Source organism: Pan paniscus, chromosome 13, assembly GCF_029289425.2.
Source record: "Pan paniscus chromosome 13, NHGRI_mPanPan1-v2.0_pri, whole genome shotgun sequence".
NCBI classification, from domain to species: Eukaryota; Metazoa; Chordata; class Mammalia; order Primates; family Hominidae; genus Pan; species Pan paniscus.
The window spans coordinates 138903397-139191754 of NC_073262.2; the positions used below are offsets into that span (position 1 = coordinate 138903397).

Below are 288358 nucleotides of genomic sequence, written 5' to 3' on the forward strand. Positions count from 1 at the left end.
TCAGTTTCCTGGCCTGCAGAAACTATAAAATTATGAATGTTTGCTGCTTTAAGCCATTAGATTTTTGGGGTAATTTGCTATGCAGCAATCGATAATTAATATACCACCTTAACTAGCATTTGAAGAAGGCCACAGACTTTATCCTTCCCTTTCTCATTCTCTCCTTCCCCACTCAAGGATAAGCAAAGCATGAACTCTGATTCAACAGTGCGAAAGAATGGATGATTTTTGAGTCCCAGGGTAAATGTCTTTTTATGAAACAAGAGTTGCTGCGAGAAGTGAGAAAATTTGTGAAAATTCCAAATTCATACTATCACTGATAATCTAGATAAACATTGGCTGAAAGAGGAATGAGAGAGGGCCAAGGAAGAGTCCTCTGGGTTGAAAACCATATTTCAAGTTTGAAAATGAAATTTATACAGTGGTTGATACTGCGGAAAACCAAGCTAGTGATTTAAAAGACCAGACACAGAAATCCTCTCAAACTCAGAGTATAAAAGAAACAAAATGGTGCACATAAAGAAAAGTAACACCAAAGACAGATTCAGGAAATGTATATATCTTAGGAGAAATAAGAGTAGAGAGAATATAATAAGTAAAGAAGTAATACAAGATACCTTTTGCTATGGACTGAATTGTGCCTCATGCCTCCAGTTCATATGCCAAAGCCCTAACCCCCTATGCGATTTTATTGGAGACATGGTCTTTAGGGAGGTGTATTAGTCTGTTCTTGCATTGCTATAAAGAAATACCTGAGACTGGGTAATTTATAAAGAAAAGAGTTTCAATTGGCTCATGGTTCCACAGGCTGTACAGAAATCACGGCTGGGGAGGCCTTGGCAAACTTTCAATCATGGTGGAAGGTGAAGCAGAAGCAGGGATATCTTATATGGCTGGAGTAGGAGCAGGAGAGAGAGACAGGGGAGGTGCCACACACTTTTAAAACAACCAGATCTTATGAGAACTCACTCACTCACTATCAAAAGAACAGCACCGAGGGGATGGTGCTAAACCATTCATGAGAACTCCACCCTCATGATCCAATCATCTTCCACCATGTCCCACCTCCAACACTGGGGATTACAATTCAACAGAGATTTGGGTGGGGACACAGATCAAAACCATATCAGGAGGTAAATAAAGTTAAGTGAGGTCATAGGGATAGAGTCCTGATCCTATAGAACTGGTGTCCTTATAGAAGAGGAAGAGATACTAGAGCTCTCCCTCTCTCCATGGATACACAAGGAAGGGGTCATGTGAGTACACAGAGGGCAAGATGGCAGCTGCCTCCAAGCCAAGAGAAGAGGCCTGAGCAGGAAATCTGCCTTGCTGGCATCTGATCTTGGACTCTGCAGCCTCCAGAACAACTAAGCAGCCCAGGAAGACTAAGACGAGTTCCCTGAGCTGATGAGTAGAATGTCTTCTCTCCAAATTAAAACCCCCTTCAAGCACCCTTAAAAAGTAAGACTTGCCTTTAAATTAAAAGTATCTTTCAGGATATTTTGTGAAAATATAGAAACACACCTGAACATATTCTGATGACATTTTGGTATTTCAGGGATAAAGAAACATCTCCTAATTTTTACAATCAAAAAACCAGATTAATTAATTGGTGTTAGGTTTCTTCATATGACAAAGTGGCACAAAGCAACTGAGAAATGGCTACAAGGTATGGAGGGGAAAATATTGTAACCCAAGAACTCCATTCTCAGCCTATCTAATGTTCATGTGTATTGGAAAGAAATTCTCAGACATGCAAGGATGCAGAAAATATTTCAAACACATCATGTTTTGAAAAAATTATTTCAGTAATTATTTTTAGTTGTTTGAAAAAAGTTGAAATTAAGAACTCAAGACTTGGCTGGGCATGTGACTCAAACCTGTAATCCCAGCATTTTGGGAGGCCGAGGCAGGTGGAACACTTGAGGTCAGGAGTTTGAGACAAGCCTGGCTAACACAGGGAAACCACATCTCCACTAAAGATACAAAAATTAGCCAGGCGCGATGGTGGGTGCCTGTAGTCCCAGCTACTCAGGAGGCTCAGGCAGGAGAATTGCTTGAATCCAGGAGGTGTAGTTTGCAGTGAACCGAGATCGCGCCACTGCACTCCAACCTGGGCAACAGAGCAAGACTCTGTCTCAAACAAACAAAGAAACAAAACAAAAAAAACTCAAGACTTGAGATGTGGTTTAAAGAAAAGTTGGTGTAAGGTCTGAATGTATTCCTGAAAATCCATATGTTGAAACTGACTTGCCAATATGATAGTACTAAAATAGTAGGGGCTTAAGGGGATGATTGAGTCACGAGGGCCCCTCCTGCAGAAATAGAACTAGTGAACTTGTTAAAGTGTGGGGGAAGCTAGCCAGGGTCTTTTGATCTTCACCTTCTGCCATGTCAGGACACAGTGTTCAAGGTGCATCTTGGAAGCAGAGGGAGGCCCTCACCAGACACCAGAACAGAAATCTGCCATTGCCTTGATCTTGGACTCTGCAGTCTCCAGGTCTATGAGGAAATAAATCCTTGTTGTTCATGAATTACCCAGTCTGTAGTATTTTGTTACAGCAGCAGGAGTGGACTAAGGCAGCTGGAAAAAATAAAAGTTGGGAAACAATAAATAGTACAGGGAAACAGGAAGTGGCCTAATGCATCTAAGGCCCAAACTGAGTATGAAAGTAGCAAGCACCCCACATTCCAAGTTCAGAGAGCTGCCTGCAGTTGGGAGTCAGGTTCTTCTTGGCAATGAGGACTGAGGACTGAGGGCTGCCCCAGCTGGCCCTAAGACCCTGTCTGATATGGTTTGGATCTGTGTCCCCACCAAATCTCATGTCAAATTGTAATCCCCAGTGTTGGAGGTGGGGTCTGGTGGGAGGTGATTGGATCATGAAGGCGGTTTCTTGTGAATGGTTTAGCACCATCCCTCCGTGGTACTGTACAGTGAGTGAGTTCTCTCGAGTTCTGGTTTTTTAAAAGTGTGCAGCACCTCCCTCTTGCTCTTCCTCTTGCTCTGATCATGTGAAGTGCTGGCTTCCCCTTTGCCTTCTGCCATGATTTTTAAGTTTCCTGAGGCCTCCCCAGAAGCTAATGCTACCATGCTTCCTGTGCAGCCTGCAGAATCATGAGCCAATTAAACCTGTTTTCTTTATAAATTACCCAGTCTCAGGTATTTTTTTATAGCAATACTAGAATGGACTAATACACTGTCCCTTGAGAGGAGAGAGGAAGTTGATTTTTTGTGGAGTTTCGAGTTAAAGGAGAAAGAGTATCCCTTTTTCTTCCTATAGAGGATGGAGGTGGATGTGTGACTGCAGAGTCCCAAAGCCAAGGGAGGGTTTTCAAGGAATCATGCAAAGATTATGGGGACTTACAGGAAGTAGGGACTGACATTTGCTTCCTGGTTGTGAGCCTTTTTCACTATATACTTGCTAATCTGCCCTTGTACCACCTGAGAAGAAGGGAATTGCAGAGAGAGGTAGTGGAGCTCAGAAGGTAGAGAAGAAGCAGGTGCACTCAGTTATCGGCCTGGCCGAGGAAGCCAGCAGCCTCCATGTGAGGTGAGTGGATGGGCAGGATGGAAAGGAGCCAGGCCTGGCCAGAACCCACCCAGGGGCTACTGCCGGGAGGAGCTGCACACACGTTGACCACATTGACTGCATAGAATTGTCATAAATCTTTCAGGAATAGCAAAGCCACACTTCCTACAAACTAAGGTGAGAGAATTAGCTCTAGTGGAAATTAAGGTTTACTATAAAACTATGGTCATTATGACCATGTGGCATTGGAATAAAAACAAACATGAAAACAATGAATAGACTAGTGGGCCCAAACTAGACTTAAACATACCTGGTACCATTGCAGAGTGGAGAAGGCAAACAAACAAACAAATTTGACCTATATCTCAAACTCTACATAAACAATTTTTTTACCTTCAGGTGGTTTGTAATGAGAAGCAAAAGAAAAAAAAAAGGAAAAAGAAGATTCTAGGTGATAAATGAGCATCTTCATCACTTTAGGTAAGGAATAATTTTTAAAGTAGAACACAATAATTGATTAATTATACTCTTTAAATTAATAACTAGTCATCAAAAGATACTATTAAGAGAGGAAAAAAGCAAGCAAGCCATAGAGTGAAGAAAGATATTTCCAGCATATAAAACTGACAGTGCACATATTTGGATCATATAAAGAACTGAACTTCTAAAAATCAATAAGAAAAAGAGAGGCAACTCAGTAGAAAAATGGGCAAGAGACTGGAATGGATACTCCAGAAGAGAATATCCAAGTAACAATAAATAGATGAAAGGGGCTTAATCTTATTAGTCAGCAGAGAAACACAAATTAAAGCTGCACTGAAATACCACTACACAGCCACTAGAATGGGTACAGTTTGCAAAAGACCAGTGTTTTTGAGGATTTGGAGCAATATGGACTTCCATACACTGCTAGGGTGTAAATTGGTACAACTACTTTAGAAAACTGAGATTATCTACTCAAGTTGAAGTTACCCAAAATTTTCACTTGCAGGTGAATTGTGTACAGAAATGCCCAACAGAAATGTGTACCCATGTCTAGGACACCTACTAGAATGTTCATAGTAGCATTGTTCCTAATAGCCCCAAACTAGAAACAATCCCAATGTCCATCAACAGCAGAATGGATAAATTAATTGTGGGTATATTCCTACCATGGAAAACATACAGTAACAAAGATGAATATACTATAGTTACTGGTAACAAGTAACAAGTTACTGGATGACTCTTACAATATAATATTGAATAATGGAAGTTGTCAAAAACTTAAGAATAAATCCTGTATTACACAACTTATGTAAAGATTATAAAACAAGCAAAACCAAACTATAGTGATTACAGTCAAGATCGTGATTGCTGGTAGGGCATGGTGGCTTAAACCTGTAATCCCAGCACTTTGGGAGGTTGAGGTGGGAGGATCACTTGAGCTCAAGAGTTTGAGGCCAGCCTGGGCAACATAGGGAGATCTCATCTATACTAAAAAAAAAATAGCTGGATGTGGTGGTGCATGCCCATAGTCACAGCTACTTGGGAGGCTGAGGTGGGAGGATTGCTTGAGCCTGGTAGGTGGAGGCTGCAGTGAGCTGTGATTACACCATTGCACTCCTACCTGGGTTGCAGTGTGACCCTGAGACAGTGTGAAACCCTGTCTCAGAAAAAAAAAAAAAGGATAAAAAAAAGATCATGATTGCCTTGAAAGAGCAAGAGGAGGTAATAACTGGGAAGGGACATAAGAGGAATTTCTGGGAGTGTTTTATTTCTTGAATTGGGTGTTAATTACGGGATAATTCGTGATAATTCACCAGCATTTTTCCTGATGTGTGTACTTTTCTATTTGCATCTTACACTTCATAATACAAAAAATAAATAAATAAAAATGGATTGTCTCAAAGAAAAAAAGCAATGGAAACAGATGCCAGGTAGAAATAATCAGAGGAATTTGTAATGAGAGTTTCTCCATAATTTGAAACCAAAAAAGATGGGGCTGTAAGGAGTGGAGATGTGGGTGAAGATATCCTCAGACGGATTAGGAAGAACAGGAATTTCTGTTGTGAGTACCAGCAGGCTCCATGGGGACTGACTCTGGGCTGAATTGTCCCTTAGCTCACCTTCTGAGCCTTACATGTCAAAGGCCAATCTATCAGCACTGAGCATCTGGTTTGGATGATATTCGGTGTTCCCAAGGCTTCCCACTTCTTCCCCTCTTCCCCTTATTGACCCTTAGTGGTCTAGGTACCCAAAATTCCACTGAAAAGAGAGATCCTACAAATGAATTAGTAAAAGGTATGCAGTCCAGTAGAAAAATGGGCAAGAACTTGTAGTGGAATGGTGGTGTAAAGAGAAACAACCAAGAAACAACTATTTTAAATCAGGAGGAAATTACCCAATGTGTTGGGTAGTGGCGGAGGCATTGCCGACTATTATATAATAAATAAATAGGTTTAATGTACATATTGCACTTTGTAGTATATAAATCAACAACACACAGTCTTTTCAAATATCTACCGATTTGTTTTTGCATGGACATTTGTTCATATCCTAGGCCATACAGAAAATATTAATAATTTTCAAACAAATGTATTTGTTTATTCTCTGGCCACAGGTGAATAAAATGAAAACATATCAGCACTCTTAGAAAAATCAAAAATCACCAAAGTACTTGGATATTAAAAACAAACAAAAACAGGCCAGGCATGGTGGCTCATGCCTGTAATCCCAGCACTTTGGGAGGCCGAGGTGGGCAGATCATTTGAGGTCAGGAGTTCAAGACCAGCCTGGCCGACATGGTGAAACCCCATCTCTACTACAAATACAAAAAATTAGCCAGGTATGGTGGCAGGCTCCTGTAATCCCAACTACTTGGGAGGCTGAGGTAGGAGAATTGCTTGAACCCAAGAGGTGGAGGTTGCAGTGAGCTGAGATCTCACCACTGAACTTCAGCCTGGGTGACAGAGCAAGACATCATCTCAAAACAAAAACAAAAACATTTTAAATAAATATCTTACAGGTTACAGAAGAAATCAAATCAGTAATAAGATATTTATCTTCAAATGAATGTCAGCGAGAGTACTATATCACAAAATTTGTGGAAGGTAGCCAAAGTTGTCTTCAGAAGAAAATTTGTAGCCTTAAATGTCTTTATTATGAAACAAAGAAAGAAGGGAAATAAAGGAACTAAGCACTTTTACAACAGAGAAAATAATATAAAAATAAAACTAAAAAGGCAAGAATATAGAACTAACAAATTTAGGAATGAAGGAAATAGATAGAAAAATAGTTGAAATGATTGAAAAACTCAATATCATTTCAAAAAGAAAATGTAAATAAAACTCTACCAAGGTCAATTAAAGAAAAAAAAGAGAATGAGCACAGATATGTAGTGTTAGGGAAAGGAGAGTAAAATTTTAAATATTTAAGAAAATATATTTTAATTCATTTGAAAGTGTTAATGAAATGGACGATTTTTCAGGAAAATAAAAAGAAATAAAAATGAAATAATGGGGGAGGCTGAGGCAGGAGAATGGCATGAACCCAGGAGGCAGAGCTTGCAGTGAGCCAAGATCATGCCACTGCGCTCCAGCCTGGGCGACAGAGCGAAACTCCATCTCAAAAAAAAAAAAAAAAAAAAAAAAGGTAGAAAGCCAAAGTATATCAATTTTGTTGAGGAAATTAAAAATATTGTCAAATAAATATTCAGAAAAAGACAAAATAAAACACAACAAACATAATAGCCATCAGGAACAACAGCAAACAAAGCCAGAGTAACATCAATTACAAATATAATTGCAAAAATTGTATATAAAAAAACTAGAACATCTAGAGAAAATGGATAAATTCCTGGAAGCATACAACTCTCCTAGATTAAATCAGGAAGACATAGAAAACCTGAACAGACCAATAACAAGCAGCAAGGTTGAATCAGTAACCAGAAAAACTTGCCAACAACAAAACAATCCAGGACCGGATGGATTCACAGCTGAATCCTACCAGACAATCAAAGAAAAATTGGTATATTCTCCTGAATCCATTGAAATCCTTCTGAAACTATTCCAAAAGATAGAGAAAGAGGGAATCCTCCCTAAATCATTCTGTGAAGCCAGTATCACCCTAATACCAAAACCAGAAAAGCACGTAACAAAAAAAGAAAACTATAGACCAATATCCTCAATGAACATAGATGTGAAACTCCTCAAAAAAATACTGGCTAACCAAATACAGTAGCACATTGAAAAGACAATACATCATGATCGAGTGGGTTTTATACTGGGGATGTAGGGATGGTTTAACATACACAAGTCAATAAATGTGATATATCACATAAATAGAATAAAAAACAAAAACCATATGATTATTTCAATAGATGCAGAAAAAGCATTTGACAAAATCCAGTGTCACTTTATGATATAAACCCTCAAAAAATAGACATAGAAGGGATTTACCTCAAAGTAATAAAAGCCATTCATGACAAACTGACAGCCAACATCATACTGAACAGGGAAAAGTTGAAAGCATTCCCCATGAGAATTGGAACAAGACACGGATGCCCACTTTCACCACTTCTATTCAACAGAGTACTGGAAGTACCAGCCAGAGCAATCAGACAAGAGAAAGAAATAAAGGGTATCACAATTGGGAAAGAGGAAGTCAAACTGTCACTGTTTACTGATGATATGATCATATACCTAGAAAACCCTAAAGACTCATCCTAAAAGTTCCTAGATCTGATAAACAAATTCAGTAAAGTCGCAGGTTACAAAATCAATGTACCCAAATCAGTAGTACTGCTATACACCAATAACAGTCAAGCTGAGAATCAAATCAAGAGCCCAATCTTTTTTACAATAACTGCAAAAAAAAAAAAAAATCTAGGAATATACTTAACCAAGAAGGTAAAAGATCTCTGCAAGAAAAACTACAAAACACTGCTGAAAGAAATAGATGACACAAATAAATAGAAACATATCCCAGGCTCATGAATGGAGAAATGACCATACTTCCCAAAGCAATTTACAAATTCAGTGCAATTCCCACAAAAATGCCATCATCATTTTTCACAGAACTAGAAAAAACAATCCTAAAATTCACATGGAACCAAAAAAAGAGCCTGCATAGCCAAAGCAATACTAAGCAAAAAGGAAAAATCTGGTGGCATCACATTACCCAACTTATACTACAAAGCTATAGTTACCAAAACAACATGGCACTGGTATGAAAATAGGAATGTAGACCAATGAAACAGAATAGAGAACCTTGAAATAAAGCCAAATACTTAACAGCTAACTGATCATCAACAAAACATGCAAAACATAAATTGGGGAAAGGACACACTATTCAATAAATAGTGCTGGGAAAACTGGCAAATCATGTGCAGAAGAATGAAACTGGACCCCCATCTCTTACCTTATACAAAAGTCAACTCAAGATGGATCAAAGACTTAAATCTAAGACCTAAAACCATAAAAATTCTAGAGGATAACATCAGGAAAACTCTTCTGGATATTGGCTTAGGCAAAGAATTCATGACTAAGACCCCAAAAGCAAATGCCACAAAACCAAAAATAAATAAACGGGACCTAATTTAACTAAAAAATGTCTGCATAGCAAAAGAAATAATCAGCAGAGTAAACAGACAACTCACAGAGTGGGAAAAAGTAGTCACAAACTATGCATCTGACAAAGGGCTAGTATCCAGAATCTACAAGGAACTCAAATTAGCAAGAAAAAAGCAAATAATCCTATCAAAAAGTGGGCAAAGTTCATGAATAGACATTTCTCAAAAGAAGATATACAAATGACCAACAAACATGACAAAATGCTTAACATCACTAATCATCAGGGAAATGCAAAATAAAACTATAATGAGATTCAACCTTACTCCAGCAAGAATGGCCATAATTAAAAAGTCAAAAAACGATAGATGTTGGCATGAATGTGGTGAAAAGGGAACACTTTTACACTGTTGGTGGGGATGTACATTAGTACAACCATGATGGAAAGTAGTATGGAGATTCCTTAAAAAACTAGAAGTAGAACTGCCATTTGATCCAGCAGTCCCACTCCTGGATATCTACTCAAAGAAAAAGAAGTCATTATATGAAAAAGAAACATGCACTGAATGTTTTATAGCAGCACAGTTCACAGTTGCAAAGATATGGAACTAACCTGAGTGCCCATTGATCCACAAGTATATAAAGAAAATGTAGTATATATACACCATGGAATACTACTAAGCCGTAAAAAGCAATGAAATAATGAATAATGTCTTTTGTAGCAACTTGGATGGAGCTGGAAGCCATTATTATTACTATTATTATTTTTTTGAGACAGAGTTTCACTCTATTGCCCAGGCTGGAGTGCAGTGTTGTGATCTCGGATCACTGCAACCTCCACCTCCCGGGTTCAAGGGATTCTCGTGCCTCAGCCTCCGAAGTAGCTGGGATTACATGTGCCACCACACCCAGCTAACTTTTGTATTTTTAGTAGAGACAGGGGTTTCACCATGTTGGCCAGGCTGGTCTCGAACTCCTGACCTCAAGTGACCCACCTGCCTTGGCCTCCCAAAGTGTTGGGATCACAGGCGTGGGCCACTGCACCTGGCCTGGAAGCCATTATTCTAAGTGAAGTAACTCACGAATGAAAAACCAAATATTGTATGTTCTTAGTTATAAGTGGGAGCTAAGTTATGCGGATGGAAAGGCATAAAAGTGATATAATGGACTTTGGGTACTCAGGGGGGGAATACTGGGGAGGTGAGGTATAAAAGCCTGTATATTGGGTGCAGTGTACACTTCAGGTGATGGGTGCACTAAAATCTCAGAATTCACCACTAAAGAGCTTATCCATGTAATCAAAAACTTTGATTACACCTATACCCCAAAAACTGTTGAAATAAAAAAAGGTAAAAAATTGTATGTAAAATATCAACAAATCAAATCCAGGAACGTGCTCAAAGAATAATACATGTAATCAAATAGTTTATTGTAGGACTGCAAAATTTGTTTAGCTTTAAAAATACTATTAACATATTTTACCATCCTTTGGCATAGTATGAGAAAAAATAAAAATAAAATATGATAAAATACGATTGTGTCTCAATAGATGATACAATAACATTGAATACCATTAAATATCCATTTCTTATTAAAACTAGTAAGCTAGAATTAAAGGATACTTTCTTACATGGTAGAGATTATCTGTCCAAAGGTAACAACCAACATCATATTTAATGCTGATTTTTACTATGGTCAAGAGCAAAACAAGCAAGCTCACTATCACCACTTCTTCCCTGTCTCAGTGTGAAATCAATTGAGAGGAGTCATCAGACACATGGGTCAAAATGTCAGCTTCATTACTGATAAAGCCAACTGCAGCATGTGGCTTTAGATCTGAAGCCAGAGGAGCTTGCCAGCAGTCCCTGAATTAGACAACATACCACAGTCACTGGCAGCTCTGACTCTCTCCACCCACACCCAGCTAGGACTGGCTCTTTCAGGAAGCAGAGAAAACCAGACAACGCTGCCTTCTCAGATGGCAGATTCAAAGAGAATCTAGAAAAGGCTAAGCCATGCAGGCAAATTCTTTCTCCCAAACAAATGCTCCCAAGAAGAAAAATATGAGAATTAGAGGAAGGTCAGGAGCATCACAGAAATGCAACCTTTACCATGTGGGAGCATGTAGTCAAGGGGACCCCTAACAGTATTCTACACTCTTTGAGAAGTTTTAGCCATTGTGATAGGACAGGAAAAAGAAACAGGAATGATAAATATCTTAAAGGAAAATCAGAATGATTTATCATTATCTGCAAATGTTATAGCTATCTATTTAGAAAATCCAAGCAAATCAATTGAGAAACATTAATTAGAGCTTATAAAAGTGTTTGGTAAACTAGCCTATTGCTTTCCTTAAATGATAGAATTAATGGCTTTTCTATATACCAGCAAAGTTAGAAAATTGGGCAAGTTGTGGAAGGAGGGATCCTGGGAAAATAAATTCATAACAATGTCCAATAAATACAATAAAAGAATTTTGGAAGAAAATCTGCCTTGCCAAACGACAAAATATGTTATGAAGCTGCAATAATTCTTAAAGTGTGGTAGTGGCAAAAGAATGTTTGCAAGATGAAGGGAAGAATACTAAATTCAGAAACAGAACTAATAAATAGGTTTAGAATATGAAATAGTGGCTGTGATGGTTTGAATGTGTCCCCTCCAAAATTCAAGTGTTCGCAATGTGATGGCTTTAAGAGGCGGGGCCTGTAAGAGTGATTAGGCCGCGAGGGCTCCTTCCTCATGAATGGGATTTAAGGCCCTTATAAAAGAGGCTTCATGCAGTATTTAGCCCTTTTTGTCCTTCCACCTTCTGCTATGTGAGGACACAGCGTTTCTCCCCAACAGAGGATGCAGCATCAAGACGCCATCTTGAACATGGAGACCAGACTCTCAACGATCAGTCTGCCAGCCTCTCGATCCTGGACTCTCAGCCTCCAGAACTGTGAGAAAAAATTATGTTGTTTTTTAACTACCCAGTTGCAGGTGTTGTTTTGTAGCAGCCCGAACAAAAAGAGTGACATTTAAAGTCATGATTCTAGGAAGGATTGTCAACAAATGCAGCTGGCATAACTGAAAAAATACAAGTTAAATCTGTCATCCCGTGCACCAAAAGAAATCCCAGATGATTTACAAATTTAAACAATGAAAATGAAATCATACCACCACTAAAGGAGAATGTAGATACACATTTTTATTTCCTTGGGGTGAAGAAGGGCTTCCTAAACTTCAAGACAAAGGTAGAATATTGAAGATAGATTTGCCCACACAAGCAATTTTAAACTTCCAAATACCAAAAAGCCTTAAAAATTAAGTGGAAAGGGCACCTGTGAGAAATGTGACAGAGGGTCAAAACTTCACATGTCAAGGGCTTCTTAATATTCAATAAGGACACCTCCACATCTCTGATGGCAAAAGGGACCAATGACAGTTACAGCCAATTCACAAGAAAGAAGTCAAAATGCCAGTAAATTCCTGAAAGTGATGTTCAATCTCACTGATATTCAAAGAAATGCCAACTAAAATATTAAATTGATAAAACTTTGAAAATGTGTGTGTATATGCTGGGAAGCCTGTAGGAAAGGGGCGTTTCTGCACATTTCTGGCGGGCGTAAAGTTTCTGCAGGACGGAATGTATGGCATGACATGATTTCATTTTTGGTAAAGTATGTTTAAAATTTGCTTAGAGAAAGATGGGAGATTCCAAATATTAACCATGGTTATTTCTAAAGGAGTGTTTACAATTTTTATTTGTGTGTTCTCAGTTTTTTACAACAAAATGGTCTTATTTTTGTAACCATACTGAAAGCTATTTTTTTAAAAATTAAAGAATACAATTATGAGGCTACTTTAGAAAACTTTGAGGAGTGAGTAAAAGATTGGGGGCGTCCTAGAAGGTACAAAGTGACAGTGATTAGAAGTGTGGTATGAGTGTGGGAAATTAACAGACTAATGGAGTAGAAGAGATGGACTAGAAAGAGTCCTTGGTGGATATTAGATCTCAAGACTGTTGGAGCTGAAAAACTGTCATTTGGAAGATTGCAAGCGATTCCCATAGGGGGAATGTTTCCCTGGGAGGGGCCGCTTACTAAACCCCTTTAAACTGGAAACAACCCAACTATCCAACGATGGGGAATTGGCTAAGTAAATGATGGTACATTGATTCATTGGAGTTCTATGTGGCCATACAAATGCTGTGTTGGTAGAATATTTAATGGCATGGAAATTTGTTTACAGTTTATTGTTAAGTGCACATTTGGTTTCAAAACCAAATGCATATTATGATCCATATTTGTAAAAAATATGTATTTATTTACAGAAAAGAGTTGAAGGATGCCTTTCATTTTTTTCTGTTGACTTATCTGTATTATATTTTTTCTATAGTGAGCATCTATTTATTTTATAAGAGAGTACACTACAGATGTAATTTATATATAGTTTACATAAAAATGTAAAAAGAGAGGGAATGGTTTTCAGGTCCGTAAGTCTTGACTCTGAGATGATGCAGTGAATCAATGCACCCAGGAAGGGTGAGTCAGAAGGGGTTTGTCAGCAAAAGGCAAGAGGGGCAAATGCTATTGTGGGCCTCCTAAATCCTGTCCATGGGAGAGCCCCCTGGCCTCCAAAGAGTAAAGAGCCACAGGCTAAATCCTCTGTCATGTGAGGCAGCAGCTTGAGGCCACCTTGAGCAGGAGTCATGTGACATCTGCTTCATGTCGCTGGCTCTCTGGTTCTAGCTCTGTGCACATGGCTAACTGCTGGTGGTGTGGGCTTCCCTTGGGCTGTGGAGAATGGATTAATGGGACATTATCTGGGACAGGAGGCCAGCTGAGTCATGCTTCCCTGTAGGGAGATGAGCAATGACTGGAGAGTCTGAAATGACGGTGAGGGAGAGGCGTTAAGAGCCACAGGGCTGTGTGCCTGTGGGGTTAAGGGCAGGTGGAAACACCCAGAAGAGGAGAACTGTTCTGAGAGGGGAAATGATGGAACAACTTTGAACTTGTCGCACTTGTAGACCTGCAGGACATATAGATATAGATGGAGATTTCTTGGGTGTGGTAAGATGTTCATGTCTGGGAGGATTCTGGACCAGGAGAACAAATACAGGGTCATCAACAGATGATATTCTTGAAGGAGGTCACCCAGGAAACCCAGAGAATGAGAGAGAAAAGCAGCTAAGGACAGAACCCCAGCACTCCAACACCCAGGGGCATGGAGGAGAAGGAGAGCACGCACAGAAGTGTGAGGGGATGACCAGAGAAGTGGGGATCAGCACGGAACCCAGGGCAGAGTGGGATGCTGAGGCCAGGGAGTCATCAGTGGTGTTGAATGGCACAGAGCAGTGCAGAAGGACAGACGATGAGGGAAACCATTTTGGTCAAACCCCAGGGGCAGAAGGCAGGCTGCGCCTTGCTGAGAATTGGACCAGAGGGAAGAGAAGACTGAGTGTCCACTGTCACAAGGAGACAGGGTTTGAAGGGAAAAGGATGGACCTGTCATTGTGTGGGACTGCAGAGCTTTGAGAATGCTTGTATCCCAAAAAGTAAAAGTGTACAGAGAGAAACTTCATTATATGGAAGGTACTGCAGCCAGAGGAAGAAAATGATGGAGCAGAAAGGCTGATGATCACAGAGAGTTAGAGGCCCCACCTCCAGCTGAAGCAGGAACACACCCACTGATTCAGGAGGGAAGAAGGATGGACAGACAGATGTCAGTTTGTCTTGGGAGTCCAGATTAGTGAGAGAGGAAGTTTAGTGGTATCTTTTCTTTTAATAAAATAAGAGTCAGGGCCGGGCGCGGTGGCTCACGCCTGTAATCCCAGCACTTTGGGAGGCCGAGGCGGGCGGATCACGAGGTCAGGAGATCGAGACCATCCTGGCTAACACGGTGAAACCCCGTCTCTACTAAAAATACAAAAAATTAGCCGGGCGTGGTAGCGGGCGCCTGTAGTCCCAGCTACTCGGGAGGCTGAGGCAGGAGAATGGCGTGAACCCGGGAGGCGGAGCTTGCAGTGAGCCGAGATCGCGCCACTGCACTCCAGCCTGGGCGACAGAGCGAGACTCCGTCTCAAAAAAAAAAAAAAAAAAAAAAAATAAGAGTCAGAATCATTTGCTGAGAGAGAGGCAGAGATGGTTGGACACAGAGCTTGCACAGCAGTAAATGTTAGAAATGGCTGTTGTGGTTAGTGGGAGAGTATATTAGTCTGTTCTCACACTGATAATAAAGACATACCCAAGCCTGGGTAATTTATAAAGGAAAGAGGTGTAATTGATTCACAACTCTGCAGGGCTGGGGAGGCCTCAGGAAACTTACAATCATAGTGGAAAGGGAAGCAAGCACATCCCTGTTCACATGATGGCAGGAAGGGGAAGTGCTGAGCAAAGAGGGAAAAGCCCCTTATAAAACCATCAGATCTCGTGAGAACTCACTCACTATCATGAGGACAGCATGAGGGTAACAGCCCCTCCCTGATTAAATTACCTCCCACTGGGTCCCTCCCACAACACATGGGGGTTATGGGAACTACAATTCAAAATGAGATTTGGGTGGGGACACAGCCAAACCATATCAGAGAGGTAGCTGATTAGGAGCAAAGGGAAAATGGGTGGGTAGCATGGAGAGACCATGAGTGTTAGTGGCACCTGCAGTAAGGGATGCTCCCTGCTATGAGCCTGTCACATGTCTTATTCTCTGATCTATCATGAAGGGTTAAGGAGAGACATGGTCTATCTTTCAGTTGTCCTCAATCCCGAAGAATTATTCTAGTAAGTCTCTGCGCTAGGCTTGCAGAACAAGGTTCATGGTCTCTAGGGGCATCTAGCCAAAAGAAGTGGGGAGATAAGAACATAAAATAAGGAACTTGATCAGCCTGGGCAATAAGTGGTGGTGGTGGTGGTGGGGAGGCAACTTCTTGCTACAGTAACCAGAGAACTCATGGGCAGGTGGCTTTTGCACTGGAATCCAAGGGATGGGCATAATTTTGGAAGGTAGAATGTTTTCCTGGTTGGAGGGAGGTGGGTGAGCAAAGGGATATGATATGGAAGCACCAACAGGTGTGTAGACCAGGCCAGCAGGAGAGGAGGGCATGGGTGAGATGGAGCCTCAGGAAGGGGCTGGGGCAGCAGGGAGGGTCCTGAACACCAGGGATCAACTGTTCATGAGCAACTATATAATTTTTTGGAGAAAGCTTGTGAAATGACCAGGTGCTGTTTTAGGAAGGTGAATCTGGCATAATTTCTAGGAAGGAGAGGAAAGGATAACCTGGGGGTAGAGAGAAGTCTCCTGTGTCACAGATCTCTAAAGAGCGGCTAATGAGTGGCAAAACAATGAGATTAAACAATCCACGTGATTATGCATTTACACTTCTAATTTTAAATCCAGCACCCTAATTAAGCATAAATTATTTTGCCATTCAAATGTATTCTGGTTCGAAGCTCCCTCTCTGTTGGTGGTGAGAAGGAGGAGGGGGGAGGGGAAGTAACCACAAGTCAACAATCAGAATCATCCGTCGTTTCTACTGAAGAGTTCCGAAGGCCATGCAGCCGTTCCTAGGTTTCTTGCCTTCTAAACGGTAAAGAAAATGGCAAGCTGGCCGCTTGCCATCCTGACCTGGCTGTGCCTTCTTTGAGAGGTGGCCATTGCTGGAGGTGGGTTGTGTCCTTTGGCTGTGACTGATTCTTCATGTAGACTGCCCAAGTCCCTGCCCTGTGAAGGACGGCTGGAGTAGAGCATGGGAGAGTCCAGTTGCCCCCATGTCTAGAATCAATTAGAAGCCCAGTTATCACCAAGAAGAACTTCCAGGCACCAAACAAATTTACACAGGATGCCAGACATTCCCTCTGTGACAGCCGAGGAAGGGGATGTCCGAGCCCAGCTGGGCAGGGAAATGCAGCCCATTCCAATCCCCTGTCAGTGGCACAGATGGCTCGAGGGGAAAGCTGGGTAGGATGGAGGGAGGGAACCCAGGTAGGAGGGGAGGGGATGCTGGTTTCACTCGGATCTGCAGGACCAGCCTGCATGTTTGGGAACCTGTGCTTCTGCAGAGCTGCTGCTCTCCCTCTGGCGGATGAGCTGCGAGCCTCATTTGTCCTGCAGTGGTAATCCCCTTCCCTCACCTGTTCCACCAGTGGGACAAAGCCACTGTTGGGGTGGGGGAAATGTGTGCTCAGGAGGAAGAGGGGCTCATTCTCCTGGTACCTTCCAGACTGCCTGGGGTTGTAGGGAGTTGGGTCGCCCACTGCTGAGGGTAGCGCTCCCTGAGTGGCCCACTACTCCTGAGTTTGGGACCCCTCAAGTGTGGACGTTGGGGCAAAATAGAGAGTTATCAAGTGTGTGCTTAATGTCTTTTCAGTTCCAGACTCTGTAAGAGGGCACAGGATAGAAACATTAAAACCACATAATCCCTCTTGCTGAGGCTTTATAATATGACTGACAGCCAGTCCTAAGTCTAGAGAACATTTTAATGCATGATGTCAAAGGCAAGGATGGTAGACATGATATGTAAGTGATGGAGGAGTTCATAAGAAAAAAAGATGATTGTGAGTTTGGAATGTATTCTGAAGACTTCCTGGAAGGGGTGACATTGAACCTGCTTGAGAGTGGTGTATGAGGCAGACGGGGGGCTTCCTAGGGAGGCAAAAGCCTGGCAGAAGCAGGGGAAGGGTGAAGAGGGGGCTGAGCACACACTGGTTAATTCAGGAACTCAGTTAGTAATCCCCTGTTCCAGGCACCAGGGTCACAGGAGTGAACAAGAGAAAAGGTCCCCGTGCTCCAATGGGCGACAGTGAACAAATAAACACCTTGGAGGCCACAAAGTGCCTTGAAGGAAAATAAAGATGAGGAGCACTAGGGGTGAAGGGTGGCTGCTTTTTGATGTGGCATGATCTGGACGCCTCCTTGGATAAGGTGACATCTGAGCAAACACCAAGGGAAGAGAGGAAGGAGCCATGCAGATACTGAGGGGTGGGTGGAAGAGTGTTCCAGGACAAGGGGACAGCAGGTGCAAAGAGCCCTGGGCAAGGAAAGTGCTAGCTGTGTTTGAGGAACAGCCAGGAGTTTCACTGGGCTGGAGGGCAGTGAGATGAAGGGTGGCTAAGTCACGGAGGGGCTTAAAGGTCATTATGAGGAGGTTGGCTTTTCTTCTGGGGGAGATGGGAGGCTACTGGAGGTCTGGAGCAGAGGACACTCACCTGCCTTGGTTGCTGAAAGGATCTGAGGGTGGACTACAGGGGGCAGGGGTGGGACCAGGGAGACACTTAGGGAGCTACTGCAACAATTCAGGTGAGAGTTGGTGGCTTGGACCAGGGCAGTAGCAGTGGATGGCATAAGAGGAATTTGGAAACTGAAAATATTTTAAAGATAGAGGAGTCAGGATTTCCTGATGGATCAGATGTGGATGTGAGAGGAGGACGAGCCCAGGGTGACTCTAGGCTTTTGGGCTGAGCCACCAGAGCTTGGTGTCCATGACTGGGATGGGGAAGGCTTGGGGAGAAACAGGCATCAGTGGGCAAACCCAGGACCTCAAATTTGGACTTTTAAAGTTGGAGTTCATCATTATATATCCAAGGCAGGGGTTGAGTAGGCAGTTGGAAACACTCCACTATTTTTAGTTTGAGGAAAAGGTCCAGCTGGAAGACAGAAATTTGGGAGCCATCAGCATTTAGATGGCATTTGAGACCTTTTGGTGAGATGATGCTATACAGAGGGTGACTGTGGATAGAGAAGAGACAAAGCCAAGGATGGGGCACCTGGGACAAGAAGACAAGGGGTGACTAGTGAGAAAGAAATAGGGAGGCAGGTTGGCTGCCATGGACACAGCCTTGGGGAGTGCCGGGAAAGAGGAGGTGTGGGCTGCCGGAGAGCCATGAGCCACAGTGGGGCATTATCCCTTGATCTGGTTGCATTAGGGTCTTTGCAGCACTTCCTTGCCTGGAAGCTATCCTACTGAACACACTGGTCTACACCAGTTACCAAATCACCACTGGAAGGGATCACAAAAATGCAGTGTGCAAACTTGGGTTTCCATAGGATGATTTGCACAAAACCAGAGAAAGTACCTGGGTCACCTTGCACAAAAGGAAACATTGCAAAGTATTTTTTTTTTTTTAAACTTTATGGCCAGGCACGGTGGCTCATGCCTGTAATCCCAGCACTTTGGGAGGCTTAAATTAGCTGGGTGTGGTGGGGGCACCTGTAATCCCAGATACTTGGGAGGCTGAGGCAGGAGAGTCGCTTGAACCCAGGAGGCAGAGGTTGCAGTGAGCCTAGATAGTGCCACTGCACTCCAACCTGGGCAACAGAGTGAGACTCCATCTCAAAAAAATAAAAAATAAAAAACCCACAACTTTATTGAGCTATAATTGACATGCAATAAAATTCCCTCATTTAAGTGTAAGGTTAGAGTTTTGACAAATGCATGTTGTCATGTACCCACCGTCACAATTGATATATAGGATGTTTTCATTACCTCAAAAACCCAAGTAGGAATTAAAAAATATTCTTCCCCCACTCTGACCCACTGCTGTGGTCTATTTTTGTGCAATGTGTTGGCATCTTGCTTGTGCAGTGTAAACATCATAGAACCTGAGGCCAGCCGGCTGCCGAAGACTGAGTGTAGCAGTCAGCATTCGCAAAAATTCTGAAACTAAATAGTGCAGAAATAAAGGACTTATTTTATCATCTAAATCTTAAATGGATTAACTTACTTCCCGAGTAGGAGTCTGGTTCAGGAAACCTCCCTGAATGTAACGTTGAGAGACAGTTTTTATGAAAGGACATGTTTATCCCCATTGGACTAAGTATCTTTCAGACCAATACAGTTAATGGAATCTTGGTTTGAGCTCGGCCACAGATTACTGGCTGCTCGGGTCCTGGGCTCCATTTTGACAGGGCTCAACTCCCTGACCACTGGGAGACACGACATGGAACCTCCCTGACCGCTGGGAGACACGACATGGAACCTCCCCGACCGCCGGGAGACACGACATGGAACTCTTTCCTGGGAGGAAGGACAGATCACATCTAGGGCTTCCAAACTGGCACAGGCCATACGAGAAAGCTGGGTGAGGCCCTCTTCAGGAGGCCGACAGATCCACTCACAGCTCTTCTGCTTGTGCCTTGCCAGACTCAGAGCAGCAGGGGAGAGAGGAACTATTTTGATGGGAGAGATGTCCTCCCACCGCTGGCCACTCACAGAAGTGACCAGAAGCCTGTCCCCAGGGGCTGTCTCTCCATGGTAGGCCCTGGAATGTGGCTGATGAGCCCAGGCCAGGTGAGCCTGGGGCAGCAGCCCCCAGGTGTCTCTCCTGGGGCCAACCGCTGACCTCCCAGCCTCTGCTCACACCTGCTCAGAACCCGCAGAGCTAAGGCCTTGGGAGAAGAGGCCTTGCAGATGGTGACAGGGCACACCCATCAGGATGCTGTAGAGGGGGAGTGGGTTTAGCTGTAAGAGTTGGATTCACAAAGATCTGGGATTTAAATCAATCAGCTTGAGGTTGGGCAAAACCCCCTTGCCACTGGAGTCTTTGGAACTTGCCTGGGTTAACATCCCTCACCAGCCATGTGCCATGGGGTGTTACCTGACATCCCTGTGTCTCAGTAGTCTCCTCCATCAAATGAGGGGAACATAACACTCTCACGTGCGTTAACACATGAACGGTGCTGGCTCATGGCAAGGACTCAGTCAATGCTCTCTTTATATGAATGTTGTTTAGTGAGGCGTGAATGTGACACTGTACACATTGGTGTGTACAGCAGTTCAGCCAGGACTCTGTGGCCGTGGGTGTAACCTTTGTGAGGACAGGAGTTTCTTCTTCTTCCTGGGGGAGGAAAATGGATCTATTTAGCTGACAGCCTCACGTACATGATGGTAAAAATCATCCGTGGTTGGGCTAGGCACGGTGGCTCATGCCTGTAATCCCAGCATTTTGGGAGGCCAAGACAGGTGGTTCACTTGAGCCCAGGAGTTCGAGACCAGCCTGGGCAACCTGGTGAAAACCTTGCCTCTACCAAAAATACAAAAATTAGCCGGGCGTGGTGGTACATAGTTACAATCCCAGTTACTTGAGAGGCTAAGGTGGGAGGATTGCTTGAGCCTGGGAGGTTGAGGCTGCAGTGAGCTGAGATCACCCCACTGCACTCCAGCCTGGGTGATAGAATGAGACGCCATGTCAAAAAAAAAAAAAAATCATCTCTGTGTGGCCACGGGTAGCAAGTTGAGGTGTGTTTCTCCCAGGGGCATGTGACTACAAGAACAACCTAATTGGGGCCTAGATGTGTGATAAATGGAGCACTGAACACCCAAGGTTGGTGTAGGGCCATGGACAGCGTCCTGGGTCTATCCCTTCCTGCCCTGATAAGTGGTCTCAGTTTCTCCATATGGACTATGATGAGCTTGGATGAAATTATCTCTGGGGTCCATTCTAGCTCCGAAGCCCTTGATCTCTTAAGAGTTAGTGCTTGGACTCTCCCAAGGCAGCGTCCACTGGGTTTGGTAGAGATAAAAATGTGAACAAGTATCTGTGTAATACCAACAAGACCTCAGTTTCCCTTAAATTCCTGCTCCAAAGCCAGTTTTTTTTTCCCGCAGCTCCGAAGGGCAGAGGAGCATTGCCAGGTGAGCCTCATCAGGCTGGACTCAACTGCTGGCAAATTGGAAAGTATTCTTTGTTTCAGAAGGTAATGAGAATTCGTTGCCAGGTCATTAAACTTTGCTCCTTCCTGGAGGTGTGGGGAATGAAAACAAGGCACTTTGGAGCAGACCCGGCCAGTTACTGGGAAGGCCACAGATCCACGTGTGTCCAAAGTGGACAGTCCATCTTTCTTCCTTTCTTTTTTTTCCTCTCTTTTTTTTTTTTTGACACGGAGTCTTGCTCTGTCACTTCACTGCAACCTCCATCTCCCAGGTTCAAGCGATTCTCCTGCCTCAGCCTCTGGAGTAGCTGGGATTACAGGCATGTACCATGCCCGGCTAATTTTTGTATTTTTAGTAGAAATGGGGTTTCACCATGTTGACCAGGCTTGTCTCAAACTTCTGACCTCAAGTGATCAGCCTGCCTTGGCCTCCCAAAGTGCTGGGATTGCAGGTGTGAGCCACTGCTGCCGGCATTCTTTTTTTTTTTTTTTTTTTTTTCTTTTTTTTCTTTGAGACAGAGTCTCTCTGTTGCCCAAGCTGGAATGCAGTGGCATGATCTCGGCTTGCTGCAACCTCCACCTCCTGGGCTCAAGTGATCTTCCCATCTTAGCCGCCTAAGTAGCTGAGACTATAGATGTGCACCACCACACTCGGCTAATTTTTCATATTTTTGTTAGAGATGGGATTTTGTCACATTGCCCAGGGTGGTCTTGAACTCCTGAGCTCAAGTGATCTGCCCAACTCGGCCTCCCAAAGTGCTGGGATTACAGGCGTGAGCCACAGTGCTTGGCCTCATTTTAGCCATTTTTAAGTTCAATGGCTTTAAGTGCATTCACACTATTATGAAACCATCACGCCATCCATCTCCAGAACTCTTTTTTCTTCTTCTCAAACTGAAACTCTGAACCTGTTGAACAACTCGCATCCCCACCTGCCCCCAGCCCCTGGCAATCACCATTCTGCTGTCTGTCTCTATGAATTTGACTACTTTACGTACCACATATAAGAGGAATCAAACAGTGTTTGTCATTTTGTGACCTGTTTATTTCACTGAACATAATGTCCTCCAGGTTCATACATGTGTGAGGATTTCCTTCCTTTGAAGGCTGAATCGTATTTCATTGCATGTAGAAAATCACATTTTGCTTACCCACTCATTGTCAGTGGCCATGGGGGTTGCTTCCACTTTTGGCGATTGTGAGTAACGCTGCTGTGAACATGGTGTCCAGGTGGAAAGAGCACTTCTTGTGCCTTGTTTCATCATATGTCCCTTGCCCCTGCTTGGAGGGGCTGAAATTCCTCTCCCTAGAGTTGGGACTTCTCTCAAATACAGCAGCTCCAGTTTGCTTATTTTCTCAAATACCCGAGTGTCTTTCAAAATGCTACAGCACAGAGCAGAGAAGGGATGATGGTGGCCGGGAAAACTGTAAGCCAGACGCCCCTTAATGTCCATTTCTACCAAAATAGCATCTTAATGTGATGCTCATCACACAGTGTATTAGGATTGGGACTGCATCCTAATGGACCCTCTAGGACACATTAGCCCTATTCTCAACACACCCACCCCCCTTCAAACAGGCACAGACGGTGACCTGTGGAAGAGCATTGCACAGGAATATTCTTCTGGAGCCTTCAAAGAACCTGGCAGAAACAACCGAGGCTTCAGCTTAGGTTATTTAAATGTTCTTCTTGACAACAGTTGTTCAATAAATTCAGCTAATTCTTCTGGCCATTTCTGCAGGTCATTCCATGGAAGTTTGAGGAGGCATACCTTCTGATTTTTTTTTTTCTGCCAGGGATTTGTGCTTCCTGTTCCTCTAAAAGTAGCACCACATTTTTTAGTTAATTAAATTTAGTTAAAAGAAGGGAAAGGGGCAAAAGACACGAACAGACATTTCACTGAAGGGGAAGTACAGATGGCAAATATACACACAGAAGGATGTTCAGCATCATTAGCCATCAGAGAAATGCAACCTGAGGTGACAATGAGTTATCCTGCACACCGATCAGAATGGCTAAAATAAAAAATTGCGACAACATCAAATGCTGGCGAGGATGCAGAGAAACTGGCTCACTCATCCCTGGCTGGCGAGTGTGTAACATGGTGCAGTCACTCTGGAAAAACAGTTTGGTGGCATCTTGGTAAACTATATATGTAATTTCCATAGACCCAGCAATTTCACTCCTGGGCATTTATCCCAGAGAAATGAAAACTTATGTCCACCTGAAAACCTATACATGAATATTCATAGCAACTTTATTTGTAATTACCCCAAACCAAAAATAACCCACGTGTCCTTTAATGGGTGAATGGCTAAACAAACTGTGGTGCCGACATACTGTGGGGTACTGCTCAGCAACGGAAGAGGCACGCAGACATATGCAGTAACTTGGATGAATCTCATTGGCATTATGCTAGAAGAGAAAAGTCAATCCCTAAAGGTAACACACTGTCTCATTCCATTTATATGACATTCTCGAAATAGCAAAATTACAGAGTTGGGGAACAGATAGTGGTTTCCAGGGCTAAGGGATGGAGGAGGACAGGGGCGTGGGTGTGCTGGTAGGAAGGCAACAAGAAAGATTCTTCTGGCGGAAATGTTCTGTGTCCTGACCGTGGTGGTGGATACAGGATCCTACACATGATAAAATTGCATAGAACTAAGCGCACGTGCGCACACACCAATGAATACACGAAATGAAGATAATTTGAATAAGATCGGTGCTTTGTATTTTTTGTCAATGTTCTTGTGATGTTGGATTATAAATTTTGCAAGATGTTACCATTGGGGGAAACTGGGTGAAGGGGACATGGGATCTCTCATCTCTCTTGTATTATTTATTACAACTGCATGTGAATCTACAGTTATCTAAAAACGAAAGGTTTAATTGAAAAACAAGGGAAGGAGCTAAGCCATTAGACTCCTGTTACTCCATTTGAGATGAAGTTTGTTTGGCCAGAGGGCAGCACCCACCCATCCTGATTCTCAAGGCATCCATGAAATCGCTAAAGAATCAGGAGGATTGCTTGAGCCCAGGAAGTTGAGGCTGCAGTGAGCTATGATCATGCCACTGCACTCTAGCTTGGGTGACAGAGCAAAATCCTGTCCCTCTAAAAAAAAAAAATACATAACTGTAGTGCCTGGTGAACCCCCGCTTAAGGCATGGGGTTCTTTATGTATGGTGTTGGGGCCTAAGAGCTGGATGTCTTGGTTTAGAGTCCAGCTCTGCCACTTATTGCTGTGTGAATTTAGACAAGTCACTTTACCTCCACTCCCCATCTGTGAAGGGGACAGCAATATTACCTACCTCACAGGCTGCTGTGAGGGGCGAATGATGTAACACTTGGAAAGGGCTTAGATGGTGCCCGCTGTGTAATCTGGGCATGATACTTGCTACCATCCTCTTAACTACCCCTCCCTTTCAGGTCTCCATTTACAAGTGACATGGGCCAAATTAGATGGGGCATTCTGGCATTCATTTTTTTTTTGTTTTTTCACCAAGAGCTGCCATTTAAAAACTGCCAGGGTCATGCTCCCTACCCTTATTTAGTTGGAGATAGCAAAGCAATCTGGAGCAGAGATTTTTGGTCTTGAGAAGCCCCTCAGTTATGTACATACGAGGTCAGGGGGCAAAGGGAACTCCGTCTCTAGATCAGAGAGCCTGGAACACACAGGTGGATTTTATCAGAGATTTTCTGATGGATTGAGGGGGTGCTGACACCTGCTGATGGGAAATGACAGAAGCCTCTTGTAGTGGGCTGAATGATGGCCCCCAGAAGATATGCCCCCTGGAAACACGAATGTGATCTCATTTGGAATGATGGTCTTTACAGATACTGTTATGGGGAGGATCTTGAGATGAGACCATCTTGGTTTATCTGGGTGGATCCTAAATCCAGTGACAAGTGTCCTTGGAAGAGAAGGGGAGTGACATAGGAAGGTCATGTGGTCACAGAGGCAGAGGCTGGAGTGAGCCAAGACACTAGCCAGGGAGCACCCAGCATTGCTGGAAGCTGCTCAGCTGGAGAGAAGCATGGGCCAGATCCTCCATCACAGCCTCCCAGAGAAGTTGCCCCCACCCATGCCTTGATTTCAGACTTCTGGGCTGAAGAACTGGGAGAGAATAGAGTTCTGTTGTTGGAAGCCATTCAGTTTGTGGTGCTTTCTGCCAGCAGCCCCGGGAAACCTCCACTTTCCTCCAGCTGGCTTCCCGGCCTGGAAGGGGCAGCCTGAACCGGAGGCCCAGGCTCAACGCCGGGCTCTAAGTGGAGTTTGGGACCCACTGGCTTTCGTGTGGGCCCCCCTCAGGGAGGGGCTGAGCCTGAGAGTCGGGGGTCAAGACCTGGCACCTGGAACCTGAGCAGGACTCACCTTGACAGAGCGGGGCCCCGAAAGAGTAGAACCTTCTCTCCTTGGAAAATAACTGCTGCAGATAGGCAGGAGGCTGGACAGACGAGGGCCCAGCCGTGGAGACAAAGGCCAGCACTGTGGGAAAAGGTCTGGCTGAATGCAGGGCTGCCTAAATGGCATATGACCTTGCCCTCCTATCAGTGAAAACAATGTGTGTGTGCACGGCACCATATGCACACTTGTTCACTTGTTTATGCGGGGTATAGGTGGACTGTGGTTGATGCATGTAGTTGGTGTTTAAAAACTTCACTTCTGGCCAGGCACGGTGGCTCACACCTGTAGTAATCCCAGCACTTTGGGAGGCCCAGGTGGGTGGATCATGAGGTCAACAGATCGAGACCATTCTGGCCAACATGGTGAAACCCCGTCTAAGCTAAAAATACAAAAATTATCTGGGTGTGGTGGCGCACACCTGTAGTCCTAGCTACGTGGGAGGCTGAGGCAGGAGAATCGCTTGAACCTGGGAGGTGGAGGTTGCAGTGAGCTGAGATCGTGCCACTGCACTCCAGCCTGGCCACAGAGCAAGACTCTGTTTCAAAAATCAAAAAACAAAAACAAAAAACTTCACTTCTTCCCTTTTTTGATAGACAGTTGAATATAAATGAGAGTTTTAGTATCTCCTCTCCATATCCCAAGGAAGCACTGCGCGCACCCCTGAGGTTCGCGCACTTCCCTTCGGAGCCCACCGTTGAGTGGATGGATGGGATTCTTTAGCTCCAGTTTTTATCAGCATAGGAGAGGTGATATAGGCTGGATATTTGTCCCTGCCCAAATCTCACATTGAATTGTAATCTCTGGTATTGGAGGTGGGGCCTGGTGGGAGGTGGCTGCATCATGGGGGTGAGTTTCTCATGAATGGTTTAGCACCATCTCCTTGGTACTGTCCTCGAGACTGTGAGTGAGTTCTTGTGAGATCTGGTTGTTTAAATGTTGTTTATACATCTCTCCTACTTCTTCTCTTTGCTCTTCTCCTGCCATGTGAGGCACCTGTTCCCCTTTCACCTCCACCATCATTGGAAGCTCCCTGAGGCCTCCCCAGAAGCAGATGCCAGTGCCATGCTTCCTGTACAGCCTGCAGAACCGTGAGCCAAGTAAACCTCTTTTCTTATAAATTACCCAGTCTCGGGTATTTCTTTATAGCAATGCAAGAACATGTTCATATGACAGATGTCACTGGTGGGAGGTGAGTGGCTTCTAAGAGATGCACAGACTCGGCCTTCAAACACATCGGCTCCCCTGGTGAGGAAATCAGTTGCCCATTTTCCACTGTTTTTAACAATAAGAGATGAGGACTCCTTTGGAGTGAGAGCCTTTGCAGACAATCATATCTCACTAGAATTTTGTATTTTTTTGTTTTCATTTTGTTAGTATAGTTCCTTCCTTCCGTCTGTCCGTCCGTCCTTCCTTCCTTCCTTCCTTCCTTCCTTCCTTCCTTCCTTCCTTCCTTCCTCTTTCTCTCTCTCTCTCATCCAAGCTGCAGGGTAATGACATGATCTCTGTTCACTGCAACTTCTGCCTCCCGGGTTCAAGCAATTCTCCTGCCTCAGCCTCCCAAATAGCTGGGATTACAGGCACATGCCGCCATCCTGGCTAATTTTTGTATTTTTAGTAGAGACCAGGTTTCACCATGTTGGCTAGGCTGGTTTCGAACTCTTGACCTCAGGTGATCCACCCACCTCAGCCTCCCAAAGTGCTGGGATTACAGGAGGGAGCCACTGCGCCCGGCCAGTATAGTTACTTTCTACTTAGATCAAGTGAGACTGGTCTTTTTGTTTAATTTTTTTTTTTTAGACGGAGTGTTGCTCTGTTGCCAGGCTGGAGTGCAGTGGTACAATCTTGGCTTATTGCAAGCTCCACCTCCCGGGTTCAAGTGATTCTCCTGCCTCAGCCTCCCAAGTAGCTGGCATTATAGGCACCCACCATTGTGCCTGGCTAATTTGTATCTTTAGTGGAGACGGGGTTTCCCTATGTTGGCCAGGCTGGTCTCAAACTCCTGACCTCAGGTGATCCACCCACCGCGGCCTCCCAAAGTGCTGGGAATACAGGCATGAGCCACGGTGCCTGGCTGAAACTATATTAATTTGGAAAGAAGCAATGCAATCATATTCTCAATCAAAATTACAGCATTCAGTATTCCTGGTTACCTAAGCAAAGACAGGTGATAGGAGCAGGAAAAAAGTAACGTAAATTAGAGAAACAGAGCCAGGCATGGTGGCTGATGCTTGTTATCCCAGCATTTTGGGAAGCTGAGGCGGGAGGATTGCTTGAGACTAGGAATTCAAGACCAGCCTGGGCAACACAGAGTGACACTATCTGTACAAAAATTAAACATTTAGCCAGGTGTTGTGGAGCATGCCTGTAGTTCCAGCTACACGGGAGGCTGGGAAATGTCCATTTAATCTTTGTCTATTTTTTAACTGGATTACTTACCTTTTCATTATTGAGTTTTAAATATTCTTTATATATTCTAATTATAAGTCCTTTATCAGATAACATGATTTACAAATATTTTCTTCTATTCTGAGGGTTGTTTTTCCACTTTCCTTTTTTTTTAAATGTTATTAGGTGTGTTTGTTTATATCTACTTAAAGCAACAGAAAAGCAGCAAAATAACAATCGGTAAAGTTGTACATTTTGAAAATTCAGATTCTTACACCTGGGATGCATCTTGGACTAGTCAGATGACTGGTTTTAGAGACTAAGCAACTGAGGTTTGGGGAGACTGAGTCTTGCCTGAGGTCTGTCTGTGCCTGTTGGTGGCAGGACTGGGCTTCACTGTTCTGTGTTTTTTATCCCCCTTCTTTCCTGCTTCTTGTTTTTGTTGCTTTGGATAAAACGTATGGTCCCTTTTATTTATTCTTAGTTTAAGGAATTATCTCTGGCTGATAACCTGTAGGGTTTTACTCAAATTGGTCAGTAGGAAGATTTTAAAAATGATTTTCTTTCTTTTTTTCTTTAAGACAGAGTCTTGCTCTGTCTCAGGCTGGAGTGTAGTCATGTGATCATAACTCATTGCAGCCTCGAACTCCTGGCCTCAAGTAAGCCTCCCAACATCTGGGAATATCGCATGAGCCACCCCATCTGGCCTAAAAAGTGTTTTTTTTCTGTGTCTATTTCTACATCTATTTCCCTTTCCCCAATTATGCAAGCAATGACTTGTTTCCTGCAAGACATAAAATCAAAGCATCTGGAAGTATTTTAGTGTGTGTGTGTGTGTGTGTGTGTGTGTGTGTGTATGTATGTGTCTTTGAATCTTCACATAAACACAGATGAACTTGACTTGTCAAAGAAATTCCATGTTCTGGTGCATCTATATTTTAACAAAAGACCATTTGGGTTCCTTGCCTTTTTGCCGTCATGTATCCCTGTTTTTAAAATAATTTTCTCATATGGCCAGGAATGCGGAAGGTGTGTCTAATGTCCATTTCTGACTCTAGCTTCGGTTACTTCGGAGAAATGGTGTGTCAAATTACAGGATAGTTGGGTCATGAAAGAGCATGGCCAATTCTCTGGGCTAGAACTGTACACCTGGCCTAATAGATCACTCTGTCAGCTCCCGGCATTTGGTGTCTGAACTTTGTCCATAGAGGTGAGCGATGGGTGAGCGACCACTCTCTGGTATGGAACACATTGTTGTCTCTGTACTTATCAAGTGACCCAAGCACGGTGCCAATGTTTAACCCTGAATGTTCAGAGCAGCGGGATAAAAAACTTGGACAGACACAGGTTTGTACTGATGGAAACAGAACTGTGATGTTGGGATTGATAGGAGAAGTAGGTTATCCCTATTCCACAAGGTGGACCCAATGACTGCAAGTAGGGACAACGATTGCATATGGCACCATGGACCACTGAAACTGGAGCCATGACAATCCTGAAAGGCCACCAGTGTTTATCTGCAGCCATATGGCCAGTTGACACTTAGGCCAGTGTCTTCACTTAATTTTAAAAATATAAACGACACCCAGCTCAATCAGTTATCCTGCCTGAGCATCTACTCAGATATAAGGACAATCATGAGAAAGCATATGGATAGGTCAGTGAAAACTGAATCCTAACCTCAGGGCTTCCCTCGGCCAATACCTGGCAGAGGCCATTGGAATGTGTACACCTAGGCAAGCCTAGGGGTTTGGACATGTGGACAAAGACACACATGTACACGTGCATACACATGCACACACACCCATGCTATCACACCTTGGAAGCATTAAACCTCAAACACAAATACAAATCTAAATGTATCTTACCTTCATGATAGGGAACCAGAAAATACACAGAAATAGAAAATTATAGAGCTACAAATAATCCTATATTCCTGTAATAGCATTAATATTTTTCCTTTATGACGTTTTCAGAGATAGCATCATACTTAACGTGTTTTGTAACATTCCTTTTCATTGAATATATCATGGAATTTAAAATCAAAAATAGAAAGAATAGATAATTTGGTAAACAGTATTGGGATGAATGACTTGGTTCATTGGAAAAGAAGTACAGTTAGATTCTTAACTAACAGCACACATAGAAATATATTCCAGACGTATTAACTAGATTTTAAATAAAACTATAGAAGTAATAAAGTAAAATAAAGGATAATTTAAAAAAACTTTAGAGTGGGAAAATGAACAAATTTGATTTGGTAAAAATGACAGATATTTGTATGTAGATATTTGTATGTGTAATCAAAAGACAAAAGACAGACTAGGAGAGAACATTTAGATTTTATAAAACAACCAGAGAGAGTAATACTTTCAACATATGAAGAGGTGCTCTAAGCTAATAAGACAAGGATATTTACAGAATATTCCAGAATATAGAAAAAAATGTTCAATCTCTATGAAAGTAAACAAGAAGCAAGTTAAAACAAATTAAATTATTGCTGCATCAATATCTCTCCAGGTCTAAAATTTGCTGAGGAAGCAGTAAGGAGGAGGCTAGTCCAAAGATATCCCACAGGCTCCTGCTTTAAGGAAATTGGTTTATTATATCGCATTTTATAGAAGTTTTTAAAAAAGTGCTTGGATCATGAGCACTAAAGTGGGCATGTATTGCTGTAGGCAAGGTGAGAGCCAGGGTGTTGACTGCCGGGAAGACCCTGGCATTCTGAGTGTTGTCTTCACAAGACAGTTTTCCTGAGCAGAATACCAGCTTCCTCCAGGTCCTGCTGACTGGGAAATGGATTTTATCTTATCTTATTTTATCTTGAGATGGAGTTTCACTCTTGTTGCCCAGGCTGGAGTGCAATGGCGTGATCTTAGCTCACCACACCCTCCACCTCCTGGGTTCAAGCAATTCTTCTGCCTCAGCCTCTCAAGTAGCTGGGATTACAGGCATGCGCCACCACGCCCAGCTAATTTTGTATTTTTAGTAGAGATGAGGTTTCTCCACATTGGTCAGGCTGGTCTCAAACTCCTGACCTCAGGTGATCCGCCTGCCTTGGCTTCCCAAAGTGCTGGGATTACAAGCATGAGCCACTGCGCCCGGCCAGAAATGGATTTTAAATGGCAAGTGCTACTGAGCTTTGTAGAACCCAACTGCCTCTCAGCCACCATATCTGATCCATCTCCATTGGGTTCCAGTTACTGTCCTCACTTTAGCAAATGCCTGAGCACCTGTGACTCAGTACACTTGAAATGAGCAAACTCAGGGAGCCTATGGAGCCATCACCTTGGTATTTCAGCTGTCAGGGTACAAATCCATTGTAGTGTAGACTCCACCAGATGAATGGTGATCGTCTTAGTCTGTTCTGTGCTGCTACAACAGAATACCTGAGACTGGGTAATTTATAAAGAATAGAAATTTATTTCTCACAGTTCTGGAGGCCAGGAAGTCCAAGATCAAGGCTCTGACATCTGGTGTCTGGTGAGGGCCTTCTGGCTGTGTCCTCTCATGGTGGAAAATGGAAGGGCAAGTGAGACAAACCCCCTTTGCCACGCCCTTTTATAGGGGCACCTAATCCTGTTCATGTGGGAGGAGTCCCATGGCCTAATCACCTCTTAAAGGGCCCACCTCTTAATACTATCACCTTGGCAACACCTGAATTTTAGCGGGGACACGTTCAAACCATAGCAGCCATCAAGCCATGGACAGGCAATTCGGTTGGCAGCTTATATATTATGTCCTAGCTGCTCCCAGGCATGGTCCATTCATAAGGGGCCTCTGGCCATTTGTCTGGTGGCAAGAATGCTCACAATCTTCTTCAGTTTCTCCTCTTTCTGATTTTCAGTGCATAAGACTGGGTGTCTAAACAGAACTTCTGAAATCTTAATGTGCATTTGAGTCACCTGGGGATGTCATAAACAGCAGATTCTGATACAGTAGGTCTGGGGTGGAGGATGTGATCCTGTATTTCTGAGAGTGTTTATGGGGACCTGCAGCATCAGTATCACCCAGAGACTTGTTAGAAATGCAGTATCTCGGGCTCCTACCTTGACCCACTGAAAAAGAATCTGCAAATTAACATGAGCCCCAGGAAAGTCAAAAGCACATCTAACACCAAGAGGCACTGCTCGTGGGGAGGGTGCAGCGTGGCACATATGGAATCCCGGAGCTGCAGGCGAACATCTCTCAGGCAACCAGCGCGTCGCGTTCTGCCAGGTGCCCTCACATGCACTGGGGCCCCAGTCAGTTTCTTTAAGCCCAATCTGGATCTTCCATCCTTTTTGCTTCCAGGCAATATGTGTGATCCACTGCTGTCTCTTCGTGGTGTCTCCTGATGACATCTGCAGGGGCCCCCTGTGAACTCTTTCTAGTTAACAGGCATCTCTTTTGTGCAGTGAGCCTTCCTTTTGTGCAGTGAGCCTTCCTGTCCCCACTTACCCGCTCTGCCCTGCAATCCTAGGTGCCCTGGACAGAGATGGGGTCCAGTGGGCAGGGTCTGAGGATGTTTTATTGACCTGCAGCTATCCAAGGGCTCTCTGGGAGGTCGCAACATAAGGCCATATCATGCTGCCCCTGCCAGCGCTCCTCCCCCTCATGGCTGTCGGGTGCTGGGCTCCTGGGGTAAAGTGCAGGGAGAGAGAATCTTAGGACGTTTAGTGGCCTAATAATGCCAGCAGGACACTGTGGAAGACAGTGGTGTAATGTCCTCAACTTGTATCCAAGAAACCAGCTTTCAAGAAGATTTTATTGGCCCCAATATACTCATATCAGCCCCACTCTCCTGATCCAGCTCCTCTTATCACCCCGGCAATCTCCATTCCATAGGAATTCACCCAGGCAACAGGAGGAGGGCTTGGAAACTCCTTCTTGTTCAAGGGGCCCTTGTACCTCTTTCCACAGTCAGTGGAAGTCATTAGGATGTCACATTTCCAATTATACATGTCACCCCACCCCACAATGAAACCAAATTAGTTATGTCAACTGAAGTGTGTGTGCGTGCCCTGGATATGGTGGGGATGGTGGTTTGGTAAGGTCAACATAACTGTCATATTCTAATATAATTGGCCAAGACAAAGAGAAATTCATGGACAAACACATTTATTTAGCTTTGGGGAAGGCATGTCAGATCCCTCATTCTAATAAGGAAAGAAGGAGAAGGGGCCCATGTCAAATTTTCTATTCCTAAGCATTTCTTCCACATTCACTCAAATATGAAGCCTGTCTGGTTAATATCACACCTCTTCAAACATCGGCTCTTGCAGCCTTAACTTGCTAATATTATCCTGTGTGTAAATTATCACAGAGGCTAAAAGAGGTTATGTCCGTCCCACTGTATAATCCTCTCCTGTTCTACACCCCCTTCTTACACCATTGCAGCCCCGTCCTGTAATAAAGTGAGGGAAACATTAGGAGGGATGGGGCGGGTGATTGTGGGATGGAGTCTTCACTTGACCATCAGAGATGTTTGTCCTCAGAGTCAGGTCCTTCCTCCTCATGTGAGTCCTTCTATACTGTGCACACAGTACTGCCCACTCTAAGCAGTCCTGTCCTTAGGGATTTTGAGATTCAGGGAGGACATTTTCAGGTGGATTCATCAATTCCTGGATCGTCAATGCTCAGGACTTGCCTCTTCAACATCCGGCATGAGAAGAACCCATACAGAGCGCACATCTCAAGCAGACCCCCTGGCTCCTACGACAGCGCCCCAGGCTTAGAGGCCCGCGGGAGGGGGAGCCTGCAAAAAGCACCATTCAAAGGAGAGGGGAGGCTGTGAGGAGGGAGATGGCAGAGGCCAGTGCCTGCAGACCCCTGTCCCTGAGCCAGGGCTGTTTGAGCCACTCCCTTTAAAATGCTATTTGTAAAGCTTATTTTTAAGCCTCACAGTGACTTGTCAAGACAGCAACTTCCTGGCCCCCTTGCAGTTAGAAGGCCCTCTCTCCATTGCCCATTTTTGATTTAATTCTGGTGTTTTCCTGCAGCCCAGCTCAGCATCCTAACAGTGGCCCAAAGGGTGATGGCAGGGGTGTCCTCTAGGATCATCTAAGGCAGGGGGTGTGAGGATGCCAGACTCTTGCAGCAACATTCTGTGGAGCTGCCTTTCAGAAATGTTCATCCCACTGGTGTTGAGGGTGTGGAATTAAAATCTGATGGAAGCATTTTCTCTACTCTCAATGTATTTGGAATTCATTTCAGCTTTTCCCTGACAATAGCTTCCCTGCTGCTTTCTTCTTCCCTTTTGTGTCTGGTGTGGCTGGGAGGTCCTGGGGCCTTTTAAATGCACAGTGACACAGGTGTCCTCATATGCTCGTGGGGGCACAAGCATCGTGGTGTGCTTGCAGTGACACAAGTGTCCTTGTGTGCTTGCAGTGACGCAGGCGTCCTCGTGTGCTTGCAGCGATGCAGGCGTCCTCGTGTGCTTGCAGTGACACAGGCATCCTCATGTGCTTGCAGTGACGCAGGCATCCTCATGCGCTTGCAGTGATACAGACATCGTGCTGTGCTTGCTTTGCCAACTGAAAAGTGACCTGGGAGAGGGTGGAACCAGTCAGTGTCTGGGTTCCTCTGAAGGCATTTGCAGACACTGACAGTTCAGGAAATGTCTCCAACCAGGCCTTGCTTCTCTCAGTGTGGAACACACCTGCCTTTGGGCAGTTCCTCTGATGGCAGGAATGATTGACAGGCATCCTCTGCTGGGGGTGTCCATCATCCAGGAGACCCCCCTTGGAGGGCTGGCAGGAGGCCGTGTCCCCTGGTCTATGATTTTTATTCTTCACACCACCTTCTGTGTGTGTGAGCCTCCATGCAGCTGTGCCACTTTTGGGAACAGGCCCAGTAGACACAGATGAAGCAATGCACAGAGATCTCTGTGTGGGGATACTCGTGGCACAGTTGTGAGTGGCCCAGATGGGCAGCTGTGGCAGCTCACGCTAGTGCTGTTGTGTGATAGTGAGCCCTCTGCGGCCAGTGTGGGGGCTCTGCCTTCCATCCAGAAGGAATGTGCAGAATTTGTCCTTCTGTGCTTGGCTAATTCCACTTAACATGGTATCCTCTAGGCTCATCCATGTTGTTGAAAAGGAATTCATTGAGTTTTATGGTGGAATAGTATTCCATCTGTGTATATACCACATTCTTTTAATCCATCCCTCCATAGATGGACGCTAGGGTTGATACCATATCTTGACTATTGTGAATAGTGCTGCAATGAACACAGGAGGGCAGGTATTGGACCACCACACTGTGCCCCATAAATATGCACAATTATTATCCAACAGTTAAAATAAAACTTAAAGCAATGAAACAACAACAAGAAAGAAGGAACACGTGCTTCTGCTGCAGGGGAGCTGTGAGTGGGAGCCTCCAGCTGTTGGGAGCTCTGGGGTCCACCTTTAAGCCAAAGTCTTTCTCTTCCTTTCTGGGCAGCACCTGGCAGGTGATGAGAAGCCAAGAGAAAAGGTTAATGGCTGATGACCAGGTGAGACCCACAAGAGAGGCATCAGAATACACGTGTTACCTGCGCTGTGCGTTTCCTATAGGACATAAGCAGCCACACAGTGGCTGAGAACTCCCTTGCGGCGGCTCCCTGCTCCAGGCACTCCCCGAGGTTGTGCCGTGCCCTGGCCCAAGTCCAGCCAGCCCTGTCAGTCCACACTTCAGAACCACACCGTGCATCACAAGGTCGATAGCTCCTGGGGCCTTGCACAAAATCGGCCCAGTGAAAATGTTCATTAAATGAGTGTTTCCTTCAGTCCTAGTTACGCTTCCTTCCCTTTCTACCAAGTCTAGCCCATCCCGAGAGGTTCCAGGGTCCCAAGGAAGAGACATCCCGTTTACTCACAGAGACATCCTGTTTACTCACAGGTGGTCATTGCCTGTGAGCATTTGCAGAGTGGGTGGGAAGGCAGGGGCAGGAGGAGGTGTGGAGGCCCCCCAGGCAGGCTCAAAACGGACATTCTTTAAATATTTGTCCAACATTTACTTACTGGAAATGGCGAATAGCTTATTTCCTGTTAGCAAATAAATATACTCATCCACAAAATGACACGTCTCCATCTTTATATTTAGAATAAGAGATTTCTGACACGCATGGGTCATCCTAGAGCATGTTCTTAATCTGGAATTGATGGAGAGCAGTGCTTGCAAGTCTCCACTTGAGGGCACTGTGACCCCAGTGTTGCGTTGGTGTCCCTTTCAACTGGACCCCTGGGCAGGTGCCCGACGGTCCACCTCCTCATCCAGCTCTCACCGTGCTCCTGGGGGACGGAGGGATGTTTCCAGCCTCACCAAAGAGGGAGGCCTTGAGCTGAGTGACTGGCATCTCTGCTTGGGCACCCTTGGCCACCGGAGGAGCAACCTTGGTGAGAAGAGCTGGTGCCAATCCCTCCTGGGGTGGCAAGCTCTCTGGTGCTGCCTGTGCACCCGTGCCTGCCCGCAGTTTGATCAGTGATGGGTGTGGGAGAGGCTGGGTCCACCTTCCTCACAAAGCAAAGGGTGTAGGCAGCCTGGCCACCAGCAAGGTCACTGCTAAGCCTAGGAGGACAGGCCCATGAAGCAGCAGTGGGGATCCTTTGCTGTCTGGTTGCCAACTTTGCCTTGGTTGACCTCGGAAAGATCTACACTCCTCCCTTTCCTGGGCCCAGGAGAAAAGGCAGGAGCTGGCTTCACCAAGGCCCAAGGTATCCCAAATCCAGATGCTAAGCATTTGGAGGATGGCACAGAAACATCTGCAGAAGAAACTCAGCCCTGGCAGTCCAGAAGTTCCTCCCCAACTGGACATGGCACTACTGTGCCCCAGGGACATACAGGGAGCCTTGATGGTTCCAGTTTCATCAACTCATTATTATCAGCATTATTTAATCCTGGTAGTGCCATAATCCTTTCCCCTGTGTATGTGTGAGTATGTATTATGCAAGATTCAAAGTCACTTGATGTCATGAGGAAAATAAAGACTCTCTGCATAGAGCAGAAATAATTTGCACGACCAACTTGGGGTTGAGTGTTCTCAAATGAACTCCAGTGGTCCCTGGGCTTTCAGAGGGTCAGGCAGGCACCACTGTCGAAGGGCTGCGTAACAAAAGGCCCTGGCTGGGTGCGTTATAATTTGCTCCAACCAGTTCCAAAGTACTCAGATTTCCAGTGATGTGAAGAGAAATACTAATGTCACAGGACGTGGGCATTGTGCCTCATATAAATACACACACAAAAGCTAGGCGAGGGTATTTTGGATGTCTTGTTGGGGAGGATGTAATTAAGTTTCTCTTAGAGAATGCTTTGAAGTCTGTGGCTCACTGTTTTATATAAAAGTAACCTCCCCATTCGCCGATCTGTCAGTTGTAGAATTCTAGCCAATTGGGAAAGTTGCTGAGGGAGAATCAATTAGTTTCCACTTGGAGTAAAATCTATCTTTCAAGAGGGAGCTATCATGCCTGCTCTGGCTGTTTGAGTCAAGCGCCAACCAATCTCACCTCTGGGGACGACACACTGTGCTCAGGGAGCCTTGGGGGTCCCTTGGCCAAGTGCAGGTCTCTGCACAGCCCCCAGGTGTGTGCCGTGGGGAGGCATCGGTTTCTAGCTGGTATCAGCTTCCGCCAAGGCCTCACTGCCTCTCAATGAGATCTCCCCACCCTTCTGAGCCCCATATACACTCGAGCCTGGCCAGCAGGGCAAGCGCCACACCTGGGTGGGTTGTGTTGGAGGTAGCAGGTGGTGGTGCTCACTCCACAGGGTTGGAGGCAGCAGGCAGAGCTCAAGCTCCCTGTGAGCTCAGGAATCTGCTGGCAGTCTTGTGTCTACCAGTTTCTCCCGATCCCAGGGAAGAGGCTCAGAGTGGGGCCTTGCTCCTGTGTCTTATCAAGAGTGAGCCTTGTCCTTCACCTTCCCTATCTCATTCTGGTCACATTTCTCCAGACGTGGCCAGAACTGACCTTGCTCTGCATCCAGTATTCCTGTTTTCTTAGGATCCTGGAGGTCTGCTGGTTACTGTGGTAGCAGAGGGTGGTCCCAGTGAAGCAGATATCGGGATACTAGGTTCAGAGCAGAGATAGTGCAGAGCACAAAGGGAACCAGCCAGGACAGGCAGCACTGTGGGCTTGGCCAGCTGGATGGGGTGCGTGTGTGTGTGTGTGTGTGTGTGTGTGTGTTGGGGCTCACTTTTGTCTCACTGGGTCTCCTCTTTGAGACAAGCTCATGCTTGGACATGCAATCCTAGGCCTTGGAGTGTGACAGGATGCTAAGCCAGGCTGGAGAGAGCAGTGGCTGCTAGTTGGGGATGCAGGTGGGGTTTGCAGAGGATGAAACTGTGCAGCCCCTTTTCCTCCTATTTCTTCTCCTCTAGTGTTTTCATTCTATAGATATGTTAAGGTGATGTGTCCCTTCACTTTCCAGGCCATTGTTTAGCTAAGTAGATACAAGCTTTTGTGTTGTTTTCTATAATATTTTAAATCATTAATTGATTCCTTAAAACTCACATTTCCAATGTTCAACAGGTTACCCACTTTTCAAAAACCTATCCTAAGATTCCAGATGTGCTCCCTAAGGACATATAGAGATAAGGATTTAGTACAAAAATTAAAACTAACATCAGGACTGAGACACCACTGAATCTGCTTTTCCACAGTTACTCAATTTATGGAACTTTCAAAGCCATTTCAGTCTACCATGCCTTCACACAGAGCATTATAGTGGCCCAAGCCTCCATTTTAGAATTGTGATCTAATTTCTTTTAATTTACATGTGTACATCATAGTTCTTAAAAAAATATTGTATTCTAATTGCAAATGTAGTATGCATTACATAGGAAAAGCCTGTAAAGTGACAAAGAAAATAAGCATTCCTATAACTGATTCTGATATATGCCCCCCTAATTCTATATGCACATAAGTATAGCCTAAAATGCATAATGATAACTATATTTCATACTTGGAGATTAAAGAAAATCTTAGTACCCAACAGGAGACAGATTTTCAGAAAAATTGTGTAGGTCTAAATCTATATAGTGAAAAGAAAAAAGTAAAAATTAATGAGTTAACTATCTTCAAGAAGAAAAATAACAGCAAGTTAAATCCCAAGAAATAGAAGGAAAGAAATGATAGAGATAAGAGTAGAAATTAATAAAGTAAAAAATTACAATAAAGACAGCCATCAAATCAAAAAACTGGCTCTCTGAATTTTTATTTTTAAAGGAAAGATAAAGCCCTGATGAAACTGATCAAGGGAAAAAAGAGAAAAGGCACAAAAAACTAACATCAAAGAATTAAAAATAGGACACTATTTCAGGTCTTACAAATATTAAAGCTAATAAGAAGATATAGTGAAAAACTTTATGCTGATAAATTTGAAAATCTAGATGAGATAGACAAATTCCTTGAAAAGCAGAACTTACCAAAACTGACACTAGAAGAAATAGAAAATCTGAATAGTCTTAAATGCATTAAGAAATTAAAATCCTTTCTATACAGATGGATTTACTCATGAATGCTACTAAACCTTTAAGAGAATATAATACTAATCTTACAGAAATTCTTACAAAGAACAGAAAAAGAAAGAATATTTTGCTACTGATTTTATGAGGTCTTGATATAAAGACCTAACAAAAATATTACAAGAGAAGAAAGTTACAAAACAAGTCTCATTTAAGAACATAGATGCAAATATTCTAAGCCAAATACTACTAAAGAAAATAAAATGATATACCAAAAAATACACTATAAACATAACTTTGTACTTGAAAATGCAACACTGGTTTAACCATTATCAATCAATCAATTATTACATATATATCAGGCAAAAAATTGTGACAATACCAAATGCTGATGAGGATGTGGAGAAACTCGATCATTCATACATTGCAGTTGGGAATGTAAAATGGTACTACCATTACGGAAGATGGTTTGACAGTCTTGACAGTTTCTTATAAAGCTAAACATACATAGAACTAGCAATTGCACTCTTGGGCCCTTATCCCAGTTTTTCACTGAAAAACATATTCACATAAAACCTGTATAGAAATCCTCATAGCAACTTTATTTGTAACAGCTAAAAATTGGAATAAGCCCAGATGTCCTTTAACAAGTGAATGGTTAAACAAACTGTGATGAATCCATACCATAAAATACTATCAAACAATAAAAAGCCGTGAACCTTTAATACATGCAACAACATGGGACTTATTCCCATGGAATTATGCTGAGTGAAAAAAGCCAATCCTAAGGGGTATTGAACGTTTATTCCATTTATATAACATTTTTAATATGATGCAATTTTAGAAATGGAGGATGGATTCTTGGTTGCCAAGGCTTAAAGGAAGAGGAGTAGGAGGGAAGTAGATGTGGTTAGAACTGGGCGGCATGAGAAATCCTTGTGGGGTTGGAATTGTTCTTTTGTATCTTGGCTGTGCTCATGGATACACAAACCTGAAAAGATGATAAAACTTAATACATACGCATATACACACACAAATGAGTATGAGGAAAGTGGTGGAAATCAGAATAAAATTGGTATATTGTATCAGTGATATTATACTATAATTGTGCAAAATGTTACCATTGGGGGAGACTGGGCAGAAACTATGCAGGATCTCTCTGATATCTCACTAAAAATTCAATTAAAAATTCTTCAATAAAATCAACATGGTAACAAAAGGAGAAAGTTATGTGATCATCTCCATTGAGGCAGAAAGAGTATTTGCTACAAGTCCACAACCATACATGATAAACATTCTTAGCACATGAAATGTGATATAGTTTCAAAACTTTGTACTAAATGATAAAATGTTGAACATTTTCCTGCTGAAGTCTGAAACAAGGATGTCTTCTATGATCACTTCTAGTCAACATCATAACTAAATGGCCAAGCCAGTGCAATAAAGCAAGAGAAACAAAAAGCTATGAGAATTGCAAACAAATAAATAAAACTGTAATTTTCCAAAGGCAATATGCCTATGGACATTTAAAAAACACCATAGAATCTAAAAACAAATAATTAAAATTAGATAATAAGTTTTACTTGTTGCTGGATATACAACCAATTCAAAAAGTAAATTTTATTTCTATATACCAGCAACAAACAGGTATAAAGTAAAACTTAAAAATGTAATTTATAATGGAAAATTATCAAATACCTAGAAATGAATCTAAGGAAAGATGTGTAAGATATCTACACAGAAAATTACAAAACATCATTAAGAAAATTTAATGGCTAAAACAAGTGCTGGGAAATATCACTTTCATGGACTGGAAAACTCAATAATGTAAAGATGTCTGTTCTTCTCAAATTGATCTATAGTTTCAATATAATTTACATTAAAATATTAGTTTTTTGGTGGAAATGCATAAGCTGATTATAAATTCCTTTAGAAGTGCAAAATGTCAAGCATATCTAAGACACTTTGGAGAAAAACAAGGTGGGATGACTTACTCTATGGATGCAAACCATTATTGTAAAGCTACAGTGCTCAAGTCAATGTGATATTGGCAGAATGATAGACAGATGCAGTAGATCAGAATAGAGGATTTGTAAGCAAATCACTGTCCACATAAACACTTGTTTTCATTGTTGTTGTTGTTTTCAAATACTTGTTTTCAATGATAGAGGGCACTGAAAAGCACCGGGAAAAGAACAGTCTTTTCAAGAAATGGTGCTGGAGCTTTGGGTCAATCACGTATTTATATGGCTCTTAAATAAGACTTGAACCATGAACAAAAATCAATTCCAGGTAAACTGGCAGATATAAATGTGATAAGTGAAACAATAAAGCTTCTGAAAAGGGGAGAAATAGGAACGTTTTTACACCATTGGTGGGAATGTGAATCAGTTCAACCATTGTGGAAGACACTGTGGCAATTCCTCAAAGATTTAGAACTGGAAATACCATTTGACCCAGCAATCCCGTTACTGGGTATATACCCAGAGGAATATAAATCATTCTATTATAAAGATACATGCATGTGTATGTTCATTGCAGCACTATTCACAATAGCAAAGACATGGACTCAACCCAAATGCCCATCAATAATAGACTGGATAAAGAAAATGTGGTACATATGCACAATGGAATACCATGTAGCCATAAAAAGGAACGAGATCATGTCCTTTGCAGGGACATGGATGAAGCTGGAAGCCATTATCCTCAGCAAACTAACGCAGGAACAGAAAACCAAACACCGCATATTCTCACAAGTGGCAGCTGAACAATGAGAACGTGGACACAAGAGGGGAACAACACACACTGGGGCCTGTCAGAGGGCGGCAGGTTTGGGAGAGCATTAGGGAAAAGAGGGAATGCATGCTGGGCTTAATACCTAAGTAATGGGTTGATAGATGCAGCAAACCACCATGGCACACATTTACCTATGTAACAAACCTGCACATCCTGCACATGTACCTGGAACTTAAAATAAAAGCTTCTGAAAGCTATTAGCAACAATAGTGTCATAATCTTGAGGTAGGCAAAGAACTCTTAACATAGGACACAAAAAAACTGTAACCACAAAGACAAAGTTGATAAGCCAAGTTTCCTTAACATTAAGAACTTATTTTCTTCTCTCTCTCTCTCTCTCTTTTTGAGATGGAGTCTCACTCTGTTGCCCAGGATGGAGTGCAATTGTGCGATCTTGGCTCACTGCAACCTCTACCTCCTGGGTTCAAGTGATTCTCCTGCCTCAGCCTCCAGAGTAGCTGGGATTACAGGCACCCACCACCACGCCCAGATAATTTTTGTATTTTTAGTAGAGATAGGGTTTCACCATGTTGGTCAGGCTGGCCTCAAATTCCTGACCTCAGGTGATCCACCTGCCTTGGCCTCCCAAAGTGCTGGGATTACAGGCATGAGCCACCGCAAGAACTTTCATTAAAAGACACCATTATGACAGTGAGATGGAAGCTAAAGAGTGGGAGACAATATTCACAACCATGCACCTGCAAACAGCTTCTCACTAAAAGTATAAAATTAATAAGAAAGAAATAGACAACCCAATGGAAAAATAGACAACCAACTCAGCGGGTTTTATTAAAAAGTACGGTAATATTCAAGTGATCACTATGCATATGAAAAGATGTGCAACCCCAGTAGTCATTAGGAAAGAGGAAATTAAAACCATTGTGCGATATGACACACTCCAGAGTGGGGACAATGAAAATGCCTGACCACACCAAGTTGGAAGGATGTGGAGTAGTGGGAGTTTGCATGCATCGCTGGTGGCAGGGAAATTGGAGCAGCCAACGCAGTAAACTTGGTGGCACTGCGACCACATGTGATGATGCTCTGGGGCAAGCAGCTGTCTTCCCAGGCATATACAAACAGCAGTGTGTGCACATGTGTGCAGAGAGACAGACACAGATGTCCACAGCAGCATCATTCATAATAGCCCCAAACTGAAGAAAAAATCATAGGTGCTCAGCCGGGCACGGTGGCTCACGCCTGTAATCCCAGCACTTTGGGAGGCCGAGGTGGGAGGATCACCTGAGGTCAGGAGATCGAGACTATCCTGGCCAACATGGTGAAACTCTGTCTCTACTAAAATACAAAAAATTAGCCGGGCATGGTGGTGCGCACTTGTAGTCCCAGCTACTCAGGAGGCTGAGGCAGGGGAATCGCTTGAACCCGGGAGACAGAGATTACAGTGAGCTGAGATCGCGCCACTGCACTCCTGCCTGGCAACAGAGTGAGATTCCATCTCGGGAAAAAAAAAAAAAGATAGGCTCTCATTAACAGTAAAATAAGAAGCCTAAGTATGGCATCTACAAGGATATACTACGCAGTGATGGAAGTCGACGAACTGCGACTGCGTGCAAGGCTGCAGGAGTCTCACAAGCTAATGTTGGCTAGAAGAAGCCGGACGGAAATGAATACACACTCTTTACGTCCATGTACGTAAAGTTCAAACCCAGCTAAAAGTAACCTAGGATGCTGGAAATCAGGACAATAGTTGCCTTTGCAAATGGAGAGGGCAGTGATTAGGAGAAGGGCTTCTCAGGAGCTGGGAGCATCTCCACTTTACATTTTGCTAGTTGAGCCCTTTTCTGTGCTTGTGTCATAATTCAACAAAAGCATACATATTTACACCCCTCATGGATATTTACATTTTTCTAAAGGATGACTAGAAAGATTTATTTCAATATAAGGAGTCTGCAATGGCGTTTTCAGGCACAATGAGTGCTATGGTTAAAGTATTTGTCTCCTCCAAAACTCATGGCCCCTGGCATGTGGAGTCCTCTATCTGAAGAACAAGAGGAACTCAGAGCTAGAAGCCTCTTTATGGGGATCACTCCAGGTCTTTTATTGATGAAGAAATAAATATGGCTTCCTGGGGTCCCCTGGGAGGGTCCCAGATCACCCCTCATTCAGTCTCCATCCTGCTCCTCCCAGGCAGACACCGGTCTCACGGTGCGGTGTAGGGGAGCCACACTGTGTCCTGGAAAGTTCATTAGCTTGTAAAGTGGTGCAGCGCTTCTGGCCTGTTGCCAGTCCACGCCACTCTCCTTGGGTGCAGCAGTCCCGCCCCACCCCGCCCGCCCTCCTTGGGCCCAAGGTGCAGCTGGGAGCTGGGTGTCTGCGTCAGCCTTTCCTGCAGCTGGGGGCTCCTCTGACTCCCACGGGGAGCAGGAAGCTGCTTTCCCGCTGCACTCGATGTAAACAGTAAACACATCCCAGCACCTGCCAGGCCTCCCTGTTCCGCTGCTCCTGTCCCTGCCGCAGCCCTGGGAAGAGGCCTGAGGCCCAGGGGTGTGCAGGCCACCAGCATCTGCCATGAGCCCGCCGAGGAAATAATGGCAGCTGTGGGACTGCACGCATGCCTACGTGTGCATGCCTGTGTGTGAACACGTGCATGTGTGGGGTGTTGATGTGTTTGCATGTGTGGGATGTATATATGCTTGTGTATCTGTGTATGTGTGTTTTTGGGCCTGTATATGTATATATGTATATGAGTGTGTGTAGGGAGTGGTCCATGTGTGTTGCGTGTGTTTGTGTGTACATGTACACATGTGTATGTATGTACAGCATGTGGTGTGCATATATCGTTTGTGTTTGTATGTGTGCATGTGTTTATGTGTGTAGTGTGTACAGATCACATGTGTACACGTGCATAGTGTGTGGTATATATGAATGCCCTGTGTGTGTGCATGCATGTGTATATGCTGTACATGTGTATGTATGTGTGCCGCCAGATTGACCCAAGGTCACTCAGAAGGTTTCTGAAATTAGCCCAGCCCAGCGAGCTTTCCATAAAGCCACAACCCTCTTGACAGCACCCGGCTCATCTTCCTTTCCAGACAGGTTGGGAGTGAGGCCTGAGGAATGGTGGGCACCAGGCTGGCCAAGGGCTCCAGAGGTGGAGCCAGGGTTATTCAAGAGGTGGTGGACAGACGTGCAGGGCACCCCCAAAGTGGCCCCAGCAGGAGAAACAGAGCAGAGTGAAATGAGAAGAAGGGTAGTGGGAGGATCTGGAGAAGGGCCCCAGCTTTTTTGGGGCCCCAGGGGCTTCTCACAGGACCCTTCTGCCATGCCCCTCTTCCTTCTTCATCGCAGCCTGCACTTCCATTCCAGGAAGGTACAGCCCACCCCATGGCACCTGTTCTGCTGGGCAGGGTCTGCTTTGGGCACTCAGCAGTAATTGAACAGCAGGTGGCGTTCACTGAGAATGTGCCCTCGTGCCAGGCATTGTGCCGGGTACACGGCTCAGTTTACTCCTCACGATAGCCCAGGGAGGCAAAGATGAAATGCACGTCCAGGGAGAACGCTGTGTGCTGAGCTGGGACTTATCCAGGCTCTGCCCAGGCTGCAGCTGGGATGAAGCCTGAGTTAGGGTCAGTCAGAACCTTGCTGTAAACCACTAGAGTTGACTAAAGAGACTACATTTCTAGGATGCTTAATCTCTTGATCAAAAAAAGGTACTGTGTTTGTTTGCCACGTTGAGGAACTGGGTTAGTGGCCTTGGGAACTGTGACAGTCACCTGACAACAAAACCAGTATGCAGTGGAGAGGCCAGAACCTACCCTGCACTCCTGGGTTCCCAATCGACTCCCCAAAGCTCAACGTGAGAAACTCACTTACTGAATATCTATAAAGCAATAAACACTTGCTGATTGTACCCTCTGTGCCAGGGACCTTAAATACACTATCTTGGGTGATTATATAGGCGCTAGGTGCAGCTGTTAAGAAAAGCTACAAGAATCAGAGAGACCTGCCACTTCATCACGAACTCTCAGATTCTCCATCAGAAAAGGGTTCTTGCAGGGATGAAGCCAGGCAGTGCTCAGCCTGATCCCTCAGCCTAGGTAGGGTTTCCTCTTCCTCATGTTCATCGCGTGGATCTGGCCTTGCACATTCATTTGTATGACCATTTTCTTAATGTGTCCTTCCCCCTCAGACTGCAAAGCAGCTCACTCCTGCATTCTCAGCCCCTAGCACTGTGCATGGCACACAGAGAGTGCTCGGTGAAAGATTTGTAGCATGAGCCAAAAAACCACTGCTATGCTGCAACTGTGAATTTGAGTGCAGCAGAATTGTTAGGGGACCCTGCACTGATGAATGAATGATTCTAGTGGTGGAGGTTTCAGGTGCTTTCGCACATATATTTTGGACCAAGGTCCTTTTGGTTTCCCACATCCTGTTGCTGGGGCGGCTGCCAGCTTGGTTTACAGCCCACAGTCTTGGTCTGCTTGGCTTCGTTTCGCATCATTGCGTGCTTCTCTTCAATTAAAGTCTTAAGACTTTCGAGGACAGGACAAGCCACTTATGCCGGTGGCTTGGGTCCCACAGTATCATTAGTGGCTAAAAATCACGTCAGTCCTGTGAAACAGCCCTGTGACCACCTATCACGATTACGGCCTTCATATTAAATGTGGATATGCGTTTAAAAAGGGTCTCAAACAGATTCTTCAGCATTAGGGCCTTTCAATTTGCTATCTCTGAACGCAGGTGTTTGGTGAAGCCCCGACGGTCTCAGTCTCAGGAGCATCTTTTCAGCAATGCCCTGACATTGGTTTTGGGCCTGGGACCTACTTGTTCCTACATGCAGAGCCACCTGAGAGGTCAAATTGCACTTTAATCAGACTCCATCCCGCAGAATGCTCCCTTAATGAGGGTTAATGGTATTAATTACTGTCCCCTCCACTTCAGAATGTGCTCAAGAGGAGCTAATTGTCACATAATGGCCCAGGGCAGCTGAGGCCCTAGCAGAGCTCTGAGGAGTCTACAGCTCCCTCCGCCGGTCCCTCCGCCGGTACCCCCCCGCCCCCCGCCATCGCCTTCCTCCCATTTCATCCCACAGAGCTGCTGTGCTTCCTCTCCCCATCAGATAAAAGTGGGAGTTCTAGGGCATGGCGGCCTCACCTTCCAGGAGGACTTTGGGTTTTCAGCGTGGATGGCCGCTCAGTTTGCTGACCTGCTCCGTGGATGACAAGGTACCATGCCTTCTCCTACTGAGTCAGTGTGACCAGTGCCTCTTTAGAGGACAGTCTGTCAATAGCTACCCAAATGAAAGACTCACAGGTGATTTGACCCAGTAATTTCCATTCTAGGAGTTAATGCTACATACTTTTATTTTATTTTTTTTTGGTATATACCCACGAAGACTATGTAAGGGCACTTATTACAGCAAGGATGGAATAGCAAAACGGTGGAAATAATCTAATTATCTGTCAGAGTGGACTGATTAAATAAATAATGGTATATCTATAAAGTGGGGTAGTACGGAGAGAATACAAAATGAGGCCCGTCTGTATGTGCTGATATGAAACATATTCAAGTTACAGAATTAAGCAAAAAGAGCAAGAAGGTAGAACAGTATATATGTTCTAATGGCGTGTTACCATTTGTGTGAAACACGCAGAATATGAGTATGTGTGTGAGTATATCTAAGTGTATCTACACTCCCTCTCCACACCCACTCACACACAAAGCAGCAGGCTGTGATGTAAATATCAGCATATGCTGAGCTATGGAGTGTTGGCTCTGGCGGACTTTGCAGTGACAGACAAAGGGCCCTCTGATCCATGGGCAGCAGAAAAGTGTGTGTATCTTTGGCTCAGAGGAGGGGCTGGCTGACACTACCAAGCTTTCAGACAGAGCTCATGGCCCCATGTGTGACAGAGCAGGAGCACCGTCATCTCTGACAGTTCCAGCTCCCTTTCTAGCCTCATGCATTTCAAGGATATCACTTCTCTTCCAACTGCAAGCAGCCAGAAAGAGCAGACAGTAAGACCCATATAAGACATCTCGGGCACAGAGGGTGGGGGGGAAGTCTCTTGGGTAACCACCAACTTCACACTCATACAACGGGCCCCAGTAAAACAATGGACCCTAATAAGTACATTCCTTTCCCTTTAGATGTGCTAAGATAGGGGAGCTAAAAGCAGACTCGGGGGTATGCCTGCAGCTGCAGGAAGATATACGGGAACAGACACACAACTCTCCCTCCCAGATAAGTGAGGCAAAAAGACACAGAAACATTCCAAGCCTGTGATAAGCTCTCCTGCCCTAAACCTTTAAATACTCTTGGTCTGTAAGAGAGAATGCCTCTGACCTAACTCAGCCAGAAGCCCCTCTCAGGTTTATTCTCCAAAATCAATCTGTCTTTGACTCTTGAGCTGCTTTTCATGTTTCTTTCCTCTTTTTTTTTTTTTTTTGAGACGGAGTCTCACTCTGTTGCCCAGGCTGTAGTGCAGTGGTGCGATCTCAGCTCACTGCAAGCTCCGCCTCCCGGGTTCACGCCATTCTCCTGCCTCAGCCTCCCGAGTAGCTGGGACTACAGGTGCCCGCCACCACACCCGGCTAATTTTTTTTTCTTTTTTTGTATTTTTAGTAGATACGGGGTTTCACTGTGTTAGCCAGGATGGTCTTGATCTCCTGACCTCGTGATCCACCCGCCTCGGCCTCCCAAAGTGCTGGGATTACAGGTGTGAGCCACCGTGCCTGGCCTCTTTCCTCTTTCTTGAATTCTTACACTGTGGAAGTAGAGCACAAACTCAGCACTGGGCAGGGCAGGAAGCCATCCTTTGAGAAAAGGCTGAGTGAGGCCCTGGCAATCACGTCTCCATGTTAGTGTGCTAGGAAAAAGGGAGTGAGTGTGTAGAAAGGATCTTTAGCTATCTTTACCAGTTTTTAAACTTAGGTTACTCTAACGCCGTCCTGCCCAGTACATCAGTCACACCAGCCATGTGTGGCTATTTAAATGGAAATGAACATTGAATACAATAAAATATTCAGTTCTTCAGTTGCACCAGCCACATTTTGAGTGCTTAGTAGCCTGGTAGCTTAGTGTGACTATGGACTACTCCTACTGGCAGATCACAGATCTAGAACTTTTCCATCATTGCAGAAAGTTCTACTGGATGGTGCTCTAAAGCATAAGTATCAAGTTTCCATCACTTAATTACTGTTTATTAAATGTTACCTGCACAGGTTTTTATGAGTTCTGAAAAAGTGTACTTGTCGTGAAACTAAGACCAAGTGAAATGGTATTTTAAAAAACGGTTTACTTTTACCCTCATACTTTTCATTTCTTTGCAGTGCAGATGTCATTGCTTTGCAACAGACATCAAATCCCAGAGCCCTGATGTTCTCTTCTTGGGCCATAAGTGGGGTCCCATGACACGTGAAAGGATCTTGGCAGAACCATCTTGGAGACATGAATGTCAAACGGCTCTGGGATGTTAGGGTGGGGGAGTCTGCCATTTCTCAGGCCACCCTGGGCTTTGGCTAGACATAATCTGAAGTGGGTAAGGGGAGTCTGTGGAAACTGAGGCACCTTTGGTAATGAGAAGGCAAGTCTGTGGAGGGCACGCTGAAGCCAGTAGTTTGTTCGAGGGGACACTCAGGAGGAGGATAACCTCGTGGGGAGTGCGGAACTGTCCAGGGCACATCGGCCTGTGACTGTGTCTGTCTGTCCCAATTTGTATCAGTCTGCTGTGTACAGACACAGGCTGGGGGGTGTGCTGGTGGCCAGAAGACACCTGGAAACCACAAACCTTCTTGGCCATTGATGATCCAAGCCACTGGGAATCCTGGCAAAACCTGGATGCCTGACCTGGTCTATGCAGTGTGAGATTTTATGAATTTCTGTGGTCTAACCCCAAACTGTCAGACAGGGTATTCTTAAAATTCAAGTTAAATTCATCCCATCTCAATTGAAGTCTACTTCCTCTGACTGTGTTCTTACCACAATTTAGAAGTGGGTTACTTGCTATCTTCCACCAATAACCTTTCACATCCTTACACGATTTAAATTTCTCTTTTGCACTTTCCCTACTCTTTAATCTTTTTCTTATGTACCCTGTGTTATTTCTTCACGTCGGCTTTCTCTTCTCTGCATTTACCCCATTTTTATGCCATGGTTTTCATCCAGTCATTGGCCTGATAATTTTTCAGTCCTTCCAGCGAGGACTAGGCAGGGTGGATGATGTCCAGGCTCCAATATTAGCAGTGGGACCTGGACTCCAGCTATCTCAGCTTCAAAATTAGGATGTTGAAATAGTTCATTTGTAAGATCCTGTTTTCGCTCCAGCAACCAAATTACCGAGTCAGTTCAAGGACAACAGCTTTATTTCATTATATAAAATCTATTACTAGAGCAAAGAATTAATTTATTAAAATAGATGCAAGATACTATACAGTGTACATGGATTAATAAAAAGCTAGTGTACTGATGATATACTCATTGCTTACTAATTGTCAAACTAGAATATTCTTTAACTGTCACATTTTAAATTTGACAACTAGTACTGATGAGAGGAAGAGTCCAACTTGGAAAGACTGTGGAGGGTGTCAAGAGTGAATTTCAGTTATATACAAACTTGGCGTGGATTAAAGCTGTGGAAAGTTACGATGAACACCCAGCTAGGTGTCCAGCCTGGGAAAGGCATAACAGCACACGCAGTGGTTAGCGGGTTTGCGGCATCAGCTCACCTGCACACTGCTAAGTTCCTTCCCCTGAGGGCTTCTTCAGGTGGGCAATGGTGAATCTTTTCTTTGGCGAGTTGGGGTCCTCTCCATCCCAGAGAGACTCAAGCATGGTTCTTCAGAAAGGCATTACTTTTTCTTTTTTGCCTTTTTCTCTTTCTTTTATTTCCTTTTCCCTTTGTCCTTTGCCTTTTCTGTGCTGCCTCCTGTTATCGCCAAGGCACGTTTTTTACCCAGAGGAGTTTTGGCATACCAGTTCTGAAATACAATAGAAGTTTCGGAAAAGGTCAGAATGACACCAATTCACCGCAGTACTCTTAAAAATAAAGAAAGGCCTGCTAAGCAGGAAGGGGCAAGCAGCCATTGTGCTTTGGGCATTTAAGGTATGCTTAACACAAGCTCTTTCTCAGTGGGTTTTCCAGACTGTTATTCTGCATGATTTGAAACTTCAACCTGTATTTCTGCATGATTTGTTAACTCAGGGAGTTAACAATTTCAGAGAATCTCAGGCTAAACCTAACCAGCCATCCTTCCCAACAAAGTTGCCTGTTTTACCGGGGTTGGGTTTTCTTGGTAACGTGAAGGGTGCTCATGGTTCATATGTGGCCATGTTCAGTGAACAATGGGCGGCCATTCAACTACTCTGGGGGAGTTGCTGTTGAAACCACGGTAGAAATAATGGAGCCCAAATACTAACCAAGAACTTAGTGATTGTAACTGGCCCCACAATGGCATTTTTCTCAACCTTTGCATTTTATTTGAAACCTAAGAGACATTTGGGTTTATAAACTTTATAGTAGCAATATTTCATTGCAGGATTATATTACATGTTATTTATCAATTCTCCTATTAATGGATATATGACATTTGAATTTTTGGTTATTCTGAAGAATGCTGAAGTTCACAATTTTTACACATCTCCTTGTATCTATGTGAGAGAACCTCTTTAGGGCACACATTTAGAAATAGAACTCCTGGGGTTGTAGGGTTTGAACATCTTCAATTTTACTTGATATTGCTAAATTGCTCTCTGAAGTTCTGTAAGTGGGAAACTCTCTTGGTCTTTGTATGTCTTTTTTTTTTTTTTTTTCTTTTTTTGAGACTGAGTCTCACTCTGTAGGCGAGGCTGGAGTGCAGTGGTGTGATCTCAGCTCACTGCAACCTCTACTTCCTGGATTCAAGCAATTCCCCTGCCTCAGCCTCCGGAGTAGCTGGGATTACAGGCGTGCGCCACCACACCCAGCTAATTTTTGTATTTTTAGTAGAGACGGGGTTTCACCATGTTGGCCAGGCTGGTCCTGAACTGCTGACCTCAAGTGATCTGCCTGTCTCGGCCTCCCCAAGTGTAGGGATTACAGGTGTGAGCCACGGTGCGTGGCTTCATATGTCTTAAAATGTCTCTTTTCTCCTGTCTCTTGTATGCCAGTTTAGCTGGATACAAATATTAGGCAGATAGTTGTTTTTCCTTAGTACTTTGTAGATATTATTTCACTGTCTTCTGGCACCTATGGTTGTTAAAGAGATGTCTGATTTCCCAATTGTTTCTTTGTAGGTAATCTGGTAGGTTTTAAGCCTGGCTTTTAATCTTGTTCTTAAGTTCCCAACAATATATCTAGGTATAGATTTATTTGATTTGTTCTGCTGATTACTAGGAGTTTATTAGTTAATAAATTATTTTACTTGGAATTGATTTTTAATCCTTCTTTAATTCAGGAAAATTCTCAGTAATAATATCTTTAAACAATTGTTCCTCTGATACTTACTGTATTCTTTTTGTGTTCTAGAACTTATTGTGTTCTAGAACTTCCATTAATGAAGGTCAGTGTCTTCAACCCACCTTTGATGGATCTTTGTATTTTTATGGATTTTACCTTCTTGTTTTTTTGTGCTGACTATTTGGGGGTACTCCCCAGGACCATCTTCCTGTCCACAGATTGCTCTTTGATCATGTTTAGTTTAGAGTTCATACCTCTTTCATTTCCTTTGTCATTTTATACTGATTACCATATTTTTAATTTCTAAGCTTTCTTTCTTTTTCTTTGCAATTCAGACCTTAGCTTCTGACTCTCTAAGCTTTCTTTTTGTAATATTTTTTCATAATTATCTCTTCTCATTTCATTTTTTTCCAAAATGTTCTGTGCATTTCTAATGGAAGTCATGCTCTCATTTATTTTTTGAACATCTTAATTATATTAATTTAAACATTTTGTCAGATTGTATTTAGCACTAGATTTCCTAAAATGTTTTGGAATTTTGATTTTCAGATTTGTTGTGTGTGTGTGTGTGTGTGTGTGTGTGTGTGTTTGAGATGGAGTCTTGCTCAGGCACACATCACCACACCTGGCTAATTTTTGTATTTTTAGTAGAGGCGGGGTTTTGCCATGTTGTTCAGGCTGGTCTCGAACTCCTGACCTCAAGTGATCCACCTGCCTTGGCCTCCCAAAGTGTTGGGATTACAGGTGTGAGCCACCATGCCTGGCCAAGATTCATTTTGAATGGGAAGTTTTGTTTTGGGCTCTGTCTCTCTCTCCTTATTCTTTCCTCCATAGCAGTTCTACAGCTCCTTCTATAAGATCCTCTAAACTCAAATACAGAACCAGGTCTTATAATGATGTTTTTGATTGATGCTTCCCTTAATGCTTCCTGGTGATATTAGGGATATCAAAGATCCAGTCATAAAAGAAGCAGGTATTATCATTTTGTCTTTCACAAACTGTTCTTTTTGTTTTTGTTTTTGAGACAGAGTCTTGTTCTGTCACCCAGGCTGGAGTGCAGTGGCACGATCTTGGCTCACTGCGACCTCTATCTCCCAGGTTCAAGGATTCTCCTGCCTCAGCCCGGGACTACACACGTGCACCACCATACCTGGCTAATTTTTGTATTTTTAGTAGAGACAGGGTTTTGCCACGTTGGTCAGGCTGGTCTCGAACTCCTGACTTCAAGCGATCTGCCTGCCTTGGCCTCCCAAAGTGCTGGGCTTACAGGCATGAGCCACCGTGTTCAGCCAACTCTTAAACTCTCTTTGATTTCTATCCTTTATTTTTCTCTATGCTGCATTCTAGGCAATTTTCTTTGCTCCCTTTTTCAGTTCTTTTGTTTTCTCTTTAGTTTTGTCCAGTCCACAGACAATTTATTCACTGAGTTATTTATTTATTTATTTTTTGAGATGGAGTTTCGCTCGTTGCCCAGGCTGGAGTGCAATGGCATGATCTTGGCTCACTGCAACCTCCGCCTCCTGGGTTCAAGCAATTCTCCTGCCTCAGCCTCCGGAGTAGCTGGGATTGCAGGCATGTGCCACCACGTCCAGCTAATTTTGTATTTTTAGTAGAGACGGAGTTTCTCCATGTTGGTCAGGCTGGTCTCGAACTTCCGACCTCAGGTGATCTGCCCGCCTTGATTCACTGAGTTTTTAATTTTAATGACTATATATTTTTTTCACTATCAAAAGTTCTATTTGGTTCTTTTTCAAATTTTCCTGTTTTTCCTCCCTAATGTTTCTGATCTTTAATTTAAACATGCTTATTTTGTAGTCTCTTTCAGAATGTCCTTTTATCTCAGGTTCTTGGTAGTGCTATTCTGTTATTTGCATTTGCTGACTCTCCTTGGGGTAGATTATTGCTTGTGGCTCATAATTTTTTATTATAAACTCATCTTTAGCAAGGCTGGTATTTCCTGTAGGAATCCTATGTACCCTGACTTGGCTAAATTTCCATACAGAGTGGTTTTTAATTTTGCTTTTGATGTGACTTCAGGGGTTTTAATGATACCATTATCATTTTAAAAATTATATTAATATTTCAACTCGAGATTCTGGGACCATGGAGGTAGTACAGATTTGGAAGTTTGACGTGCATGGTGTAGGCTTGGATTTTGATTTCTTATGGGCCACTTTTATTCCCCACCTAGATCCCTGAGAAGATCACAAGTTCCTTGATGCTTCCCCATGGCAACCTATAAAGTGTTCCAACTTTGTGCAGTTCCAGCATTCTGTCTCTCATGGGCCTCTCCTTGCCTTTCTGTTTGGATCTTATACACCCCTAGGCCACCCATGTATTAGCTCATATAGTTGTTCCTGTCTTTGAGATGTACCTCTCTGTTAGTGGCACTGGGGAATTCCCTCTTCCTTCTTTTAGCCTTGGCTCTGTTTTTAATGTAAGATGAGGTGGCCATGTACTTAAGGCAATGAACTCCTAATTTATCGAGACCCCGTACAGAATATAGTTAATGAAGTTCGCTTTGGGGAAAGGTATGAATTTCAGCTCTGCTACTTTCTAGTTGTTACTTGCGTCTTGTATTGTTTATTTTATTGCTGCTGTGGCAAATTTCCGGAAACATGGTGGCTTTAAGCCACACATTTATGATTTCACAGGGCTGTAGGTCAGAAACCTGGAACGGGCCTCACTGGGTGACAATCAAGATGTCTGCAGTGCTGTGTCCCTTTCTGGAAGCTCCAGGTGAGAATCTTTCCCTTGCCTTTTGCAGCTCTCAGAAATCACCTGCTTTTCTGGCTTGTGGCCCCTGCTCCACCTTTGGATAACAATGCTGGGCTACCTGCAGAACCAATGTGCCCTTCTCAGACTGCTCTCTCTGGTTTTCTCTTCCAACTTCCTCTTCGGCTTTTCATGATTACATTGGACTCACCAGGATAATTCAGGATAATCTATCTTCAGGTCAGCTGACTAGCAGGCTTACTCCATCGGCAGCCTTCATCCCCCTCTGCCGTGTAACATCACTTATTTTCAGGTTCCAGGGATGAGGATGTAGACGTCCTTGAGGGGCCATTATCCGGCTTACCATGCCTGTCCATATCTCAGTTTCCTCATGTGCAAAACAGGGGGTTATGAGTCTAAATGAGTCAGTACAGTGGCTGGCACATAATAAGCAGTCAATACGTACTAGCTGACATTATTAGACTTACTATCATCGTTATCATACATATTCTCTCCATCATGTCTGTGGAGCAGGGTAGAACGTGTTTGGAGAATCTGCAAGGTCTTCATCTGAGATAACGTTGTCGGAAGCACAATTAGGTGAAATTTCTCAGGGTTTGCCTCATTAGAAGGAACCATAGCAATGGTATCACATTATTCAGGAGAGTGTGAGGGTGTCATTCCGTCTATCCATGTGTTTAATGAATGTGTCCCTAAACAAATTTATTAAACATCTACTTGGGGCCAGGCACAGGGCCAAGCACTGTTGCTGTAATGGAGGCACAAAGGGATTGGGTGGAAAGGGTAATGATGGCAAAATGATGCAGTTTCTTTTGAAAATGAATAGAGCAAACAAATACACCAAGAATGGATGTGTGAAGCATATGCATTCTCATCCCGGGTCATAAAAGGGTAGTAATTCCTTTTCTTGAATAGTGTGATCAGACCTCAAGCACCTATAGATAGAAAAACTTCTAGAGATTACTTCGGAAAGTTAAAGGCTCAGCCACGAGAAAGGATAGGCTTCCACACCCTATCATCTAACTCCTCAAAATAAGGAGGAAAATTAATATTTTAGAAAGGAGAAAAAATGGGGAATTTCAGAAAAGAATATGATGTATCATTTGAAGAGGATAATATCAGCAATTATGAACAGGTTTAAACAGTTAACGAGAATATTACTAATAATTCAAATGCTTGGTAAACACTCAGCTAGAGTTATATTTTTTTTTCAGCCTTGCCAGAGCAGGGGTCAGCAAAATATGGCTGATGGGCCAAATTTGGCCTGTTGTCTGTTTTTGCAAATAAAGTTTTATTGGAACCCAGCCATACGCATTCATTTCTGTATTGTGTATAGGTGCTTTTGTACTATGATGCACAACTGAATACCTGTGATAGAGACTGCATGGCTCTCAAAGCCTAAAATATTTACTATCTGGACCTTTATGGAAAAAGATTGCCAACTCCTGTGCTAGACCATTACTTCTGAAATCATTATTATGACTATTTTTCACCTTTCTAATGCTTCACTGAAGAATTAGGGGCAAACCAGGAAGGAATCATAGTTTTAGATTTGATGGAAAAGTGATGTGTTGCAGAGGGAAATTTTCCTGATGTTAAGCAGGCTCCCAGAGATAGGCTTGGATGGGAATTTCAGTGCCCCTTCTGGTGACTGCACAGCCAATATTGTGGTGGTCTTCAGTTGCATGCATATAATCTCTTAGCTTTGGAGTTGGTCAGGGAAACTTCCTTCAGAAAGACAACACCACTGTATTTATTTTTGCTTAAAGGAGAGCAGGCAGAGTTTGAGGAGTGCCGGCTGGCCTGGGCACTCCTATGAGAGAGGGTGTTGGGAGAGATAATTCTCAAAGTTTCCTTCAGGTCCAAAAAGTTCTGTGAATAGGTCAGAATGTATTCAAACATTGGAAAACTAAATTTTGATGAGTTATCTTGTGGCTTCCTATCGCAAATGAACTGAAACTGAAAAACAAAGTGTTCCATGACAATTGTGGGCCCCAAACAGCATTGGCTTGAACTATACTATTTGGGGAATGATTTCTCTATGCAAAACTTATTCCATAATACCAAATATGAAGTAAAAACCAAAATAAGTATATGTGTCTATGTGAATACAATGGTGTTGAAGCTGCTACTCAATTCTGCAATTGGGCTGTTAATATATAAGGCCACACACCATGGTTTTCCTAAAATTTGGAAGATACATGCTTTACTGCCAAAACCCCAAAGATTTTGTCATCCAAAATTTCAGGTTTCCAAATTTCACTGTATATGGCCGAGTTCCAATTCACGAAACCCACGGAACTGCAGAGGGAAGAGGCAGCGTGAGGAGTGTCTGCTGCTAAGACTTGGTCATCAGGGTGTTCATTTACCTTGAAGCTCTCTTCTTCCTCTTTGTACACTGGATTCATGCTGGTTATCGCCGTAATAAACTCAACTGCAGTGAGAGGTTTATGAATTTGCCGCCGGATTCTCTGATCTGTGAGCACGCCTTTAACCACTTCGACTATATGTCCTTGGGTGAAGCCGTCAGTGACCTTCGCCAGGCAGCTGACATTCAAGGCACTGGTGAGGACTCCTCCATTGCGTTCAATGATTTGCTTCCACAGAACTGTTGTATCCAGAAAAGACACAGAGAACAAGGGTTACCACAGAGAAATCAGTGCCAGTTTCCCTCTCGGTTGAAAGTTGCATCTCATCAAGAAAGGAATACACAGAAGTCTACTCTAGCTTATTTGTAACTCAAATGAACCGAAGCCAAGTAACTAAATGCTTTCCTCTAGAGAATTTTCAACCATAAGCCATACATATCAATGACCCTGAGGTCTATAGATCCACAAGTGCCCTGCAAATTAACAAGGAGAAACACAAAACCACCGTCAGTATAGTTTTAATGTGGTACCTGTAAAGATGTTGACAATCTTTCAACACTGGAAATTTTCATAAGGTGTATAATGGCATCTCTTCTCATCAGAATATTGTATTTCCCAAGTAATTTGGATAAGTAGTTTAACTTTTTTTTTAGATATAAAGTTAATTTCTCACATTATTTTTACATCTGGAATCAGAATGCAGATTCCAGTTTTCATCAGCTACTGCCAGGGTCAGTTCCCTTTCAGTGGAAGACACTGTATTACACATTTTATTAAATAGAGCAATTTGACCCTTATTCTTTCCCCTCAGCAACTGTAAACACGCATTGGTTGACTAGAGTCCTTCAGATGAGTCCTGGGTGTTCTCTGGTTCGTGGGACCTGGAGTAAATGAGATATTTCAATCTGAACACAGGGATGCTGTGAAAATGAATTATGAAATAATTCTGGATGCTTAACTTTAGAGATGGAATGAACTCCTGTACAATCCTTAAAATCATTCTGTATTTGGAGAATTACCTCTATTCTGTAAAGGGAGCACAAGGGAAGTAAAGGAGACTTGCTGTAACTTATTTAATTATATCGAGACGGTGGAGAAGGGTGAAGGGTGTTTACAAGAGCATCTGTCAGTCTCAGCACTGGGATAATCTGGTCAAATATTTCTAAACCATTTTGACTTTACTTGAGGAACACTTGAAACCATTTTTAAAAAAATGACCATGACTACCTGATCTGAGCATTGTCAGGCCTGGTAAGCGGTTAATTCTGAGTCTGTTAAATGACTACATCATACAAGTATGTTGATCCAAAAATGGCTGATAAAATGAAAAGATCTACTTACTATAAAGGAATAAAATGGCCTATAATGTAACTATGAACCAAGCTGGAGAATTTGGCTTTTGGGCCATGAGCTATTGCTGCAGTTCACTCCCACTGTCCTCTTTTGGGGGGTCCTTGGCCCTGTGGGTGAGCTGAGCTGCTGGGAAAGGGTGAACTGTACCTTGGGGCCTGCCAATTTCTCTGAGCTGTGGATGCATAGGCATCCAGGGTTTGGAGATCTGCAGTGAAACCAAGGAGGGCCACAGGGACCCCAAATTGGCCTAAAGGATCATAAAATCCCTGATCTACTCTGCTCCTTCCTTGGTGGGTTTCTTTGAGCTTGAGCCCCAAACTAGTCTTATCCATAAAACAGGCATAGAAGGATTGACTTCTCAGTGCTGCTGTGAAAAACAAGCCCAAAAATGTTTGTAAAGCGCTTGGAAGTGCAGCAGCCCAGCACTTGGTGGGGACTTGACTTTCTGTGGCTATGTTACTGTTGTTATTACAATAACAATGATTGTTCTTCATTCCATATTGCACTGAAGTTTCCTAACCCTCATTAAAACATCAATTACAAAAGACAACACAAAATAGGCTACAGAGTGTTTCAAAGCCTGTTTGTGTAGCGATGGATGGCAGCCGGTGAAGATTATCCTTGTCTAAATATAACTGTTGCAGAGTTAGAGATCAGAAAACATAACCCATGGTAAAAATGATCATCACAACAACAACAACTAGCCCACATCTTCACTTGAGATCCGGTGTGTCTTCCGTCCAAATTTATAACATCTAAACAAAGTACCACCGGGTCTGAGTGGCGACTCTGGAAGCTGAGAAGGGAACATGATTTATGGGAGAGTCACAGGTAAGGCCCCAAAAGCTGAAGTTGACATCCCAGGCTGGGTTTCATGCTTGCGGACTCGGTTCTGGGCACGCATGAGCAAAATTCCTGCCGTGGTGCAAAAGGGAACTATCAGTGGGAAGGGGTGAGGGCCACGTGCTCACTGGCAACCAATAACTAACTCTCTCCCTGGCTTCTCTGTGAAGCCACAACAGTCACAATCTTGGAAGTTTTCTGCTCAAATCATCCAACCTTCTTGCAAGAGTAATCACTCGATGAGTAGAGATTCATTAGTAACGGTGTACAGTTACTGTACTGGGAAAGGGTGAACTGTACCGTGGGGCCTGCCAGCTTCTCCGAGCTGTGGACAATTAGGCATCAAGGCTTTGGAGACCTGCAGTGAGACCAACAAGGGCCAGAGGGACATGTAAACCCGCTGCTGCCCATTTAAAGTGTAGGATACTTGGTATTCACGGAGAGTTTCGGTCAAGATTCCTCTGAATACATGACTCATTGGTTACTCTCCATAGATCACCATTTTTACTGGAGTTGCAGCAAGAGAGCTCTGTGAGACAGTCCCAGCTGTGGTGGGACCTGCCCACCTGCCCGCTCATCTGAAGATCCAGAGAAGGGGATGCAAAACCAGGCTTGGCTTCCTTCCTGCAGCTGATGAACTCGAGCTGTTGGTCTTTCAAAGAATCGCTTCTATTGCTTTTACACAACCACCCACTCATGGTTTCTTGGCCCTTAAATAGCTGCTCTAGGGCCCACGGTGGTGTCAGGTGTGGAGGGAGGCACAGCGTGGTGGGCTGGGTGGAGACTGGAGCCGGCAGTGAGCATGGGAGCCCCAGAGGCTGTGGAGTCTCTGGCCCAGAAGTGCAGTGGGGAGCACAGATGCACTGCAGTCTTGGGGTGTGGCAATGGCTGTGTTGGTGAAGACCAAGGCTAGGGGCCCCAGAGTGTTGAGGGCAGCAGAGGGGCTCTCCAGGCCAAGTGCTGAATTTTACTTTCCTCTTTTGGAGGCAAAAGGCTCCTCACATCTTCAGACCAATCTACATTCTCTTTCCCTTCTTTGGATGAAATAGAATTTGGCCTTTGGCTTCCCTTCATCTGCTGTTGACATTCCCAGTGGATTCTGTCTTGGCTGGCGCTCGAGATGACGCAGTCTCTGAACATTCATTTTTATCTGGAGTTTTCCAAAAGCCTGAGAGGTGAATAATGTGATGTGGGTGAGCTTCTGACCCTCTGAAGCCTGGAATTGCAGAAAAGTCTGAAGACAGACCCTGGACCCATCCGACCAGACACTGGGTCTGGGTGGGCCTGTGATGAATTGGGTTATTAGCGAAATGGACCCCAAGGAGAGAGGCAAGAGGAGAAGGGCACTGGGAATGTGGAGAAAAGGAAGCCCGAAGGGATTTCTGGGGACCAGACAGGGCATCCATCAGCCTGGGGGGTGGATTTTCTTTGCAGAGACAGCTTGGTCTGGGGGAAAGAAGGAGAGATTGAATGATGTTTGGTGAACCTGAGGGCTGTGTTTCCTCTACAAATCCACCCTTCACTTTTCAGCACTGTCTGTCCCCACGTGGCCCGGAGGAATTTGAGGAGCGGGGCCGCGGGGACTGCTGCACACCTTTGAGCTCCACTGCGGGTGGAGAGACAACTAAGCCACCGTCTATGTTACGGGTTGGCAGCCCTTGCTTTATGGACTGGAAGATACTACTTTTGATCGCTGCAAAGACAAGAACAGTCTTTCTGTAAGACAGATGTCCCAGCCACTGTGGCTATGAAAACTTCAAGGTCACTGGAGGAAATGCTGGATGAGGGGCGATGACGTCGGCCAGAATGGCGGCCTGAACACATCACTCCCCAAGACAGAAATATTGAGGAGCTGTGCTTCAGCGGACAGAACCCAGGGCCCCAGAGAAGTGTCTGGTGCAGCTTTATCATTTGCCCACAGGTGGAGGGACGCTTTCTCTCCTTCCTCTCCCATCACGATGCTGTGAGGAGATTCAGGTAGGAATCTGCAGCGTGATCTGAATCCTAAGCGATGTGTGGTGTTTTATCAAAAGAACAAAATTGCTGACCATCCATCAATAGCTTCATTTTTAAAGGGCCTATAGTTTTGTCAAACAATAGAAACCATTCTGTCCAGAGTCCAGAATAATGCTCCAGCCCCTTTGAATTAATAATACCCTACCTTATTCCATTAACACAGCTTAAAATATAGATACCATACAAAAAAGGAAGAAAAAAAGAAGAACGCATGAGAGGAGAGAGGGGTAGTCCTGCTAAGGCCAGGGGCGTGGAACCCCCGGCATTGGCTGTGTGGGCTGCGGCGAGACTGTGGTGCCTGCCCGTCTCGCGCTGTCTCCTTTCTCGGCTGGACAGCGCTGCCCCCTTCATCCATGTTTCTCATTCTGGCCAACATGATCTGGCTGGAGGAAATGTTGGCTTCTTCTGGGTCTAGTCCTTAAGATCTTCTGTGACTCCTCCATCCTGTCTTCCCTCGCTTCTTTGGATGCTGGCCAGGTGCAAAGGGTTCATGGGGGACGTTTTGAGGCCCTAAAAGATGAAGAAGGCACTAGATGGATGCAGAAATAGCTGGGCCTAAAGTGTTCCTGTATTTTGTGTATAACATTGATTTAGAAAGCCAGGATCACAATTTATCAAGACAGAAATAAGCACATGTTGCAAACACAGTGGCTAATAAGCTAGCTGTTTATAGCATGCAGGGAGTAGATGGTTGTTCTTTTAGCAAAAAATTTGGAGCAGCAACTTACGAACAGCCAGAGAGGACCGTATATGCCCTCTGCTTTGCGGTGCTCACGTGATTGGAGAAGGAAGAACAGAAACCAAGTCTGACCTAATCACTGTATTACTACCATTCATGCTGACCACCACCACCACTGCCACCACGGCCACCACCACTGGCACCAGCATGTCTGCTGCTCCTGCCACTGACCATCATCATCTCCAGTGTCAAATGTGACCTTTGCCACCATTCCCAACACCCTCCCCAGAGCCACCCACACCACCAACACAGTCACCCTATCTCCCGCCTCCTCAGTGTCACCCCACACTGCCTCCACCCCTACTGCCAGCAAGCACTTCTGTCTCCATTAGCACATGCTGTCACCTCCCGCCAATCCCCTCCACCATCTGTAACACCAACAGCACCATCGTCATCTTACCTCCAGGTCCTCACCGCTCCCCGCCAGTGCAGTGTTACGGTGGCCCTGCCACGAGCCACCCCTGTGCATTCACACCCATGTGTCCTCAGCCGCCCTCAAATCTGGGCTGGCCCTGTGCCTTCCTCTTGACCACAGAGGGTGGTGATGGTCCCTCTGTGTGGCTTGTGAGGCTGGGTCACAAGAATCCTTTCAGCTACTGCTCCAACTTCTTGAAACATGTGCTCATGAGATAACCCGTCGTGGGACCCAGCTGCCAGGTCTGAGAAGCTGCACTGAGGCCAGGTGCAGCCTGTCCGGTCGACATAGGCCCCACTCAGTGCCCACGACGGCCAGCAGCAACTCCAGTCACATGCGCGAGCGATCCTGGGTATCCACACTGTCCAGTCTCCAGACGAAGGAGCCTCAACTTTCATGTGACTCTCACATCATGAGGTACATTAAGGAGAATGCCCCAGCTCTGCCCAGACAACCCTTGGAAGCACATGGTGGAATAGCGTGCTGTTTGAGCCTTCAGGGAGGTTTTCACACAGCACTAGATAGCAGAATGGCCGCCAGCACTCTCCCCAGCTTCCCCTGCCATTCGCCACCTGTCCTTCCCTCCTCCTGCCCAGCCCACGCCACCCTCTTCTCTTCCTCTACCTCCACTGCCACTGCCGCCAACACCCTTTCTCTCTGGGGGCCACATGGGGCCAGGTGCTCTGCTAACACCTCGTGAGTGTCACAGCAGCCCTGTGGTGTGAACCGTTCTCCTACTTCACAGATGAGAAGATGAAGGCTCAGAAGGTGACCGACTTGTCAGGGTCACCCAGCTATGCAGGGGCAGAGCCAGGATTCTGAGCCAGGCGTCCTGAGAGCCCCAACCCAGGCTCCTCCCCGCTCCACTGCTTTGCCTCCCAGGGGCTCTTTTTTTGTGTCATTCCCATTAAAAAACATGTTTCAAAAGAAGTGGATTTTGAATCTATTTAAGGAGAAGGAATTGAAAAAGTAAGCTCTCGTTGTATTTTAATGTTCATTTTAAGTAAACCATTACGCAAGTGGACTTTGAGACTGGAAGAAAAAAAAAACCCAACGCGGTGAAAAGAAACTACACTCTATGAGGAAGACACCATCACCATGGGTGCAAGGTGAGTGATCCTAATCTACCCGTCCCAAGAAAAATCAGCACCCACAAGGCTTTTGTCACTGTCAGGGCCAGAAATCATAATCCTTGTCCAGTTTCCTTTTGTCTTGGGTAGAGAGATATATGCTAAGAACAGAACGTGACCTAGTGGTTTATATCTGCAGCACATGCTCTGTGTTGGGTGCAGGTGCGCACACCCCACCGGCTGCAGGCTCCCCTCAACTCATCTGGTGCCCACTGGGTCCAAGGGCCGCCCTCCTGGCAAGCACACAGTGGACAGCCCAGCCTCAGCTACCATGCATGGGAAGGGGCTGGGGGTACTTGCCGTATCTGGAAGCATAGTCTGGTCTGGGCACCAAAATAATTTTCTGGTAAACTTTGCAGAAAGATTGGAGTTCAGCATCGAAGGGACGCCGTGTGGTCCCCACAATCAGAATCCGGTCATCTGGTTTCAGGAGTTTCAGGATTTGGGGAAGGTGTTTTTTCAGGCGTTTAGGTTCATTCTGGGAGAGAGAGAGAGAGAAAAAAATTGGTCCACATATAGAAAAAAAGAATGAAAAAATGAAAGAAAATTTACTTAGAATGCGTTGCAGCATCCTTTGTTAAAGTGATTGCAAAGCTCTGACAAACACAATTTCTTAAGGTTTGTCCTGGGATGGGTCTTGGAATGTGCTTCCCAGTATGACCCAGTGGATTTTAATTGTCAGTGTTTCCTTTCCTCAACCTCTGGTGTCCAGATTTAGAGGGTGGGAAGGAAGGAAGCACCTTGGCCCTAGGAATGGGAAGTGGTGGCTGATTTACAAACGGAAGGAAGCTCACTCGGACCTGTAATGAGCTGTGGTGCTCCCATTTTCCTAAGTTGTTTGGAAGCTGGACACAAGACTTCCTTTGCTGATTGCTGGAACAATGAAGAGCCCAGCTCCTGCATCTCATGTTTGAAAAATACCTGGTTACATAAGGCTGTGAAACTTATCTCTCTGAAGCAGTTGGGAAATAGTTTGAACCTGAATTATTTTAGTATAATCTCAGCACTAATGAGGGAGAGGAATGAGCGAGGACAGGCTGGCTGTTCAGCACCCCAGGGAGGACGACTTCCAGCCCGTGGGAGTCAGATCTGACCATGTTGCCATGGGCAACAGCCTGGCTGCAAATGAACCTCGCCCCCAGTGCAGACAGCAAAGAGGAAGCCGGGGAAGGAGAAGCACACCAGGGGCAATGGTGAGAGCCTCTGCAGAGACTTCCCAAGCACAGTCGAGGCCATTTTTGCTCCCATTTGGCTGACGGCTAATGATGTTCCTGCGTCTTTTCATGTGCTTATTGGTCATTTGTGTATCTTATTTGGAAAAATGTGTATTTAGATTGTTGGCCCACTTTAAAAGTTGGGTTATTTGTCTTTTTATTATTGAGTTGTAAGGGTTCTTTGTAGGTTCTATTAATAGATAGAATTCCCTCAATATTACATGGTTTGCAAACATTTTCTTCTGTTCTGTGGGTTGTCTTTTCACTTTCTTGAGGATGTCCTTTGCAGCAAAAAAGTTTTTAATTTTGATGAGGTGCAATTTTCTTTTTGTGGCCTGTACTTTTGGTGTCATATCTAAGGAACAACTGCCTAATCTAAGGTCACAAAATTTATGCCTATATTTTCTTTTAAGAGTGTTCTAGTTTTAGCCCTTATTTTTAGGTCTTTGATAAATTATCAGTTGATTTTTGTATATGGCGTGAGGTAAGGGTCCAACTCTTTCTTTTGCAGGCAGCAATCCATTAGTCCCAGCATTACTTGTTGAAAAGATTATTCTTTCTGAATTGAATTGTCTTTGCACCTTTGTCAAAATGATGTAGGTGTAAGGCTTTATTACTGGATTCTTGATTCTGATCCATTGATCTATGTCTCTTCTTAGGCAAGTCCACACTGTCTTGATTGTTGTTGCTTTGTGGTAAGTTGGAAAATGAAATTGGGACGTGTGAGTCCCTCAACTTTATTTTTCTTTTGAAGAATGTTTTGTCTGGATCTCTTGAATTTCTTGATGAATTTTAGGATCAGTTACCAATTTCTGCAAATAAGCCGGCTGAGATTTCATGGGAATTGCATTGAATATGTAGGCCAATTTGGGAATTATTACCATTTTAACAAGATTAAGTCTTTCAACCAATGAATACAAATGTCTTTCCATTTATTTAGGCTTCCTTTAAATTTTTCAGCGTTTTTGTAGTTTTCAGAAAAGTCTTGCACTTCTTGTGTCAAAGAACTTTGTGAGAACAATTTCTTTTATTTTTGAGACAGAGTCTCACTGTGTCATCCAGGCTGCAGTGCAGTTGCACAATCTCTGCTCATTGCAATCACCACCTCCTGGGTTCAAGTGATTCTTGTGCCTCCTGAGTAGCTGGGATTATAGGTGTGCACCACCATGCCTGGCTAATTTTTGTATTTTTAATACAGACAAGGTTTGTCATGTTGGCCATGCTAGTCTCGAACTTCTGACCTTAAGTGATCTGCCTGCTTCGGCCTCCCAAAGTGCTGGGATTACAAGTGTGAGCCACCGTGCCTGGCCCTAAGAACTTTGTGAGAACAATTTCTATAGAGTGGTGGGGGTAGCAAGCCGATGGTGGTGGGTTGAGGGGTAAGTAGGGTGGTGAGAAGAGACTTGCCTTAAAGAACAAAGCAGGTGGTGGGAGTGACTGGGCATTTGGGGTGCACATGTGAGCTGCCCAAAGAACAGTGGAAGTAGGACTGATCTGACAGTCCTGGTGAGGCTGGAGACTGAGAATCCATGGGGGTAGAGACACACCTGCATGGTCTGAGCCCATCCTCAGCAACCCAGTTGCCATGGTGATGGCAGTGTGATCCCTGCCCTTTCTGAGGCAGGAGATGACACTGCTACCTTTGTGTCCTGAAATGGCAGGGACATTTGAAATGAATCAGCCTATTTGGATGACAAACGTTGATTCTGGGCAATGTCCAGAGTGACATCCTTGCTGATGGTGAGGTGCAGTCCCATGAACAGGGGACAGAAATTGGTGTGTCATTCAACTGGTAGTTCCCTTACACTCAGACCACCCCCATTCTAGTGCAGAGCCGTCCGTTATGCACGAGACCTGTGCACTCATCCATCATGCCAGCAAACCACCCCATGATCACCTGGCCGCCTCCAAAACCGCCGCCCCTACCGCGGGGCCTGCCAGCCCCTCACAACTGTATTACTTTGGGCAATTTCAAATTAGTGGCTAGCATCCACGCAGCAATTTCAATTTGCTATTCTGCAGTTAGCTCCACAAAACAACCGCCACAGCCAGCCCCAAGAAAGCAGCAATTCCTTGGCAGAGGCACTATCGTGATGTCAGGGAGGCGCTTGCTAGATGAAGTAACAAAGGGTAATGGGGCAGAAAATGCAGGAGCAGCCCGTGCGCCTCATTCTTTACCGCCTTCACCTCAGATACAAACAACTGACTGAGCGCACTCAAGGCGCAGGTGGGAGGAGACGCTACTCTCCTAGGAGGACGACAAAGGGAGCGGGCCTGGTCCAGGCGTCTGCAGGGGGCAGGGGTGTGTTTGTAAAAGTGGCAGGGGTTGGAGTGGGGGTACTTGGAGTTTGGACTTTGCTGAAATTCTAGAGGTGTGAGGGGTTCTTTCAAAGATTGCTGAGGACAGTGTGAGGGGAACAGGAGTGTGTGCAGGAGGATAGAAAATTCCGGAGTAGGGCCCATTTGGTTCTAAGACAAGAGGCCCCAAAGGCAGGTTTTGGGATGATGTTTGGAGTGGCCCCAGGGCTCAGAGGGCCGCAGGGATGCGGTGTGGTTTAGGTGCACCAGGAGGGCTGACCCAATGGGCAGAAGGCGAAGCTGGTGGTTCCCCGCCCCATGTCTTCCAGCCTGTGCTGTGTGTGGTGGGGAGAAGGCCCCATTCTGGCAACCTTGTTTCTGAGTCTCAGCATGACCCGAGAGCAGCTGTGCGCCTTCTGGGAGCCTTTGTTCTCTTTTGTGTCACAGGGAAAACAATGCCTTCCTCTCAGGGTTGCCGGGAGTTTCCCTGACATATGTGTTGTGCTTGGGAAAGAGGAGGTATTCAATTGATGTCCCCCACCGCCACCGGGGTCCTCCTTTTTCTGTCCGCAACAGTGTCCCTGCGCCCGGGAAGTTTGGCTTCCATGCTCGGGTGGCGTCACTGATCTTTGCCATGCCCCAATCCCCGGGTGAGCTTCCTGCCTCTAATTGCAGGAGGGGCCTCACCCAAAGGCAGAGGGGCTGGAGGGTGCATTCAGTCACTGGATTTTCAAGGGGATTTCCCAGAGTCCCTCAACCCCAGGGCAAGGTCGGCCCTGCTGCCTGTATGGCGGCCGTAGCTGGTGGAGTGCCAGCCTCCCGGATGTTCTTCTCTGTGCCTCTGTGCCCTTGGGATCAGGGCAGCCTTTGGGACAGAGGCCGGGGCAGGTGGGAGGAAGGACTAGGCTCCCTAGGTGGCTGAGTGATGCAATGAGGAGCAGGTTACGATGCCTCCTGGGCTCCTCTCACCTGTGGATGCCTCTGCTGCCCTTGGCTTTTGGTCACCTTCAGAATGTGGACGTCCAATGCTCATGGCCACCTGGGGCCCTGGTGGCTGAGGATCTTGGGTGAGACACAGAGTCTCAGAGGCTGGGAAGGACAGCAGGACTGGCCCAGTCATGGCTCTGGAGACGCAGGAAGGCAGCAGGAACTCTGCAGCCCTGCTCCCTGAGCGGCAGGCCCCGCAATGCCATCACTGCACGGTGCAGGCCGAGTGGAGCTGGAGTTCCGTGTAGAGCTGGGCATGCACACGCAATGGTTTCCTCCCCCGCTCCTCTCCTGCTGCAGCATTGGAGCTGGGGGTGGAAATACTGGGGGTGGGGGGTGGAGGATGGCATTCATGCCTCTTGCAGCTCTGAGTCTGGGGTGGCTCAGGTCCCCTCGCCGGCCTTGCAGACGCTCAGGAAGCCAGGGTGCCCTTTGGCTTGCAGTCCCCTAGGACTTATCCTAGGGCGTGCCTCCTGGTCCTCAGTGCAGTTGACCTCCCCAACACACGACGGACTCCTCCAATGGGAAGTGAACAGAGAAAATGTGCAGTTCATCCACAACAAAGACCATGCCTCCAGTGGCCTTCGTTTCCTACAGCGACAAAGCTAGGCATGGGCAGGGTTTGCGGGAATCAGGGACGGTGCTGAGAGGTTCGCTCTGTGTCAGCAGCACAAGGGCTGATTCAAGGCAGGGTTCTGCAGGCTCAGCTGCTTCTTCACGGCTTTCAGCTCCCTCCTCAGCGGGCCTCCTTCCCCTCACATCCACTCCCTTTATGTGAGGGTGTCTACAGGGTATATTTCATTCCCTGCCTCCAGCTTTCTCTCAAAGGCCCCCTCTCAGCACTCCTTCCCCAGTGCTCCTCTGGCTCTCTCAGGAGGAACATTCCCGTTCCCCTTGCTCTCCCAGACTCAGATGTGCAGTGAGCAGGCAGCCGCAAGCACTGATGGCAAGCCCAGGGCACTGTGGGAGAATGCAGGGGGCTGCATGAACTCAGAGGCCGTGCGGGCTGAAATGCTTTCATTTAATAGTAAAGGAAGCGGAGGCTCAGAGAGGTTAAGTTACTTGTTTAAGGACACACAGCCAGCTGTGTGAATGCTGTGCATTGCTGGCCTGAGTTCCAGGCCAGTGTCTTCCACTCCCCAGGCTTATGTCTGGTGGGAGAGGGAGTAGCCCCTGCCCATGAATGAGCCAGGTTTCTGATAACTCCAGGTGTGTGACACCTGAGACGAAACACTGCCCTGCATTTCTCTTAGACGTGGGACCTGGTGGAGAACCCGGTCATTCCTGCCATCCATTTTGCTACCTACTTGTGGACCTTTTCAAGTTTTTTCTGCAATGCAGCAACTTCGCCAGCAGAGGGAGTGAACTACTAGAGTCCCAGATTAAATAATAAATGAGTTCTCTGAAGACTTTCTGAAATGACAGGGCAATCAAGGCTCATTTGGGGAAGAAAAGATTGAGCTTCCACTCTTTATCCAAATCATCTCTACCTGTGAAAAGTGATGTATAATACATAAGGATCAAAAGTGATTAAAATCCTTATGAATTTAATCAGAAATTCACAGTTAACCACTATTTGCTTTGGTGCAAATTGATGTGGAATAACAATCTCGTGTATCTGCACATTTTTTTTAACTTGTGGGAAATTTGCTGGTGATTTGTGGGGGGAAGTGGTGGAGGAGGGGGACCATTGAAAGGAGAGAAAAGAAGGAAGGAAGCAATTGAAACAGGACTCCCTGGAGGCCCGAATGCGGTGCACTTAGCAGTTCTGTTGAGGGTCTTTGTTCATCAATTGTGGGCCTTTTGCTATTTATTATGATGAACAATAGGAAATCCTAATAATAACTCCTATGTGTGCCATTTGCTTTAACTGAGCAGAGTTCTCTAAATTGTTTCTTACCTCTGAATCGTATGTTTGGGTGGAAAATCCCTCTCCCCTTTCTTCCACACTTTCTTTCCTTCTAAACTATGTCTCATAAAGTCAGACCACAGAACCCTTTCAAGTACAGTTAGGGCAGACAGAGACCACTACAGAGAGCCCCAGTGTTTCCTTCCTCGCTTGAAAAGGCAAGACCTTCTCAAAAAGTAGAGGTAGGCCTTGGTAAGGGCCTCCTTTGGAGGAAAGAAAAGGCAAAAGTAAGGCATGAGAAAGTCCTCACCATCTTTTCTGCGTTGGGAACTTTTTTGTAGAAGGTTTTTTCTGTGTCTTCAATCCACACCACGGAGGGCTGGAGCTGTCGAGCCACCTGCAGAGGAAAAGGCAGGGCCCTGGTTGTAAATGCACTTCCCTCTCAGGTGTGCAGAGCCCTGGTTGTAACTGTGCTTCCCTCTGGGGTGTGCAGAGCCCTGGTTGTAAATGCACTTCCCTCTGGGGTGTGCAGAGCCCTGGTTGTAAATGCGCTTCCCTCTCAGGTGTGCAGAGCCCTGGTTGTAAATGCACTTCCCTCTCAGGTGTGCAGAGCCCTGGTTGTAAATGCACTTCCCTCTCAGGTGTGCAGAGCCCTGGTTGTAAATGCGCTTCCTTCTGGGGTGTGCAGAGCCCTGGTTGTGAACATGCTTCCCTCTGGGGTGTGCAGAGCCCTGGTTGTGAACGTGCTTCCCTCTGGGGTGTGCAGAGCCCTGGCTGTGAACATGCTTCCCTCTGGGGTGTGCAGAGCCCTGGTTGTGAACGTGCTTCCCTCTGGGGTGTGCAGAGCCCTGGCTGTGAACATGCTTCCCTCTGGGGTGTGCAGAGCCCTGGTTGTAAATGCGCTTCCCTCTCGGGTGTGCAGAGCCCTGGTTATAAACGTGCTTCCCTCTGGGGTGTGCAGAGCCCTGGTTGTAAACGTGCTTCTCTCTGGGGTGTGCAGAGCCCTGGTTGTAAATGTGCTTCCCTCTGGGGTGTGCAGAGCCCTGGTTGTAAATGCGCTTCCCTCTGGGGTGTGCAGAGCCCTGGTTGTAAATGTGCTTCCCTCTCGGGTGTGCAGAGCCCTGGTTGTAAATGTGCTTCCCTCTGGGGTGTGCAGAGCCCTGGCTGTGAACGTGCTTCCCTCTGGGGTGTGCAGAGCCCTGGTTGTAAATGTGCTTCCCTCTGGGGTGTGCAGAGCCCTGGTTGTAAATGCACTCCCTCTGGGGTGTGCAGAGCCCTGGTTGTAAATGCACTTCCCTCTCGGGTGTGCAGAACCCTGGTTGTAAACGTGTTTCCCTCTGGGGTGTGCAGAACCTTGGTTGTAAACGTGTTTCCCTCTGGGGTGTGCAGAGCCCTGGTTGTAAATGCGCTTCCCTCTGGGGTGTGCAGAGCCCTGGTTGTAAATGTGCTTCCCTCTGGGGTGTGCAGAGCCCTGGTTGTAAATGTGCTTCTCTCTCAGGTGTGCAGAGCCCTGGTTGTAAATGTGCTTCCCTCTGGGGTGTGCAGAGCCCTGGTTGTGAACGTGCTTCCCTCTGGGGTGTGCAGAGCCCTGGTTGTAAATGTGCTTCCCTCTCAGGTGTGCAGAGCCCTGGTTGTAAATGTGCTTCCCTCTGGGGTGTGCGGAACCCTGGTTGTAAATGCACTTCCCTCTGGGGTGTGCGGAACCCTGGTTGTAAATGCACTTCCCTCTGGGGTGTGCAGAGCCCTGGTTGTAAATGCACTTCCCTCTCGGGTGTGCAGAACCCTGGTTGTAACTGTGCTTCCCTTAGGGGTGTGCAGAGCCCTGGTTGTAAATGCACTTCCCTATGGGGTGTGCAGAACCCTGGTTGTAAACATGCTTCCCTCTGGGGTGTGCAGAGCCCTGGCTGTAAACGCGCTTCCCTCTCAGGTGTGCACCTGCTCTCCCTGTGCGGCTCATGAGCTCTGCTGCACAGGCACAGAAATGTGTTCTGCAGCTACAACCTGCCCCACCACATCCCTTCCTTCACAGCAGGACAAGTCCGCCCCCACCCCCACCCCGCAAACCGCTCCTCTGTCAGTCCTGTTCTGACAGGCAGGACAAGCTTGAGGACAAACATTCTGCTCTAGGACCTCAACATCCTCTCAGTTTGGCTTGAAAGAAACCCACAGTTTTCTGCTGAAAATGAATGGAGAACTGGGCCATGAGTTTTAATTACCGCCTCTGGCCGTTCCCAGGTTTATTCAAGTTTGCTTACCATGAGAAAAACCGTTTCAGCACTCGGGCCCCCACGAGGCTATTTGTTCCTCTCTGTTTGGCTGTGCCTTTGTGGCCCAGGCTCCCCCTGAAAGGCGGCTCCGAGCCCCTCTGGACAAGCAGGGCCTCGCGACAGAGCTGGGATGGGACTTACCCTGGGCCCATGAATAATTGCTGTACACCTAACAATCTCTTCAAAGCACCCCCGTGATAGCGAAGTTCAGGTATTTTTGCAACAATTTGTGCTTTGTGCGAAATTGTGACAGATAAAAGCCATGGTGAATACAGCGTTATGTACTCCTATTTTTATATTTCTTAAAACATCATTAAGGCAGCAGGCATGATTTTAAACCAAGACAGTCATTCAATGAGTGATGGAAAAATCGCTAGGGACACTCTACTGTGTCTGCCTCCCTGTCATTATGTACGAAGTGGCAAGTCAGGGCTATAAAGTAGATTACGCACCTTCAAAGGCAGAAGTGGGCACTGATTGAACTGGATCCTTGCGCTGGCCCAAGGCCTGGGCCGGCTGCATTCCCAGGCCCCGACACACACGGACATTGAGAGGGAAAAGAGTGCCAGCCAGGCACCGTTTGCTGGGTATTTCACAGACCCAGAGTCACAGAATTTAGGAACTCAGAATCCCACATTTTAATCGTGATCCCTGAGCCAGTGTGGGGTGATAACTGCAGTGAATGAGTTGGCAGACATGTGCCAGGCATCAGCCACCTATGTTGTGCCCAGCATCACACATGGTCAGAGCCAGCACACACCTGGTGCTGCCTCCTCCTGGAGGCCTTAGCACACGTGGAATAAACTGCTCATCTCATCTGAACCCTATGAAGCAGATAACAATGAACCATTGTTATCATCCCTGTTTGCAGACAAGGAAACTGAGGCTTGCAGACATTAAGTGATGGCCCTGCTCATACAGGTCCAGTGTGGCAGAAGCAGGACTGGAGGCCAGGCTGGGGGCTACAGTCTGTGCTGGCAGCTGAGGCAGCCTACGCGGGTTCCCTCATCTACTCTCACCACGAGCGTGAGGGGCCAGCCCTAGGACCTCTGCTTCGGAGCTGAGAACTGAGGCCCCAGAGACGAGTAGGTGGTTATGTTATAGTGGGGAGCTAGTCGGGCATGAGCAGGGCAGGAGAGGGCTCCTTCCAATACTATACACACACCAAGAATGTCAGGTGACCATCCCATGATGGGCAGGTGGTTGTTTACTGTATTTTTATAATAATCATTGGTCACAGCCAGCACTAGCGAAAGGCAGTCTCCCAATAAACAGAAACACCGGAAGTGGGTGATCAGCAGCTTCCCAATAAGATCTCAGGGGTTGGGCGAGTGGGCTCAACCATGTGCATTAAGAGGCAAAACGGTGGAATTTAACTGGTCTATGACCTTCTAGGGACATTCGACTGGTAAGGGAGGAGCATCTCAAGTGAGCATGCGCACAACTCCAGTGAACACACTGTGCATGCATGCTCCCTCCCAAGTGCTGGCAGGCCACTGTGCATGCGGACAGCCCACCCCAAGGGAAGAATCAGGAGAGAAGGGACGCAAGACCCCAGAAGCATGCCAACATATAAAACCCAGGCTGGAGTGCAGTGGCACGATCTTGGCTGACTGCAACCTAGAGCACGAGACCTCTCACCCTTCGTTCTGCTGAATGTGGGGGTGACCTGCATTTGTGAGCACTTTATTTTGGCCTTGCCACTAGGATTTTATTTTTTGGCGTGATCAGGGAACATTTTTACACTGCTGGTGGGAATGTAAACTCATAGAGCTGCTATGGAAAACAGTGTGGAGATTCCTTAAAGTACTAAAAGTAGAACTACCATTTGATCCAGCAATCCCACTACTGTACCTACCCAGAGGAGAAGATACAAAAATGATACGTGCACATGCATGTTTATACTTCGCACATGCAGCACAATGCACAATTGCAAAATTGTGGCACCAACCCAAATGCCCATCAATCAATGAGTGGATAAAAAAACTGTGCTATATATATATATGTATATGATGGAATACTACTCAGCCATAAAAAGAAATGAATTAACAGCATTTGCAATGACCTGGATGAGATTGGAGACTATTATTCTAAGTGAGGTAACTCACGAATGGAAAACCAAACATCGTACGTTCTCACTAGGACGCGAAGGCATAAGAATGATACAATGGACTTTGGGAACCTGTGGGGAAGAGTGGGAGGGGGATGAGGGATGAAAGACTACAAATAGGGTGCAGTGTATACTGTTCAGGTGATGGATGCACCAAAATCTCACAAATCACCACTAAAGAACTTACTCATGTAACCAAATACCACCTGTACCCCCAATAACTTACAGCCAAAAAAAAAAAAAATCAAAATCTCAAATCTCAAATCAATAAGTAGGTTATTAACTATAGCACCTGCCAGTGGACTCGAGAAGCTAGTCTATTTCAAAGCCTAGCCAAGAAGACTAGCTGATGAGGAGAAACACCAAGCCGGGCGCTTTGCCCCCAAGCTTTCATCATTGAAACAGACAAAATGCTACAGGATAAAGGAACTCTCTTGTCTTCTCTCTTCATCTTTGATTTTTAAAAGAACGTTTAATAAAATCAGCTCTCTAGTAGATCACAGCAAAGTATTAAGTGATTCTCCAGCTTAAACATTCTGTGCTGCTACAAAGAAAGCTTTTGCATAAAATGTAGATTCGAAGGGGTCTCTGAGCTGGCAATCTGGAGTTCTAGTCAGTGTGCAGGAGAAAGTTGCCACAGGAGGGAAATCCAGGAGAAAATGTAGGGTGGGCTCAAGGGCCTTTGGAAATGGAGCTCGACGCTGTATACTGAGCTGATCTATACTGATCCCGGCTGGGCACCATACCCTCTGCTAGAGCAGCAAGGGCAGGAAGAGGAACGGGATGGGTCCGGTCCGAACAGGGTCACTCCAACCGGGAAATGCACCCAGTCAGGGGCGACAGCACCACGTGGTGTTGACAAAAACACATGCTTGGAAGTTGGAGAAAAGAGACCCCTGTGTGCAGAGTCTCACAGTAGCAGGTAAGTGAGGAGGGGCGGAGCACGAGCCAGAGAGGGAAGCCTCTTTCTTCCCCTGACAATTCAGTGCTTCTCACTGGGATCACCAGGGGAGCTTTGGAAAGTACGACCTCCGGGTCTCAGTCCTGGAGATTCTGGTGTGACTGGGGTGTTGTCTGGCGTTAGCAGTTTTGAAAGCTCCCCAGATGATGCTGAAGAGCAGACATGGTCAGGAAGCCCCGCCCGGAAGCACAGATGTCTACTATGCACTGGCTTATGCACAGGTTCCCAAAGACCCTGCCCTGGTTTCTCTGCACTCTCTCAATACCACCTTGAGGGCTGATCTCAACCACTCTGGTAGCTTCAGCTGGCCTCTACGTGCTGACCACAACCAAATGCACATCCAGAGCTCCAGGCCAGAGTTTCTCATCCCCACATGGTGCCTGCCTACCGAAGCCTCAGAAGGCCACCTTCCCTCCCTCCCTCCTGCCCTCCTGCCTCCTGCCCGTTCCCTGTGTGACTCTGCTCCTACCCAAGCCAGAGGCCTGGGTATCCACCCTTGTCTCATTCCCCACACCTTGCTCCTACCCAAGCCAGAGGCCTGGGTATCCACCCTTGTCTCATTCCCCACACCTAACAACCCCACAGTCTATTCATGGCACTTCCTAATCCCTTTCAACTCCAAGTATTCCGTTCTCTCAGCTACTTGGTGCAAGCCCCCGATTTCCTTCCAACACGGCCTGGGCACTGCTGCCAAGGGATGGAGCTGAAGAGTGAGGAGGGGGCAAGCTCCAAGGGGCCATTGTTCCCTTACAGCTATTTTGAGTTTAAGTCAAAAGCTTCCCTACTTCCAGCTCCAAAAGTAAATAAGAAAATGAGACGTTGTATGTAAAAGGTTTATACTTCGTAGAGAAAAGATAATTTGTAATAACAAAGGCAAGATCTTATTTTTTTTCAGTACCTCTTAAGAATCTCAGTTTCAGAACTGAACCCAATGGAGAAACCATCTTCGCATCAACAGCTATCTCTTCAGATTGGATAAAGAAAATGTGGTACATATACACCATGGAATACTATGCAGCCATAAAAAAGAATGAGACCATGTCTTTAGCAAGAACATGGATGGAGCTGGAGGCCATTATCCTTTCCTTAGCAAGCTAATGCAGGAAGAGAAAATCAAATACCACTTATTCTCACTTATAAGTGGCAGCTAAACAGTGAGAATGCATGGACACAAAGAAGGGAACAGCAGGCACTGGGGCCTCCTTGAGGGTGAAGGTTTGGAGGAGGAAAATGAGTGGAAAAAATCATTACTGGGTACCGGGCTTAATGCCTGGGCGATGAAATAATCTATACAACAAACCCCTGTGACACGAGTTTACCTATGTAACAAACCTGCACACACACCCCTGAACCTAAAATAAAAGTTAAAAACGAAAACAAAAGCAACTGTCTCTTGTCTTAGCTGACTGCACTCGTGGCTGCTGTGGATCACTTCTCGCGATATCCACGTGGCAAGCAATGGGTTTTCCATAGTGCCTATTGGGGCCTCTATTTTCTCAACCCAGATGGGAATTGCAGATGTGAATACCAAGTATTTCAGCGTTAACTTTTCTCTTTTTGCTCTTAACAAACTAAGCTGTGCAGCCTTGAAACAGGAGTCGCCCTAACTTGGAATGATTTTGAGACCCACAATCTTGTTTCCAGCATCAGATTCTAAATCAGTTGTTTTGAAAACGGCGGCTCCATTCTGTTGACTGTGAAGTTAGCGATTGTTCCTTTAACGTGTAGCTCCTTCAGAACTAATGGGGGAATTCCATGCTTCCTGAATTTTTAACACACACCTGTGAAGGAATTGCTCTCCCTAGTTCAGCAGCTTTGGGAGCACACAGGGTTGTACGGGGCACTCTGGAGTGATGTGGTTTGGAAGGGCTCAATTATTACCAAACAAGACAGAGAATGTTCCCAAGAACATTCCCAAGAGTGTTCTCAGATGAGGATAACGATACAACTGACTTCATTTGCAAAGTGCTCTGGCGTCCAGGACACCATTTGCCTCCTCACCGGACACATGCTCCATGTGTGCCAAGCACACCCCGCGGCTCTCCCCTTTCACAGATGAGGCTGCTGAGGCAGAGCCAGGTGAGGGATGAGTCATGTGCTGGCTCAGCAACTGGTAAGTGCTGGAGATGGGAGCGGGACCTGGGTCTGCCCAGCACCCACAAGCCCTTGCATGGACCAGGCGGCCACCACATTGCCAGGGGAGATGGGATGCCTATTCCTTGACCTGTACCGCTACCTGATCCGCTACCATCTTTCATCCCAGCAGGAAGAATGCTAAAGCCATCACTGTCTTGCCCTCCAGAGCTCGGATCTCTGGCTTTCCTGACCTTCCCCTGGGGAAGCTGAGGGGCCTGCTGGTCACAGGACCCCTGGTGACCATGTTCAGGTCTGGCCAGAAAGAAGACAGGCATGGAAACTGGGGCAGCGTCAAGCGGAAGCTACTTCGTCCAGGAGGGATGAAAGGGACAGAGGCTGCTTCTCTTGGAGAAAAGAAGACTTGAGGCTGGTAAGTTTGCTGTTTTCAAACGCGTGAAAGACTGCCATGGGGAAGAAAGGCAGGTTTTGCTAGGTTTGGCCCTGAACGTAGAATGAAGGCTGTTCTTTCATTTCTTCCTTTATAAGACATTTACAGAAGAGCTTGGTATGCCAGGCACTGTGCTAGGTGCCAGGGTCACAAAGAGTAATAACGCAGGGTCCGTGACCTCCAGGAGCCCACCTGTGGTAGGGGAGAGCAGACCTGAGGTTGAGGGTGCTCCAAGGAAATCAGGGTGTCAGTGAGGGGCACCAATGACAGAAAGTGGGAGAAGTGGGCGGGTGGGGGGAACCAGGAACGGAGACCGCAGACAGTGGTTAAAGCAGACAGGCCTTCCGAGATCTCCAGAAGATCAGATGGTCTGGAGAGGGGGAAGCACCCTGCCTGGGCCAGGAGCCAGGGCACAGTGTGAGGTGTCCTCACCTGGGGCACATGGGGAGCACCTGGCACTTCTGGAAGGGGTCAGAAAAGTGCACGGCCATGCTACAGAGGTTGCTTGTATCCTGGAGGCTGTGGAAGTCCTGGAAAGGACTTTAATCAAGAACTTTGATCCTTTTTCTGTTACAGAAAAATCCCTCTTGGGAGTGTGTAGAGGAGGATGTGGTGGGAGCTGTGCTGGCCTTGGGGAGCAGGCAGGTGTGGGCGGTGGGCACAGGGAGGACAAGGCCCAGGTAGGGAGGTGCTGCGGGGCTGCTGTGGGGAGATGAGAGCCCGCAGTGGGGGATAGGCAGGGCAGGATGGGGAGGGCAGGACTGGCCGGCCTCAATGACAGTGGGTTGTGGGTTGCAGGAGGGGGCTCGATGCTAGATGCCCAGTGGATGGTAATGAGGGGGTCAGTGCCAGCTGCCATGAGCCCCTGGGCAGCGGGGCAGGCAGGGAGGGCTGCTGGGGCCAGAGAAGAGGAGAGAGGCAAGGGCAGAAAGGGCCTCCGAGGCCACAGCAATGGCTGTGGACGCCTCAAGAATGGATGGAAGGAATTCTCGAGTAAAGGGGCACAGTGGATGAGGCCGGGAGAGGGTGACAGAGAGCCCGGGGCCACACAGGGAAGACGATGACAGAGGAGGAGGTCCAGGCTGCCAAGGGGCAGCAGCCGTGGATAGAAGGGATGGGTCTGGAGCGACAGCTAGCCTCGAAGCCAGGGGGCCAACGAGCAGGAGGGGGGCGGCCAGCGGTGGCCTGTGCTGGCCAGAGAGTTTGGTAATGAGGAGGTCACTGGTGGCCTTGGCAGGGAGTGGAGTGAACAGAGCCAGGTGACAGGGAGAGCTCCTTCAGAAAGACGGGCAGACAGTAAGCCTGGGGAGGACGTGGCGCATGGGGTAGTCAGTGCCCAGGAAATGTTTGGGGATAGCGTGGGCTAGGGACAGAAGGCAGGAGGATGGGCTGGGAGGAGAAGGGCTCATCTTCCCTGCACCACAGACACTGGGGGATAGGGTGGCTGCTGCTGCAGGAAGTGTGCAGGCCAGACAAGAAATGTTGGCAGGCGCATCTGCTGGGAATAAAATCTGCTCTTAGAGTTTGTGGAAAAGCAGTGTTCTTTAGTAAAAATCTCAGAGTATACCGAATGGCATAAACAACACCTCCCTCCACCTAGAATCAACCGTTGAACACTTCCTGTCCTTACAGATCCTTTACGAAAATGGGATCTTGTTCAACACATACTGCTTTACGGGCTGCCTTGTTCATGTCACACGAAAGTTATTTCTCCATTATCATTTTAACAGGAAGCACCAGCATTACGGTTCTAATTAATCCCCTGGTTTTGAATGTATAGATGGTTTCCATCTTTTACTACCCCAAATAGTACTTATTTAGGGCACCTGGCCGAGAATTTCCTTAGAATGACTGCCAGGAGAGGCTTCCAGGTGGAGGGGCCTGGACATTCTGTGCGTGTCGTTTTTATGCATACTGTCGCACTGCCCCCCTGGGGGTTCCATCTGTTTACACTCTCCCCAGGAATAAATGAGGGCTCTGGCTCTCTACACTCTTCTCCTCGACGAGGATTAATAATAAAAAACTCTGCCAATTTGCTAATGAAAAATGGTATCCTTTGCTTTTCTAATTTTCATTTAGCTATGAAAAGGCTTCATTTAAATTACCCGCAGATAGTTTGAGGTCACGGACAATTACATTAATTAATTCGTAATTGAACTTTCCAGAGTTCTGTCGGGTAGTTCACGTCACCTGCCAGTAGAGGGCTCTTCGCTACTATCAAATATCACTAGAGGGTTTTTGTTGTGTGTCAATTATGAAATAAAGACAAATTTCCACCGTGTGCCTTTTCAAATTCTAGGAAGTTCTAGCAAACAACTAAAGACGTCTCTATCCACATGCATTTTATGGGCTTGATCTTTTGTATTTTCCAAAGAAACACTGTCAAACATTCACCATCAGAATTAGATTCTCAGGGGATAATGGCTCAACAATTAAAACCTGTTTGTGTTTCGGCATGCATGGGTTATGAAGATGCTCTGCCCAGATGACCCCTGGACGTTTTGGAGGTTCTCTCTGAAAGGATCCTATTTTGCTTGCCAAGGAGAACTGCAGGAAAAAAACAGCTACTATTTTTTTCAGCTGATGTGTCTCGGCTGAAACTCATTCATTCATTAATTCATCCCACACATATTTACGGAGCATCTGAGAGCTCTGTGGTAGGAGGCAGGGGTGTCTGGGAGTTGGGAGACACGGTCCCTGCCTGTGGAGGGTGCAGCTGCCTGTGTCTGAATGGGTGTCGCTGAGTGAGGTGCTGCGGGGTTAGGGGTTAGGGAGGGTGCAGGGGCGTAAGGCTTATTTGCAGGGGGAGGGGGCTCACTTTCCCATACTGTGGTCACTTGGATTCTGTTTAAATACTTCATATGACACTTTGGCCTGCATTTCCACTATTTAAAAATTATATTTTAAGTTTCTATTTCCTTGTAATACCTTTTATGTACTTGCGGAGTTTATTTCAAGTCCTCACTGCAATTAGCTGGATATAAACCATAAATGATCATCAAAAGAAGGGCAGAGGTATACTAGAATGAGAAGCCTGGCTGGGCTGGTAAACTGAGGCAAAGCAAAGAACTAGAGAGGAGCTAGGATGCAGGGGCTCACAGGAAAGACTGGGCACAGTAACTAGGAGAGAACATGCATGTGTGTGTGTGTCTGTGTTCAATGTGTGTGTGTCAATGTATGTGTGTGCATGTGCATATGTTAGTATGAGTGTATGTTAGTGTGCACATGTGTGCGTGTGCATGTGTGTATGTTAGTATGTTAGTGTGCACGTGTGCGTGTTTGTATGAGTGTATGTTAGTGTGTACATGTGTGCGTGTGTGTATTAGTGTGCGTGTGTTAGTGTGTTAGTGTGTGTGTGTGTTAGTGTGTGTTAGTGTGCACGTGTGCGTGTTAGTGTGCGTGTGTATGAGTGTGTGTATGTTAGTGTGCACATGTGTGCATGTGTGTGAGTATATGTTAGTGTGCGTGTGTGTGTGTGGGGGGGCAGGTTGGTGCTAGTAACAGGAACATGTTGATGCAATTAGTGCTTATCCAGACTGTGTTCAATGGGAAGGTGTTGGATGGTGGGGGGCGTCAGGCTTACAAACCACCTGAACTTAACTCTTGAAGCCCCGTCTCCTCCCCAGCCCACTGCCCACCACACTATGGCCAATGAATTCTCGCCAGGTGGAACGGACTCTAGCCAGCTTGGAGAAGCCTGTGTGCAAAGCCATTCTCAACTTCCCAAGGCACCTCCATCGCCCCCACCCCGAGTGTTTCCGGGTTGCCTAAACATTTTGAATGCTTGTGGCATCAAACCCTGGTCCCGCCTTGTCCCCACTGCCTGATACACAACACCTGCGGATGCCACTCTGTGTTTTTGGTGATTGACAGCCTGCAGAGTGTTTCCACACCTGACTGACACACAGTGCCCGAGGCCTCCACAGCCTGATGCCCTCCCTGTGTGGGGTGCTCCCTGTCGTCACTGGACAGGTGGAGTGGGACATGTATCCTGGGTCCTGGAGAAGCCTGGCTCTCTTGTTGCCTTCCTCCTGGGAGTCCCCTTCCCACGGCAGCCTCTGACACAGCTGGACCCGGCTACATGGCCCACCCTGGTCTAGGGGCCTTTCTTTTGTGTTCTTTTTTCTCCTTCTTTCTTTGCAGGTGCATGTGTCTGAATTCCGAGAAGTTTCCTATGTGTCGGGGGTCTAGGCTCCCTCCCCACCCTGGGCCCCTCCCGGGTGTCTGGTTTGATGTGGCCTCCCAGGACTGACACCGATGTTCCAGGCAGGAGAAACAATGGCAGAGGCCTCGTTGGCCGTACAGACGCCAGCATCCCCACCCACAGTGGGTTTTGATGGACTCTGGGCGCTAGTGAGGTGTCTGTCTGCGTTCCTCACTGTAGCACATGGTCAGTGTGGCCCACTGTGGGGCGGGGAGAGTGGGGAGGCCCTGCCTATGTGGGAGCAGGCTACGTGGGCGCTCTCTGCACTTTCTCCTCCCTTTTGCCAGGAACCGAAAACTGCTCTGAAAAATAGTCTATGTAAAAAAGAAAAGGTTCTGCAGCCTATGTGCACGTCGCTCCTCAGCCTGCAGCTGCGTCCGCACACAGTGGAAGGTGAGCCTAGCCTCTTCATGGACGACCCACTCAAGACTCAGGGCACTGGCCTCCCACCGTGTCCACACCCGAGGCTGCACTGGAGCCGCTAAATCCTGTGTCCCTCTCCCCATGTCCTTACTCCTCTCTTTCCTCTCCCCCGCCTTTTTGATTAGCCCTGTTTTGGGGGACAGATGTAGGCCTTGCGTTATCCTTACTGATATTCACCTTGTAAAATGAGACTAACATATGTATTACACTAATTGTACATCTCTCTCTGTGTGTGTGTGTGTGTGTGTGTGTTTTAAATCAACCACAAATAGCAGCAATGTCTTTGTCTGGGTTATTAATCAGGAAGAGAAGTCTTCTTCTATGAGCTACAGAAACATACCTTTTATGAGCTACAGAAATTGCTGAAGCTACTTTATGAACTACAGAAATTGGCCAGGCACCTCTGCTGACACCTGGACTAGCTGTCTACACCACCACACACCACATCTGGCCAAGAGCCCTTGGTGTGCTGCCATAAGGCTGCTGGCTGTGAGCCCACAGAGGAGCCGGGTGGATGGTACTGGGGCACAAGAGCATCGAGGGTCCCTTTTGTCCAGATGCTGCAGACCACTGTGGGCCACGTGTCCTACAGCTGACACTGCCTCGGCCCCGTTCTCCCAGGTCCTCACTCTAACTCAGCCCTCAGGGGCCAGGTCACCAAGCAGAAGGGAGGAAAGCAGAACCTAAGAACCTCCAGGGGCAGAGACGACCCTCCCCCCAGATCCAGGGGGCCGCTGAAACGTCCTCTGCTCCAGCCTCCTTCCCTGCGCCCTGCCCTGGCCTTCCCTTGCCTCTCTAATGAGAGGTCTGGAGGGCGGGGGCCATTCTCACTGGCAAGGCGGATGCAGGAAGAAGCAGGATGGCCTTCAGTTGCTTCATCATCTCACACTGGGATATTCCCAGCAGACCCGCTGGCCCAGGAATGGCCTTGCCTCTGTGTCTTGTGGAGGGCACATCCTCCCACAGGGTGGGGCATGCGGAGCCGATGCTCCCCCAGAGGCCAGCTGGGGGGCCACGCGACGGTCTTGGGACCTGACCTAGAGTGAAATCCAGAGGTCAGACCTCTGGTTCTCTTGCATTTTTGTTGAAATTCAGCACTCTGAGTGTCACTTTTCTCATCTGTAAAATGGGCACGTCAATTCCTACCTCATCAGAGCTTTGATGCAATTAAAAGAGAAAGTATGTGTAAAACGCCTTAGCATGTGCCTGACTCCAGGGCGGAGGTCAGAAAAGGCCCTTCCTGCTCCACTGTCCCCTGGTTTACTATTATACAGACTCAAGGAGACTGGTACCTGGCAGGGGGGGTGGTAGGCAACAGGCCTGACTTATAACTTCTTTCACCTGTGAAATGTTTATTGCATGTTCATCATTTGTCAAATATGTATCAAATATTTATAATTTTTATAATATATTTATATATTATAAATATATATTTGTATATTATAAATATATATTTATAATATAAATATATTTATATTTATATTATTATATAATTAATATTAACAATAATATATTATTAAATATATAATAAAAAATATATATTTTATATAATATAAACATATATATTATATAGTATATATAGTAGACTATATATAGTATTATTTAGATACATTTAGTATATATAGTATATATATTTAGTATATATAGTATATATGGTATTTATATATAAATACTATAGTATATATATACTATATATAAATACTATATATATAGTATTTATGTATATAGTAAATATATATATTTACTACAAGTAAATGACTATTATTTCAGATTCCCTATACTACTAAAAGTATACATAGAAAATATGCATATTTTGGATATTCTTGGATATAAATAGAAAAGAATATGCATATCTTGGAAAATAAGGAATATATTTGTCTAACCAGTTCATAAATATTTGACAAATATTTAAATATTTATATTATAAATATAAATATTTATAAATACATTTTAATATTTATCAATATATATTTATATTATACATACATATTTATATATTTATATTATATTTATATTATACATACATATTTATATATTTATATTATACATAATATACCCCTCCCCCCGGGTACCAGTCTCCTTGAGTCTGTATAATAGTAAACCAGGGGACAGTGGAGCAGGAAGGGCCTTTTCTGACCTGCACCCTGGAGTCAGGCACATGCTAAGGCGTTTTACACATACTTTCTCTTTTAATTGCATCAAAGCTCTGATGAGGTAGGAATTGACGTGCCCATTTTACAGATGAGAAAAGTGACAGAGTGCTGAATTTCAACAAAAATGCAAGAGAACCAGAGGTCTGACCTCTGGATTTCACTCTAGGTCAGGTCCCAAGACCGTCGTGTGGCCCCCTAGCTGGCCTCTGGGGAAGCATCAGCTCCGCATGCCCCACCCTGTGGGAGGATGTGCCCTCCACAAGACACAGAGGCAAGGCCATTCCTGGGCCAGCGGGTCTGCTGGGAATATCCCAGTGTGAGATGATGAAGCAACTGAAGGCCATCCTGCTTCTTCCTGCATCCGCCTTGCCAGTGAGAATGGCCCCGGCCCTCCAGACCTCTCATTAGAGGGGCGCAGGGAAGGAGGCTGGAGCAGAGGACGTTTCAGCGGCCCCCTGGATCTGGGGGGAGGGTCCTCTCTGCCCCTGGAGGTTCTTAGGTTCTGCTTTCCTCCCCTAGTAGACTATATATAGTAGACTATACCATATATAATAGACTATATATACTATATATAAAAAATAGACTATACTATATATAGTAGACTATATACACTATATATAGTAGACTATATATACACTACACTATATATAGTAGACTATATATACACTACACGATATATAGTCGACTATATATACACTATATAGTAGACTATATATACACTACACTATATATAGTAGACTATATATACACTACACGATATATAGTCGACTATATATACACTATATATAGTCGACTATATATACACTATATATAGTATATATAAAATAGACTATAGTATATATAGTCGACTATACATAGTATATATAGTCGCCTATACATAGTATATATAGTCGCCTATACATAGTATATATAGTCGACTATACATACTATATATAGTCGACTATACATACTATATATAGTCGACTATACATACTATATATAGTCGACTATACATACTATATATAGTCGACTATACATACTATATATAGTCGACTATACAATACTATATATAGTCGACTATACTATATATAGTCGACTATATATACTATAGTCGACTATATATAGTATATATAGTCGACTATATATAGTATATATAGTAGACTATATACTATATATAGTCGACTATATATAGTATATATAGTCGACTATATATAGTATATATAGTCGACTATATATAGTATATATAGTCGACTATATATAGTATATATAGTAGACTATACTATACTCCATATAGTAGACTATATATACTCTATATACTCCATATAGTAGACTATATATACTCTATATAGTAGACTAGACTATATATACTAGACTATATATACTATATATAGTAGACTATATACAGTAGACTATATATACTATATATAGTAGACTAGACTATAGACTATATGTACTATATATAGTAGACTATATAGACACTATATAGTGGACTATATAGACACTATATAGTGGAATATACATATAGTGGACTATACATATAGTGGACTATATATAGTCGACTATATATAGTGGACTATATATAGACTATATAGTGGACTATAGATTATATATAGTGGACTATAGATTATATATAGTGGACTATAGATTATATATAGTGGACTATAGATTATATATAGTGGACTATATAGACTATATATAGTGGACTATATAGACTATATATAGTGGACTATATAGACTATATGTAGTGGACTATATAGAGTATATGTAGTGGACTATATAGATTATATGTAGTGGACTATATAGACTATATATACAGTGGACTATGTAGACTATATATACAGTGGACGATATAGACTATATATACTATATAGTGGACTATATAGACTATATATAGTGGACTATATAGACTATTATAGTGGACTATATAGACTATTATAGTGGACTATATAGACTATATATACAGTCGACTATACTATATATAGAGTCGCCTATACATACTATATAGAGTCGCCTATATATACTATATAGTCTACAAGTAAATAGTCATTTACTTGTAGACACATTTCTTAAAAAGGAAACGCTTCCCCTCACCCCTCACTCATTATTCTATTAGTTACTGTGTGTAAAATAAATCCTCCAAACACAATGATCACAAAATGAATTTGAATTTACGGTTGTGAAACGAATCGGAGACTCATTTTCCCTGCGTGCTTCCACGGTGCTGTGAGTGAGGCGAATGCCACCTGCCTGAAGTGAGAAATGACAAGCATTTCCCTGTAGTTGCATTATTTACCCTCTCGAGATTAACTTGGTAACAGGACTTCTCTCTAGGAAGAATCCATGAGGAATCAGGCCCTTCTGTTATTTCACCTTCTCCTGCAAATGCCATGAACCATATTTTGCTGCTCTTGAGCCACAGCCGGTGTTCTGCAGCTCACACGGCACAGTCAGGCACTCCAGCTTCCTGCCGTCAACTTACCAGCACAAGCATCCTGTCCTGCTTGCCTTTGGTTAATTAAAAGCAAATACCTCTTTGCAATGCAGATAGCTGCTCTGTCAGTCACACTGGGACACGGTGGCCTCACCGCACACAATTTTTAATTGATTGACTCCCACTCCTGAGACCTCTGGGTCTTTCATTAATCAGTTATATACACAAGAAAGGTGAAGTTTAATGAGGTGTGTGTCAGGCACTCTGACATGAAGTGGCCCAGGTGGGTGAATGTGGTGCTCCACATTTTAATAATTTGACACCCAGCATTTTGCAGTCCACACAATGCCAGTTTGTGATAATTCTAATAAACGCAAAGATCGCTTATCTGGCATCAAGAAAAAATCTCTCAGCAGCAGGAACAAAGACTTTCCTAGAGTGAGAACAGAAAGATCACATCCTTGCTCTGTCCTAGATTCACACCAGGAGCTACTAAGCTGTTTGGTGAGTCAGAAAATGGATACTTAATTCAGCCATTCAGCCCTATTTCAGTGAGCGGCCGTATAATGCAGTTTTGAAACTTGGAGGCTCTGGAGCCAGACTGTGTGAGATCCTATCATTGCACTGCAACCAGGAAAATTACTAAAATGATTTGTGCCTCAGTTTTCTTAACAGTAAAATGGGTATAATGATAGTGCCTACCTCATAGAGTTGTTGTAAGGACTGAGTGAGTTAATACATAGTGATGTATGCAACAGTCTGGGATATATAGATGCTTACAAAACACTAATATTTTTATATTTATGTGCTTCTGTTACTTGACAAATGTCAACAAAATTTGATGTTTAGAATGAACAAATGTAGGTGTTCTTTTGGGCAAGAGGATGGGTTCATTTTACCTTTCCTCTGAAGAACTTAGTGCTTACAACTTGGTAGTTAAGCACATGGAGGCCACAAGTCAGGTTGCCTGGCTTCAAATTCCAGCTCACCTTCAAATCATTGGCTAACTTTAGATGTGTGCTTGCATGGGGGAAGATTCCAAGAAGCTCAGTGAAAAGCAATAGATGAAAAACAGAGAACGGAGCACATTCCTCAGCTACTGCCAAGTCAGAGGAGCTTGGTAAACAGGATTTCCATTGAAACTCTGGAGTACAGACCATATTCCAGGACTAAGAGATTTGCTTTGGACCACAGACGAAGTCAAAATAGACCCATATTAACAAAATGGAAAACGAAGTCTCTGCAAGTTCAAGCTGATCAGCCAGTAATTTAACTGCCTGCTAGAACAAAGCCCCGCTTGCTTCAGAGGCTCCACAACGTACGATCCACAATGTCCAATATACAATAAGAATTATCAATCAGATGAAAAACAGAGAAATGTGACACATGGTCAAGGGAAAAGCAGTCAAATAGAAATAGGCCCCATGATGACCCCGTTTTGAAATGAGCACATAAGGACTCTAAAGCAATTAAGTTCAAAGACTTGAAGGAAAAAGATGGTCATATGAAATGGGCGGATAGAGAACTACAGCAGAGAAATGAAAACGAGTAATAAGCAAATGTAAGTGTTAGAATGAAAAGCAAAAGATAAGAAGATCAGAAATAAAAAATAAGAAGATCAGAAAAAAGAAAATTTGTTGCCAGCGGATCTACACTAAAATAAATGCTAAAGGAAGTTCTTCAGCTGAAAGGGAAATGATACCAGGTGAAAACTTAACTTGACAAAAGGAAATGATACCAGGTAAAACTTAACTTGACAGAAACAAAGAGAGTACTAAAAAATGGCAAATCTAATCTGCTTAATAGCAGATTAGAGATGGTAGAAGAAAGGGTAAGTAAATTTGAATACAGATTAATATCCAATGTGGGAACTAGAAAGAACAGAATCTCAGTGACTTGTGGAGCAATATCAAGCAGTCAAATGTGTATATAATTAGAGCCTCAGAAGGAGAGGAGACAGAGAATGAAGTAAATACAAATTGGAGAAAATAATGGCCCAAAGTTTCTAAATTTGATTTAAAACATATGTTTACAGATTCAATGAACACAGTGAGCTACAAGAAGTATAAATACAACAACAACAACAACAACAAAAACCAAACAAGAATGCCTAGACACATCATAGTCAAACTGATGAAAATCAAAACAGAGAAAATCTTATAACCATTCAGAGAATAATGACACAGGAGATTACACAGGAGATAGAATTGTTTATCTACACATTACACACAGGAGATAAATAATTCAAAAATTTGCTAACTTTTCATAAGAAACAACGAAGGCCAGAAGACAATGGAATAATGTCTTAAAAGTGCTGAAAAAAAGGTCAACCCAGAATTCTAAATCCAGCAAAAATATCCTTCAAAAATGGAGGCAATGTAAAAATATTTTAAGATAAATAAAATAAAGGCCAAGAAAATTTGTTGCCAGCAGATCTTCACTAAAATAAATGCTAAAGGGAGTTCTTCAGCTGAAAGGGAAATGATACCAGGTGAAAACTTAACTTGACAGAGACAAAGAGAGTACTAAAAATGGCAAATATATGGAGATGTATAAAAGAGTATATTTCTTCTCTCAATTTTTTAAAAAGACAAATGACCGTGAAATGCAAAAATAACATTCTATTGTGGTATATATAACATTTATAGATGTAAAATGTATAATAAGAAAATGAAGGACAGAGATAATAAATGGATTATGTTGTCACAAGATTCTCATATTTTATGTAAAATACCGTATTAATTCTACAGACTGTGATAAGTTAAGAGTGACTACAGTAATCCGTAGGCCACCACTAAAAAAGAAAATAAAAAGAGACCAAAAAGAAGGCAGGAAAAGAGAAGCTGAATGAAAGAGGAATGAAACAAATGGAGAACAAATAGCAAAATGGTAGACTGAACTCAATCATCTAAATAATTGCATACAAAAATAAACGGAGCAAATGCTGTAGTTGAATGACATATGTTGTCAGATTGAATAAGAAAGCAAAACCCAACTATGTGCTATCCATAAGAAATGCACTTTAACTATAAAGACATAGACATATTGGAAATAAAACAGCATAAAAATATACCGTATACACTCAGCATAAGAAAGCTGATGTGGCTCCATTAGTATCAGACCAGGTAGATTTCAAGACATGGAGTATTTCCAGGACAAAAAGGGTCATTTCATAACGATAAAATAATCAACCAGGAAGGAAGACACAACAATCCTAAACGTGGATGTAGCTCATAACAGTGCTTCAACATATATGAAGCAACTGACAGTACTACAGGGAGAAATACAGACATGCATATAGTTGGGGAGCTCCTCAAAATTCTCAGAAATTTTGAAATACTAAAAAATATGAAATTAACCTAAACAATGAAATGAACCAATGAAAACAATAACCCAATGAAAGGTACAGTTGACCCTTAAACAACACTCATTTGAACTGTGTGGGTGCATATATACACAGATTTTCTTCCATCTCTGCCACCCTTAAGACAGCAAGGCTAACTCCTCCTCTTCTTCCTCCTCCTCCTCAGCCTCCTCAATGTGAAGAAGACAAAGATGAAGACCTCTATGATGATCCACTTCCACTTAATGAATAGTAAATAGATTTTTTCTTCTTTATGGTTTTCTTAATAACATTTTCTTTGCTCCAGCTGATTATAAGAATACAGTGTATAATACATACACCATACAAAATACGTGTTATTCAACTGTTTCTGTTATCAGGAAGGCTTCCAGTCAACAGTAGGCTATTGGTAGTTAGACTTTTAGGGAGTCAAAAGCTATATGTGGATTTTCAACTGCACAGGGGATTAGCGCCCCAACCCCTGTGTTGTTCAAGCATCAACTGTAGGTAAACGACTCGAATATAAATTTCAAAAAAAAGTTGTACAATGACCATAAAGTGCATGAAAATGGTGGTTACACATTGTATACTCTACAGTTTCCTCTCTGAACTCCTTCCTTACAAGCACGAGAGAAAAGGAGAGTGGGACGTCCTGAGTCGCTGCAGTGGGAGGGACCACGTGGCTGAGGGAAGAAATCCTACTGCTTGTTTTTTGGTGTATTAGCATGACACTAAGGAGACATTCCTGTCTGTTTATCATCCCTGTAAACTGCCTCGTTGATGAGCATCGCTCATGCTTTACAGCCCCTTAGAAAGCAGATACAGAGCCAACACCTAGCCTCCAATATGGGACAGTGTTTGCCACCATGTAGGCTTTGATACAGTAAAAGCTGGCATGGCAGTAACTCAAATGAATAGCATAAAGCTAACCTGGAGGTTCTCAACCAAGTAGAAATTAAATTTTGTAAAGCCTTGATACTAAATATAAAATATCTGTATCAAAGTTCTTTCAAACGCATTCATTTTGTGATGATAAAATGGAGACCCAGGGAAGCTAGGAGCTTAGCTAAGATCACAGAGCTGCTCGGATCCTGTGATATCAGCACGTCTTTACATTACTCTTGTCGGCTTAGGTGCCTGCAGGCTTTTCCATCACACCTGTGTGAGGAGTGCACAGAAGCACAGAAGGTGCCATACCTTGGCAACTCATGTCATGTGAGGAAGAATCCAAATAATGCAAATATCTCTACCTGATGCCAATTATTACAGTGAGGTGGGCCGAGCAAAGAAATTGTGGGTTTAATTTTCAATGAGACATGAAAGCATTTCCAGAAGGGTTCCTGTGGCAGAGGGAGGGTGATTGGGATGGCACAGTAGGGTGCTTACGGAAAGAAAAAAGTTGTTTCTAATTGTGTGTGTTTGGCCATACGCAATAATGAAGTAATTTGCAGGAGTAGACAATGAGGAAATTTAAGAGAGTCATGCTTGTCTGCCAATGGAAATTATCTGCAGGGTTTGAAAGTGTAATTTGAAAGAGGGAGGAGAGTTGGAAACCAAGAAATGTAATCCATACCTTGAAGACTGCATGCAGCATCATTTGGAGGCCATTTTTGCCAGGGTATTTCCCAGCAATGTTAGAGCAGGACAAGTTGAAGAGGTTGGCTCCCGTTTCGGTGCAGATGGCATGGACCAGCATTTTCTTCCCTACCCCAGACGGCCCGGCTAACAGTAGCGATTTCACCAAAGGAGCTTTCTCATGCACTGCTGCAGAACCTGAAAAAGGCAGAGGCAAAGGTGCTGATGTTCTGCCAAGAAAATCAGTGGTTCTTCAACTAGGATAACTCCAGGTCAAAACTGCATCGTATGACTCCACTTTCTGCAACAGTGATAAAGGCATCCAAAGCATTTCAAACCAGAGACACGCCTCCATCCCAGCTGGCTCTGTGACACCTTTAATTTGTATGTCAGGGCTCGTGGTAGAGCCATAGGGTCTCTGCGGATCCTTAATACCCTCCTTCTCCCCCTCTCCACATCAGTATTTCCCCTAAAATCATAATTTAAAAGAGCATTCCTGCAATAGCTTACCTCTAGCTTTTTTTTTTTTTTTTGAGTGCTTTCTCTGCTTGTCGGCAGCAGCATTAAATTCTTTGAAAGCTTGGGAAGAGGAATGTGGAGACATAGACGATAAGGTTGACTAAGTGTTTATTTCCTTGCAACCCTCTTGCCTACCATTTAGTGATTCTTGTGAGATAAAGGGAGGACGGAGATCCAGGCAGCAGTAGCCTGAACTTCTTTCTCCTGCCCTGGTTTCTAGCTGTCAGTAGCGGCAGAGTTAACCTGACACTTGATAATGAAGTGACTTGAATTACTGGAGTCATTCAGAGGTTCATGCCCTGTGTTCTCCACCACACTGTCAATTTCCTTAGTGCCCAGAAGGGGCCTCAGGTGTGGGTATTCTCCATTGCAGAGAACACAAGCAGAGCAGGTATTGGGCACAAAGCAACTAAAAAGTGAATGGGATTAAATTCTGGAAAGTGCTGTGATCAAATCATTTACTATCATGTTAGTTTGCGTTCTGTCACTTAATGGGCTCTTTTTGATACTCTGTAAATGTCAATATGATGATTATGCTTTTCTTTTTTCTTGTATAATTGAAAAGATACAGAAAATGTAAGTGATGATTAGACACCTAATTTTTATGGTTACCTACCATTCTCCACATAAACTTGGAAAATAGTTTTGAGCAAATTCTCTTTACCACGTAACTCGATGAGCATGCCTTTTTTGTGGTTAGTAGGGGCTGCAGCAATCTAATGGGATAAAGGAGAGACTCTTTTCCACAACAGGAGAGAGATGCCATTCATTTGCCCTGCGTTGGACACCTGGGTATGGAAGGCTGCTCTGTGCCAGCCCTGGCTGGGAGCTAGTGTGGGGGTCCGTGGGAGTGGGGACTGTGGCGGGGAGTGACACAAATGTGGAAAAGACTCAGGATTTGCTGTGGACAGTTCAGGCCAGGGGCGGAGCTGAACCTGAGTTGCCATAATGAGAACGGGAGGCAAGCAGTGAGAAGGTCCAGGAGAGCCACAGGGAGTTCAGAGAAGAAACTGCTCCCCGCGGAGGACTCAGGCTGGACTTCCAGGAGGAGGTGGCATCTGGGCCAGCCTCTGAGGAATGGGCAGAATGGTAGCATGTGGTGAGGGGGGTGTGTGGGCAGGCTTCATGTGGGGCCGGGAAGCCAGGCTGGCACAGGGAGGGGTGAGGAGCCAGCGGTCAGGGGCCCTGAAAGGTGGTTGGGGACTGCAGGTGCCAGGGGGGTGCTGGCTGAAGCCAGGGGGCCAGGAGAGGTTTCTGGGAGCGGTGGGGGAAGGAGAGAACAGTGCTGAGGACAGAGCCTTGGGTTGGGAGGGGGCAGCAGGAGGCAGAGGAGCAAGGGCAGGTGAGTGGACCCGGGAGAGTGTGTGGCAGTGACACAGGCAGTGGCCTTCCAGAGAAAGGGGGTGGTCACCAAGGTCACCCAGAGAGGTGAAAAGGGTGGTCCAGGGAGGCCTCTTCAACCGGGGCCTGGCTGACCTCAGGGAGGACAAAGGTGGACAGAGGGCCCAGGAGCTGACAGGACACACATGTGCCAGTGTCCACAGCTCTTCCTGCCCCTCTCGTAGAGTTACCAAGAGACACAGTATGGTTCCAGTTTTCACACCTGAGCCCTGTTCAACTTTCCGAGAATTAAGAGATAACAAGGAGGCCAGTGTTCTCTGTCCTCAACCCAGTTTAGCCCCTTCCTAGCCCTGTGACTCCAAGGAAGTGCCTCTGCATCTTGGAACAGCTTACGAATCACTAAAAGCTGGACCACGTCCACCTGGAGGGGTCTGGCAGGAGATGAAACAGTGGACATGGTTTCTGCTCTGTGAGCATGCCCCCACCCTTCACTTCTCCCTGATCTCTACGTGGCAGTAATACCTCCAGGAGGGTGGGTGGATGCTGACCAGATACTTCCTGGGCTTCCTCTTCTCTACCAAGGTGGTTTCGGAGTCTAAGCCCTAGCCCCAGGCTGCAGCCGGTATCTCCTGGCCAAGTATGTAAGCGGCCAGGAGATGTTCTCAAGGTCCTCTGCTGAGTGGCCAGGTTTTTAGTCTGGGCAGCCGCCACCATCAAGGTTATCTAAACAACTGGAGCCCCCAGACATTCCTTTTCATGACAGGATGTTATTTTAATGTATGAAATGTAAATCAGCCTCCCAAAAGCTTAACTGTGCACACAATTCATCTGCCTAACGTTTCTATGCATTCCAAACACTTGGCACACATGCCCTGTCATGAGAACAAATGCCCCAGCCAGCTCTGCTCTCTGGAGGACCCCATAGCCCTTTTGGACAGTAGGTTCCTCAGTGAGAAAGGGAGGGTGTGGGTGGGGTGCTTCCTGAGGGCCCTTCTGTGGTGTGTTCAAAGCCAGCTTGGAAACCACAGATACCACCTTGTATCCTTTGCAGCTGTGAAATACACCAACCTCATTAGGGAGGCGTTCCCTTCCAAACTTGTTGGCTCTTGGTTCTTTCTTTCTCTTTTATTCCCTCCCTCCCTCCCTCCCTCCCTCTCCTTCTCCCTCCCTCCCTCCTTCCTCCTCCTCTCTCTCTTTCTCTCTCTCTCTCTTTCTCTCTTTCTTTCGATGGAGTTTCACTCTTGCTGCCCAGGCTGGAGTGCAATGGCGCGATCCCGGGTTCCAGCAATTTTCCAGCCTCAGCCTCCTGAGTAGCTGGGATTACAGGCAACTGCCACCACACCCGGCTATTTTTTTTTTTTTTTTTTTTTTTTTGTATTTTTAGCAGAGACGGGGTTTCACCATGTTGGCCAGGCTGCTCTCGAACTCGACCTCAGGTGATCTGCCCACACTGGCTTCCCAAAGTGCTGGGATTACATGCGTGAGCCACCGCGCCTGGCCTCTTGGTGCTTTCTGTCTTACTGCCTTCCATGATGCTTCATGGAAGTGTGAGGTCTCCTCTATTTTATTTCCATTGACACCTATACATTTATTCTGTTGACCACAAATTATGTTGCCCCTCAAATATGATATATTTGTTATATATAATATAAATTATGTGCTATTATATATTATTATATAAAACATATATTATATATACATAAATGTATATTAACCCCAAATTCCATTTACTACTTCTGACATCAATTTAGAAGAGGAATTAACTATTTCTTGCCAATAGGCATAAGTAAGTTCTGAAGTCAAAGTGGAACAATAAGGGTTTGAACTACTCCCATCTCATTTTAAAGCAAATTAAAAACCCAGAAGGTGATTTCTATTTGAGAGTTGTTGTCAGAACTGAAACTCCTGGCTGGAGTTGCCATCCCTGCCCCTGGTGATTCAGGTCATACACATATCAAAGCCATAAAGAAAAAAAAAAGAAAAAAGCGAACGTGAGCCGCAGATATCTGTGTTGTGGAGAGCCCATCTTTCCTGCATCGCCTGCACACCACAGAGCTCTAGTGTGTCTGTCTGAAAAAAGTCACAATTGAGCCTCATTTAGCAGTGAGAGTAGACGTCGGTGAAAACTGGCAGGGCCTTAAAGGTGATCCTTTAGATCCATGACACACTTGCACTGACTCCTGAAAGGCTGCCTCTGTTTAGGACCTGGTAATAGGAGCCTGTGGGTAAAAGGCAAGTGGTAGCCCTAGCCCGTTCTCTAATTTGATTAATCGTAATTGCAGGTACTTGCTTTGCCTATTATCTCCCCCAGCTCATTGCCCGCATGTCCTTCAGCCCAGCACTGCTAAGCAGGCACGCAGAGAGGGTGCAGAAGTGCTCTCCCTGGTAGTACTTTGTGTGCTGGTGGGTGCACTATCAAAATGAAACTGTGCCCACTCAGAATTCTCAGTAGGAAAAGTTAAGCAGCAGTGTACTTTTGATGACAAACAGGAACACACTGTCCAAACCAGCAAGCGGTGCAAGCTGCTTTGGAAAAGGCACATCCGCGCACGCTGAGTCTTTACCTAATGGCCAGATTCCGTACAATGTGATGAGCTGTCTGACATCCAGGAGGGAGGGCATGGGTTCTATGGACACCTGGCGAAGAGTAGTCCCCAGGTAGCTGTACTCACCTGGAGAGAAAAGAAACAGAGGAACAATAAATGGAAAACAGCGCTGGTCTGAGCTGCATAATTTTGGCATCTGCAAAACGATCGGAGAATACAAATTGAACATTTCAGAGCAAAGAGAATCCTATTAGGAGAGTCATTATGAAGAACACATCTTTTATCAGATAAAGGTTTGAAGAAAAGCTATCCAGGCAAGAAAGCCCTGCTGTACTAGCTAGAGTAAACTGGGAATGATGTTGACTATTATATTAACCTCCTAATACTTTCTAAAATGACGTTTGAATATAGAGTTATGTGAAATGGGACAAAGTGCTAAAAAGAAGGACACACAAAAAAGGCTGAAATATAGGGGGCTCTGCTTTATTTATATTCCAATAGATTATGTATAACATTTGTGCAAACTTTAAAAATAAGTTATTTAAGATCGATGTACAATTTGTATTGGAGCAGTGTAAATCTGAGTGTAAAATGCAGTCATTTGAAAGGAAGAGTATGAGTCTAATTTAGGATAAATAGAAACATCTCCTTTTGAGGGTAATATTCATTTACATTTTTATCATTTTTAAGAGATTACCAAAGGAATAATGCAGAAATAAATCTTTACAGGTTTAATTAGAAGATATCAAAGGGCTTAATTGTAAGTAGTCATAAATCTGAAGTGTTATTTTCTAACTAATTTAGATAAGGTCACCAAGAAAATTAGTTTGGCTGTCTCCATTTGTCATGAGGACGGACCTTTATAGGTTCATATGATTCTCTCTTGATTTGTATCTGAATCTGGAGTAAAAATATTCAATGAACGAATCACCATGTCTGGATATTTTCCCTGATGCTTTCTTCCTATAGCGAGTCCTGGTCCTGCAGAGCTTCGGATGCTACATGTGTACGGCAAGTACAATATGCACATTTATGTGTGTAGGAAACACTGAAAATATCCCAAGCTTTTAAGCATTTTCAAATGCTAAGAAAATCAGAGTTAAAATTCAGACAGTGACCGCTGTTTTGTTGTGGGGCAGGGGGCAGCCTTTCAGAGCCTCCACATGAACAAAACGTCCTTGGCAAGGACAATGGGTATTGGTTGGGAGAATGAGTGATAATGAAAGCATCTATTATGGCTTCAGATACCACACTTTTTAATGAGCAGGTAATAAATAGAAGAGTGGTTAATTTAGCCTCCACTAGAATAGAAAGAGATCCTGTAACAACTGTTAAATCCAGCGCTCATTGCCAGTAAACATGACATTCAAGGTGACAGGAAAGTGACCCCAATTTTCCTGCTTATCTAAACCCGTATTAATCTCCAGATGCACCATATTTTCTAGAACATAACAGATTTTGTTTAAACAAATTATATTCAGTTGAATTAGTGGGTGTTGGTTCTAACAGAGGCAAGGACACAAGTAGCCCGGGCTGCCTGCCGAGTTCTGAGACTCGCACTGAAAGCGCATTCCTGTGTTTGCGGTGGCCCCGTGCAGAAGCCATGCCCCTTCCCATCCGTGCATTCGGAGCTCAGAAAGTCCAGGATTCCCGGCACAGACATCGGATCTTCCACAGGGAGGGGAAGAAGAAAGTGGCAGACGAAAAGGCATTTGGGATAGAGGGCGTGAAAATGCCAGGAAACCCAGATCAAGAGGGCAGAAAACCAAACGGGGGCTGCATGACAGGTGGAATCGAATCCCCTTGCAATTCTAAGTGGAAGTCCTAATCCCCAGCGTCTCAGAATGCGACCTTATTTGGAAATAGGGTTGTTGCAGATAGATTTCATTAAGATGAGGTCATTAGAGTGGACCCTAAATCCAACAGGACTGGTGTCCTTATAAAAAAGGAGAAATTTGGACACAGAGACAGACCTGCACAGAGGCAGAACACCACGTGAAGATAAAAGCAGAGAGGGAGGTGATGGTTTTACACCAAGCATCACCGAAGATCGCCAGCCACACGCCAGTGGCAGCTGAATGCCATGCAGGTGCAGCCTGGGGTGCTCCATCCAGCCACTTGCTTAATGTTTACAGCGATTTAGTGAGGCATTTGCTGTAATTACCTCATCCCATAGTAGTGGAAACTGAGGCACAGAAAGAGTAAGTAAAGGCCTGGCATCTTGGAGGGAGGCAGCCTCAGAAGGATGAGAGGAAGGAGAGATTCCTTGAGCCTGGGAGGAGAGACTGGTCAGTGGTCCCTGAGCAGCGGGCATCCAGCTCCAGGCCCTGGAGGTCTGGGGGGCCTTCATGGGCACTGGCCCCCAGAATATCTCTGCAGCACCGTGGTGCTACCTGGGAACTGGGGGCCTTGAGGATACCTAGGGCAGGGGTGGGGACTGGCAAGAAGGACTGAGTTTAAATCACCTTGGTAGTATAGGGGTTGTGAAACCAAATTAAGGTGATATAAAGAAAATAAGGAACTTGCTATTTCTTGCACACCTGAGATTGTGGCAGGTGCTTGCTGCTGGGCACAGGGCCAGTTCTGGAGCAGGGTGGCCATGCAGGGGTGCAGCAAGCAGTGGGGTGGGTGGTGGGGGTGGGCTGGTGGGAGCCGAGGGCTGGGCCTGGAGGAAGGGGTCGTCCCCAGCTCTGCAGTGCAGGCTTTGCATCCTCTGGCTCTGTTCCTCCCCTTGTCTCCTGTAGCTCTTATCTGCTGTGATTCTAATGACTGTTGAGATTCTAATGACTGTTGGGAGTTCAATGGTGTTGAGGACAGAGTGGGATTACAAATCTCAAGACTAAAAAAAGCAACTTCGTGTCCAGCGGCTGAGCACGCTGGATCTGTGTAGAGCATTCCTGGCCTGGTGGAGACATCCATCCGGGCAACCACGTTCTGCATCCGGGGATCCCTGCTCCTGCCCTGCCTGGATGAAGGGCTGGGGAGGAACAGCCCACATCCACCCTCTCTCATCTTCTAGAAGCAGGAGAAATAAACGGCTCTGGGCACTCAGGCTTTGCAGTGCTGGCCTCTGGAGCAACGGAAAAGGCAACAGAGGAACCCTCTGGGCCATGCCTCTGTTGTCAAGGTGTTAAAAAGGAACCAAGATAATAAATTCAAAATCAGGGAACCCAAGGGTGAGTGAGGGTGCCTGGGTCCTCATCTCATTAATGCTCTTCTTAGACAAGATGACGAGGCATGACTTAACTGGGTGCTGACAGCAGTGTGCTTTCCAGAGGCAGGGGGGCATTCCCAAGCCCCCTGAGTTTATGTGATCAGGAAGAAGCTCCCAGCTGTGCAAGAGCCCAGTCCCCCTAAGGTAGGAAGTCTGCAATGCCGTGTTGTCAGCGCACACCGCTCTTATGCATTGCACTCTCTCTCCTGAAGCCCTCACCTTGTCCTGGTTTTATGGGTGTATAGAGAATGCTCACTACCAATCCTCGTGCCAAGGTGTCTCACGTCATTTTTGATTGTCAGTAGGTCATTCTTAGCAGATTCTTCAGGAAGGGCTCAGGGGGAAAACTGCTGAGTTCTTTCATGTTTATCAGTTTGTGTCCTATGTACTTGAAAATAAACTTGGCTGGGTACAAAATCCTAGGATCCTGCTTCCTTTCCCTGAGCATCTTATGTATGTCACTCCATTTACTTCTGGTGTAAAGCATTGCTGTGGAAAAGTCTGAGGGTAATCTAATTTTCTTTCCTTTCCAAGTCATATGATCTCTTTTACACAGACACCCAAAGGCACTTTTATTAGAATGTCTTCTTGATCAATCTGAGTCAATATTCTCAGATAGACAGTGTGGTCCTTCGTTATGTGGTTTTAATGTTTTTTAAACATTTAAACCCTTTTCCCGTTTGCCCTGAGAATACTTGCCAGCGGTGCTTTCGACCGCAGCATTTACCCCAAGATAACTTTGCCACGAAATATCTCGTTTTTATTATTATTTTTGCAGAGCTCTAGTATACTGACTTCAGAAACAAAAGACATCATTCTATTTATAGCATTCTGTTTTCACTAGTGGTATTTCCATTTAGGAAATATAGTAATTCTTGATTGCCGAAAAATATCAAATCCTAGGAAACGTAGCATTCCTATGCATGATCTTGACATCGTTTTCCAGTGGTTGTTGGCTGAAGATTCATTTGATGAATCTGATTTTTTCTGAAATAGACAATTCTGATGATTCAGACGATTCTGATATTAGTTCTGTTTAGAAATAACTCCAAGAACAGTTTTTGTATTTTATTTTCACATTGAAAATCAGTCAGATTTGCTTCAGCCTCAAAGAACATGTTTACTTAAAGTTAAATGATCATTAGCAGCGAGCTGCACTTTTTTTTTTCTAAACAGGAAAAGGCCTAAAAGAAATGTTCATGAATTAAAATTATATATATTTATAAAATTAAAATTTGAGACAAGGTCCTGCTCTTTCACCCAGGCTGGAATGCAGTGGTGTGATCTTGACTCACTGCAACCTCGAATTCCTAGGCTCAAGCGCTCCCCCTGCCTCAGCCTGCTAAGTAGCTGGGACTACAGGTGTGTGTCACCATGCCTAGCTACTTTTTATTTTTTATTTTGTAGAAAAAGGGTCTTGCTATGTTGCTAGGCTGATCTCAAATACTTGGTCTCAAGAGATCCTCCTGCCTCTGCCTCCCAGAGTGCTGAGATTACAGGTGTGAGCCACTGTGGCCGGCCAAAATTCTTTGCATTTTTTCTGTTCCTTTGCTTTGATTTTCTTCTTTAGGGACTCGTATTATCTGTATGTTGGATTTTCTTTGTCTGTCGTCAATATTTGATACGCTCTTTGAATTCTTTTAATATCCTTAATTTCTAATTTTACTTTAAAAATTTGCCTTTTTGCCTTTTATTTCTAAAGCATTACTATTTTTATTTGCTCTTGTATTCATTATAATTTATTTTTTTCTAAAACATTTTCCCCTTTATTTATATTTATTGAGATTTGTCACCTCATTTCTGGGTTTTATTCATTCTATTTTATGCTGTTCTCACACGTCTTCTATAATTCTTTAATGTATATTAACTTTTTTTTTTTTTTGCAATGGAGTCCCGCTCTGACCCCCAGGCTGCAGTGCATTGGCACAATCTTGGCTCACGCAACCTCCCTGGCTTCAAGCGATTCTCCTGCCTCAACCTCCTGAGTAGCTGGGATTACAGGTGTGTGCCATCACACCTGGCTAACTTTTGTAATTTTTGCAGAGATGGTGTTCCTCCATGTTGGCCAGGCTGGTCTGGAACTCCTGACCTCCAATGATCCGCCCACCTGAGTCTCCCAAAGTGCTGGAACTACAGGCATGAACCACCGCGCTTGACCTCTTACTGTATATTAACCTGTTTTGAAATAGGTTTCAGTATAGACCTGCTTTGTGGAGATGTCTTTTTGAGAAGTTAATGTTTTCTTATTCTTTTTTTCTTATGATAATTTTGCATGGGCGTTGACCTTGAACTTTTCCATTGCTCAAATTTATATGAGTGAATAGTCCAATACTTTTAGAAGGAAGTGTGGCGCAGGATAGCTTTTCCAGTTTCACAGAGCTCCCTCCTCTGTCGTCTTTATAGATGTTAAAAATGCGGTGGTTTGCTTTCTGAGATGTTCTGGCTCTGGTCCCCTCCCCTGATTTCTTCTGGGCCTTCTCTATGCTTCATCTTTACTTTTCCCATCCTGTTCAATTTTGATTTAACTCCCAAGAGTTTCTTTGTAGTATGGGCCCTGTGGAGGAAGGCAGTGGGGTGGGTCACCGCCCCAGCCCCTTCACACTTTCTTATTCTGGTCCTTTACACTCATCTGCTATTGAGGTGGGCCAAACCCCTCCTAGTTTCAGCTTTGATTCTTACCTGGCCCACTGCACATTACCTGGCCCATTGCTCTCTGGTTATTTTGGGGTCTCCTGTTCTCAGGTCCTTTGGTGTCCCTAAAGCTTGTACTTTGGGGCTCAATGGGGAAAATTTGTCATTTAGTTTTGGTGCAAGTGTTGCCTGGGGGGTTTTGGTCTTGTTTTCTAGTTGCTCTATTTTACTATGTGGGGATTTGGGAAGATACACTGCCATCTTTCAAGCTAAGGACCTTAACTGGGAAAAAATGAAAATATGGACAAGGTCAAAGTGTGCCAGATTTTGGTGGATATTTGACTACTTTGGTTAGATTGAGTCATTTTCACTTAGAGTCTGTACGAATTTGTTCTTGAATTGCTATAAAGAAATACCCAAGACTGGGTAATTTATAAATAAAAGAGGTTTAATTGGCTCACGGTTCCGCAGGTTATATAGGAAGCATGATGCTGGCATCTGGTCAGCTTCTGGGGAGGCCTCAGGAAACTTACAGTCATGACACCAGGCAAAGGCAGAGCAAGATGTCTCATATTGTGAGAATGAAAGCAAGAGAGAGGAAAGGGGGAGATGCTACACACTTTTATTTTTATGTTTTTATTTTTTTTATTATTATTTTTTGAGATAGTGTTTCGCTCTTGTTGCCCAGGCTGGAGTGCAATGGCGTGATCTTGGCTCACTGCAACCTCCACCTCCCGGGTTCAAGCGATTCTCCTGCCTCAGCCTCCTGAGTAACTGGGATTACAGGCGCGTGCCACCATGCCTGGCTAATTTTTTTTTTTTTTTAGTAGAGATGGGGTTTCTCCATGTTGGCCAGGCTAGTCTCAAACTCTTGACCTCAGGTGATCCGTCCACCTTGGCCTCCCAAAGTGCTGGGATTACAGGTGTGAGCCACCGTGTCCAGCCTGCTACACACTTTAAAATGACCAGATCTCATGAGAACTCACTACCATGAGGAAAGTCCCAAGGAGGATGGTACTAAACCGTTCATGAGAAACTGCCCCCATGATCCTCTCACCTCCCACAAGGCCCCGTCTCCAGTACTGGGGATTATAATTCTACATGAGGTTTGGTGGGCGCACAGATCTAAACCACATCAAAGTCACTCTTAAACGGCTGACTCCACCCACTTTGATCTTAGGCATCTTAAAGATGCTTCCTGGAAATTGACAGATCATTGAAAAAGTTCAGAAGGGATGAGAAATTAATAATTAGTTGAGAAGTCAGTCCGCACATAGGTAATGAGAATCTACCACGTGCCAGGCACTGTACTCGGCACTAGGATCTTTTGTTCAGAAATCCAAACCATAAATAAGAGACAGTTCTGTTAAAAACAGCCATTTTAAAATATTAACAGAATTAACAAAACAGAATCAAGGTACAGGAGAAAATTCTCCAGCACTTGAAGAAGAAACACAGAAAGTAAAATAAATAGAAACCCAAAACATATCTTAATAAATATTCTGGCAAAATTCTTATGCTATTAGGAAATGTGAGGGCTCCTTTAAGCCCTCAAGAAGAAAACAAGGCTGTCTTGCAAAGGGATTAAAATAACCACCCTTTGATCAAAGGAGAATGCCAGCCTTCTTGCCCTCACAGACCAAAATTGGGTCAATGTAAATATCAGGATGGATAATGATAGGGACAGACGATAATACATTGAATAAAAAAAGAATCCATGTGTCTACACTGATAACGCAATTGTAAAAGATTCCACACTTCCTCACAGAAGAATGATATCTATTCAATGTAGAAGGAATGATAGAAAAATCTCCACTTTTACAACTGCTACAGCAATAACTGATGCAGATACAAAATCATCAGTGGGTGCTAAAACGCTGCCTGAGAGGCTGCTGGGAACAGAATCTCCACAGCCTCAAAATATCACCCCTTGGATTGATTGTTCATTAATTATAAAGGGAAAGATGATGCTTTACAGTGGAGAAATCCCGGGAACAGCACCTAAGCCACAGGATTAAACTTAACCTCACCACTGATGGGACAAAGTGGCATTAAGTGCCCCCAGTGGGAAACACTGACAGGGAGACACCATCGTTTTCCTGTCAAAATGTTTAACCTGAATCGAATAATGAGAAAACCATGACACACATTCAATTGAGAGACAGTCTGTGCACAGCTCAGACTCTTCAAAAATGTCAGTGTTGTGAAAGATGGCGGAAGGCTGGGAAACTGTTCCTGACGGAAGGAATTACGGGAGACAGAAGAGACACAACAATCACTTGCACCATCCTTGGCTGGATTTTGGATGGAGAAAGACAAGTATTTATACAGGACATTATCAGGACAATTGGGAAAGCTGAAGGTTCACTGTATATTAGGTAACAGTATTGCATTTGATTTTCTGAGTGACTTTCCTTCTGTGGTTATGTAGGAGAATGTTGTCATTCATTGGGGGTAATTTCTTCATAAAAGTAAAACTAATAACTGCATTACGGTAGCACAGTTATGAGGAATTTTAAGCTTTAAGTGTGTTTTCAGGTCATCATGGTGTTTTTTAAAAATTTAGAGAAAACCATTAGGTGAGGCTGTGATAACAAATGTCCCCACCTCATTCCTCCCCAATATTTGTGTCTCCATTGGAAGGTATCTTGGAAAGAATTCCTCCAGTTAGGATTCTGTTGTGGAGGCCTTAGGTGCTGCCCCAGGTACATTTTTTACAAGTGAAATAATTAACAATTCCCCATTTCCTTAAATCAGATTATGGCAGAAAGAATGCACCAAGGAACCTTGCTAGTAGGTTAAAAACCTGCTTCTATTACGTTAGGGGAGAGAGCTGCAACCATTTTATTAAGAGAATCTGTTAGTCCACAGCATCCTCTTAGGTTATTTGAATCAATTCAATCCAACAAACATTTACCAGGAGCCACCATCGGCCAGGTTTTGGCTTGAACAAAAATGTAAATAAAACATATTTCCGGCTGCTGGGATTTCAAAACACAAGAGGTGACACGTGACACATACATGTATTATTCTCTGTGTACTCACCAATGTAATCAGAGAGGTTGACTTTCAGAGCCTGGATCAGTAATCCTTCTTCCACCAGTTCCTTATACAGAGACTCAATGGTCCTGGGGAGAAAGCAGAGTGTCTGTTCCAGAGGCACACACACAGAAATCGGCGGTATTTCTAAGTTAATGATCACATACGCGGAGAACTTAAACCAGATCTATTTCAAAGTACATTTGTTCATATGCAAATAAAAGGATTTTTGAAGTGTTTCTACAATTTGGGGATAAATTAGGCTTTTTAAAAACAATACTTTCACTCATCCATGTGTGTATCTGATGTTTCCCATTAATAAGAATGATATCTTTGGGCGTCTGGGACCAGCTATAACTCCTGCAGTCTGCCCTTCCATCAGTCTTCATGATGGCACAAATATGAATTAGAAATTACCCAATAATAGTAATGCAATGGACCTATAATTATATATTCGGCTAGCATCTTCAAGCTGTAGTACATCATTAATCCTTTGTGAAATTTATGTTTCCTTTTAACCCAATTGCACAATTGTTTGAAAGAAACATCTACAAAGAACAAAGACTTATACTGAAGATAATTCTTATATGGAAGATAAAACGTCTAAAGCAATGAGGGTGATGATTTTTTAGGAGGGTGTTATACTTTACAGAGTGTTTACAGATGTCAAAACCACTTCTCTAAAAGGACCTTGAGCATATAGCCAGCACGTTGGTAATTTATACTAATTGAGAAAAAAATGGACATAGTATCCCACATAACAGATGAAACTCCCAATGATACTTGCTGGGGTTTGGCTTGCAGAAATTAGATAGGTTAAACTCAAATATTATTCAGTAGAATCCTTCGAGATGTTTTGTCTTTTCCTCTTCTTTATTCTTCCATCCTACTCTGGTCTTTCTCTAAGTTGAGAATTGTAAATACAACTTTATTTAGACAGTTCTTCTGACTGTCCTGTGATCCAAGTTAGTGTGATTAAAAGATACCCAAGAATATCAGTTAGACCCAAGCCAAATACTATTCGGGGAAATGTTAATCCAATGACCCCAGTCTTTGGATGACTGGAGTTGCATTGCATCAAACATTTAAAGTAGTATGCCCTCTGCTGAAAGTTAAGAAATATTTAATTTAGTGGAATTTGGGATAGCAATATTTGACCCATATATATCAAGGAAGTATCAACTGTAGTGTTTTAACTTGAATACTTATTTAATATAAACAATATACGCATAAAATATTAACATAAATTTGAAGAAGATTCTCTAACAATCGAACAAATGATATTAAGAAGGTCTGAGGCTAGGCGTGATGGCTCACACCTGTAATCCTAGCACTTTGGGAGGCTAGGGTGGGCGGATCATTTGAAGTCAGGAGTTCAAGCCAGGCTGGCCAACATGGTGAAACCCCACCTCTACTAAAAATACAAAAAAATTAGCTGGGGCTGGTGGTGGGCAACTGTAATCCCAGCTACTCAGGAGGCTGAGGCAGGAGAATCGCTTGAACACCAGAGGCACAGGTTGCAGTGAGCTGAGATGGCGCACGTTCTCTCCAGCCTGGGCGATACAGCGAGACTCCGTCTCAAAAAAAAAAAAAAAAAAAAAGCTAGAAGACACTGTGGCACAGTGTGTGAGCATGGGCTGCACCCTCCTCAAGGGATGGGACTCCGAGGCCCCTCTGCCCCCTAAATCTGCCCCAGGAGGTGCCGGTGTTTACGCATGGACAGATGTGTGCCTCCCCACGAACTGGGGCACCTGAGACTCAAAACGCTGACCAGCTGCTTCTTCGGCAGCAGTCAGCCACAGCATCTCGACCTGGAACTGCTTCTCAAACAATGCAGCCTTGAGTGGAGAAACCTGCAGCCCCTCCCCCTATGGATGTCCCGTGACAGCCATTTCTCTAGAGAGCAGAAACCCACACTCCCCCGACTGTGTTTCCAGGGGCTGCTTGCCAGGGCCGCGGCAGTGTTCTGGCCTCCCTGGAGGCCACAGATGCCCAGTGCCCCTCTGGGTGCTCTGCCCTCCTCTTCCCCCGCAGAGAGCTCTAGGCAGGGCTTTCTCCCTCACAGAGCTTCCCTCCAACAGAGTTTGGGGAGAGTAATGCTGGGACACAGGGAGAAGCAGGAACCCCCAAACAGGGTAGCGACAGGACTAAGGGAAACGGAGGGAACCCCCAAACAGAAGAGTGACAGGATCAAGGGGAGGGAACCCCCAAACAGAAGAGTGACAGGACCAAGGGAGAGGGGAGGGAACCCCCAAACAGGGTAGCGACAGGACTAAGGGAAACGGAGGGAACCCCCAAACAGAAGAGTGACAGGATCAAGGGGAGGGAACCCCCAAACAGAAGAGTGACAGGATCAAGGGGAGGGAACCCCCAAACAGAAGAGTGACAGGACCAAGGGAGAGGGGAGGGAACCCCCAAACAGGGGAGCGACAGGACCAAGGGAGAGGGGAGGGAACCCCCAACAGTGGAGCGACAGGTGTTGACCCATTAATAAGACCTATGGGAAGAAAAATATACATTCAAAATTACTTCCCACATTATTAGGGATTTTAATTAAATTCCTTGATAATATGTGAAAACCTACGTACTATTTATTTTCAGGGTTAAAGTATTTTCAGGCCACTTCAAGTTAAAAATGAACACTTGAATTCATTCGTCCTGCCCTGAAGCTGGGCCCATGAAGCTCTGAGAAAGGACACAGCCCTTCCTGAGACTGGGCCTCACTGCTCTCATTCCTTCCGCCGCAGGAGCAACGGCCTCAGCAGAGGCGCTCGGGCAGATTCCTGTCCTGTGAGAACTCAGAGTCTCCGTATTTCCTCAACTGCTTCACCAGGGTGTTATTTCTTAAACAAAAAACTTAAACAAAAAATTCCATGAATTTTAAAACTTAAAAAAATGTTATGACGTCAGAAGCCATGGGGGTCCAGGTTTGCCTTCTGGGCCACCCAGGCATCTTTCCAGTCTGGGATTTGTAGGGACTTAGAGGTGGCTCCCACCACTCCGGGACTGTGGAGGATGAAGAGGGCGTGGCATCACAGAGGGGGCGCACTCGGGGTTCCCTGTGCTGTTCTTTGGGGCTTCTCACGCGCATCACAACACAACGAGTCCATTCCTCACCTGTCAGCTGTCAGATCTTTATCCTTCTTTTCTGCCTTCTCTTTCTTTTTGCCTTTCTTTCCTTTCTTCTTTGGAAAAAAAGGAAATAACCAACAATTTAGTCAAAACAAGCAAGCAAATAAGTCCTAGAAATTAGCTAAGCACGTTGTTTTCTGGGGGTGGTGGGAGGTGGAAAGTTAATTGTGGTGGCGTGAACACAGAGCTGCCGTGTTTTCATGAACGTAGGGACTGGCCTGGAAAATCCCAAGTTGCTTATGTGGTGTGTCCTTGTGTGGACAGACGTGAGGTCCCCACTGTGGAACTTGCACAGGGCCAAATTCCAAACAGGGAAGAGCATTCTGACTTTCTGGGCTCTGGCTTGGTGTCCCACAAAGGATGAGAGTGCCGTGTGCACATACAGAGTCAAGCTGTGCTCACCTTTGGTGCCTAAGCTGAATGCTTGTGTTCCCCCAAAACTCATGAGTTGAAGCCTACCCCCAAGGTGCTGGTATTAAGAGATGGGGCCTTTGGGAGGCAATTAGGTCACAAGGGTTCCACTCTCATGGAGAGGTCTGAGGGAGCTTGTTCACCCGTTCCACCATATGAAGACACAGCTAGGAGGAACCATCTTTGAAGTGGATAATGAGGCCTCACCAGACACAAAATCACCAGACGTCAAGTCCGCTGGTGTCTTGATCTTGGACTTCCCAGCTCCCAGAACTATGAGCTATTAATTTCTGTTGTTTATAAATTACTCAGCCTAAGAACGTTGTTATAGCAGTCCAAACAGACTAAGGCAGTACCCAATCGCCTTTCTCTGTTAGCATCTAGCCCCAAATCTGGAGCCCTCAGGGCCAGGCAACAGTCTACCTCTAGTTCCCAAGGGGCTTTGCACTCAGGTACTTGTGACAGCCTAGAGAGACATGCTTCAAATGTGCTTATTTCATGTGCTTATTTGCCATCTGTACATCCTCTTCAGTGTGATGTCTCTTTATGTCTTTCACTCGTTTTCTAATTGGGTTGCTTGTTTCTTAACTTCTGAGTTTTGAGAGTTCTTTATATGTTTATTGTTTCAGAGTTCTATATATGTCTAGTATATGAATACTAGATCTTTGTCAGATATGTGGTTTGCAAATATTTCCTCCCAGTCTGTAGCTTGTCTTTTTATCCTCTTAACAGGGTCTTTCACAGAGCAATCATCTTTAGTTTTGATGAAGTCCAATATTTCCTTTTAAAAATTGTGTTTTGCATGCTAATTCTAAGAACTCTTTATCTAGCCTAGCCCCCAAAGTCTTCTCTTTTCGTTTTTCTAAAAGTTAAGTCTGTGACCCATTTTGAATTAATTTTTATATAATGTGTGAGACTTAGGTTGAGGTCCATTTCTTTTTGCTTATGGATCTCCAGTTACTCTGGCACTACTTATTCAAAAGTGTCTCTTTCCTCCTTTGAATTGCTTTTGCACCTTCATCAAAAGTCAGGTGGGCATGTTTGTGTGGGCCTATTTCTAGGATCTCTGTCCTGTTCCACTGATCTATGTGTTTAGCTCTTTACCAATAGCATACAGTCTTGATTACTGTAGCTATATGATAAACCTTAAAATTGAGTAAATTGGTCCTTCTCACTTTATTCTTCTTTTTCAAAATTGCTTTAGTTATTCTAGTTCCATTACCTTTGCATATAAATTTTAGAATAAATTTGTCTATGTCTAAAAATTATATTTCTGGGATTTTGATAGAATTGCATTAATCCTATCCTATAAAAATATCCTAATGGACATTTTTACTATGTTGAGTCTTCCAATTCATGAATATGGTATGTCTGTCTATTCAGATCTGCTTTGATTTCTTTACTGGCATTGTGCAGTTTTAACATACAAGTCCTATACCTGTTTTGTTAGATTTACACACATGTATTTCATTTTTTGAGTGATTTAAAAATCACATTCCATTTTAACTTTGGTGACTATGTATTCATTGACGATATGTAGAAATACAATTGATTTTTGCATGTTTATCTTATATCCTGCACCCTTGCTGATGTAAGTTGATTTGGAGTTTGTAGATTCCTTGGGATTTTCCACAAGAAAATAATGTCATCTGTAAACAAAACCTTTTAACCTTATAATAGTTTTAGATTTACAGAAAAATTACAAAAACAGTACAGAAATACCTCTCACATAATTTTCCATATTAACATCTTACATCAAGTATGGGACATTTGTCACAACTAAGAAACCAACATTGGTATAATATTATCAATAAAAACCCGAAGTTTATTAGGTTTCCACTAATTTTTCCCTAATATCCTTTTGTTTTCCAGGATCCCAGGAAGGTTTTGGAGTACTGATCTAACGTCTTTATTTGTTATTGGTGTGTTGAAGCTTTCTATTTCTTCTAGATTTGGTCTTGGTAGGTTGTATATTTCTAAGAATGTTTCCATTTCTTCTAGGTTGTCCAACTTATTAGCATATAATTGTTCATAATAGTCTCTTATGATCTTTTTCATTTCTTTGACATTGGTTGTAATTTCCTCTGTTCTATTTCTGAATGTATTTAAATCTCATCTTTTTCTTAGTCTAGCATAGAGTTTGTCAATTTTTAAAATCCTTTCAGAAAACCAGCTCTTAGTTTTATCATTTTTTCCTATTGTCTATCTATTCTCTATTTCATGGATTTCTGCTCTAATCTTTGTTATTTCCTGTCTTGTGCTAGCTTTGGGTTTAATATTCTCCTCTTGTTCTAGTTCCTTGAGGTATGTTGGTTATTTGAGATTGTTCTTTTTTAATGTAGGCATTTATTGTGAAAAACTTCCCTCTTAGTATTGCCTTTGCCACATCCTATAAATCTTGGTATGTTGTGTTGTCATTTTTGTCTTGAGATATTTTCTAATTTCCCTGCGAATTTTTTTCTTTGACTCAATGGTTATTCAAGAGTGTGTTGTTTAATTTCCACATATTTGTGAATTTTTCTGTATTCTTTTTCTTATTGATTTCTAGTTTCATTTCATTGCAGTTGGAAGTTACTTGGAATGTTTTCAATATTCTTATACTTATTAAGACTTGTTTTGTGACTTAGCATGTGATATATCCTGGAGAATGTTCCATGCATACTCGAGAAGAATGTGTATTCTGGTGCTGTTGGGTACAATAACTGTTAGGACTATTTGGTCCCTAGTATTATTCAAGTCTGCTGTTTCCTTATTGATTTTCTGTCTGGATGATATATTCATTATTGAGAGTGGGATAGTGAGTTCTCCTACTATTATTGTATTGCTGTCTATTTCTCCCTTCAGATATGTTAATATTTACTTCATATATTTAGGTACTTTGATTAAAGGTGTATATATAATTGTTATAGCTTCCTATTCAATTGACCCTTTTATCATTAGTTAATGATCTTTTTGGTCTCTTGTGATAGTTTTTGATTTGACATCTATTTTGTCTAAGTATAGCCATTTCTTCTCTCTTTTGCTTATTATTTGCATGAGATATCTTTTTTCCATCCCTTCACTTTCAGCCTATGTGTCCCTAAATCTGAAATGAATCACATGTATATAGCATATAGTTGGATTTTTAAAATCCATTCAGTGACTCTGTATCTTTTGATTGGTGAGTTTAATCCATATACATCTGAAGTATTTTTTGAAAGGTAAGGACTTACTTTTGCCATTTTGTTAAGTTATTTCTATTTTGAGGTTTTTTTGTTCCTCTCTCAAGTTACAAGTTGCTTTGTAACTTAATGATGTTTTGTAGTGATATACTTTGATTCTTTTCTGGTTCTGGGATCCAAAGACAGGCCCAACGCTGATTTTTGTGGGTGGGCCCACAAACATAAAGAAGCACAATGGTTGCAGTAAATGACTTGCTATTACTACACCACAAAAGTGGAGAAAGCTGCCATAGAAGCAAGGTGCACCCAGGGTTTGTGGGAGGCCCATGGTTCTGGGGTCCAAAGACAGGCCCGGTGCTGATTTTTGTGGGTGGGCCTGGTGTCAGGGTTTGTGGGAGGCCCATGGTACTGGGGTTCACTGGCCTGGTGCTGAGCTCCATGGTGAAGTCAGATGTTCACTTCTCTGTCCCTTTCTTCCAAGATAAAACTCATGGGTCTAGGAGATCTCTCTTGGCACTAGGCTGTGTGGGCTTTGGGGTGACATGGGTAAAGTGAAACTTTCATTCTTATTCTCTTCAATGCATCTTTTTTTATGATTCTGTGCTCCACCCAGGTGCTGCAGCCTCTCACCTGAATCCCAGAGCTCTTGTGAAGGTACTTTCATCTATGGATGGTTATTAAATTGGTGTTTTCAGCTTACAGTGAAAGATCTTCAGAACACCAATTCAGTTGCCTTCAGGGTTAAACCATAATATCAACACAAAATGGATCAAGAGCCAGTCATCCTAAAAAGACCACATGCATGGCCCCTGATCTAGCAAAAGTAGTCACAAATGCAGCTGAATGTGTGGAAACCTCTAAGAGAAAATGTGTGAATCACAGGAAGAGTGGCTCCAGTCATGGAACGTGGAGAAAGCTGCCATAGAAGCAAAAGCTGCCTATGCTCATGCCAGCACTGACAGGGAGAACTCTCCGCCCTCTACCTTGGGTATTCTGGCCCCAATGACAGGGCTATCTCTGGAATGAAGGTAGAAGCAGGGGCCAAACTAAATGAACTTCAAATACCCTGATCTAACTAGCTACTCTAAACCACTGTGAGATGGATTGGTGGCAACTTACACTTCCAATTCATCCAATTCCTTTCCCTATGATTCCCTCACTCACAAAAACCTGCTCATTACCATTGGCCTCCCTTATAGATCTATGTACAGGAACAGTTGGGGGACTGTTTGGGGAATGTGCTTTGGCTCTTTTGATAGTTCCCATTCTATCAGTGGGGCTTGGGTAATATGAATCTGCAACTGACCGGGGCTGGGGAGATGTTACTCTCAGATGGTTGGGTTTATCCTATTTATGAATCCACAGGCCCAAAGGTTAAATGGTGGACCAATTAAATTTACCAAAGGCAGGCATGTTTCCCCGTGAGGTGTCCTGGCAACAGGCGACCCTCTTGGACATGCCACAGCATGTCAGGGGCTGCTTTTCATGACTGAATCCGCTCCACCGCACCCCTCTGCAGGCTCCTTCCCCACTCACCTTGTCCTTTTTCTTTCCTGCTTTCACTGGGCGCTCCCTTTCTCTGTCCACAGCTAGCTTTAAGTTTTTAAGTTCCTGTCTCATCAACTCATCAACCTAGGAGAATACAAAACATACTACTTTTAAGTCACTTTGCATGTCTTGTGTTTTGTTTGTGAAGTTTAAAAATCCCTTAAATTATGGGGTAGGTCATTAGTAGGAAATTGTAAAGAAGCACAATGGCTGAAGTAAATGATTTGCTGTTACTACACCATAAACGTAGCTGTACCTGTATCCTGATCTCTGACTGTAATTCCTTCCGTTTCTCCTCTTTGATCAGTTCTGGATCATAGTCCTGAGAGAAATTCCAAGACTCATCTTTTTTCATCCAGATTTCTACACTCCAGAAGGGTAAAGAAAAAGAAAAAGAAAAAATTTTAAAAAGATATAGGTTAATGAAATTTTAAAAAGACGTAGGTTAATTGTAAGTTATTGCAATATAAACATAAGCCTAACTTTATATGCTATTGCATAGGATAAAAGTTTGAATAAAATAAGCTGGACAGATGAGATTCATATATGTGCTTGTAAATACACTAAAAAAAGAAAAAAAACTGCTGACGTAAAAATATTGAGTTTTAGTTTACTCAATATTTTTTAAGTGTGATACAATAGTATTCTACTGTATTATTATAATCATGTAAAAACAATATGTTAATGCTGGGATTATACAATCATAGATGACCTTTTTTGTAATGTTTTATCTTACTTTTTTCTTCAAATGATTCACTAAAATATGAAAGATTTTGTTGCCTGTTGAACTCTCCAGGAATTATCCCTTGCCTCCTATTATAAAACAGACAACACTAAACACACAAGTACCCAGTATTTCTCCCTAATTCAACAGCTAAATTTCTGAATTACTTTTTGGATGTTTTTGAAATCACACATATTTAAAATTTCCCTTTTGCCTCTTCCTGGTGGTTAGGAGGGTGGACCTGGAGAAACATGACCCTAGACAAAGTAAGAATAATTTCCCATCACTAAAATAAATGGAAATAGAGCTCCTTTCTCAGAAGGGAGGTTCCAAATGTATGCTGAGGTGTGGAATAGCTGGATCCTCGACGTGGGACTTGGAAGAGGTCTCCCGTGGGAAGCCAAGACTTGTCATTTGGGGAAGGAGACATCTTTCTGGAATCTATGTCGAGAATGTAAAGGAAATTTGCTGGAATTTGTGGAGCTGACAACCGCCACCCAGTCTGGCCATTTCACTGGGAGCTGCCTTTAGGGTTCTGATGACCTTCAACCTAGGAAGGCAGCTGAGGACCCAGGGCACAGACAGAGGCTCCCAACCTCTAAGGGACAAGGGCTGCCCCTTGTGAAGACAGCAGAGGCTGCAGGCCTCCAAGGCAGGGGGTGGTGAATGAATGAAGGAGGCTTCTCAGCATGGCTTCCCTGACAAGCATGGCATGACCCACTGACCGAGAAGGGAGAGGGTGGCGCTCTAACTCTACATTGGGAGGAAAGTCATAGTCACAGACAGAAGCACAAATCTGGCTGCTGGAGACCCAGAGCCATCAAACGTGAAGACCTAGCATAGAGAAGTTTCCCCAGAGAATCACATGGGCAAACCAATGGGAAGGAGGGGTTGAGTCTCTGAACAAACCACAGAGGACCAGGAACTGGCAAAATGGATGAACAAGGAAAGGGGCAGGCATAAGGTGCTGTGAGACCCAGGAAAAGCTAGACTCTCAGGAGAGGTGGGGAAAGACTGGGGAGATTCTGATGCAAACTCAGAACTGGCGAATAGGCAGGACAATTGTCCCGAGGGTTTTGGCCACCTGCCACCTGCCTGGGGCAGCACAGCTTGGTGCAAGAGCCACTGTTTGTGGCCAGGTGGAACCCCTGCCCTACCACCTACCAGCTGGTGACCTTAGCAGGGGATAGCCTTTGCAGAGACCATTCCCCTTTCTGAGAAATGAAAATAACCCCTTCCTCATGCTGATATGGTGATGGTAAATGGAATAAAATATATAAAGTTATATGAATAAATTAATTTATTTTTAATAAATATTTATATATAAATAAATATATACAGTTCCAGTTTAGCCCCAAATAGTTGCTGCCATCCCCCAGGAAGCAGAGCATCTCACAGGGTCTTAGCCTACCTCACTGACACTCTCTACCCCTCGAGGGGAGAGGATAATGCAGGACAGCAGCTACACCAGAAACAGCTATGCCCCAAAGCCCCAAAGCAGGTGCATGCCAGCAAAGAGGAATAAGGGCCCTGGGGCCAGTGCCTGCGTCTTTAGTGGTCAGAGTCAGGACCCTCAGGACAGGACACCTGCAGGAAGACAGGACATGGAAATGCAGCTCCAGTTTTCAAAAAGAGTGGGTTGGGCCAGGCGCAGTGGCTCATGCCTGTAATCCCAGCACTCTGGGAGGCCGAGGTGGGCAGATCACGAGGTCAGGAGTTTGAGACCAGCCTGACCAACATGATGAAACCCTGTCTCTATTAAAAATACAAAAATTAGCCAGGTGTGGTGGCGCGCACCTGAAATCCCAGCTACTCAGGAGGCTGAGGCAGGAGAATTGCTTGAATCCAGGAGGCGGAGGTTGCAGTGAGCTGAGACTCCAGCCTAGGCGACAGAGCGAGACTGTCTCAAAAAGAAAAAAAAAAAAAGTGGGTTGGGTTCACAAGCTGCAGCTGCTGATGCCAGAGGTGAGCACAGAAGGGGCAGAAGGGGTTGTCTGCCACACACGGCAGAGGCAGGTCCACCTGACTTCCTGGACAGACTACGGCGCGGATGGCTCAGCAGGTGTCTGAGCGGGGTGGGTGGTGGGGGTTCCAGCAGGACCCAGCAAGAGCTCTTGGCTGGCCTACCTCCTACCAGCAAACCGAAGGGCAGCGCTGTGTGTATTGCTGGCTGAGCACCGTCTCTGCCACAGAGATATGGAGGACCAGCCCGTAGTGGCGCAAGGTCAGTTGGGCAGGTTTTTGAAAATGATGCAGAAAATGATGCAAATTTCTTTCAGAATGGCTAATGTGGGCTTACAAACAGGCAGAAAATAAATCACAAAGGCGGTAAATTTTTCACAGGACCAATGCACTTACGCGTCCTTCCCCAGACAGGGCAGTCTCATAAGAGGTGGCCCAGGGATTGGGGGCACAGCGCTGGGGGTGGGAAGGGGGCTCAGATGGGGCTCTGAAGGTGACTGCAGAGGTGAGGCCAAAGTTCAAGGGGTGTCTTCATTCACACAGGGCAGGTGGCCAGCCCAAAACAGGTTTGACGACAAGAGGGGAGAAGAGGCGAAAAAGGCTGATGGGCTGGAGTGGGCCTACAGGAGGCAGCTGGGAAGCCTGGGCTGAACAACTCTCTTTACACATAATCCTTTCCAGTGAGAGCCAGCCGGAGAGCCAGGGTATAGAAAACAAGCATTGCATACATATTGTCTAAAGCATCCCATTGGTGGAAGAGATACTTCATGTCACTAATATGTGGAAGTTCGTTCTTTGCTCTGCACTCCCTTGGATTTTGTGGTTAGCTTGTAGGAGGCATGTACTCCAAAGGCCCGGAGAGTTTACGACTCCTGCATTTGAAGTGAATTGCTCTTTTCTAGTAAATTTTCTGAAATGTACAGAAGCTTAAACTGTGAAAAACTTCAAAATGTAGGAATAACACGTAGTGATAAAACATAGGAAAAGGAATCAATGCTTCCTTTTATGTGTTTAAAATTGTAAGCATTCTCCCTCGAAAATTCTAGAAAAGGTTTAAATGTGTCATAATGTGCTGTTTACTAATAATAATCCCCCTTGTAGGATTTCTAAATCTTCTGCAATAGCAGCACCTACCTGTTACATCAGGGCATTTTAAACAAAACAGCTTTGTTAGTAACGGGAAGCTACTTTTCTTTTTCACTAGATTCACTAAAATCAGGAAATAACGTATTTAATAATAAAAGGAAGGCAGAATCTTTAACAGAAGGGAAACCATGACACGATTACTTATGTAGAAACAGTTGTACGGTAGAACACATTCTCATTCTGGAGTTGCAATTATATTTAAAATAAAACACTGCAGAGCCGTTTTGCCCATTTCCCCTCTAGATCGTTTAAAGGGATTGAGTTTTCCACTGAAACTTTGCTTTTCTCATGACACTTTTGCGCAGGGCACTTTTCAATCCCTTCAAGAATTTCATGGACATTTATAAATGCAGGAAGCTATTCATGGCCCTCAAAGGGCAACAACTGCCCCACTCTCTCCTAGAGCAGAGAAAGAGCTTTTATCCTAAGAATGTGAAAAGCGAGGCCAAGGCAGTTTCACACGTGGGGGGGCAATGAAAGAGGGGCGGGGGGGGGTTAATCTTAGTGATTAAAATGCTAATGTTTTATTTGAAGAGGAAAACCTTTGATTTTTAAGAAAAGAATTCTAAGAGGAAGACATTTAATTCCTTGAAGTTACCAAAGACCTGGCAGATAACAAGTCCAATGCCACAACATCCAACCAGGAAAATGACACCACAGGTTTGCTTCTAGGAGGGACGCTGCTTGCTTTTTCAGTCTTAATGGAAACAGATATTACACAAAAGGCGTGGACAGTTTTCAGAGCTTTTGGGCCGGTCAGCAGGTTGCAAGAGTTGGCTTCCCATGGGAGCATTAGATTTCTCTAATGCTTAACGTTTGCTTGTATAGAAATAATACACATTGTTTTAAACAAAGTCAGAGTATTAAACAGATTATAATAAAAAACCTGTCCCACTCTGTGTACCTGCCAATTACATTATCCAATGGCATTCTTTCCTATATTCATTTATTCATTAAAAATACATAGGATAAATTCAGTTATTACATTTTGACTTTATTGAGCCGATTATAGGCCAGGCACTGCTCTCAGAGCAGGTGGATAATGGAAGGCCCTGCCCTCAAGGACTTGGCATTGCACTGTGAGAAGCATCCGTGAACACACACTCACACCCAAGTGGTAAGTACAGCGAGCAAAGGGTGGGCACAGGCAGAGGGGGACTGTCACTCCACAAGGGCCCTCAAGGAAGGCCTCACTGGCACTGAGGCCCAACGGGACAAGCATTCTGAGCCAGAGGAACAGAAAGCATGAGTGCCGGAGGTGGAGCGTGCCCAGCCTGCTGGAGGAAGCGCAGTGGCCACAGGGGCATGTGTAGCGATCTGGTTTCGTAGAAGCTCTTTCGGGTGGTTTCTGTGTTCTTTTCCTAGTGTCTATATAACATGCTCATATGCTACTCCTTGATTTATCCATGTCAGACATGAGCCCCTGACTTCCTGCCGTGGGACAGCAGGCTTCTGCTCTCTGGCTTCTTTCTTCCTGTGCCCTCGTTGTCTTTACATAGTCGTATCAGAAGAGAAGGGAGCCCTGCTTTCCACATCCTGGGGCACCTACTGTCTGAGTGTAAGTGAAGGACAGCTTTCAGATGCCCAGGGCAGCTACAACCCCCCTCTGTGAGTCCCTTCTTGGGACATCCTAGAGAATGAGCTCCACCAAAATGAGGGAGAGGCAAGAAGTCAGCAAAGGCCAAGGAAGGCTCAAGGATCGCAGCTGAGACGGAGGGCTCCACAAAGGTGCTCTTCGGAAGAAAACAAATTAGTAAGTTACCTGGCATGTTTGAAGGTGTGGGAGTTTTCTTATAGATACATGCAGTACCAAAACAGTGAGGGTGGCTGTAAAGGCCAAATGATGATATGCAAAGCAGAGTCTTAGATGGGATGTTGTTGCAGACACGTACCTGATGCCAGTGGACCCTAGCCAGGCCCATGGCCCCACTGTGTGGATGACAGTAACTCCCAGCAGGACCCACTGGATGTTGTTACTGTCATCCGAACTTACAGAAACTACTCAGTTTATGCCACTATCTCCACCCCATCCCACCACTGTAATCCCCAACATATAAGCTTGTTGTTGGCAGGTGTTACCTTTATATCTCTGGGCTAGCACTGCACCTGACACCCTACAAATGCTGAATGTTTGCTGAAGGAATATGCAAGTGAAAAGGTGTTTTTGATAGTGACTGCTCTGCACCATTAAGGAGTTGATGGATTCTTAAGCTTGGATGACAGCGGGGCTTCTACCAGTACCTGCCCACACGAGGAGAGCAACATTTACCTCCCCCAGTTGTTGTGAATATTAAATGAGATGGGCATGGAAAAACTCCAAGCCTTGCACGTCTTAGGTACTTAATAAATGTTAGTTTTCCCTTTTGACCTCCTTTCTTCCCAGTGAAAATGGATTGAGTTGCCAAATACTGCCAGCGTCATCGTGTCCCCCAGGGTTCCCCTTTAGTTCAGCATCTCATGCAGTGGGGTGCCCTTGCCACTAGTGGTATGTAAGAGAATTTTCAGTGGCACACAGACATTTTTATCTTATATCACTAGCATATCAAACCTATGACCACATTCATACTGTTGCTTAGGATAAGGTGCAATTATTAAGGTGAAAGCCCTGAGTCAATTTAAAAATACATCTATTAAGTTAATAATATCCAGAGAAGACCAAGGTTGGGAAGGAGGCCACGAATGACTGCCATTTGGAAAGATTCCACTTCACATCCGGATTGCATCTTTCAGAAACTTCCACACTAGCACTAATGACTGAGGTCACCTTGGCATGTCACTGTGTTTGGATTTATCCTGAGGGCACAGTAGAACCACAGGAGTTGGGTAATAGTTCTAGGAAATTAAAATGCAAATATCTGAAAGACCAGTTCCTACACTTGCGGATCCAGCCAGATGACAGCTATGCTCATCAGGCTGAACAACTGACAGAAAAATCGTGTGTCAGAATTGAGGCACACGTCTTAGTCTAATAGGAATAAGACATTTGACTATACATACGGTATCAATTTTCTTAATTTAAGCAATCTAAAAATATGTTTCTTCCCTGCCACTAGCATGAAAACATTCAGCTGAAGTCTTAGGGGTTCAAAAACAGGATGGAGGTCTTGACTATCTTCTCATCCTATATGCATCTTGCCTTTTAACCAATTGTATGCTTAAGGCCACCAAAAGGAAATTTTTTTTTTTTTTTTTGAGGCAGAGTCTCGCTCTGTCACCCAGGCTGGAGTGCAATGGCGTGATATCGGCTCACTGCAAGCTCCGCCTCCTGGGTTCAAGTGATTCTCCTGCTTCAGCCTCCCGAGTAGCTGGGATTACAGGCTCCTGCTGTTACGCCCAGCTAATTTTTTTTATTTTTGAAGAGATGGGGTTTCACCATGTTGGCCAGGCTGGTCTTGAACTCATGACCTCACGTGATCTACCCGCCTCGGCCTCCCAAAGTGCTGGGATTACAGGCGCAAGCCACCTCACCTGGCCAGGAAATTTAAAATAGAGACAGGCAGAATGTCTCGGTTGTGAGTGGCATGCAGCAGCCTCCCGTGATGGGGTTCCCAGCACGTGCTGCTGTCTTGGTGACCATGCACGTTCTCCTAAACTCACCTTTGTATGCGTTACATCCTTCCTTCATTGCAGGAAGAAAAAGACTTGGTGACATTTTCCATTTTTCATCTTCTTCCTGTTCAAAGCAGAATATTTTCATTAATCCCAGGCAAGACCAGGCAGCAAAAGACGCAGACGCTGTGATAACCGTGACCAGGGTCCATGCCGCACAGGCCCAGTCCTGGTCCCCCTGGGCAGTGCCCCTTTGGCCCGTCTAAGTATGGAGTGCTGTGTCCACTGACCAGGCATGGGTGGTCCAGGCTCACCGAAGCATCCCCTGCTGATACCGGCTTTCCCTTCTCAGTGGCCTCCCCTGGGGTACCCCATGCCCCGAGTTTGATCCTGTCTTCTTTTTTGATTAAAAAACTTTCTTTTTTTTTTTTTTTTTTGAGACGGGGCTTAAGCGATCCTTCTGCCTCAGCCTCCCCAGTAGCTGGGACTGCAGGTGTGCACCACCACACCTGGCTAATTTTTAAATTTTTCTGTAGAGGTGGGGTTTTGCCATGTTGCCCAGGCTGGTCTTGAACTCCTAAGCTCAGGCAATCTGTCCCCCTCAGCCTCCTACAGTGTTGGGATTATAGGCCTGAGCCACCACACCTGGCCTGGTCCTGTCTTCTCATGCTCTCACTCCTTCCTTGCTCTGAAGGCTGAGTTCCTAGCCTGAGTCCATCTGCCTCCCTCCTCCACGTTGCTGTAACCAGCCCTTGGAGCTACTCCGAGTCCTTTGCTGAGCTGTGCTGCTTGCCAGTTCTAGCACCAGGGCTGTTCCTTCCTCTCGCTACCTGCCCCATCCTTGAGCCTGGAGCTGCAGCCTGACTCTGGGGCCCTGCTTCCTTCCCGGAGCCAGAGTCTAGCTAGCCTCCCTGCCCTGGGCCCCCCACAGCAGAGAGAGCCTGGCCACCATCCTTGGCTCCTGCTGCTGACTCTGTGCACCAAGATGGGAGATTGCGGTGCTACCCGCCGCCAGCCCAGGCCATAGCTCTGCTCTGAGCCCCAGCACAACACCCCCTCTGCCCCTCTGCCGCCAGGGTTCACCTGCGCCTAATAGTGAGAGCTAGGCCCTGCAAACCCTCATGTGATGTTTCTCTGCAATAATGTTGACACTGCCTCAATAGTCTGGTTTCTGATGACCACTATCATGGCTATTGCTACCCTTAGAGAGGGCGAAAGGAACAACGCTTGCCTCCATTTGGTCCTCGGGTTCCCGAAGCAGGCTCAGTACTCTCTATGCAGTGACAGGAGGGGCAGCAGTTGGGTGGCGCGGGCGTGCCTCCCGTGGGCTGCTTCCAGAGCACGCCCTGACTCTGGCACCTGATGGGCTCTTCCGTTTCTGGGCTCCAGGGTTGGGCTCCGGGATGTGGTGGCCTGAACACGGTGCCCCCACAGTCCCTCGTGGTTGTGTAGTATCCATGCATCAGATCCAGAGGTATTTCTCCTCTCTCTCCCCATGGCCAAGCAATCATCAAACCCCACTGTTCCGCCGCAGAGGCTTTCCTGGGGTCTCCCTGCTTCTGCCTCCAGTCCCACTGCCCTGGCCCCTTGCTCCAAGGTTGGCTAACGCAGGGTCACTCTCTTCTCTCCTGCTGGAAGGGGTCTGCGGCAGACCTGGCCTTACGACTTCCTTCCTTGGAAGCCCCACAGAGGCATTTGTCTTGGAGCTCCTGGGAGGCACCGTTCCCCACAGGACACAGTCCAAGCCCCTCAGCAGACCACACACAACCCCCACAGGTGTGGTCCCTCAGGAGTGCCCCCGCCCACGTCTGCGGCCTTTGCCCTTGCCGCCTCCTGCCTCCGCCATCACTGCAGAGATGCCGACAAGGCCACCCTCCCTGCACCTGCCATGCTCTTTCCCCTGCTGTCCTGTCTGCTTGGAAGGCCGCCCTTGTCCTACACTTTCTGATGAATTCAGACTCTGAACAGACCTCCCGTCCTCCTGAAATCCTCTCTGATGGCCTTCCTGCCCTTTTCGCAGGATTGTCACTTCCTAAGAACAGCCCGCTTTTCCCACCAGACACAGCAGGCAGGAAGGACTCCGCCAGCCCTGGGGCCTGGCCACGTGGCCTGTGTGCGACATTTGCTGGATGAAACAAGAGGGAAAGTATAGGCTCAATCCATGGATAAATGGGTAAATACAATGTGGTATTTCCATACAATGAAATGTTGAACTCACCCACAGAAAGGAGAGAACACAGACACGGGCTACGGAGCGGAGGAAGCGTGAAGACCTAGGCTGAGAGCGTGAAGTCAGAACCAAAAGGCCTCACAGTGTATGATCCCGTTTATATGAAAACAGATAAACTCAGGGACAGAAAGCAGATCAGTGGTGCCGGGGGTTGGTGTGGGGCAGAGAGGGGGGAAGGGGAGGGACTGTTTAATGGGTACGGGGTCTCCTTGGGGTTGATGAAAATGTCTCCACTGTCACGCTACTTCACTGCATCCCTCGTGATTTTTGCCAGATCTGAGAATCCCTGACCAGCAGAACCATCATTTCTTTAAAGACTCACTTAAACTTATGTTCTTTAAAGAGGCACTCTCTATTGCTGAGGTGAAACCATAGTGGATACACTGGTTTCCTGATACACATGAGAATACAACACAACCATCGGAATAAAAGAGGCTGGGTGTGGAGCCATTGGACTCTCCCCAGTGCGTGCCCCAGGTGGCTGGGAAAGCCAGGGCTTCCTCGAATCCTCCCCAGCTCAGGGCTGGCAGCGGCTCTCGCTCCCAAGACAGTGCTGGGTTACACCCTGAGCAAAGGCACACTTGGCTGCCTCAGTTACTTTCTGAGGCAACTGTAGCTCTGATCAAGTCACCTCCTGGCTCAAGTGTCCCCAGGGGCTTCCCACAGCCCCCTGAGACCACGGGTTACCAGCTCACTCAGAGGACACACCTCCTGCCCCTGCTGACTCTCATCTGTGGTCTATTCCCCTGTGAATCCGCCACATCTTTTTCCAGCTTTGCATTTCAGCTTTGCATTTTTCAGCTTTGCATTTTGCTTTGAGTCCACGGTGTCTTTCAGCTTTGCATTTGCTCAGGTCACCAGGAAGCAGGGAAGACGCAGGAAATGGGATCACAAGAGCTTCAGGGGAGGCCCGGGGTGCTCGGGAGGGGACTCTCACTTCATGGGGTGGGGGGGCATGGCAGGCTTGCCTGGAACCGCAGCCCATAAACCATGCAGGGGGAGCTGCAGCCAGCGGGGAACCAGGGAGAGAACCTGGACCCAGAAACACCAGGGGGCCCAAAGCCTATGACAGAGCTCACCCACCTTCCAGAGCGCACACTAAATCAAAGCTCTCTGGTAAGAAATTCCCACCTACGACACAAGGCTTGGGTTAGCTACGCCCCATTCCTGGCTCTCAAGAGACCCAGGCATTAGAGAAAAGCCTGCAAGAGCAGCAAGAAAAAGACTAGTAGTGGATAAAGCAAGGCCTGGGAGGAAAGAGGGAGAATTCATGAACAAAAGAGAAATTTAAAATCACTTTAATTAGTATATTTATCCTCAGATATATTATTTATCATCTGTCTGTCTGTCTGTCTCTCTCTTTCCAGGTATCACTAAGGAGTCATACATCTTTATTACTTTTTCGTCAATGTTATTGTCTATTATTGCCATTTTTGTTTTGGATACTCAGATTGTTTTATGTTTGGTCTCTGGGAGCCCCTACACTGGTGAGGCTGTGCTCTTAGGGATGGATGAAGGCGAGGAAGAGGAGAAGGGGGAGGGGGAGGGCTCCAGGGAAAGAGACTGAGGTGTGGCAAAGGGTTTCCAGCAGAAGGAACAGCATGTGTGAAGTCCAGATGGGGAGGCTGTGTCTCACAGGGATGGCTGAAGGAGGTTCGGCAGCCGTGGGGACTGCGTGGGGCTGGGCAGACAGACGTGGGGCTGGGCAGACAGACATGAGGCTGGAGTGGCGGGAGAGAGAGAGAGGCAGAGAGAAGAGGGAGGAAAAGACAGACAGGGGGACAGAGATGGAGACACAGAGAAAGAGGACGGCTCTTGAAAGGACCAAGAGCTGCAGGGAGCTTGGAGTTGGCTTATGAGCAGGGCAGCTACCCAGGAGCCTGGTGTGAAGGGAATGGCCCCTTGGGACATCACTCTGGCTGGAACTGGGGGTTGAGGGGTGGGGAGGACGCTAGTTTGCATGCATATGTGATGTCCATCTGTTACAGCAGAATCATAATTTATGGCTTAAAAGTTTTGCTGGATGAATAGGTGTAACATGGTATTTTAAAAAAATTATATTTCTTTAGTTGGTGTGGCTGAACTTCATTTTGTTTGCTTTTCTGTTCATTTCCTAACTTTGTGGCCTTATCTTGATTTTTACAAATGAAAGTGCATGAGCCTACCTATTTACCTGTGAACCTTTCCTGAGCAGCTACTAAGGGTGGGACTCACTAGGTACTAGAACTGCACAGGGCCTGCCTCTGAGATCCTTGAGTCCTCCTGCCTCCCCGATCCTCGCTCGCTGTGCCTCGGGGCCCCGACTACAACACACCACAGCCCCTCTTCCCCCGATGCCTTTTACTAGGTGGTTCCCAGGTCCAGGGCTTCCCTGTAACTGTCACACACATGTTTCCCAGAATAGAAACCAGGGGTCGCCTTCCCAGATCCCATCCCACCACTGTGGCTGGCATTGCACACTCTGGCCCACTTCCTGAGGTGAGGAAGGCTAGCCATGACCCGAGTTCTGATGCTCTCTTCCTCTACACAGGGTGGGTGGCCCACTCCACTGTCAGACAACTTTTTTGACTTAACCCAATGGAGAGTTAAAAAAAAAAAAGAAAAGAAAAGAAAGAAAAAAGAAAAAAAATCCAATGCCCCAGCTCTGCCCTAGACCAATTATGCTCAATTAAGTGAGAATTTCTTCCAAGGTGTGTGGATATTGGGAGTCGTTTTTTCCTAAAACCACCCCAGGCAGCTAGACTGAAGGCCATAGATTCATTGAAGTTGTCCTTCCATCAGCTGAGGCCCAGTTCCTGGAGCCTCAGGGAGTCTGCACCCTCTTCATGCCCTAAGTCTGCTCCAGATGAAGCCTTCCTGACTCCTATCCCCATCGCTCAAAAGAGATTTCCAGATTATTCGCCCTCCTGGCCATCTTCTGTGGACTGTTCTAGCTACCCAGGCTCCCAGTCAAGCAACGGTGCTGGTTTAATGGTCATGGTGGAGCCACGGCCGGTAACCTCCTTGGCCTTTGCGGCATGTGAAGGTGGCCTGCAGTTATGCCACTGTCTGGACATTCCCAGCACACCATGGGCCTGGAGTTAACAAAGTCCTCCTATCTTTTTAATGCATATACCATGTAGACAGATATCTCCTGCTTTGAAATTATACGAATGGTTTTTAGGTGTTTATTCGTAATGACTTGACTGGCTCAGGCTGCTATAAGAAAATAGTATACACTAAGTGCCTTATAAACAAAAGAAATGCATTTTTCACAGTTCCGGAAACTGGCAAGTCCTAGATCAAGGTGCAGATTCTGTGTCTGGTGGGGGCTGCTCTCTGCTTCAGAGACTGCACCTTCTAGCCGTGTCTTCACTCCGTGGAAGGGGTAAAGCAGCTCTCTGGGGTCTCTTTCACAAAGGCACTAATCTCAATCACAGGGGCTCTGCCCTCAGGACCTAATCACCCTCAGAGGCCCCACCTCCTAACACCACCACATTGGTGATTAGCTTTCAATGTATGAATTTTTTGTAGGTGGGTGAACACAAAAATTCAGACCATGGCACCCAACAAATGTAAATTTCTTACATTTGGCCCGCCTAAGTGACTTCATGCTTCTGGAGGGGAGTGTTTATTCATGCCTCCGCCATTTTCCATCTCCATTGCTTTCCACGCTTGCTGGCTGAACAAATAATGAACAGATCTCACCTGCAGATCGACCTCAGAGTTGAGTCACTGTAGTATCTGCCTTCTCTGCTTGGCCACACCAGCATGCCATGATCTGTGGTTTGTTGCATCCAACTTTCTTCCCTTTTTTGCAAACTGAGCCACTTCCATGGCTCCAGTTTTCTGGGCCTTGCTTTCTCTGGGGCTCCTCAAATATCACAGTTAGTAGTACTGAGACTTGACCTGCCCGGTCTCTGGGTACCGCTAAGATGCTCAACCGCACAGAAAGCTTCCTTTAGAGCAGACAGTTGCTTTCTCATCGGCTTCTCACTTTCTCTTCATGGCCCAGTCAGTTATAAATCACTCAGGACAAAGCAGTTGTTAAGTGAAAATAAACTTATGGAGGCCTCTCGATTTGATTTAGACGATAGTAGTCCTCCTTTCTCCAAGGAGGATACATTCCAAGACCCCAGTGCACACCTGAAGCCTCGGATCGTACCAAACACTACATACACTATACTTTTTCCTATACAGAAACAGGCAGGTAGTGTATACAGCATGAACATACTGGGCAAAGGGATGATTCACGTCCATGGTGGGATGGGACAGGATGGTGTAAGACTTCATTCACACTGCGAAGAATGGTGCACAATTCAAAACTCAGGAATTTTCCATTTAATACTTATGGGTCACACTTGACCGTGGGTAACTGGAACTGCGAAAAGTGAAACTGAGAATAAGGGGGGACTAGTGCATATTTAAAAAGCTGGTTTACGGAAACTGACCATTTTTCGTAAGTTTCCGGCTACTGTGTGAACTTTGTCCCTTACACAACACAGATAAATGCTGCATGGAGAACGTTTCTAAAGTTTCTTACTGAGAGTCAATGGGACATACTGAGAGATGCAGAGATGCAAATGCAAATGTTTCCAGAAGAGGCTTTGTTATCAAAATATCTTTGTGAAATTAGGAGGGCAGTCAGAGATAAACCGTGTGCCTTCTTCTTGCCCTCCCCAAATGTTAACTACTGCTATTATTTCCTGCCTGGCTTAAAGAGCGATTCAAATGCATGGAGGTTTTGTTGAAAATTTTCTATTGGCAAATATGTGCATCTGAAGTAGGTTGTTGAGGGATGGCTAACATCTCACACTGGTAGGGCTGTGGAAAAATTCAAATAGGGCTGCAACTGTTAGATTTTTTGAAATGAGGTTATATATTTTGGCATACATCTGTTCTCAGCGGCTTTCAGATTACCTGCTCCTCCCCTCTGGGTCCGTATCCTGGGGTGGGGGAGAGGTCGACCAGCAATTTTGAAGAGGCTGACAATTTCCCACTGATCTGAGAGTGAAATAATAATCCCCTTCTCTAGATTCAGAAGTGAAAACCAACCCAGAAACTATAATGGCTGAACACTATATTTAAAAATTAATATGCACCAAACAACGTGATAGCTTATGCAACTAAACTTGAAAAATAGATCAAGCATCTCCACTATTTTTTTTTTTTTTTGAGACGGAGTTTCACTCTGTTGCCCAGGCTGGAGTGCAGTAGCACAATCTCGGCTCACTGCAAGCTCTGCCTCCCAGGTTCATGCCATTCTCCTGCCTCAGCCTCCCAAGTAGCTGGGACTACAGGCGCCCACCACCACGCCTGGCTAATTTTTTGTATATTTAGTAGAGATGGGGTTTCACCATGTTGGCCAGGATGGTCTCGATCTCTTGACCTCGTGATCTGCCTGCCTTGGCCTCCCAAAGTGCTGGGATTACAGGCGCGAGCCACCGCGCCCAGCCACATCTCCACTATTTTTGAGCTTGCATTTAGCTCGTCGTTTTACTTTTCTGCTCATGCATGTGCGACAGCACTAGGGAATCAACATTCCTCATGGCTTTGAGGGCTGCAGAGTGCTACTCTTTCCCCCACAAAAGAAATACAAGAGATAGGAGAGAATCTACAGTGGGAAGTCTAAAAATGTACAGCTGTGTCCTAAATACATTTGTCACAAGTTTCTTTGATGGTATCTGGGTTAATTTTTGTCGGAAAGAGCTTCTTGGTTATGAGTACGGTAGTAAGAAATAAACCACATTTCTCACATGGGCCATGCAAGCTGCCAGCTGGGTACTGGCTCTCCAGTCCTCAGACTTGGGCTGGAGTCTACACCATGGGCCCTCAGCTCTCTGGCTTTTGAACTCTACCACCAGCTCTCCTGGGGCCCCCTCTTGTAGACAGCAGATGGTGGGACTTCTCAGGCTCCATAACCAAAGGAACCAATACCTTATAATGAATGAATCTTTCTCTATATAAATATAAAAGGACACAGAAGATATCTATATATACACACACACATGGGCCACATGTACTTTTTATATATCGCTCTCCTGTTGATTTTGTTTCTCTGGAGTGCCCTGACTACACTTTCTTCTCAAGCCTTCTCCTCACCTCTGCTGCATCATTTCCCCCCTGTGATCCTCTCTCTCTTTAAAGAACCTCCTGACTGCCTCCATCATAGCCTTAGTTTTCACTCCTCATTTTTTTTTTCAGTGGAAAATAACTTTTAGTGAGACCCCAGCAGCTGCAAAATCTGTTCCTGGCATTAAGCTCTATCTTCTACTGCAATTTGGTCTTTCTTGAGTGGTTTCATGAATACTTTCCATGAATACTTTCTTCTCTTCCATGGTCTGGGAGCAGCCATGGCCAAACTTGGCAGTGGTGTCAATGAACTTAAGGTCAGTCTTCTCCAGAGCCCGCCATTTGGTCTCAGCCAGCAAAGACTTGTGGAGGGTGAGCACTCACTTCTTGGTTCCCACCACACATTCCTTCAGCATGACAAAGCCACTGGTCACTTCACCATATGGGACAAAGCCACCCAGAGAGTTGATACTTTTGTCAGGCAGGTCATGGTCAGTGGAGGCATTGTTCTTGATCAGTTTGTCATCCTTGATAACGTAGCCCTGGCCGATCTTAGAGATCAATCTTCTTGTGATCTCAGTGCGGTGATGGTAGCCTTTCTGCCCAGCACGTGCCACAGAGAAGGCCACACAGGCAGGATGCCATGCCCCAATCCAGGCCACCTTGCACAAGCCTCAGTGGGTCTTGCAGGGTAGCTTCTTGGTGTGTCAATGACTTGTGACCCCTTTGTAGTCTTTGCCCTTGGTCACCTTGAAGACGTCAATCATCTCATCCTGCCCAAAGACTTGGTTCACAGGTATGGGCTGCTCTAGCCTCTCCCGGCCCCAGTCCAGCTTCTTGGCCATGGTGCCTCTGTTCATCTGGATCTCCATCAGCGGGGCCTTCTTCTGGCATGGAGGAAGCAGGTATATGTGGGTGTGGCAGTGACATGGATGACTTGGCAGTGCTTCTTCATGCTGCTGAAGTCCTGCTCCAGCTGCTTCTTGCCATCCTTATTCTGCCATTTCTTGCAGTAACTGGTAAAGGCCTTCCTCTTAGATTTATGCCAGTTGTTAGAGAAGTGCTTTTTGCACTCATCGCTGATGTACTTAGCGAAGATGGTCTTGAAGGTCTGGAGGCCTTGAGGCTTGAGGGGTTTCCACGTAGCCCACGATGCCCATAGCTACCATGGGGGTGTCTCCACAATAGTCACAGCCTCTACCACCTCCTTCTTGTTCACGTTGGATCCTAGCCTGTTGACTTCTTGCACGATGTGGGTCATGCCAACCTTGTATGCCAGGAAGGCTGCAAAGTGGACCGGCTTGGAAGGGTCATCCTTAGGGCAGCTCTTCACCTTCCCACGATGTGTGCTGTGCACTTCCGAGGCAGGAAGCCGAGGGACCCATGTCTGGGAGTGGAGGACTTCTTGTGAGACATCACGCCATCACATCTTGCTGGTAGAGCCTAATTTTTTTTCTTTTTTTGAGACAGGGTCTCCCTCTGTTGCCCAGGTTAGAGTGCAGTGGTGCAATCCTAGCTCACTGCAGCCTTCCTCCCAGGCTCAGGAGATCCTCCTGCTTCAGCTGCCTGAGTAGCTGGGATCACAGGCACACACCATCATGCCTGGCTAATTTTATAAAAATTGTTTGTAGGTTTGTAGTTCTCCTTGAAGAGGTCCTTCACATCCCTTGTAAGTTGGATTCCTAGGTATTTTATTCTCTTTGAAGCAATTGTGAATGGGAGTTCACTCATGATTTGGCTCTCTGTTTGTCTGTTGTTGGTGTATAAGAATGCTTGTGATTTTTGCACATTGATTTTGTATCCTGAGACTTTGCTGAAGTTGCCTATCAGCTTAAGGAGATTTTGGGTTGAGACGATGGGGTTTTCTAGATATACAATCATGTCGTCTGCAAACAGGGACAATTTGACTTCCTCTTTTCCTAATTGAATACCCTTTATTTCCTTCTCCTGCCTGATTGCCCTGGCCAGAACTTCCAACACTATGTTGAATAGGAGTGGTGAGAGAGGGCATCCCTGTCTTGTGCCAGTTTTCAAAGGGAATGCTTCCAGTTTTTGCCCATTCAGTATGATATTGGCTGTGGGTTTGTCATAGATAGCTCTTATTATTTTGAGATACGTCCCATCAATACTTAATTTATTGAGAGTTTTTAGCATGAAGGGTTGTTGAATTTTGTCACAGGCCTTTTCTGCATCTATTGAGATAATCATGTGGTTTTTGTCTTTGGTTCTGTTTATATGATGGATTGCATTTATTGATTTGCATATATTGAACCAGCCTTGCATCCCAGGGATGAAGCCCACTTGATCATGCTGGATAAGCTTTTTGATGTGCTGCTGGATTTGGTTTGCCAGTATTTTGTTGAGGATTTTTGCATCAATGTTCATCAAGGATATTGGTTTAAAATTCTCTTTTTTGGTTGTGTCTCTGCCCAGCTTTGGTATCAGGATGATGCTGGCCTCATAAAATGAGTTAGGGAGGATTCCCTCTTTTTCTATTGATTGGAATAGTTTCAGAAGGAATGGTACCAGCTCCTCCTTGTACCTGTGGTAGAATTCGGCTGTGAATCCATCTGGTCCTGGACTCTTTTTGGTTGGTAAGCTATTGATTATTGCCACAATTTCAGCTCCTGTTATTGATCTATTCAGAGATTCAACTTCTTCCTGGTTTAGTCTTGGGAGAGTGTATGTGTCGAGGAATTTATCCATTTCAACCACTGCTCAAGGAAATAAAAGAGGATGCAAACAAATGGAAGAACATTCCATGCTCATGGGTAGGAAGAATCAATACTGTGAAAATGGCCATACTGCCCAAGGTAATTTACAGATTCAATGCCATCCCCATCAAGCTCCCAATGACTTTCTTCACAGAATTGGAAAAAACTACTTTAAAGTTCATATGGAACCAAAAAAGAGCTTAGTCAATCCTAAGCCAAAAGAACAAAGCTGGAGGCATCACACTACCTGACTTCAAACTACACTACAAGGCTACAGTAACCAAAACAGCATGGTACTGGTACCAAAACAGAGATATACATCAATGGAACAGAACAGAGCCCTCAGAAATAATGCCACATATCTACAACTATCTGATCTTTGACAAACCTGAGAAAAACAAGCAATGGGGAAAGGATTCCCTATTTAATAAATGGTGCTGGGAAAACTGGCTAGCCATATGTAGAAAGCTGAAACTGGATCCCTTCCTTACACCTTATACAAAAATCAATTCAAGATGGATTAAAGACTTAAACGTTAGATCTAAAACCATAAAAACCCTAGAAGAAAACCTAGGCATTACCATTCAGGACATAGGCATGGGCAAGGACTTCATGTCTAAAACACCAAAAGCAATGGCAACCAAAGCTAAAATTGACAAATGGGATCTAATTAAACTAAAGAGCTTCTGCACAGCAAAAGAAACTACCATCAGAGTGAACAGGCAACCTACAAAATGGGAGAAAATTTTTGCAACCTACTCATCTGACAAAGGGCTAATATCCAGAATCTACAATGAACTCAGAGAAATTTACAAGAAAAAAACAAACAACCCCATCAAAAAGTGGTCGAAGGACATGAACAGACACTTCTCAAAAGAAGACATTTATGCAGCCAAAAAACACATGAAAAAATGCTCAGCATCACTGGCCATCAGAGAAATGCAAATCAAAACCACAATGAGATACCATCTCACACCAGTTAGAATGGCAATCATTAAAAAGTCAGGCAACAACAGGTGCTGGAGAGGATGTGGAGAAATAGGAACACTTTTACACTGTTGGTGGGAGTGTAAACTAGTTCAACCATTGTGGAAGTCAGTGTGGCGACTCCTCAGGGATCTAGAACTAGAAATACCATTTGACCCAGCCATCCCATTACTGGGTATATACCCAAAGGACTATAAATCATGCTGCTATAAAGACACATGCACACATATGTTTATTGTGGCATTATTCACAATAGCAAAGACTTGGAACCAACCCAAATGTCCAACAATGATAGACTGGATTAAGAAAATGTGGCACATATACACCATGGAATACTATGCAGCCATAAAAAATGATGAGTTCATGTCCTTTGTAGGGACATGGATGAAATTGGAAATCATCATTCTCAGTAAACTATCACAAGAACAAAAAACCAAACACCTCATATTCTGACTCATAAGTGGGAATTGAACAATGAGAACACATGGACAGAGGAAGGGGAACATCACACTCTGGGGACTGTTGTGGGGCGGGGGGAGCGGGGAGGGATAGCACTGGGAGATATACCTAATGCTAGATGACGAGTTAGTGGGTGCAGCGCACCAGCATGCCACATGTATACATATGTAACTAACCTGCACATTGTGCATATGTACCCTAAAACTTGAAGTACAATAATAAAAAAAAAAGAAAAAAAATTGTTTGTAGGGATGGGGGTCTCCCTATGTTTCCCACGCTGGTCTCGAACTTCTGGATTCAAGTGATCCTTCCATCATGGCCTCCCCAAGTGCTGGATTATAGGCGTGGGCCACTGTGCCCAGCCAATTCTCACTTCTCATGGCAGAGGGACTCAGGAGGCAGAAAGAAAACCTTCCTTTTATCCTTCCAGAAATTCCCAGTTGGAAGACTATATAGGAAGTTCATGGTGCTGGATTTCTTCCTGCCTTCCATGCCGTTCCCATCCCCCAGTTGGTTTTAGCTCTTCCTGCTGCCTCAATATGTGGCTGTAATCCAGATTCTCCAGCCTCCATTCACATGAATTTTCCTACACCTCATCCGTGCCCCACCTTCAACTAGAGTTTTCCTGTGCAGGGATATGTCCTGATCCGCACCACTGGTCTTTATCTCTCCTGAGTTTGTCCTGAACTTCCAGCTGTTGAACCATAGACAATGGTTTGACTCAATAGCTCTAAAGCCAGCCCTGGTCCATCTGTTCTCAATCTTACCTCTGTTCCACTCAAGATACCTGGAGTTCACTTCAATTCCTTGGTCTCCTGTTTCTTCCACACTCTGTCAGCCAGGCAAGTCATCCTTTGTGGTATCTCTTGCATCCTTCGAGATGTCTCTTGCATCTATTTCATCTTTTTATATCCAGTACTTTCACCCAAGGGCAGATCTTCATCTGAGCATTTATTCATCTCTTTAAAAATAATTACTGCATAGCTCTTGAGTTCCAAGAGCTGTCAGAGATGCCGATCAGAGTTTGGGTCACTCTAGCTGCTGCAGGGGAATAGGCTGTAGAATGGCAGGAGAGGAGGTGGGGGCATTGGCTGGGAGGCTGGTACAGTTGCAGCTGTGAGAGGCAATGATGCCTCTTGGTCAGGTGGTTGCCGTGGAGATGGGGAGATGTGGGAAGACTTGGGCTGTGAGCGTAGGCTCCTGAAAGAGTCTCCTGCCATTTCATATCCCTCATGAAGCCTCCCCTGCCACTCTGGTGCCTAAGATCATCACTCTCCTTTGAGTCCGCAGTGCCTCCATTGGCCCTTTGCCTGTGTATCCAAATATATCCTTTCTCTAAGCAGTGATTTTTGAGCTTTTTATAAAAGGGACCTCTTGAAAACATGAAGAAAGTCCACACACCTTTTCCCCAGAGAATGTTCCTTCCCATGAAAGTTTACATACAACTGCAGGTGTTTAACCATGGGGCCCCTGTTCCCTAGGCTAAGGACTCTATTGTCTCTGTCCCCCACAAGCCAACCTCTCACTTCTTTCCATCTTCTTCTCTTATTGTATTTCAGTGGACACAGAAGATGCTCCAGACATACATTTCCTTGATGGCAACCTCATTCCTGATAACTTCCTTTGGAAATGCATGACATTCACTTGTCCATTTTTGTAAAGTCATGCAAAATTTGGTTTGAAATGTTCTAAAATAACCTAAGAATGTGGTTGGCTTAATGGTTCAATTTGGAGCACCTCTTTGGGCCAAGGGATTGGAGAGGAGGAGCTGTGGTCAGAGTTACGTCTGCTGGCACTGCAGATAAACAAATGCTTTCAATGTGAATTGTGCTGTATAAAGGTCCAAGGGTCTTTCCAGAAGAAGTTAGCACTAAGTTAAAGCATTTTGAGGCTGGAGTGCATTTAGAGAAGACTCATTAATGTTCATGTGATCACGTCATGACAGGTCAATACCATTTTAAATCATTCCAAATGGTCTAACATGTGGCTTGAAAAATAACAGAGGAAACAGTTGTAAGGATGATGGCATAGTGCTCTATTACTGCGACTTTTGTTTCTAAAGCCAATGTGAGGGCCACACAACTGTGAGACAAAGGCGATTACTTTGGTGTTGAAAGCACCTCTGCAGGACTGTCATCAGTTAGCAGAAAATGTCCTCCTGGCACTAGCATTGTCTTCTGTTAAAGTGCTTTCCACAGAGCATTCCTTAACTGCAGTCCACAACAATTTTGGATTTAAAACTGAGAACTCAAAAGAAAGACTATTTTTTTCCTGAGAGTTCTGTATATATTCTAGGTGCTAATCCTTTTCAGATAGATAGTTTGCAAATATTTTCTCCCATCCATAGCTTTTTTTTCATCCTCTTCACTGGGTCTTTCAGAGAGCAACAGTTTCTGATTTTGATGAGGCCCAATTTATAAATTTTTCCTTTTATGGATCCTGCTTTTGGTGTCCAGTCTAAGACCTCTTTGCCTAGCTCTAGATTCTGAGGATGTTTTTCCTATGTTTTAATCTCAAAGCTTCATAGTTTTATGTTTAAGTCCATGACCCATTTTGAGTTAATACTTGTGTAAGGTGTGAAGTTTACCTAGAGATTCATTTTCTTGCCTATGAATGAGAGACTAATTTTTAGAACCTCTTATTTGAATGTATTTATTGCGCTTCTTTTTTTGTTTTTAGTACAGATGGGGTCTCGCTGTGTTGCCCAGGCTGGGTGCCAACTCCTGGCCTCAAGTGATCCTCCTGACCAAGCCTCCCAAAGTGCTGGGATTACAGGTGTGAGCCACTGGGCAGGACTACTGTGCTTTTGTGTTTTCTCTTCCACTAGCCCTGAGCTGAAGATGAACATCCCAGACTGTTCTGTTTTCTTCTGTCTTTCAGTATCTCAGTATGGAGGGGCTCCAGATGGATCCAAATAAGGAACTGTGAACGTTCATATTTTAAACATTAAACTGTTTCACCAAGTTTCTTGATGAAAAGATCAAATGCAGGCAAGATTATTAATCACAAGATACTTTATTCTAAAATGGTCTTGTGTACAATTACAGAGATCCACCATGACAATCCTGCTCTTTCTCACTCCACTAGCCCTGCAATAAATTGGAAATTCACACAGAAACACTGATTCATTGTGAAATTCAACCGAAACATTCAGCAGTTCTCACGACTTTTTTTGCACTTATAATAGATTTTTTCATATTTATGTTAATTTGTAACGATCTCATGGACGTGTAAAGCTTTTAGCTCTCTACCTGTGTGACATTTAGAAAATAACCTATTTTCCATTTAAAGAGGTTAGTTGAAATATTCAGATAGGATTATCCTATCTGATAATCCTATCTGAATATTTCAACTAACATATTAATATTTCAATTAAAACATGAGGTCTTTTCAAGTTTTCCAATTATGCATATAGAACTGGCAATTGATATGTGGTCTTGTCAAAATAGTGAAAGAACAATCATGCAGCTGGGCCCTGTGAGGGCTGGGATAAGCCAGCGTCCAGACAAGTTAGACACAACTATTTTCCTCTCTCTTCTCCCTTGCCGTCTAACCATGAGGAATTACAGTGCCTTTTGCTATAAGTCAAAATGTCAGTTCTCACAAAAGGATTTGAATAACTGGTCTCAGGAATGGTTTGAGGTACTCTAGGGTTGATACCAGAGTAAGACTTTTAAAAGTCTCTGGAAAGGGTAATCTGATCTCTAAGAAGTGTAGCAGTATAACTTAAATATATCAATTTTTATTAGAGATGACCATTTCTTCTTTTAATAATCACATTGTCACTATGCAGATCTGCATTTTTCATGAAAAACTTCATTTCTGATTCTGAAGGCGTTTTCCCTTCATTTGCAAGCATTTCATAAATGCTGATGTTCTCAAACTTTGCTTTTTGTTCAAAACTGTTCATCGTTAAGTGACTCTTTAATAGCTAGTTAATAAAATACTTTCACCCAACAAAGACCAGATTGTGTAGCTGGTAATTTCAGATTTACACGGAACAAGCTTCACTAACAGCGAATTTTTAATTTGCAAGTATAAAACTCCCTCGTGCATATTTAGAGGAAGAGATTCTTAGAATAAAATTGGAATGCTTCCAATTCTCTTTATTCTTAGGCACTTCTTCAAAATTGTCTTGCAGAGTAAGAGTATGATTTTTAAAATTAACTGTATTCAGGGGGCTTTTATTTTTTTCCAGAACAAGCTAGAACTTCTGGGGTATAGGCAGAACAATAGGGCCCTAGGTGGTCTCCCAGATCGGGTTCCCTGGAAACACTCAGATGGAGATGGATGTAGGTGGTCTACTGGGAACACCACCCAGAAGGAAGAGAGGGAGGGAAGCAGCCCTGGGCAGAGGGAGAAGCTAAGTTATGATGCAATTAATTGCAAGAGAGCTATCAGCTAATCCCAAAGGGAGCAACAGAAGCTGGGAGAACCCTTGGAGTTGTCCAGGCAAGGTGAGGGGGCTGGGCTTTGGTACTATCATGTGACTGTCCTTGGATGCACCTTCCCCAGAAGGGGTGTAATCTCGCTTGCAGTAGCTCCCTTAGACTGGAGCAATTCCTGGGGTGGGATTTAGCTGTGAGTGTCAGCACTGTCATGGGGGGAGCCAGGTGCTTGAGTGCCTTGGTCCTGAAAGGGGTATCCAAGGGGCCCAACTCAGCATCTACTGCCAGTGAATTGGGTTGTGCCCCAAATGAGCAGTAAGGGGTCTCTTCTTTTGTTCATTCAGTGAACATCAGTGGAACGTGGTTAAAGAAAGGGATGAAGACAAATGGAGGCAGATGGAAGAAACACTGCGGGTCACAGTGCAGGAGCTGAGCATGTGAAAGGAACCACTGCCTTCAGTCGGCCAGCCGCAGTCATGCCCGGAGCTTTGAACACAATGTTGGCTTTTATTTATTTATTTACTTATATATATATCTATATATAAAATATATATAATATAATATATATTATATTATATTATATTATATATAAATAATTTTGCGACAGAGTCTTACTCTATCACTGAGGCTGGAGTGCAGTGGCACATTATTGGCTCACTGCAATCTCCGCCTCCTGGGTTCAAGCAATTCTCCTGCCTCAGCCTCCTGAGTTGCTGGGATTACAGGCACCCACCACCACGCCTGGCTCATTTTTGTATTTTTGTAGAGATGGGGTTTCACCATATTGGTCAAGCTGGTCTTGAACTCCTGAACTCAGGTGATCTGCCTGCCTTGGCCTCCCAAAGTGCTGGGATTGCAGGTATGTATTTTTAGTAGAGATGGGGTTTCACCATGTTGGCCAGGCTGGTCTCGAACTCCTGACCTCAGGTGATCTGCCTGCCTCGGCCTCCCAAAGTGCTGGGATTACAGGCATGAGCCACCATGCCCAGCCAAAACGTTGGCTTTTGTTACCATTGCCTACATCGTGCCAGATTTGGGTGCTGTGATTTTATGTTTACCATTACCCTTTCTCCCTTGCTCGTAACTTCTAACTCAAGTAGCTCGTCTTGCTTGACTGCACAGGCTATCCCTTTTCTCTCTCACTGTTACCTGGCACCAGGGTTCCCAGACACAGTCTGCCAGACCCTCGGAGCTGCTCCTCCCACACAGAAGTTTGCGAGTCTGTGTGCTGGTCAGAACCATCCTTGTAACATGAGGAGCACGACTGTGGCTGTCTGAGCTGGAGCTGGGTCACTGCCTCTCAACAGTCACTGTGGATCATAACCTCTACCAATCCACTCTGAAGAGCTGATGCAGACTGGAGTCACAGCAGGATCATGATCTTTTTTTTTTTTTAATATTACTTTAAGTTCTGGGATACATGTGCAGAACGTACAGGTTTGTTACATAGGTATACATGTGCCATGGTGGTTTACTGCACCTATCAACCCGTCATCTAGGTTTTAAGCCCCGAATGCATTAGGTATTTGTCCTAATGCTCTCTCTCCCCTTGCCCCCCATCCCCCAACAGGCCCCTGTGTGTGATGTTCCCCTCCCTGTGCCCATGTGTTCTCATTGTTCAACTCCCACTTATGAGTGAGAACATGTGGTGTTTGGTTTTCTGTTCCCGTGTTAGTTTGCTGAGGATGATAGTTTTCAGCTTCATTCATGTACCTGCAAAAGACATGAACTCATTCTTTTTTATGGCTGCATAGTATTCCATGGTGTATATGTGCCACATTTTCTTTATCCAGTCTATCACTGATGGGCATTTGGGTTGGTTCCAAGTCTTTGCTATTGTAAATAGTGCTGCAATGAACACACGTGTGCATGTGTCTTTATAGAATGATTTATAATCCTTTGGGTATATACCAGTAATGGGATTGCTGGGTCAAATGGTATTTCTGGTTCTAGGTCCTTGAGGAATCGCCACACTGTCTTCCACAATGGTTGAACTAATTTACACTCTCACCAACAGTGTAAAAGTGTTCCTATTTCTCCACAGCCTTGCCAGCTTCTGTTGTTTCCAGACTTTTTAATAATCACCATTCTAATTGGCATGAGATAGTATCTCATTGTGGTTTTGATTTGCATTTCTCTAATGACCGGTGATAATGAGCTTCTTTTCATATGTTTGTTGGCTGCATAAATGTCTTTAAGAATCCACTCTTCAGAGCTGATTCCGACTGGATTTTGGTCAGCCATGAAGTGGTATCTGACTGCAACACACTCTACTTCAAACATAGTCATGTTTTAGGATGAGGCCATCTTCAAGCCTGAGATCCGTTTCTCATAGAAAGAGTTTATGCTGAAAGCATATGGGCCCTAAGAGTTCACTTCTCCTGCAGGCTTCACCATGAAGACCCCCCCAGTTATTGGCAAGTTCATTCCACCTCCGCTTCCAACCCCCCTACACGACGGAAGGACGGGCCCAATGTGACACTCTGTGAACTCTGATTTCCTTTGGTAACAAATACTTCTGTTAAAATATATCCAGATGTCAGTGCTAGATGATAAATTTGAATGAACACATTTTGGTTAAATTAGTATGATTATTTTGACTTTTCAGTGTTTACTTGGTTTGTTAAGCATTTTTACTTCTCTCTACCATTGAGGAAAGACAAGTGGGATAATTTATTTTGAGGAAGGAAAACTCAAAGCTATCATGTACGTGAAAAAACATGTGAGGTATCTGAGTTGTTGAAACCACGATTGATCCTAATTGATACTTACAAGTTATAGAAAATGTGGCAATGGATTGCCGATCAATATTTAAAAACTGAAAACCTGTTGGTAGATAACATGGTTTCTCTAGGAAACAAACGGCTGCACTCCCAACAGATCTGTAAATATCTCATTGACTCAAAGCAAAGAAGTCAATAAAAAGAAAATGAAACCAAATTTCTAAAATTTCATATAAATATTTTACCTTATTTTTCTCCTTTGTTCCTTTCTTTTGTTTTTTGGCTTTCTTGGGTTGTTTTTCCTTTTTCTTCTTCTTCTTTTTGTTTTTTTCTTCTTCCTCTTGGTTTGCAATGATATCCTCAATAACCTAGTGAAAACCAAAATAATCATACCATTTTCATAGATCCCTATCAAGAGGAGGACTGTTTTCCCTGTCTGAAAGGAAGTTTTTGTGCTGGTCAGTATCACCTCTCTGCCTGGCCCTGGACCCTGCAGGCCGACCCCTTCTGGGGCATGGTGGGGCTCCTCCCTACCATCTACCCTTAGCTGGATTCATGAACAGGGGGCAGCAGCCTCAATGTAGATGGAGAGAGAGTCTCGACATTTCTGAGCCCAGTTCCTTCCCTAATTCCACCCACTCCAGCTCCTGGAGGTTCCACAAACTCTAGGGGAGGTCATAGCTTCCTCAACGTCTCAGCAACAGCTGGATGTGCCAGCCCTGCCCACAGCTCGTCAAAATCCAGGGGGAGGATGCCACTGCTTCCTGCTAGGCTCCAATGGCAACAGCCACTCTTGCAATAACTTTCATTTTCATGAGTTGGTTTCTTTCACCAGTGATTTAATTTATATCCCCTACAGTGACAAAAGACCTTTTATCCTCCTAAATTATAAAATATTTGTTAAAAAGTATCCAGTTCACATAGGATTAGCACCACTGGAGAATTATTATAGATTTGTTAAAAAAACATATAATTCAGTTCAATACAACAGTGTTCACTGAGCACTCACTCACTGCCATAGAGAGCTGTGAATTCCAGGAGATATAAAGGTGACAATGACAGGACATGCTTCCTGTTTGGCCCCCGGGGCTCTGCTCATGACTTGTCATGTGGCCAAGACAAGCTGCATAAGCTCTTTGAGACTCAGTTTCCTCAGCTCTAAAATGGAGCCAGCATCTCCGTACATAGCACTTAGGATCCACCAGGCATGCTTCTGAGAGTCTCACAGAGACAGACTCCTTTGCTGCTACACCAGACGCACGGGGGTTGCTGTTGTTGCCCTGTTTTATGGATGAGGGAACTGGGACACATACAGTGCAGTATCCCAGCCAGGGACACACAGCTAGTGAGTAGCTGAGCTGGGATTCAGCACGTGCTTAACCAGGATGAATTTCATAATGTAGGGAGAAAAGAGGCATGATGTATAAGAACACATGTCAACTTACTCCACTGTACAAAATGCACAGAGTGAAACCAACAATCCATACTCCAGTCTCAGGTACATACACATGTAGTCCAAGTACAAAGGAATGTAAGGGAATGACAAACTCCAAATTAAGTACAGCCGTTGCCTTTGAAGATGGAGCAATTAAAAAATTGGGGGTGGGGAGACAAGGGCTAATATCGTTTTATCCTAGTGTGGAGAAAGGCGAGAGGTGAAGCATGTGTTGTGAACATATTTGGCCATGCAAAAATGATCTTTTCCCAGCCTAGGCAACATGATGAAACCCCATGTCTACACAAAAATACAAAACATTAGCCAGGCGTGGTGGTGCACACCTGTATTCCCAGCTATCTGGGAGGCTGAGGTGGGAGGATTACCTGAGCCTGGAAGGTAGAGGCTGCTGTGAGCTATGATCCAGCCACTGCCCTCCAGCCTGGGTGACAGAGTGAGATCTTGCCTCAAAAAACAAAACAAAACAGACAAAGGCTCACCTTGACTCATAGAATCAAGGTGTGGCTGCCCAGGTCTTCATTGTACTGGAGCACTTGTAACACAGACATTGTTTGGACCTTAGAAACTGTAAAACTTTTCTGCTTTCTCTTGCGGGCATCTAGTGCTATAAATTTCCCTCTACACATTGCTTTGAATGTGTCCCACAGATTCTGGTATTTTGTGTCTTTGTTCTTGTTGGTTTCAAAGAACATCTTTATTTCTGCCTTCATTTTGTTATGTACCCAGTAGTAATTCAGGAGCAGGTTGTTCAGTTAAAATTAACACCCTAACATCACAATTAAAAGAACTAGAGAAGCAAGAGCAAACACATTCAAAAGCTAGCAGCAGGCAAGAAATAACTGAGATCAGAGCAGAACTGAAGGAAATAGAGACACAAAAAACCCTTTAAAAAATCAATGAATCCACGAACTGGTTTTTTGAAAAGATCAACTAAATTGATAGACCGCTAGCAAGACTAATAAAGAAGAAAAGAGAGAAGAATCAAATAGATGCAATAAAAAATGTTAAAGGGGATATCACCACCGACCCCACAGAAATACAAACTACCATCAGAGAATACTATAAACACCTTTACGCAAATAAACTAGAAAATCTAGAAGAAATGGATAAATTCCTCGACACATACACCCTCCCAAGACCAAACCAGGGAGAAGTTGAATCTCTGAATAGACCAATAACAGGCTCTGAAATTGAGGCAATAATTAATAGCTTACCAACCAAAAAAAGTCCAGGACCAGATGGATTCACAGCCGAATTCTACCAGAGGTACAAGGAGGAGCTGGTACCATTCCTTCTGAAACTATTCTAATCAATAGAAAAAGAGGGAATCCTCCCTAACTCATTTTATGAGGCCAGCATTATCTTGATACCAAAGCCTGGCAGAGACACAACAAAAAAAGAGAATTTTAGACCAATATCCTTGATGAACATTGATGTAAAAATCCTCAATAAAATACTGGCAAACCGAATCCAGCAGCACATCAAAAAGCTTATCCACCATGATCAAGTGGGCTTCATCCCTGGGATGCAAGGCTGGTTCAACATACGTAAATCAATAAACATAATCCAGCATATAAACAGAACCAATGACAAAAGGCCTTTGACAAAATTCAACAACGCTCATGCTAAAAACTCTCAATAAATTAGGTATCGATGGGACGTATCTCAAAATAATAAGAGCTATCTATGACAAACCCACAGCCAATATCATACTGAATGAGCAAAAACTGGAAGCATTCCCTTTGAAAACGGGCACAAGACAGGGATGCCCTCTCTCACCACTCATATTCAACATAGTATTGGAAGTTCTGGCCAGGGCAATCAGGCAGGAGAAGGAAATAAAGGGTATTCAATTAGGAAAAGAGGAAGTCAAATTGTCCCTGTTTGCAGATGAAATGATTGTATATCTAGAAAACCCCATCATCTCAGCCCAAAATCTCCTTAAGCTGATAGGCAACTTCAGCAAAGTCTCAGGATACAAAATCAATGTGCAAAAATCACAAGCATTCTTATACACCAATAACAAACAGAGAGCCAAATCATGAGTGAACTCCCATTCACAATTGCTTCAAAGAGAATAAAATATCTAGGAATCCAACTTACAAGGGATGTGAAGGACCTCTTCAAGGAGAACTACAAACCACTGCTCAATGAAATAAAAGAGGATACAAACAAATGGAAGAACATTCCATGCTCATGAGTAGGAAGAATCAATATTGTGAAAATGGCCATACTGCCCAAGGTAATTTATAGATTCAATGTCATCCCCATCAAGCTACCAATGACTTTCTTCACAGAATTAGAAAAAACTACTTTAAAGTTCATATGGAACCAAAAAGGAGCCCGCATCGCCAAGTCAATCCTAAGCCAAAAGAACAAAGCTGGAGGCACCACACTACCTGACTTCAAACTGTACTACAAGGCTACAGTAACCAAAACAGCATGGTACTGATACCAAAACAGAGACATAGACCAGTGGAACAGAACAGAGCCCTCAGAAATAATGCTGCATATCTACAACCATCTGATCTTTGACAAACCTGAAAAAACAAGAAATGGGGAAAGGATTCCCTATTTAATAAATGGTGCTGGGAAAACTGGCTAGCCATATGTAGAAAGCTGAAACTGGATCCCTTCCTTACACCTTATACAAAAATCAATTCAAGATGGATTAAAGACTTAAACGTTAGACCTAAAACCATAAAAACCCTAGAAGCAAACCTAGGCAATACCATTCAGGACATAGGCACGGGCAAGGACTTCATGTCTAAAACACTAAAAGCAATGGCAACAAAAGCCAAAAATGACAAATGGGATCTAATTAAACTAAAGAGCTTCTGCACAGCAAAAGAAACTACCATCAGAGTGAACAGGCAACCTACAGAATGGGAGAAAATTTTTGCAATCTACTCATCTGACAAAGGGCTAATATCCAGAATCTACAATGAACTCAAACAAATTTACAAGAAAAAAAAAACAACGCCATCAACAAGTGGGCAAAGGATATGAACAGACACTTCTCAAAAGAAGACATTTATGCAGCCAAAAAACACATGAAAACATGCTCATCATCACTGGCCATCTGAGAAATGCAAATCAAAACCACAGTGAGATACCATCTCACACCAGTTAGAATGGCGATCATTAAAAAGTCAGGAAACAACAGGTGCTGGAGAGGATGTGGAGAAATAGGAATACTTTTACACTGTTGGTGGGAGTGTAAACTAGTTCAACCATTGTGGAAGTCAGTGTGGCGATTCCTCAGGGATCTAGAACCAGAAATACTATTTGACCCAGCCATCCCATTACTGGGTATATACCCAAAGGATTATAAATCATGCTGCTATAAAGACACATGCACACGTATGTTTATTGTGGCACTATTCACCATAGCAAAGACTTGGAACCAACCCAAATGTCCAACAACGATAGACTGTATTAAGAAAATGTGGCACATATACACCATGGAATACTATGCAGCCATAAAAAACGATGAGTTCATGTCCATTTTAGGGACATGGATGAAGCTGGAAACCATCATTCTGAGCAAACTATCGCAAGGACAAAAAACCAAACACCACATGTTCTCGCTCATAGGTGGGAACTGAACAATGAGAACACATGGACACAGGAAGGGGAACATCACACACCCGGGCCTGTTGTGGGGTGGGGGAGGGGGGAGGGATAGCATTTGGAGATATACCTAATGTTAAATCATGAGTTACTGGGTGCAGCACACCAACATGGCACACGTATACATATGTAACTAACCTGCACGTTGTGCGCATGTACCCTAAAACTTAAAGTGTAAAAAAAAACTTTCAGAACTGTAAAGACTTAAAAAAAAAGTCTGATATATAATTATGAGCAGCTGAAAAGATGAAATCCTTATTTGTGGAGTATACATTTCACTGTGGCCTTATCAGTTAAGCCTTTTAAAGTCTTACCAATTATATGGTTTATTTCATCTCTCTCCTTTTATAGTTTATTAGTTTAAATTTTTGAGTATTACATTTTCATGGTTCACAATTCAAAAGTTATGAAAGAGTAATTATACATAAATACAGTGAAAGGTTTCCTCCCCATACTGTTAACTAGCCAAGAAGATCCACTCTCTTTTTATTTTTATTTTTTATTAAGGCATAATTGACAAAAATTTAATATATATACAGTATACAACATGATGTTTTGATACATGTACACATTGTGGAATGATTAAGTCAAGCTAACTAACATGTCCATCACCTTACATACTTAGCATTTTTTGTGTGTGATGAGAACATTTACAATCTATTCTCTTAGCAATTAAAAATATACAATATAATATTGTTAATTATAGTCATCATGCTGGACAATACATCTCCAGAACTTTTTCCTCCTGTCTAACGGAAACTCTGTACCCTTTGACCAACATCTCTCCATTCCCTGATCTTCCCCTCCCACCCTTGGTAATCACTATTCTACTCTCTGCTTCTGTAAGTTAAATTGTTTTTTTAGATTTTATTTATAAGTGAGATCATGCAGTATTTGTCTTTCTGTGCCTGGCTTATTTCACTTAGCATAATGTCCTCCGGGTTCATGCATGTTGTCACAAATGACAGAAATTTCCTTCTTTTTTAAAGCTGAATAGTGTTCCATTGGGTATATATAATACATTATGTTTATCCGTTCATCTATTGAAGAACACTGAGGTTGCTTCCACATCTTGGCTTTTGTGAGCGATGCTGCAATGAACATGGTAGTGCAGACATCTCTTTGACACACTGATTTCATTTCCTTTGGATACATACTCAGTAGTGGGATTGCTGGATCATATAGTTCTATTTTTCATTTTTTGAGGAACTTCCACACTGTTTTCCATAATGGCTGTGTTAATTTACATTCCCACCAACAGTGTACAAGGGTCCCCTTCTCTCACATCCTTGCCAACATTTGTTGTCTTTTGTCTTTTTGATAACAGCCATCCTAAGTGTGAGGTAATATCTCATTGTTTAATTTGCGTATGTCTGTTGCATTCAGCATTTTTCCATATACATGTTGACCATTTGTATGTCTTCTTTTGAGAAATGTCTATTCATGTCCTTTGCCCAATTTTAAATTAGGTTGTTTTCTTGCTATAGCAGTCTTTAAATTCTTTATATATTTTAGAAATTAACGCCTTATCAGATGTATGGTTTGCAAATATTTTCTCCCAATTCATAGGTTGACTCTTCTCTTTTGTTTCCTTGCTGTGCAGAAGTTTTTTAGTTTGGTGCAATCCCATTTATCTATTTTTACTTTTGTTGCCTGTGCTTTTGGGGTCATATCCAGAAAATCACTGCCCAGATCAATGTCATGGAGATTTCCCCTATGTTTTCTTACAGTAGTTTTATAGCTTCTGGTCTTTTGTTCATGGCTTTCACTCATTTTGAGTTGATTTGTGTATATGGTGTGAGATAAGGGTTTAATTTCCTTGTTCTGCATGTGGATATATAGTTTTCTCACACCATTTATCAAAGAGACTTATCCTTCTTCCATTGTGTGTTCTTGACACCTTTGTTGAAAATCAATTTGCTGTAGTGTGTGGATTTATTTCTGGGCTCTCTCTTCTATTCCACTGATCTTTATGTCTGTTTTTATGCCAGTATCATGCTGTTTTGCTTTCTGTTGCTTTGTAATATATTTGGAAATCAGGAAGTGTGATGTCTCTAGCTTTGTTCTTTTAGCCCAAGATTTCATTGGATATTTGAGGTGTTTTGTGGTTCCACATAAATTTTAGAATTGCCTTTTCTATTTCTGTGAAAAAGTGTCACTGAAATTTTGATTGTCATTACATTGAATCTATAGATCACTTTGGGTAATATGTTCATTTTTACAACATTAATTCTTCCAATTCATGAGTACAGGATATCTTTCTATTTATTTGTGTCCTCTTAAAATTCTTTCATCAATGTTTTGCATGTTTTGTAGGTTTCAATACACAGATCCTTCACCTCCTTGGTTAAATTTATACCTAAATTAAAAGAATGTTACTATAAATGGGATTGTTTTCTTGATTTCTTTTTCAGAGAGTTCACTGTTAGTGTATAGAAATGCTACTGATCTTTTGTATGCTGATTTTGTATCTTGCAACTTTACTAAATTTGTTTGTCAGTTCTAATAGTATTTTTAGTGGAGTCTCTGGGGTTTTCCTTTTTCTTTTTCAAAATTTTTAAAAATTTAATACAGACAGGGTCTTGCTATGTTGCCCAGGCTCTTCTCGAAAACCTGTGCGAAAGTGATCCTCCCACTTCAGCCTCCCAAAGTGCTGGGATTACAGGCATGAGCCACTGTGCCCGGCCTCTGGATTTTTCTATATGCGAGATCAAAAACAGGCAATTTCACTTCTTCCCTACCTATTTGGATGCCTTCTATTTCTTATTCTTGCCTAATTGCTCTGGCTAGGACTTCTGTACTAGGTTGAATAAAAGTGGCAAGAGTGGGCATCCTTATCTTGTGCAGAGCTTAGAGGAAAAACTCAGATTTTCACTATTGAGTATGATTTTAGCTGTGGGCTTTTCGTATATAGTCTTTATGGTGTTAAGTTCCTTCTCTGCATAATTTGTTGAGTTTTTATCATGAAAGCGTTTTGAATTTTGCCAAATACTTTTTCTGCATCTATTAAAATGATCATATGATTTTTATCCCTCATTCTGTTAATGTGGTATATTATACTGATTGATTTGGATAGGTTGAACCACTCTTGTGTCCCAAGGATAAATCCTGTTTGGTCATGGTGAATGATTCTTTTAATGTGCTCTTGAATTTGGTTTGCTAGTATTTTGTTGAGGGTTTCTGCATCTATGTTCATCATGAACATTGGCTTATAATTTTCTTTTCTCTCAGTATCTTGCCTGGTTTTGGTATTAGGTTTATGCTGGCCTCATAAATGAATTTGGAAGTATTTATTTCTCTTCAATTTTTGGGAAGAATTTAAGAAGCATTGGTATTAGTTCTTTACATGTTTGGTAGAATTCACACAAGAAGCCATTTTATCCTGGGCCTTTCTTTATTGGAAGGGTTTTGATTACTGATTCAATTTCTCTACTCACTATGATTTTCTATTTTTTCATGATTAGTCCTGTTGTTGTATAATAATTTATCCATTTCTTCTAGGCTAATGAATTTGCTGGTATATAATTATTCATAATAGTCTCATGATCTTTTGTATTTCTATGGTATCAGTTGTAATGTATCCTCTTTCATTTTTAATTTTATTTGTGTGACTCTTTTCTCTCCTAGTCTAGTTAACAGCCTGTCAATTTTATCTTTCACAAAACCAACTCTTAGTTTACCTTTTCTGTTGTTTTTTTGAGGCTCCATTTCATTTATTTTTGTTCTTATCTTTATTTCTTTCCTCTGCTAATTTTGTACTTAATAATAGTTTGTTTTTCTTTTTCTAGTTCCTTGAGGCATAATGTTAGGTGGTTTGAGATCTTTCTTCTTTTATGGTGTAGGCATTTATTGCTAGAAATTTCCCTCTTAGTACTGCTTTTGTTGCATCTCATAGGTTTTAGTATGTTGTGTTTCCATTTTTATTGGTTTCAAGACATTTTAAAATTTGCCTTTAAATTTCTTCTTTGATCCATTGGTTGTTTAGGAGCATGTTGTTAATTTCTAACTATTTGTGAAATTTCAAAGATTTTTCCTTTTATTGTTCCTGGTTTCACACCATTGCAGTCTGAAAAGATATACTTCATATGATTTTGATCTTCCTAAATTTGTTAAGGCTTGTTTTGTGGCTGAATATATGATTTGTCATGGGGAATGTTCTATGTGCATTTGAAAGGAATGTATATTCTGCTGCTGTTGGATCAAATGTTCTGTATATGTCTATTAGGTCCATTTGGTCTAAAGTGTAGTTCAAGTTCATTGTTTCCTTATTGATTTTATGTTTGAATGATCTGTTCATTGTTGAAAGTAAGGTACTGAAATTCCCTACTATTATTGTATTATAATCTGTCTCTCCCTTCAGATCTATTAATATTTGCTTTTCATATTTATATGCTCTGATGTTTGGTACATATATATTTGCAATTGTTATATCCTATTGATGAACTCATCTCTTTATAATTATATAATGATCTTATTTGCCCTTTTTACAGTTTTTGACTTAAAGTATATTTTGTCTGACATGATTATAGTTACCCCTGCTTTCTTTTGGATTCAATTTACATGGAATATCTTTTTCTATCCCTTCACCTTCATTCTATATGTGTCCTTAAAGGTAAAGTTAATCTCTTGTATGCAGCATATAGTTGGGTAATTTTAAAAAAATCCATTCAGCCATGCTATGTCTTTTGATTGGAGAATTTAATTCATTTACATTTGAGATAATTATTGACAGGAAGAACTTATTGCTGCCACTTTATTACTTTCTGATTGTCTTGTAGATCCTTCTTTCATTTTGTTCTGTTATTATTTTCCTGATTTCATTAACTAGTTTATTTGTATTGTCTTGTAATTTGCTGAGCTTCTTTAGAATACTTATTTTGAATTCTCTGTCATGTAATTCATGGATCTCCAATTCTTTAGGGTCAGTTACTGAAAGTTTATTGTGTTCCGTTGGGGGTATCATGTTTCCCTCATTCTTCATATAGTCTTATAAATGAGTCTGCAAATTTCAAGAAGTAGTCACCTCTTCCAGACTTTATGGACTGGCTTTGGTAAGGAAAGACCTTCATCTGTGGGCAGCAGGGTCAGGGGACAGAGGCATGCTGGGGGCACTGTAGCATCAGGTCTGGTGTTGTGAGGTACCAAGTGTTGGGGTATGTGGTGGCTCCAAATCTGGGGGAGCGTTCAGTCTTGCCATTTCAGGCAGCTGGAGTCTGTGATGTTGGCACCTGCTTAGTCCTTTGTGGCTGGGGCCAGCTGCAGGTGCACATGTGGCAGTGCGGGCCAGCAGCTTGCATATGCATAATTGCAGAGGCCAGCTGCAGGCCATCAACACCATCTGCATGCATGGGCAGCTTTAGGCTGAGCTGGAGGGGTGCATGCACATGTAGCTACAGGGACCAGCTTTGGGAACAAGCACAGTGTGGGGATAGTTGCTGGAGGGCATGGCCAACTGGTTATGCTCATCTAGTTGTGGGGGCCAGGCTAGCAGCTACTGCAATAGCCTGGCTACAGGAGTCAGCCTTGGGTGCATGCAGTGGTGGGGTTGGAGTCTGAGGTAGGGGGCTCCAAGGCTGTTTTCTGGCATGCATGCAGTAGCTGCTCTGGGTCCCTGGCCCAGAGAACCTGTGGAGGCAGTAGCTGGGGTGGTTTCAAGGAGATGTGGTGATTTAGGCACCTAGGGAACACAAGGGCCACTTGGGTGGGTCGGTGGGCTGTGCTCACTGTGGCAGGAGCAGTCATGTGGCTCTGGGTGGCTCCAGTGGGGGACAGGTAGGAGACTCAGGCACCTGGAGACTGTGAAGGTGAAAAGAAATGCAGTGTCCTCAGTGGTGAAAGCTGAAGGGGGTCCCCTGCTTCTGTGCAGGCAGTTGGTTTCCTCAGCTATGAAAACTGTAGGATCCTCTGCAGAATATGCTGTTGGGGTTCATGATAACAAACCCTGAGGGGTCCTCTGTGGTGAAAGCTGCAGGTGGTTGTGTGGTGGTCTTGAGTTCCTCAGCAGGGCTGTTGAGTTCCTCAGCAGGGGTCTGCTGGAGTCCTGGGCTAAGCAGGCCACTGGGGTTTGTGGTGACTTCCAGTGCATGGCTGATCATAATACACTTGCTAAAAAGTCAACCCAAATACTTTGGATATGCTTCTAAAGACATTTAATATACATATATGCAAATATACATATAATACACACACACACACACACACACACACAGAGCACACTGGCATTGTTGTGTTATGTTTGCCAATTGTATAGGTGAAAAGTAATATGTCATTGAAGTTGTCTCTTTTTTAAACCAATACAAAATTTATTTTACCTGCACTCTTCAGTTATAGCAAAATCTTCCAAGTGCACAGAGATGTACACATGTATACATACAAATGCACATTATAAACATCAACTTGTCATTTTATACAAATGTTAGCGTATTATACATACTGTTCTTGTTCTGCGTTTTTCACCTAATAATATATCTTGGCCATCTTTCCTTAGTGGTACATACAGAACTTCACGGTTCATTTTTCACAGGTGTATTGTAACAATATATTTGGCCATCCCCCTACCAAATAAGATTGAGGTTATTTCTAATAGTAATCTGCTACTACTAACATTGTTGCCATGAATAAATGCATGCAAATATCATTTTGCAGGTGGTGAACATATCTGCAGGATAAATTCCTTAAAGTGGAAATGCTGGATCAAGTGTATGCACATTTGTAATACTGTTAAACTTCCCACCATGGGTTGTGTCAATTTACCCTTCTGCCAGCAGTGTAGGAGAGGGCCTGTTTCCCCATATGCTTGTTGTCACAGTGCATCTTGTTTGCCAGTTGCATGGGTGGAAAATGTAGTCACTTTTGTTTTTTCAAGAAGCCAATATTGAATTTATTTTGCTCCTGCTCATCAACTTGAGCAAAATCTCCCGAAGTTAAAAGTGCACTTTACTGGCTATTAAGTCAGCCATCATTTTTTTGGCCTCAGGGCCAAATCTGGCCTGGTGCCTGTTTTCTCTTTTCAAAATATAATTTTATTGAAGCATATCATATACTCACCCATTTCAAGTGTGCAATTCAATAATTTTTCAGCAAGTATATCAAGTTGTGTTCCACTACCACAAATCAGTTTTAGAACATTTCTATCACCCCAATAAGATTCTCTCATTTCCATTAATTGCTAATCCCTTTTCTCTCTCCTTCCCAGGTGTATTAGTCCATTCTCATGCTGGTATGAAGAAATACCCAACACTGAGTAATTTATAAAGTAAAGAGGTTTACTTGACTCACAGTTCCACATGGCTGGGAAGGCCTCAGGAAACTTACAATCATGGTGGAAGGGGAAGCAAACACGTCCTTCTTCACATGGCAACAGGAGAGAAAAGTGCCGAGCAAAGGGGGAAAAGCCCCTTATAAAGTCATCAAATCTTGTGAGAACTCACTCACTGTCATGAGAACAGCATGAGGGTCACTGCCTGCATGATTCAATTACCTCCTAACAGGTCCATCCCACAACAAATGGGCATCATGGGAACTACAATTCAAGTTGAGATTTGGGTAGGGACACAACCAAAGCACATCACCAGGCAAGCACTAATCTACTTTCTGTGTCTACAGGTTTACTTTTTCTAGACATTTCATATAAATGGAATAACAAAATACATTGTCCATCGTGTCTGGCTTCTTTCACGTTGCATAATGTTGCAGTATGGCATAATGCTTTAAGTTCATCCATGTTGTAGCATATATCAGTTGTGTGTTCCTTTTTAATTGCCAAATAATATAAAGTTGCATGGATATACCATATTTTACCTATCTATTCCCCAGTTGATACGTATTTAAGTTGTTTCAAATTTTTGGCAATTATGAGTAATGCTGCTATGAACATTCATGTACAAATGTTTTTGTGTGGATATATGTTTTCATTTCTTTTGGACAGAGTCCTAAGAGAAGAATTGCTAGGTCCTTTGGTAAATTTATGTTTAACTTTTTAAGAAATTGGCATGATGTTTTCCAAAGTGGCAACATTTTACATTCCCACTAGCAATGTATGAGGGTTCCCTTTTCTCCACATCTTCAGCATTTGTAATTGTCTTTTTTTTGTATCCATCCTCATGGGTGTGAAATAGCATTACATTTCCATTTTAATTTTCATTACCCTAATGACGAATAATGTTGAACATCTTTTCATGTTCTTACTAGCCATCCATACATCTTCCTTTGTGAATTGTATGTTCAAATCTTTTGCCTGTTTTTTGACTGAATTGTTTGTCTTCTTATTGAGGTGTAAGAGTACTTTGTATTTTCTGGCTGTAAGTCCTTTAACAGGTAGGTATTCTGTAAATATTTTCTCCCAGTCTGTTACTTGTATTTTCATTTTCTTAATGGTATCTTTTGAAGTGCAAAAGTTTTGCATTTTGTTGAGGTTCAGTTGATCAATTTTGTTTGTCAGTGTAGTTTTAATTTGCATTTCTCTTATATGTGTGAGGTTGATCGTCTTTTCATATGTTGAACATCTTACGTTTTGAATTCATTTGAGTTTTCTTTTCTGAGCACTGTCTATTCATATCCTTTTGCTGTTTTTTGTATTGGGTTGTTATTCTTTTTCTTGTAGAGCTGTAGGAGTTCCTTACATATGAGAAGAAAGGACTGTTGTCTGTGATACCCATCACAAATAATTCTCTCAGGGTGTCATCTGTCATTTCCCTTACTCAGGGTCATTGTTTCCATGTAGGAGTAAAACAATTTTGTGTGTGTGGTTGAATTTATCAATTTTTTTCTGCTATGATTTCTGGGTTTGTACCATAATTAGAAAGATCTTTCCCATTCTGAGGTTATGACATATTTCTTTCTTAGCTTCTTCTAGTCCTTTTGTGTTTTGTTTTGTTTTATACGTAAGTGTTTGATCCATTTGGATCATTCCAAAGTAAAGTATAAAGACTTGGGAATTTAATTTTCTTTTTTCTTAGATGACAACCTGGCTCTTCTTATACCATTTATTTCCTTTTTTCCTTTCACATTTGAGATGCTGTCTTTATTATAAATTTCCGTATGTATTTGGGTCTATTTCTTGATTTTCTGTTCTTTTCCATTGATGTGCCTTTTTAGTCTTTTGTCTGTGCCAATGGGCTCCTAAGAATATGTTTTCATACCTGGCAAAGCTAGTTCCTCCTCACTATGCTTCATTTTCAGAATTCCACTGGTTATTCTTGGTTATTTGCTTTCTACTTAAAGTTTAGTTTGGTCATCCTCCCTGCCTCCTCCCCGCCAATGCCCCAATATAATGCTATTGGTATTTTCATTTGGATCATATTATGTTTATAGATGATGTTTAGGAGTCAAGGTATGTATGGTGTGAGCATTCCTACCTACGAGCACGATATGCTTTTCCATTTCTTCGCATCCCTCAGGAGTGTTGTAAGCTTTTCTTCACGTAGAATGTACATTTATCATTAAGCTTATTCCTGGGCATTTCACCTTTGCATTGTTGCTGTTGTAAACGGTCTCTTACATTACATTTTCTAGCTAGCTACTGTTTGGATGCACAACAGCGATTGCTTTCTGCATGTTAATTTTGTAATCCCCCCATCTTGCTTCTCATATTATTTAAAGTAGTTTTTTAGTTTATTCTCTTTGCTTCTTTGCTCTTTAGTTTATTCTCTTTGCTTTTCTAAGTATTGAACATATGTGCAAAAGGTGATCATTTGCCTCTTCTGTTCCCCTTTAGAACACTAGAAAGGGGATATATTGTTTAGTAGTTCCTACAGGATAATGGTAAATAATAGTGGTGATGATGGCCATTCTTGAATTTTTCCTGACATTCACTAGTGGAAATGTTTCTAGTGAATTTCTTTAAGCATGACACTGGGTTTTGAATTAAGAAATATTTTATAATGTTCAACAAGTATCCATCTATTCCAATTTTGTAGAGTTCTATTTTTAAATATCAAGAATGGATGCTAAATTTGTAAAATGCCCTTGCAGCCTCCATAGTGAGGAGCTTATGGTTTTCCCTTTTGGATTTTTTAATACGATGCAGTGCATTCATAGACATCCTTAACCCAAACCATGCTTGAATCCTGGAATAATCACCACTTGTGGTGTTTTACTAATTTAATGTGGTGCTGGTTTTAGTGTGCTAACACGTTAGTTAAAATGTTTGTGTTAATACTCATAAGGGAGACTGATCTGTGTCTTTTTTTGTGTTCAGTCTTTTTTGGGGGTTTTGATTCAATGTTATGCTCATTTCATAAAAAGTATTTGTATTATTTTTGTTTCATTAATATATATTTCACCTTGAATGTATATTGTTATAATGACAATGCTTGGCCTATTCTCTATTCATACTATGACTACAATGACTACTATTACTGCTACTGTCAACGTTAGTAACAACTGCTACGATTTTCTGAAGGGTTTCAATATGCCAAGCTCTGTTCTAAGTACCTCACGTGTATTGTCTCATCTAATTATTACCTCAGTGCAGGGAGGTAGACGTTGCTAGTAATCTCCATTTATAGATGAGAAAACTGAATCGGGGTGTGGGGGGATGAAGCTTGTCTAAGGTTGCAGGTCTAGTGTGTGGGGGAACTGTGATTTGTAATCACCATGCCGTTCTGACTCTTCAATCATCTGTCTGTCAAGGCTAAGCTGCTTTGTGGTCTCCTCTGTTCTCTTTCAATGTGTTAACGAGACATTCTCAATTTTCTTTTGACTAGTATTTTTTAATGTTTCTCATGGCAATTTAGATGTTCTACCAACATTCTTAATCCTATAATCGCTACCTTTCTAACTGAACATAAAATGTGTCTGGATGCTTGCCATGGACTTTCAAGACACAACTTGTGCCTGGCAATTTAGCTGGCGGGACAACACCTAAACACATAAAAAAAGTGAAACAACCCCAAATCAAAATGACAATCACTCAAGGCAGGGCTTGACAAACTGCCAAATAATAGGGTCAATATTTAGTGCTCATGGAATTCAGTGGAGGAGGGAGGAGTCCTCTAGAGGGCTGAGGCAGCCTTTGGGAGCAGAGGCTGGTTTCTGATGGAGAAGTGAAGAAAGAGCAATTCCTGTGTGCTTAACTCTGAGGGCTCTTGGAGGGGAGCACAGGGACACAGGGAGGCTGACAGCAGGGTCAGTCATGCTGAAGTCCTGAAACCCTGAGCTAAAGCCTGTATTTTACTGCTGCGGAGAACTTCATGTTACTTAACGAATTCCCTGTTAAAGAACATCAGGCTGTTTTCTTCTTTGTCAATGCAATAAACAAGGCAGACGTGAACAACATCCATGGCAGGGGTCAGCAAATTATGGCACATGGGCCGGCTCTGGCCGGCCGCCTGCCCATTTTTGAAATGAAGTGTGATTGGAACACAGCCATGCCCATCATTTACATGTTGTCTATGGCTTCTCTGATGCCTGTATTAGTCCATTCTCACATTGCTATAAAGAACTGCCTGAGACTGGGTAATTTATAAAGAAAAAGGGTTTAATTGACTCACAGTTCCACATGGCTGGGGAGGCATCAGGAAACTTACAATCATGGTGGAAGGGAAAGCAAGCATGTCTTACGTGGTGGTAGGAGAGAGAAAAAGAGAGAGCACAAAGGGGAAAATGCCCCCTTACAAAACCATCAGATCTTGTGAGAACTCAGGATCACAAGAACAGTCTGGGGGAAACCACCCCAATCAGGTCTCTCCCTTGACATGTGGGGATTTGAGATGAGATTTGGGTGGGGACACAGACAAAGCATATTAATGCCATATTGGTAGAGTTGAGTAGTGCCAGCAGAGAATGTATGTGCCACAGCCTAAAATATTTACTGTTTGTCCTTTTACAAAAAAAGGATGTTGACCTCTGGCCTATGACAACTTCTGTTATTATTATTTATTTAGTATAAATTCCTCAAAGAGCATTTATGAGCCAAAGCACATACACATGAAAAGTTTTGATATTTGTTTGATCCACGTCACTTAAAAATGTCATGCTAATTTACATATCCAGTAGCAATGTATGAGAGTGACTTTTTCCCATATGCACACCAACTCCAGTCATTACAATGACTTAAAATTTTTACCAGTCCTATAGGTGAAAAGAGATATGGCAACGTTACTTTATACATGTAATTGCCAGTGAGTTTTAAAAATTTTTCTTGTGTTAAATTCCTGTTTATATTCTTTGCTTTTTTATCAGGGTGTTCCAATTTTTGTTATTATTTTCCGAGAAATATTTATATATGAAAAATACCCATTGTCATATATGTTGCAAATGTTTTTCCTCAGTTATCATATACCTTGAACTTCATTTGTGATTTTTTTTGGCCATTTTGCTATTTGAGTTTTGTGTAGTTAAGTATATGAGCAGATTCTCTTCATGGTATTTGCCTATGGTGACATGTTTATGAAATTTTTCTCCAATTCAAACAATTTCTTTAGTAATTTGTGGTTTAACATTTTTACATGTAAATATTTAATTCATCTGAAATTTGTTTTGTATAATAAGGAAGGCTCTACTTGATTTTGCCAAATGGTGAGCCAGTTATTATTTATTAAATAATATTATTAGTCTGTCCTTCCCCATTTATTTGGAATGTCATCAGTATACTACTGAATTCTGATATATGTACCTGACTAAGTTTCTGAGCACACTATTTTAAAGTCAGACTCCTTGAGTATGAACCTCAGCTCCACAACTAATTTGGCCAAATTTTTGATCTTCATAGTTTGGAAGAATTAAATGAGTTGACTTATATAAAGTGCTTGCATGGTACCTGGCACAGAATATTTGTCCAACAAATGTTATCTGTTATTTTTGTTGTTATCTGTCTATTCATTTTCCAACATTGTGGTATTTTGGCTACTTTATATCTTTATAATTTGTTTTATATCAATATGGAAAGTTCCCTATTACAGCTTTTTTAAAAAATTTATTATTATTATACTTTAACTTTTAGGGTACACGTGCACAATGTGCAGGTTAGTTACATATGTATACATGTGCCATGCTGGTGTGCTGCACCCACTAACTCGTCATCTAGCATTAGGTATATCTCCCAATGCTATCCCTCCCCCCTCCCCCCACCCCACAACAGTCCCCAGAGTGTGATGTTCCCCTTTCTCTGTCCATGTGTTCTCATTGTTCAATTCCCACCTATCAGTGAGAATATGCGGTGTTTGGTTTTTTGTTCTTGCGATAGTTTACTGAGAATGATGATTTCCAATTTCATCCATGTCCCTACAAAGGACATGAACTCATCATTTTTTATGGCTGCATAGTATTCCATGGTGTATATGTACCACATTTTCTTAATCCAGTCTATCATTGTTGGACATTTGGGTTGGTTCCAAGTCTTTGCTATTGTGAATAATGCCACAATAAACATACGTGTGCATGTGTCTTTATAGCAGCATGATTTATAGTCCTTTGGGTATATACCCAGTAATGGGATGGCTGGGTCAAATGGCATTTCTAGTTCTAGATCCCTGCGGAATCGCCACACTGACTTCCACAATGGTTGAACTAGTTTACAGTCCCACCAACAGTGTAAAAGTGTTCCTATTTCTCCACATCCTCTCCAGCACCTGTTGTTGCCTGACTTTTTAATGATTGCCATTCTAACTGGTGTGAGATGGTATCTCATTGTGGTTTTGATTTGCATTTCTCTGATGGCCAGTGATGCTGAGCATTTTTTCATGTGTTTTTTGGCTGCATAAATGTCTTCTTTTGAGAAGTGTCTGTTCATGTCCTTTGCCACTTTTTGATGGGGTCGTTTGTTTTTTTCTTGTAAATTTGTTTGAGTTCATTGTAGATTCTGGATATTAGCCCTTTGTCAGATGAGTAGGTTGCGAAAATTTTCTCCCATTCTGTAGGTTGCCTGTTCACTCTGGTGGTAGTTTCTTTTGCTGTGCAGAAGCTCTTTAGTTTAATTAGATCCCATTTGTCCATTTTGGCTTTGGTTGCCATTGCTTTTAGTGTTTTAGACATGAAGTCCTTCCCCATGCCTATGTCCTGAATGGTACTGCCTAGGTTTTCTTCTAGGGTTTTTATGGTTTTAGATCTAACGTTTAAGTCTTTAATCCATCTTGAATTGATTTTTGTATAAGGTGTAAGGAAGGGATCCAGTTTCAGCTTTCTACATATGGCTAGCCAGTTTTCCCAGCACCATTTATTAAAAAGGGAATCCTTTCCCCATTGCTTGTTTTTCTCAGGTTTGTCAAAGATCAGATAGTTGTAGATATGCGGTGTTATTTCTGAGGGCTCTGTTCTGTTCCATTGATCTATATCTCTGTTTTGGTACCAGTACCATGCTGTTTTGGTTACTGTAGCCTTGTAGTATAGTTTGAAGTCAGGTAGCGTGATGCCTCCAGCTTTGTTCTTTTGGCTTAGGATTGACTTGGTGATGCGGGCTCTTTTTTGGTTCCATATGAACTTTAAAGTAGTTTTTTCCAATTCTGTGAAGAAAGTCATTGGTAGCTTGATGGGGATGGCATTGAATCTGTAAATTACTTTGGGCAGTATGGCCATTTTCACGATATTGATTCTTCCTACCCATGAGCATGGAATGTTCTTCCATTTGTTTGTATCCTCTTTTATTTCCTTGAGCAGTGGTTTATAGTTCTCCTTGAAGAGGTCCTTCACATCCCTTGTAAGTTAACAAGGATACCCAGGAATTGAACTCAGCTCTGTACCAAGTGGACCTAATAGACATCTACAGAACTCTCCACCCCAAATCAACAGAATATACATTTTTTTCAGCACCACACCACACCTATTCCAAAACTGACCACATACTTGGAAGTAAAGCTCTCCTCAGCGAACGTAAAAGAACAGAAATTATAACAAACTATCTCTCAGACCACAGTGCAATCAAACTAGAACTCAGGATTAAGAATCTCACTCAAAACCACTCAACTGCATGGAAACTGAACAACCTGCTCCTGAATGACTACTGGGTACATAACGAAATGAAGGCAGAAATAAAGATGTTCTTTGAAACCAACGAGAACAAAGACAGAACATACCAGAATCTCTGGGACGCATTCAAAGCAGTGTGTAGAGGGAAATTTATAGCACTAAATGCCCACAAGAGAAAGCAGGAAAGATCCAAAATTGACACCCTAACATCACAATTAAAAGAACTAGAAAAGCAAGAGCAAACACATTCAAAAGCTAGCAGAAGGCAAGAAATAACTAAAATCAGAGCAGAACTGAAGGAAATAGAGACACAAAAAACCCTTGAAAACATTAATGAATCCAGGAGCTGTTTTTTTGAAAGGATCAACAAAATTGATAGACCTCTAGCAGACTATTATAGCTTTTTAAAAAATCTTTTGGGATATTTCCATGCATTCATTCTTCAGATACTTGAAAATAATTATGTCAATAACAACTTGTTTTGATTTTAATTGGAATTGCATTAACTTCATAGAATAATAAAAAGATAGTGTGTATTTGTACTTTTTGAGTCTTTTTATCCAGATAAATAATTGTTCAGTCTATGATTCAAGTCTTCTTTCATTTTCTTCAGTGAGATTTTGTCAGTGTAATTCTGTACAATCCTGTATAATTTGTCAATATAATTTCTTGTTAAATGTATTGGGTTTCCTAGGGAGATAATTACATCATGATCTTAAAACAATGATAAAATTATCACTTTAAAATATTTATCACTTCTTTCCTTTTTCTTATTTGTTTGGCATTTTTTATAATGTCCAGGGAAATATTCACCAATAGTTCTGATAGCAACTATTCTTTCTTGATTTTGACATTTTTTTCCAACAGATTTAACCTAACAATTTTATTTCCTTAAAAAAGAAAACGTTTTTAATTTAATTTAAAAAATTAGAGACTATGTTCTCATGGCTGTAATACTAGTATTATCATTATTAAGAAAAACTAAATAAATATTGAGCACTTACTATGCACTCAATTCTATGATTTTAAAGAATCGTAAAATATGGTTCTTGCCCTCAGAAGGTTTATAATCTCATGGAGAAGATAAGCCTTCTGTTCTTTTGTTCAGCAAATATTTGTTGAATGTTTATATATGCAAATTAAAAGTCCTTCCTCTTGAGAAGTTGACAGGCTAAGGAAGAGATAAAGCATGCACATGAATGTTATGATACAAGCTTGTAAATGGTGAACCAGTTTAATAGAAATTCAAATAAAATGCTGTATGTTTGAAGGCCCCCTACGTTAAAAGAAAGGTGTCCATGTGAAGTAGCGTAGGGTAAATGTCAAATGAATGATGTTAATAGCGCAGGGCTTTAGAGGAAGGGTTAGTCACCCAGGTTGTGGGCAGTTGGGGAAAATTTTACTCAGGAGATAAGACAAATTGTCCTTATTGATTTTCATTTTGACAATGCCTCTAATGCCTCATCATTGAGTATAATGCAAATCTTCTCTTGGTTTCTATGCTAAATACTGTGAAGCTAAGAAGAATTTTCCTATTCCTAGTTTATGAAGACATTAAAAAAATAGTTTTAAATGTCAATTTCATCAAACGCCACTGAAGCATCTATAGAGATGATCAAAGGTGTTTCACTCGAAAAAAGGCAAGGAGCTGGGTCTTGACAGCGGAGCAGGAGCTAAGCAGAAAGGCACCCAGAACTCAGGAAGAGCATGGCACACCCAAAGGAGCAGCGGCATGAGCCAGAAGCACAGGTGAGTAGACTGCTGGAGCCAAGGGCCTGCTGAGGAGGTGGGGCTTGGAGATGAGGGGAGAGGGAAGCTGGGACCAGAACACAAAGGGCTCCTGCAGCCAAGCTACTCAGAATTTACTAAGAAAACGACCTTCACACATCATCACATCTCTTTCAAAGGTAAGACGGGAAAAAAAAATGAACTCATTTTGAATAAATATGAAAGAGTGTACAATGATGAACACCCAAAAGTATTTCCATGTAAATATTTGTAGGAAAATAACCAAGACCTAATAACGCTATAAACTCATTAATTTTAAAGTTTAAAGAAATGTCATTTGATATATTTACATTTTATTTCTCAAGCATATTTGTACCTGTTGTATGGTCTTGTCAGAAAAAATAATAGCTGACCCTCCTTCTTCAACGTCAGGGTAGTCAGGAAATGTCCCGGTTAAATTTCTGCAGGAAAAAAAATAGCAAATTAAGATGGAAATGAAGTCCTCTCTTGTTAGATACCCCATTTATTTGCTTATGTTCATTTAAATGAGTGATGGTCATTAAGGGTGGAGGGTTCCCTGTAGATCAAGGGCTGGGCATGGTGTCTTGAAGAAACTGAAGGTACTGATGACATTCAGTAGCAGGTTTCCTTCCTCTAGAGAATTGTTAGTCTGATGCAAACATCTCTCTTTAAAACATATTGTACTTTTTTTCCTCCTTTTTTTTTTAATGTTGAGATGCTCTGTGTTTAAGAATGAAGACAGAAGCACAAATAATTTCTTCCTGTTTAAAACTGAGGATAAACACAGGATTTCAAACTAAACGAAGGATGGAGTTGTGGAAATTACACAGTTAGTAATAATTGTGAAATATACACCCATGCTTTAGGTTTTAGTTAAATCTGAGGCCCTATGTTTTATGGGTTGCAAATAGTATTATTTTTCCATAATCACATAATTTCTACATTTTAATAAAGCAGACTTTGAAATTTAATGTTGAGAATTTCAGAAGGGGTAGACAGATAGTATTCTTAAAAGAAATTGACTTTGACATGAATGTTATATTTATTGTACGTAAGACTACCTGCCAAGTTAGTTCCATTAATTCACAGAAGTACAGAATCTGAGGTTTAGAGGTGGCCACCATGTTTAAAATGGCCCTTAAAAAACTGGTTCCCAAACTTTTGGCCTCAGAAGCCCTTTATATTCTTATTAATTTTTGAGGATCCCAAAGAGTTCTTGCTAGATGAGTTACAGCTATCAATAATTTACTGTGTTAAATATTAAATCTGGCTGGGTGCAGTGTTTCACGCCTATAATCCCAACACTTTGGAAGGCTGAGGTGGGAGGATCACTTGAGTCCAGGAATTTGAGGCTGAAGTGAGCCATGACTACACCAGTGCACTCCAGACTGGGTGATAGAACAAGATCCTATCTCCAAAATAAACAAATAATTAAAGCTTAGAAATGTACAAAATATATATTTTAGTTAATTTAAAAATAAAGCTCATTATATGTTAACATAAATAACATTTTATGGATAATAAATATATTTTCCAAAACTAAAAGAAAAAACTAGCGAGAAGAGTGTCACAGCTTTGCATCTTTTCAAGTCTCTTTTGTGTCTGGCTGAATGGCAATTAACCGGATGCTTATATCTGTTTCTGCACTCAGTCTGTGGAAATCTTTTGTTTTGGTTGAAGTATAGGAAGAAAATCTGGCCTCAAATGGAAGAGTACATAGAACAAGAAGTATTTTAATAGCCCTTTTAGCTAACTATGAATATTCTGCTTTGATACTACACCACAGCTAGACAACTGGTAGCTTCCTATAGGCTAGCTGTGATGTGGAATCTGAACCCATATCAATGAACTTTCCCCCTATCTGTCACATGAAAATCCATGGATCTGTCTCGTGCCTGGAATAGACCTTTATCCATGCATGATTTTTTGTCCTCAGGTCTTGGTCACTGGAAAACGATGCTTTGCAGAATTATGTGGGTGTTCCCACAGTTGATACATTTCATCATATTGAAAAGCACATTAATTAATAACACCACAGATCTTATAATGGAAGGTCTAAGTCATGGGAACCTCTCCAACTCATAGGAGTGAATACAAATTTTCCAAAATCATATTTTTTTTCTGGAAGGCTCAAATTTTACCATTGGCAACAACTGTTGTTGACGGTTTGTTCTTCTTCAGGTTCATCTGATTCACTTTTGAGGAAAAGTCTCCCCAAAACCCAAAGTCCAGAGTTTGTCAGTTGTTTTCTCAAGGGAAAGATGATGTTCCATTAAGAAATGGCTGGTTCAGTCTGAGCCTTAACCCCCTCACAGGTGTTTCTTGGAGACAATCTTCACGTTTTGGTATGCAGCAGAAGGGATTTATAAGCACTGCTGATTTTGTCACATAGAACGTTAAAAAGCTATGTGTTTCAAGGGTCAAGTCTGAATAATATTATTTTTTACTGCATCCTCAAGAACATTGTCAAATAAAATAAAAGTCGAAGGAAAAATAATAATTTTAAGTTGTGGGGTACATGAGCAGGATGTGCAGGTTTGTTACGTAGGTAGATGTGTGCCTTGGTGGTTTGCTGCACAGATCCACCCATCACCTTAGTATTAAGCCCAGAGTCCATTAGCTATTCTTCCTGATGCTCTCCCTCCCCGCAACACCCCTGCCCCAACAGGCCCTCCCCATGTGTCCACGTATGTTGATCCCATGTGTGTTGTTCCCCTCCATGTGTCTGTGGGGGACACAGGGTTCTCACTGTTCTCACTGTTCAGCTCCCACATATAAGTGAGAACATGCAGTGTTTGGTTTTCTGTTCCTGCATTAGTTTACTGAGGATAACAGCTTCCAGCTCCATCCATGTCCCTGCAAAGGACATGATCTCATTCCTTTAATATTCCATGGTGTATATGTACCACATTTTCTTTATCCAGTCTATTATTGATGGGCATTTGAGTTGATTCCATGTCTTTGCTATTGTGAATGGTGCTGCAATGAACATATGCGTGCAGATATCTGTATAATAGAATTATTTTTACTCCTTTGGCTATATACCCAGTAATGGGATTGCTAGGTCAAATGGTATTTCTGCCTCTAGATCTTTGAGGAATCATCACACTGTCTTCCATAATTTCCTTCCACATTCCCTTTTTTCTGCAACCTTGCCAGCACCTGTTGTTTCCAGACTCTTTTATAATCACCATTCTGACTGGCGTGAGATGGTATCTCATGATTTTGATTTGCATTTCTCCAATGATCAGTGATGTTGAGCTTGTTTTGATATATTTCTTGGCCACATGAATTTTTTTTTTTTTTTGAGAAGTGTCTGTTCATGTCTTTTGCCCACTTTTTAATGGGGTTGTTTTTTTTTCATGTATATTTGTTTAAGTTTCTTGTAGACTCTGGATATTAGACCTTTGTCAGATATATAGATTGCAAAAATTTTCTCCCATTCTGTAGGTTGTCTGTTCACTCTGATGATAGTTTCTTCTGCTGTGCAGAAACTCTTTAGTTTAATTAGATCCCATTTGTCAATTTTTGCTTTTGTTGCAATCGCCTTTGGCGTTTTCATCATGAAATCTTTGCCTATGCCTATGTCTTGAATGGTATTGCCTAGATTAAATAAAATTATTTTTAAAGGCAGGTGTATGGCAGTGAAGTCTACAGTGACTTTACTGCTGGAGCTGCTGGCTTGATTCCCTGCTACTATTGTACCATTGGTGCCAATGTCAACAAAGCAAAAATAGCACGCAATGTCTTGGTATTCATTTGAAAGCAGTTTGGCTTTTGGATTCCCTGAACAGGTCTTGAAGGCCCCCAGGGGTCCTGGGACACACTTTGAGAGCCAGGCACCCTGGGGACCTGGGACACACTTTGAGAGCCATTCCCTTGGCCACTGCTTAAATGTTTCCCATGATGGTGAGCTCACTCCCCCGAGGTAGCCCATCCACTTCCGGATACTTTCTGACACTGAACTGTCATCTCACTCCCTGGACCACTGAGCTACCCTCTGGGGCCAAACAGAACCTGATTCTCTTTCTCTACACAGGAGTTACTTTGGTGGGATCACTCACTTATTCACTCCTCCATCCATCAAACCTTTCATTCATATAGTCAACCAACAAATATCTGTCTAGTCCCAACTAGATTCTAGATGCAGTGATGGGAGACAGAGATCTGACATTCAAAGATGGCAGAGGTTGCCCTCACGCAGCTCACATTCCACAATCATATGGCCAGTGCGGATATTGGGCCCCAGGTGGTGCTTGTCCACAAGACTCATGTCTGAAACCTTGTTAAACTGACCACGCTCCACCACAGACCCGTGCATCGCCCAGCCTGGACGGGGCTTAGAGAGAAACCATGAATACATTAGGAGTCAAAATGACAGCACTGTTTTCTTCAGTCCCACTCACGTTATTCCTTCAATAACCACTTTTACAAGGAACCTCATTGCATACTTTTATTTTCGTATTGTAAAGCTTGAGTGTTTTTGAGGACTCAAAACAAACTTAGTGACATATGAAAAAGCAAAAAGAATTTACATACATCATTTCTAACGTGGAATTCTTAATTATGGAACACATCGACTGTCATACTAAGATTTAATAATATTACATTATCATGGTGCTTTTGGCAAAGATAATATTAAATATATTATTTATTTATTTAATTTTAGACAGAGTCTTGCTCTGTCGCCCAGGCTGGAGTGCAGTGGCGCAATATTGGCTCACTGCAACCTCTGCCATCTGGGTTCAAATGATTCTCATGCCTCAGCCTCCCGAGTAGCTGGGACTACAGGTATGCACCACCATGCTTGACTAATTTTTTTTTTTTTTTTGTATTTTTTGTAGAGATAGGGCTTCACCATGCTGGCCAGGCTGGTCTCAAACTCCCGACCTCAGGTGATCCGCCTACCCCAGCCTCCCAAAGTGCTGGGATTATGGGTGTGAGCCACTCCGCCTGGGCTATTTTTAATAGATGAACATATTTAGTTTTCCTTTGTCATGTTAGTTTATATAATTAGTCATAATCTGAAATTTAATTAGTCTTATCCTTAAAGAATGAAAAAGAACTGTTGTAGGGTACACATTAAAAATATAAAATTTGTATCTAGAAAGTGACAATGTGCCTGATAGCTCTTATCACACATACACAGACACACTCACACATGCTTGTGCAAACAGACGGGTGTGCACTATCCCTTTCTTGCTCACTGCACTCCATCTGTCCCTCCCGTGGGTGGCTAGAAGGCCTCTGTTCCCACAGAGCTTGGACCCCTGCTGTGCGATACTCCCAGGGTCCCCTGGCTTTGCACTGACTGTCTCTTCTTGGCTCCTTCCCTGTGACTTGGCCACTTAGAGCATGTTAAAAGAGACAGTTATGAGTTATATTTTATATTCCTGAGACTTTACCCCCTTGGCTGTTGGATTTCTCCCTCCCCCGATTTTCAGCTGTGTCCTGGGGCACAAACAGGAACTCATCCTGACACATCCCGACTGAGCCTCCTCAGAATCAAGGCACAGTCGGTCCCGCTGCTGTTGTTAATCGTAAGGAAGCTGCGAGGTGATGAGTGCTTTATGCTTTGGGCTCAGCACGCTGCACGAGGTGTAAAACCTTCCGAGGGGAGAGGGCAGATGATCACAGACCAGTGAATGGAAAATACTTGGCTCCCATGATGTTTCTGGTGCAAACAGATGGGGTCCGAGGTGCAGGTGACAGACAGCCCATCTGGGGACTTCCCCAGGAGTAACTCAGGACCCCAAATTACAGGGCGTCAGGAAGACGGTTCTCTTGGTTAAAAGTGGAAACCAAAGTCTCTGCTTTTTGTGGAACCTGATTCCTCTGAGCCGCCCTCTTGCCCTAATGGGCACTTACCCTGTCTTTGTTTTCTCAGGGTCTCAGGCCCCTGGAGAGGCACAGGCTGTCCTTTGGATGCTTGGACACACATGTTCACCAACCATGGTGCCTGGGACCCACAGGCCGAATGCCTGGAAAACCCTCTTCTGTGCTTAGGGCTGCCACACGGTGTGGGCACCCACAGTATTCAAACAACTGGAATCGCAAAATGCTGGGCTCTAGGCCCTGGACAGGCACTGCCAGCCACACACTCCTCAGGCCTCAGGCACTGTCTGCCCATGTGTCCCAGGGAGAGGGCAGAGGGGAGCTACCACCTTCAAGAGCCGATTCGTCCACCTCGGACCTGTCTTGCCACTTCCCCTGACTGCGGCTGCTGGGCATGGGGTCTCTTGGGCCCTTGGCATCTCCCACCTCATGCTCCTGGGGACCCTCTCCTCCTTCTGTGCCTCATCCCAATCAGACACTCCCCCGTAGATCTGCAGGACGCTCAGGTCTCACTCATTTAACAAACAGGCAGCTTCCTGAGCTCCCAGCCTCCTCCAGTGACTCTCTCATCTCTGTCTCCTTCCCAGCCTGGCTCTTCAAGAACTCTTCATGGGACCTGTCTCCATTAAAGTAGCTCTCACAAGGGATGATGGGCTGTGCTGCATCCCCCGCCCCCTCATAGTCACATGCAGACGTCCAAGCTGCCAATACCTCAGGATGCGACCAGGTTGGAAACAGAATCACTGCAGAAGGAAATGGCAGAGACGCGGTCATGCTGGAGTAGGAGGGCCCCATCCAGTAGGGCTGGTGTCCTCGTGAGAAGAAGAAATGAAGGGAAGATGCTGTGAAGAGACGCTGGGAGCTGGCGAGGAGAGAGACCTGGACAGAAAGGTCCCTGGTGCCAGAAAGGTTGGGGGCCACTGTGTTACAGATTTCCTTATCTCCTCCATGACAGCATCAGCCACATGATGGGACTTACGTTTTAAGAGGATCACTCCTACAGAGGAGTGTAATTCCTAAGAAAGGCACCAGCATTCACTTATAGGTGACCAAATGTTGACTAATGGTTCGGAAATACCTGAGAAACCTACAACGGTCTTACCAAATCAGCATCCACTTCCTGCACTTTGTGTTCCTGGGTGACCTTTGTCTTCTTGTTTCTCCTCTTCTGTTTTGTTCTGTAGATTTGGGTGAAATGAGAGAGTCCTCACACAGATAGTCCAGGTTATATTTTTCATGTGACCATGTGATGAGTTCCATTTTCTGCATCGCTGGTTCCATTTGGTGGTTTGGATGCCCAATCGAGGAGTCGGCTTGGACCTTGCCTGTTGCGGCAATCTGAGAGCAAACGAAAGCTGGCCAGGGGAGGGTGGGGGAGGGCGGATTCAGGAATGACATTGTAGCACATGCTGCATGTCAACTTTGTAAATCAGCAAAACAGTTCCCAGATAATCAAGTGGCTTTGGAATTAAGATTCGAAGTATAATTGAGGGAAAGCTGCAATTTAAATAATTATGCACAAAAGCAGCATATTTAACACAATGATTTTGCAGAGGATTTTGTGTTAAAATTGTTTTAATTAGGAAAGATCTCTGCATCTATTAAAATACTTTACAAACTGCAAAGAAAAACGGAGATAATCATCCCCTCAAAGCTTAACATCCCCCTTTTTCTCCACCCCAAAGACACACACCTCAGTAAGACCATTGGCTGTAAAATGAGAGGGAAATGATTTTATTTGATCGAAAAACTTATACTATACAACATAACTAGGGAGGACCTCTCTGATATGATGGCATTTGAGCAAAACCTTAAAGCAAGTGAAGGAATGTGCCATTTGGTATATTTTTAATTATTTACTTATTTTTGAGACAGAGTCTCACTCACTCTGTCGCCCGGGCTGGAGTGCAGAGGCGATTCTCCTGCCTCAGCCTCCTGAGTAGCTGGGACTACAGGCGCACATCACCATGCCTGGCTAATTTTTGTATTTTTAGTAGATACGGGGTCTCACCATGTTGCCCAGGCTGGTCTCGAACTCCTAAGCTCAAGTGATCCGCCTGCCTTGGCCTCCCAAATTGCCAGGATTACAGGCATGAGCCACCATGCCTGGCTGTATTTATTATTTTTTTTTTTTAGTCAAGGACACAGGCTCTGAGGAGGAGGCCTCCGGAGGGCCCAAAGTGCAGCCAGGAGAGCAGAGCAGCTGTAAGGCGGCGGGACAAGGCCGGGGGTCGGGGCAGAGACTATCACGCAGACTGTTCTAAGTGGGGGAGCCATGGAATTTCATGTCTAGACCAGGGCACCTTTAAGAATGACAGAGGGCACTGTTAGTTTTTTATTTTTTATTTTTTTCTGAGATGGAGTCTAGCTCTGTCACCCAGGCTGGAGTGCAGTGGTGCGATCTCGGCTCACTGCAACCTCTGCCTCCCGTGTTCAAACGATTCTCCTACCTCAGCCTCCCGAGTAGCTGGGATTATAGGCGTGTGCCACCACGCCTGGCAAATTTTTGTGTTTTTAGTAGAGATGGGGTTTCACCATGTTGGCCAAGCTGGTCTCGAACTCCTGACCTCAGATGATCCGCCTGCCTCGGCCTCCCAAAGTGCTGAGATTACAGGCATGAGCCACTACACCCACTGGGTGCTGTTATTAATCAAACATAAAATGGGCCTGACACTAGTAAACTGGGACATAGATGAACCTAACCGTATGGGCACTGGTTTCATTCTGAGCGAGAGAACTGGGAACTCTGAGCCAAGACATGGCATGATATGTCTTCTGTTTTAAAAGGATCACTCTGCTGTAGGAGGCACCTGCCCAAGGCACCATTCTGTCACCAAGCCAGGGCCAGCCAGACCTGCCCACTCTCTCGCCTCCGCCTCCACAATACTTTATTTTGTCCACGGGGTGTTTGCCTGGCAGCCGAGTGACTCAGGCCGTGTTGCTGCCATTTTCTTATTGTACCTGGAAGGTTTTCCACCCAAGCCCCACAGTCCAGAGGCGGGGGCTGGGACTCCCTCGGGGCAGAGAAACCTCCTTTGCACTGTCGGAGGCTGTGTGCCTGCCTTGCTGGCCTGGCTAGATCTGTGGCACACTATTCAATTCATGTCAGTTTAGCTTATGGCTTTACAGGCATCTCTGCTAGCCCCGCAGCAACCTGTTCTGAAAATCAGGTGCTCTGTGCCGGAAACACTCTCTTGGAGGCCTATTTCTCATTATTTTAAATGGGAAAATTAAGACGCCTTACATGTTAACCACCTCCCCTCCCCAGCCAGTGTTTTGCCAGATGATGGAAGCACACTGGGCAAAGCCTGCTCACTTCCTGAAATAATAAGAGGAAAAACCAGGCTGTGAAAAGACATGAGTTGCCACTTTGCTTTTGGTTGAAAGATAAAGGGACAGGAGGAGAAATCCCTATGTGTGTATTTACAGTTGCAGGTGCTCAGAGACAGGCGAGAAGCTGTCCACCTGGATTAGCTTGGAGGGAGGAAGACTGCTAATTTAAAAAACATATATTTCAGTAGTATTCTCCTTGCTACAGCAAATAGGAACTATGTAATTAAATCAAACAATAGAATGGTTTATAATAAAAACATATATTTCAGTAGTATTGTCCTTGCTACAGCAAATAGGAACTATGTAATTAAATCAAACAATAGAATGGTTTACAATAAAAATAAATATCATGTTTGGCTTTATGTCTTAGTTTTAGAGTTTAATTATTGACTTTATAATTTTTACAGTGGAATGGGTCCAATTTTCTTTGAAAATATTTTTGTTTCTAGAGTTAGGAAATTGTGACCTGTCTTTAGGGGAGTTACATTCTCTATTTGGCTTTCTTTTTTCTTTTCTTTTCTTTTTTTTTCTTTTTTTTTGAGACGGGGTCTCGCTCTGTTGCCCAGGCTGGAGTGCAGTGGCACAATCTCGGCTCACTGCAACCTCCACCTCCGGGGTTCAAGTGATTCTCCTGGGTCAGCCTCCCGAGTACCTGGGACTACAGGTGTGCGCCACCACACCCAGCTAATTTTTGTATTTTTAGTAGAGACAGGGTTTTACCATGTTGGTCAGGATGGTCTAGATCTCTTGACCTCGTGACTCACCCGCCTCAGCCTCCCAAAGTGCTGGGATTATAGGCGTGAGCCACCACGCCCGGCCTATTCAGCTTTCTACTATTTGTTGGCTTTAACAATTAAAGCAATCTAGTTACTGCAACTCTGTTATTTTCCATTCTTACTACGTTTTTAACCTTCATTTATCATACATTACTCATTTCCATCAATTTCTGTCAGCTCCTGGGCTCTCCACTTTGTCTGATGTATGTTTATGCTTTTGTATCAGTGTGATGCATTTACCTTGTTTTTCTTTATAATAAAGTTGACTATCCAGTGCCATTTGTCCTTCCTTATTGTTCTCATTTTATTTTAATCCTAATGACTTTAACAATTATGTTTTCAAGTTCAATAAATAATCCTGTTGGGATTTTAATTGAAATTGCGTTATCTCTATAAATTACCTAGAGCAGATTTATCATCTTTCCATTTAACCAGAAACATAGTCCATTTCTCCATTTATTCAAGTCTTTTCTCATTTCTTCCTTTTAACACTCATAGACTTCAATTTTCATAAGGTTCTTATACTTTTCTTCCATATTTAGCACATCCTTGATTGTTAAAAATACATTTTGCCACTTTCTTTAAAGTATTCATTTTTATTTCCTTTTCATGTCATTGTATTATCAATAATTTATATTATGGCACTAATTATATTAGGGGCAAAGGTCATCTACATTGTCCTTTCCTTTCCTGGGAAGACCTATAGTATTTCTCCATTAAGCTGTCTTGTTTAAAAAATATATAAAAAAGTATAGCTGTCTTGTTTAAAATAAAACAAAAACACTTTATATCTATCTATCTATCTATATATAGATATATATGAGTATAGCTGCCTTGTTTAAAAAATACTTGGTTTTTCATTCATTCCTTCATAACATCCCTATAGACTATTTTTGCCAGATACTGTTCTGGGAAAAGGCAGTGAACAGAAGACATAAAAATCTCTGTCTTAATCAAGCTTACATTTTATTATGCTGTGAATTAATCTTTTCTATTTAAAAATTTTAAAAATAAGACGAGTAATTTTATCAAATGCCTTTTATGTATGAACTTAAAATGATAAGGCTCACAGGTGGGGAACCCAGTGGAGCCCACTGGCCAAGGACACCACGCTGTGGGTGTGAAGGCTCCAATCAGAAACTTTAAAATAAAGCTTTACACCCGATAAAGAAGCAGTTGGGAGGCTAGATGTATAATGAAAATTGTATTTTACTGGAAAGGAAGCAGCCCAGGGCAGCTGCCATTGATTAGTTAGCTGTGCGATTTGGGCAAATCATCGTATCACGGTGGGAACTTGGTTAGTTTTCCTCTCTGCAGAATGGTGCAATTGAACTAGCTTTATTCATTTAGTTATTTAAAAATAAGTATGTATGCCTAGTAGACAATTTCCAGTTCCTTTCAGCTCTGGAAACTCTTTGATTTACATGTGTCAAATGCTGGGGAGGGCAATGTTAAGTTTTTACATAATTTATTCCATGATTAATGTTACTTTCTTAATAGAAACACATTCAACATAGCCATCTGCCTTTACATTCTTTTATTTGCAAAAGCTGGATAAGAGAAACACGTATGCCTGCTATCTTTCAGTTAGCAAATGTGAGGTATGGAGCATTTGGTCAAGTTAAGGCCTATTAAAAATTTATGCATATTGTCAAAAATTCTTGCACAAATGTGAAAATGACCATCTCTGGAGTTTGCAGTGATTTAGAAAGCAGAGCTACTACAATGATCAATCTTTCCCCTGAGGTCCAACACTGAGCTGCAACGGGCCTCACCATTTCAGACTCACAGGACAGAGATTTATCTGTGTTTCATCAAGTATGAAAAATATGTGGATGGAGGGGTTTCCAGCCGGTCCCCCCCAAGTCATCCAGCCACCTCCATTAATGTCAGCAGGCTCATAAATTTTTCCTGCGTTCTAAAGAAAGCAGCTTGTGCCACTGCACAGAAGCCTCCAAAGGTGGCAGTTGTTGCCTATAAATTCACTTACACTCAATAAAGGCGATTGACTGCACATGGGCTTAATCACCATGGCCCTCCTTGGGAAACTGAGGGGCTCACTATTTCTCAAAGGAGGGGACGAAAAAGTGTTATGCGAAGCGAGGCAACCTCTTAGCGGCACCTTACAAAATCTGATTTATTCACTGATGTTTCTACTTATCACTGGGATAGTCTTAGCAGTTATCACTCAAGACCGAAGCGTCCTTCTTGATTGGAAAGTATTATCTCAAATTCTCCTCAGGCTTGAATCCTACAGGAACCTCCCCATCCAACTTCCTTTTTTTTAAAATTTTATTAAAAGGAACAATATATTACTCAGCACACAACTGGCTATTTCGGTTCTGGTTACTCTTCTACTCAGAAAATGGGATGCATGCTTTATTTTCACCTTTCTTCAATATTTACTTGTGTAGAAAAATGAATACCCAGAGAAGAAGAGAGTACCTTAGGAAGAGATGGAAAGATTTTCCCATTAAAGGCACTGTCATCCCTTTCTCTTCACCGACCCATCATTCAAAACCTGCGCCATCATTCACCCAGCAACCCCTCCTCATTGATAGGAGCAGGTCATTCCCTTTTCTAACTCAGGAATCCAGAAAGCTTAGGAAAACAGACATAGGAGAAAGGTTAGCAAAATGTTCAGTCATTTACATTTGAATTCACTTCTTATGTACTACTTTTGAAAAGAAGTAATCTTTTACAAGTAGCAACAAGAGTGAGTTGAAGAAAAGGACAACTTTAGGGTCTAGAGGCAAACTCTGAAGATCCCCCAGCCTTATTTGATCAAGTGCTAAATGAATATCTATCATATTTATGAAACACAAAGGCCTGATTGTTTCTGCTCAAAGCAACACATACATGTTGACATACATCTCCAAACGACACAGAAATTAAGAGCGTGCTAGAACAAACCGAATGGCTCTATATCCAAAGAACAGCTCTGTCCTCTGCTGCAGATGCGTTAAGTACCGTAAAGAATATGACTCCCAAGTCCTCTTACTTCCCCAGCTACGGTGACTGCAGCAGAGATGCAGTAGATTTGAGGTCCTCCACTTTCCCAGGATAGCACCAATTTTAATTTTTTTTTTTTTGAGATGGAGTCTCACTCTGTCGCCCAGGCTGGAGTGTAGTGGTGCAATCTCAGCTCACTGCAACCTCCACCTCCTGGGTTCAAGCGATTCTCCTGCCAAAGCCTCCTTAGTAGCTGGGATTACAGGTGCCTGCCACCATGCCTGGCTAATTTTTTGTATTTTTAGTAGAGATGGGGGTTTCATCATGTTGGCCAGGCTGGTCTCGAACTCCTGACCACAGGTGATCCACCCGTCTTGGCCTCCCAAAGTGCTGGGATTACAGGCATGAGTCACCGTGCCTGGCCCAGTTTTAATATTTTTAGTGGTGTCCTTCCCCTCTTTAGAGTGATTCTCTGCCCTGGATGGCATGCAGAGGGCAGCAGTGACTGCTTAGCCCATGGGTTCTTCAGGTCATGCCCCATCAGCAGCAGTGGGGAGCTCGCTTATCACTTGCATTCCAGTGGGATGGACAGAAAAGCACAATAGAGGGTATGCTGGACCCAAGGGTGCAACCTGGGACAGCCTGCGGGCCCATAAAAAGAAAATCCATTCAGCGCCGAATCTGTCTTTCATCATGACTTGGTGCCCGGATAAACCAAGAGAGTCTAGAGCTGCTGGATGTTCTTAACTTGATTTACTGTGACAACCGACATCAAAACCTGTAATTTCACGCGAGCTGTGCACCTGTCCCTAAGGCCTCAGTGAATAATGCCTGGACCTTAAGTTCTCATCCCACCTCTTCCTCCGTTCAACCTAATATCTTTTCCACCAAAGCAAACAGTAGAAAAAGTTATTTTCCTTCTCATATGAGTAACCTACACATGGTTCACATCTCCACAGATCACAGCTGCTTCTGAGAATTTACTAAAAATATAATTACACAAGGAATTCAAAATAATGAGCCTCTAACTCACCTCTCTGCATGTGACCATCAGTCTCCCTCTGTCTTTCTAAAACCTCTTTTTTTCATGCTGAAAGTAATTCATGCTCCATGCAGAAAACTTGGACTATAAAGGGAAAGAATACATACAGCCACGGTCCTCAGAAGATATCCATTGTGAACCTTCAGGTGGTTTCCTTTGATGTCCTTAGAAGTCCTCAGAGAGAACAATTCTGAACTTTCTCTTGAGAAACAATTCTAGTTTTACACAATGCTCGTGTTTCAAAAAGTCTTTACTCACCCAGATTGTAGTTCTCAATCTGCCAGTAACTAGGCAGGTTTTTAGCCAAGTTACCTGACTTTTCTGAGTCTGCTTTGTCATCTGTAAAATAATTGGGGCAAGCCACAGCCAGCTTTCTCAAATCCCGCGATTCTTCTCCTTCTCTCTTTCTCCCCTCCTCCATCTTTTTCTCTTTTCCTTTTAACTACACAGAACCATCACTACGCTCTGCATGAAGATGCTAAGAAGTAGGAGAGAGGCAATTAGGAGTTAGGAAAGACCCAGGTTCCCAGGTGGCACACAGTGAGCCATGTGACTTTGTGCAACCACCATCTGTTTCCAACAAAATGACGCTGACCACCTACCACTCCTCTGCACCACGTGGCTGAGGACATTCCTGCTGGCATGTTCGGAAGGAGGAGACCTACTTGGTGTTGTGGGAATCAGAAACCTGAATATGAATTCCAGCCTCGCCTATTATGAGCCATGAGCCCTGAGAAATCCACTGAGCATGTCTAAGCCTTGGGTTCCCATGACAGCTTCCTGGGGCAGCCCCTGGTGCTGTGCCCTTGCCTGGCAGGAGCAGTAGAGAAATGCAAGTTCATCTGAGAGAAAGGACCAGCTTTTAAAGTCGTGACTAGTGATGGGAGGTGCTGCAGTTCTGAGAGCTTGGAGATACTAGCAGGGAGAGCATCAGGCTGGAGTGGAGGGAGGAACGTGAAGACGCGACATTCTGTCCATTGCCCGAAGCTCTCTGGACAGCGAGTATGGTCGCTCTCGCTATTTGTGGATTAGCTCTCAAATTCGACTGGCATCTACTGGGAAGATGATAGACAAGGAATCTGGAGGTCTCCCCAGGTCCCGCAAGCCTTCGAATGACAAAGCTGAACTCGCAGAACTGTACACTGAAAGGGGAGAATTTTACTGCATTTAAGCTGTATCTTAATTTTTAAAATGAAAACAAAAAAAATAACGAAGCATTTCAAGACCTCCTCCAGAAAGAATGTGCATTTGCTGGCAATCTGGAGGCATGGTGCTCACCTGCCCTGGAGACTCAAGCACATTGCGTGCCGTTTTTTTAAAAATTTTTAGTTTGTCCGCCCTGTTATTATCCCCTCAGCTGAATGCCCACCCCCACCACTGGCAGCCCTTGCTCTCCGCGCCTCCACCACCAGCCAGCCTCTCCTTTTGTAGGTCGGCAATGCAGCATTTTGACTGTGGGAGCCACAGAAGCTGTGTACAGCTGTGAATACAAAGGCCCCAGACTCCAGAATAAAAATATGGGGTACTATGGACATGGGAAACATCCAAATTGCAAGTCATTTATCTGAGAATCTGATGGACTTCCTATACGTTTAACATGATTACTGAGGGTGTATCTTGTGCCACATATTGTTCTAAGGGCTTTATACTTACAAATCTATATTACTCTACCCATGAGGTAGGTACTATTACTACCCCTACCTCATTTTTAAGATGAGGAAACAGAGGCACAGAGAGGTTAAGAAACTGGCTCAAGGTCAAGCAGCCTGCAAGTGATAGAGCCGGGATTTGAACCCAGGCAGCCTGGCTCTAGGGCCTCTGCTCCTCTGCATGTGTGTGGCATTTGCAATGCATTTGTTGATTAGAGATGCAGAAGACACCATCACATCACAAGACTGAAAGCAGTGGCTGGTCTACACCCTCAATCAGGCTCACCTGCTGAGGACCCCGATAACCTCAAGCCCCCGAGTTTTCCCAGGCCACCCCACTTCTGACTGATTATGTGTTGGCTTAAAAGACGGAATGTGGCTACCTAATTTACATCACTTTCAGATTCCTCAAGCTTACGTGAGTTAAAAGGAGTCTGCTAAATTCAGACTAGCAATGCCCCTCGGCCACTGCCAGAGCTGGCACCTGATGGGAGTGGGGTAGAGGGTGGGTGTTTACCTCCCTCTGCACTGAAGAATGAGCTGGATGTCAGGCATATTTTCAACAAATTAAGTAACAAGCGTAGGTGGCGGAGAAATGGCAATGCTCCACGATGGTGCAATTTGGGATTTTCAATTGGAAAGATCCTGAGGCCTAGAATCAGTCCCAGGGTCCAGAGATGACAGCCACTCAGGTGGCTCCAAAGCCCGTGGGGAGATGAGGAGAGGCTGCTGCATCTTCAGTGGCAGGAGCCCGCAGTCCCAAGGCTGGCTGTGGGCCACGCAGCCCACCTGGGCTTCAGGCTTCTCTGTTATCACACCAAGGGGCTGGATGAAGTTACAGCCAAGACCCCTTTACGATACTTTAACATGAAGCTTATTGATACATCCTGAGACCTAGACGGCAGTTCAAGCCGTGAGAAATACCAGTCAGAGCAAGATGTTTTCTGACAACAAGTGTACCCATGACTGCTTTGTCCAATATGGGAGCCACTAGGAACAAGGGGCCATCTAAGCTTAAACTAAAATGAAATAAAATGAAATGAAATAAAAAATTCAGATCCTCAGTCACTCCAGCCACCTTTCAAGTGTTCAGTAGCCACATGTGGCCAGAGGCTACCACACCAGACAGTGCACATCAAACACGTTTCCACCACTGCAAAGTCCTATTGCACAGCCCTGGTCTGGACAAATACAAACGTCTATAATTTCTTCCTTCATTATGAACGCTATTCATGAATGAAAGCGATTATGGCGCTCATCTCATAGAGCTGTTGAGAGTTGTAGTAGACACTGAATAATGATCCCTAAAGATACTGAGTGCTAATCCCCAGGGTCTGTAAATGGTATCATATATGGAAAAAGGGGTTTTGTAGGCGTGATTAAGATCCATGAGAGGGGGAGATGATTGTGGATTAGCCAAGTATGTCCTAAATGCAGTCCTAAGTGTCCTATAAGAGAGAGGTAGAAGGAGATTAGACGCACATAGAAGAGGACAAGGTGATATGACCACAGAAGCAGAGAACAGAGCGATGTGGCCACAAGCCAAGGAATGCTGGAAGCCCGCAGAAGCTGGCAGAGGCAAGGAAGGGAGCTTCTGGAGGGAGTACAGCCCTGCCAGCACCTTGATGTCAGTCTCCTGACCTGTGAACTGGGAGAAAATAAATTTCTATTGTTTTAAGCCACCAAGTTTGTGGTCATTTGTTACAATTCAATAGCAAACCAATAATAGGGTTAAATTAGTTAATGTATAAAGCACTTCAAATTCCTGGTATAGAATTATAGAATGAGTGCTCAGTAATTGTGAGTCTCTATTATTATTATTATTGTTGAATACACATCTAACATGTCCAACCACCAAAATGGTTCTAATTACAAAGGAGGCCAGGGGCGGGGTACAGGGAAGGAGCCCACACTTGAGTTGTGACTGGGAGTAGGAGGTAGGGCCGAAGGTTTAAGTAGAGGGCATCAGTGTTTGCTTGATGAACAACTAAAGCACCTCCAAACCCAAATCATGTTCCTTAAATTGCAATATTTGACAAAAATCACTATTTCAAATTGTTCATCCAGTACAAAGAAAAATAAACACAACTATCACACAATCTAGAAAATTCTAGGCCTGTAGAGCTTAAGTGTGAAGCAAGAGAAAACACACCAGAGTGGGGGCAGGAAGTAAAATTCAAGTGAATTAACTAAAAAACTACAAGAACTAATGTGAGAATTCACTTAGGGATGCACAAACTATATACAAGTATGCAACCAATAATAAGGAAAACATTTGAAGAAAACCTCATTCAAAACAGAAAATGTACATATAAAATGCATAACCCCAATAAGTAATTTGTGGGGCCCAAGTATTTTATTGGCATCACCTCATTTGACCCCACAGCATCAGAGAAGTGATGCCCAGGTGCTCCCAGCCAGCAAAGGGGCATTCGCTGGCAGAAAATGGGCAATGGGCTGCTGGGGACAGTATCATTTTTCTTACTGTTGCTTTCTTTCTCTCTCTTTCTGGCTTTCCTATAAGTCAGTTAAAAAAAAAAAAGGCCAGGCATGGTGGCTTACGCCTGTAATCCCAGCACTTTGGGAGGCCGAGGCAGATGGATTACCTGAGGTCAGGAGTTTGAGACCAGCCTGGCCAACATGGTGAAACCCTGTCTCTACTAAAAATACAAAAATTAGCTGGGCATGGTGGCGGGTGCCTGTAATCCTGGCTACTCGGGAGGCTGAAGCAAGAGAATTTCTTGAACCCAGGAGTTGGAGGTTGTAGTCAGCCGAGATCCCACCGTCGCACTCCAGCCTGGGCGACAGAGCAAGACTGAGGCTCAAAAAACAAAAAAAGGCAAATGATAAACTGAGAAGTCACTATTACAATAATTCAAAAAGCTTTAGCATCTGTAATACATATATAACTACATTTTAGAGATCACTTAAAGAAAAGAAAAAAACACCCAAAAGGGAAGCAGATAAATGACTGGGCATTTTACAATGCTTGCAACGAAGAAACCAAAAGATTATTTAACCTCCCTATTAATACAACACATACAAATTAAAAGATGACCGAGAAACCATTTTTCTTTTATCAATTTGGTAAAATATTTAAAAAGATCATAATCAATTAATTAACTAGTGCATCCATGCAATCGAAAGTGAGGCCATCAAAACAAAGATAGTTTTCCTTGGATGAATATTTTAAGGACAAGCGAAATCTCAATGTTAAATTTTTACAAATTGGAGAAAGAATTCCTAAAACTGTAATTAAAATATATATATACATGTATACACATATATGTGTATATATATGTATACACATATATGTGTATATATATGTATACACATATATGTGTATATATATGAGAGAAAAGGACTGGAAGGAAATTTATCAAAAAATTTCATGGTAGCTATCTCTATATCCTCACAGATGATTTTAATTTTCCTCTTTAAGCTCTATCTTGAGAATGTTCTACAACGAACATTACTTTTAACATTGGGAAAAAAACTTCATATACAATAACGTAAGAATTGACTTAAAAAACAACCCCTTATGACAACTATAAGTGCTGACTCAATGAGATAAGCATAAGGATTCCAAATCGTGGGAATGCATATTAAGTGCAACTTTTAAGAATTTGTTGAGCCGTCATTGTGTGTCCTATTGGAATTTATCCTGAGGACTGACCGTGTTTCATGTTTCAAAAAACAATATTTGCTTTTTATTTGCCTTTGATTTAAAAAAGCAAGGAAATGGATTTTATCAAAGTCAATCAGATAAGTGTAATCCAATTAAGGAAAATAAATTCACCCTTGACCTTCCATTACTTCAAAAAGAGGCATTTTTACATCTTTGTGAAGTCTGCACAGCACACCCACGAGGATGACTCTAACTGGACTCCAAACTGTCAGGTCAAGGACACCGGATAAAGTGTTCTCAAGGGACAGGCCAGTGAGGGCTGGATCTTCAAAGGGCATCCATAAACCCTGGGACAACTGAGAACGTGCTCCCAGGATGATATCCAGAGCTGCTCCTGTCTCCCATGACCCTGCCAGGACCTCAGGTGGGGAAGCAACTCACATCCACGGCCAGCCCCGTCTCCTTGCCCTTTTGTCAAAAGATGGTTGCCACGGGTGCCCAAGGTATTATACTCATTGATGTTTCTAAAATCAGGGTGTCTTAAAAATGTAAAATCAACCCAAATAGATGGCCTTTCTTTGTCCTCATATTTTTTAATGAGGGTTTCTATTATAAAAATAACACTTATTTTCTCTACTTTTAACAGTACAGAAAAATATGAAACAAAAAGTAACCCCACCACTCTAGCAGCTAGAAGTAGCCATGCTGACAGTTTCTAGTGTATCCTTCCTGAAATTTCCATCCATCTGCAAATACATATTTATTTTATTTATTTATTTTTTGAGACAGAGTCTTGCTCTGTCTTCCAGGAGGGAATACAGTGGTGAATTCTCGGCTCACTGCAACCTCCACCTCCCAGGTTCAAGCAATCCTCTCGCCTCAACCTCCCGAGTAGCTGGGATTACAGGCATCCGCCACCATGCCAAGCTAATTTTTGTATTTTTAGTAGAGACGGGGTTTCACCATGTTGGCCCAGGCTGGTCTCGAACTCCTGACCTCAGGTGATCTGCCTGCCTCAGCCTCTCAAAGTATAGGGATTACAGGTGTGAGCCACCGTGCCTGGACTGCAAACATAGATTTAATAAGTTAAATGTGTTTGTGAATATATACAATACATATATTTTAGCATATTTGGGGTTACAGTTGTACATAGTGCTTTCAACTTGGTTTTGCCACTTAATAATAAATTAGATTTTACCCTGTCTATATGAAACTAAAGAATCATTTCATTTACAGAAAATATATTTTTGAATACCTATTCTCTGACACACAAGAAAATGGGGAAAGTTCTGGATAAGGGAAATTCATGAACATTGAGCACACAGCATATAATCCTTGTTAATTATGGAAAGGAAAGTTTTAGGTGTAAAGCAAAGTGATTTAATCAGAAGATTTAATTCTTTTGAAACAATGCCTTTCTACCTGCATTTCCATGATTGCAACTGCACAAAATCATCCCAAGTATATGTTCTCCAGACCCAATTATGTAATTGAATAAGAATGAAAAACTGTAATACCATTGGCTTGCACCATTCACTGCTTATTCATGAAATTTATATACCAGTTTCATCCTAGTACCAGGCACAGTCTTAATGGGACTTGCAGTTTACATGAGAGAGGGGGCATCTGAGTGAGCAGTGGTTACAGCCTGGAGAAATGACAGTGGCCCACACTTAGAGGTCTCAGCACCCTTCATCTGTTCACAACTCCATGAAACAGGGACAATTCTTGTCCTTATATCACAGATGAGGAAACTGACGCACAGAGAAGCTAAATGACTTGCCCAAGCTTACACAGCTATTTTGCGGGAAGCAATGGCTCCAGTTTGCATTCCTAATCATTGTGCCAAACTGCCTGGAGGAGCAAAGTGGAGGGGCTCTCAGAGCTCAAGGAGGAGACAGAAGGAACCTGGGAGGGAACAGTCAGGGGGCTTTCATAACAAAGCACTATCAACTTGAACAACAAAGTAGTGGGGCAGCACGGTGAGGGAAGGAAAGAGAGGAGTGAGGGTGGGGACCCTGAGCCCTTGGGCCCCATCCTGTAAGGGCCTCGGTCAAAGAGCGGGGTGAATGTTGAGACCCTAGCAGAAGCCCTGGGGTGGCTGAGAACTTCGAGGCGGTGCTCATCTTCCCACCTGGGCAGCATGGTGTGGGGCTGATGGTAGCAAAATGGAGGGGACCTGCTGGATAGGCCCCTGAGACCTGGGCCTGGTACCACCTATGCTCATGGGGGAGAACCAGCAGCCAGCAGAGCCGGGCTCAGACCCAAGAGGCTTGGATTGTGGGTGGCCAGTGCCTGGGGACACGTGGCAGAAACCATGGGCTGCAAAGGAAGTCCCCAACAGACCAGGTGGGCCGTACCAGTGCAGCCATACCACATGGCTGTAGAAACCCACCAGGCGCTGGGTGTGGTGGCTCATGCCTGTAATCCCAGCACTTTGGGAGGCCGAGGCGGGTGGATCACTTGAGGTCAGGAGTTTGAGACCAGTCTGGCCAACATGGTGAAACCCTGTCTCTACTAAAAATATAAAATTAGGCTGGTATAGTGGTGTGCACCTGTAATCCCAGCTACTCGGGAGGCTGAGGCAGAAGAATCGCTAAAACTTGGGCAGCAGAGGTTGCAGTGAGCCGAGATCACATCACTGCACTCCAGCCTGGGTGACACAGTGAGACTCTGCCTCAAAAACAAACAAACAAACAAACAAAAAACCACCAGGGTATGAAACGGTGTGCCTGGCACTCTTTGCCCCAGCTGACAGCTGTTGGTGTAATTTCCTTTTACAGTCAGATGCAGTAAGGAGAAGAAAAATGAGGCAAGATTCTTGAAAGAGAGACATTTAAATCGACTTCAAATTTCCCCACGAGAGACAGTTAACCTGAAAGAGACTACTTTAAATCAGAAGAGACAGAGTCACCTATAATTGGCAAATGCAAGTCTTCCCTCCCCCACTGCTTTTTAAAATTATTTATTTATTGTCTTTTTTACTGTGAGCCATTTTTGGTGAAGATGCAAGTCTTATACCACGAGCAGGAGTGGGAGTCTGAGAACGATGGTAGCACCGGAAAACTGGGTTTTGGTATTCTGGGTAACAGAACATGATATTTTAAAGAACGAAAGCATTGGCATTTTTGCTGATATACTACCATTACTATGATATATTTCTAACAGCTTTATGGAGGCCTGAGTGATATATAATAAACTGATCATATTTCAAGGATAGAATTTTATAAGTTTTGACAAATGTATGCTCTCATGAAACCATCCCCAGAAAGCAAGGAGGAAAGGGATGGAGAAAGAGGGGTATGTGCACATCAATACTGTCTGCTCAATTAACAGCAGCCCTCTGTCTCCATTCATCACTGACAGTACAGAATTTACACAACATCAAATTCCTCATTTTAAATACCCCTTCATTCAAAATATCCCATTTTGCTATAAAATATACCTGATAAATAAGACATGGAAAGAAAACCTCACAAATGTAATCAATTCTGCATTTTTAAAAGTCATCACTTTTAAAATTGTATTGTAGGAAAAGATGGAACTCTCAGTCAAAAACATGTCATTGAAGCAAACATTCATAAAGAAACTTTGATATAAAATTGAAGTATTATTGAGGAGATGGTGTATTAGGATCCCACATAAAGTTAACACAAGAAGTTTATAGTAGTTTAGGTTTTTGTAAATCACTGTAAAAGTAATTGATATGTATTAGATATCTATTGCTGCATAACAAGTCACTCCGAGCCTTAGCAGCTTGAAACAACAAACACATATTGTGTCATGGTTTCTGGGTGGGGAACCAGATGTGGCTCAGCTGGGCGCCTCTGCTTCAAGGTCTCTCACAAGGCTGCCATGAAAGTGCTGGCGGAGACTGTGGTCTCATCTGATGGCTCACCTGGGTCGAGGGGATCCACTTCCAAGTCTATGCCTGTGGTTGGTGGGCAGCACTTAGTTCTCAGGCTGCTGGAGGGGGCCCTCAGCTTCTCACTGGCTGTTGCCTGGGAGCCTCCTCCAGCTCCCTGCCTTGTGGGCCTCTCCACTGGGCAGCTGACACAATGGTCACTGACTCTGAGCCAGCAAGGGAGAAGGCAAGTGAGAGAGCAGGAAAAGTGAGCAGGATGAAAGTGATATCCCATCACTCTAGCCATATCCTTGTCTTTGGAAGTGTTACTAGGTATAGCTCACACTTCAGGGGAGGGATCACTGGAGGCCAGCTTAGAGGCTGCCTGCCACAGATATCTTTTAATAGAATCTTTTGAGAGAAAGTTTGATTTTTCTATTGCCAACATTTAAATTCTCTGGTCCTAACCACAGTTGGCGTCAGAGCATCTTGAGACCTGAAGTGATATGATGCAATACCCCATCAAGAAAACAGATGGCCAAGCCTGCCTTCTATGGCTCCTGGGACTGATCATAACAATCTGCCCTCTTTTCTTCCCTTCTTGAAATAAAATTGATTTAAAAAACTCTTCTAATTAGGTTACCATCAAAGTGTTCTGCTGTGTAGAAAAATTCTCTGATGAATACCTTTTACAAACCATCTTTTGTAAACAAGTTTTAACTCATTTAACATTTCATTTAAGAACATTAAAGAACACCCTTAAATATGAATATGCCTGGAGGCTTGTCTCCAAAACTACCTATCTACCCATCTGATAAAGTTTGGATGCCCCCTCCAAATCTCATGTTGAAATGTGATCCCCAGTGTTGGAGGTGGGGCCTGGTGGGAGGTGTCTAGGTCATGGGGGTGGATCCCTCATGGCTTGGTGCTGTCCTTGCTATAGTGAGTGAGTTCTTGCAAGATTTGGTTGTTTAAAAGTATGTGGCACCACCCCCTGCCGCCGACCACGCACTCTCTCTTTAGCTCTTGCTCTTGCCATTTGATGTGCCTTCTCCTGCATTACCTTCTGCCGTGAGTTGAGTTAAAGCTCCCTGAGGCAAACAGGAGCAGATACCAGCATCATGCTTCCTGTAAAGCTTGTAGAGCCTTGAGCCAATTAAGTTTCTTTTCCTTAGAAATTATCCAGCCTCAGATATTTCTTTATAGCAATGCAAGAACCACCTAACACACCATCATTCAAGGAGACCTGATGGCCAGGTGTCTAGTCCCAGGAATCAGCAGCTGCCTCAAAGGATTATGACCGAGAGGGACCATGATTGAGAATCTCAAGCTTCTTACAAGTAGAGAGGCTGGCTAGATGCCAGAAGGGAAGGTTATTTCTGGGTCCCCTGACTTTTGGACAGACCTGGCCTGTGAAGTCCTGCCATCCTTGGGCTATGTCAGGCACCCATTATATTCCAAGCCATGTGGTCACATAGGCACTATGTGGGCCGTTTTTCCATATTTAAAAAAATTAATTTCTGAATTCTTAGCCTTGGCATTTCACGTTTCTAAAACGAAGCCGAGAAACCTCATGACTCTATATCAATATGCTTCTGTGCTTAAAAACATACAATAACCTCAGCCACTAAAGAATAGACTGGATATGTCACGATGTAGCTCATGTTCACCTGCATTCGATGAACCAATGCCGGATCTGGTCTTGAAGGTTCTCCTTGATATCCACGCCTTCTATCAACTTTAGGTCATTCTTGATGGTAACCAGGGCTTCCCTGTAGTCCTCTTCATGCTTTCTCTGCACCTCATTCCGCAGGTGGTCCACCTTTTCAGCCTGGATTACTGTAGCACTGACTTCATTAAAGAGAGGAGGTGGATTCTGAAAATATATACAAGCAACAAGGTTTGAGGTCATAAAAGTTACAGAGTTGGTAAAAATATCAGAAACTGAACAAATGTGTTAATATCTTCCATAGTGTCTTAGCAAAGGCAAATAAGAAATACAAGCATCCAGAGGAAGCAAAGCTAACTGAGTGCATTTACTCAGTGTATTTAATCCAAAGTCCCTGACATAATGCTTTATGTTCTTTTGTTTTGAAGTTTTCAGCTTCAGTATGTTTGAGGTTTCTCTCCTGTCAACAACATAGATCTGGATTAAAAAAACTCAATCTGAGAATTATAGAAAAGAAAAATTTTATTCATTGTACAGAAGAAACATTTGGAGATAATCTTCTCAAGTTTTTTATCTAACACACTTTCTTGTTTTTTTTTCTTCCTTTCCTACCTTCTGTTGGATTTATGTAGTTTTGTTCATTCTTGTCATGCAGTGGTTTAAAAATTATACATCTTATTTTAATCTTCTACTGGTTATCTTAAAATTTTAACATGTTACTTAACATCTACATTTCTATCTGTCTAGAATTTATCATAATCTAGAGCTTCTTTGAACAAGTATAGGACCTATGCATGTGTTCACTTTTCTTCCCACAACCTCTCGTTTTATAATATCATAGACTGTAATTAATTTTGAAAAGCAAGATACGTTTACATTTAATTATGAGATGTTCTGGTTTCTCTGTTTACCCTTTGCATTAGTCCATTTTTGCACTGCCATAAAAGAATACTGGAGGGTGGGTAATTTATAAGGAAAAGAAGTTTATTTTGGCTCACAGTTCTGCAGGCTGTATGAGAAGCATGGTGCCAGCATCTGCCTGGCTTCTGGCGAGGCCTCAGGAAGCTTACAATCATGATGGAAGGTGACAGGGAGCCAGTGCCTCACGTGGTGAAAGGGAGCAAGAGATAAAGAAGGGGAGGTCCCAGACTTGTATAAACAACCAGATCTTGTGTGAACTGAGAGAATTCACTCATCACCAAGGGGATGGTGCTAAACCATTCATGAGAGATCTGCCCCCAGGATCCATCACCTCCCACTAGGCTCCACCTCCAACACTGGGAATCACATTTCAGCATGAGATTTGGAGGGGACAAACATCCAAACCATATAACCCTTTTCTTCTTTTTTGTATTCAGTTTTCATTTTGCTGAAGTATGTCCTTGAGTGTAACTTTCAGAATGAATATGTACAGCCATAAATATTATAAGGACTAGCATTTCTAAAGATGTCTTCATTTGGCCCCTCCCACTTGAATGGCATTTTGGTAGTTCCCTTGAGGAATTCTACTTCTAATATGTAGAGTTTCCAGTTCCTTTTTTGCAAATTTAATTGTTGTTCCTTTGCAAATAAGCTGTTTCCTCCCTGAAAGTGTTTATAATGCTTTACTCTTAGAGTTTTGAAAGTCCATCAAAATGTATGTAGGTGTAGGCATTTCTTCATTCATTGTTTTTTCCTTTGGTAGGTCTATACAATATAAAGAATTGCCTTCAACTCTTCAAGTTTTCCTTCTATTATTTCTTTTTCTCCATTTCCTTGTCTGCAATAAACATTAGATAAATGCCAGACCACCAGATTGATCTTTCACGACTCTGAGCTTTTATATTTTCCATTTGTCTATTTGCACTAGGTGATAGTGCAAATAGGAGAAAAAAAATCACTATGGTATGGTGCAAATAGGAGATTTCTTTAGCTTTATCTTCCAGAAACAATTTGACTTTCAGTTACGTGTATCATTTGGATTATTTAAATTTTGCAGTGGTTATTGTTTTAATTTTTGGCATGCTCTTATATTCCCAGAATAGTTTCTTATTTTATACTTGTGCCTTCCTTATTTTTTGTAGCCACTATGGCGAACACTGTTGTGATTCTGGTCATTAGGGCAGGCTGCACCAATAGCTAAGTGGGTGAAATCCAGGAATACTAGGGAGCTCTGGAGTAAAGAAATGTCCAAGGGTAAGAGAACAACATTAAAGTCCATTTTGAAAGCTGTGAAACAAGAATATGGCAACATTCAAGACCCTGTTTAGAAAAGACATTAGCAAAACTATAAACTTAAATCAATTACTTGGAAAAAAACATTATCTTAAAGATTCAATTCATGTCATAAACTAAAATAAATTTTAAATGAATTAGTTAAATGTAACACAAATGTACACACACATATACACACACTCTCTAAGAAATACCTATCAACCTCTGGAGGTGGAAGGGATTTCACAATGAAGATGTCATTAAAATACAGTGTCCACTCACCCCATAAAATCAGTTAAAAGAGAAAAGGAAACCACATATATCATACTTTGTAAATATATGCATTAGAAAATCCTAAGGAATTTGAGCCAATTTTCTAAGTTTAGTAAAATGAGAACATATAACTTTTCATTTTTGGAGACAAGGTCTCACTCTGTCACCCAGTCTGGAGTACAATGGCACAATCTCAGCTGAACCTCTGCCTCCCGGGCCCAAGTGGTCCTCCCACCTCAGCCTCCCGAGTAGCGGGAGTACAGGTGCACACCATCACACCTGGGTAATTTTTTGTACTTTTTGTAGAGATGGGGTCTTGCCATGTTGCCTAGGCTGGTCTTGAACTCCTAGACTCAGGCAACTCGCCTGTCTCTGCCTCTTAAAGTGATGGGATCACAGGTGTGAACGACCATGCCCGGCTGAGAACATACAACTTTTATGATGCTAGAAAAAAAAACCCTAAAAATTACTTTTTAAAGTAATATAAAAGCGAATATGGAATGAGAATTACAGAATCATTTTAAAGAACAATGTTAAAAACAGATGATCATTAATTGCCTCAATAAAGGTACTCAAAAGCATGACTTTTCTTTATATTATGTATTTTGTGTCAAAACTGAACAGTAGGAATTTCCTTTATATAATCATTAAAAATATCCAATTCTTATGTCGTCCAGGTAATGTTTTTCATTCCTCGTGCTTACATCTTAAGTGTGTAAGACAGAAGCATAAATTCATATAGAGACTTTAATCTCTCCAATGGCTAATTTAGTTTTCACGGAGATGTTAAAATGCATATCTGCAATAAATGACTCAAATTTCTTTTTGCCTCTGATGAAGGTGTAAAATTGTTTTGAAGTCTTGTATTAATAATGTCACAATTATCTACTGTATAATGTATCATCTGATGTTGCTTTTCTCCAAATTACGTTGTTCCTGTTGCTATTTGAAGATTTCCTTCATAGATGTTTACAGACAAACTATATTTTACCTGAGTCTTTTCTCCTTTCATCCCTAAAAATGAATGAATGAGCAGGTGACTTTGATTTGTGTCTTGTCAACAGCCCTATACGAAGTGTCCAAGAAACTTCCTAACACTTCCACAATCCATGAGTGCAACAAAACACTCAGCTGTCATTGGATTTTCCTAATAGCCCCTTGGCATGGTTCCCATCTTACATATTCCTGTACCACGTTTCTTTATTCATGTCCACATCTATTTTTATTTTACTTTTATTTATTTATTTAGTTTTTGAGACGGAGTCTCACTCTGTTGCCCAGGCTGGAGTGCAGTGGCGTGATCTCAGTTCACTGCAACCTCCACCTCCCGAGTTCAAGTGATTCTCCTGCCTCAGCCTCCTGAGTAGCTGGGACTACAGGAGTGCACCACCATGCCCAGCTAATTTTTGTATTTTTAGTAGAGACAGGGTTTCACCATGTTGGTCACACATCTGTTATTTGAGGTAAGAATGAAGACATGACTATCCCACTTAACAGATGAGGAAACAGAGGTTCAGAACTCAGTGACTTTCCCGTCATTCCATGTTAATGAAGAATCCAGCAGTGAGGCTTCCCGGCTCCTTTAGTGCTGTGTTTCTCCTATTACACCATGCTGTGCTGTTAGTATGTGTGTATTCATGCATGTTTCTTGATATAGACTTTCTCTGACAAAAATACATTTGGGTCATTTGTGGCTCCTTTCTCCGGTAGCTTTTGAATTTAAAGGTTATAACATATTTAGGTCCTATGTTAATGAGCAGCTTTTCCTTTGGGCTAAAACATCTTTTCCTCTTTAGTAACTTTGGTCATGTGGAATTCAAATTTGTTAACTCACTGCATAAACAGCAACTCATTTAAAAATAAATTACAAATATTAAAGGAAGATAGAGAACACGATAGTATGCTATATATTGAAATACATCAGCTGTAGAATAATGCATCTTAATGAAGGCTTCCCATGTGAATAAACCATTATATTTACAAGCTTTCCATAGTTAATGACCCAGAACTGGATAACGAAACCTACATTTATAGCAAGGTCCTCTGTCAGCAAAAATATACATATTAATAATTGATGTTGCTGTAAAAATAGGACATAATGTGATGCCTCCTGAGTTTGCGGGGAAATAGGACTACATGGTCCATTAACTTAAAATGCTTATCTAATGTTTGATGGGCTTTGTCTTTAAAAATCCTTCTTCAAATTAGTAAGAGAAAATGGACATTTGTCCAAATGAAAGTCTGCTCAATTTATCAGCTGCAAATATACTTGCAAATAAGTGACTGAATGCTGTTAACTTTCTGGGGCAGCTCGCTGTCTTGCTGGAGTGTGCTCTTCGTGGCGCTTTGTTGTTACCAAAGGTGAAGAAGGAGCAGGGTAGACATCTATTCCCAGCAAATGACCATCCTGTGAAATTTCTTGCCATCATCAATGCAGAGATTGATGAGCACCACGGCCCCCCTGGACACCTCAGTGTTCATTAGGAAGCACTTAGAGGCGCGTGTTCGGTCAGATCATTGGGCTCGCCACATGCCCTGGGTCTAATTTTGCACATGGAAGACCTCACGCTGCAGAATGCACCGCTCCTCAGTCGGTTCATTTCAAGATCATGCAAAGAGGGAGGTGTTCTTTAGTTTATTAAAATCAGCCATTTTGTTTCATCATTTCATTTCAGAGTAATATATCTATATTTATGTATCTGTGTTTATACAATATACCTACTCATAAAGATGAACCCAGCAGGAGAAGTGAAAAAAGATAGTACAGATAGCTAGAGCTGATGGTTTGCTTTTGCCCTCTGCTCAGAGTAAAGTTATGGTAAATCTTTATCTCAGATGCAACAATTTTAGTGGGCACAAAATGCTAGATGACGAGTTAGTGGGTGCAGCGCACCAGCATGGCACATGTATACATATGTAACTAACCTGCACAATGTGCACATGTACCCTAAAACTTAAAGTATAATAAAAAAAAAAGAATAAAAAATGTTCTAGCCTGTTAAGCCTAATTTCTAAAAAAATTTTTAGTATATAAAAAAATTGCTTTATTAGGAACTGGGTTATAAGAGGTCTAGTTGTGCTTATAATTAAATAGTGGTGGGCTTTTCATCTGTTACTTTTGTGCACTACTTTCTTTAAAAATATATTAAACACTTTGATGGCATTTATGGTTTGCTAGGCACTATTTTAAGTGGTTGAAAAGTATTAACTCCCTTACTTCTCAACACAGCCTTATGCTACTAGGTAGCATTATTATCTTCATCTTATATACGAGAAAATTGAGGTACACAGAAGTCAAGGAACTTGTCCAGGGTCACACAGCCAGGAAGTGGCTGGGGCTTTGGCCTGAGGCATCTATTTCTGGAGTCTCTGTTCTTACTCTCCATGCTTTGCTGTCTCTCTCTGCTGATAGGTTTCCTCTGACTTAAAAAAAAAAACAACTTATGGGTACTATAGACCATACCTTTATAAAAAATGTGCATTTGTAATTGTAATACTGCTGAACTACCTTGCAAAGAGGTTGGACTATTTACTCTCCCCTCACAAGAAGTGCATGACAATGTCTGTGCTTCTATACCTTGCCAACACTGTAACGTTAACTTTTTTGATCTTTGCTAACTTAAATAGGTAAAAGATGGCAATTTAAGAAGGACTTTTGAATTATGAATGATGTGAGCATCTAAATGCATGATTATAAGCTATTTAAAAAATTAATAGCTAACACTTATGTAGTGCTTACTGCATGCTACTACTGCCAGACACTAGTTTAAATCCCTTACAGACAGCAGTTTCTTTAATGCTTAACACAAATCTATGAGCTAGGAGTTATTACTACCTCCATTTTGCATGTATAGAAACTGTGACACAAAGGGGTCAAGGTGCCAGCCCAAGTTCACACAGCTAGAAAACAGTCGGGTTGGAATCTGAACCCAGGCAGGTTGGCTCCAGGGTTCTTGACGTTAACGGCTTTAATCTGATGCATTAGAGCACTTTGCAATGAGCCCTCATATTAGATAAGTAAACACAGATGTCCTGCCCTAGAATGTAGACAAAAGATTCCTGGGCTCAGGGGACAAACAGGAGGGTAAGGAAGAGAATTATTTTCGTCATTTAGTCTCTGATGATCTGGAGACCTGAGACAAGAATAAAACTGCATCCCAATACAAAGAAAAAACTAAAAATAAAACCAGAGGTTCCCAAGTAACTAGATTGCAAAATCCCACGTAATAGAAAAGAAAATGGTGACTTTTCCTTTTTTTCCCCAAAGCCTCCTAGAGTGGCCTTTTGAAACCACAGATGCTTCCAGGCGTCATTCTTGAAATTCTAATCTCCTCACTCAGGTGTCTGATGGCCCTGAAGACACAGTTGTATAGGACGCACTGCTTGTGTTTGCAAACTTTTTGCTGGTGCAACAACACAAGCTGTGTGCACAGGTAGCACCATTTTTGCCTCCACAATTCCCCCCTGCAGCTTGCTATGGTAGACGCAGGTGAGATTTAAACCCTATGGGCTACTCCAAACCCTTTGCTTTACAGGATCATATTTTTAACAGACTACATTTTCAGTTCATAACTTCAGCAGTATATGATGACAAAGGCCAGGACGTTTTATAGTTTAAACTCAGTTGCACATGTATTTTACACAACAATCTATTTATTTTGAATAGTTTGTGTTTTGTTGCATGAAAAGTTATAGTTGTTGATAGTTTTCCACTGTATGAAATCAGTCAGATATCGTGACAACATACTATAATTTTTCAAGATAACTAATATCAGCCAGCATTCCATAATGGCATATCCTATCCCAAGCTCCAGGCTAGACCATTTTCCTTCAATCTGTCATAAGGGCCTCCTAACAGCATCTCTGTGAAATAGTTAGCACTCTCCTGCCCCTACAGAAGAAGAAACTGAGGCTCACTGGTTAAGTATGTCACTCAAAATCCTTCCATTGGCAAACTGCAGAGCTGGGCTTTGAGCCTAGCTCTGTCTGCCTGGGAAGCGCACACTCCCAACTGTCCCCCAATCCCATGCCTGGTTCTCCCTCAATGCAGGGGAGCAGGCCTTCAAAGCTGGTGCCTGGAAACTCACACTTGTTTCCAAGGTGCTGCTTCCTTCCCAGGACATGTAAGGAACAGCCCTTTTGCATTTAAAAAGTGTAACAAAACAAAAACAAAGCCAAACAAAATCCCACAAATCACCGCAAATGTATTTTTTGAGAATAATATTTTTTTAAATAAAAATAATCAAAGATCATCTGCAGCAAATATGATGAATAATGCACATGACAAAGCTAGACTACATAGTTTCATTTCATTTTGAAATGAAAGTGTGATCATCAAAGAGCATTTCATTTAGATTCTTTGCTCACTTTGGCTTTGACAGCAATTCCCAAAGAGGAACCCCATGTTCTGAGGGCAACAAAAGCACAATTACAATATGCACAGAGCTTTCCCAAACAGAGTCTCGGGAGAGGGCCACACTCATTTGGGCGCCCAAGCTCGTATTTGAGGTTAGTTGTTAATAAGAAAGAAATTGAATGTATTGGCCAAAAAATAATTTAGAATACAGCTTGCTTCACGTTAGAATGGGAAAGTGAACAGGGTTTTACGATGCTTTTAGGATTCAGTAGATGCGTTTAAAAGTGACAGGTCTTCCTCTTTAATAAGTGTTTCCCCAGTGTTCTTTATTATAATGCAAACACTGATAGCTTCAGGGTAACATAAAATATATGATGGTCATGACTGTAGGACAAATTATTTCAAAGGGATCCACAAAATGAAATGTATTACAATCATTAAGTTTCCTTCTACTTGATCCACTCCATTGGCTCTGCCAATTAAAATAACTGCACATAAATTTTTAGAGTGCTATTTATTTTTCTTTGTAGATTTTAGAATATAAATATTTAAAATGACAATATCAAAAAAAATTTATATGACAATGGTAAGAGAAACATTCGGTCAGGAATTGAAGGCATGATGATGTCTCTTGCTCTAATTCTGGTTTCAGTTACTAAATAGTCACTCCTAGAAATATGCCAAGCATCTCCTAAAGATACAAATACGGTTTTGATCAGATAAGTCAATGATTTCTACATTGGTATAGTGCAACAAAATGAAATCATAAAAAATAAATTTTAAAATGAGTAGGTAATATCTTAACCAGTGATATAGTGGAAAATATATTCAATTGCAAACATTTCTTTGATTTAGGGTGATAGATTTTGGATTTTTAAAAATGGTTTCCAGCCAGTGAACAGAAGACAACATTCTTTTAAAAACTGAATCCATATATCTCTCAATGGTGTACAATTTCAATAGAATATGTAATGCCAAGTGAAGACATACTCAAAAAAAAAGCAAACTGAAGAAAGTCACATTGAATACAAAACAGACATTATTCTCTTTATACTATTCAAACTGTGTATTGCTGAAAAAATTAATACAAACTTCATTCATTTGAGCTGAGTACATGTAAACTACAAAGTAACACTAAAATAAAGTTAAAAGCATGTAATTCTATCTTTGCATGGTATCAGTGTAAGCTAGTAAGACTTTAGCATGAACAAACTGTGTTTAGCCATTGCCTAAGTTTCTGGTGTGTGGCACAGCATAAGTGTTCAGTAAATGTAGAGTGAATTAAATAAAATGGAACTCTAATTAAATAGAAGTTGTTGAATCCCAACTGATTCTAAAGTAAAATTTCATGTTAAACTTAGACTGTACTAGATTAAATCTTTTGACTTCTAATTTAATTTTTAAAGTAGAAAACTGGACATAACAATTGTTTTTATCATTACATTCTATATCCATGTGTCTCTTACGGGTGTTGAACAGAGAAATACTGACATATCATCATGTACCTACCTATCCATATACACCAAACAATCTGGAGATCTTAGGGGAAAAATTTATGAAACTCTACTGCCATTTAATATTACTTTTTTTGTTTTGTAAAATGTAATACTATTTATTTAAAAAAATGAATGCATAATAGATATACATATTTTCAGGGTATACGTGATATTTGGATATATTTATGTAATGTGTAATGATCAAATTAGGGTAATTGGACTATCCATCATCTCAAATATTTATCTTTATGCTGGGAACATTCAAATCCTACTCTTTTAGCTATTTAGAAATATACAATTGATTATTGTTAACTATACTCACTTTATTGAACTATTAAACACTAGATCTTATTCCTTCTATAGAACTGTATTTTTCTACCCATTAATCAATCTCTCTTCATTTCCCCTCACCCACCTGCCCTTCCAGTCCTCTGGTAACCACCAATCTATTCTGTATCTTCAGGAGATCCACTTTTTTAGCTCCCACGTACAAGTGAGAATATGTGATTTTTGTTTTTCTGTGCTGGCTTATTTCATTTAACATAATGACCTCCTGTTCCATTCATGTCTGCAAATGACAGGATTTCATTACTTTTTATGGCTGAATAATATTCCATTGTGTATATACATACCACACTTTTCTTTATTCACTTATCTGTTAATAGGCACTTAGGGTGATTCCATATCTTGGCTATTGCGAATAGTGCTGCAACAGGCATGCAAGTGCAGATATCTCTTCGATGTATTGGTCTCCTTTCTTTTTGATATGCACTCAATAGTGAGATTGCTGGATCATACGGTATTAGGTTGGTGCAAAAGTAATTGTGGTGTTTGCCATTACTGTTAATGGTTCTATCAGCCTAATAGTTCTACTTTTAGTCTTCTGAGGAACTTCCATACTGTTTTCCACAGTGGCTAATTTGCATTCCCACCAACAGTGCACAAGCGTTCCTTTTTCTCCACATTCTTGCCGGAATCCATTATTTTTTGTCTTGTTGATAATAATGTATTTTGATTTGATTTTGTATATGGTGAGATATAGGGGTCTGGCTTTAATCTTCTGCATATGGTTATCCAGTTTTTCTAGCATCATTTATTGAAGAGACTGTCCTTTCTCCAGTGTAGGTTCTTGGAGTCTTTGTCGAAAATAAATTGGCTGTAAATGCATGGATTTATTTCAGGGTTTTCAGTTCTGTTCCATTGGTCTGTGTGTCTGTTTTCAGGCCAGTATCATGCTGTTTTGGTTACTACTGTTTTGTAGTATATTTTGAAGTCAGGTGGTGTATGTAATACCTCCAGCTTTGTTCTTTTTGCTCAGGATTGTTTGGGCTATTCAGTGTCTCTTGTGGTTCTATAGGAATTTTAGAATTTTTTTTTTCTATTTTTGTGAAGAATATCATTTTGATAGAGATTGCACTAAATCTGTAAATTTCTTGGGTAGTATTCATATTTTAACAGTATTAATTCTTCCAATCCATGAGCATGGAATATCATTCCATTTTTTGTGTCCTCTCCAATTTTTTCATCAGTGTTTTATAGTTTTCCTTGTAGAAATCTTTCACATCTTTGGTTTAAATTATTCCTAGGTGTTTCATATTTTTTTGTAGCTACTGTAAATGGGATTACTTTTTTGAATTTTTTTAGATTTTTCACTGTTGGCTATAGAAATGCTACGGATTTTTGCATGCTGGTTTGTGACCTGTAACTTTACTGAATTCATTTATAAATTCTCACAGTTTTTTTATGGAGTCTTTAGGTTTTCCTAGCTATAAGATCACATCATCTGCAAAAAAGGCTAATTTGACTTCTTCCTTTCCAATTCTGATGTCTTTGATTTCTCTCTTTTGCCAAATTACTCTGGCTAGGACTTCCAGTATTAGGTTGAATAAAAGTTGTGAGAGTGGGCATCCTTGTCCTGCATGTTTCCTGTTTATTGATTTGTGTATGTTGAACCATTCTTGCATCCCTGGGATGAATCCCATTAGGTCATGGTGAATGATCTTTTTTTTTCCTGATTGTATTTTTTTTTAAATTGTAATTTCCAGGGTATATGTGCAGGATGTGCAGGTTTGTTACATAGGTAAATGTGTGCCATGGTGGTTTGCTGCACCTATCAACCCATCACCTAGGTATGAAGCCCCACATGCATTAGCTATTTTTCTTGATGCTCTCCCTCCACCGGCCCTCCACCTCCAACAGGCCCCAGTGTGTGTTGTTTCCCTCCCTGTGTCCATGTGTTCTCCTTGTTGTGAATGATCTTTTTAAAGCATTGTTGAATTTGGTTTTTTAGTGTTTTGTTGAGGATTTCTCCATCTATGTTCATTGGGGATGTTGGCCGGTAGTTTTCTTTTTTTGTTGTGTCTATGTCTGGCTTTGGTACCAGACCTTATAGAATGAGTTTGAAAGTACAAATGACCCTTGAACAACATGGGGGTTAGGAGTGCTGGTGACACACACAGTAAAAAAATCTACAAATAGCATTTGACTCCCCAAAACTTAACTACTAATAACTGGTTGATCAGATGCCTTACTGATAACATAAACAGTCCATTAACACATATTTTATATATTACATGTATTACATACTGTATTCTTACAATGAAGTAAGCGAGAAAAAAGAAAATGTTATTAAAATCATAAGAAAGAGAAGATTATTTACTGCTCACTAAGTAGAAGTGTATCATCATAAAAGTTTTCATCCTCACTGTCTTCAAATTGAGTAGGCTAAGGAGAAGGAGAAAGAGGAGAGGTTGGTCTTGCTGTCTTAAGGGTGGCAGAGGCAGAAGAAAAATCTGCTTATAAGTGGGCCCATGCAGTCCAAACCTGTGTGGTTCAAGCGTCACCTGGTCTTTTCTTCTCCTTAATTTTTTTTAATAGTTTGAGTAGTATTGGTATTCGTTCTTTAAATGTTTGATGGAATTTGGTAGGGAATCCATCAGGTCCTGGGCTTTTCTTTGATGGGAGGCTTTTTATTATTGATTCAATCTCATTAGTCATCATTGGTCTGTTCAGGTTTTCTGTTTCTTCATGGTTCAATTTTGGTAGGTTGTACATGTCCAGAAATTTATCTGTTTCTTAAAGGCTTTCCAAATTGTTGGTGTACAGTTTTTTTGTCATAGTTTCTAATGATCCTATATATTTCTGTGGTATCGTTGTTAAGTCTCCTCTTAAATGTCTGATTTCCTTTATTTTGGTCTTCTCTCTTTTTTCCTCCTAGTTAGTCTAGCTAAAAGTCTGTTAATTTTGTTATCTTTTCAAAAACTCAACTTTTCGTTTTGTTGATTTGTGTGTGTGTGTGTGTGTGTGTTTTAGTCTCAATTTCATTTATTTCTGCTCTGATCTTTATTTCTTCCCTTTCACTAATTTTGGGTTTGATTTCTCCTTGCTTTTCTAGTACCTTGAGATGCACTATTAGGTTGTTTGAGCTCTTTCTGTTTTTCTGATGTAGGCCTTTATTTGCTATAAACATTTCCCTTAGTGCTGCTTTTGTTATAGCCCATAGATTTTCATATGTTGGTTTCAATTTTCATTTGTTTCAGGAACTTTTAAAATTTTCCTCTTAATTTCTTCATTGACCCATTGGTCATTCAGGAGCATGTTGTTTAATTTCCATGTTTGTATAATTTCCAAGTTTTCTCGTTATTGATTTCTAGTTTTATTCCATTGTCATCAGAAAAAATACTTGATATGATTTCAAATTTTTAAAATTTGTTTTGTGGCCTAACACGTAGTATATTCTGGAGACTATTCCATGTGCTGATGAGCAAAATGTGTATTCTGCAGCAGTTGGGTAAAATATTCTGTAAATGTCAGTTAGGTCCATTTGGTCTAGTGTGTAGCTTAATTCTCATGTTTCTTTGTTGATTTTCTGTCTGGATGATCTGTCCACTACTGAGAATGGGGTGTTGAAGCTACCTACTATTATTGTATTGCAGTATATCTCTCCCTTTAGGTTGATTTAATGTCTGCTTTATATTTGGGTGCTCTGATGTTGGTTTCATATATATTTATAATTATTATATTATCTTGCTGAATTGACCCCTTTATCATTATATAGTAGCCTTTTTGGGTTCTTTTTTTTTTTACAATCCTTGGTTTGTAGTCTTTTTTTTTTTCTTTTTTTTCTTTTTTTTTTTGAGATGGAGTCTTGCTCTGTCACCCAGGCTGGAGTGCAGTGGTGTGATCTCGGCTCACTACAGCCACCACTGCCCAGGTTCAAGCGAGTGTCCTGCCTCAGCCTCTCAAGTAGCTGGGACTACAGGCATCTGCCACCGCATCTGGCTAATTTTTGTATTTTTAGTAGAGGCGGGGTTTCAACATGTTGGCCAAGCTGGTCTTGAACTCCTGACCTCAAATGATCCACGCACCTTGGCCTCCCAAAGTGTTGGGATTACAGGCGTGAGCCACTGCACCCGGCCAGTTTGTAGTCTATTTTATCTAATAGAAGTATACATATTCCTGTCCTTTTTTTCCATTTGCATGGAATATCTTATTCCATTCCTTTCTTTAAGTCCATGTGTGTCTTTATAGGTGAAACTGGCTTCCTGTAGGCAGCATATGGTTGGATCTTTTAATTTTTAAAATCCATTCAGCCACTCTCTATCACTTAATTGGAGAATTTAGTCCATTTACATTAAATGTTATTTTTGATAGGTAAGAATGTACTACTGCCATTTACATTTTTTTTTCTGGTTGTTTGTAATTTCTTCCTTTCTTATACTCTTCCTTTGTGTTTAGGTGATTTTCTCTGGCAATATATTTTAATTAATTGCTTTTTTATTTTTAGTGTATCTATCATAGGTTGTTGCTTTATGGTTATCATGAGGCTTACAACAAGTCATATACGTTATTTTAAAAAGATGAGGACTTACCTTTGATCACAAAGAAAGGCATAGAAACAAAGGAAAAACTAAAACAACTACACTTTATCTCCCCACATTTTGACTTTTTGTTGTCTCAATTTACATCTTTTTATATTACTTGTCTCTTAACAAGCTGCTGTAGTTACTGTTAATTTTGATAGTCTTTTAGTCTTACTAGAGATATGAGTGGATTACACACCACAATTACAGTATTAGAGTAATTTGGCTTTGTCTGTATGCTTACTTTTATCAGTGGCTTTTAGATCTTTAAATGTTTTCTTTCTGCATGTTAGTGTCTTTTTCTTTCAGACTGAAGAACTCCCTTTAGCATTTCTTGTTAGATGGGTCTGGCAGTGATGAATTCCCTCAAATTTTGTTTGTCTGGGAAACACTTTATCTCGTCTTCATGTTTGAAGTTCAGCTTTGTTGCATGCACTATTCTTGGTTGACAGGTTTTTTTTTTTTTTTTCCCTTTCAGAACTTAATAAATATGTTTTTCTACTACCTCCTGGCCTGTATGGTTTCCTTTGAGAAGTCTGTTACCAAACTGGAGCTCCATTATATGTTATTTGCTTCTTTTCTCTTGTTGCTTTTAGAATCCCATTGCTGTCCTTGACTTTTGAGAGTTTATTATATACCTTGGGATAGTCTTATTTGGGTTGAATCTGTTTGGTGATCTCTAACCTTCCTATACTTGGATATTTTTATCTTTCTCTAGGTTTGAAATGTTTTCTGTTATTATTTATTTGAATAAGGCTTCTACCCTTTCTCAACTCTCTCTTGAATACCAATGATTCTTAGACTTGCTCTTCTGAGGTAATTTTCTATATATTGTAGGTATTCTTCATTCCTTTTCATTCTTTTTTTTCCCTCTGACTGTGTATTTTCAAATAGCTTGCCTTCAAGCTGATTCTTTCCTCTGTTTGATCCATTTTGCTGTTAAGAACCTCTAATGTATTTTTCTATCCAGCAAATGTATTTACCAGTTCCAGGATTTGATTTTTAGAAGTTATTTCAATATCTTTGTTAAATTTCTCTGACAAATTTCAAAGTTGCTTTCCTGTGTTATTTTGGAGTTTGCTGAGTTTCCTTAAAATTGCTATTTGGAATTATTGATTTGATGGCACACATGTTGCCATCTCATTAGGGTCAGTCACTGGCTTCTTGCTTTGTCTCATTGAGGAGGTCACATTTCCTGTTTGCTGTTATTTCTTGTTGGTGTATGTCTATGTATTGTCATTGAAGAATTAGTTATTTATTCCAGTCTTTTCTGTTTGGATTGTTTTGGTTTCCTTTTGATATGTTTGCTTAGGGGTTCTTTACAATTTACCTGTTGAATTTCCTTTATTGCTAGGTAACTGCCTCCTTTTCAGTACTGTATGGAACCTTAAGCCCAGGTTTGCATTAGCTCTAGCAAATGTTTGGAGTGATGCCTGGCCCAATGGGGAAGGTCCCAAAGGGGATATCCCTGCTATGCAGGAAGGCTGGCTAGTGGTTTTTGCCCAGGGGACCTGTGGAGCCTGCCTTCTACAGTGTGGTGCTGCTGAACAGCCATTCTGACTTTGCATCTCTTTTGGCCAAGATACAGAGAAGAGTTTTGTGGGCTGGGGATGCTAGTCCTGCCTTTCCCTTTGTCTCTGGCTGCCCTAAAAGGTTTTTATCCTTACAGATACTCATGATGCTTCCTGTAGGGTGAGGCAGGGATAGTTCTCCTGCAAGGAAACTCAAGATGGGGAAGCTGGTTATTTACATTGATCTCACTTTTTCCAGGGTAGAAACCATGAGTCTGGGGGAGATTTTTCCACACATGAGGTGCCCGGCAGATTGCGGGGAGGAGCACTGTGAATATAGAAGTCTGATTTTCTTACTATTGGCTCAGAATTTTTTTACTTCTCTGTGGCCCTGGAGGTCAAGTCATCCTTAAATCTGAGTTATGGGACATTGCTGGTGATAATCTTGGTGCTGGATATTCGTTTTTGATTTTCTGTTGGGGGGAGTGAAGCCAGGTTGCTTCTATTCTGACATTTTGGTGAGCTGGTTTTACTTTTAAATGTGTGTTTTTTTTCTAATTAACAAAGTAAAATTTGACTATTTTAGAAAATGAAGATGATTACGGACAAAAAAGAAATCTCCCAAAGCTCACACATTAAAACATCAGCTTTATTCAGACTTCGCGTATTTTCTTTCTTTCTTTTGTATGTGCATGGATGTGTGTATATACTTAGTTGAAGTCTTTACACTTTAGTTGAAATCTATATACTTTAGAATTATACATATTATATGTATAACTATACGTATCATTCTAGGTAGAATTCTACATATTATACGTATCATTCTAGGTAGAATTCTACATATTATACGTATCATTCTAGGTAGAATTCTACATATTATACGTATCATTCTAGGTAGAATTCTACATATTATACGTATCATTCTAGGTAGAATTCTACATATTATACGTATCATTCTAGGTAGAATTCTACATATTATACGTATCATTCTAGGTAGAATTCTACATATTATACGTATCATTCTAGGTAGAATTCTACATATTATACGTATCATTCTAGGTAGAATTCTACATATTATACGTAGAATTCTAGGTAGAATTCTACATATTATACGTAGAATTCTAGGTAGAATTCTACATATTATACGTATCATTCTAGGTAGAATTCTACATATTATACGTATCATTCTAGGTAGAATTCTACATATTATACGTATCATTCTAGGTAGAATTCTACATATTATACGTATCATTCTAGGTAGAATTCTACATATTATACGTATCATTCTAGGTAGAATTCTACATATTATACGTATCATTCTAGGTAGAATTCTACATATTATACGTATCATTCTAGGTAGAATTCTACATATTATACGTAGAATTCTAGGTAGAATTCTACATATTATACGTAGAATTCTAGGTAGAATTCTACATATTATACGTAGAATTCTAGGTAGAATTCTACATATTATACGTAGAATTCTAGGTAGAATTCTACATATTATACGTAGAATTCTAGGTAGAATTCTACATATTATACGTAGAATTCTAGGTAGAATTCTACATATTATATGTAGAATTCTAAATCCTGAATTTTTTGAGCATTTTCATGTAGTCAAAATTAGTCAGAAACATACTTTTTAATGCTGGCATATCACTACATTATACAGGGACATCATACATTATTTAACATTGTAATTATTTAACTAGATACATACTGTAAGAATACTAAAATAAGTTATTCCCAATTTTTTCGCTATTAAAAAGAACACTGTCAGGAACTTCTATGCACACACATCTCTATTTTTGGTGAGTATCTTAAAACAGAAATATAACTTAAGGATGAAGAATATAAATATCTTAACTATCCTGTGGCAACTTGCCAACTGGCTTTCAGAAAGGCTGAGTCCATTTAACTCCTTGTGTTAAGAATGAGCATCTCATCACTACCTTGTCAATAATTATAATTTTAAAAACTTTTAATATTTTGCTAATAAGACAGACACCACTTACCCCATTTCACTAATTCTAAGATGTACATTTTTCATAGTTTAGCATATCTGAAATTAGGGATGGGTGTGTATTACACTCAAGGTTGTGTTTTGGCTTATTTGGCAGCACTTTTTTTTCTTAATGGCACCTAAAAATAATGATACATCTTACAATTGATGCTATCTTAAAGATTCAATGAAATTACAGTAGAATCTCATGTAATTTTTATTTTGTATTTTTGACCACTAGCTAAGAGCCATGATTTATACAGAACCATTTCAATGTGCGAGTGAACTTTTTAAAACAAATTTAATTGTGGTAAAAGAACATAATATAAAACATACCAGTCTAACTATTTTTCAGTGTGCCATTAAGTAGTGTTAACTATAATCACATTATTGGGCTGTAACAGATCTCTAGAACTTTTTCATCTTGAAAATGGAAACTCTGTACCCATTAAGCAACAACTCCCCTTTTCTCCTTCCCCCAGTCCCTGGCAACCACCACCTACTTTCTGCCCTCATGAGTTTGACTACTTTAGATAGTGCATATAGGTGAAATCATACAGTATTTGTCTTTTTGTGACTAGCTTATTTCACTTAGCATAATGTCCTTCAGGTTTATGCATGTTGCAGCACGTGTCAGAATTTCCTTCTCTTTTATAGCTGAATAATATTCCACCCAGTGAATTTCTAAATCATAAAAATTTATAACAACTTGCAGAAATTGCTGACCCATTGGATTCTGACAGCACACCTAAACAACTAAAAAGCAAAGGACAGGCTGTGTCCCAAGGGGTTCCAATTTCCAAAAACAAATGTTGGCTTATTTTTGAAACACAAAGATCAAACAGAAATTAAGAATGTAGGTGATAAAATCAAGATATTTTTGAAATCATATCTGCTCTTCTGGTGTTATTTCTTATGTTTTTTAAGGCAGTAAGCTTGGATATCACAACTTGAGAGTTTACAAACACAGATATGGTAAGACCATGCCCTTCCACCAGGAAACTAGGCAGTTCCAAGTTTCTGGAACATGGACTTGAATTCTTTCCTCAAGCAAAATAATTATGTGCGAACAACAAAGGCTGTGTGGAGAGGCCATGACTGCAGATGAAGCAATGCAGGATGAGGGGCCAAGGTAAAATGTAAACTATTCTAAAACTAAACGAACTTGCCGTGTCATTTAGAATGTGCCATTATAAAACTGATGAATATTACATGGCAATATCCTGAAAAATTGAACTAAATTATATTTTAGTTATACTTAATACCACTGGCAAAATCTTTTAATTTATTTTAAATCCTAAAATCCCCAAAAAGAAAATTGAATATTTATACAAGAAGACTTAATTAAAATATGGCTTAAATGGTTAGGTTTATGGTTGATCATAGAACAAAAGGATTTAAAGTATCAACCACATAGTGGTGACCACTTTATTTATTTTCCCTGAAAGTGAAAAGAGGAAGGCAGTATTAGAAATTAACACTTAAACCTAAAAAGAAAAGAAGATTAAAAAGAAAACCATATCCTCACATTGGTTAAAATGTCGTATTTGTTTTACTTCTTATGTTATTCTCTGACATTTCTACTGTGTCTGTTGTTATAAATAGACAGAAAAGAATCCTGATTTTTGTCCTACCTGACATATATATTTGTTAAGTACACAGAACTGGCAAAATGTATTTCAAATTGACTATTATTTGACGAAGGTACAATTTTAAAAGCTACAAATTATTTAAGTCATGATTCATGTCTTTTCCCCCTCTGACATAATTTTGAACATGCATTTTATCTGTAATTTTTCAGACATAAAACACATGTTTATTGCAGAAAGATGTAAGCTAAGCAAAAATTAAAAAACAGAATCATGGTGTTCATATTTTACATTTCACAAAATATGTAGAAACTCTAAAACATCACTTCTAAAGATACATAATAGGATATTTTAACTAATTATTTATGGGCACCAATTTCTTACAACTCTAAAGCTATACTAATATGAATATCTGTATATTGTATACTTTGCTCATATTCTTGGCTTTTTTTTTTTTTGTAGCAAAGAAATTCCAAGGGTTGGCACTACTGGGAAAAAAGGTGTGTTTCTCATGAGACAAACTGAACTTAGAAAGGCGGGCAATGAAACCCTCAGTAGCAGTCCCTGAGACTGTACTTGCCCTTGGGTCCCTGCCCAAACTGAGTCTCATCCTTACTGGGTCTCTTTTCTTTCGTTAGCATGGATTTTTAAAAGCGATTTAAGTTTCCTTATGGGCACTGTGCTGTAGGCGGAAACTCCCCCTTCTCAGCCCCCATTCCTTGGTGCCTCCTTCCCGACCTGCGTCGTGATCTGAGGGTTCTTCCTGCCTTATTTGGGGCCCTCCCTTTATTCTTTACAGACATTCTCCTACTAAATCTCTTGCATGCCTAATTCCATGCATGCTCTCACAGGACCCAAACTAACAGAAGGACTTTGAAAATCTTTTCAGCATTTGCTACATGGTTGTTTTATTTACGTTTCTTCTCCATTGGTCAGTTTCGCTATTCATACTTCCCTAGACAGTTTTCTCTGTTCAATATTTTCTATTTTATGACCATAGTTGTTCATGACATCACCTAATAGTTTGTAACCTGCTAGTGCCTGTGGTCACTGTATACTGTGTATATGACTACATATATATATGTCATATATATGTGTGTGTATATATAATATATGTCATGTGTTTGTAAATATACATATACACATACATACATATTTGTCATACATTTGTATTTTCTTCTTTTCTTGATTAGCCTCACCAGGGCTCTGTATGTTATTAGCGTTTTCAAAGACTGAGTCATTGTATTTATCAATGTTCCTGTTTCAACATTTTTACCTGGGCACTGGATGGGGGTATCAAGCCAAGTAGCTCACCAGAACACACCTTAGGTCAATGCTGGAATGAGGCCCCAAAGGGCTTTGTTTCTTTTCTTTTTAAAATTACAATGTCCTTTAATGAAAACTGAGCAGGTCAACAAAGCCCCACTAGGACTGACTCGTCCCCTTCTCTGGTCATAATGAGCTTTGCAAAGAATTGGCTTCAGGGGGTTTGAGAGCTGCCTCCAAGTGCTTAAGGGATTGTCACATGAAAGGGAAAGAGGACACATTCCAAGCTACTGCAGGGACAGAGCCCAGCCTGGCAGTGGGATCTGCAGGAAGGCCAATTGCAGTTCAATGAAAGAGAATGGGCTCCTGTGGGAGGCAGAGGTTCTGTTTTCAGGAGGGGCTTGGGCAGAGGATGAGTCAGCCTTCCTCAGAGGCCATGCACTCGATGAGGCAAAGCATGCAGAAACACCTCTAGCAGCAGACACAGTCTAAGATGGTCCCAGTGACTCCGCCTCCTGGTCTTCTTCCCTCATGTAATCCCTTCCCCTTGAGTGTGGGTGGCCCCTATAACTTGCTTCTAACCAATACGATAGGGCAAAGGTGATGGGATGCCACTTCTGTGATCATTTGCATAAGATTCTGAGCAGCCCCCCTCTCCCTGCTGGCTTAGATGAAGCCAGCTGCCATATGGAGAAGCACACATGGCATGGAGCTGGGGGCTGCCTGCAGCTAACAGCTGGCATGAACTGTGGCCCAGGATCTGATGCCCTACAGGGAACAGAATCCTGCCAGCAACCACACAAGCTTGGAAGCAGGCCCTTCCGCAGTTGATCCTCAGTTGAGACCTCAGCCCTGGCTGACACCTTGACTGCAGCCTTGTGAGATCCGGAGCGGAGGACCTAGTTAAGGTGTACCCAGATTCCTGGCCTTGAGAAACTGTGAGACAACAAATTGGTGTTTTAAGCTACTAAGTTTGTGGTAACATTGTTATGTGACAATAGATAACTAATCCACCTAATCCACCTTTCCATCTCTATGATTCAGTAATCACCAGCACCAGAAAAAAAAAAAAGCCAGCTGTATCAATGCAAACCCACTGTTGTGACCGCCCATCCTAATATAGTGGTGTGCACTGCTGACATCAGACAGGAATAGCAGACTGTGACGGCTCCTAGCCTGTTTCCACATCTACAGCATTCTGCATCTTGCACAGAAATGTGTAAATGGATATAACCCTGATCTCTTCAGATCTCCCTGGGCAGGCTTCTGTACCATATGGGTGACTCCATTCCATTAAATCATTTATTTTTCTTTCTTTCTTCCCTCAAAAACTCTCAGAAGAAGATACAGTCTCACATATTCTATTGTCTTTAAGAAAACCAGATGCTATCTCTTAAAAAAAACTTACCATACCCAGGAAGATCATCTCCTCTTCTCTCAGTTTTTCAGTTTCCTTACATTGATGGAAACGTCGCCAAACCTAAAAACAAATAAATGGTTACTTGTTTAATACATACAAATATAAAGAAAACATGGCTTGCAGTTTCTCCCATATAAACTGCACATCTCAAAATGCCAACTAATCCTAAGCTCTAGGCTGTCCGTGTGTGCTGATGGAATATTTTTTCTTCTGTGATCACAGGCAAAAACATTGTTAAAAAGAATGAACCACAGAACTGACCTATAATTGTTATTAGTGAGATTCCTTTACCTTGGTTTCTTCAAGAGGAACATTCTAGGTAGCAGGAATGTGAGGCTAGATCTAAGGATGGCACTTCATGGTTTTAAAGGAAAAATTTCCAAAGTAATGTGGGGAAATATAGTAACCTCCAAGAAATGTACAACTCAAGCTTTTAACTCAGATGCTACAATTTTATAGTCCCACAGAAACCCAGAAGAAAACAGACTCTTATCCATCCTTCCCCATCACCTTCTCCTATTCCTATTCAGGGAAAATTAGGGACAGAGTCCTCATCTTCTGGCCTAATTTTATGTCCTTATACTTATTTTCTCTGAAACCTAATGCTAGTTTGTATCACATTGCCATCTGCTGTGTTTCCCTGTAAGTAACCCTAGCCTCTATTTGAAAAAAAAAAATGGGGCACAAATCCATGGTGCTTATCTGATAAGGAAAGAAAACCTTACGGATTCCTTCTAGAAGGGACACTGATGTGCTGGTTATTAGTGATGGCTGCTGCATGTTTCTGGAATCTATTAAGGCCTGGTCCCCCTTCTGTAATTATATATCTGTGTGTGAATGTATTCCAAAAATCCATTAAGGATTTATATCCTCACTGCATTTCAGCAACATTCATTTCAACAATTACCAATGGTCTTTAACAATATTTGAATAAAATGCCCTGAGTTTAGTACCTATTTAGAGTAAAAATTTGAAAATATGACCAAGCTTAGTTAATGGTTTCCTCAGGGTAAGTTAATAAATCTTTCTGGAATGTAATCTAGTTCTATTAAGGGTAGGATTTGGGGTTTGAGTTTTGAAGCTCAGCCCCAAAATTGGGATGTATCTTTAGTGTATAAGGCACCTTGTACCCCAACTCCAGGAGCCCTAGGTTTGCACCTTCTGAATGCGGAGTGCAGCAGCCCAGGTATCTGTCACTTTCTTGCCAAGCATCTTGGATTGCTTTGCTCTATATTCTTGCAGATAGATTTGCTTCATGAATAACGCCCTTAGGCGACCTTGCCGTGCCCTCTCAGCAATCTGGATTAATTTAACAGCCTCATCGAAAGGGATACTCTTTACAGGGTATTTCTGCAAAAAAGTCAAGATAAACCAATGTTTGAACATGTTAACCACATCAATTGATCCCAGACACATCACATGCTTACTTCAAACACAATCCTGCTAAGAGTCCCCACGGTTGATCACGAGAGTGAGAACCGCTGAACACTGTTCATTTTTCAAATGAATGATGTATATTTTGATAACATGACATGCTCATGCTGTGATCCCAAATTTAAGGGCCCCCTGACTTTCCTTTATCCTTCTGAACAAAATACTAATTAGCTCCACGATATTTTAGGTTGGCAGCAAATTATACTAAAAATGTCAATAAAATTGATTCAGTAAAACTTGAAATTGCTATCAATATTTCATTAACTTAAGAGGAGAAACAGAGAAATGAAAAACATACCTCTAATATGAGCTTTTAAAATTTAAAATATATGTGAAGTAAAATGCTGATCTTAAAATCAAGTACAGAATGCCCAGTGAATACAACTAATATCGAAATCATTTTGGGGGCATTTAATTTTATATATGAAAAGTCTTCCAGTGTCTATAAACTTGCATCTTAAAACATTCAAACATGATGAGTACTAGTAAAACAGAAAAATCAGGGCTGGTAAGTAAAATGTTGTTTTGGGAGATCTCACATGGTGTATGTGGAGACAAAGTTAGGCGAGGGGCTGTGTCATTTTTTGAGGAAAGAGGGACAAGAACAAAGGGCTCCGGGTGCATGCTGGGGCCTGTGTGGGCTCTGGGTGCAGGTGAGGCCTGTGTGGGCTCCGGGTGCATGCTGGGGCCTGTGTGGGCTCCGGGTGCATGCTGGGGCCTGTCTGGGCTCCGGGTGCATGCTGGGGCCTGTGTGGGCTCTGGGTGCAGGTGAGGCCTGTGTGAGCTCCGGGTGCATGCTGAGGCCTTTATGGGCTCCGGGTGCATGCTGGGGCCTGTGTGGGCTCCGGGTGCATGCTGGGGCCTGTGTGGGCTCCGGGTGCATGCTGGGGCCTGTGTGGGCTCCGGGTGCATGCTGGGGCCTGTGTGGGCTCCGGGTGCATGCTGGGGCCTGTGTGGGCTCCGGGTGCATGCTGGGGCCTGTGTGGGCTCCGGGTGCATGCTGGGGCCTGTGTGGGCTCCGGGTGCATGCTGGGGCCTGTGTGGGCTCCGGGTGCATGCTGGGGCCTGTGTGGGCTCCGGGTGCATGCTGGGGCCTGTGTGGGCTCCGGGTGCATGCTGGGGCCTGTGTGGGCTCCGGGTGCATGCTGGGGCCTGTGTGGGCTCCGGGTGCATGCTGGGGCCTGTGTGGGCTCCAGGTGCAGGTGAGGCCTGTGTGGGCTCCGGGTGCAGGTGAGGCCTGTGTGGGCTCCGGGTGCATGCTGGGGCCTGTGTGGGCTCCGGGTGCATGCTGGGGCCTGTGTGGGCTCCGGGTGCATGCTGGGGCCTGTGTGGGCTCCGGGTGCATGCTGGGGCCTGTGTGGGCTCCGGGTACATGCTGGGGCCTGTGTGGGCTCTGGGTGCATGCTGGGGCCTGTGTGGGCTCTGGGTGCAGGTGAGGCCTGTGTGGGCTCTGGGTGCAGGTGAGGCCTGTGTGGGCTCCGGGTGCATGCTGGGGCCTGTGTGGGCTCCGGGTGCATGCTGGGGCCTGTCTGGGCTCTGGGTGCATGCTGGGGCCTGTGTGGGCTCCGGGTACATGCTGGGGCCTGTGTGGGCTCTGGGTGCAGGTGAGGCCTGTGTGGGCTCTGGGTGCATGCTGGGGCCTGTGTGGGCTCCGGGTGCATGCTGGGGCCTGTGTGGGCTCCGGGTGCATGCTGGGGCCTGTGTGGGCTCCGGGTGCATGCTGGGGCCTGTGTGGGTTCCGGGTGCATGCTGGGGCCTGTGTGGGCTCCGGGTGCATGCTGGGGCCTGTGTGGGCTCCGGGTACATGCTGGGGCCCGTGTGGGTCCGGGTGCATGCTGGGGCCTGTGTGGGCTCTGGGTACATGTTGGGGCCTGTGTGGGCTCTGGGTGCAGGTGAGGCCTGTGTGGGCTCCGGGTGCAGGTGAGGCCTGTGTGGGCTCCGGGTGCATGCTGGGGCCTGTGTGGGCTCCGGGTGCAGCTGAGGCCTGTGTGAACTCTGAGCAGGCTCAATGGGAGGCCCCAGTGCTGTTCCAGAGGCCCCAGAGCAAGGGAACAGGGGCTCATGTGGCCTGGCTTGGGGGGTGTCCATGCATGGATGGAAGCAGAAGGGACAGATCACTGGAGTCAGAAAAGCACCAAAGAGGCCAGGCACAGTGGCTCACACCTGTAATCCCAGCACTTTGGGATGCCGAGGTGGGAGGATTACTTGAGTCCAGGAATTTTAAGACCAGGCTGGGCAAAGCGGCGAGACCCCGTCTCTAAAAAAATTTTTTTTAAATTAGTGGAGTGTTGTGGGACACACCTGCAGTCCCAGCCACTTGGGAAGCTGGGGCGAGAGGATCACTTGAGCCCAGAAATTGGAGGCTACAATAAGCTATGATCATGCCACTGCATTGTGGCTTGGGCAACAGAGTGAGATTCTGTCTCTAAAAAGAATTTAAAAATAAATTTAAAAAGAAAAGCACCAAAGCATAGGTGAAGCCTGTTTCCAGGCCTCAGAGGGCAGCAATGGTTGCCACAGTAGGACAAGGTGAAGGTGCTGAGGCTTCATGTGTGGGGCGCTGTCACCAGGGCCACTGCTGCCAGGATGATCCCTCTTCTGTGCAACAAGGCCAGAGTCGGGGGCACAGGAAGGAGTGAGAAGGAGAGGAAAGGTACATGTATACTGAGAACCTGCAGATGTCAGATGCTTTTTGTATGCATGCTCATCATATTCACAAGAGCAAACTCCAAGGCCGGTGTTACTGTGGCCACTTAAGAGTGAAGAAAACTGAGGATCAAAGAAGTAAGGTAACTTATGCAAGGCCCCGTGGGTAAGAAGAGAAGGAGCCAACTTGAACAGACTGACCGTCTTTCCACTAAGCAACCCACTACCCTTCAACATGGCACAAGGAATATGATTGCTTATGAGGAAGCTCTTTCACATAACAATCCCTCTGAGTTTGTTTTCAGTCAGATTTCACCGCTTCAAATTTGCAGTGAGCACACATTTTCAATAATGCACTTGTCAAGTTAGAGTAGAACGAGTATCATTCTGGCATTAAATGAGATGATGAACTTAGCATACAGTACTCAGCAAACATGAGTTAGTATCGTATTTCTTTCCTTTAGATTCCGGGCTGTCATTCTGAAAATAGTCGTGGCCATTATCAAATAATTCTAAGGGATTTTGAGTAGGGAACTCAACATGTCAAACATTTTTAAGCATTTAAGGAGGCCCACAGTGGATATTAATGTAGGAGATGGACAATAATTTTCATGCATCAAAATTCTTCTTGGGTTATATATATTGTGTGTGCGTCTGTGTGCGTGTGTGTATATATATATACATATACACATATACACATATATACATATGTCTCATAAGACCCCTTTCTTTAAGCTGCTTATATACAGTATATATCCCAAGAATATATTGTGTGTGTGTATATATATATGTGTATATATATGTGTGTGTATATATATGTGTGTATATATGTGTATATATATACAGTATATACCCCAAGAATATATTGTGTGTATATATGTGTATATGTGTGTATATATATATACAGTATATATATATACACACACAGTATATACCCCAAGAAGAATATATACTGTGTGTGTGTGTGTGTGTGTGCGTGTGTATACACACACAGTATATAAGCAGCTTAAAGAAAGGGGTCTTATGAGACACCAAAGGCCATGGGGAAGTCGCAGCAGGGAAGTCCTTGTGGTTTTCTGAGCCCCTGGCACATGTGAAATGAGACTGGGGTGGAGATGAAGTACTTAACCCAGTGGAGGTGATAGGGGCTGGCCAAAGCTGGATGCTGAAGGAACACAGAAGCCTGCCTGCTCTGGAGAACAAATGAAGAGGAACAGTGAGCAGGACAAATGGCAAAGAGGAATTTTTAGGATTTCACTGTAGTGAGTGCAACGTAATCTCCCTTCTCCATTTTCCAACACAAAATCTTTAGTAATTCTGCAGTGCTCATCACTGCTTGGTGCAAAGGGATTCCTTTTGGGGAATGAAGTGTGAGTGCTTAGCCCTGACTGATGCATGGACAGAAAGCACAGACATAGGAGCCCAGTGGTGAAAGGATGGCTAGTTGACCCCCAAGTAAGTTGGCTTTGGAATGGACTTCCAGGAATTCATAATGTAAAAGAAGGGCTAGTAGCTGGGAGCAGGGGCACAGGAAGGAGAGGTCATCTTGAGTTAAATGGGTGCTATGGTTTAAATGTGTCCCACAAACTTCATGTGCTAGAAACTTAGTCCCCAGTGCAACACTGTTGGGATGTGGGACTTTTAAGAGGTGATAAGGTCATGAGGCCTCTGTCCTCAAAATGAATTAATACCGTTATTGGGGGAATAGCTTCCTGCTAAAAGGATGAGCTTACCCCCTTACTTCTTGCTCTCTTACTATGTGATTCCTTCTGCCATGTTATGACACTGCAAGAAGGCCCTTACCAGATGCAACTCCTCAATACTAGACTTCCAAGCCTCCAGAACCATAAGCAAAATAAACTTCTGTTGTCTTTAAATTACCCAGTCTGTGGTATTCTGTTATACCAGCACAAAATGGACAAAGCCAGTATGTCAGGAAAGGTTTCTTGAAGGATGGTGTATCAAGTTAGGCTCCACAGAATGGGTACCATTTTGATGAGCAGGTATGTAAGGGAGAAGAACAAGCCCTCTATCCAGCATGGAACATGCCTATGGGAAATGAGAGACAGCACTGGGCTGGCAAATACGGGGCATGCATTTCACCTCTCTTCTGAGGCAGGCACACAGGGCACTTTTTTCTCCTGCCATCCTCAGCATACACTTGGAATCTTCCTTAACACCATCACCCAGGCTGGCAATACCCAATGAGGGCTATTTGTAGAAAGACTGCAGGTGCTGGTTTACCCTGGGACCCTGGCCTGCAGTTGCAGCCTCAGCATAGTTACTCATAGTGCCCCTTTCACCCAGAGTATCCCAGCTTGAATGGACAAGTGCTGCCTTACAGCTTAGGACATGAAGGCCAGCCAGAAGAGTGAGGCAGTAAGTTACTGAAATGTATAGGCAGATCTGCCATCCTGCCAGAAGGTAGATAGGGCAGTGCCCTGTGGAAAGGGTGGGAAGAAGACTCCCCACCAGTAGGCTGCATGGGGGATGACTGCAAGAATCCAGGAGGTGGTCATGAGAGTCAAGCTAAGACAGCTGTGGAAACAGGAAAAAGATGCAGCTGCACAAATCCTGTGGACAAAGGAGGTATCGGGGCACAGAACTAAATGGATTCTGCTCCTTGCTTCCCAGGAGGGATCTTTATGGATTATTCTTCCCCCAATGACAGTCCATTCAAGGTGATCCAAGTGTCACTCAATGTATTAGTCCGTTTTCACACTGCTGATAAAGACTTACCTGAGACTGGGCAATTTACAAAAGAAAGAGGTTTAATGGACTCACAGTTCCATGTGGCTAGGGAGGCCTCACAATCATGGCAGAAGGTGAAAGGCACATCTCATATGCTGGCAGACAAGACAGTTTGTGCAGGGAAACTCCCCTTTATAAAACCATCAGATCTTGTGAGATTTATTCACTATCACAAGAATGGCACAGGAAAGACCCACCTCCATGATTCAATTACCTCCCACCAGGTTCCTCCCACAACACATGGGAATTGTGGGAGCTACAGTTCAAGATGAGATTTGGGTGGGGACACAGTCAAATCATATCTACTCAACCTGCAATTATAAAAGGCCAATCAGCATTTTTAGAAAGTGTAGTAACTTTCAAGTTCCTAGTAAGTTATGTCAGCACTTAATTATTTTACATGAACAACATTTAGCTTCTGACTTCAGCTAGATGAGTTTGAGATGAAACATTAAACTGCGTTGATAATCAACAGATACTGATTTAAGTAGCAAAACATACATTTTGATCTCAGTGTCTAAGCTCTTGAAAAATAATGATTATATATCACCAAAAGCACGTCCAAAAGTTATGCAACTTCTTATGTACTGTATAACGAGGGAGGGATCATTCTCTCCTTAAACTGAAAATAATCTAAGTGTTGCTCACACAATTAGGAGCAGCAGAAAAAGGAAGTTACACAGATTATGGATTAATGTTTGTTAAAATGATATACAAACCATGTCAGATGTATCTATTCCGCTGTCCGCTAATATCTGAGCAAGAATTTTCTCTCTTCCTTTTATTACTTCCAACTTCTCCTTCAAAAAATACTTGGGTATGGGAATATCTAATTGTTGCTAGAGAAGAGAAAGAATAAAAAAGAATATTTCCGTCACAATGCCAGGACTGGAACTTTATTTAAAATATACAGTAAGGACGTGCACATCAAAGACGCTTGCTTTACTTCCCATTTTCATTTAAGAAAAAAAAAATGAGGCCAGCAGAGTGAAGAGAATTCATTTACTAAAGAGACACAAAGTCAAAAAGAAAATCATAACCATGCCCCTTGCTTTAATCATTACAGAAAAGCATCAAGAGTTCACATCAATTAGGCCTCAATTAACTAATGATTACTTAATAGATTTCTTTAAAGAAATACAATATTACCTCGTTTTACCTAAAATAATGGTTCAAATTGCAGTAGTAAAGTATTAAGCTGTAGAGATCTTTGAATTAAACCTAATAATTTATCATTGGCACCATCGACTATTTGTATGTAGTCACATTTTTTTCTAATAATTTGGTTTTATTTTTACCAAAATTACCCCATTGCAAAAATTATTTACAAAAGTAGTTTGCTTTATTGTGAAACTTGTTTTTATAAAATAAACTTCTATCCTTCATTTGTGCATGTTACCAAATATTTCAAACCAGTGGGGGGTCAGATGAAAATTTATCAGTTCAAATTGAGTAAAAAGGAGTACAGAAGTGCTATTTAAGGATATGGGTATGCCCTTGGCCAATCCCACTGAGAAACATTATCCTAGAATTTCTGTCAGACCTGCCTGGCTGTTTTGACAGGAAAGCAAAGGTCTTTGTTTTCAGAATTGGCTACCTTATTTTTTTTTTCCAATTCTAGGTGTGACTCCCCATAACCTCCCTCCAGCCCAGAGAATTTTGGATAGGCCTTCCCCTAAGTAAACATTTAAGCCTAAGAGGGTATCATTTTTAGGACTTGGTGGGACAGTATCCCCATGACTTCTGGGAGGTGACAATGTCTTTTGAACACCAAACCTTTCTGAGGCTCATGGAGTGCTGGGGGTGACTGGAGAGTGAACTAGCAGAGTCTAGTGGGTGGGTGTGGCCTGAGGAGAGAGGGCAGTAGGAGAAGAATGATGACACTTTGATTTAATGTGATTTTATTTATTAACAAGCACATTCAAGTGTGGTACTTTTATAACTTCGAAGACAAAACCTCATTGTCTTATAGCTCCATCTGGTCCATTTGGTACCACAAAATTATAGTTAGCAGGCAGGCGTGGTGGCTCATGCCTGTAATCCCAGCACTTGGGGAGGCTGAGGCAGGTGGATCACCTGAGGTCAGGAGTTCGAGACCAGCCTGGTCAACATGGTGAAACCCCATCTCTACTAAAAATACAAAAATTAGCCGGGTGTGGTGGCATGCACCTGTAATCCCAGCTACTTGGGAGGCTGAGGCAGGAGAATTGCTTGAACCCAGGAGGCGGAGGTTGCAGTGAGCTGAGCTTGCACCATTGCACTCCAGCCTGGGCAACAACAGCAAAACTCCATCTAAAAAAAAAATATAGTTAGGATTTTGAGGATGAGAAAACAGAGTAACTGAGAATGGAAGAGAAGCGAAGAGAGATATTGGTTGCTCCATCTATGTCCATGATGCGTTTCATGTCCATCCCTGAAACCTTGAGGTTTCTCATTCCCTATGGAGTGGAATCTAGGAAACTTCTGGTGGTAGAGAAAGCCTCTTCCCCACCATATATGTCTCTCTATGAGGTGGGCCCATTAGGAAAGGTTCCTCACGTGGCAGGTTACAGACATAGTCTTCGGACTAAGGGGCAGTTTAAGGAAGGATTTGGGGAACTCATGGAACCAAGAGCAGGAACCCAGCTGGGTGTTTGTCAGTACCAGGGATGTGGCCAAGAATGAAGATGCCTTCAGCCCACCCCAACCAACCATGTGGGATTCAGTGACAGCACATGGTTCAGTCACTATTTCCAGGACTGCTAGGAAACACTGTTGACCGCCCTCTGCACGAAGGCTTCCTGGATGCCATCTGCTCATTTGTCACTGCTCTTGGTGCTTGGTGGCCCCATCCCCACGGCAACAATGGCATGGCCTTTAGGAAGATGATGTCCCTGGAGCACAGGGGCTGGCTGATGCAGCAGGAAAGGCAAGGCCGTGGAGGGGCCGCCACATAGAGCCCCAAATGCGCTATTCCTTAACAACAGGGGCATGACTTCCTATTCTTGAAATTCAACTAATAAATGTAATATTCATTAATTAAATTTAGGAATATGATTTAATAACTATTTGTTTCACAGTTATCCTAAATTGTTCATACTGTCACTTTAGTGAGTAAAGTGCACCAGATTAAATCTGGTGATTGGCCCATGCTCTTATAGATGAATGCAATAAACATAAAACTTTTAGAATAATCGTCAACATTTTCATTCATTTCAGTTATTCTCATTACTCCATTCTGATAAAATAATAATGTGAGGAAAGCCTATCTCAGAAAGAAAGGTACCTCTATAAAAGCCCAAATATTTTCAAGGAGAAGAAACGTGAAACCCTCATGTAGAAAATTAAAGACTTTCTCCTTTTGATTTCACTTCAAGGAAATGTTCCTTTCAAAATGAAGGTGAGCTCCCAGGACCATGACACTGAGGGGAGGTGGCCAGTGGCCCCAGCAGCCCAGCCAGCCTGAGTCAGAAGAGAGGCCCTGTGCCCAGCAGGAACGTCGGAGGGCAGCAGCAGGGGCCGAATGCTCGCAGGAGGGGGCTGTGGTTGCCAGGCGCCAGCAGCAAGGGCTCCAGGGAGAGACGGAAAGAGGGGAAGAGAGGCAGAGGGAAGGAGGGAGAGCAAGCACATGAGCTCTCCTTTGATGTCTGAGGCCCGCTGCCATGTAAGCCATACATTCCCCTGGGTCACCACTGACCCAAAGTAAGGAGGAGATGCATCCACTTGGCAATAGGGAACCTGTGACCAACAGGCTACAGAGAGATTCCATGGAAACAGAGGAGCGGGCGCTGCTACTGGATGCTGGGAGGGTCTGTGTTTCAAGGGTGCTGATGAAAGGGCTGGCCCACTGCATTCCAACAGCCCTGGGCAGACACTACGATGTCAGGTAAGACCACAGCCACCACAGTGCCTAACACAGCCAAGAAGTGTGCAGATGCATCTGCACCAGAAACAAAGGGAACCCAATCCTTGTCCGTGACAGCATGGTGTAATTGAAGGCAAATGTTAAGATTTTCCGTACACCAACTAGTAAACATAGACAGGAAGTCTGTAGAGTATCGTGTACAGATACCGGGTACATATCTTATTTATAACAAAAAGCAACTAAGAAGAAAACAACAGAGTGCTTACGGGCGCCAGCTTGAGATCCTGCAGGATATCATCGAAATAATGGAACTCCGTGAGTTCCAGCTCCACCATCTCGTTCTTCAGCTCCAGGATGCGGCCCATCACCCCGTCCAGGACTTTCCTGATCAGTATTCGTTTCTGGGGGTGGACGAACTGGTCGTAGACATTCTCTAGGTTTCTAAAGATCTGCACATACTTTATGTAGAAGGTGGCTAATGTTTGAAAGATGAAAACCTGATTTCTTTGTGGTTCAATCATCTTCTGAGGCTCTTTATCGAGTAAAGCACTGAGGGCTTCTTGGGTCTGATGCCACATCTTATTATACATTCTGGGGGAAGAGAGAGAATTTAGATGATACAGTAAATAAAAATCACTTGGTAAAACATAAACATTGGGCCTCTGGTATAGCAAAATATAATGCAGAATCAAGTGTGAGCTAAGAATATCGTTATATAGTTGCAAGGCTTGATAGACAATTTATATCCTGTTCTGATGTCCTTCTGATTTCTGAATATGTACCACCACTATTATCATCAAATAAATAGTTTAAAAAGCATTTTGTCTAAATGATATAAAGTTGTTCCTCACTTGGCCCATAAAGCCACTATTATTATACCCATTTAAAAGATGACAAAGTTGATATCCAGAATAGTTAACTTATTTGTCCATATACACAGCTGGTGAAGTATATTTTGGAACAACCACTTTGGAAAGTAATGTAGCATTTTCTTATTAAGTTGAACGTGTGCATACCCTATGAATGAATAATTATACCCTAGAGAAACTTGTAAATATGCATCAAGAATGATCACTTGCATTTTTTAAATAATAGTAAAAACCTGGAGATAACATAAATGTCCACCAGTAAGAGAGTGGATAAATAAATTGTAGTATATACACCAATGGACTATCACACAGCAGTGAAAAATGAATGAATGAAGTACAGCAAAAGGCAACCACTAAGAATCTTAGAACCATGATGTACAGTGTGAGAAACGAGGTGCAGGCTGGGCGTGGTGAGGTGCAGGCCAGGCGTGGTGGCTCTCGCCTGTAATCCCAGCACTTTGGGAGGTCGAGGCAGGTGGATCACGAGGTCAGGAGATCGAGACCACCCTGGCCAACCCCGTCTCTACTAAAATACAAAAAAAATTAGCCAGGCATAGTGGCGCCCGCCTGTAGTCCCAGTTACTCAGGAGGCTGAGGCAGGGGAATCACTTGAACCCGGGAGGTGGAGTTTGCAGTGACCCGAAATCGTGCCGCTGCATTCCAGCCTGGCAACAGAGAGAGACTGTCTTAAAAAAAAAAAAAAAAAAAAGTGAGGTGAGGTGCAGACTGTGGCCTAGGAGGCTGAGCTCTCTGGAATGCACCAGCTGGGCTCTCTGCCCTCATTCCAGTGAGTTGAGTTAGTGGACTGAACAAAGAGGAAGCCAGAGAGCAGAGGAGTATGACCCTCTTGTCCACACCCTGGCGAGGCAACAAAGGCTGGGTGTGCCCTTCCACCAGAGCCTTAGGGTGGTGGTGGCTCTGCTGTGGCTGGCCCCAGAATACTGCCCCATCCTTTGCCGGTTTCCCGAGACTATGTCCACGTCTTTGTTACTGGTCCCTTTATTAGGCCCTCATGAGTGTCCCCGCTTTTCCTGCCAGGGCCAATACCTCCATGGTAGAGATTCCCACCTTCCCCTACCAAATTTCAGGTGATTTTTTGATTCTGCTTTTACATTCAAGAACCAGGACTGAAAAGTGAACTGGAAAGTCAGTGTGTCTGGGAAGGAGCTTCACTGTAGAAAGTGGGTGTGGAGAGCCCCGATCATTGATGAAGGAGAAACCCAAAAATGTCAGTATTTCTCTGTAAGGTCTTTCCCTATGCTAAGGGGAGGGGGCAGCCCTAATCCCCTGAAGGAGAAGCAAGCCGGTCAAGGGGGCTCACCTCTTGTTTACTGTCAGCCAGGCCACTCATTCCCGTGCTTACCTGTGCCTGGCGTCCTGAGTCCAGGTTGGCTGCATGTGCCATCTTCTGCCTGGTTGGCTAGTGCCTTAGCCACTTGCTCTCTGGGGTGTACAAGTGATTGGCGGCCTAAATGTGGCCTATACAGATCTGCAAGCAGTCCTCCAATTTCAGCCCTGCCCAGAAGAACCAGGCTCCCACCTGGCTTCCCAGGGAAACAGCTGGCTTTTGATCACCCAGCCCCACTCGCTGGCTTTCAGGTCCCACATTCTCTGCCCTTCCTCCATTCCCTCTCATCCATGCCTGCTCTCCCTTTCCCACATTTTCTTTTTTTCTTTTTAGACAGTCTCACTCTGTCACCCAGCCCAGAGTGCAGTGGCACGATCTTGGCTCACTGCAACCTCCGCCTCCTGGGTTCAAGCAATTCTCCTGCCTCAGCCTCCTGGGTAGCTGGGACTACAGGCGTGTGCCACCACCTCAGGCTAATTTTTGTATTTTTAGTAGAGATGGGGGTTTCCACCACACTGGCCAGGCTGGTCTCGAACTCCTGACCTCAAGTGATCCACCTGTCCTGGCCTCCCAAAGTGTTGGGATTACAGACGTGAACCACTGTGCCTGGCCTCCTGCATTTTCTTGGTATCTCTTGTCAAATGTTTTCTTTGTCCTTGTGAGTTCATAGCTTTAAAATACTTTATTGCCATTTTGGAGGCAATTCAGGAGGAAGAGGAGATAAGTATCCATGGTTAACCACCCTGTTTGACTGGGACTCTCTCTTCTACATTCCCAAGTCATTATTAAGCAGCCCCTCCAGGCATCCTCTGCCCCAGGCTCACCATCTGCCATTCCTCAAACACGCTCCATTCTTCCCTACAAACTAAGCATCATTTATTGAAGCACTGATTAAATGTGCTTTTTTCACCTTTCTGGCAAAAAGGTAAAAGCGTATCTTGATGTTTGCAAGACTTTTGGGTTCAGATGATGATGATGATGATGATGATGATGATGATGATGATGGCGGCGAAGGTAACAGCTTACATTTATATACTGTCAGTCACTGTCCTAAGTGGTTTCCATGTAATAACTCGTGTAATCCTCACAACAACCCTATGAGGTAGGCATAATTATTAGTCCAGTTTATATATGAGAAAACTGAGGCAAAGAGAAGTTACTGCCCAAAGTCACACAGTTTGAATGCAGGACGTACATGTAGGCAGTCCGGCTCCAGAGTTCATGCTCTAAACCACTTGACTTCATCGCTTCCCGTTTGTCAGGGAGAAAGTAGATGAGGAAGGAGGGGTCCCGTGACACAGAGCTAATTACATCACAAGCAAACAGACTGAGCGTAAAAACCAAAACTCTTCCCCCCAACACCCCACTGAGTCAGGAGACTGAATTCTGCCTTTAGAATCCCATCCCCAGCATGTCCAAATGCCAGATTTCTCAAAACTTAGCAATATTTAAACTATTGCTAGTGAAAGAGCACTCTTCCAGACCAGCTTATTATAAGAAAGAAGGTTATTATCAGAAAATTAGGATTCCACTTGGCACAGTGTATTAGTCCATTCTTGCACTGCTATACAGAAATACCTGAGACTGGGTTATTTATTTGTTTATTTTGAGATGCAGTTTCGTTCTCGTTGCCCAGGCTAGAGTGCAGTGGTGCGATCTCAGCTCACTGCAACCTCTGCCTCCCAGGCTCAAGTGATTCTCCTGCCTCAGCCTCCCAAGTAGCTGGGCAGGCATCCACCACCATGCCCAGCTAATTTTGTATTTTTAGTAGAGACAGAGTTTCTCCATGTTGGTCAGCCTGGTCTCGAACTCCCAACCTCAAGTGATCTGCCCACCTCGGCCTCCCAAATTGCTGGGATTACAGGTGTGAGCCACCACGCCTAGCAAGACTGGGTAATTTATAAAGAAAAGAGTTTTAATTGGCTCACGGTTCCACAGGCTGTACAGGAAGCATGGCAGCATCTGTGTCTGGGGTGGCCTCGGGGAGCTTTTACTCATGGTGGAGGCAAAGTGGGAGCAGGCATCTCACATGGCAGGAGCAGGAGCAAGAGGAAGGTTGGGAGGTGCCACACACTTTTAAACAACCAGTTCTCATAACTCACTATCAAGAGAATGGCACAAAAGGGGAAATCCACCTCCGTGATCCAATCACCTCCCACCAGACCCCGCCTCCAGCATTGGGGATGACAGTTTGACAGGAGAGTTGGGTGGGGACACAAATCTAAACCATATCACACAGAACACACATTGACTCCTGGCAGAATTAGTGACTAATAAACAATTACACTGATCAGGAACAACAACAACCATCACTCAAAAGAACAACAACAAAAGCAACACCTCATGCCAGTTCAAAGCTCCTGGGACCCTTTGACATTCTGCTTGTCCCACCTCAAATAGACAAGCAGGAGGGGCTGGAAGAAGCAAAGATGATTGAGATGATCAAGGGAATGGTTTGGCTGTGGACAATGATCAAGAACAGAGGCTCAGCATGGTGTGAGTTTTCCAAAGTCCAGACTTCTAGGGCCCGAGAAGGGACAGTAAACCCAAGGCGCTCACTGGCCTGAGTGAGGACACAGGCTGGACATACTAACAGGTGTGACAACTGTTGACATAAAACAGACCAATGCTCAAGTTGCTTTGTGGACTTAACAGGATTTGGGGCCCAAACCTGCCAGGACAACATTCAAGAGGAAAATGACAGGCTAATTTTGTTTAGAACTCGGACCTGAAACTCCACTTAGAAAACAGACCGCAGCTCCAGATCCAAAGAATTGTTCCCTCTAACCCAGGAGGGTTGACTGCAGGAGTGCTTTTCAGTTCAACACAGAGGAAAGCATAACTCCAGACAGCAACAGTCCAGCAAAACCCCAGCTTGTTTCATAGATGCCAAGAAGATGCTCAGTAAATTGTAACTTGCAGCACAGGCCTGATTAAAAATGCCCTCCCCACACACCAACAAAAAAAGAATGATGACTTCTTCAAAGTGCCAAAAACCAGTGACCCAATGGACCTTCAGTGGAGAAATGCTAGAAATATGCCCCCAAAATTAGCAGTAAAAAAGGACAAGGGGATACGTAAGTAATTAATATAAACCATTTTTTAACACCACTGCTTATAAATGGCATGATTGCAAAATCCAAGGAAATCAGTAACAAAAATACATCAATTAGTACAGCAAGGGCCAGGCGTGGTGGCTCACGCCTGTAATCCCAGCACTGGGTGACGGAGGTGGGTGGATCACTTGAGGTCAGGAGTTCCAGACCAGCCTGGCTAACATGGTGAAAACCCATCTCTACTAAAAATACAAAAATTAGCTGGGCATGGTGGCAGGTGCCTGTAATCCCAGCTATTTGGGAGGCTGAGACAGGAGAATTGCTTGAATGTGGAGGCAGAGGTTGCAATGAGCCGAGATCTCACCACTGCACTCCAGCAAAAAAAAAAAATAAATAAAAATAAAAACAGCAAAATTGCAATACTTTAATGCAGAGAAAAAAAAAATGAAAGCGGAAACCCATTCACAGCACCAATAAAGAACAATAAATATTTAAGAATTCACATGGTGGGAGCCACATGAAATCTAGCTAAAGGAAATTCTAGAATGCTAGGTACAGATCAGCGCAAGCAGAAGGCACTATCTGCTCCTGTCTAAAGAGACAAACCCTGTCTCTACTAAAATCACAAAAATTAGCCGGGTGTGGTGGCATGCGCCTGTAATCCCAGCTACTAGGGACGCTGAGATGGGAGACTCACTTGAACCCGGGAGGTGGAGGTTGCAGTGAGCCAAGATTGCACCACTGCACTCCAGCCTGGGCAACAGAGCGAGACTCCATCTCAAAAAAAAAGAAAAGAAAAGCTATAAAGACAGAAGACTTTCAAGACATACATACAGATTTAATATGGCCAAGAATTCAGTAACAATAGACTAAAGACTATAAATAAATCTAGTAATAACTTTTAAATATGGGAGTGGAACAGACAGTAAAAGTTAAAAGGCATCTTATACTTCTAACATTGGCCACACCAACAAGCATTAAGTTTGTACAATACCCTGAAGAGGCTGCCTCCATGAAGTTCAGGTGGGGTGATCTGAACCCCACAAAGACCCAAAGTCAACAACAGCAAGAGATCTTGGGTTGAAGAGGCTCCTGCTTCCACCAGGGGGAAACCACAGCCGACCTGATGGGGCAGAGCACAGCCAGATTTTCTGGATGTCTAGACCTGCTGTGGGCAGAACCATCCAGGGGAGCCCAGTCGCTCCAGGTCAGAGCCCTCATCGGCTTCAGTTGGGTCAGAGAAGCAGGACTTTTCCAGGGCCTCACGGAGCTGACCCATAACTGGAATTTTTGGTCAAAGACAGTCCTGGTGGCTTGAGCCTTCCGGGTCCTGCCGTTTCTTTCTTCCCCACCTGCAGTCTGTCTGGGGATCCCTGTCTGGGGGAGAACAGGCAAAGATTCCCGGCTGACAGGAAAATGAGCAGCTTTGAAAGCACACGGATCCCTGCATCATTACCTGTTTTCCTCAGCGCTGAGAGACGGCGTCATCTCTTTCCACCAGACCCTCTTCCCTCGAGACTGTCTCTGGCTTCCTGCTCCCCAGCTGTCCTGATGCCTCTCCACGTGACCACACCCCCTCCCGCACTGGACCGCCAGGGACCTGGGCACCCTGCCTCGGCCACGCCAGCCTGGGGAGCCCCCACTTTGCGCTCAGCCCATCTGGCCTTGCGCCCCACCTCCTCGCCCTGCAGCCTCAAGCCTCTTTCTGCTTGAGCCCAGCCATGAAGGTCAAATGAGACAAGAGAGGCGGCAAGATGATTTTTCATAAGAGCATTGATGAGAGAGAATTCACACAGCACAGAATTCACTCTTTTCAAGTGTACAATTCAGTGGTTTTCAGCATAGTTGTGCAACTACCACCATTATCTAACTCCAGAACATTTTCATCACTGGGAAAGAAACCCACACCCGTGAAGCAGTCACTCCCCATTCCCCACTCCTCCCTGCCCTTGGCAACCCCTAACCTAATTTCCATCTCTTTTTGCCTATTCTGGACATTTCACAGAAGTGAAATTACGCAAGGGCGGGGGGCGTTCAGTGCTGAGCTCCTTTCCCTCGGTGTGGTGTCCTCAAAATTCATCCACACTGTCGCATACTTTGTACTTCATTTCTTTCTATTGCTAAGTTTCCTTTGTACAGATACACCACATTTTGTTTATCCATTCGCCAGCCCATGGACACTTGGGTTGTTTCCGCCTTCTTTGCTGCTGTGAGTAATGCTGCTAGAAGCATTCCTGTGCGAGTTTCTGCGTGGAAATATGTCTTGATTTTCCCTCGGTAGGGCAAGGTGGTTTTCAAAGGTAAAAGTGCTCTACATTTAAAATAGAAGCCAGTGTCCTGAGCAGCTCATCCCTGGAGGTCACTCAATCTCTTCATGCTTACGCCTCCTTCACTGGCAAACCTGGATGATGAGATCAACTCTGGACACCTCCAGGGACTACTGTGGGATGGTGATGTGGTTTGGCTGTGTCCCGACCCAAATCTCATCTTAAATTTTAGTTCCATAATCCCCACGTGTTGTAAGAGGGACCCAGTGGGAGGTAACTGAATCATGGGGACAGTTACCTCCATGCTGTTCTCATGATAGTGAGTTCTCACGAAATCTGACGGTTTTATCAGGGGCTTTTTTCCCCACTTTGCTCTGCACTTTTCCTTGCTGCCGCCATGTGAAGAAGGGCATGTTTGACTTCACCTGCCATCATGATTGTAAGTTTCCTAAGGACCTCCCAGTCCTGCAGAACTGTTACTCAATTAAACCTCTTTCCTTTATAAATCACCCAGTCTCGGGTATGTCTTTATTAGCAGTGTGAGAACAGACTAATACAGATGGAACAACAGTGTGAAAGTGTTCCTGGAATTTTAAATGCACTTTGCAAACAGAAGGTAATATTTTATCCATGAGACTACTTAACAGTTTTTGAAAGTATATGATTGGTTTCAGACTTGAGCATATGACTTAGAGATATGACAGATTTTGAAGTCAGGAGGCTTGTGGATGGAGAAGACTGAATATGACAGTTAAAAAGACCAGACTGTTGTTTCTACAGCTTGGCAGTTTTCCTATAACGGAGTGGGTAGGGGAGGGAAACACTTGAATATTCACTTGAATATATGCACTTCCGTGGGAAATCAAAATATTGCACAATGGGAATTCTTTTCAAGTTATTTTGCACGTGATAAAACCTTCTGAATCTTCCAATCTTAACTAGTTTGCTGTCTTCTTCCCCAAATACTCCCCCTGCCTTCTTGCTCTATGGAAGGCCTGGCTCTGCTCAGAAGCCCTCTCAGTAGAGGCTCCTGTTCCCCCCAGAGCCCTCTGTCTCTGGCTGTGGGGCTGGGTCAAGGGGACCCCTTCTCTTCACTGCACCTCCAGACATTTGCCTTCCCTCCTCCCAACACTCCCTGGCTTTGAATCCCATTTCATCTGATGCTGCCAGCACTGCCCCTCAGTCACCATCATCTTCCATCTACCATGATCGTTCCAGGCCACCTCCAGAGCACCCACCCACTGAATAGCATCTTGATGCTGCCTTCCCACCTGTTCCATTGTTAAGTGCTGAGTTCCTCTATCTAAGGCCAGCACCCCCTGGATCCCATGTCCTCTCACTACCAACGATGTCACCCACTTCTCCCTCCTCCTCCTATATCATTCTGGGCCATTCCCTTCCACACACAAACATTCTATTGTTTTCTGTCTTGGAGCCATGTCCTCTGCCTCTAGCTGCCAACATATTTCTTTCCTTTGCAGCAAAACTCCTTTAAAGAGTTAGCTATGCTCACCGTCTATAGTTTCTCTCCCCCTACATTCACTTGAGTAAGTCTTTCTATCTCATCATACCACTGAATCAGCTCCTGTCAAGGTCACTGGTGAACTCCACACTGCCAAATCAACAGTCAGTTCTCAGTTCTACCCCAACTTGTCTCAGGAGCACTTGACGGGGAGAAAGAAGTTACTTCTCCTGGAAACACGATTATTTCTTCCACTCGCTTCTTCCTCATGGATCATGTCTTTGATTCCTTTGCCAGGTCTCCTCTTCCCCCAGCCTTACGGTGGATGATCCCAGGATCAGTCCTTACACCTCTTCTTTATTAATATTCATTCTATGTCTCACAAAGACCATCACAGGCTGACAGCGAGCAAGTTTATATTTCAGACATGGGTCTCGCTCCTGAACCCAAGATCTGGATATTTTAATTGCCTATTTCATCTCCAGGTGATGTCCAATGGGCACTTCCAACTCAATAGGTCTTAAACAGAACTCTTGATCTTCCCCACTTCCAAACCCTGGCAAGCCTTTAACCTCTCTGCTCTTATTTCCTTGCCTAGAAAATAGGGCATGTAATAGCAACAGTGCAGGCTGGAGCTACAGTGCCCGGCTTGGCACTGTTCACTTGCTGTGTGAACTACTTCACCTCTTCATACCCAAGTTCCCTCATCTGTAAAATGGAAATAACAATATTAACAGCCCCTACATTACAGGGTTGCTGTGAAGCGGTTAGAACAGTGTCTACAGGGTCAGCACTGTAATACCTGTTTGAAATTATTCTTACGAAGACCAAATGAGGTAACTTTGTGCAAGTGCTGTGTAAACGACACAGTGCTAGGCACACACTCCTTTCAGTACCAATGCCACTCGAGTCTGTGAAAAGCAAATGACAATAATGCTTTCCCAAGATCTTTCTAGACTTAAATTTCAGGACCTGGGTGTTTTCACAAAGCACCGTATTTGTTACCGTGAAAGATTAACAAAAAAAGCAAACAAAATGGCATAGTGCTTCTCAGCAATAGCCCCTAAGGGCTTGGCGGGTATACGGAAGACTGGGAGCTCATCCCCATGGGGTGGTGGGATGCGTAGGGGAGGGGGAGATCTAAATGTATGATTTTCCTTGCTCACAAGAAGCAGATACTCTATCCCGAGGCATATTTGAATTTCCTAAAAGGAAAAAAAGTTGGGGAGAGGAGGGAAGTTGAGAGGAGAGGGGAGGAGAAAAGAAAAGAAAAAAGAAAATAAGAGAAGCAGAAAGCAAGCCACCTTCTGGCTTGGGGAAGCCCACCCCATGGCTGTGGCTGGGAGCCCATCACTTACGCGTTCGACATTGCTGGCTACTTTCCCTCTTTTCCTCGCCCTCCCGGAAGCTCTTCCGTTGCTCTCTGAAGGACGGTGGCAGCAGGGGTCAGGGCACTACCAGGAGCTACAGAGGACTGGGGGAGGGGGGGGGTCTTCTGGAGGGAGAAACCAGGACTGCGATAATCTTCTGCTTCGGGCAGGAAAAGGTGAGGCCGGGTTTGCTTCGCAGGCACGGAGCGCGCAGGCGCAGAGAGGTGTTTCACTCCTTCCCGTCGCGACCCAGAGACACGCGAACCTCACTTCGGCCACTCAGGTGGGCGCGACGCGGCCCTAGCAACGGCAACGCCGCGCCTGCGCATTGCCTTCCGCCTGCCCCCCTCCCCCGCCCCCCGCATTCCGCGCCTGCGCCACCGCGGGAGGCCTAAGTGGGCGCAGCTGTGGGAGCCGGTCGGAGTCCGAGCGCTCCGTCGCGGGGCCGGGCCGCTTGGCGAGCCTGCTCCGGGCCCAAGCCCTTGGCCTGTGGTCCTCCAGGCCGTCTTCCCGCTTTCCTGCTGGCCCCATTTTCATCCACCGTCAGCTCTGCGGCCTTGGGCAAGGCCCTTAATGATGGTGGTCTTCAGTTTTCCCATCTGTAAACTGGGTATAACAGTCGTTCGTTCAGAACTTTACTGGGCATCTATTCTGGGCCAAGTGCAGACTTAGATTCTGGGCACCCAAGACTTAGGCAGACGCGCCCTTCGGAGACTTAATGAGTATGAACTAAGGCGCGGGTGCGTTGTAAATGTAAAATGCAGTGTGGATGTTATTAACAGTTATCCGTAAGTCGCTGTGAGTGTTGGCTTTCATTGCTCTTCTTTCTTCGACTTTAGTAACTGTTGAGGTTTATTTGCACATTTTAGACCCTGCAGCTCCTATTGGAACGCCAGGTTTAATGCTGTCAAAGGCGTGGAGAGGACATCCAGGTAAAAATTATAATCAGGATCACAAAACCTCTCCCCTACCATTACTAATGAAATGCGCAAAAGCATAGTAAAAGCCAGCCCTCCGCACTCCCTTCAAATAATGGAGCAAATTATTTCTCAGACGAGAAATTGAGTACAACCTTGTACCGTTAACTTCAAAAACTCAGTGAAATAGCAGCGTGCAGTGGAGAATGGTGTCCAGCCTCATCTCCACCCTCCCAAAGCCCTTCAGGGGGCAGAGACCAAGTAGACACAACACCAAGAATTCTCATTAATGCTTTTTGATACAAAGAATACACACACTGAAAAGAAGGGATATGAAAGGGTGAGCCGAACGAGGAAACACCTGGGGAAATCCGGCCAGATAAAACCATCCTGAGTGGAGGTCAATCCCTACCACTCCCAGGACCTGAGCAGGGACAGGAGAAATCTCCAGGGCTTGCCTTTTTCTAGGTCCCTACATTGAATTGAGGCAAAGATTCAAAGTCAAAGGGCATGTTGTCACAGGAATACGGCACACTCGTGACAAGAGTGGGAGGATGGTGGTAAAGGAGCTTATCAAAATCTCAGAAGAGAGCACAGAGCCCGGAAGTTGTGTGGATTCAAGGGAGCAGTCCTTATCCTAAATGTGTACTCAGGTTCCAGAAAAGCAGAGAAAAGTGCAGTATCTCAGCTCTGGAACTCAGATACAGTGAGAAGACAGTCAAAGAGAATTCGCCCACATTATATTTGAACAAACAGAACATTTTCAAAGAGCAACACGTGTTAAATAGGAATAAGACAGAAAGAAGCAGCATATCCACTATCTAAAACCAAGACTTTCATAAAAGTAGAAGAAAAGAAAGGATTATAACATTGGCCAGACAAGTGAAAGAAAGAAAGTCTGGAGAAAATCTAACCAAATAAGTAAAAGCAGAAAAATCTTTTTTGTTTGTTTGTTTGTTTAGTTTTTGTTTGTTTGTTTTGAGTTGGAGTCTCCCCCTGTCACCCAGGCTGGAGTGCAGTGTGTGATCTCAGCTCACAGCAACCTCCACCTCCCGGGTTCAAGCAATTCTCCTGCCTCAGCCTCCCACGTAGCTGGGATTACAGGCGCCTGCCACCATGCCCAGCTAATTTTTGGTATTTTTAGTAGAGACAGGGTTTCACCATGTTAGCCAGGCTGGTCTGGAACTCCTGACCTCAGGAGATCCACCCGCCTCGGCCTCCCAAAATTCTGGGATTACAGGCGTGAGCCACCGCGCCCTGCCAAAACAGAAAAATCTTTACTTGTGTTCCATGCTATAGAATAAGTTAATAAGAACAATAAGGTAATAAAATAAGAACTGGGAGAAAATATAAAACAATGGAATGAGAAAGGAAGGAAGATTACACAGCTAAGGAAACCAAAAGAAAAACAGAAGTAGTGCAATACAGAAAATAAGTTGGAAAAACCAAGAAATAGACCAGGCACAATTCAGCTGAATTACTGACTTAGAGGAAAAACCTGATTCAATTACAGTAAATGTAGAGAGGAAAGAGTGAGACACCTGAGCAATTTACAAAAAGGGTTAGTTGATATTCCTGCAAGAAAGACCTTCAACATTAGACTATTTTCAGAGATACAAGAAACGTTTTTGAAATAAAAGAATTAAATCTGCAGATCAGAAATTCTCACTGTGTTCTAGGGAAAACTGATATACAACACTCAACATCAGGAAATGTCCTGGATACATTATTGAACTTCAAAGAGAAATGGTAGGAGAAATCTGGCTAGCCTCAGATTTTGATGTCAGATGAAAACGAAGCAATATTTACAAAGTTCTTGGGGAAAAGTGTGACCCAAGAATATTTCTGCTCATTCACATTAATAGTCCAAGTATGAAAGCCTTCAGGAGATACAGCACTCATGTACAGATTGACGTGTTAACAAATGCAAATAATAGAAACCCAGTGAACATTGGCTTAAACAATAAGAAGATTTAAAATCTCCCTCAACACCAAGAATAGAGGTGACAGCTCATGATCTCAGTGGCTCCGTGACATCATCAAGGATCAGTCTTCAATGGTCTTTCCATCTTTTGGAGCTGTCATAGTAACCATACGAAATGACTTCCTTTGTGGTCATAAAATGCCTGTCACAGCTCTAGGTCTTATATCCTCACACTGTGACATCCCAAGATAGAAAAAGAACCAGCAGGGAAATATGATACACATTACTGTTTTAGAGTAATGGGGATTTACCTGCATTAAGAGGTAGAGAGGTAGATGAAGGAACCCAATCAGAACTCTGTCAGCACAGAAGAAGGCAGGATTGGCTGTTATGTAGGCACCATTCAGTAGGAGCCACCCATGAACTCTTCTAGCAAATAAATTACTTGATGATGAAATACAGACAATCAAAACATACAAATCAGGTGAAAAAGATTAGCATAATACTCAATATGAGAAGACGGTGGAACAAGGTTTCTCAATTCTGCAAGAGAACAAATATAGTTCCTCTGTGATTATATCTTATGAGCTTTGCCAGTTGCTGCACTTAATGACCTCTTGTTCTCTGCCAGGAAGTATTTGGGACCTGACATAGATCATTCATTAAATCTTATTAACTTTGTGAGGTAGGTAATATTTTCTTCCCCCCACCAACTTTTTTTTTTTTGAGATGGAGTTTCGCTCTTGTTGCCCAGGCTGGAGTGCAGCGGTGTGATCTCGGCTCACTGCAACCTCCACCTCCTGGGTTCAAGCTATTCTCCTGCCTCAGCCTCCTGAGTAGCTGGGATTACAGGTACCCACCACCATACACGGCTACTTTTTTGTATTTTTAGTAGAGACGGGGGTTTCACCATTTGGCCAGGCTGGTCTTGAACTCCTGACCTCAGTGAAACCCAGAGAAGTTAAGCAACGGTATGTCCAAAGCCATACTCAAAATGATCATGGAGTTGGTATTCAAGTCACCTGGTAGTCTGGATTCAAAGATAACACACCTATTATCTTTTTGTTGGTAGCAACACCTACCTTACTATTTGTTTAAAAAAATAGGTTTTCTGCGAGACAAATGTTACTAAAAACTGGTTCTCATAACAACCCATCCTTTAGGAAAAATCATTGCTACCTAGGTACATGGATACAGTAGAAAAGGTTACTTTATCCTCAGCATTTAATAATTCATACAGCCTCAGAACCAGACTGCCAGGTCCCTGGGGAAATTAGTCTTCTCCGTCTTCTTGCTACATGTGACATTTGGGCAAATATTTATTGATACTTGTTCTGTGAAAAACACAATACTCAACACCATGCAATAGAAAAAAGTTGGCTCCGATAGGAAAAATTCTGCCTGCAGGAGTGGAGGAGAGGAGGGGATCATTCAGCAGAACACAGGCTTCTCATCACACGTGCATTTTCACGTGGGGTAATAGGCCTGGAAGGGCTGTTCCAGGTTGGTCGTCAGATCTGCTTCCTTCAGATTCGTCCAGCCCCCAGGACCCTGCCACCTCCTGAGCATCCCTTCTCTGCCAACACACTTGCAGTGAGAGGGGCGCCTGACCCCTCTGGGAAGCCCATTCTGGTTTCGGAAAACTCTCACTATTGCTCTTTGGTTTCACATTGAAGCTCCAGGGAAAAACAGAACAATCCAATCCCTCTTTTTTTCTTTTTTCTTTTTTTTTTTTTTTTGAGACGGAGTCTCGCTCTTGTTGCCAAGATCTTGGTGCGATCTTGACTCACGGCAACCTCCGCCTCCTGGGTTCAAGCGATTCTCCTACCTCAGCCTCCCGAGTAGCTAGGATTGCAGGCATGTGCCACCACATCAGGCTATTTTTTTTTTTTTTGTATATTTAGTAGAGATGGGGTTTCTCCATGTTTGTCAGGCTGGTCTCAAACTCCCGACCTCAGGTGATCCACCTGCCTTGGCCTCCTGAAGTGCTGGGATTACGGGCATGAGCCACTGTGCCCGGCTTCCAATCCCTCTTTTATGGGAGCAGTCTTTGAAAAATTTAAGCCCATGTCCACCTGTCCACCTGCACCCCCCGCCCCTAATCAAAGTCCTCTTGGTTACAGAGTAAGAACCCTCAGCTTCTTCTACATTACAAGATTTTAAGTTGTCCTTCCCTCTGTAATGCTGTTAACACAACTTAGCATCCTTCAGACATAAACCAATGAAACAAAAGCTTCTAGTGGGAGGTGGTAGGCATTTCATCAAGTAGCAAAAGGGGCCCTTCCTTGAATCTCCACACCTTAGATCCATTGTAGGGCGGTCACGCCACACCGATGACTCATGATGCCCATAGTCAGCTAACCCCCCAAAACTGCCTACAGTGTCTCCTGCTGAATGTCTCCTCTGTTATTCAGTGCATACATCATCCCATCTAGTTCCACGTCATCCCTCAAATGATCCATGCTATTGATAAACATGTTCTCAATGACAAAGCCAGGGGGCCCCACAGCATGGCACCAGAAATGAGTTCAAGTTAGCATCAATCCACAAGTTATAAACCTGCCAGCCATGCTATCATCTGGCTTGTATTTCTCCTTGCCCTCAACAAATCCATGAGATAAGGATTTTCAAGCGCACAGTAATATGCAGCTATATCCTAGCTATTGCATTGCCTTATGTATTATGTTAGTAACTATAGAAATTTACAATTAGGCTGATCTGGCATGTCTTGTTTTTGGAAAATGCAAGATGATAATACTTGTTATCTCTGCTTCCTTTTCTAAAAACTCACAAATCATTTTAATGGTCTGGAATATTTCCTGTGATCACATGAAGTTCACTGGGCCAGAACCTGACCTATTTTATTTTAATGAGTCATCAGTCACTCAGAACCACACAATTCTCTCCTGTAGTTTTTTTCATTATGCCATGACAATTCAGCCAAACCAGGGAACTTGTTTCTTTACCAGGCCTGAACCGGGGTTAAAGTGTCCCAAAGCAGCTCATCTGTCTACACCTCGGCCTAAGACAACTCAAGCTGCAACAGGAAGCAGGGCCTTTTCCTGCCACACGGTGGCAGGCCAGCCACTAACCAGTCAAAGTGGGGACGATGCAATGCTTCCTGCTCCCACCTTCTCACCCAAGGACCCAGGCTCCTTCCTCACCTCCTTCGCTAACACCCCCTCCCATTTCCCCCAGTAACGGTAAGACTAAAGCATGACAAGACAGGAATACACTGTACCAAAAGATGAGGCTGTAAATACCAAGCACAGTGGACTGAGACCTTGCCCAGGAGGGCTCCTGGCAGCTTGCAGGAGAGCACTGGCCTTGGAACTGACCATTAACATCCACCAAGGAGAAGCTACTTCCTTGAAGGGCCAGAGCAGGTCCTGGGCTTCCAGGGAGGACCAGAGCTCTGCTCCATCCACCCTGGTCTCTCTATCCTACTCAGTTCCATTCCAGGGTCCCATCCTGCCAGGCCTGAGTGATATTAATAAGCTTATTTTCTCTTCTTACATGAAAACCCTAAGCTTACTTGTTTAGTAACAATTCTGTGTACCTTGCTAAGCATCTGAGGTCCAAATCATTATTTTGATTCACTTTTGAAATAATTTCCTCTAAATTGGTCACTATTTCTTCCACAATTACTATGTTTTTGTCCTAAACAGTTGATGCCTTATTTTATGTCAAATGTACATGTCTTTATACAGCCTCATAATCAGACTGCCAGGTATCTGGGAAAATGTTTTTTTCTCCGTGTTCTCAATATGTATGAATTCAGTTGGGCAAATATTATGGACACCCATACTATGCCTAGCACAATACTCAATGCGGTGCAATAGAAAAAGAAACCTTTGATAGGAATTCAGCCTTCAGGGAGTGGAGTAGAAGAGATAAAGGTAGGGGGTGATTAAATGTCACAGCGCAAAGTCTTTTGGGAGTCTAGAAGAGAGAGGGGCTACTTTGCCCTTGGGAAAGTGGAAGGTGTTATGCTGGTGGGATTAGAGCTAGCTACATAAAAGGTGAGTGGGGCTTTGACCTGAGGAAATGGGAGACAATGCCAGGTGAAAGAAACAACACGGCAAAGGTAGAGCAGCAGGAAAAGTACAGGGATATGTTCGTTCGAGAGCCGATATTTGCTTTTGACCTGGGAATCGACTCAGGCCAGATGTTATATGGACTTGATAGCAGGCCGAGAAGTTTGGACTGAATTGTACGGCAACCCTCAAACTATGGAGGTTTATGTGAGCAAGATAATTGACAGGGTCATGAGGCAGGGGACAATTCAAAGACAAGAAGTAGAGATGAGTGGATAAACAAAATGTGGTGTATATGTAAATAGAACAACATTCAGCTGTAGAGAAGAATGAAGTTCTGACACATGCTATAGCATGGATGAACCCTGAAAACATTACACTGAGTGAAATAAGCCAGACACAAAGGAACACACTTTGTATGATTCCACATCATATGAAATGTCTAGAACAGGCAAATTTGTAAAGACAGAAAGTGGATTAGAGGTTAATGGGCTGGTGGAAGGAGGGAGTGGGGAGTTATTTCTTAATGTGTACAGAGTTTTTGGGGTGATGAAAAATTTTGAAATATAGTGGTGATGGTTGTACAACAACATTGCGGATGTAATTAATGTCACTGAATTACACACTTACAAAGCTAAAATGGCACATTGTATATTTGAGAGAGAGAAGCATGACAAGACAGAAATACACTCTACCAAAAGACCAGGCTGTAAAAACTAGGCACAACAGACTGAGGACCTCGCCTAAGGCTCCTGGCAGCTTGGGGGGTGGCACTGGCTATGAACTGATCATTGACATTGACCAAGGAGAAGCTAACTGATACCTAGACATTTTTGATGAGAAAAGAAGAATAGAGGAGAAGGTATAAAATGTTGAGAAAGTACAATTCATGGGATTGTGGTGTGGCTCAGAGAGGGAGAATTCCGAGCTGAGCTGAGGCTTTAATGGCAGGTGGCTCGAAAGAGCAGAGCTGGAGGTTGGGCTGGGGAAGGAATGGAGGCTGAAGAATGGAGGAGCTAGAGCGACTAAGTACAGAGTCACCTACTGAAGCTCGGTGAAGGAGACAGGAAGGTAGCTCAAAAGTGATAAGCATATGGGAAGATGTTTCAAATTAGGGAGTCAGAAACTTATTTTTAGGATAAATGGAAAGAAAGAATTTGAAGATGTATTCCTCTGCCAAGTGCACGTCAATTTTTAAACCCTGGTCTAGAAGCACTCTTCTGGGATATAATTTGCACTGGCATCTCACCACCCTTATTTCTTTCCAAGAAATCCCAATACTCTGTGTTCTCACGCCATATATAGACCCTTCCCTGAGAGTTTTGGTGGTGTGATTCAGCCTTTAAGGAACCAGCTGGAGTAAGTGGCAGAGTGCTGTTTTGGTAAGTCTTGAAAAGGTTTCTGTAACACCCCAGAGAAAGGCCAGGAAGGCATCATGCCTCTCTTATTGGCCAGGGCACAGCAGGGATCACCCAGTGTCACATTGTGTCCCTTCCTTCCTAATTATAGGTTTCCTAAAACTCTCGCAATGTGTGGATCATGCCTATGAGTCTAGAGCCCAGGATGCTGCTTATTTTCATTTAATACTTTACTTAGTTTATTGATGCTCAAAACTAGGTAACAATGTAGTCAGGCATGTTATAAGCTGGTTGTTCATTAGAAAATAAAAACTGGGCATTTGATTACTGTAAAATTGTAGTCAGTTGGAGCAACTGTTCCTGATTGTTCCATTTTCTCTTTCTTTCTTTCTTTCTTTCTTTCTTTCTTTCTTTCTTTCTTTCTTTCTTTTTCTTTCTCTTTCTCTCTTTCTTTCTCTCTCTTTCTCTCCTTCTTTCCTTCCTTCCTTCTCTCTTTCTTTCTCTCTTTCTTTCTTTCTTCAGTTTCCCTTTTGTCTCCCAGGCTGGAGTGCAATGGCACCATCTCGGCTCACTGCAACCTCTGCCTCCTGGGTTCAAGTGATTCTCCTGCCTCAGCCTCCTGAGTAGCTGGGATTACAGGCGCCCGCCACCACGCATGGCTAATTTTTGTATTTTTAGTAGAGACAGGGTTTCACCATGTTGGCCAGGCTGGTCTCAAATTACTGACCTCAGGTGATCCATCACCTTGGCCTCTCAAAGTGCTGGGATTACAGGCATGAGCCACCGCGCCCGGCTGATTCTTCCATTTGCTAACAGTGTGACTTGGATAAAGTCCAGTAACATTTCTGAACCCAAGTCTATCTCTCTACAAAGGGAAGAATACCCACTGTGTCACTCAAAGCATTGTGATGGAACTCCTTGAATGGTTTTTAAGTTGCCTTTTGCTAGAAAACTGGTGTGACCTTGTGTACTTAGTATCCAGGTGATCATTTGACTCACATGTTTTATATTCCAGAGATTTCGTTCACGAAGTGTTTTTCTGAAAACTCAGTGTTTGTAGCGTTGTTGGAAATTTTCCTCACATCCTCACTGAATTTGTATTGAAGGAATCGAGTCTTTGAAAGATGGGTTTACCTCCCTGTTTAATAAGTCATAAGTCTGTCGTTTGAGTTGTCCCTGAGTGTGAGTCCTGGAGTTTGAGAACAGTGACTGCTGTGATCCTACCGTGATTTGATGGGCACTTCTAGGCACAGTGAAAGGGAAGTGGAAGTTTCTGGTTGACTTTGATTCAGTTCCAACACGTTCCTCAGGTAGGCCTGCAGAACTGCAGAGAGTGAAGTCAGCGGAGATGAAAGTGAAAAGGTGTAAAGTTCACATTGAATTTGAAGGCCTTCTCCTCTAAACTTAGATGTAAGAAACATTTTCTATGCTTCTAAGTATAAAATGTCATTCTACATAAGAGGTGTATTTTAAAATGTCAGATATTAAACTGTCTGCGGTAACATTCCACTTTTCATGTCTAATGTTATGTCTGTACGAAAAGAAATGGATGAAATGCTAAGCTTGTTCAATTCGAATACATACCTGGAACTAAATCAAATGTGTTTCACTAATTCATAATCATTAAAAGTAAGCATTGGTAGACCCTTGACCTAATGCTTCGAGATCTAACATTCACAGTTTTGTCTTATTCTGAGCCACCCCTAAAGTCGATGGCATGCTATAATTTAATGGGGACAGTTCTACTTCCCTCAGAGGATTGCTGTAAGGATTAAATAAACAATGTATGTAAAGCACTTGGCACGAATTTAAACCAGCATGCTGTTGTGTGGCCGGTAGTCCTGTGAGCTACTGGGGAAGTCTGGAGGGCTGCTGAAAATCGGCATCTCAGTTAGCCGTATTCCTCAGTTTAGGCTTCACAGAAATCCCAGGTGTCAAAAACCCGCTCCATACAGGGTGTTCCGTTGAGGGCTCATAACATGCACATTGCATTCAGAACAATGATAACTACAAACTCCTGCAACAGCTGACACCAACATTTCCAAACAGCAAACAGTTTTGGTTGTGAATCTTGGCTTCTCTCCAGTCTGTTCCTGTAACATATCAACGCATAGTTTGCACTGGAAATGAATCTGAGTTGATAGATTTTGTTGAGAATATGCTAGTAAACTAATTTAAAGGGATATGAGCAATGTGTATGTAACCTTCTGAATAGAGTTCCAAAGAGAATAGATCTCACAAACACCAAAGCCATTTTACGTCAAATAAACATCACTTCCACTGGGAAATGAGTGTAAATTTGTGTGTGTGTTTCTTATGAGCTGCTGCTATTATCTATTAATAAAACTGCCCAGTGTGAGAAAAAAGAAAAAGGAACTAGCTGGAGGCAGGATGTTGGTTTTTTTTTTTATTATTATCCTGTTTTTTTCACAAACACTGAGGCAGCTTTTGTAATCCAGATGCAGAGAAGGTCACTTTTCAATTGTTTTAACACCTGCTGTCTATTGAAATGAACACGATTTCCACAAGCCATTGATAAATTCAGTCTGAAACCTACCTCAAGTGACGGTTTCCTTTATTTTGATAAAACTTTTGAATAAATAATATGTCTGTCCAATTTCTGGTGTGTGTGTTTGCTATTTGACTCTCATATCCCTCCTCTTACTATTTTATTTTCACAGTGCTTATAACAAAACAATAGTTTTTGGTACTGAGAGTAGAAAGCTAATTACAAATAACAGCTGTGTTGTTCATAAAACAAAAGTGAAGCTAGGGCACAATGGCGCACACCTGTAACACCAGATACTCGGGAGGCTGAGGCAAGAAGATCGCTTGAGCCCAGGAGTTTGAGGCTGCAGTGAGCTATAATGGTGACACTACCTGAGCGACAGAGCGAGACCCCATCTCTTAAAAATGTGACACACTTAGTCATTAATGAGACATACTTAAAGTCTTGAATTGGCAATGGCTCTGACTACATCAGCAAGATGTAATTTAAGAGCAGAGAAAATGTCTACTTAATCTATTAATTAATCATAGAATACCACCAGACTTAATAGAAATATAATCTTGGTTTAAAAAATACCAGGCAGGAGGCTGGTAAGAATTCTTGTAGGCTTGTTTCTTCCTCCCTCTGTCTGCCAAATGTCTGTCTCCTTGTCCTCTGCTCATTCTTTTTTTTTTTTTTTTTTGAGATGGAGTCTCACTCTGTCACCCAGGCTGGAGTGCAGTGGCACGATCTCAGCTCACTGCAACCTCCGCCTCCCGGGTTCAAGCTATTCTTATGCCTCAGCCTCCTGAGTAGCTGGGATTACAGTCACCCACCACCATGCCCTGCTAATTTTTGTATTTTTAGTAGAGATGGGGTTTCGCCACGCTGGCTAGTCAGGTCTCGAACTCCTGACCTCAAGTGATCCACCCACCTCGGCCTCCCAAAGTGCTGGGATTATAGGCGTGAGCCACCATGCCCTGCCCTGCTCACTCTTCCTACTGAGAAGTGCAGCACTTCTTGGATGAGGCACTGCTCTGTCCCAGGGCTGGAGGAGCAGCAGCCCTCACTGCAGGCAGAACGCTGCTAACCCTCGCCTGTCAGCTTCCCCCAAGGCGTCACACTGGTCTACACCCCGTGCAGTCTGTTGCTGCTGTGGAGGTTTACGTATTAAAGCCATCCTGGGCATGTGTCTGCCTAGTGTATTCTCAGGGAGTTGTTTACTTACACTTTCCATGCTACGAAAATGGTTTCAGATTTTGTAGATGTCCTGGGACATGAAATGCAGGTAAAAATACTGAATAGCTACCTTAAAAAGACTTTTTATAAAAGTATAAGTGCAGTAAAGTGGGCAACTCTTTAGCGTACAGCTCAATGCATTTTCACAATTCGAAAACACCCGTGTATGAAATACCCAGATCGAGACTCACGAGAACAGCAGAATCCCAGAGGCTCCCAGAGGACCCCTTCCAAACCCATTCTATCCCTCCTTCCCAAAGGCAAATGCTGCCTGACTAACACCAAAGGTTAATTTTTCCATTGTAAAGAAAGACTTCATATATAAGCTTTATGGGAATGGAATTATACAGTGTACAGTTCACCCTTGAACAATGCAGGGGTTAAAAGGGCACCAACCATCCAGGCAGTCAGAAATCTGAATGTAACTTTTGACTCCCCAAAAATGTAACTGCTACCCACCTACGATTAGCCAGAAGTTTTACTGATAACATAAACTGTCCACTAACCCATATTTTGTTTGTTGTATGTATTGTATAATGTATTCTTACAATAAAGTAAGCTGAAGAAAAAGAAAATGTTATTAAGAAAATCATGAGGAGGAGAACATATATTGACTGTTCATTAAATGGAAGGGGATCCTCATCAAAGTCTTCATCCTCATCGTCTTCATGTTGAGTAGGCTGAGGAGAAGGAGGCAGAGGAGGAGATGGTCTTGCTGTCTCAGAGGTGGTAGAGGTGGAAGAAAATCCAAATATAAGTGAATCCATGCAGTTAAAACCCACATCGTTCAAGGGTCCACTTTATTCTTTTGTATCTAGCACCTTTCAACCTATTTATGATTGATCGTGAGGTTCATTCATGTTCTTGCATGTAGATGTAGTTTGTTTTCATTGCTGTGTGTAGTATTCCACATATGAACAGATCACAGCTTATTTATCCATTCCACTATTGAGGGACAGTTGGGTTGCATGCAGGCTTAGGTTATTGGGAGTAACACTGCTGAGATCATTCACATACATATCTTTCAGTGCACACACATACTCCTTGCTGGACTATGGGGTATACACATGTTCAGCCTCAGAAGACACTGACAAAAAAGTTTTCCACCATGTTTCTACCAATGTTTTCTTCCATTTTACCAATAAGAGTTCTGGTTGCTTCCCAGGCTTCCTAACCCTTTGTATTTTCTATCTTTTTCTTTATTTTTAGAGTTGTAGTGTCATTCTCTCATAGGGCAGCAGTCTCCAAACTTTGTGGCACCAGGGACTGGTTTCGTGGAAGACAATGTTTACATGGACCATGGGGTGGGGGGGCATGGTTTTGGAATGAAACTGGGCCTCTCAGATCATCAGGCATTAGTCAGATTCTCATAAGGAGAACACAACCTGTCTCCTTCTCATGTGCAATTCACAACACGGTTCACGGTTCTATGAGAATCTAATGCTGCCACTGATCTGACAGAAGGCAGGGCTCAGGTGGTAATGCGAGCCATGGCGAGCAGCTTTGCTTTCTCACCTGCCACTCACCTCCTGCTTTGTGGCCCAGTTCCTAACAGGCCACGGACCAGTACTGGGGGGTGGGCGTCCGGTCACAGGGGCTTTAATTTGCATTTCTCTGGTAAGAATGGTACTGAGAACCTTTCTGTGTACCTCTTTGACCGTCTGGATATTTTGTGAAGTGCCTATGGAAATCTTTTGACCCACTTTTATTGAATTTCCTCTATCTTTTTCTTATTGTTTGGTAGAAGATATTTATGTATTCTGGCACAAGTCTATGTTGAATGCCTTTATTGAAAAGATCTCCTCCCACCCTGTGGTTTTCCTTTTCTCTTCTTAAATGGTGTCTTCTAATGAACAGATTTTCCTAATTTTACTGAAATCTAATGCATCAACATTTTCCTTAAGATTAGTGCTTATTTGATGTCCTCTTTAAGAAATTTTTTACAAACTTCAAGGTGAAAAAAATTCTATATTATGTTCTAAAAGCTTCATTGCTTTATCTTTCACATTTAGATCTGTAATCTATTGAGAATTAACTTTTCTATGAAAAATGTGTGTGTGTGAAGTAGATGGATTGAATTTCCGTCTTTTCTATATTAAAATTCAAATCAATCAGCACTATTGATAAAAAGACCATCCTGGACCACCTGTAGTCCCATCTACTCGGGAGGCTGAGGCAGGAGGACTGCTTGAGCCTAGGAGGTTGAGGCTGCAGTGAGCTGTGATTGCGCTACTGCACTCCAGCCTGGGCAACAGAGCATGACCCTGTTTCTGAAAAAAGAGAGAGAGAAACAGAGAAAGAGAGAGAGAGATGGAGGGAGGAGGGAGAGAAGGAGAGAGTGAGAGAGACAGAGAGAGAGAAAGAAAGAGAAAGAGAGACAGAAAGAGAAGGATGGAGGAGGGAGAGAGGGAGAGAGTGAGAGAGACAGAGAGAGAGAGAAAGAAAGAGAGAAAGAGAGAAAGGAAGGAAGAGGGGGGAGGAAGGAAGGAAGGAAGGAAGACCATCCTTTCCCCACTGCTCTGCAGTGATACCTTTGTCACTAGTGAGGTGTCCATGTATGGGTGGGTCTCTCTCTGAAGGGCTGCTGGATTTTGTTGAATGCTTTTCTGCATGTTTGGAATGATCATATGATTCTCTCTGTTCTGTTAATGGAGTGAGGTACATTGATTGATTTTTGTATGCATATCTGGGGTAAGCTGCACTTGGTGGTTTACACTTATTATACACTGCTCAATTTTGCATGCTAAGCTATTGTTGAAGATTTTTGCATCTACATTTATAGTTTGTAATTTTCTTTCTTTTAATATCTTTGTCAAGTTTTGTTATCAGGGTTATTTGGACCTCATAAAATAAATTAGGAAGTTCTCCTTTTCCTGTATTTTTTGAGAGTTTCTGTTATATTGCTATTTTCTTCCTTAAATGTTTGATAGAAGCCATCTGGGCTTGAAATTTTCTTTGTGGGAAGCTTTTGGCTAAGAATTCAATGTCTTTAATAGATATAGCACGATTCAAATTTTCCATTTCTTCCTAGTTTTGATAAGTTATACCTTTCAAGTAATTTTATTATTTCATATAAGTTGTGGGGTTTACCATATGAAGTTGTTCATAATATTCCACATTATTCTTTTAGTATCTATAGGATCTATAGTGATATTCCCTTTGTCATTCCTGATATTGGTAATTTATATTTTCTCTTTTTTCATTGATTGATCTTGCTAGGGGTTCATTTTTATCCATATTTTCAAAGGGGCAATCTTTGTTTTGATTAATTTTCTTTGTTGTTTATCTCCTACATTAGTTATCTATTGCTGCATAACAAATTATCCCCAAACCCAGTGACTTAAAACAACACACATTTATTAGCTCAGGGTTTCTGTGGGGTAGGAATCCAAGCACAGCTTAGTGGGATGCCTCTGCCTTGAATTCTCCTCATGAGGTTGCAGTCAGGGAGAAGGCAGGTGCCGTGGTGTCATCTGAAGGCTCGGCTGGGGAAACGTCTACTTCCAAGCTTACCTGAGTGGCTGTTGGCAGGATTAAATTCCTCGTGAGCTGTTGGACTGAGGAATCCAGTTCTTCCTTGGCTTTCCTTAGTTCTTTTCCACGCAGGCCTCTCCAGCTCACAGAATGGTAGCTGAACTCCATCTGAGTGGGCAGGCAAGAGAGAGCATGAGAGGAGGAGCAAAAGGAGAGCCAGGGTCTTTCTTTAACCTCCTCCCAGAAGCCACAGTTCATCCCTGTTACTTTTCTCTTCTCTCCGATTCTGCACTACCTCAGGTCTGAAAATGCCTGAAAAACAGACAATTCACAAATTTGATCCAGTTCTATCATTATTTATGATGGGAGGGCTGATCCAATACCACTTAATTCATCAGGGCTGGAAAGAGTTATTATTTTAATAAGTAATTGCTTTTGGCTTTTAGGCTCCATAGGACTTGTTGTTTCTCTGCCAAAAATTCTTTCTTTACACTTTCTGCTTCAGACTATTTTTTTAACATCTGTTCTTTTTCTGTCTTTGCTACATCTAGATTTAATGACATCAGCAATAATTGTAGCATAAAGCTAATAAGAATGGCAGCACCTCCATTTGTAGTACTGATGGCTTTCCTGTGACTGTAACTGATTGAGTTTAAAAATCATTTCAGAAAAGCCATGGATCATGAGATACTATGCTATGAAATCATTACAATCATCTAGAATTTAAATGAATGGTATGTAGTCAAATTGTAATTTCACTTAACCTTTTTAGTGTTCTATATACTTATTATTGTTATTGTTTGTGAACACACCTTCCAATTATCTACTTCAAATCTAGAAGTGAGCTGAACTGTGAGTTCGGTTTTAGTTCTCTTGTATAGAAAGATTTGACATTGGAGCATCCAAACTTCCAATCTTTGGCTCCTCTTAGAGAAGGCCACCTCCTGGGCATGGGGCCCTCATCCACATTCCTCTAAAAAGGCACTAGGAACAAGAGTCAATGAAAAGTGCCCAGAGACCTGGAGATGCAAGGAGGAGGACAGGTGTGCAGGTTGGCTAGGTGAGGCCTGGGCTGCTGGCCCGTTTGTTGGTATCTCCACATTGCTGAGACAAATCAAGAGACTCTCTTTCCCCTGCTTATGGTTGACGGAATGTCTTCAGACTCTGAAAGAGGTTCTGGTGTCTTCCTAGTCTGATCCCAGCATGAAGGTCTTGACCCTGTGCTCACACACTGGCCATTCAGCTGATCTGGGACAATCACGTGCCAAATCAAATCTTTTGGTTTATTTGTTGAAAATGCAGGGATCTCTGGTAAGAATAAATCTCTGTTTTCCACAGAACCAGAAGTGAGAGTGAGATTACTTTTATTTCTGCTTCTTTCAAGGTCTTGGATGAGTTAAAAAAAAAAAAAGAGCTGAACTAGGATTAACGAGGCTCACTTTTGCTTTTTTCTGTGATACGGAAGTTCTATTATTATTAAACAATGTAACGGATACAGAATTCAGACAGAGACACATGGAGAAAATAAATAGCCAGATGTGGGGGGTGGAGGGAAGGCAAAGAAAGGAGAAATGGATAAACCATATAGAAGATGTGCTCTGTATTCATTTTTCATTATTTTGTAACTGATTGCCACAAACTCACTGACTTAAAACAGCACCCATTTAGTATCGCAGTTTCTGTTGTCCAGAAGCCGGAGCACAGCTTAGCTGGGTTGCCTTCCTGAGGTCTTCAAGGCTGAACTAGAGTGTTGACCAGGCTACGTTCCCTCCTGGAGCTCTGGGTCCTCTGGCAAGCTATTCCGGCTGTCGGCAGGACTCAATTGCCTGAAGTTGTGGCACTCCTGGAAGCCGCCCTCAGGTCCCAGGCACATGGTCCTCTCCCAGCATGGCAGCTCATTCCTCCAAAGCCAGCTGGAGAACCTCTCTCCAGTCCACTACAATGAAGCCTCAGCAAGGGAGCGAGTGTTTCATGCCAATCACAGTCCTGCCCACATTCGAGGGGAGAGGGCTTAAAGGCATATCTAACAGGGGTGGGAATCTGGGTGACCATCTTAGAATTCTGCCTGCCACATGCCATTAAATCAGGCATGTGGCTAATGAAGAAAACACTTTGGCTAATGAAGAAAACAATAGACGTATTTGGAAGTGACGTCTCCTGCTGGCCGGCCTCTATCGAATGGAGATGTTCTGTGAAACCTCTCTCCCACGTGGGGTTGTTGCAAGGCTGGTTGGGTCATGCTTGTGAAAAGCCTCTGCAGAATGGACCCTGCTCTGCAAGTGTAAGGGAATTAGAATGTGTGTGTGTGTGCATCTGTGCATTTATGTGTGTGGGTTCGTGTGCATGGATGTGTATGTGCGTGTGTGTGTGTGCACATATGTGCATGTGTATGTGTGAAGCAAAGTATTCCACATCAGCTGTCTCCCTCTTGGCTCTCCCAATCCAGAGTGAGCCCACCTCTTGCCAGCTCCTCGTGGACCTTTGCTGTCTCTAGGTGCTTAACACCTCCCACCTGCTCTTGTACTGTTGTCCCCCTTTATATGTGGTTTCACTTTCTCTGATTTCAGTTACCCATGGCCAATCATGGTCAGAAAATATTAAGTGGAAAATTCCAGAAATAAACAATTTATGTCTTAAATTGCATGCTGCTCTGAGTAGCATGATGAAATCTTGTGCCGACCCACTCATGGCATGAATCATCCAGTGTCTCCACAGTGTAGACGCTACCCACCCATTAGTTATCCACATCATCTTCTCCTGACATCCAACCATCCACATGGTCACGGCTCGATGATCCAGGGGCATCCAAAGCAGATGGTCCTCCTGATGCATCATCGAAGGTCAGTCATAGCTGAATGCTATGTCACAGTGCCTAGGTCATTCCCTCACTTCATCTCATCTCTTGGGCATTTTATCAAGACAGACCATCACAAGAAGAGGAAGGGTGAGTACAGCACAATAAGACATTCTGAGAGCGAGACAAAGAAAGAGAAACCACATTCACATAACTCGTATCATAGTATATTGTTATAATTGTTCTATTGTATTAGTAGTTATTGTTGTTAGTCTCTTACTATGCCTAATTTATAAACATTATCATAGGTATGTATGTACAGGAGAAAACACAGTATATATAAGGTTCAATAGGTTTCAGGCATCCACTGGGGTCTTGGAACGTATCCCCTGAGGATAAAGGGGGACTACTGTAATTTCTTTTGGACTTCGTATCCATTTCTCACCGCTTCACAACCTTTCCAACTGTAGAGTTTGCGCCTTGATCATTTTTTGCATTCTCTTTTGTGTCATGAATAAAGGAAGCGAATCCACTCTAGACGTGACCTCTTGTAAGGCTGAGCACGGCCATGGCACAGTAGGGAGGGGCTGCTGCTGTCCTGAGGTCCTGGTAAGCGGATTCCACCTGATCCCTTCACTGAGCATCTCTTGAGTGCTTGCAGTCAGCCCAGGAAAACGTCATCTAAATGGCGCCACTCTCCAGGGCCTCTCCTGTTTTAGAGATGTTCTGTGTTTCATAATGGCACAAGACGCTACTTTGAACCGCTTTCCTTTATTACAAAAAATAAAAGGTGCTAAACACACACATGCTTTAAACATTGGCAGTAGAGTAGTGACCAGTAGCCTTCAGGGCAACTTGCAGTAGACCCTGGTGGCCAGCTTCACATGTGCGGGCAAACCCAGCTTGCAGGTGGTGCATCAGTCTCTTGACAGAAGCGAGGGGTGTGGGGTAAAGGTACCATCAGCAAGCCAAGGCTGTTTACATGGGCTCACTGAGAGCTGGCAAGAGGGCTATTGCTCATGGTGTAAAATAAATACTAGTGGTGGGGCAACATAAATCTTCTGGCTGAAGGAATTATTAGTGGCACATTGACCTGGTGTGAACTTGTAACAAGTTAAGAGGCATTATTGATAGCTTTTCTCATTCTCCAGGCTCAGAGAGGGTTACCTTTTACAGAAATGTAAACACACCAGACATGCTTTCAATAACAATTGTCAACCATGTCCCAGCTTAGACTAAAAATTCCCCCTTGGTTAGGTTTTCTGACACTGTACTTAAGACTAAACTTGTAACATGAATGCTAGCAATGTCGAGGACTTGGAATCTCAAGCTGTTTATCAGACGAGGGCTGTTCCTTATCTTCTCAGTGAAAGACAAACCAAAACATGCACCAGAAACCACCACATGTTTTCCTTCCCAATATGGGCGCCTTTTTTCTAGAGAAGAAAATTTTAGTTCCGTTTCTTCTTCCAGAGCTGAGACCTTTCACTAAACGACACATTACTGCCTAGCGGCCTACGTGAGCTCTTTCTGGGGCTGAGAACTGCAAGCTCCTCTCCTGCACAGCAACTCCTTCAGTTACTTCATTCCTGTGTGGCCTTCAAAGATCAGACGAGTCACACATTTGCCATGGCCCGCTCCTACCAGCCCTGTCTGTGGCCAGCTCTCCCTCATCTAAACTCCTGCAGGATTGTTTGCTTTTTTAGGTTGTAAATGGCGGGAAAAAATTGACTCAAATTGGCTTAGCAAAAAGAGATGTTTAGTGGCTTGCAAACCTGAGACACTGGGTGTTAACACTGCCTCCCCGCAAAGCTGAACCTGGGGCTTCCTCTCTTTTTCCCATATACTAGAATCTCATTCTCTGTGACCAGATTCACTGTCCCTGCCCGGCAATGTAGACAGGATACTTCTCTAGCTTATCTCAAGTCAGCCATGTATCTGCCAATATCAGATCATTTAAAGAGTTACAGGACTTACATCACTTTCTTCTGGATCTCTTTCCCTCCCTCCCCCTTTTTCTTTCTTTCTCGTGTATAAATAAACAGATCTTGCCTCACATGCAATTAAAAGATCTGAGTACTAGGACATCTTTTCTGTTTTTCTGGGCCCTTGGAAGTGAGCTGGTGATTTATGTTATCAACAATTGAAAGCCATACTAATTGATGGACAATTAATACTTTTACTACTTATGGCAAATGAAAATGTTTGACTTTATAGTTATTGCTGCATTTCTTTTTTGAATAAATAAAACCATTCTTGTGACTAAAGTGAAAAATGTATCTTTATCAAACAAATCTCATTTGAGTGGCAAAGGACAAAGGGTTGGTTCTGCGTTTCCTTTGAGTCCTAGAAACCCAAGGGACCATCAGCACTTCACTGTCCCCCACCGTGATGCCGGGCCACTTTCCTGTGGCACCTCCACCTTGGAGCCTACTCTGCTCTTGACCTGCGCTCCTCTCTAAGAAGAGAGGGTGGGGACAAAGAGAAGGCAGAGAAAGCAGAAAAAAGCAAGATGGCAGGCTCAAATCCCACGACATCAATAATTACACTATATGCAAATCGCATAAGTGCTGTGGCCAGAGAGGAAGGCTTGAAACGCCCTGAAATGCCTTGTGTCTCCACCTGGCGAGGTCTGATGAGGGAATCTGGGACCAGGCTTACAACCTACTGTTTTGAGTTGTGCTTTCTCCAGGAAGAAAAGCCCTGAATGACTCCAGACATAATCATTGTCTATGCTGCCTTTCTGACCCCATCAGTGGGGACCTTGAGAAGAAATGGCCAGGCCTGCATGGGCCTGGGTTTCAGTCCTGACTCTGCTACCAATCAATAGAGTCAGCTCTGGCTGGTCTTATCTCCATGCTTCGAAGCCCCACATAACTCCAGAGTCCTCACCCAGAAAACAGCTGTGATGGCATTTTTCCTACAAACTACTCAGGATGGTTTTGGGAACAAAATAATATCAAAAAACTGAACGTAGCTCTATTAGTCCATTTTCACACTGCTATAAAGAACTGCCTGAGACTGGTAATTTATAAAGGAAAGATGTTTAATTGACTCACAGTTCTGTATGGCTGGGGAGGCCTCAGGAAACTTACAATCATGGCAGAAGGTGAAGGAGAAGCAGGCACCTTCTTCACAAGGTGGCAGGAGAGACAGAGCGCAGGGGAAACTGCCACTTTTAAACCATCAAATCTCATGAGAACTCACTATCATAACAGCATGTGGGGAAACTGCCCCGTGATCCATTTACCTCCCACCAGGTCCCTCCCTCAACACTGGGGGATTACAATTCGAGATGGGATTTGGGTGGGGAAACACAGCCAAACCATATCAGTAGCATTTTCTTGTTTATAAAGCACCTTTCATATCTATGTCTGTATCTATATATCTATATATCTATATCTATCTCTCCTTTAGACTTTATAGTAGTGAGGCAAGCTTTATTACTGTATAAACATGAAAACAAAGTCATATAACTTTCTCAAGGTCACACAGCTAGTGTAGCAGAGCCAGGACTGACCTCAAGACTTTTACAGTCTAGAACTTCTCAGAACAAGAGAGAATTTGAGAGAGCTTTGCAAAATGCATTACCACTGGAATCACTTGGCAAAAGGAAAAGAAATCCATGCAACTAACTTACACAAAAAGAGGATATGTTAAGAAGACTCAAGATCAGCTAGACCTCATAAGGGCCATTGTTCCAGAAAAACTGCCAGGAACAGAGAAAGCCAGCCTCCCCCGTGACTTCACTCTCTCTGTGGGTCTGCCGGCCCTTTCCTGCTTCCCAGCGCAGCACTGTTCAATCCTTCTCTCTCTGCTTTTTGTCAGATTTCAAATGCCAAACCCTGGGCCTCTCAATCCATTGCTTTTCCTAGGTAGTAAACACGTACTTGGTAAAATACCATATATGTTCTAATATATTGTTCACTGAGGAAATACTCAAGGCTCTATGAAGGGGAAATAGTCACATGTCAAGTTTAAACTGCTAATCATTTCTAAACAAAGTGGAATTATTGTTTTATATGCTGTTTCATACCAAATTTCATATATACATTGACATCTATTATTTCTCAAAACTTTTTAGCTTTCATTTTTTGTAATAGCATCTTCTCAATATAGGACTTCTATTATATAGAATAATTACTGATCATCAACACTGACTATTAAACCTACAAGTTAAACTTGGGTAGATCATGATTTTTTTTCTGTAAGAGAAAATATAATTAGTAAATAAAAACTGGGCTATAAATCAATAATAAAATTTTCTAGAAAGCTCCAGAATGTTCATCTAAGAAGATAGTGGAACAGACAGCAGTACCAGGAGGTCTGTCTCCCAGATTTCTCTGTTGCGTGTCCAAAGACATTTGAGTTCATTCAAAAAATGATGAATTTGATTTGCTTCAGGACTTCATAGGATGCTCTGCTGTTGTGCACAGCATAGAGATGGATCCATAGATGGCTCTCAGGATCTAAAGTCAGGCAGGCCTAGCACTCATAGCTTAACTAGGAAAAGGCTACATTAGAATGCCCAGAGAAAATATTCATATTACATCAGGAGCCACACAGATTGATAAGAAACACATGAAGTAGTCAGCATGTGAATAGGCAGATTATGAGTAAACATCTTCACAAGATTCAGTACAAATAAGTGAGAAAATGTTAACTCCCAGGAGTAATCAGAGGACATAATTACCCTCTACTGCTCACCCCAAGGGAAATGATTTAGAATGTTATGACCTCTACTTACTTCTGAGAATTTCTCCCAAGAGAGAAAAAGTTTATCTGCACAAATTAATTTTCAGTAAAGAAGTGGCATTCAATATTAGGAGAACAGTCAAATAAATTGTAGTGTCAGCTGTAATACAGCCATGATACAGTTAATTTTGAAGATTACTGGCAACATGAACATATTTATATCAGATTTTGAAGCAACAGTGAAACAATCAGAAAGTCAGAGCTGAACAGGTTCTGAGACATGGTAACAACATCTCCAAATCCTCCACGTATGTAAGTCAGAGAATAGACTGTGTAAAATTGGGTTTGCCTTTCCCTAGTTCTCTACACAGGTTCTGAATATGACATGGATCTGGGCATACCAGCTGAAAGGGACAATGGGAAGTTTTAGAAGAGAGACACAACTGTCAGAAAATCCAGGGAGAGCTGTGGTGGGCGTGGAATTACCTGACATTTGTATTCACCCGTGTATTCCCCACCAATATACAAACTTTTTTAAAACCATAGAACCATGAAAAGAAAAGGCCTCGTTGCACAATTTGGTGCTCCCTTCATCTGTGGGGAGCAGGAGTCTGTGCCACAGCTCTGGTGGTCTAGGGAAGCATTTGCAGTAGATGAGCCAGCTGCCTCCCAGGCTGAGATCCTGGAGTCACCCTGTCAGCACGCTCAGACCCCATGTGGCTTCTTATGGTGCTGCCTCACTATCATGTCTTCCTTCTTTGGAGTTGAAAGCCTCTTCTTCCCATCTCCCCACTTTCCTAAACCCTCTGAAGTTACGTCCACATAACAGTCATGAGTGGGATCCAAGGAGCTTAAGTACTACATATGAAAGGCTGGGAAACCTCAAGGCAAATACTGCCTTGATCACCTGGAAAATGGTCCTCTCTTTCACCATCACTGACAGGCCAGGTGCCCAAAGGCATTGCATCTGAGGTAAGCAGATGTCTGCAGCTGTGTGTTAGATACAGCTCCACAAAGGTAGACCCTGGGGTGAGGCCAGCCCTGTGAAGAGGGTCATACAGCAGGTGAGAGTGCCCGTGCATTTGGCCTGCTGGTCCACAAGCCAACCTCTGATTTCCTTTCAGGCATTAGTCCACGGTCCCTCCTTATTGGCAGCACATGGGAGTGGTGCCTGAACTGGGCTGCTGTATTTTATCACTTCTCTCTTTGCTGTTGAAGAATTGTGGGCCTTGAGTCCAATCTAGTAAATGTCCTCATTACACTCTCTCAGGTTGGGTTCCCAAAGTAGACTCTAAGGCAAGAAATTGAGTGCAAGTAGAGTATTTGGGAGACAATCCCAGAAAGCACTGCTATCAGGGTGGGGAAAATGTGACAGGAAAGAAAAAGAAACCAACAAAGGGTGCAGGTTCAGGCAGGTTTCCACTGTGGCTTCTGGGGCTCCTTCCCACTGAGGAGTGATGATGAGACAGCCAGAGTTACTCCACCTGCAGAGCAAGGAAGCTGAAGTCTTTAACTTCCATCTACCCCAGCACCGGCTGCGGCTGCTCCCTGTGGCACTACCTCTCAGAAAGCTCTCTGGTGGGAGTGGCAGGTGTCTGTCACGGCACACCAATGTGTGACTAGTAGGTGCCCCTGTGTTTGGGTGGCTTATTGAGCACCAGGGTAAGGCTGGAAGAAGAGGGTGTGGAAAACACTACAAGAGATTGGCAGAGGGCATGAATGGGCAAGTCATAAAAGAAATGCAAATTAAATTTTAAAAATTGTTTTGGATCTATAAATTGCAATGACTGGAAATAATGATAACACCCAGGAGTCAGTGAGGTATCTGGAGACCCACTCAGTTATATGCTGTGGTCAGATTATAAACTGGAATAAAGTTTGAAAGGCATTTTGGCAATACATACTTAGGAATGATTCTCATTAACAAAAGTAATCTGGGCATATCTCTTCCTGTCAACCTGAAATAGTCTGATACAGCTTAGAGAAGATATGGTGTGCTCTGTACCTATGGCGGTAGAGTCATTACAAATAATCAGGGACTGATAATTATCCTCTACTTAATAGTTCTTCCATGTCCCCCATCAACTCTTGCTAACTTTTCTTTCTTATAACTTCATCACCTGAAATTGTGTCATATATATTTTTGATCTGTTTACTGCCTAATTCCTTTTGGTAATGTAAGTTCTGTGATGGTAGGGACTGGTCTTAATTATGATCACCTAGATTTGTGCCTAGATAGTACTCAATACATATCTGGTAAGCAAATGCAAGGTTGCATAAATGGATGGATAAATGGATAAGTGGATGGATAGTGGATGGATGAGTAAGTGGGTGGATGAGTGGATGAATGGATAGATGAGTGGACAGATGGATGAGCACATCTTTGCTGATTATTCTTTAAAGGTGAAAGGAGATGGTGGGTAGGTTGAGGTCTGGTTTTGCCTAAGTGAAGTGAAGCCATTGATAGGTTTGAGGCATGAACACCACTTACCCCATCTAGTGCCAGTCTTACCGGAGGATGACTTGATTAGGAAACCATATGACACGTTGTACATCTATAAACTGATCAGACAACTCCTTTTGTGTGACCCCCAAACACTCATCCACAAAAATGTCCCACTTCCTTTAGAAGAAATATCATTGTTCTCAGTCAGCTGCTTCTGCTGAGACTCCTCCCCTCCAGAAGATCTGGTGGAGGAAGCCCAAAGGCTCTTTCCATCGGAAGCATTTGCAGGTTGTAATGCATCTCATCCCACTCATGGAAGAGCAGACACAGCCTGGTTGGGTGAGCACTCACTGTGGAGATGCACAGCCCTACAGGAAACAGCTGCCTTGTCCCTGTCCTGCTGAGCTTCATGGCATCACATGCTTCTGCCAACTGGAATCTTCTAGCGTGTGGTCCATGGGGATCAGATTTAAAGGCACCAAACTCTGAACAGTCGTACAGTGGCCTTGTGACAAGTAGTTTATCATATGACAATGGCATGGTGATGGTTGCCTTCCCTAAAATATCAGGGAAAATTTCCCCTTTATGTAGTATATTTGCTAAAAATTGTATAAAAAATAACCTAGTTTATAAAAGTAACACTAACCAAGTATACTTTAAAGATTACATTTCTTGGACCAAGGATGTCTGGGCTCAATCTGCTTCCCCATCCAGGCCAGGCCTCTTGCTGATGGGCTTTGTGTGAGGACAGCAGGAGGACCACAATAGGGAGCAGGTGGGGAGATGTGGCTCATAGTCGTCCCCTGCTGCCCTCGGTTCCTCCAGCTCTGACTCTCCTGGCTCTGCAACTTCTATGGCTGACGTGTCAGCAATCGCTGGCCTTGCTCTGCTTTCTGGTGTTTGGGGCCTTTGCATTGCTACCCATCAAACCCTGGTGTTCATAAGTGTTTGGTTTTATCCTGCTCAGTCCCACTGTCATACAAGACTCAGTCTTGGGATCTCAGGGAAACACGTGGGTCTCCTACATGAAAAGCATGGGGTCCCTTCCCTTTATGTCTCCAGCCCCGAGAGCCAGTTGCCTGATGGGAAGGAAATTCTTGGCAAATGTGTTTGGGTGGAATTACTGTAAGGACTGGGTCTTTGAAGGCAGCACCTCCAAAGAATTCTAGCTTTTAATGTGGATGATTTGATTCATTTTCCTCGGAGTCAACTTGCCTGAGAAAGTTGTTGCTGAGTGCTTTCCAACTCAACAAGTTGAGGCAATATCTTGGAAGTGTTTTTAATGGGAGATCTCTGTTCTAATTCTCCTGGATTTCTCTTCAACTGGTTAGGATGGAGAGGAGGAAAAGAGGTCTGTTCTTGAATTTGAGTCTTGGTCTTACCACTACTGGGACTTGAGTGGTTAGACGAAAATGGTGGACAGACAGATATAAGGATTTGATGGTGAAGGAAAGGCTTTTTCACAATCTGTGTTTCTGTGGCCTTCCTGAGGGTCTCTTTCATCCTTCATGGCCTGGCATAGGAATCGTCTATGTGCTACTCAGATATAGTATGGGGCTATGGCTAGAATTTAGAGTTTTCCCAGCTCAGAAAGTGGGCAATGACCTGGACAGCCTCTTGGGATGCAGCTGGGATCCTAACTAAAAAGAAGCCAGACTGGCTTTCACAGGGGACAGTTGGGGTTGAGAAGCTCCATCCTCATGGCCTCCTTCCGCGGGACCCACTAAGGCTTGTTGGGACACGGCAAGCAATTTCCCATCATTATTATTCGGGGGAATTTCATCCATTTGAGTGGAGGTTTTGTCCATTTCTGGTTGTTCTGAATTCCATAGGATTCCAGGCCCTTCCGGCTCTGAGGAGGAAACTTTCTAGCAAATGTGGATGCTTGTTTCCAGTCCTGTAGTTCCACATTCACATATTTTCTCACTCACGGAAGGGGTCAGGAAGAGAGCCGAAACCTCAGCAGGAAACTGGGTTGGGGGTCTAGGATGGAGCAGATTTGGAGCAATGTAGTGTTTTTGGAGCCAGGCCGGGGAATGCCGTGGTTATTACTCATTGTATTTCTAATGTTTCACAGGCAGAGCTTGGCGGTGTGCTTGATGCAAACATGGCAGATATGAGCCTGGTGTTGTACCCGTGGGTCAGGATGAGGCAGGCGTGGGTGTGTGTGAGGCCCTGGGTGTAGAATCAACCGAAAGTGGAGACTTGCTAAGAAGACTCTGTCTCCAATAAATCAGCTACCTGTGGGTCTGACTCCAGTCAAGATTGGCACCAGACTACCCTGGCTGAAGTGTCAGGGCCTCCCGTCAAGGTCACGCATGGAAGGAGGAATCCGAGGGAAGCTGGGGAAGGCTGCTGGCTTCTCCCCTTGGGTGGAAAGGCAGAAGCCCTGGGGTGGGGGTTTAGGAGCAGTGCTTCTGTTCCCGCAGAGTTGGCTTGGCCATGATGGAGGAAAGCCCGGATCTCAATCTGGGGCCTTCTAGAGGAATGGGAGTGCTGATGTTAGGAAATCAGTCATGGAATTTTGATGTTGGGATCCAGTCCCTTGGGAGGGGAGTCCTTTTTTTTAAACTTTTAAGGTCAGGGGTACATGTGCAGGTTTGTTACATAGGTAAACTTGTGTCAGGGGGGTTTGTGGTACAGATCATTTAATCACCTAGGTATTAAGCCTAGTACGCATTCGTTATTTTTCCTGGTCCTCTCTCTCCTCCCATTCTCTACCTCACGATAGGCCCCAGTGGAGTAGGGGACCTTCTAAGTCCTGAGTCACAGCAGCTTTTATAAAGACAGGTTTTTCTTGGTGTCCGGTAGGCTCCCCTAGCTGCGCCAGCAGAGGGAGGTGGGTGCAGAGGATGGTGGGGAGGGCAGTGGGAGGAAAGGGAGACAGACAAGAGCAAGGGCTCCTGCTGGAGACTGGGTTCCTCCCAGGTATTAGGCCTAGCATGATGGGGTTTGTTCAGGGAGCTCATATCAGGGAACAGGAGCAGGGCTGAGAGAGTGAAGTGGGGAGAAGGGCAAGGTCTTCCACCGTGCTTCCTCAGGCTGGCCGCCACTGTGGGCTGCGGGATCCCATCCACTGGGCACTGAGGAGCTGGGGGGGACTTGCCTCTCAGAGCGGTCTGCCTGAGGACAGAAGGAGGAGCTGTCATCCAGTACATGCCTTCCCTTGGTCCAGGGCTGCCACACAGAGTCATTCCCATGCTGTGTGCGCACCACGCGTGTGTCATAGGAAAGGTGCCCACAGGTACCTCCTGCAGGAAGCTGGTTGCTGCCACAGTGGCTGGAGTAAAAGGTGGGATGAAAAGCCATGAAGTTGAGTTCAAGCAGAGAGCTCTGTGATATGACAGGAACAAGAAAGGCTTCTGCGCTCTTCATGAACTGGTTGTAGCTTGTGGGTAACCCATGTCTTTCTATCTGGGGGAGGGAACATTGATCACCTTCAATTCCTGGGTTTCTGCTAGATGACCTGATTCTGGGGGAAGGTACCAGGTTTGGGAGTCAAGAAAAGCAACTCACTTAACCTATCTATCTGAGTCTTAGTCTTCTCACCTGTAAAACGGGAATAATAATTTATTTCCTATCTCCTGGGTATTGTGAGTTAATAGGGAATTACAATAATAAATTTCCAAAGGAAATGCCTTGCGGTGTGTAAATCCCTCTGCAGGTGTGAAGTGAAACTAATAGTGAAACACAGATGCATGTGAACTGTCGGCAGTTATGACAGCTGGCCCCTTGAGGGTTCTAGGTGCCTAGAGACTGTCTGGCACTTTTATATGCATAATATCATCTCATCCTCCTTGCACCTCCTATGGCAGTCACTGTTATTATTCCCATTTACAGATGAGGACACAGAAACTCAGAGAGAGCAAGGGCCTTGCCCTGGGCCCTGCAGGAAGTGGTATTGGGAGGCTCCATGCTGCCTGTCTGCATTGCAGAAGCTCAGCCCCTTTCCTGCCCCAAATCTCTCACCACTGCTTGGTTAAACACGGTGTTACCTGGCTGTGTAGCACTGTGGCAAGCGGTCTACTAATCCTGATTGGATTCTAGGAATACCAGCAATGGGATGGCTGCCACCTGCTGACAGGGAGAATGGAGGAGGCCAAGGTCAAGCCCAGGGGCAGCCTGCCTTGGTCCTAAGTGTGAGCGGCTGGTGGAGATGAGCCAGGAGGAGGCAGAAGCTGGTAAGGAGGCTGGTTTTGCCTAGTACAAGGATTGTTACCAGGGCTCCATGAATAGGCTTGGGGCAGTGTCTCAGCCTCTCGAATGGCCTGTAAATGTATGGGCCCATGGGTGCATATGCTTTTTTCTAGGAAGCAGGTTCATCATTTTTATTAGTGTCATAATAATCCATGACCCTGACGTTTGAACAGCAGTTCTCCATTGGGCCACCCTGGCATAAATGCAAGTGGTACAGGGCCCCTTGGATAGCTCTGTACACATGGAGACCTGGAAAACCTGTCCTTCTGAATGGCTTAAATCCCAAGAATTTTGCCTCTTTACGTGGCTGCTTTAATTTTATGTTTTTACCTTTTTGCTACTATTATTTATGAGCCAGAATTAGGAATTTTCCAAGAACTGGAGGGAGGGAAAATGTGTCCCAGCTTCATCACCCACGTGCTCTCTTCCACCACCTTTACTTTTGTCTGCATTTTCTCCAAAAGGGTTAATGTTCTTATCAAATTCAGTTTTCTTTCTTTCACTAATGCGTATTCATGCTCTTTCAAGCAAGCAAGCAAATGTGCTTCTATTAGGCAATCAGTTCTTGCAGATTACACTTTTTTAGTTGCTAGGCTAGAAAAATAAAAATAACCTAATAAGAAAGTGTTTATGTTGAAAGTAGGTATTCCAAAAAGAATAGTTCTTTTAAAAATAATCCCCCTAACAACTCTTAACAGGTCTTGATTCAAAGAGGTTTTGTTTTCTTTTTTTTTCTAGAGTGAAAAGCAATATAAATAAACCAGATCCTTTCCTTGGGCAGCGTGGTTAATATTAGCACACATCACACCTGGTATTTGACTTCTCGGAAACTTGCTAAAAACCTTGTGTGGCCATAATCCCTGACTTGATTAACTGTGATTGAGTGTGTTCTGCAAAGTAACAGGAGCTTTAGATGTCTCCTGAAAAGAAAAGCAGAACAGACACAGATTGCCAAAATGAAACAGCAACACAGTGATGATATATTTTCACAATTTGAAATACTAAAAACGTGGTCAAAAGGATCCATCTGAGTCAGAGATTGGGCTCTGTCTGTGGCCACAGCGGAAGCCAGGTGCTGTGGGCTCACCACCCTGACCTTGGACGGATGGCAAGACTTGCCACCCCCACCCTCCTACTGAGGAGTCCCTTGGAGAAATCAATGGCAAAACTGGCCCCAAGCATGGAAAGGGGCTGCAGTTCTAAGGTGGACCGGGGCAGAGCTTGCTTTCTGTCTTCTGAGAAGTGGCTGGGGTAAGACCAAGTCTAGTGGACCTCTTGATGAGTAGATATCTGCCCTGCCCTTAAAAAGCCAACAGCAAACTACAGTGTAGGCACGGTTGCCAGATAAAATACAGACTGCCTAATTAAAATTGAATCTCAGATGAACAAGGAATAGTTTTTCAGTATAAGTATGTTCCGTGCAGGTAGATGCCATGCATATTTCTGATATTGCTTGGGATATTCTTATCCTAAGAAGTGATGTGCGGTTTCCCTGAGATTGAAACTTAGCTGAGCATCCTGTATTTTTATTTGCTAAGCCTGGATACTCTAGCTCAGGGCAAAGTAGGTGCGGACAGGCTGTGTTGGCTCACCTTTCTGGTCAGGGCTGTAGATTGTGCTCTCAGGTTCTAGGACTTCATGTAGCTGGAATGATGCAGTATGCCTTCTTTTGTGTCTTGCTTCTTTTACTTGGTATATTATTTTGAGATTCATCCCTGTTGCTGCCTCTATTGTAGTTTGTTCCTTTTTATTATTGAGTAGTATTCTACTGTAAGAAAATACTGCAGTTTATTATCATGTCTGGATGGGCCTTCGGGTTGTTTCCAGTTCTTGTCTATTGTGAATAACACTTCTATGAGTTTTGATAGACACGTTTGTGTGTGTGTGTGTGTGTGTGTGTGTCTCTCTCTCTCTGTGTGTAAACATTATTTTCATTTTTCTTTACTTTTCTTTTTTTTTTGTTTTTTAGACAGAGTCTGACTCTGTCACCCAGGCTGGAGAGCAGTGGTGCGATCTCGGCTCACTGGAATCTCTGCCTCCTGGGTTCAAGCAATTCTCCTGCCTCAGCCTCCCTAGCAGCTGGGATTACAGGTGTTCACTACCACGCCTGGCTAATTTTTGTATTTTTAGTAGAGGTAGGGTTTCACCATGTTGCCTTGGCTGGTCTCGAACTCCTAACCTCAAGTGATCCACCTGCCTCAGCCTCCCAAAATGCTAGGATTATAGGCATGAGCATCCGCCTTGGCCTCCCAAAGTGCTGGAATTACAGGCATGAGCCACCACATCCAGCCATTATTTTCATTTTTCTTGGGTAAATACCTAATAGTATAATTGCTGGATCTTATATTGTATTAGTCTGTTCTCATGATGCTAATAAAGACATTTCTGAGACTGGGTAATTTGTAAAGGAAAGAGGTTTAACTGACTCTCAGTTCTACATGGCTGGAGAGGCCTTACAATCATGGAGGAAGGCAAAGGAGATGCAAAGGGACGTCTTACATGGCAACAGGCGAGAGAGCATGTGCAGGGGAACTCCCATTTATAAAACCATCAGAAAAATCTCATGAGATTTATTCACTACCATGAGAACAGAATGGGGAAAACTGCTCCCATGATTCAACTATCTCCACCTTGCCCCGTCCTTGACACAGGAGGATTATTACATTTCAAGGTGAGATTTGGGTGGGGACACAGCCAACTGTATCATATAGTAAGTGTACGTTTAACTTTATAGGAAACTGCAAAACAGCTTTCCAAAATGGCTGTACCATTTTACACTGTGGCCAGCAATATGTGAGTATTCCACTTGTTCCCCATTCTTGCCAACACTCGACATTGTCTGTGTTTTATTTAGTTATTGTAGTAATTGTAAAATAGTGTCTAAGAATTGTGGTTCTAATTTGTGTTTCTCTGATGATAATTCAGTTGAAAATCTTTTCATTTGCTTAATGACCATTCATGTATGTAAATAAATTTTGTGTTCGTCTTTTGTCTGTTTTTTTTTTTTTTTTGTTAGGTTATGTGTCTTCTTATTGAGTTATACGGGTTCTTTCTATATTCTGGACACCAGCCCTTTGCAGATATCTTTCTCCAGTCTCTGACTTGCCTCTTCATTTTTATAGGTGTCTTTTGAAAAGCAGCAGGTTTTACTTTGATTAACTCAAATTTGTCATTTTTTCATTAATGTTTAGTGTTTTTCATGTTCTAAGAAATCTTCCTGCCTCAAGGTCACAGAACATTTATTTCCTTATACAAGTTATATAATTTAATCTTTTACATTTACATCTAGGATCCATTTGGAATGAATTTAATGTGTGGTGCAAAATAAGGGTTGAGGTTCATTTTTTCCTCACATGGTTATCCACATTTTCCCTCCACTTACTGAAGAGACCACCCTTTCCTCGTTGATTGCATTGGTGTCTTTGTGGGAAATTGATCAATCATGTATGTGTGTGCCTGTTTCTAGGGTCTATCCTGCTCCATGAATTTACATGTCTGTCTTTACACAATAGCACACAGTCATGATTATTGTAACTTTATAGTAAGTATTTAAATCACTTGTACCCAAATACCTGTTATAGATTACTCCACTTTCTGGCAGAATCCAAGCCAAGACAACTGGGGACATCTTACTGCATCTCTATATTTTTACACTGGTGTCTGTAGTGACTTGGATCTGTTTCTGACCCTGTCTCTGGGCTAATCTATAAAAAGCGTTGACTGGCTATCCTTACCTGATATCACTGTAGAAAACATGTATTTTCCCTTCCTCTCTGCAATAATCTTATAAAATTATAAAAATATAAGTTGTTGAAAGTTCTTAAAAATAAAGCTTACTTTGCATTTCTAATTTCTTAACTTTCAGTCTTTTTCGACTTTTGCTCCAAAAATGTTACCACAACAGACAAACGCCAGTGGTATGTGTTAATACCAGGAATTTCAGCCTTTTTTAAATACCAAAGAATGTGTGGTTCATGAAACATCCCTCATCTGACACACTCCCATAGCCTTATTCAAGTTTCTGAAGAATTCCCCTGTCCAAGAACTGGGATTCCACCTCTTTCTCTCCTTCTCAGAAATGTGCATCTAAGTCAAAATGATTGAGTCATATTATTATAAAGAAAATCTCCCAAGGGTCAGTACTTCTTATTTGGTACTTTATTGAGAGTAACGGGTTGCCTGTGTCCTAGCACAGACCTGCTGCTCCGTGTTTTGTTTGACTTAGCACAGAACCACGTACACAGCAGGGGCTTAATGCCTGTATAGTGGGTATAAAAATGATATGGTTTGGCTGTGTTCCCGCCCAAATCTCACCTTGAATTGTAATAATCCCCATGTCAAGGGTGGGGCCAGGTGGAGATAATTGAATTATGGTGGTAGTTTATTCCATACTGTTCTCCTGGTAGTGAATAAGTCTAATAAGATCTGATGGTTTTATAAATGGGAGTTCCCCTGCACATGCTCTGTTGTCTGCCACCACGTAAGATGTGACTTTGCTCCTCTTTCACCTTCTGCCATGATTGTGAGGCCTCTCCAGCCATGTGGAACTGTGAGTCTATTAAACCTCTTTTTTTTTCTTTATAAATTACCCAATCTTGAGTATGTCTTTATTAGCAGTGTGAGAATGAACTAAAACAACACATAAACAATCTACAAATTCAGCTGGATTCCACCATAATGCTCTGTATGCTACTGCAAGTTAATACAGTGTGCTCAGTCAAGTCTGTCTACAGCAGGGAGATGTGCCTCCACCTTAGTGATGGACCTCTTGGTGATGAAAATTTAGGGCCTAACAAGAGACAGACTGCACTGTCTCTTCCCAAGTCCATGTTCAGTGACATCATGTTGATAGTTTCCAATCAGCCAAGATAGGAGTTTTTACACTATAGACATTGGCAAGAGCTAAAAATTAAAGCTTTTTTCCCCCTCAAGGAGCAGATTGTTAAACACCAGTACGTCACTGGACATGACCTTTCTGCTGGTAGGGAGGCAAGGTAGCAGTTGAGTTTTCATAATGTGCTGTTGCTGTGTGGGAAGAGGAAGGGCTCATCCTGACTGAGGCAGTCGTTTTAGGGACTGACATCTCCCTGCTGTAGACACACTTGCCTGGGGACACTGTATTAATTTGCAATATCATGTAGAGCATTATGATGGAATCCAGCTAAGAACAACCTCATAGCCAGTCTCCAGAGGTCCGTCCAGGAGACGGCATGGCCAGTGGTGGGCGCCCTGGGCTGTATGTCCCCATCTGTGTCTGCCTTTGTGCCACTCATTTACACCAGCAATTGCAGGAGACTGGGACCCCCTCTCTTCAAAATTACTACCCCTCTTTATGTAGAGGCACACTGCCTAAAAAAACAAGTTGGAAAATTTTCCAAATAGCTTTGACTCAATAATTATCTGACAGCATGTGGACTATCTCTTGGGTCTTTTATACCATCAAACCAAATTGGCAGCACAAATCTTATAATCCTATTTACACATGTTTTGGGTTAGGAAGGAGTGGTACAGATTTTGTTCTAAACAGCATTGTGGTATTTTAAGAGCAGTTGCATTTCAGTTTGAATTAAGTTTACATATAACTAAAAAAGGATATGACGTTTCTTATAAACAGGAAAGCAGCATCAATCTGGCATGCTACTCACGTATGAGAATCTAACACGGGATGTTCCCCCTTCATTCTAAGAGGGTCTTGGAGAAACTCAGAGTGTTCCATAGCTTACATAGTAGTACATCATGCCATTGTTTCTATTCTGTTTGGGGGCCATTGAGTTATCCATTAGTTACTACTTGTACAATACATTCTATATGCGGGCCCTGTGATAAATGTCAAGGCTACAAAGAATGTGGCTCTTGCCCTCCAGGACTACAAATTCATTGTGGAAGACTGGGAAATAAAGCAATGACAGTTGGGTGCAATCAATGCTTTACCGAACTTAAGAAGAAATCAGGGAATCTTTCCAGGTGAGGTGCTACTTGGACATATATTTTCAAAGCAAATGAGTGAGAGTTATTCTAGCAGATAAGGAAAATGAGGTTGCTTTGGACAGAGAAAGGTGAAGGTGAGAAGGAGACCCACTTGCCTCTGGGGATCTCTCTTGGACTCAGGGGATGTGGATCAGTGGCAGGCACCCATCTGGGAGGATGGGGCTCACGTTTTGTGGACCTGTGGAAATGATATGGAGCAGGATATAAAAGTGGAATCATTTTGGTCAGCTTCAGAGGATCCCCAAGAAAATGACTGCTATGTTCCAAAGCAAAGTTTGAGGCCACTCTGCAGGAGGTGGTGAAGAAAACAGGCAGCTTTATTACTCTTAACCCTTTACCCACACTGAGAGTGTAGAAAAGGGCTTGGAGATAAATAGAAGATTTTGGAGAGAGTTATTGATATGTCGTGAGTCCCAATCCCACCCCCAGGGGAGTGGATGGATAAATGTATACCATGGGTAAAAAGATGAAGCCCTCACCCTCCAGAGTGGGTGCCCAGTCTACAGAAGGCATGGACCGGCAGGGAGGGGTAACTGCAAGTGAAATCGCACATTTTAATGGAGTCACTACGCTGGATGTTTGAATTACTACCTTGGATGGGCACTTGTATTATCTGGAAGTGACCAGAATACTGATGAAATGTGACCTAAATTTCATTCAAGGGCAGGAGAAGATTCAGCATCCAGTGTAAACTTGAAAGGTTGATGGGATTCAAAATAAAATTACTATATCGTTATATCCACGAATTGAATTGTGCTTGTTCAATGACATAGTGGTTACAGATATGTGCAATTTTTTCTCCTGGGAGAAGGGTTTATATATATATACATTTTTTTTTTGAGACGGAGTCTTGCTCTGTCACCCAGGCTGGAGTGTAGCGGTGCAATCTCGGCTCACTGCAACCTCTGCCTCCCGGATTCAAGCGATTCTGCTGCCTCAGCCTCCCGAGTAGTTGGAACTACAGGTGCCCACCACCATGCCCGGCTAATTTTTGTATTTTTAGTAGAGATGGGGTTTCACCATATTGGCAAGGCTGGTCTCGAACTCTTGACCTTGTGATCTGCCCTCCTCAGCCTCCCAAAGTGTTGGGATTACAGGCGTGAGCCACCGCGCCCGGCGGGGTTTATATCTTTATAAGGACAAAAAAGGATCCAGGATTCAGAAAGGTTATTACAGCTTCTGTGGATGGGGGGAAGGCACAGTTGTGTCAGGGGTCATCGTATGATCAGCTTTGCATTGTATGCATCATACGCATCGTATGATCAGTGGCTTCCTGTCGGAGCAGGTCGGAGAAAATGACTGCTAGGTCTGGTGGCAGGGAGACCAGTGCCAGGGCTGGGGGGCTGCTGCGCGAGCACAGGCCCTGCAAGGCTGAGGGCTCGTAGCTTGGGATGGAGAGCTCAGGGCAGGCTGGAGAGACGCCTGAAGGCCTGAGTCGATGGGAATAGGGACGAGCAGATGTTGAAGATGAAGGCAGAATGAAGACGGCCCCCGGGATTCTGGGCTGAGCCCCTGGATGGATGGTGGTCGTGTAACCGAGCTGAGGGAATAAAAGGAAAAGCGGGGTCAGGGGGATAATGACTGGCTCAGACCAGGAATTCGAGGTACCAGGTTTTGTGCTTGGGAGAGAGATGTGGGCTAGATTTGGGAGAAAGTAGAGACACGGAGTGTAGGCAATTGTTTTGGAATCTTAGAAACTATAACATAATATAGAAGACACAATATGGAGTTGGTTGGTTTGTTTTTAATTGGGGACACTTGGATATATTTGTAGAAAACTCAGGCCACTAGTTTTCACTCCAAAGAGGAGAACTCTGGTCCACAGGTGGTGGCTGGCAACCAGGGCAGAGCAGAGGTGGGGAAGACACATGGCCCCCACGGAGCCTGATATCTCGGGGCTGCCGGGCATGCTTGTTCGCTATAGTCACTCAGGGTATTCGCCTTCACTGCCCTTGGGTTCTGTGGGACACCCCGGGTCCTTTCTGTGCCTTCTTCATCTTTAGAAGCTTCCACGTGGCTGGGAGGGCTTCTGTTTCTAGCAACTGAAGGATGTGAGACAAACGCCCTGACTTCCAGGGGCCCTGTCGCCCAGGGGAGTTTGAGAGTTCGTGCCTGGTGGGCTCACTCACGGGTCTGAAATGCCCCCTCTGCTGGGATCCAGAGCCCTGCTTCTGTCACCCTGCCTAAGAAGACAACACCCAGGCTTTCCGCTTCATTTACCGTCTCAAAGTCACATCACGTAGAAACTCAGGGTTTCTATTTGACATTTCTTCCGCATTTGTGCAGATGTCTGTAGGAAAGACACATGCTACACCCCACGATCTGGGAGCCAGAGTGCCACAGGCAGACAATCAATGTTTAGACGATGATGTTCAAGGTATGGCAAGAAGAGTGCACAAAATGTTAGGGCTCCGGGGAAGAATGAGTGTATCAAATTGTCCATAAAAGTGTGGCAGACGGACAAAATCAACTTTCAATGCTGCACTTTACAACTTGGTTATGAAACACTACGATTTCATGGTATATGACACGGAATCTCTTCTATCTGGGGATGTAAAATAAAACCCCTGGGAATATACTTTACAGTTCTTATGGGGAGAGCTCACTGTGTTTTCCAAGCCAAATAAATTCATATTATTAGAAAGAGAAGTCATGTTTATTTATTAAATTATTTGCCTGGTTTAGTGTATCATTGTTGAATTTCACACACCGAAAACATATGGCGTAATGAGGATTGAAAAGCCCCAAGTTTAAAATCTGCGAGAAAGGAAATGAAGTTGTGGACAGCTGTTCTCTGTTTCTCAGCATGACTACAAAGGAGGGGACACGTTTCACCACTGTAAGTTTTGCTTCCTTTTCAGAGACTCACTGCATGTATTCCTGGAGAAAATACAGGACCACGTTTTGTGGGTTGTGAAGCACCAACAATGCGATGTTTTGCTCCCGTACCAGAATTTTCTTTCTAACGATTCTTGGTCCCAGGAGAAGCTAGATAATTAGCTAAGTTTGTTGAACTTGTGATAGGAAGATGATTTTTTACATCGTTGTAGGCACAATGGGTACTTTGATGACAGGTGTGCCCCTGGGGGAAAAGGACCTCTTTGAGGCCTCCTTCTGGAAGGACGGCTTCTCAGGGCCCACTCACTGACACACACCTCTTGACTTCAGTGATCAATGAAGTTCCCCCTCTGTCTCTCTGAGTCCATCTCTCTCCACAAGGGCAGGGCTAGTTCACATTGTGATTTTTACTACATAGATACTTTTCCACTATAAATTTAATAAAATTTGTTGTCAGTTTTTGGTGGTTATAATGATAAATTAAATTTACAGGTATCAGAGTGTGCTCTGAGATTTAAATTGTAACATCCAAAGATGAGCAGACAGCCAGTCATCGTGGAGAGGGCGCTCAGGCCTGCCAGACGTGACCACCCTCCTGCCTGAAGCTTTACTCACTACAGGAAGAGAGGGTTGGAGAACCTGGGCAGCAGAGAGTGTGCAGAGCACCAGAGGGAAACAGATGTGGGCAGTGCCATCCAGACCCTGCCTGGGGATGGGGAGCCTCATTCAGGGGACTGGGCGACCCAGCCCACTGGCAGGAAGGGCAAGGAGGCTGTGTTTCCTGTGACCGTTATGCAGGAGGCTCACTTAGCCCACTTCCTTTGCTCTGAATCCACCCCAGTGAAAGCATGTTCTCACTATGTTTTGGCTTCTCTCTAAGAGCTGCCTACAGGGAGAGAAAGGGGCTGGCCTTGGAGGTGGTTGTTCCCACTGTAAATCAATGCAGCATTGGCCCTGTGACTTTTGTCTTCCCCTGAACGGTACATCCTCTCTTGTCGGGCTTCAGCAGCATTGACTCTAGAGTCAGAGAGTTGGAGGTTGGTGGAGACTTCTTATTCCACCTGTCTTAGATGGCATCCATCACCCCTGTCCATAGACACACATTGTCCTGATGACAGGTGGTTGTGAGGCCTCAGTAATAATGATTCTAGAAACTGCAGAAAACCTAGCACAGTGTGAAGAAGGAAATAAAAGTTGCCCAGAGCCTCTTTATAGAGAGCTAATGACTGTTTACAAATATTATTCTTGTTTTTTTCTTCTTGCTTTTTAACGTATTTCAAGTCATGCATACAGTATAAAAGTGTTAGTATACTTATGGAAGTTCAGGTCCTAAATGAGAAATGCTCTTTAGAGAGGCAAATTTATCTCTAGGCTTATCTGTCAAAGAATGTATATTCTTTATACACAAAGAATAGGCTCCACAAATATATGAATAAAGTTGGTTTGGATTTACCTACAAGCAGATTATTTTCTTTGTTCACGTTTCCTTCTTGCATATCAGACCATTTTTTTCTGAGACCATTTTATTCCTTTAAGTAGTGGAACCTTTTGAGAAGTTCCTTTAAGGAAGGTTTGCTGGCAGAAAACTCAATTTTTTGATAGTTAAAATGTTTTTTAAATTTTTGCACTCATTCTTAATAGGTAATTATCCTGGGCTTACAATTCTAGATTGACAGCTGTTATCTTTCATCATGTTAGAGATATGAATCCACTGATTTCTGGCTTCCATTTTTGCAGCTGAAAAGTCATATTTCAATCTAATTGCCCATTCTTTGTGCAGTCTGCCTTTTCTCCAGGCTGCTTTTAAGATCTTCCCTGTTATCTTTCATGCATTTTTTTTTTACAGTGTATCTGGGTGCTAGCTCTTCCAATGCCTTCTGCCTGAGATTTGTTGTGCTTCCTGAATCTGAGGATTTGTGTCTTTCATCAATTCTGGAAAACTCAGAGGAGCCACTTTCCCTGATTGTTGTGTCATCCCATTCTCTGAAGTCTTTCCTTCTGGAATTGCAATTAGACATATCTTCCACATTCCCATTGGCCTTTCCTAGTTTTCATTTCTCCTTCCCATTTCCCATGTCTATGTTTTTTTCTACATTCTAATGTTGCAGTCTGTATCTGATAATTTTAATAACTATAGTTTTACAGGTTTGATCCTGCTGTTTGTTGTTCCTGCTTAATTCTCATAGTATCTTGGGTTTTTTTGTGTATTTTATGATTTAATTTTTTTTCTGATGAACTCATGATCAGTGGTATTCAGGGAATGGTTTGAGGCCTAGGTTGAGAATGCCTCTCCCAGAAAGTATGTGTGTTTGTTTCAATCTGGCTACTGCATGAAGGCCTACTTTAAACTGAATTCTTAGCCAAGATATTTTTGGACCACAAAGATGTTATGAAATCAGGCCCTAAACCCACATAAAGTCTGGTATGTTATTTTGAATTCTCAGGGAACATTTTTTTCTCCCTCCCACCAGAACCTAGGTTAAGATGGTAAGATTTTCACCATCTCCCTCGTTAATCTTCCCAGGGAGGGTGTGGCATCTTGCAGGGAGGTCTTTGATCTGACTTCTCAGCTTTGTCACCTGCCCCGTCTTTCATGAGCAAACCAATTCAGGAAGAGGACAGCTGAGCAAGGACACTGTAAACCTTATGGGCAAGAGTTATCATTCAACTTAGGAGGAGAGCTCCATGTGACTCTCTAATGGCAGAGACTATGGAGCATTGTTTGAAGAGAGTTGCAGATGTTGACCTTCTCTGACATAACAGCCAATAAAAACTCACATGAGCACAGTTCAGTATTTATTTGTGATTTATACTTACTGGATGAGTTTCTTGCCAACTAGCTTATTAAAAGCTCGTGCACATGCATCTAAAGAGGTCATACGATCATTCTGGAGTGTCATTCCTGATGACAAGCCACAAGGGCGCACATATTTAAAGCTATTCTTACAACTTTAACTTGAGCATCTTTTGGTCGAAAATTGGCATAGTTTAATTAAATGAAAAACCTTAATTACCTTAGGTCCACTTTGGAAGGAACCTGAGACTGCTTTAATGTGTTACTAAGAACTCATGGTAAACTTTGCTTATCCAATATGAGATAAGCTCTTCTCATTTCCAATAAAATTGAGCAGAGACACTTTTCAGGTCCAGGTCTCTCTGCCCCTGCCCTCTTCCTGTGTCTTCTCCTCCAGCCCTAGCTCCGACCCTGCAGACCCAAAGGTAGAGTGAGCGGAAAGGGAGCAGCTTCCACCTTTGCCGGCCCCAGCCTGCTCCACGGTCCCTCCTTGGCCTCTGTAAGCCTGCCCATACCCTTTTGTGGAAGCCTACATAGTCTCCCCTGCTGAGGGCTCCATCGGTTCCCTGTCCCTGCCAGCAGGGTAACCTAGGTATCCTGCATTCCTCCTTAATGACCTGAAGGCTCACATCTTCTGGGTCCCCGCCCACAGCGAGGTGGCAAGTCTGTCTCTCTGAAAGATTAGTCTTCATGAGGCCTCTTGACTAAGTGGTGTGTCTGGTCTACTGGGAGATATGTGGCCAGTAGGTTTTCAAGCGATTTAATTCTTAACTAAATAATAGTGGAGTCAAGATGTTCATTAGGGCAGCACCCTCCTCCCTTGGCTGCACTTCTGGGTGTGAGAACAGTAGTAGGATCATAGTTGGTGCTGGAAGACTTGTGTGTGGTCCGTGGTCCACCCAACCCATGGGTGAAAGGGAACGAGCCACCACGGACCTGCCCTCCATAGCTGTGTCAGGTGCAACTATGGTGGAGCCCTGTACATCCCTGGGAAGTGTATTTTGAAAGTGGACATTATCTGTTTTGGGTTTGGCAGAAGAAAATTGGCTGTGAACTGTGTCTCAATCCATTTATTTCTGGAGGACTGATGGGTAAACAGTGTTTGCAAATCATCTGTTTCTCTAATGTGACGGAGGGAATTTCTAGCTGTCTGGTGTTTCTGACATCCCCAACTGTGAGGGCCTATGATAAGGCTGCCTGCTGTGGGCAGGGCACTGTCTGCCCAGGTACCCGGGGCCCTTTTGACAAGGGTTCTTTAAATGCAGGTTCATCAACAGCTCCAGTTCTATTGCCACAGCCAAACTGCAGCAGTGTGGATTCCTGTGGGTGCATAGTCTGTTTCCATCCCTAAGGCCATGCGAGGGGCTGGCTCTTCCTGGCCATTCTGCACAGTGAAGGCGGTGTGTGAGGAGAATTCAACAACATCCTTCTTCGTGCCTGCCCCTGGTGTCCACTGGACATGTAATGTGGCAGTATGGCTTTGCAAGACGAGGTCCGCATGGGAGATGTTGGGGGTGGCAGGGTACCCAGCTGCGCACACATCTGCCAGGCCAGTGTGCACGCTGCTCACCTTGGCAAAAGAAAACCTTTCAGTTTCCATTGGTGTAGTTAGGGCTGATGTGTCAACATTCTTCACGTCATCGGGCAGTAAAATACATGCTGATTGATGGCCGCACCTTCTGAGGATATCCAGCTTGTGAGATTACTCTGCTTGGTTTCAGGTAGGTGGTCTGCACCAAGGGTGAGGCTAGGGGTGAGCAGGCCCTGAGACTTAGCTTCCGGCAATGTGGGCTCTCAGAGAGCAAATGAATCCAGTCTCCCTCAGTCACCTGGGGACTGACCTGACATCTCGTCGCTGAGCAAGGCTTTGGACAAGGCATGAAACCTCTCGGACCCTCAGCCCCTCATTGGTAAAATGGGTGTCTTAGTAATTCTCTGCAGGGCTGTCACCAGGGTTCAAAGAGCAATGCAAAGTCAAAGTCTCCATTAACGAGCGGCTACTCAATACATATTTCTTACTGCTGTCCTTATGTTTATTGTTCATGAAACCACTTTCCGTGTCATGTGCATTCACACACGGCTGCCCCGGCTGGGTGGCTGCAAGAATGACTCTTACCTTTCTATTTCCTACAGCTGGAAAGCCCGGGCCCTTCCTTTTGGTTTCATATTACTAATCCTCCACCTTGTTTGTAAGTCCTTGTTATGGGGACAGTGCCTTCTTCCCTGTGGAAGTTTCTGCCTCAGTTTCCCTGCCTTCCTCAGCCCTGTAGGCACACCTGCCCTGCTGGGCTCTTCCACAAGTTCAGGCCCTGCTTCTGCATCTCACACTTCCCGAGGGCAGGGCTGGGAGGAACCCGGCGAGCACCAGGAGAAGTGGAAGCTTGGTGCCTCTTCTCCCTCAGCCTCCCGGTGCTCCGGGCTCTGCATATGGGCACAGCCAGGAAGTCCAGTTCTCAGGCTTCATGCCCCAAGCCCCATTTCCCCTCCTACCCGCCATTTGAGTCCCTTGTCAAGCCTCAGGAGACCCCACTGGTGGCTTGGAGCTGGAGGTGGCTGCCCCCAAGGCCAGCCTTGTGGCTGCAGGAAGGAAAGTGTGCTCCTGGCCCCCAGGAGGGACTCAGACAGCATTTCCCCTTGAAACCCTGAGGTACTGGGTGGGCACAGCAGTCCGGCAGTGCTGTGGGTGAGCTGGCATCAAGGGCCATCCTGCCACCTGAATCTCCCAGTGTGTATTGTCTCTGTGGGAAAACTGGGTCCAGACACCAGCTGATTTGCAGCCTAACTGACTCCAATGTAAAAATGGACTGTGTCCAGACTCCTTCCCCTTTCCCCCTCTGGTCTAGTAGAACAATGGCTTCTAAAAGGCAAAATGGAATATTTGCAAATACCAAAATGTGCCTTGGACTGTTTGGAAACAATGTCATACTTCTCCTTTATCAGTGTGAACCAGCATTGATTTATATTTCAGCCCAGACCTCCAAGACCTTGATGGACTTGGCTCCCTTTGCCCTTAGTTCTCTGAGCCTTGCATGTGGGACCCCTTACAAAAGGCTAGGAGGGGCTGGGCCCACCCGCCTCTGAGACAGCGTTGCCCTGGTCCCGGCAGATCAAGTAGCCACGGCCTCTGCTCAGAGGCTCAGCTCTGGTCAGCCTGCTTGTCCTTCCCCTCCTCGTGGCTTGGTGACCCTCCTGTGCACTCGGGCCTGGCTTCTTCTCTTATTTAATCAGGATTTGGGTAACTGAAACCTGGTCTCTACCCCCCGTAGAACTTTCTGCCTGGGTTTCCCATCCAATACTCTGATTCAGGGTATTTACAATTTTGTAAGGAAGACCCAGGGGATTTCCCAGAGCAAAATGGTGCTGGTCTTTTAAGATGGAAATGTGCATTGTGAACCCTTGAAAGGAGAGTGAAAAGGGAGGGAGACCTTGCTGTTCAGTCGCCCTGGCCAGGACTTCTCTATGTGTCCTCCGGGTGGATGTGAGGGCGTCAGAGGGGACAGATGCTGGGGAGAGAAGGGCTGATCATGCATCTGAAGTTCATTCAACTACTTTCTATTATACATGGTGAAAATTTGAGGAAATTAGTAAAATCAGAACTAAGGGAAACTGTCAACAGTCCCCATCACCTGAAGAAAGTCACTTCTCAGGTTTTGGTGTCTGTCCTCCCAGTCTTTCCCCCCTCCTTTTCATTCTTGCGTAGTGGTGATCACTATCGTGGCAGTGATTCAAAACAACTTTCCTTTTTGGGAGGAGGGGAGAGAGATAATTTTATTTGGAAAAAATGGTAAATGCTTGCTATTGTTAAAAAGGTAGAAAATATAGATGAACTATGATGATGCAGTTGGAATAGGGTGATTTCAGAAGTATTTGGTTTCAAAGGAATATTTACAGAGACATGCTCTGTGTGTAGGAAACTTGGAGTTGAGTAATAACATAGAGCATGTAGCCACTGAAGGGACAAGGGAGGGAGGGACCCAGGGAGGGAGGGGACCCCAGGGCCGAGAAGTAGGGTCATAGGAAGGTTAAGGAGATATCACGCTGGCCACTTGTACGGGCCTCTTCCCAGGCCCTAGGAGAGGCCTCAGGATGTGTTCATGTTAGCAAAGTGTTTGAGAAATTTGCAGAAGTCACACATTTTAGCCAGGATCAGGTTATTCTATTTCTCTTCCCGTTCTTATTTCCTTCTCCACATTGGCCCATGCTTGGTGGTTGGAATGACACTGGCATTTTGTTTATCATGTGATACTCCTTTTCTTACAGGACCACCCTAATTTTGTCCATTCCAGGCCGCACAACACCTGGCTCCACCTTTGCAGAGGAGATCCAATTGCCTGCGGTTGGCTGCTTTGCGGTGCACCCTGGGGGGAGGGTGGGAGAGCAGGTGATATCCCTCTCCTCCTCCCCCTGCTGAGGGCCCCATGGGTGAATCCCTCTCCAAAGCCAGAGGCCCCAGGAGCCTTCCAGGCAGACAGTAGGTGGAGGAAGGCAGAGAGTAGACCTGGAGGGGCAGATAGAAGAGCTTGGCTCACCATATGTCCAATGCCTAAGGAAAACCACAGGTGCCATTTGGCAGATATACGCTTACAGTCCCTTAAGGGGAACTCTTTAATTTTGCTTGAGGCAGAAAAAACAGGACATGGAAAAGCCAATAAAGAAGGGCCAGAGGGAGAGAAAACACATCACCAAGGTTCCCAGCATAGGAGAACATAGGCTGAGCTGGAAAATGACCTGGTTGCTTGGAACAGGATCACAAATTCAGTGAGTTAAGTCACAGATGCAGAAGCACCTGCTTAAAGTCTGAGAACCAAAAAGGAAGCTCCCAATTCTCTGGCCACGGTGGAAGGCACGCATGTGGACCAGCCCCTGAAACCCCTGAAGCTCAGGGGGGTTTCCCGCCATGTGGGAGGGGCACCAGCAAGCCTATGTTCAGAGAAGCTGCGAACTGCAAGTGCTGGGCTTGTGGAGTGAGGCCTCTTGGTTTGTCAGCGTCTGCTGCAGTAAAGGGAGTGGAGTGTCTCAGATGTCTTTAGAAAATGAAAATGTTTTCTTTGGTAATGTTTTGAATATTTCATCTCTACTTGTTTCCGTCATTCTGGGAAGCTTATCCTGCATTGTTATTTAACAATCTGTTTGTGTAGAGCTTTGTTCAGAAAATTGTTTCCCACCTGCTGTCTGCATCATAGTTGGTGAGGGTCCTGGACAGAGGTTCATGAGGACACAGTACACCAGGAGTGACTCACGAGCCTCAGGGCTGTGTCCTGGGTGGATACAGAGCTCAAACTCATGGAGGAAGATGTCACTGGAAAAAGTCCCAGGTGGCTCTGATATCTGCCCCTCTCCCTTCCTCCCTTCTGGGAAAATAAGTGAGTAAGACATAGTCCCTTAACTTCGAGGGGTTATTAACTCTTCATGCATCTTATACAAATATGTATAATGTGGAGCATCACTAAGGATCCAGAGGGAGCAATGAATTCCAAATAAGAGCTATCCAGGAAGGCATCAGGAAGAAAGTAATATTTAGAAGAAAGGCAGATGTATCAGGGAAAGAAACTCCACAGTAACTTGAACAGGGAATATTTGATTCAAAGAATTTTTAATTATAACAGAGGACTGGAGTAAGGAGGGATTGGCTAGAAAGAAGTAAAGAGAACTCTAAGGAAGATGGGATTAGCAGACATAGGAGCAGTCATGACCCCTAGGGCTGAGATAGGGCATCCAGGGAGAAGCCCCTGCCCCCAGGGCTGAGGTTTAGGTTTCGGAGAAAGCACTGCAGCACTCCCTGGGTGCCAGAAACCTGTTCTCTTGGGCACCAAGAAAGCTGTTCATGGGGAAGTGTCTCATTAGAGGCACCCAGCACAAACAGCAGGGGGTGCAGGGAAGGGTCTGGCTGCCATGCGCTGGGAGAACTGGGCACCAGAGAAGGTGCGAGCAGGGCAGGAGCCCTAGATGCTAACACACCAAACTAGGAAACAAAACCCATCCTCCTGCTGTATCTCTCTGGCACCCTCTCCTGTCAAGCTCAATATCATGCCAACTGGCATAGTAGAAATAGTTAAAGGGGCCCACACTTATTTTCACAGAACAGGCAAAAAAGGTGCATTTGTAGCTGAGAGGAGGTGAGTCGATAAGCATCAGAGTAGGGGTTCACTGAATGTCAAGTTTGGAAGGGGCTTTAAAGGTCCTATATTCCATCCCCCATCCTCAGGGTTTAAATCTCAAATCCTCACATGCCAATCAAGTGGTTGCCAAGCTCATGCTGAGGCATCCACAGTGGCAGGTGGCCTCCACTTCCTGTCTGAGATGCTCAGGAAGTTCCTGCTCACACTGAAGCAGTGCTGCTTCTGGAAATAACGAGGTCTCACCTGACAGCCCTTCAAATACCTGAGCCATGAGCCGTTTTTCTGTTGTGCTTTTTCTTTGCTTTTGCTTTGTTTCTTGTAAACTACACATCTTACCTCTGTGACAATTCAGAATCTTCACTCTATACCAATCATGGGCACGAGTACACTTCTATAGGTCTAGGTCTCTGCAGGGGTGGGGAATATCTCCCCTCAAAAACTTGCTCCAGCTGCACTCTGATAGTGCAAAATGGAGCAGGACCATTGGACCGTTTCATATTTTGCCATTTCATCCATAACTGACCCGTTTTGCTGGTCATGGTGATTGATCTAGGGAGTGACTCCTGATCTGTGTCAGAAATGGGACTAGGAAAGAGAAGTCTATTTTCATACCTGGTCATGAAACTAAGAAGAAATGAGCCCTAAAAGCTGCCTTCAGCTCTGATTCCAGCTTGAGAGGATGCATCCAAGAGGAGAGAGAAGCAGAGAAAAGAAACAGAGAAGACATCCTGATGTCATGACAGCCCCTGGTTCCTGTCATTCCTGAGGCCAGCTCCGCCCTCATTCTGCCTCTGTGTGGTTACATGAGCCAGCAGATGCCTACTTTTTTGCTTAAACTAGTTCTAGTTGGGTTTCTGGAAATTACCAACAAATAATATCAACTTACATGGCCTTTTTACCTTAAAGGAAAAAAAAAAAAAAAAAAAAGAAACAGGAGGCATTGGCTCACTCCTTTGCCACAGGGCTTCTGTAGAAGCAAATGCCACTTTAGCTAGAACTGGGAATTTGTTGTGAAGGATGTTTAGGGACAGCATATTTAGAAACTAAGATCTTGCTCCTCCCCATGTCTTCCCTTTCCTTTCTCAACAATTCAGTCCTAGAGCAAGTAGGTGGGGGCAGTCTGCCATGGAAGCCACAGAGGCTCAGAGTGGGGTGAGGAGGGTGTTCAGGGTGGGGGCTCCTGTGTGAGGAGTTAGAGTCCATGTGGGATGACGGGAGCATTTTCACAGAAGGATCATCCAGTCGGGGTATCAGGTCCCAGACAGGGTGAGGAGGACATCCACACCAGGGGACCAGGAACTTGGAGGAGTTGGAGCTTGAGCAAGAAGAGGGTGCTTGTGTGCAGCCAGGGTGGGGCTTGCCACGGAGATGGGAGATCAGTTACTGTGGGAGGCTGGGCGGCTGAATAAGAGCTCCCAGAGAGGTCCACATCTTGAGCTCCAGAACCTGTGAATCGTCCCTTATATGGCAAAAGGGGTGTGATTAAGTTCAGGGTCTTGAGATGGGAGATTATCCTGAATTATCCAGGTGGAGCCACTGTAGTCACAAGGGTCCTTATATGAGGGAGGCAGGGGGTCAGTAGTAGGCAGTGTGAGGACGGAAGCAGAGGTTGGAGTGATTCGAGGAGGGGCCCAAGCCACAGAATGCAGGAGGCCCCTAGTAACTAAAAAAGGCAAGAAAGCAGATGCAGCCCCAAAGCCTCCAGAAGGAAGGCAGCCCTGCTGGCACATTGATTTCAGCCCAGGATATCTAGAATTGTAAGATAATACATTTGTCTTTTTGTTGCTGTTGTTTTTTGAGACGGAGTCTCACTCTGTTGCCCAGGCTGGAGTGCCATGTTGTGATCTCCGCTCACTGCAACCTCCGCCTCCCAGGTTCAAGTGATTCTCCTGCCTCAGCCTCCCAAGTAGCTGAGATCACAGTGCCCACCACCATCCCTGGCTAATTTTTGTATTTTTAGTAGAGACGGGGTTTCGCCATGTTGGCCAGGCTGATCTCGAGCTCCTGACCTCAGTTGATCCCCCCACCTCGGCCTCCCAAAGTGCTGGGATTACAGACATGAGCCACTGCACCCTGCCATTTGTCTTGTTTTAAGCCACTAACATTATGGTGATTTGTTTCAGCAACAATAAGAAGCTAATAAAGTTACATCCAATGGGACTGAGCAAATAAATAATTATAACGAGGACAATGGAAGCTAGGTCTCTCACTATGCAGAAGGGACTTACAAACATGGAAATGGAGAAAACTTGAATGAATTTTGTATAATGGATTGGAATTAGAGCTGCTGGTGGGAACCAATTACTGTTAATACAGATATGTGCATATATATTTTCATGTGAACGTATGTCTGTGTGTGTGTGTGTGTGTGTGCATACGTATAGATGTCTTGGCTTTTACCACTGAGAGAGCCTGGAAGTTGCAACACACCAATAGCAAGGAGCACACTTTGCACCCAGATCTTGGCTTCTAAATCTTGTTTTCCACGAAGTCTCCTTGGAAAGGCAGATACCAGGGAATCTTAAATAAAGTGCAAGATGAGCCCGCACTGACTTTTTGTGCCAGAAAACGAGGAAGTATTCAAAGAATGATGGCCATATATTGAAAGGACATACAGGCTAGCCCCCACTGGCCAAATCAGGAATAATCTGAGCTGTCAACTAAATACTGAGAGTAATGGATTATAACTCACGAAATAGAACAGTAAACCACAAGTTCATACAGATGGAAATAAACAGATGAATAAATTGAAAGTTTGAGAATGAGATATTTGCATACATTTAAAGAATCTTCCTTCAAAATACTTATTAATGACATAGAGAAAAGGGAGTGGAACAGCCTGACAGCCACTTCCAATCACAGCAAACATCATCAGTCATGGGACAAATTGGTGTTGGTGACCACTGGATGGGTTGCCATGAGAACACACCCTCACTTCTATGATATGCATGCCAGAAACGTGAGACCTGAATCTCATCTTAAGGAACCATCAGACACACCCAAATGGAAGGATATTCTACAAAATAATCAACCTGTTATGTTCAGATGTGTCCAGGTTATGAAAGTCAAGGGAAGACTGAGAAACTGGGCCAGACTGAAGGAAACTGCAGAGACCAGCAACTAAAGGCACCACAGGATTCTGAGGAGTCTTTCTCTAGAACAGACACGCTCGGGATAGTTGTGATGCAGGGCAGGTTCTTGGCTTTGCTCAGGAAAGAACTTAACAGCCAGCTGGTGGTGGAAAAAAGCAGCTTTATTGAGTCCGGCAGTGATGCATGTCCGTGCCTGCTCCTTGGGGAGCAGGGCAACCCCATAGGCAGTGTGTGGAGAGTAGTAGCCTATGGGCCGCTGCTAGTCATATTTCCATCCACTGTTAATGACATGTTAATGAAGGGGCGGGTCATTCAGAAATAGCTAGGAAATGGGTGGTAACTTCCGGCTGTTGCCATGGCATTGGTAAACTGTCATGGTGCTGGCAGGAATGGCTAAGGGTGATGGGCAGCGAGAACAACCAGAGGCGCTTTTGTGTCTTTTTCTAGTGTTGGCCTGTTCTCAATCTGGTCTGGGAGACGAATCCTGCTGACCTCCTACCTCTGCTGGCAAAACTCGAGTGGGGTCTGGGAACTTGAAGGAAGGAAAATGTTGATGCTAACTTCCGGATTTTGTGGTTACATTGGGATAAAGCGGGAGAATATCCCTATTTGTGGGAAATACACACAAGTATTTTGAGGGTGACAGGATATGAGTTCAGCAACCTTCTCTCAAATGGTTCAGGGAATAAAGATTCTTTGTTCTTTACCTTGAAATTTTTCTCTAAGTTTATGGTTATTTCAAAATAAAAAGGAAGGAAGGGTCTCTCTTATTAATTAATTTTGTCTCACGTTGTTTTAAGCTCTTTAGAGTATTTTCAAATGTAAGTGGAAACGAAAAAAATATAACTATTAGCATATATAAAATTTAAATCTTAAAACCATGATCAACCCAAATAATTGTAGTAGATATACTGAGATATTTATTCTTTAATTTCCTTCAGGACTTAGATATTTTTAAGCTGAATCATTTTTATGTTTTGAAGCTAAAATCTATATATTGATGTTTGAGGAGTGTGAAATCACAATACTTCAGAATGTTACCAACTTTTCATAAAAATGCGACCTGGGTTTGACCCTCTGTGCTTAGTAGCCCATTAGGCCCTCTGTGCTTTGATATACTCTCATGGCAAAAGTTTCCTGGCCTTACTCAGAGATCAGAAAAATTCTTTTCTGTGTCAAACTTTACAATGAAGTGAAAGTAGAGAAAGTAATGCTTCACTCAGAACTTTCTATCCGGGGTTTTTTCTTTTCTTAAGAAAGCGAAAGCTGAGAATGAAAAATTTCAAATATAGGTAACAGCAAGTAATATAAAGTATGCCTATGTACCCACCAATAAGGTCTAACAATTGTGAATATTTTTGCCTAAAAAATAAAAATATTGTAGAGACGTTGAAAATATTCCTATGTATCTCCCTCCATCTCATTTCCCTCTCTCTGCCTGCCCCAGGGTAACCTCTGTCCTCAAGTTGGTACATAGCCTTTCTTCCATCTGTGGTTTTTTGTATAGCTCTACAAACAATATGTGCTTTGCTTTGAGTGCTTAGAACTGTACATAAATAGTATCACTTTATCTGAACATTCTGCAACTTGCTTTTTTTATTGGGGTAAAATTTAATGAAAAGCACAGATCTTAACTGTACAGTTGATGTCCTTTGATAAATGTGTATACCCACATAACCACTCCTCCAGTGGGAACACAAAACATTTCCAGCACCCCCAGAAAATTCCCTTCCAGTCTGTCCCCACCTCTAGAGATGACTATTTGATTTCCGGCACCACAGATTAATATGACTGTCCTTCAATAGTCACATGGTGTCTTTGTCAAACAACAGTTGACCATAGTGTGTGAGTCTATTTTTGGACTGTCCATTTTGTTTCCTTGCTCTGTTTGTCCTACTGACAATACCACATTAGGTCCATTAATATAGCTTTATAATAAGTCATGAAATTGCAAACTGTGGGTCTTTCAACACTTTCCATTTCAACAGAGTGTTAGCTATTTTTAGGTCCTTTTCATTTCAATAAAATTTAAAATCAACTTGCCAATTTTGACAAAAAGAAATTTCTGGGATTTTGATTAGGACTACATTGAATCTATGGAGCAATGTGGGAGAGCACTGACATTAACAACATTTATACAACATTTATTTCAAATCTTTTGAATACATATCCAGAAGTGGGATTGCTGGATTATATGGTAGTTCTATTTTTAATTTTTTTTGAGGAGCCCCAGACAGTGTCCCATAGTGGCTGCACCATTTTGCACCCCTGCCAACAGTGTGTAAGGGTCCCAATTTCTCCACGTCCTCACCAGCACTTGTTGCCTTTTTTTTTTTTTTTTGTAAAGGCCATCCTGATAGGTGTGAGGTGATATTTCATTGTGATTTTGATTTACATTTTCCTGATGACTAGTGACATTCAGCCATTAGTCTTGAGTTCGATGATCTTTTTTCATATGCTGATTTGACATCGGCATGTCTTCTTTGGAGAAATGTCTAATCAAGTCCTTAGCCCGTTTTTAAATTAGACTATTGTTCTTTTTTTCCCTGTCGAGTTGTAGGAGTTTCTTATATATTTTAGAGATTAACCCTTTACCAGATAAATGGTTTGCACATATTTCCCCCCATTCCATAGGTTGCCTTTTTACTCCATTGATTGTTTCCTTTGCTGTGCAGGTTTTTAGTTTGATATAATCTCAGTTGTTTATTTTGTCTTTCACTGCCCGTGCTTCTGATGTCATTGCCAAAATCAATGTCATGAAGCTTCTCCCCTTTGTTTCCTTCTAGGAGTTTTACAGCTTCAGATCTGGGTATTTATCCAAAAGACTTGAAACTGGGGTCCTGAGGAGATACAAACACTTCTCAGTTCATTACAGCACTATTCACAGTATCCAAGGTAAGGAAACAGCCTAAATGTCCTTTGTCTTGTGAATGGATAAAGGCCACATACAACAAAATATTACTCCGTCTTAATAAAGAAGGAAATTCTGATATACGTGACAACATGAATGAAACTTGACATTTTGCTAAGTGAGAGAAGCCTGTCACAGAAAGACAAATACTCCATGATTCCATGTATATGAGGTATCTAAAATAGTGAATCTCATAGAATCAAAGAGTGGAATGATGGTTACTAGAGGTGAGGGTTTGGGGGATGGGAATTACTAATCAGTAAGCATAAAGTTTTGATGTATAAATGTATAACATTATATCTAGTCAACAATAATATATTGTACACTTAAAAATTTGTTGAGAGGGTAGATCTCCTTTTAAGTGTTCTTACCACATTAAAATAAAATCTAAAAAAAGAAGAGTATGGAAAGAAAATAACAACACAAGTGAGTCTCCCAATCCATGAACAAGATCCTTCTCCATTTATTTTATTTTTCTTTAATTTCCCTCGGGACTATTTTTGTTGTTTTCAGTTTAGAGGTCATGACTGTCGTTTGTTAAATCTATTCCTATGAATTTTATGTGTTTCAAGGTGATATATACAAACACAATTGACTTTTTTTTTTTTTTTGAGACGGAGTCTCATTCTGTTGCCCAGGCTGGAGTGCAGTAGCACGACCTGTGCCTCCTGGGTTCAAGCGATTCTCCTGCCTCGGCCTCCTGAGTAGCTGGGATTACAGGTGTGCGCCACCATGCCTGGCTAATTTTTGTATTTTTAGTAGAGATAGGGTTTCACCATGTTGGCCAGGCTGGTCTCAAACTCCTGATCTCTGGTGATCCACCCACCTTGGCCTCCCAAAGTGCTGGGATTACAGGCGTGAGCCACCGCACCTGGCCGCATGACTGACTTTTGTATACTGAGTTTGTATTGTTCGGCTTTTCTAAATTGACTTATTAGTTTTTGAAGTTGTTTTGTACACTCATCAGGATTTGCTGATGAGTACACTCATCAGGATTTGCTGATGAGTACACTCATCAGGATTTGCTGATGAGTACACTCATGAGGATTTGCTGATGAGTACACTCATGAGGATTTGCTGATGAGTACACTCATGAGGATTTGCTGATGAGTACACTCATGAGGATTTGCTGATGAGTACACTCATCAGGATTTGCTGATGAGTACACTCATCAGGATTTGCTGCATAAATAATCCTGTCAACTGATAATAAAAGTTGTTTTACATCTTTCTTTCCAATCCATATGGCTTTTATTTCTTTTCTTCTTCCTTGTGCATTAGCTGGAGATTCTAGTACACTGTTGAAGGGAAATGGTGAAAATGAATATCCTTGCTTTGTTCTCCATTTTAGAAGTGAAGTGTTCAACCACTGAGTATGATGTTGGCTCTAAGTATTCATATGAGGCCCACGTCAAATTCATACATGTCAAATTTCAAATCGGGGAAGTAAGTCAAATCAAAATCATTCTATTTTTAGTGCACGTGAAGTTGTTATCATGAATTGATTTTGAATTTTGTCAAATGCTTTATTTTATTAATTTAGCAAGTTATACTATTTTCAAATGTTAAACCTATTTTGCATTTCAGGTATAAATCCCACTTAGTCACAGTATATCGTACATATGTTGGATTTGCTTTGCTTTTTTATTTTTAAAAGGGTTTTATGTCTATCTTTATGAAGAATATTGGTCTATAATGTTTTCTAGTAATGTTCAGTTATTTTCAGTTTGGGTCTCTCATAAATAGTCCTGCTGTAAACATTTTTGAGTATTTCTTCTGGTGCAATGTATACAACTTGAAGTTGGGCATGTATCTTGCAGTGAAGTTTCTGGGTCACAAGTTATGGGTATGTTCAACTTTAGTGAATACTGCCAAAGCGGACATGCCAATTCACATTCCTACCTCCAGGGACACATTCCTACCTCCAGGGACAGCAGTGTCCCTCAGAGTGTGGACTGTGAGCTATTTGTTATTAGACTGCAACGAGGTAAGTTCAGAAATTGAGCGTCAGCATTTAGAAACTTTTATAGAAATTTGATGTTGCTTCGACATACAAATACATAGGCTCTTCTCGTCCAGCAGTGCATTGACCAGTTTGGATACTGTCACACTTGCATTATGAGGCGGTTGTGGGAGGAGCTTCACGTGCAATGGAGACCATGTGTTTTGGTCTGCAACGGAAATTTAAAAGGAAAGAAAGGCTGGTCTGTCACCATGTAGCGCTGGAGAAGCACTGGTGCATGAGAATTCTAGTGGTTCCACATCCTTGTTCACATTCAGTAATTTTCATGTAAGCCCTTCTGGTTGGTGTGCAGTTGGATGGCATTGTGACTACAGTTTGTATTTCCCCAATAACTAAGGAAGTTGCCCCGCCTTTTCATAAGTGTATGGGTTTCATATGTGTATCTGCATATTCCTAGGTGTGAAGTACTTCCAATTTTCAAAGTATATGTGTTAAGTTTTCCTAAAACATTTACCCTGGATACTGTCCCCCTGCCCTACTCCCATATTTCCATGATGAAGCAGGTGGGCAAAATAGGGAGAGGACAAAAACCTGATTCACAAGTGTCATTCACCTGACTTTATTCATTTAGTCAATATTTATGGGCATCCGGCACGCGCTAAGCACAGTGTGTGGAAGCAGGGATGCAGCATTGAATAGAATAGCAATGTTCTTGCCCTCTAGGGATTTATACTCCAGTTGGGGAGAAGATAGATAGTGCACTGATACCTTTGGATAGTAGTAAGTGCCACGAAAAAATAGGATAAGAAGAGAGTAACTAGGATGGGAAGATTCTTTGGTTAGAATGTCGAAAGAAGGTTTTCTAAAGCAATTATATTTAAGCCTGCATCAAAATAATAAGGAGGTGGCCACATAACAGGCCAGAAAGAGAATTCCAGGAAATGAGAGGTGCAAAGGCTCTGAGGTAGAAGCAGAGTTGTCTGAGGATTAATTAGAGAGCACTCCTCCACTTTGGTCAAAATTGACATGAGAGATGCCATAGACAGTGCGGTGGATACTGGTGTTGCTGTTCCCAGATTCCGGGACCCCCTTAGGTTCTGATGTGCCTCCCCTCCACCGTTAACGTGGGTTTACTGCCCAGACTTGCGACTGGAACTGACCCTTGAGAGACTGTCTGTAGGTGGGTTACTGCAGCCGCTGTGCCCCCACAGGCTGTGATCAGGAAGTATCTGAGGGGCTGCACCCTGCCTCCTACCACCCAGCAGCCCTAATCCAGTAGTTGGAGGATGTAGGGGTATGAAACCCCAGCCCCTGTGACAGCAGCTGGGGTGAGGCAGGAGAATAGGGTCTGGAGACAGGGAGCCTAAGGCCCACCGGCCTCTGACTTCTTGGAATTGGACCGAAAGGAAAACTCCACCTTTCCATGCCCCTGCGACAGGGGCCAGAGGCCCCTCCCTCTGCAAAAACCCCCTCTCGGGAAATGCCTCTGATTGGTCAGAGGCCAAGCCTTCACTTCAGCCTGATTGGTCACAGGCCAATCCTTCATTCGCATGAGGTGTAACCAGTTGGAGGACTCTATTGGAGGCCTCTAAAGGGTACCTAGGGGTGTTACCAAATTCTTCTAGTTTAATAAAAACCCTAAAGAACATTGCAACTGGGGCTCTTGAGCCGCCTGATGGATCCTGCTCCCACTCTGGGGAGTGTAGTTTCACTCAATACATTTGTGCTTTTGTTGCTTCGTTCTTTTGTTGCTTTGTTTGTGCATTTTGCTCAATTTTTGTTCAATGTGCTAAGAACCTGGATCACTCAGTGAAGACCTTCTATCTGGCAACAGGGGCAAACTCAGGGTGTCATTCAGGCTCAGAGAGCCATGGGGATCACACTGAGGCTGAGATTTAGCCAGAAATCATACCCTTGGTTGCCCTTTTCTCTTTTCCTTCCTAGTTTTTTTTTTTTTTTTTGAAAGCACTTCCTTAATAAATCAGTTGTCCCTGAACTCTTACCTTAGGGTCTGCTTTTAAGACTTAAAAAAGTCTGCAGTCTTAGGACTTAACACCCTCTGCTATAGGTTTTTACCATTGTTTTTCTTTTAAGAGTAT

The 288358-nt window shown here is 43.4% G+C and overlaps 1 protein-coding gene and 1 pseudogene across 2 annotated transcripts; both read right to left on the reverse strand.

The window, feature by feature from the left end:
• Positions 1-51017: 51017 nt before the first annotated feature.
• IQCA1 (IQ motif containing with AAA domain 1) lies at positions 51018-231356 on the reverse strand. Of its 2 annotated transcripts, none has more exons than XM_008965692.5 (19): positions 230975-231356; positions 220881-221205; positions 217490-217609; positions 211098-211289; positions 209928-209999; positions 187973-188178; positions 163599-163683; positions 141747-141869; positions 121998-122073; positions 114825-114931; positions 114557-114652; positions 109434-109501; positions 106323-106405; positions 97451-97558; positions 93025-93224; positions 71367-71453; positions 65009-65186; positions 58213-58451; positions 51018-51650 (listed from the first exon to the last, which is right to left on the reverse strand). In XM_008965692.5, the coding sequence occupies exons 1-19, from the start codon at positions 230983-230985 to the stop codon at positions 51555-51557; spliced, it is 2472 nt and encodes an 823-aa protein (XP_008963940.1). In that variant the 5' UTR covers positions 230986-231356; the 3' UTR covers positions 51018-51554. The 2 variants fall into 2 exon arrangements, with proteins under 2 accessions (XP_008963940.1, XP_003813166.1); XM_003813118.6 differs by having other exon boundaries at positions 109434-109498; positions 230975-231344.
• LOC134728718 (large ribosomal subunit protein uL3-like) lies at positions 122083-135151 on the reverse strand (annotated as a pseudogene).
• Positions 231357-288358: the final 57002 nt, after the last annotated feature.

Excerpts from the sequence above, each read along its gene's own strand:
- IQCA1 (XM_008965692.5), bottom strand. Across the intron at positions 163,684-187,972 it reads CATTGGTTCATCGAATGCAG|AAATTTAACCGGGACATTTC; the intron begins GTGAACATGAGC and ends TTTTTCCTGCAG. Across the intron at positions 114,932-121,997 it reads AGGATGTAACGCATACAAAG|AAATCTGGATGAAAAAAGAT; the intron begins GTGAGTTTAGGA and ends TCTGGAGTGTAG.